At 58.6% G+C, this 248,647-nt stretch overlaps 27 protein-coding genes and 2 non-coding genes across 41 annotated transcripts; 14 read left to right on the forward strand and 15 right to left on the reverse strand.

The window, feature by feature from the left end:
* Window positions 1-2,629: 2,629 nt before the first annotated feature.
* Window positions 2,630-45,509, forward strand: RAB11FIP3 (RAB11 family interacting protein 3). 3 transcript variants are annotated; one of them, XM_049767965.1, is made up of 16 exons: window positions 2,631-2,969; window positions 3,252-3,662; window positions 18,100-18,193; window positions 21,840-21,925; window positions 29,875-30,086; window positions 31,139-31,288; window positions 32,919-33,053; window positions 36,574-36,609; window positions 38,242-38,335; window positions 38,969-39,072; window positions 41,163-41,303; window positions 43,250-43,331; window positions 43,825-43,962; window positions 44,106-44,261; window positions 44,365-44,505; window positions 44,589-45,509. In XM_049767965.1, exons 5-16 carry the CDS (start codon window positions 29,902-29,904, stop codon window positions 44,700-44,702), a joined length of 1,476 nt encoding a protein of 491 aa, XP_049623922.1. In that variant the 5' UTR covers window positions 2,631-2,969; window positions 3,252-3,662; window positions 18,100-18,193; window positions 21,840-21,925; window positions 29,875-29,901; the 3' UTR covers window positions 44,703-45,509. The 3 variants fall into 3 exon arrangements, with proteins under 3 accessions (XP_049623921.1, XP_049623922.1, XP_049623920.1); XM_049767963.1 differs by having other exon boundaries at window positions 2,631-3,662; XM_049767964.1 differs by lacking the exon at window positions 32,919-33,053 and having other exon boundaries at window positions 2,630-3,662.
* A 4,901-nt stretch (window positions 45,510-50,410) lies between these two features.
* CAPN15 (calpain 15) lies at window positions 50,411-59,110 on the forward strand. The gene is made up of 12 exons (XM_049767959.1): window positions 50,411-51,003; window positions 53,653-55,045; window positions 55,192-55,400; window positions 55,495-55,678; window positions 55,905-56,128; window positions 56,383-56,508; window positions 56,590-56,742; window positions 57,148-57,309; window positions 57,394-57,644; window positions 57,728-57,894; window positions 57,983-58,161; window positions 58,432-59,110. The coding sequence occupies exons 1-12, from the start codon at window positions 50,822-50,824 to the stop codon at window positions 58,607-58,609; spliced, it is 3,408 nt and encodes a 1,135-aa protein (XP_049623916.1). The 5' UTR covers window positions 50,411-50,821; the 3' UTR covers window positions 58,610-59,110.
* An 11,818-nt stretch (window positions 59,111-70,928) lies between these two features.
* Window positions 70,929-76,998, forward strand: PIGQ (phosphatidylinositol glycan anchor biosynthesis class Q). The gene is given in 17 exon segments (XM_049767968.1): window positions 70,929-71,182; window positions 71,185-71,333; window positions 71,335-71,556; window positions 71,559-71,675; window positions 71,678-71,733; window positions 72,966-73,097; window positions 73,180-73,300; window positions 73,974-74,100; window positions 74,274-74,427; window positions 74,553-74,581; window positions 74,584-74,663; window positions 75,113-75,193; window positions 75,449-75,563; window positions 76,362-76,378; window positions 76,380-76,424; window positions 76,842-76,946; window positions 76,948-76,998. Coding segments are annotated over 17 exon segments (1,815 nt in total). The 5' UTR covers window positions 70,929-70,968.
* Window positions 76,999-79,345: 2,347 nt separating this feature from the next.
* On the forward strand, window positions 79,346-91,113 carry RAB40C (RAB40C, member RAS oncogene family). Its single transcript, XM_049767992.1, has 6 exons — window positions 79,346-79,510; window positions 88,132-88,192; window positions 88,430-88,490; window positions 89,147-89,224; window positions 89,518-89,740; window positions 89,932-91,113. The coding sequence occupies exons 1-6, from the start codon at window positions 79,369-79,371 to the stop codon at window positions 90,210-90,212; spliced, it is 846 nt and encodes a 281-aa protein (XP_049623949.1). The 5' UTR covers window positions 79,346-79,368; the 3' UTR covers window positions 90,213-91,113.
* WFIKKN1 (WAP, follistatin/kazal, immunoglobulin, kunitz and netrin domain containing 1) lies at window positions 90,714-94,993 on the forward strand. Its single transcript, XM_049768843.1, has 5 exons — window positions 90,714-91,097; window positions 91,539-91,557; window positions 91,660-91,772; window positions 92,714-92,857; window positions 93,530-94,993. Exons 1-5 carry the CDS (start codon window positions 90,714-90,716, stop codon window positions 94,991-94,993), a joined length of 2,124 nt encoding a protein of 707 aa, XP_049624800.1.
* A 431-nt stretch (window positions 94,994-95,424) lies between these two features.
* Window positions 95,425-96,928, reverse strand: METTL26 (methyltransferase like 26). 3 transcript variants are annotated; one of them, XM_049767997.1, is made up of 6 exons: window positions 96,695-96,928; window positions 96,394-96,556; window positions 96,145-96,204; window positions 95,839-95,906; window positions 95,693-95,771; window positions 95,425-95,617 (listed from the first exon to the last, which is right to left on the reverse strand). In XM_049767997.1, exons 1-6 carry the CDS (start codon window positions 96,904-96,906, stop codon window positions 95,570-95,572), a joined length of 630 nt encoding a protein of 209 aa, XP_049623954.1. In that variant the 5' UTR covers window positions 96,907-96,928; the 3' UTR covers window positions 95,425-95,569. The 3 variants fall into 3 exon arrangements, with proteins under 3 accessions (XP_049623954.1, XP_049623955.1, XP_049623956.1); XM_049767998.1 differs by lacking the exon at window positions 95,839-95,906; XM_049767999.1 differs by lacking the exons at window positions 95,839-95,906; window positions 96,394-96,556.
* Window positions 96,929-97,560: 632 nt separating this feature from the next.
* TRNAG-CCC (transfer RNA glycine (anticodon CCC)) lies at window positions 97,561-97,631 on the reverse strand. The gene has a single exon. It is a non-coding gene; the product is annotated as a tRNA-Gly (tRNA).
* A 623-nt stretch (window positions 97,632-98,254) lies between these two features.
* TRNAG-CCC (transfer RNA glycine (anticodon CCC)) lies at window positions 98,255-98,325 on the reverse strand. The gene has a single exon. It is a non-coding gene; the product is annotated as a tRNA-Gly (tRNA).
* Window positions 98,326-100,179: 1,854 nt separating this feature from the next.
* On the forward strand, window positions 100,180-102,886 carry MCRIP2 (MAPK regulated corepressor interacting protein 2). Of its 3 annotated transcripts, none has more exons than XR_007492861.1 (5): window positions 100,180-100,282; window positions 100,369-100,480; window positions 101,360-101,586; window positions 101,993-102,120; window positions 102,291-102,392. XR_007492861.1 is itself a non-coding variant. In XM_049768001.1 (5 exons), exons 1-4 carry the CDS (start codon window positions 100,231-100,233, stop codon window positions 102,092-102,094), a joined length of 387 nt encoding a protein of 128 aa, XP_049623958.1. In that variant the 5' UTR covers window positions 100,180-100,230; the 3' UTR covers window positions 102,095-102,120; window positions 102,291-102,393. The 3 variants fall into 3 exon arrangements, 2 of the variants coding, with proteins under 2 accessions (XP_049623958.1, XP_049623957.1); XM_049768001.1 differs by having other exon boundaries at window positions 101,360-101,480; window positions 102,291-102,393; XM_049768000.1 differs by lacking the exon at window positions 101,360-101,586 and adding an exon at window positions 102,497-102,886 and having other exon boundaries at window positions 100,187-100,282.
* A 426-nt stretch (window positions 102,887-103,312) lies between these two features.
* WDR90 (WD repeat domain 90) lies at window positions 103,313-114,989 on the forward strand. Its single transcript, XM_049768844.1, has 41 exons — window positions 103,313-103,389; window positions 103,438-103,570; window positions 103,677-103,952; window positions 104,051-104,227; window positions 104,359-104,467; window positions 104,569-104,739; window positions 104,846-105,096; window positions 105,210-105,359; window positions 105,435-105,539; window positions 105,625-105,693; window positions 105,927-106,037; window positions 106,106-106,251; window positions 106,318-106,375; window positions 106,502-106,620; window positions 106,862-107,002; window positions 107,158-107,288; window positions 107,369-107,482; window positions 107,667-107,902; window positions 108,030-108,169; window positions 108,282-108,412; window positions 108,675-108,799; window positions 108,985-109,146; window positions 109,706-109,834; window positions 109,911-110,035; window positions 110,166-110,206; window positions 110,342-110,665; window positions 110,820-110,881; window positions 111,069-111,171; window positions 111,349-111,470; window positions 111,590-111,755; window positions 111,829-112,019; window positions 112,092-112,260; window positions 112,341-112,458; window positions 112,547-112,712; window positions 113,443-113,565; window positions 113,672-113,846; window positions 113,916-114,046; window positions 114,126-114,266; window positions 114,422-114,541; window positions 114,643-114,727; window positions 114,817-114,989. The coding sequence occupies exons 1-41, from the start codon at window positions 103,313-103,315 to the stop codon at window positions 114,987-114,989; spliced, it is 5,796 nt and encodes a 1,931-aa protein (XP_049624801.1).
* A 556-nt stretch (window positions 114,990-115,545) lies between these two features.
* On the forward strand, window positions 115,546-119,342 carry RHOT2 (ras homolog family member T2). 2 transcript variants are annotated; one of them, XM_049767966.1, is made up of 19 exons: window positions 115,546-115,640; window positions 115,726-115,784; window positions 115,942-116,023; window positions 116,115-116,158; window positions 116,527-116,580; window positions 116,684-116,736; window positions 116,810-116,918; window positions 116,999-117,100; window positions 117,174-117,272; window positions 117,346-117,454; window positions 117,524-117,644; window positions 117,749-117,833; window positions 117,906-118,048; window positions 118,135-118,235; window positions 118,334-118,464; window positions 118,543-118,617; window positions 118,692-118,814; window positions 118,895-119,088; window positions 119,162-119,342. In XM_049767966.1, the coding sequence occupies exons 1-19, from the start codon at window positions 115,604-115,606 to the stop codon at window positions 119,286-119,288; spliced, it is 1,848 nt and encodes a 615-aa protein (XP_049623923.1). In that variant the 5' UTR covers window positions 115,546-115,603; the 3' UTR covers window positions 119,289-119,342. The 2 variants fall into 2 exon arrangements, with proteins under 2 accessions (XP_049623923.1, XP_049623924.1); XM_049767967.1 differs by having other exon boundaries at window positions 115,731-115,784.
* Window positions 119,343-120,295: 953 nt separating this feature from the next.
* RHBDL1 (rhomboid like 1) lies at window positions 120,296-122,644 on the forward strand. 2 transcript variants are annotated; one of them, XM_049767984.1, is made up of 8 exons: window positions 120,296-120,434; window positions 120,776-120,937; window positions 121,079-121,303; window positions 121,377-121,525; window positions 121,620-121,732; window positions 121,802-121,902; window positions 121,987-122,047; window positions 122,126-122,644. In XM_049767984.1, exons 1-8 carry the CDS (start codon window positions 120,396-120,398, stop codon window positions 122,395-122,397), a joined length of 1,122 nt encoding a protein of 373 aa, XP_049623941.1. In that variant the 5' UTR covers window positions 120,296-120,395; the 3' UTR covers window positions 122,398-122,644. The 2 variants fall into 2 exon arrangements, with proteins under 2 accessions (XP_049623941.1, XP_049623940.1); XM_049767983.1 differs by having other exon boundaries at window positions 121,620-121,902.
* Window positions 122,645-122,739: 95 nt separating this feature from the next.
* LOC126001562 (uncharacterized) lies at window positions 122,740-124,135 on the reverse strand. Its single transcript, XM_049768845.1, has 5 exons — window positions 124,061-124,135; window positions 123,827-124,003; window positions 123,245-123,401; window positions 122,994-123,149; window positions 122,740-122,899 (listed from the first exon to the last, which is right to left on the reverse strand). The coding sequence occupies exons 1-5, from the start codon at window positions 124,133-124,135 to the stop codon at window positions 122,742-122,744; spliced, it is 723 nt and encodes a 240-aa protein (XP_049624802.1). The 3' UTR covers window positions 122,740-122,741.
* A 134-nt stretch (window positions 124,136-124,269) lies between these two features.
* STUB1 (STIP1 homology and U-box containing protein 1) lies at window positions 124,270-126,282 on the forward strand. Its single transcript, XM_049767990.1, has 7 exons — window positions 124,270-124,532; window positions 124,813-125,011; window positions 125,086-125,251; window positions 125,417-125,504; window positions 125,595-125,651; window positions 125,724-125,840; window positions 125,911-126,282. Exons 1-7 carry the CDS (start codon window positions 124,374-124,376, stop codon window positions 126,034-126,036), a joined length of 912 nt encoding a protein of 303 aa, XP_049623947.1. The 5' UTR covers window positions 124,270-124,373; the 3' UTR covers window positions 126,037-126,282.
* JMJD8 (jumonji domain containing 8) lies at window positions 126,108-127,750 on the reverse strand. Its single transcript, XM_049768846.1, has 9 exons — window positions 127,665-127,750; window positions 127,490-127,591; window positions 127,362-127,410; window positions 127,195-127,291; window positions 127,053-127,121; window positions 126,851-126,970; window positions 126,703-126,770; window positions 126,490-126,624; window positions 126,108-126,397 (listed from the first exon to the last, which is right to left on the reverse strand). Exons 1-9 carry the CDS (start codon window positions 127,748-127,750, stop codon window positions 126,317-126,319), a joined length of 807 nt encoding a protein of 268 aa, XP_049624803.1. The 3' UTR covers window positions 126,108-126,316.
* Window positions 127,751-127,988: 238 nt separating this feature from the next.
* Window positions 127,989-132,688, reverse strand: WDR24 (WD repeat domain 24). The gene is made up of 9 exons (XM_049767960.1): window positions 131,922-132,688; window positions 131,461-131,638; window positions 130,705-131,377; window positions 129,385-129,503; window positions 129,183-129,301; window positions 128,997-129,101; window positions 128,561-128,901; window positions 128,290-128,474; window positions 127,989-128,215 (listed from the first exon to the last, which is right to left on the reverse strand). Exons 1-9 carry the CDS (start codon window positions 132,400-132,402, stop codon window positions 128,047-128,049), a joined length of 2,370 nt encoding a protein of 789 aa, XP_049623917.1. The 5' UTR covers window positions 132,403-132,688; the 3' UTR covers window positions 127,989-128,046.
* Window positions 132,689-134,033: 1,345 nt separating this feature from the next.
* FBXL16 (F-box and leucine rich repeat protein 16) lies at window positions 134,034-144,861 on the reverse strand. Its single transcript, XM_049767973.1, has 6 exons — window positions 144,737-144,861; window positions 140,809-141,467; window positions 137,102-137,610; window positions 136,664-136,748; window positions 136,333-136,396; window positions 134,034-135,747 (listed from the first exon to the last, which is right to left on the reverse strand). Exons 2-6 carry the CDS (start codon window positions 141,451-141,453, stop codon window positions 135,599-135,601), a joined length of 1,452 nt encoding a protein of 483 aa, XP_049623930.1. The 5' UTR covers window positions 141,454-141,467; window positions 144,737-144,861; the 3' UTR covers window positions 134,034-135,598.
* An 8,321-nt stretch (window positions 144,862-153,182) lies between these two features.
* On the forward strand, window positions 153,183-154,249 carry ANTKMT (adenine nucleotide translocase lysine methyltransferase). Its single transcript, XM_049767996.1, has 5 exons — window positions 153,183-153,345; window positions 153,420-153,524; window positions 153,629-153,769; window positions 153,870-153,920; window positions 154,017-154,249. Exons 1-5 carry the CDS (start codon window positions 153,184-153,186, stop codon window positions 154,218-154,220), a joined length of 663 nt encoding a protein of 220 aa, XP_049623953.1. The 5' UTR covers window position 153,183; the 3' UTR covers window positions 154,221-154,249.
* Window positions 154,250-154,317: 68 nt separating this feature from the next.
* Window positions 154,318-156,890, reverse strand: CCDC78 (coiled-coil domain containing 78). Its single transcript, XM_049768847.1, has 11 exons — window positions 156,858-156,890; window positions 156,647-156,754; window positions 156,487-156,573; window positions 156,289-156,408; window positions 156,061-156,101; window positions 155,891-155,969; window positions 155,684-155,809; window positions 155,407-155,594; window positions 154,706-154,772; window positions 154,523-154,623; window positions 154,318-154,432 (listed from the first exon to the last, which is right to left on the reverse strand). The coding sequence occupies exons 1-11, from the start codon at window positions 156,888-156,890 to the stop codon at window positions 154,318-154,320; spliced, it is 1,065 nt and encodes a 354-aa protein (XP_049624804.1).
* A 1,635-nt stretch (window positions 156,891-158,525) lies between these two features.
* Window positions 158,526-162,955, reverse strand: CIAO3 (cytosolic iron-sulfur assembly component 3). 4 transcript variants are annotated; one of them, XM_049767975.1, is made up of 11 exons: window positions 162,881-162,955; window positions 162,489-162,584; window positions 161,886-162,029; window positions 161,501-161,633; window positions 160,995-161,114; window positions 160,694-160,812; window positions 160,225-160,354; window positions 159,705-159,777; window positions 159,420-159,557; window positions 159,170-159,327; window positions 158,526-159,078 (listed from the first exon to the last, which is right to left on the reverse strand). In XM_049767975.1, exons 1-11 carry the CDS (start codon window positions 162,944-162,946, stop codon window positions 158,840-158,842), a joined length of 1,416 nt encoding a protein of 471 aa, XP_049623932.1. In that variant the 5' UTR covers window positions 162,947-162,955; the 3' UTR covers window positions 158,526-158,839. The 4 variants fall into 4 exon arrangements, with proteins under 4 accessions (XP_049623932.1, XP_049623931.1, XP_049623933.1 ...); XM_049767974.1 differs by having other exon boundaries at window positions 158,526-159,327; XM_049767976.1 differs by lacking the exon at window positions 161,886-162,029 and having other exon boundaries at window positions 158,526-159,327.
* Window positions 162,956-171,403: 8,448 nt separating this feature from the next.
* Window positions 171,404-174,165, forward strand: MSLN (mesothelin). Its single transcript, XM_049768848.1, has 8 exons — window positions 171,404-171,473; window positions 171,563-171,643; window positions 172,171-172,349; window positions 172,429-172,584; window positions 172,662-172,804; window positions 172,880-173,007; window positions 173,459-173,553; window positions 173,980-174,165. Exons 1-8 carry the CDS (start codon window positions 171,404-171,406, stop codon window positions 174,163-174,165), a joined length of 1,038 nt encoding a protein of 345 aa, XP_049624805.1.
* Window positions 174,166-175,132: 967 nt separating this feature from the next.
* Window positions 175,133-186,509, reverse strand: LOC126001568 (mesothelin-like protein). The gene is made up of 14 exons (XM_049768849.1): window positions 186,415-186,509; window positions 185,963-186,106; window positions 185,354-185,474; window positions 178,749-178,834; window positions 178,472-178,598; window positions 178,187-178,377; window positions 178,011-178,101; window positions 177,789-177,924; window positions 177,302-177,489; window positions 177,029-177,184; window positions 176,676-176,803; window positions 176,107-176,237; window positions 175,909-176,003; window positions 175,133-175,408 (listed from the first exon to the last, which is right to left on the reverse strand). Exons 1-14 carry the CDS (start codon window positions 186,507-186,509, stop codon window positions 175,133-175,135), a joined length of 1,965 nt encoding a protein of 654 aa, XP_049624806.1.
* A 3,655-nt stretch (window positions 186,510-190,164) lies between these two features.
* On the reverse strand, window positions 190,165-193,073 carry RPUSD1 (RNA pseudouridine synthase domain containing 1). Its single transcript, XM_049767987.1, has 6 exons — window positions 192,923-193,073; window positions 192,243-192,432; window positions 192,024-192,147; window positions 191,816-191,918; window positions 191,324-191,425; window positions 190,165-191,075 (listed from the first exon to the last, which is right to left on the reverse strand). The coding sequence occupies exons 2-6, from the start codon at window positions 192,422-192,424 to the stop codon at window positions 190,669-190,671; spliced, it is 918 nt and encodes a 305-aa protein (XP_049623944.1). The 5' UTR covers window positions 192,425-192,432; window positions 192,923-193,073; the 3' UTR covers window positions 190,165-190,668.
* Window positions 193,074-193,210: 137 nt separating this feature from the next.
* CHTF18 (chromosome transmission fidelity factor 18) lies at window positions 193,211-199,660 on the forward strand. The gene is made up of 22 exons (XM_049768012.1): window positions 193,211-193,350; window positions 193,482-193,664; window positions 193,754-193,907; window positions 194,024-194,153; window positions 194,766-194,858; window positions 194,952-195,004; window positions 195,108-195,255; window positions 195,978-196,190; window positions 196,322-196,419; window positions 196,520-196,643; window positions 196,719-196,858; window positions 196,947-197,044; window positions 197,197-197,291; window positions 197,374-197,504; window positions 197,583-197,733; window positions 198,099-198,323; window positions 198,408-198,557; window positions 198,635-198,765; window positions 198,972-199,104; window positions 199,189-199,290; window positions 199,380-199,440; window positions 199,511-199,660. The coding sequence occupies exons 1-22, from the start codon at window positions 193,257-193,259 to the stop codon at window positions 199,645-199,647; spliced, it is 2,844 nt and encodes a 947-aa protein (XP_049623969.1). The 5' UTR covers window positions 193,211-193,256; the 3' UTR covers window positions 199,648-199,660.
* A 280-nt stretch (window positions 199,661-199,940) lies between these two features.
* Window positions 199,941-201,124, reverse strand: GNG13 (G protein subunit gamma 13; the record flags this gene model as incomplete). Its single annotated transcript, XM_049768851.1, has 3 exons — window positions 199,941-200,147; window positions 200,240-200,371; window positions 201,117-201,124. Coding segments are annotated over 3 exons (246 nt in total), but the record flags the coding sequence as incomplete, so codon positions are not given.
* A 1,400-nt stretch (window positions 201,125-202,524) lies between these two features.
* Window positions 202,525-205,473, reverse strand: LOC126001570 (uncharacterized). The gene is made up of 9 exons (XM_049768852.1): window positions 205,418-205,473; window positions 205,212-205,265; window positions 204,759-205,128; window positions 204,566-204,673; window positions 204,309-204,395; window positions 204,113-204,220; window positions 203,895-204,007; window positions 203,033-203,155; window positions 202,525-202,897 (listed from the first exon to the last, which is right to left on the reverse strand). The coding sequence occupies exons 1-9, from the start codon at window positions 205,471-205,473 to the stop codon at window positions 202,753-202,755; spliced, it is 1,164 nt and encodes a 387-aa protein (XP_049624809.1). The 3' UTR covers window positions 202,525-202,752.
* Window positions 205,474-205,587: 114 nt separating this feature from the next.
* On the reverse strand, window positions 205,588-209,721 carry LOC126001571 (uncharacterized). Its single transcript, XM_049768853.1, has 9 exons — window positions 209,576-209,721; window positions 209,137-209,469; window positions 208,917-209,010; window positions 208,663-208,813; window positions 208,412-208,553; window positions 207,625-207,750; window positions 207,483-207,545; window positions 206,011-206,133; window positions 205,588-205,839 (listed from the first exon to the last, which is right to left on the reverse strand). Exons 1-9 carry the CDS (start codon window positions 209,719-209,721, stop codon window positions 205,680-205,682), a joined length of 1,338 nt encoding a protein of 445 aa, XP_049624810.1. The 3' UTR covers window positions 205,588-205,679.
* Window positions 209,722-217,337: 7,616 nt separating this feature from the next.
* LMF1 (lipase maturation factor 1) lies at window positions 217,338-231,807 on the reverse strand. 2 transcript variants are annotated; one of them, XM_049767981.1, is made up of 11 exons: window positions 231,615-231,807; window positions 226,398-226,704; window positions 225,781-225,791; window positions 222,310-222,458; window positions 220,099-220,164; window positions 219,099-219,266; window positions 218,746-218,926; window positions 218,396-218,549; window positions 218,136-218,319; window positions 217,617-217,729; window positions 217,338-217,542 (listed from the first exon to the last, which is right to left on the reverse strand). In XM_049767981.1, exons 1-11 carry the CDS (start codon window positions 231,784-231,786, stop codon window positions 217,356-217,358), a joined length of 1,692 nt encoding a protein of 563 aa, XP_049623938.1. In that variant the 5' UTR covers window positions 231,787-231,807; the 3' UTR covers window positions 217,338-217,355. The 2 variants fall into 2 exon arrangements, with proteins under 2 accessions (XP_049623938.1, XP_049623937.1); XM_049767980.1 differs by lacking the exons at window positions 225,781-225,791; window positions 226,398-226,704; window positions 231,615-231,807 and adding an exon at window positions 225,613-225,636.
* Window positions 231,808-237,820: 6,013 nt separating this feature from the next.
* SOX8 (SRY-box transcription factor 8) lies at window positions 237,821-240,973 on the forward strand. Its single transcript, XM_049767979.1, has 3 exons — window positions 237,821-238,489; window positions 239,154-239,371; window positions 239,849-240,973. Exons 1-3 carry the CDS (start codon window positions 238,044-238,046, stop codon window positions 240,529-240,531), a joined length of 1,347 nt encoding a protein of 448 aa, XP_049623936.1. The 5' UTR covers window positions 237,821-238,043; the 3' UTR covers window positions 240,532-240,973.
* Window positions 240,974-248,647: the final 7,674 nt, after the last annotated feature.

Here is a 248,647-nt window from a genome sequence, read left to right on the forward strand (position 1 = left end):
ACTCAGACATCTTTGTTTGCAGTTCCATTAGTGCGCCTCAGTCTGAAATCCCTAAAAATGCATTTTGCTGGCTTTTTTTCTTCCTTCACAAAACTGCCCCGTGTGACCAAACAGACAAGACAGTTGCTTTGAAGAGGTGAGTCCCCACCTTCCTCCTGCTGGCATGCTGCCAAGAAAGTCTTTCTTTTGGGGGGAGGAAGGTGTTGGGGTTAAACTCGATGATGTTTAGGGATCACTCCAGGTGGAACTAGGGTATTTTATGTGTTGGAGTCACCTTACAGGCTGGTGGCCCCAGATGTTTTTGTCTTGGACACACCCTGTTCAGCTCAGCTCAGGGGTGGTTGGCTAGGGGACTACCTGGGAGGGCACTCCTTTGAGAGGGACATTGGGCCTCAGGTGCTTCAGCCCATTGAACCGTCCCTCTGGGCTCTCTCCTTATTTTTTTCTGGGCACACAAGCACTCTCCTCAAAATCGACCATCGGGGGGCAGAGAGATAACATAACAGTAGGGTGTTTGCCTTGCATGCGGACGGCCAGGATGGACTTGGGTTCGATTCCAGGTATCCCTTATGGTCCCCTGAGGCTGCCAGGAGCTATTTTTTTTTCTTTTTTGGTTTTTGGGTCACACCCAGCAGCACTCAGGGGTTACTCCTGGCTCTATGCTCAGAAATCGCTCCTGGCAGGCTCGGGGAGTCAAACCACCGACCTTCTGCATGCAAGGCAAATGCCCTACCTCCATGATATCTCTCTGGTCCCCCATCCCTAGTTTCTTTACAGGGATCTTTACAGGATCTTTCTGTTTGTATATAACTTGGTTTCACCCAAAGCCAAGATTGTCTCAGATGTAAACCTGGGTGGATCAAGCTCAGGATAGCCTGAGCTATCTGTGCTATCTTCCCTGACTATGTCCTTACTGCCCCACCCAGGGGTGGTCTCTATTCAATAAAAACAATTCTGACAGGCAGCTTGCTCTCCATAAGAGGTAGAAGACTGCCAGACTACACTTGTGTTTCACCTTCAGCCTGGTTTGCATTATTTCATGCGTGACTCTGATTCAGACTTGTTCACCTGGGCTTGGAGATAAGGCACATGGGGTGATTTTACACAGGGGCTACCGTTGTCTCTGAAACTGCATCTGGCCACGGCCAGGCCTTCAAGTTTGGTTGTTGCCAAAACTGGAGATAAAAAAAAATCATTATGTGGCCGGAGAGATACCATGGAGGTAAGGCATTTGCCTTGCATGCAGAAGGATGGTGATTCGAATCCTGGCATCCCACGTGATCCCCTGTGCCTGCCAGGAGCGATTTCTGAGCATAGAGCTAGGAGGAACCCCTGAGCGCTGCCGGGTGTGACCCAAAAACCAAAAAAAAAAAAAATCATTATGATTTTGGTTTTGGGGCCACACCTGGCAGTGCTCAGGGCTTGCTCCAGTCTCTGCTCTGGGGGTGGGGTGGGGTCACTCTTGGCTCAGGGGATTGTATGTGGTGAGTGGATCATGTTCCAAGCGAACTAGACTCTTTCTTTGTGCCTTGGAAAGAAGCCATCCATGGCCCCCAAGCTTGGCAACAACCTTTTCCTCAGGAAGGTCCATGGAGCTGGTGAGTGACATTGTCACCTGTCCTTTCAGGTGCTCCCTTGTCACCTAGGGGTCACCCTAGATTCCATCACCAGTGGGTACCCCTGGGAGCATTGCCTTCGCCTTATGCAACAGCTGGAGCGGCCGAGTCAGCATCTGGTCTGCCTGCACCTGCCCGGCCAGCCGGCAGGTGTATAAGGACCAGAAGAGGAGCTCTTCACTCCCCCCGAATCCCTACAGCTCGGACGTCAGAACGTCAAGCGGCGGAAAGGCCCCTTGGGCCAGGGCTGGAAGACGTCTCAGGGTGCAAGGGCGCGGTACTGGGGACGCTCCCACGCCACTTCCGGAGCGCCCCCGCGACCTCACCGCGGCCACCGGCCCCACACCGCAACCCGGGGCCCGCAGGCCGCAGTGAAGCAGCCCCGCCGCCCGCTCCGGCTTTTATAGCGCGGCGCGGGGGCGTGGCCGGGACGCGCTGACGTCACGCGGCGCCGGGGGCGTGGCGTCGATCTGGGTACCGCGGGCGGGCGCCGCGTCGCTCTCGCTCCTCCGCGTCCCCGCCAGCATCTCGCCCCCTCGGCATCTCCGGCATCTCCGGCCCGGCCTCGGTCCTCGCTGCCCGCTCCCGGCCCCGGCCCTGCCCTGCCTGCCCGCCGCCGTCGCCATGGGCCCGCGCGCGGGGCGCCGCCTGGCCGGGGGCAGCTGAGCGCGGCGCCAACATGGGCCCGGGCGGAGCAGGGCCCGAGCGTCAGCCCGAGCAGCCCGGGCGCCCCGAGCGCGCCCGCCCGCCACGCCGCCGCCTCCGCCTCCGCCTCCGCCGCGGGGATGCCCGCGCCCGCCGCCGCCGCCGCGCCCTGAGCGCCTTTGTCCGCCGCCCCGGCCCGAGCCCCTGAGCCCCGGCGCCGGGATGCAGCCCGCGGCCGCCCGCCGCGCCCCGCCCGCCGCCGCCGCCGCCGCCCCGGCCCGCAGCCCGGCGCTGGGCGCGTGGGAGCCGCCGGACGCCCCGGCCCGGAGGGCGGCCGCGGGCGGGGACCGGCGCCCCCTGAGGACGCCGCGGGGCGCGCCCGCCGACCCCGCCGACCCGGACGCGGAGCCGGACTCGGACCCGGACCTCCGAGCCGAACCCGAGCCCGAACCTGACCCCGAGCCGGGTCCCCGCGCGGAAACCCGGCCCGAGTTCCAGCCGGGCCCGGTCGGCCCGGTGGACGCGGATCCCCGGCTCCAGCCGCACTCCGAACCGGACCCGGATCCTGACCCGCACCCCGAGCCGGACGCCCACTCGCACCGGGCCCCGGAGCCGGATCTCAGCGTTGCAACTGAACCCGAGCTCGAGCCGGACCCGGTGGGCCCGGTGGACACTGATCTCCGGCTCGATCTGCACTCGGACCCGGACCTGCACCCCGAGCCGGGCGCCGACGTGGACCGAGCTCCGGAGCCGGATCTCAGCGCGGAAATCCAGCCCGAGTTCGAGCAGAACCCGGTGGGCCCGGTGGACACTGACATTCGGCTCGAGCTGCACTCGGACCCGGACCCGCAGCCCGAGCCTGACGCCGACGCGCACCGGGCCCCGGAGCCGGATTCCAGCGCGGAAACCCACCTCGAGTTCGAGCCGGGCCGGGTAGGCCCAGTGGACACCGACCTCCCGCTCCATCTGCACTCGGACCCGGACTCGCACCCCGACCCCCGACTCGAGCCCGACCCACACCCCGAGCCCCTAGGCAAGCCGCACGCGGACTCAGACTCGGACCCCGAGCCCGGTACCGGCACCGGTGCCGATGAGCCCCTGCTGGAGCTCGGGCCGCTCTTGTGGCCCGCGGAACCCGAGACGCCGCCGCCGCCGCCAGCGCCTCGCGAGCCCGAGGACCCGGGGCCCGGCGCTGGCGAGGCCGAGCTCTTTCCAGCTCGCGAGGGGGCAGCCGCCGACCCTGAGCCGGCCTCGAACCCTTGCCAGGCGCAGCCAGGCCCGGGCGAAGCCGACGACGGCCCCCGGCTCCGCGCCGTGTTCGAGGCGCTGGACGCGGACGGGGACGGCTTCGTGCGCACCGAGGACTTCGTGCAGTTCGCCACGGTCTATGGCGCCGAGCAGGTGAGCGAGCTGCAGGTAACGCTCGCTGCCCGTGGGCCCGGGAGGCCTGGGACCCTGAAGGCCAGCCTGGTCTTCAGGCCACCACCCCGAGCCTGAGGGGAGGGGATGGACCAGGAAGGCACCTGCAGGGCCAGGCCTTACCCTGCACCCCTCCTTTGGGGACCCTACCCTGGAGACCTTCTCTAGGCCACCCGGCTTACCTGGCTGTCACCCCGTTTCCAGGAAACAGTTACTTAGCCCCCTCACCCACCTCCGCCTTCTGTTTGAGTCCTCCTGGTGCGGGGATGCAGGGCTCAGACCTGGTGCCCTCAGCCGGACCCCCTCTCTCCACCTGTCTTGGTAGCAGCCTCCCAAGCTGTGGCTATGCCCCAGGGGGTGGTGCACGGTGGCAGGCTCTGGCTGTCCAGGCTAGGGCAGCCTAGAGGTCAGAGGTCTGCCAGTAACCCTGCAGCTACTCACAAGTCTCCTCCATCCGCAGTGTCTGTATCCTATCCACTTCTTTTTTTTGTTCGCTCGGTTTGGGCCACACCTGTCAGCACTCTGGAGTTACTCTTGGCTCTGCACTCAGAAATTGCTCCTGGCAGGCTCGGGGGACCAAATGGAGTGAGTGCTCTTTCTCCGGCCCCTCTTATCCACTTCTGACCCTCGAATCAAAGGTTCAAGTCTATGAGGAGGGGAAGGCAGACCTGCCCCCTATGTTCAGGCTTCCAGTTGTGCCTTTAGGGTGAAGACCTTTTGGTAAGGGACTGTCACTCAGCAAAGTGCTAAGCAGCTTCTTGGGTCTCAGTCCTGCTTTGTGTGGACATCACCTCCTGGATGGGTCTCACTCAACCCACAGGTGGCGAGATTTGACCCACAAGGCCTCTTGTGTTCTTAGTCAGGAGCTGTAGTCTATGGCCCAACTTCTGTTGCTTTTCTTTCTTGCTGGAAAATACCTTAACCATGTTCTTTTTTTTTTTTTTTTTTTTCCTTTTTTTTGGGGGAGTCACACCCGGCAACGCTCAGGGGTTACTCCTGGCAGGCTCAGGGGACCATATGGGATGTCGGGATTCGAACTACTGTCCTGCATCTAAGGCAGGGGTCTCAAACTCAATTTACCTGGGTGCCGCAGGAGGCAAAGTCGGGGTGAGGCAGGACCGCATAAGGGATTTCGCTTACCGAATATTCCCAATAAAAAATCGCATTAGTGGGGCCGGGCGGTGGCGCTAAAGGTAAGGTGCCTGCCTTGCCTGCGCTAACCTTGGACGGACCGCGGTTCGATCCCCCGGTGTCCCATATGGTCCCCCAAGCCAGGAGCAACTTCTGAGCACATAGCCAGGAGTAACCCCTGAGCGTTACTGGGTGTGGCCCAAAAACCAAAAAAAAAAAAAAAAAAAAATCGCATTAGTAAGAAAAAAATTAGCAAAAAATCGCATTAAACATTTGCATACCCCAAACGGAACTGCTCGGGGTATGCGAATGTTTAATGCGATTTTTATTGTGATTATTCGGTAAGCGAATAATCGCAAATATCGCGATATTTGAAGGCCAGCCGCGGGCCACAAAATGTTGTATGGAGGGCTGCAAACGGCCTGCAGGCCTCGAGTTTGAGACCCCTGATCTAAGGCAAACGCTCTATCGCTGTGCTATCTCTCCAGCCCCTCAACCACTTTTTTTTTTTTTTTTTTTTTTTTTTGGTTTTTGGGCCACACCTGGTGATGCTCAGGGGTTACTCCTGGCTGTCTGCTCAGAAATAGCTCCTGGCAGGCACGGGGGACCACATGGGACACCGGGATTCAAACCAACCACCTTTGGTCCTGGATCGGCTGCTTGCAAGGCAAACGCCGCTGCACTATCTCTCCGGGCCCCCCTCAACCACTTTTTCTTTTTCTTTTTCTTTTTTTTTTTTTGGTTTTTGGGCCACACCCGGCGATGCTCAGGGGTTACTCCTGGCTGGCTGCTCAGAAACAGCTCCTGGCAGGCACGGGGGACCATATGGGACACCAGGATTCGAACCAACCACCTTTGGTCCTGGATCGGCTGCTTGCAAGGCAAACACCACTGTGCTATCTCTCCGGGCCCCACTTTTTTTTTTTTTTTTTTTTTTTTTTGTATTTTGGGGTTGGTGGGGAGGGTGGTAGTGGTGGTGGGTGGTTCAACCACGTTCTTACTGCTCTATCTTTTTAATCTTTTTTTTTTTTTTGGTCACATCTGGCAACATCCTAGCTCTGCACTCAGAAATTGCTCTTGGCAGGTTGGTGGGGAGACCATATGGGATGCCGGGGATTGAACCCATCCCGGATCAGCCTAGTGTAAGGCAAATGCGTTACTGCTGTGCTATCACTCTGGCCCATGTTCTTATTGCCTTTTCGTTTTTTGGGTCATACCCAGCAGCGCTCAGGGGTTACTCCTGGCTCTATGCTCAGAAATTGCCCCCAGCAGGCTCGGGGGGACCTTATGGGATGCCGGGATTCGAACCACCATCCTTTTGCATGCAAGGCAAATGCCTTACCACTGTGCTCTCTCTCCGGCCCCATTATTGCTTTATTTATTTATTTATTTATTTATTTTTATTTTTATTTTTATTTTTTTGGTTTTTCGAGCCACACCCATTTGATGCTCAGGGGTTACTCCTGGCTAAGCGCTCAGAAATTGCCCCTGGCTTGGGGGGACCATATGGGACGCCAGGGATCAAACCGCGGTCCTTCCTTGGCTAGCGCTTGCAAGGCAGACACCTTACCTCTAGCGCCACCTCGCCGGCCCCTTTTTATTTATTTATTTATTTATTTATTTATTTATTTATTTATTTATTTATTTATTTATTTATATTTTTGAGCCACATACAGCAGTTCTTAGGGGTTACTCCGTGGTGCTCAGGAGACCATATGGGATGCCAGGATTCGAACCACCATCCTTCTGCATGCAAGGCAAACGCCTCACCTCCATGCTATCTCTCCAGCCCCATACTTAGTGCTTTTTTTTTTTGTGGTTTTTGGGTCACACCCGGCAGTGCTCAGGGGTTATTCCTGGCTCCAGGCTCAGAAATTGCTCCTGGCAGGCACGGGGGACCATATGGGATGCCGGGATTCGAACCGATGACCTCCTGCATGAAAGGCAAACGCCTTACCTCCATGCTATCTCTCCGGCCCCACTTACTGCTTTTTTAAAAAAAAAAAATTTGGGGCCCGGCGCGGTGGCACTAGAGGTAAGGTGTCTGCCTTGCCAGCAATAGCCTAGGACCGACTGCGGTTTGATACCCCGGTGTCCCATATGGTCCCCCAAGCCAGGAGCGACTTCTGAGCGCATAGCCAGGAGTAACCCCTGAGTGTCACCAGGTATGGCCCAAAAACCCAAAAAAAAAAAAAGAAAATTTGGAGGGGTATATCCAGGGTTGCTCTCGTCTCTGAACTCAGGGATCATAAATTAATGGTGCTGGGGATTGAATCTGGATTGACTATATGCAAGGCAAGTACTTTTCTTGCTGTACTATGGTTCCAGTGGCAGGCTCTGGGGACCATAAGAGATGCGAGGATCAAACCTGTGTCTGTCCCAGGTTGACTGCGTGTAAGGCAAACACCCTACAGCTGTGCTATTGCTCCGCCCCGCTTTTTGTTTTCTCTTTTTTTTTTTTTTTTTTTTTGGGTCACACCTGGCGGTGCTCAGGGGTTACTTCTGGCTGTCTGCTCAGAAATAGCTCCTGGCAGGCACGGGGGACCATATGGGACACCGGGATTCGAACCAACCACCTTAGGTCCTGGATCGGCTGCTTGCAAGGCTAACACCGCTGTGCTATCTCTCCGGGCCCCCGCTTTTTGTTTTCAAGGTTAAACATTTCTTTTGTTTTATTTTTTGGGGGGGACCATATTGAATGCCAGGATTCGAACCACCATCCTTCTGCATGCAAAGCAAACACCTTACCTCCACGCTATCTTGCCCCCCCCCTTTTTTTTTTTTGGTTTTTGGGTCCCATCCAGCTACACTCAGGGGTTACTCCTGGCTCTATACTCAGAAATCGCCCCTGGCAGGCTCTGGGGACCATATGAGATGCCGGGATTCGAACCACCATCCTTCTGCATGCAAGGCAAACGCCTTACCTCCTTGCTATCTCTCCGGCCCTCTGCCCCCTTTTTTTTTTTTTTTTTTTTTTTTTTTTTTTGGTTTTTGGGCCACACCCGGCGGTGCTCAGGGGTCACTCCTGGCTGTCTGCTCAGAAATAGCTCCTGAGAGGCACGGGGGACCATATGGGACACCGGGATTCGAACCAACCACCTTTGGTCCTGGATCGGCTGCTTGCAAGCAAACACCGCTGTGCTATCTCTCCGGGCCCCTGGCCCCATTTTTTAACCTTTAAATGGCTCTCAACTTTTAGTATTCTCAGAGTTTCATCTTATTGATTTCATAGTTTCGTCTAATGTAGAAACTATTGATTGCCGTGGGAAAAATGTGGGGTTGCTATCTGGGCCTGAGCTGTCTTATAAATGCAAAGTAGAAATGAGTCAAGACTAGTCAAGGTTAGGGTTCCTGGTGGAATTTTGTTTTATTGGTGCTGGCGGTCAACAGGGTGTAGCCCCAGGAGTTCTGGAGGGTTGGTGGGGATCAAACCTGGGACATGCTAACTCTTGAACCTGTCCAGCCCTTATTTCACAGATGACTGTATGTCCTTTTTTGGTATTATTTTTGTGTTACACCTAGCAATACTCAGGGCTGACTCCTAGCTCTGTGCTTAGGGATCACTCCTGGTAGGCTTGGGGGACCTTATGGCTTGCCAGGGATTGAATTCACCTTGACCAAGGACAAGGCATATGCCCTCCCTGTTGTACTATTGCTCTCTCCCTGATGACCTTGTGTCAGACTTTTGGGAGGACTCCTGTCTGGCAGAGGTGAGGGAGCACAGAGCTGTCTTGTGTCTGCCCTGTGTCTTCTGTCCTCTCCATCTACTGGAGGAGGAGGCTGGGCTGGGCATGATGGGAATCTTGCACTCGCTCCATGGGAAGGTGCAGGGGAGCTTTTGTTCAAGATGAGCAACGGTTGAGCTTAGTGGACTTATCTAAGTGCTTCCTCCTGAGCCCAGTGTTGTACAGAAAAGCAAGAAGAAACTCTGATAGTGAAATAATTTAGAGAAAAGAGAGGCATTTTGCCTTCTGATGCTTTTGTTGTTTGCCCAGCAGTGCTCAGTCCTAGCTCTGCGCTCAGAAATCTCTCCTGGAAGGCTCGAGGGACCATACGTGATGCCAGGGGTCGAACCCAGGTCTGTCCTGGGTCGGCAACATGGAAGGCAAATGCCCTACCACTGTGCTATCATTCCAGCCCTGATGCATATTTTAAAAAATGCTTTTAGGGGCCAGAGAGATAGCATGGAGGTAGGACGTTTGCCTTACATGCAGAAGGATGGTGGTTCAAATGTCAGCATCCCATATGGTCCTTCGAGCCTGCCTGGAGTGATTTCTGAGCGTAGAGCCAGGAGTAACCCCTGAGTGCTGCTGGGTGTGAGCCAAAAAAAAAAAAAAAACGTTTAAATTTGGGGGGTGGTCATATCTGGTGTTACTCAGGCATATTCCTGGCTCTGTGCTCAGGGATGATTCCTAGTGGTGCTCAGGGGACTATGTGGAGTACCTGGGACTGAATGAGTTGGCCACTTGCAAGTCTGCAAGGCAAGTGACCCACCCACTGTACTATCTCTCCAGCCCCTAAAGTTAAAAAAAAAAAGAAGAAAAGGAAGTCTTGAACTCATACAGATTTTTTTTTTGGTTTTTGGGTCACACCCGGCGGTGCTCAGGGGTTCCTCCTGGCTGTCTGCTCAGAACTAGCTCCTGGCAGGCACGGGGGACCATATGGGACACCGGGATTCAAACCAACCACCTTTGGTCCTGGATCGGCTGCTTGCAAGGCAAATGCCGCTGTGCTACCTCTCTGGGCCCTTACAGATTATTTCTAAAGCACATTCATTGCATTTCACCCTGTGTCATAGAGATAAGGCGTCCTGATTTTAAAAGCCCCTAGGAAATCTTTCAGATAAGTTTATATTGGGTAATGAATGGCAATGACCCATCATTCTTGTACTTTCCACTTTGGGATTTCAAAACACCAAGTTCACGAGACTACCTGCTATGTCCTCATAGTTGCTCGCTATGTTAGAAGTGCATATTTGGGGACTGGAGCGGTAAGGCATCTGCCTTGCTGGAGCTCGCCTAGTACGGACCATGGTTCTATCCCCAGGCATCCCATATGGTCCCCCAATCCAGAAGCGATTTCTGAGCACATAGCCAGGAGTAACCTCTGAGTGTCACCGGGTGTGGCTCCCCACAGAAAACAAACAAAAAAAATGAAGTGCATATTTGGCATCTTTTGTGTGGTCTTTCTGATGGAAGCATTTTCAATCATGTAAGTGAGGTTTCTGAATTATTAATGAGGCAGCTCCTCTTTATAATACAGATGCTGTTGGGGCCTTTCTTGTGCGGCACAGGGGTGTGCCTGTCTCTCCTTACAGCGGCTGGTGGTGGATCAGGTATGGCACACAGAGCCTGTGTTGGCAGCAGCCAGCAGGGCGAGCAGAAGGGGTCACTCCTGGCTCTGCACTCAGGAATTATTCCTGGTGCCACTCCACCTGCCAGGTTTCTGTTTCAGCCTTGGAGCTGCTTCCCCAGTTAGAGAAAAATGATCACTATGAGAGAATTCCCTGTGCGTGCGTGTGTGCGCGTGAGCTTGCATGCGTGCAGGCTTGGGAGCCTGGGGCTAGCACGTGCAAGCTAAATGCTCTACTGCTGAGCATTTAGCCCGGTCCTCGATTTCATTGATTTTATGTTATTTAGCTTTTTGTTATTCCACTGACTTCTGGTGATGGGATGGAACGGGGTGGGCTGCATGCACAGCGGGCTTCATTCACTCTCAGTCCTGGGGCCGGACTGATAGCATGGAGGTAAGGTGTTTGCCTTTCATGCAGAAGATGGTGGTTCGAATCCCAGCATCCCACATGGTCCCCTGTGTCTGCCAGGGACGATTTCTGAGCATAGAGCCAGGAGGAACCCCTGAGCGCTGCCTGGTGTGACCCAAAAACCAAAACTAAAGAAAAAAAAAGAAAAAAAATCACTCTCAGTCCTCTCTCTGGCCCTATACAGTCTGGTTTTGAGCTTGCTTATTGCTAGTTATTTTTTGGCTTCCTTATTTTAGGCTATACCAGTGATGTTCAGGGCTTATTCCTGTTTCTGCACTTAGGACCCTATGACATGCCAGAGATTCAATGTGCAAGGCAAACATTTCCTGGTAAACTATTGCTCCGGCCCCAATTTTTTTTTCAACAAAAGTAACTTAATCATATGACTGATATAGTTAAAGATTACATGACTTTATATGGAGAACAAAACAAAATTATTGTCTTGGGGCTGGAGAGAGAGCGTGGAGGTAAGGCATTTGCCTTGCATGCAGAAGGTCGGTGGTTTGAATCCTGGCCTCCCATATGATCCCCCGCGCCTGCCAGGAGCGATTTCTGAGCATAGAGCCGGAGTAACCCCTGAGCACTGCCGGGTGTGACCCAAAAACAAAAAATTATTGTCTTATTCATCATACTAAGTATATTAGTCACAAACTATGTAATATTGATTTAAGAAAAAGCAGTAACTTCAAATATACATGAGGTTATTTCTCTGAATTCCATATTTCGAGCATCAAAGACCACCAATCATTTAGTCCTTTTCATTCTTTTTTTTTTTTTGGTTTTTGTTTTTTTTGGGTCACACCCAGCAGCGCTCAGGGGTTATTCCTGGCAGGCTTGGGGACCATAGGGATTCGAACCACTGTCCTTCTGCATGCAAGGCCAACACCCTACCTCCATCTAGCTCTCCAGCCCTTGTTTAGTCCTTTTCTGTACATAATTCTGTATTCACATTCTCTTCATCTGTTCGAATCCCTGAGCTTTTTTTTTTTTTTGGGGGGGGGGGCACACCCGGCGCTGCTCAGGGTTACTCCTGGCTGTCTGCTCAGAAATAGCTCCTGGCAGGCACGGGGGACCATATGGGACACCGGGATTCGAACCAACCACCTTTGGTCCTGGATTGGCTGCTTGCAAGGCAAACACTGCTGTGTTATCTCTCCGGGCCCGAATCCCTGAGCTTTAATTCATCTTCTATGGGATATTCTCCACAGATGTAGGTCATTGGCTGATGCTTTGAGGGCTGAACATCCTTCTGGGTGCCATTTTAGTCCCTCCAAACCACAAGTCCAACTCAGTTTCTACAAAGCAGAGAGAAAGTCCTCCTCACTTCACCTTCTTTTCTGGATACCAGCTTCTGGCTGTGTTATAGCCAACTTCCACAGCCCCAGTTGTTACTAGTTTTTGAAATGAAAGATTGTCAGACTTCTATTGCCAGGTGTCGAATGAGGAGCTAAAGTTTACAAGCTCCTGGGATGATTCAGAATTGTTAGGGTTTATTCCAGTACAGGCTCTAAAATATAGGAGAATTTTATTGCATTGAGACAAGTTGCTACAGGGTGTTAAACTCCTACCTTGCTTCTCTTTCAAATGCTTGGTTTGTTTAAGTGCTGGAAACAGGGACAGAGTGATAGCATAGTGGTAGGACATTTGCCTTGCATGCTGCTGACACTGGACGGACCCTGGGTCGAATCCCAGCATCCCATATGGTCCACTGAGCCTTCCAGGAGCGATTTCTGAGCACAGAGTCAGGAGTAACCCCTGTGTGGCCAAAAAACCAACCAACCAACCAAACAAACAAAAATAACTAAATGATTGAAATAGGGCCTGGATAGAATCCAGAAGGAAAGGCGCTTGCCTTGGATTTGAGCGTCCTTGGCACCACATAGAGTTTCCCAAATACCACAGGAACCAACAATCCCTGAGCACAGAACCTGGATAAGCCCTGAACATTGCTGGGTGAGGCCCCACCTCTCTCCACTTAAAAAGGTGCTGCGGGGGGCTGGAGAGATAGCATGGAGGTAGAGTGTTTGCCTTCCATGCAGAAGGACAGTGGTTCGAACCCCGGCATCCCATATGGTCCCCCAAGCCTGCCGAGGGCTATTTCTGAGCATAGAGCCAGGAGTAACCCCTGAGCAAAGCCGGGTGTGACCAAAAAAAAAACAAACAAAACAAAAAAAAAGTGCTGCGGCCGGAGCCGTGGTGCAAGTGGTGTAGCGTTTGCCTTACATGAACTAACCTAGGACGGTCGCGGTTCAATCCCCTGGCGTCCCATATGGTCCCCCAAGTCTGGAGTGATTTCTGAGCGCATAGCCAGGTGTGGCCCCTGAGCATCACTGGGTGTGGTCTAAAAACAAAACAAGGGGCCCGAGAGATAGCATGGAGGTAGGGTGTTTGCCTTGCATGCAGAAGGATGGTGGTTCGAATGTCAGCATCCCATAGGGTCCCCCAAACCTACCAGGAACGATTTTTTTCTTTTCTTTTTTCCTTTTTTTTTTTTTTCTTCTTCCTTGTCACATCGCCGATTAAAGTCAAACAACACAACACGTTGCCTCTTCACCCAAAAACAATGTTATTATTACTCTGCCCCCCCTTTTTTTTTTTTGGTTTTTGGGCCACACCCGGCGGTGCTCAGGGATTACTCCTGGCTGTCTGCTCAGAAATAGCTCCTGGCAGGCACGGGGGACCATATGGGACACCGGGATTCGAACCAACCACCTTTGGTCCTGGATCAGCTGCTTGCAAGGCAAACACCGCTGTGCAATCTCTCCAGGCCCTACTCTGCCCTTTTCTGACGGCTCAGTGGGTCACTAGTGAAAGGCCCAATGAGTGCTTTTAAAAGGGTTGGGGCCGGGAAGATGGCGCTAGAGGTAAGATGTCTGCCTTGCAAGTGCTAGTGTAGTATGGACCGCGGTTCGATCCCCCGTTGTCCCATATGGTGCCCCTAAGTCAGGGGCGATTTCTGAGCGCTTAGCCAGGAGTAACCCCAGAGCATCAAACGGGTGTGGCCCAAAAACCAAAAAAAAAAAAAAAAAAGGGGGGGGGGGGTTACCAGGAACGATTTCTGAGCATAGAGCCAGGAGTAACCCCTGAGCACAGCCGGGTGTGACCCAAAACCCAAAAACAAAATAAAACAAAAGATGCTAAAACATGGGGCCGGGCGGTGGCGCTAGAGGTAAGGTGCCTGCCTTGCCTGCGCTAGCCTTGGACAGACTGTGGTTCGATCCCCTGGTGTCCCATGTGGTCCCCCAAGCCAGGAGCAACTTCTGAGCGCATAGCCAGGAGTAACCCCTGAGCGTTACTGGGTGTGGCCCCCCCCCCCAAAAAAAGATGCTGAAACAGTGTATAAACATTAATTAGATTTAAACTATCAGATCAAAGTGTTGAGCAACTACACGAAGGCCCAGGATAGGGCTCAGTGTTGGAGCACGTGCTTATTTGTGTGAGGCCTGTTTTGACTCCTGAGGCCACTAAAAACAACAACAAAACAAAAATCCAAACTTTAATAGTTGCAGGACTGGAGAGAGTCCAGCAGACACTTGCTGTGCATGCCACTATTGGCTGTGGCCCTGGTTCATGCTCAGGAGTGACCTCTAGCTCTGTCTCTGGTACTGCATGTGACCCTCTGAGCACTGAGCAAAGCTTGGAAAAGGAAAAGTCATAGTTACAAAGTCCCTAAAAGAGGCCACTCTGCCTTCTCCTCACCCTGCACACCTCCTCTCATGTTCCTGCCTGTTTGTTTCTTGGTTTTCTCCAACTTCAGAGTTTCTTGTCTTTTTGATGCTCAGATTGGGGCGGGGGCTCCTGGCAGGGCTGGGGATTGAACCTGGGTCATGTGTAGGCAAGGTAGCATCTTACTGGTTTGTTTTTGTTTTTTGGGTCATACCTGGTGGCGCTCCGGGGCTACTCATGGCTCTGCACTCAGAAATCACTCCAGGCAGGCTTGGGGGATCATATGGGATGCTGGGATTTGAACCACCATCTGTCCTAGGTTGGCTGCATGCAAGGCAAATGCCTTACTACTGTGCTATCTCTCCTACTGGTTGTCCCATCTTCCCAGCCTGGCCCCTACAGTGACCATCTCCTCAGTGTGATAACAGTCATGCATGAGACTGCTGTCCCTCTGAGAGTACTCCCATGGCTTGCAGCTCTCTGTGCCTTAACCTTCTTTCAGCCAACAGTTCCCCCTCACCCCAGTCCATCCCCTCGGTTGTGCTGTGTGGTGCTAGCCTTGAGTTCTGGCCGGCCTCACTCCACCTCTGCTTCCTGCCTCTCGGCTTGAGTTCTTGGGAGGAAACTCCACCTTCATGCCTTGGTTCCGCTGCTGCGAAGGGCTCTGTTGTGTCCTCCTGCCCTGCTCTGGGCTGCCCGGTGCTAGTGTCTGCTGCTTGCCAGACCCACTCTGGGCCCCTCTTTACATGAGCTTTTTGTTCAGTGAATTCCTCCCCAGGCATCTTCTGACATCCTGAGCCCTATTTTAGGAGAGAGAGAGAGGTGAGCACAGAGGCTGCCCTCCTTCACTCCCTTCTTATTCTGTGGACTTACCTGCCTCAGGCTCCATTGGATGAACTTGAACAGAGTCCACATTGTGGACTAAGATTTCTGTAGTGTCCCCAAGGTGAGAAGAGGGGCCTGGGCCAGAACAGTAGGTTTCTGGTGCGGTCGTGGGTTGCGTGTATCTGGGTGTTGCCCAAGGAAGGTCAATTTCTGGGACAGCGCTGAGTGATTTCTTTTTTTCCTCGGAAAAGGAGGTGGTAGGTCCAATAAGCCTGGGAACCTCTATCCTACAATGCTGATGTCCGTTGGATTGGTTGCTAAGCATTCTTTCTCTTTGCATGTAGGCCACACTGATGCTGCTTAGGGGATTCTGAGGATCAGACCCAGCCTGGCCATATGTCAGGCGAGCACCCTCCCCACTATACTGTCTCTTGGTCCCCCAAAACAAAGTTTTGTGCTGAGAACATTCAGGTGATTGTCTTGCACTTAGGAGTCACCGAGCCTGGGAAGGGGATTAGTGAAGTTTTCTCTTAGGGCTTCCTCAGGGATTCAGAGCAGCTCATTGAGGACGACACTGCCTGGCTGTGCTCTGGGAACATATGTCTGTTCCAAGACCTGTTCTGGTCCCCGTCCTGCGGCCATTCAGACATGGTCCTAGGAACGTGCTGCCTTCATATGTATCCCTCTTCCTCCATGGCAGGAGCCGGCCCTATGACTACTGTAGCGATCATCTCATTGTTGCTGTCCTATGCAAGGGCATGCTCCCGCACGTGTATGTGTGTGTGTGTGCTATATGACTGTATTTTTGGGCCACAGTGCTCAGGGCCTACTCATTTTTTTTGTTTCTGGGGTGACTTTTGGCTCTGCACTCAGGGATCACTCCTGGAAGGGGATCATATGAGAAGCTGGGTGTTGACCCTGGGTTGTTTGCATGCAAAGCAATTGCCCTCCCTGCTGTGCTATCGCTCTGGCCTAGAGGGTTTACTCTTGGCTCCATGCTCAGGTATCATTCCTGGCAAGTACAGAGGGTACCACCCCATGTGGTGTCAGGTATCAAGCCAGGCTGGGTGTTTCATCTCTTCTGGAATTTCTGAATAGGGCCTTCAGACATAACTTGAGTGATTTGATGGGTGATTGAGGCCTAGCTAAGAAGGGGTTAAAATGCTGTCTCTGGGGGCCAGAGAGATAGCATGGAGATAAAGGCGTTTGCCTTTCATGCAGAAGGTCATCGGTTCGAATCCCTAGGCATCCCATATGGTCCCCAGTGCCTGCCAGGAGCAATTTCTGAGCCTGGAGCCAGGAATAACCCCTGAGCACTGCCGGATGTGACCCAAAAACCACCAAAAAAAAAAAAAAAAAAAAAGCAAAAAGCTGTGTCTGGCGCCCTCTATCTGAGGTCCTCGGGACAGAAGAAACTGTCACAGATGTCACAGATGATCCCTCCCTGCTTGGGGCCTGAAGGCCTGCTCTCTCTCTCTCAGCTGTGGCTCACTTGCAAAAGTGAACTCTGACTCATCTTTACTCATTCCAACAGGCAGCGTGGAAAAGGACCCAGTTAATGATTTGTATAGATGGTACTGGGTTCATGTTTCCAAATGAATAGCTTGGTACTTTGTGTTCAATTAGTAATTTTGTGTTGAAATTCTGAGGAATTTTAAAGACAGGATGACTGACTATTGAGGATTTGGGATTAGATAACTCGGCAACCTGTGAGATTCTCTCTGGACATCGTGTGCTAGAGGCCCCAGAGGTCGGAGGACACTTTGATAGAGAACTCAGATGGTTGCTGTGGGAAGTAAAACAATGTTTATTTATAATTTATTTTTATTTATATTTTTATAAATATGTTTATGTAACTATGTTTAAAATTATAACATTATAAATAATGTTATTTGGGGCCGGCGAGGTGGCGCTAGAGGTAAGGTGTCTGCCTTGCAAGCGCTAGCCAAGAAAAGGACCACGGTTCGATCCCCCGGCGTCCCATATGGTCCCCCCAAGCCAGGGGCAATTTCTGAGCGCATAGCCAGGAGTAACCCCTGAGCATCACCGGGTGTGGCCCAAAAACCAAAAATAAAACAAAACAAAATAAATAATGTTATTTATTAAAGTGAGTGCAGGGTCGGGAAATGTGCTGGGCTCAAATGAGAGGGTCTCCCTGTGATGGGGAGGGGACATGGCTTGAGCTGGCCCCATTGGATCTATGGGTGACTGACTCTTCACCATCATGCATGGTGGGGCCTCTGTATCACGAGCCTCCATCTTCTGCTGTCGTTTGCTACCACGACCCCCAGAGCAGATCAGGTGCTACACTGTCTTCCTTAGGGGAACTAGATGTTGTACTCACCGTCACATGGGTTCTCCTTGTCATTCCTTGGCAATCTTCCATCCAGCTCATGTTGGTTCCTGAGTTACCTTGGATGTAAGCCCGTCTCACTCCAACAGGTTGTTCTGGCTTACTGCTCCTGGCATCCTTCCCAGGTCTGGGTCTTCATCTGTGGGAAATGCTGTCAAGTCCACATAGATTGTACTGGATGACTGGACATAGTCCTTTTTATTATTTATTTTGTTTTGGGGCCACACCTGGTGGTACTCAGCAGTTACTACTACTCTGTACTCAGGAATCACTCCTGGCAGGCTCAGGGTGCCAGGAATCGAACCTGGGTCAGCCGTGTGCAAGGCAAACTCTCTAATGCTGTGCTATTGCTCTGATCCTGATAACTGCACAAGTCTTTTTAAAAAATTTTTGCCACCAACTCATTGTGGGATCCTGCTGGTGGGTGGGCAGTTTCTGCTGTACGTAACAACAGCCAAGGTTCTGGCTAGATTCAGAACCTAAACTTACATCTTCTGACCCCGTTTCTGGGAGCAGGACCACATTCTTTGGAGCCAGGTCCTTCACACTGGTGAATGGTCTTCACACTGGGATCCTTGGCTGAAATTGGTGATGGCCCCTGAGTCAGGAACAGTGGTTCTGTGGTTCTGTGTGTGGTGGAAGTTGCCTGCTAACGAGGTGACTGTCTCATCTGGTACTTGCAGGTGAAGGGCCTGACTCGGTACCTGGACCCCAGTGGGCTTGGTGTCATCAGTTTCCACGATTTCTTCCGCGGAATCACGGCCATCAGAAATGGAGGTGAGCCCCTGCTCCCTGCCCCCCACCCCTCTGTCTTTCCTTCCAGAGGCTCACAGGACTCAGCCCTTCTCATCTCATGCTCCAGTGCTCTTGGTGGCTGTGCTCTAGAGATCCCGGGCTCCTTTCTCTTCTCTGCACACATGCCCAGAGCAGGAGGTGGCACCATGGGGAAAGGCGCTCCAGGAGAGCTGTGGCAGCTCACTTCCTCCCTGACAGCCCTGCGGTGCCCCTTCATCTCCACCCGCTCTCTCCTTCCTCCTGCCTTCCCGTTTCAACAACCATCTACCTTCACTTTTGTTATGTTTGGGGCCACATTTGGTGGTGCTTGGAGGTTGTTCCTGGCAGTGGTGATGTGTGTTTGTGTGTGTGTCCCGATGTGTCTATTTGTGTGTCTGTGGTTTGTGTATGCATGTGTTTATGATGTGTGTATATGAGGTGTGGTGTTCTCGTTGTGGTGCACTGCTACACTGCTCAGCCCAGGTTCAATCAGCCCCTCGAGGTGCTGAGTCCAGGCTGCAGGCTTGTCTGTCACTGTCATCTGACCTGGGACCTGGATTTTGGCAGTGAGGAAATGTGCTGACCCAGTTTGCAGGGAAGCCGAGGAGGCCGCTGCCACCACTGGAGGCCTGATTTCGGGGTGGAAAGGGAGTGAAGGAGCCGTTCAACATGCTGCTGCTCTGGCCCCTTTCCTCATTCTGCAAGATGAGCGCACCTGCCTCGAGAATCTGCCCGGGGCCAGGCCCATAGATACCTCAGAGTTGAGCATGCATTTTGAGAGCCAGAGGCCTAGTTTCATCCCATCCTACATGGTTATTCCAAGCACCACTAGAAGGGACATTAGCTCTGAGCCAGTAGTAGCCCCACCTTTGCAGCATGTCCCAAAAAGGGAAGGTCCCCAAACAATTTTAATTCTTTTTTTTTGGGGGGGTGGGTCAGACCTGGCAGTGCTCAGGGGTTACTCCTGGCTCTATGCTCAGAATCGCCCCTGGCAGGGGACCATATGGGATGCCGGGATTCGAACCACCAGCCTTCTTTTTTTGTTGGTTTGTTTGTTTGTTTGTTTTGTTTTTGGGCCACACCCAGTGTTGCTCAGGGGTTACTCCTGGCTGCTCAGAAATAGCTCCTGGCAGGCACGGGGGACCATATGGGACACCGGGATTCGAACCAAACAACCTTTGGTCCTGGATCGTCTGCTTGCAAGGCAAACGCCCCTGGAACCACCGTCCTTCTGCATGAAAGGCAAACCCCTTAACTTCATGCTATCTCTCCGGCCCCACAATTTTAATTATTTGGTTTATTTGCATTTGGGTCTCATCCCATGATACTCAGGGCTTACTCCTGGCTCTGCATTCAGGAGTTAACCCCTGGCAGGCTCAGTGGCCCATATAGGTTACCAGGATCAGATCTAGAATGGCCCCATGCAAGGCAAGCACCCTCCCTGATGTCCTGTTGCTCTAGCCCCTTGATTTCCTTCTTATAGAGAACACTGACTAGAGATTCATGTCTAGTTTCTGTCAAGAATATATCAAGTCTCCATTTTGTCATCATCTGTGCCAGGGAGGGCTGGCCCAGTCCTGGAGTCAGCCCCAGCTGCAGCTGGTGTCATGAGTGATCAGCTGCACTGTGAAAGTGTCCAGTTCATGTTTCAGTTTTTGGAAGTACAAGCAAGACTAATAACATCTGATAGGAGGAAAAGTAGGCCAAAGACAGTGTGGCCTTTCACAAAGTCTGCTTGCAGGCTCAGCAGGCCTTCCGCCACACCCCAGGATTCTGTCCACGGCACCCTCTTCCGCTGTCAGAAAAGCACAGCCACCCGGCAGCCACCTGATCACTCTTTTTTTTTTTTTTTTGGTTTTTGGTTTTTAAGCCACACCCGGCGGTGCTCAGGGGTTACTCCTGGCTGTCTGCTCAGAAATAGCTCCTGGCAGGCACGGGGGACCATATGGGACACCGGGATTCGAACTAACCACCTTTGGTCCTGGATCGGCTGCTTGCAAGGCAAACACCATTGTGCTATCTCTCCGGGCCCCACCTGATCACTCTTGCGTGAGGGCTCAGCGGCTCATAGTGACCCATCGGTCCAGCCAGCTGGATTCTACTGCTTCCTTCTCTCCTGCCATAGTCTGAAACACTCAGAGTTGCTACACTCTAGGGAAAAGCAGCATAAAAGAGCAGCAATAAAAGCACCTGTAGGAACCGGAGAGATAGCATGGCGGGAGGGCATTTTCCTTGCATGCAGCCAATTCAGAATCAAGACATCCCATATGGCCCACTGAGCTTGCCAGAAGCAATTTCTGAACGCAGAGCCAGGAGTAATCCCTGAGCACCGCCGGGTATGACCCCCCAAAAAAAGCACCTCTAATTCTTTGACATTTTGGACCATACCCAGGGAGCTCAGGACATTTTTCTGGCAGTTCTTGGAGGACCCTGTGTGGTCTCAGAGATTCAGCCAGTATGCGCTGTGTGCAAGGCAAGCCCCTAACTCCTGTACTGTCTCTCTGGCCCAGTAAAAGTACCTGTGATTCTTTTTCAATTTTGGGGGGGGCCATACCTGGTGGTGCTCAGAACTTAGTCCTGGCTCTGTGCTTAGGGATCAGCCCTGGCGGTGCTTAGGGAGTCACATGGAGTCCCAGGGATCCAACCCAGGTCAGCCACTGTCCTATGGCACTGGCCCATGAGAGTGTTAGTATGGTGGAGGAAAGCTCAGCATCACTCAGTCTAGAGAAGCTGAAGCGAAGGTGGTCAGTGTACTGGGACATTCCTGCCTGCACGAGGCCTGGCCTTGAGCTCCAGCATGCTGGGAGCAAATCTGAGCATGGAACCAGGAGCAGCTCCAGAGCTCCCCTGGCTATTGTTCTCAAAGGAAAAAAAAAAAAAAAGGGAGGGCTAAGCTATAGGATAGTGGTTAGGGCATTTGCCTTGCATGCTGCTGACACTGGATAGGCCCGGGTTTGATCCCTGGCATCCCATATGGTCCCCCGAGCCTGACAGAAGTGACTTTTTTTTTGTTGTTGTTGGTTTTTGGGTCACATCCGGTGATGCTCAGGGGTTACTCCTGGCTCTGCTCAGAAATCGCTCCTGGCAGGCACAGGGAACCATATGGGATGCTGGGATTCGAACCACTGTCTGGATATGTGCAAGGCAAATGCCCTACTGCTGTGCTATCTCTCCAACTCCTAGGAGCAATTTCTGAGCAAAGAGCCTGGAGTAACCCCTGAGCGCTGCTGGGTGTGGCCCAAAACCAAAACCAAACAAAAAACAAAACACAAACAAAACTTCTGTTCCAGCCTGTGTTCTCGCAGCCCCTACCTCCATATCTTCTTCTTTTTTTTTTTTTTTATTTTTGGGTCACATCCAGCAGCTCTCAGGGGTTACTCCTCCTGTCTCTACGTTCAGAAATCACTCCTGGCAGGCTCGGGGGACCATATGGGATGCTGAGATTTCAACCACCATCCTTCTGCATGCAAGGCAAATGCCCTACCTCCATGCTATCTCTCCTGCCCCTATCCCCATATCTTCTAAAGCTGTCTCATCCCTCAGAATATGAACCTTTGAACCCTAGGAAAGCTTTACTAGCCCAGAACAGCCCAGAACCTGCCTGCCTCCACCCCCCACCTCCCACTGAGCAACATTCTTCTCTCTGCAGATCCTGAAGGGTCACCGGCCTTGCTGGTCCCAGAGGAGGAGACCCAGACCTGTCCTGATGAGTTTGACGACTTTGTCACCTATGAGGCAAGTGTGTCCTGGGGGCTGAGCAGCTCCTGTCCCAACCCTGAGGATGCTTCGGGAATGGAGCGGGAGGGTGAGCGCTCCAATGTCAGCTCTGTTTTCTCCAGCAGTGTGAGGGGATGACCTGGTTACTGTTCACCTGGTTTTACCAAATTTCAAGTTCTTTTTAAGCTCTGGGAAAGTGCTTAAAAATATTGCCAAGGGGCTGGTGAGGTGGTGCTAGAGGTAAGGTGTCTGCCTTGCAAGCGCTAGCCAAGGAAAGATCGCGACCACGGTTCAATCCCCTGGTCCCCCCAAGCCAGGGGCAGTTTCTGAGCGCTTAGCCAGGAGTAACCCCTGAGCATCAAACGGGTGTGGCCAGAAAAAAAATGTTGCCATTTGGGGCTGGAGAGATAGCAGAGGTAGGGCCTTTGCCTTGCAAGTGGCTAACCTAGGACCAAAGGTGGTTCTAATCTCGGCATATGGTCCCCATATGGTCCCCGTGCCTGCCAGGAGCGACTTCTGAGCAGAGAGCCAGGAGTAACCCCTGAGCTCCTGGCAGGCTCGGGGGACCATATGGAATGCCAGGATTCAAACCACCATCTATCCTGGGTTGGCTGCGGGCAAAGCAAATGCCCTACTGTTCTGCTATCTCTCCGGCCCTAAAAAACAATTTTTAGGGGAATATATAAAAATTTGTTTTGGGGCCATACCCTATGAGGCTCCTGGCTTGCTCCTGGCTCTTTGTGCAGGGATCACTTCATGCTGGGCTCGGAGACCTTATGGGGTGCTGGGAATTAAGCCTGGGTAGGCAGTTTCCCTCACCACTGTCAGTGGCACAGATCCATGTTGTGTATGGATGTTTGGGTGGATGATGTCCCCTCAGGGTAAGCCCTGAGATCTGCTGTAGATGGAGACTGCAGCTATCACTGGGAACTCAAGAAGATAGAAGGGGGCCTGGAGAGATAGCACACGTTTGCCTTGCAAGCAGCCGATCCAGGACCAAAGGTGGTTGGTTCGAATCCCGGTGTCCTATATGGTCCCCCGTGCCTGCCAGGAGCTATTTCTGAGCAGACAGCCAGGAGTAACCCCTGAGCACCGCCGGGTGTGGCCCAAAAACCAAAAAAAAAAAAAGAAGTTCCCTGTGCCAGTGTTTGTCCCAGATCAGGAGGAGAGAGTAGTGTCCCAGGGTTTGTCTTTCCTGTATATCTGGCAACAGATAGTGGGGATGCATTTGTGAGTGGGTTTTTGTGATACATTTGTGGATACATTTGTGAGTGAGAGACCATGTGATTCAAACAGAGCCTGAGATCAGCTCCCTAAACCCCCTGTCTCCAGCCTATCCCCTAGCGCCAGCCTCCCTGTGTCCCCGGGAGCTCTAAGTGAAGGCAAGGCAGTTGCTGCTCCCAGGTCTCTGCCCCTGGGGGGGTGAGGCCTTTCTACATTTCTTTCAACAGCTGGTCACTTTCTATCTTAGCAGCTTCCCTTTTTGTTTGTTTGTTTGTTTGTGACATACCCAGTAACCCTAGGGTTACTCCTGTCTATGCACTCAGAAATTGCTCCTGGCTTGAGGAACTATATGGGACACTTGGAGATCGAACCGCGGTCCTTCTAGGTTAGCACGTCAAGGCAGATGCCCTACCACTTGTGCCACCACTCTGGCCCCAATATCTTAGCAGTTTCTGTTCTTAGAAAAGAGGATGCGGGGCCGGAAAGGTGGCGCTAAAGGTAAGGTGTCTGCCTTGCAAGCGCTAGTGTAGGACGGACCTCGGTTTGATCCCCCGGTGTCCCATATGGTCCTCCCAAGCCAGGGGTGTGGCTCAAAAACCAAAAAAAAAAAAAGAAAAGAAAAAAAAAAAAAGAAAAGAGGATGCAGGGGCCGGAGAGATAGCATGGAGGTAAGGCGTTTACCTTGCATGCAGAAGGTCAGTGGTTCAAATTCCAGCATCCCATATGGTCCCCGAGCCTGCCAGGAGCGATTTCTGAGCATAGAGCCAGGAGTAACCCCTGAGCGATGCCGGATGTGACCCAAAAACCAAAAAAAAAAAAAAAAAAAGGAAGTAAAGAAGATGCAGAACCCCATTGCAGCCTGGTAGCACCTGATCTACCAATACCCACGAAGACTCTCCCTGGGCTGGGCTCTTGGCGGTCTGACAGGTGCTAGTACTGACCTGCCCTGCTGTGCCTGTTCTCTAGTCTTTCCCAGAAGCTGCAGGGCTGAACCCTGCTGCATGGCCCTTTCCATTGATGCCTGCCTGTGTAGGCTTTTAGGTGTAGATGAGCCATACCCGGTGGCGCAAAGGGGCTAGTGCACAGACTGACATCGTGGTCTATTCAGCAATGCTTCCCACGGTGGACTCTCAGGACGCCAGAGAAGCTGGCTCTGAGCAGTGGCTGGCCTCTCAGTAGGTTACCATCCACCTGGTTTTTTTTTTTTTTTTTTTGGTTTTTGGGCCACACCCAGTGATGCTCAGGGGTTACTCCTGGCTGTCTGCTCAGAAATAGCTCTTGGCAGGCAAGGGGGACCATATGGGACTCCAGGATTTGAACCAACCACCTTTGGTCCTAGATCGGCTGCTTGCAAGGCAAACGCCACTGTGCTATCTCTCCGGACCCCCACCTGGTTTTTTTCAAATTCCAAGTTCTATTCTAGCCTTCATGGTGAGAGTTGGGGCACTGTCACTCCTGCTGGCTCAGCACCCAGTCTCATCTGTCCCTTTGCCCATAGCCTCTACCGGCCTCCCAGAGAATTTACTTCTGGCATCTGTGTAAGAAGACAGGTGAGGAAACAGGCCCATCACCAGCCTCCACTGGAGAAGAAGCTCCTGTGGGCAGGTCCAGTCTTGTGTCTGAGAGCCGGACACACTGTTGGGCATCAGGGGGTGGCTGGACATGAGCAGGGACAGGCGCAGAGACTCGCTATGCCCCCGGTCCCACCCACCTCCCCGCCCACTGGGAGGAAGGGGAAAACTGTCTCTGTGGCCCTTATCAGCAAGGCTGAGGACACACACAAAGCAGCCTTGTGAGGCTCCCAGCAAAGTCCTTCCCGAACTTTGCCTCCTCTCCTTGGCAGCTCTGGCAGGTTTAACGGAGTGTGGCTGGGCTTAGGTTAAACTTTTCCCCAGCTACCAAGTACCTGCTGTTGAGCACAGGGGTTCTGCAGGGACCCCAGTGCTGGGCAGTGTCCCTAGAGACATCCAGTGACCCGTGCGGACAGGAGTGTCCAGTGCTGCAGTAGGATGTGGCAGTCATCCTGAGCGCCTGCCTGTGCTGGGGCTGGCATCTGATGGTAAGAGGACGCTGCCCTGTCTGCGGTTGCTTCTCGCTGTGGAGGATGCAGCCCTGGGTAAAAGCTGTTGCTGGGGTCTGCTTTCCCCTTCTCTCCCTGGGTGTATGGGGGCTGCAAGGAGTGATGCCACCTACTGGCTTTCTGGAATTGTCTGATTCTCCGTTGACTTTCGTCTTCAAAATGGTTTGCCCAAGTTGTCACTTTGGTAGGTAGCACACACTTGTGGGGCTCTGTGACCCTTGGTCATATATCTCAGCAGCAGAGATGGGGTATGGTATGCCCTATCTAAGAGGGGGTCTTTACCTCCCTGGAGGCCAAGTGTGGTCCTGCTGCCTGGGAATGACCCTGCATTTAGCCTTGTGCAAAGCACATTTATTGGCCAGTCCTAAGGACCTTCAGTGGGGAGCAGCCAGGAGAGGCACCAACTGTCCTTGGCTCTGCTGTCCCTGTTCCCTTGGCTCTGTGCTCTGATGCACTCAGACTCTGAGCATCTGCAGTTCCAACTGGGGTCCCCAGGACCCCAACTTTCCTGAGGTCTGGAGCAAGTGCCAGCCAAGGCACACACACACACAGTCTCTGTGAGGCTGCATTAGAGGGTAGAGGCTGGTCTGGGCAAGGACACAATGGGGGTCTGAGTCCCTGCTTTGGTGCTGAAGGCCTGGGTTTTCTCCCTGCAGGCACATATGGCCTACAGCAAATGCTGCCATGTGTGGCCTGAATCCTCTAAATGAAGGAGTTGAAGGGGCCAGGAGGGGCCCTCCCCAAGAGTCGGGACTGTGGCCAGATCAAGTGTGCCAGTATGACATGCACTGTTGGGTCTGCATGGATCCTCTGGTGCTTGGAAGCCATGAGTTAGGGAGCCAACTGGTGTCTCCCACTCCCACACAAGAACCTTATCTCCTGTCCTCTCTAGTCCCTGATTTTGTTTGTTTTGGGGCCATACCCAAAGCAGATGCTCAAGGCTCTGTGTTCAGAAATTTCTTTTTTGGGGGGCTCGCCCACACCCGGTGATGCCCAGGGGTCACTTCTGACTATGTGCTCAGAAATCATTCCTGGCTTGGACCATACGCCAGGGGATTATGCTTCATGTCTCGTGGTCCCAGGGCTTCTCTCATATCTGTGCTCTAAAAGACCACCAGGCCCATGGTCTGTGTTAGGGGTTTTCAGCCTTTCATTGTTGGTGCCTTGCCCAGTGCCATATTTGGCTGGCTCCTGGACAGTTTCCGTAACATCAGGAACCATCTGTGGGGCTGATCCTGCTGTGCTGGGCCTCTGAGGCCTGTCTGGCCTGGACTAGCATCAGGAAGGGGTAACCCTCCTGATTTGGACTGGAATGGCTGTGTGTATGTCTGTGTGTGTCTGAGTCTATGTTCGTGTGTCCATCCCACAGAGCTCCTCATGGCCCTTCCCGAAAGACTGTGCCTTCTGTAGCTGTCACTGCCACTTCCCTGGCACCTGAATAGTGTCCAGTTGTCACGCTCAGCATCAGCTGGGAATGACGCGCTGGCTGCCTTTCTAGCCAGAGCTTCTGCCTCCTGGTAAAAGTCAACCATATGTGCTGGAAATCACCTGCTTCCAGTTCTTTGGGCTTATGGTCTGTAAAGTGAGGCAGATCCCAAGATGTAGAAGTCAATGGTGAGGTCGGATCCGGGCAAGTAGAATACTTTCAAAGAAGCATCCCCCAGCCACTTCGGGAGAGGAATTCTGTTTATTGTAGCTGGGAAATGGATGTTTACATTAGGGAAAGGTAAGGTCTGGACTCTTCAGCCAATCAGGTAGGATAAGAGGAGATTCAAAACGGATGTGTGCTTCTGTGTTTAGGGAAGACAAGGTGAGGAGATTAGGGAAAGCAGGGTGTGTGCTCTAGGTGTAAAAACAGGTTGTTTGCTTAAGGTGATTAGCTACAATGGACATTGGTGCAGCTCCTGTTTGCTGGGCAGCATGTTAAGTCTCGGTTTCCATGGTGCTCAGTGGGAATCAGAATCTGACCAATGTCCACCAGGGGTGATCAACATTTTGGGGGTCAGATCATATAACTGGATTTCAAGGTAGTAACGCTGAACAAACATAAAAGATGTCAGTTGTTTTATGGAAACTGGCATATCGCATGCATACGAAAGTTGCAATATGAGGCCACTTACAGGTTGTTTTTCTGGAATTTATCATGTGATTATAGTTAAATGAGTAACTTTTTGGGTCACACCCGGCAGTGCTCAGGGGCCACTCCTGGCTCCATGCTCAGAAATTGCTCCTGGCAGGCACGGGGGACCATATGGGACGCCGGGATTCGAACCGATGACCTTCTGCATGAAAGGCAAACGCCTTATCTCCATGCTATCTCTCCGGCCCCAAATGAGTAACTTTCAAAGTGACTGGGAGCATTGCTTTGCTTTGCATGCAAATTTGATCCCAAGCACTATCAATGGCAACTAAGTACTGCCAGGACTGATCCCCGAATAGAACTAGTCTAGAGCACTGCCAGGTGTGGTCACAAACACTCCCTTCCCCATTTTACTCCCTCCAAGAAATGATGGGTGGGGGGCTGGAGAGATATTCAGGTATTTGCCTTGCATAGAGCTTACCCTGGTTGATCCCTGGCACCACACCACATGGTCCTCTGAGCCAACACTACTGAGTGTGGTCCAAAGCCTTTCCAATAAACAAATAAACAAAAAAGCAGATAAAAAATGTCTCTAGGGGGCCCGGAGAGATAGCACAGCAGCGTTTGCCTTGCAAGCAGCCAATCCAGGACCAAAGGTGGTTGGTTCGAATCCCGGTGTCCCATATGGTCCCCCGTGCCTGCCGGGAGCTATTTCTGAGCAGACAGCCAGGAGTAACCCCTGAGCATGCCGGGTGTGACCCAAAAAACCAAAAACCAAAAAAAAAAAAAAAAAAAAAAAAATGTCTCTAGGAAAAAGGGCCCGGAGAGATAGCACCAGGACCAAAGGTGGTTGGTTCGAATCCCGGTGTCCCATATGGTCCCCCGTGCCTGCCAGGAGCTATTTCTGAGCAGACAGCCAGGAGTAACCCCTGAGCACCGCCGGGTGTGACCCAAAAACTAAAAAAAAAAAAAAAAAAAGTCTCTAGGAGGGCCGGAGAGATAAAATGAAGGCAGGGTGTTTGCCTTGTATGTAGCAGGTCCATCCCATATGGTCCCCCGAGCCTGCCAGGAGCCATTTCTGAGCACAGAGCCAGGAGTAACCCCTGAGCGCTGCCGCGTGTGACCCCCCCCCCCCCAAAATCCACAAAAATGTCTCTAGGGAAGAAAGAATGCAGCATGCTACAGTCTGTAGTATTACACAGAACCCTCAGCGGAAATAGCCCCTGAGCACCTATCCAAGTAGTTTCAAAACAAAACAGAACATGGGCCGGAGAGGTAGAACAAAGGTCGGGCATTTGCCTTGCAAGCGGCTGACCCAGGACCAATGGTGGTTCGAATCTCAGATGGTCCCCCGAGCCTGCCAGAAGCAATTTCTGAGCGTAGAGCCAGTAATAATTCCTGAGCGCTGCCGAATGTGACCCAAAAAACAAAAACCAAAACCAAAAAATAAAATAAATAAAAACAGTGACAGGAAGAGAAATAGGAATAAGGAGGCTGGAGCCATAGCACAGCGGTAGGATGTTTGCCTTGCATGTTGCTGACCCAGTTTCTATTCTCAGGATCCTATGTGCCCTGAGCTTGCCAGAAGTGTTTCCTTTTTTTTTGTTTTGTTTTTGTTTTTGGGGGGGCCACACCCGTTTGATGCTCAGGGGTTACTCCTGGCTAAGCGCTCAGAAATTGCCCCTGGCTTGGGGGGACCATATGGGATGCCAGGGGATTGAACCGTGGTCCTTCCTTGGCTAGCACTTGCAAGGCACCTTACCTCTAGCGCCACCTCACCGGCCCCAGAAGTGATTTCTGAATGCAGAACCAGGAGTAACCCCTGAGCACTGTTGGTTTTGGGTCTGACCCAACACAAACAGAAAAAATGGGAATGAAGGGGCTAGAGAGATGACAGCAGGGAGGCTCTTGCCTTGTATGTGTGACCCAAGTTCAATCCCTGGCATCCCATGCTGCCCTGAACCCTACAAGAGTAAGCCCTAGGGGCCGGGCGGTGGCGCTAAAGGTAAGGTGCCTGCCTTGCCTGCGCTAGCCTTGGACGGACCGCGGTTCGATCCCCCGGTGTCCCATATGGTCCCCCAAGTCAGGAGCAACTTCTGAGCACATAGCCAGGAGTAACCCCTGAGCATTACCGGGTGTGGCCCAAAAACCAAAAAAAAAAAAAAAAAAAAAAAAAAGAGTAAGCCCTGGGGCTGGAGAGATAGTACAGGGGTAGGGCCTTTGCCTTACATGCGGCAGACCCAGAGAGACCCGGTTCAATTCCCTGCATCACATATAGTCCCCTGAGCCCGTCAGGAGCAATTTCTGAGTACAGAGCCAGGAGAAACTCCTGAGCGCCACCAGGTGTGGCCCAAAAAGAAAGAAAAAAAAATAGGAGTAAGCTCTGAGTACTACCAGGTATGGCCCTCCAAATGGAAAATAAAATATTCATAGAATGACTGAGTAGTTTGTTTTGCTCCCATACACACATCTGACCTATAAGCTTCATTTCTTTTGGGAGGTGATGCTCACTGGTTCAGCTCATGGCTCAGGCTTTTGTGGCCTTGGTTGGAGTCACTGTGCTGAAGGCTTGCGTCCCCACAGGCTACCGAGGTGACGGACAGTGCCTACATGGGCTCCGAGAGCACCTACAGTGAGTGTGAGACCTTCACCGACGAGGACACCAGCACCCTTGTGCAGCCTGAGATACACCCTGAAGGGGACGCAGACAGCACGGGCGGTTCTGCCGTGGCCTCGGAGTGCCTGGACGGTGTGGAGGAGCTTGGCCATGGGGCCCTGTTGCTGCTCCCAGGCAGGTCAGTGCGGGTGGGCCTGGGTCTGCGGGGGTGGGGTGGACCCCACGGGGCAGCAGCAGTCCCAACCCCACCACCTTCAATGGTGTCACTCTCCACTGACTGTCAGATAGGTGCTCTTTAACACCCTAGCTGTCAGCATTAAGCAGACTGGCCAAGGCGAGTGAGGAGAAATGGAGAAACATTGAGGAGAAACATTGCAGTCAGCACCACATGTCCAGGGCTGAGATGGGAAGAGATTCTGGGGCCTCCTGCAGGTTGGGCCTGCCCCATAGTGGGCTGTGTGACTGGAGGTGCCCAGAGCTGGTCTCTGTATCAAAGATGCAAAGTAGAAACCTCTTGGGGCCATTGCGATAGCACAGTGGGTAGGGCATTTGCCTTGCATGTGGCTGACCTGGGTTCAATCTTGAGCCTGCCAGGCATGATTTCTTTTGGGAGGGGGGGTTGGGGTCACACCTGATGGTTCTCGGGTCACATCTGGCTCTACGTTCAGAAGTCGCTCCTGGTAGACTGGGACCATATGGGATTCAGGGATCAAACCTGGATCCATCCCAGGTCAGTTGCATGCAAGGCAATTTTTTTTTTTTTTTTTTTTTGGTTTTTGGGCCACACCCAGTGATGCTCAGGGGTTACTCCTGGCTATCTGCTTAGAAATAGCTCCTGACAGGCACGGGGGACCATATGAGACACCGGGATTCGAACCAACCACCTTTTGGTCCTGGATCGGCCGCTTGCAAGGCAAACGCCGCTGTGCTATCTCTCTGGGCCCAGATGTAATTTCTGAGCACAGAGCCTGGAGTAACCGCTGAGTGCTGTTGGGTGTGGCCCAAAAACTAAACCCCTTCAAAAAAAAAAAAAAGAAAACCTTTCAAAACGCTATTTTGAGTTTGTTGGGCTGCGTCAAGTGTGTCCTGATAACCAAGGACGTGAGCACTTGTACTTTGTCCCTCACCCACACTTTTGAGCTGCAGTGTTCTGGGTGAAGAGCTAGAGGCAGAGCTGTTCCATGTCCACCCACTGCAAGGACACAAAGATGCCCTGTCTTGTCTTTGCAGATCCCTCCTGCACAGTCAGGTCGCGGTCACCGTGATCCAAGGCGAGGAGCATTTTGAGGACTATGGCGAGGGCGGGGATGGGGAGCTGTCCTCGGAGAGCCTGTGCAATGGGGATCAGGCCTGCAGTGACCCCGCCTTCCTCCCCCCCAGGTGAGCTGCTACTCCACCCATGGTGGCTGTAGGACAATGTCAGAGTCACATCTTAGCCCTGAATGGGAGGGCTGGAGTGATGGTATTTGGGGGAGAGCCTTTGCTCCATGTGCAGCCAGCCCAGATTCACTTGCTGGTGTCCCATAGGGTCCCACCAGGAGTGATTTCTGAGCACAAGGTCAGGAAAGAACCCCTGAATACCACTGGGTATGGCCCAAAACCAAAACCAAAAAAAACTAATGGATGGGGCCGGGAAGGTGGCGCTAGAGATAAGGTGTCTGCCTTGTAAGCGCTACCAAGGAACGGACCGCGGTTCGATCCCCCGGCGTCCCATATGGTCCCCCCAAGCCAGGGGCGATTTCTGAGCACATAGCCAGGAGTAACCCCTGAGCATCAAACGGGTGTGGCCCAAAAAACCAAAAAAAAAAAAAAAAAAACTAATGGAAGTTGCTTCACCTACTGGTCCCTGTCATGGCTGTCTTGGCCACATCACAGGACAGGACAGAGGCTATCTAGGGACTTGGGCTTCCAAGGGCCCTTCCTTAGAGCTGACTTGGGCGGAGCCTGGAAGCTTCTTTTTCATTTTGGTGAGAACAATTAAACTTCCAACGTAGGAGCCACAGCCATAGGATAGCATTCAGCTCCTGGCCTTGCACATAGCCCAACCAGGGGTGGTTTTTGGCACGTCATGTGGTCCCTACCCCCCTCCAAGAATGAGCCCTAAGCACACCACAGGGTGTAGTCCCTAAACCAGAATAAACCAAGAGGAGCTGAGCCTGGATATCTCGGGATGTCCCCACTCCTGGAGCTTGATGGGAGAGGAAATGAGCCCAGCAAGGAGTCTGAGTGCCCAGTGTCCTGTGCCCTGGGTCAGGAGGAGCTGGATCCCATCTCCTGCCTTTGCTCCCTTCTCCATGTACCTACAAATCTCACCTATGGGGTGAGGCACCAAATGAGACTCATGTGGAAGAATCCTTAGTGCCTGTGCTCCTTGCAGTGGAAGCTGAGGACTTGGCATCAGTGTGTCTGCCCATGTGTGACCCAGAGTGACAGTTTCCCACCTCAAGTGTAACTTTTGACTTTCCACTTGAACTTCCTTAAAACTGAGCTTGGAAGACCTGATGGGTCTTGGCACCCAGCTGGTTCCTTCTGAGTTCCATCTTCGAGCTGGTTGGTTGAGAAGTGGCGGGTATTCAATTTACTGCCCAGGCCTAGGTGTGGCACTGGTGAGGGCGCAACTGGAGGCACTGGGACTCGCCTCTCATGCCACCTGGCCCTTCAGTGCTGACAGGGACAGCTGTGTGGGGCTCACTGCTGTGGAACGTGGGTGCTGGGGCCTCCTTCTGCCAGCTTGTCCATAACATTCTCTGTCTGGCCTGTTCCTTGTGGGGTCCCCCTGTGGGTTTTTTGTGTGTGTGTGTGTGTGTGTGGTTTTTGTGTCACACCTGGCAGTGCTCAGGGGTTATTCCTGGCTCCAGGCTCAAAAATTGCTCCTGGCAGGCATGGGGGACCATATGGGACGCCAGGATTCGAACCGATGACCTCCTGCATGAAAGGCAAACGCCTTACCTCCATGTATCTCTTCGGCCCCCCACCCTGTGTCTTGAACTGAAGCTTCTTGTCTCTCTAGCGCCGACCCTCTCACCACCAAGCTCCATGGTATACTCGCTGATGAGGCTTTTGAGTTTTACTGTAGCCAGTGCTACAAACAAATCAACCGTCTAGAGGACCTTTCTGCGCGCCTGAATGACCTTGAGATGAATAGGTAACTGGGTGCTAGGTGGACGTGCTGCTGGCTGGCCCTCCCTGCATGCCCGGAACAGCCCCTGCATGCGTGTCCCCGTCAGCTATGCCTTCCACCACCCTGACCTGCCCCAGGAAAACCAGCATGCATGAGGCGCTTCCTCCGTGTCACCCTGGGGCTTTGTAGTCAGCAGGAAGGTCACAGGAAGACTGGGCTTATAGCTGCTTGTGGACATCATAGGTCAGCCAATCCTGTTGAGCTGTCTTGGGCATTGTCATCAGGAGAGACCATTAGGTGTCCTTTGCTTCCAGCTGTGGCAGAACCATTGGCTGTGTGTGGGTTAGCTTACAGCCTGATGCCCACTGTCTTTAGCTGGCTCCAGCTTGAGAGCAGCATCTGGGTAGTTGACACACAGCGGCTCAGGGAGACCTAGACCTTTTGTGGGGACCTTCAAGGCACTCACAGCACAGGGGAGGGCACAGATGCATTCTTACACCAAGCAGGAGGCTGGAGCCAGGGCCTGAGAGGTCACGAAAGCAGTAGCAGAGAGATTGCCCCTCAGGAGGGGACCATATGTTTCAGGGGCATTTTTAACATCTGCAGAGCTCCTGCTGCAGCCGACCCTTCATGGCAGCCCTCAGTGCTGGTGTTCTGGGCGGCTACAGCTGAACAGCCTGTAGATCAGAGCCATGGGCATGTTTTTCTTTCTTTTTTTTTTGGTTTTGGTTTTTGTTCCACACCCGCCGGTGCTCAGGGGTTATTCCTGGCTGTCTGCTCAGAAATAGCTCCTGGCAGGCTCGGGGGACCATATGGGACACCGGGATTCGAACCAACCACCTTTGGTCCTGGATCGGCTGCTTGCAAGGCAAACGCTGTGCTATCTCTCTGGGCCCGGCCATGTTTTTCTTGCATCTCTTCTTTGGGAGTGTTGCTCAGGGAGCTGTGAGGAGATTGGCATACTCATGCACATCTCCAGTCTCAGTGACACTTAGGGGCCTCCAGGGGCTATGACTAGCTGAGTCTGTTGGCCTGAAACAGTTTCCTTGGATTCATGCTGGCTGCCTCCCTGCTCCGCTAGGCTAGTTATCCACACACACTCTGCTCCCTGGTGGTGGGAGAAGAGACTGACACTTGTTCCCACATGCCCAGAGCTGCCTGTCTGAGCGTGACAGGGCTGAGGTGGGCTCAGGTAGGAAACTCCCCCTCAGCAAGAAGGCAGAGCAGGGTCTTACCTGATGGGTTCTGTGGAGTTGCTTTAAAATAAAGTTATTTCTCCGGCATCACCAAAAATAAATAGATAGTTATTTGGGGCCAGAACGGTGGAGCAACTGTAGGTATTTGCCTTGCACACGGTTGACACTGGTCAGACCTTGGTTCGATCCTCAACATTCCATATGCTCTCCTGAGCCTGCCAGGAGTGATTTCTGAGCACAGAACCAGGAGTAACTCCTGAGCGCTGTCGAGTGTGGCCAAAAACCCAAATAAAGTTATTTGGGGGCCGACAAGGTGGCACTAGAGGTAAGGTGTCTGCCTTGCAAGTGCTAGCCAAGGATCAGGACCGAGGTTTGTTCCCCCGGTGTCCCATATGGTCCCCCCCCCAACCCAGGGGCAATTTCTGAGCGCTTAGCCAGAAGTAACCCCTGAGCATCAAACGGGTGTGGCCCGAAAAAAAAAAAGTAAAGTTATTTGGTCTTGGTCTGTGGGGAACTGAAGGCAACTATAATCTTTTTTTTTTTTTTTTTTTTTTTTGGTTTTTGTGCCACACCCGGCGGTGCTCAGGGGTTACTCCTGGCTGTCTGCTCAGAAATAGCTCCTGGCAGGCACGGGGGACCATATGGGACACTGGGATTTGAACCAACCACCTTTGGTCCTGGATCGGCTGCTTGCAAGGCAAACGCCGCTGAGCTATCTCTTCGGGCCCGCAACTATAATCTTGACCTGTGTCTGAAAGCTCTGGTGTCAGATGTGAGGCTCCCTGGGGGAACCCCAGAACAGAATGTAGTGCCAGCAGCTCCCCTTCCTCCCAGGACCAGGAAATGCCATGAGAACAGTTCGCTTTGTAGAAACTATAGGGCAGCTTTGAAGCATCATTGCCCTGTAGACCTGATCCTCAATGACTACATGGCCTACCCTCTGGTTCTGGCATCTTGCAGTGAGGAGGAGAGCAACTGTGGTAATAGCCAGAAAAGGGTCGGAGTAGTGGCTGACAGGGCACGCCCAGGGACACCAGATGTAGCAAAGCAAAACCTAAGGAGGGGGGGAAGAGAGAGAGAGAAAGGAAGAAATAAAATGCTCTCTCACTAGTGAGAGCAGGAAGGAGGAGGCTTGTAGCTTCAGGGCCAAAATGATGTATTTCATGCAGAGGAAAAAGAGAGAAGGCAGAGGAAGGTGTGTGTAGCTGATGTTGCTTATGCTGTGTATTGGGCCCTGCCCTGTCCCCATCCCACTTCACCCCTTATCTTCCTGGACTCCCAACCAACTGCCAGGCTTCCCCTTTTATGTCTGGTCAGTTGACTGTTCTAGCAGTGTGTGTCCATTGGCCTCCTGTTCTAGGGTTATGTGTCCCAGTCCATTGGCCTGTGTCACCCTGTAAAAATATATTAACCATAACCCCCGTAGATACATTAACAGAGTGAGCTGGGAGAGGAGGTGGCCACTCGAAATGACAGCTGCTGGGCAGGGCCATGGGTGCCAGGTGACACCTTCTGTCTCTTCCCAGATGTCTGATACCTGCTGAGACGTGCTATCTGGCTGCCAGGAGACCGTTCCCTCAAGGTGGGGGGAGAGGGAAGCCCTCAGTGCCTGAGTAATGTCTGCCCAGGAGGAGGTCCTGTTGGGGGAAGTGCTAATAGGACCCCCCTGAACCCTGCTCCTGGGCATCCATCCTGAGCAGGGAAAGAGGAATCCAGGCCAGAGGCAGTGTGTGTTTATTTCCAGAAGGTTTTACTGCAAGCCCCAGAATTAAAAGGTGTTTTTGTGGCCTGGCTGGCTGGTGGTGTTAGGTCCTGATTCCCTCGTGCTGGGAACCAAGAGTTCTGCTATTAGTTGAACCTAACTTTAGCGCTTGACTTGGACTTGAGCTGGAAATTTGGCTCTAGCAGGAGCTCATGTGTTTCAGGTGGTCTCAACCCACTGTCCACCTTGGGTGATGCTGGGAAAGTATTTTCAGTTCCCATCCAGGTGGGATTTGGAACACGAGGCTCTCCCTGCACAGCTGCCCTTGTCAGGTTTCATGTGGCCACACACAGCCAAGTTTCGAAGGCGAGTTGTTCTCCAGAGCATTTGGGGCACAGCCCTGAGTGATGCCGTGGGCCCAATGCTGTCCTCTGTGTTCACCGCTGAGCTGATCCGCAATGTTGTCTTGTCTCCTGGGAAATGTTTGGGGGAGCAAGTGACCTGCGAACCTGGATAGACACTGGGGGTGTCCTGCGACTCTTCTGTGCCAGATCTGTACTGCATGTCTATGTGCACACCTGGCCTATTGGCCTCTGTCCTGGCCTTGCTTGACTCTGACACTCTCCCTGTTTTTGATTGTGCACAGCCCAACGAAGAGGCTCTCCAGCAAGAAGGTGGCAAGGTAGGCGTGACTACAGAGACCCCCACATAGTGCTCCAAGGGTGTCCCTAATTGTCCTGTGAAAGCATCCCCATTGTCTTTAAAACCTAGGGAGGACACGGGGCCAGAGAGATAGTACAGCAGGGAGGCAGTTTGCCTTGCATAAAGACCAACCCAGATAAAATTTTCAGCATCTCATCTCTGGCACTTGCCAGAAGTAATTTCTCAGCACAGAGCTAGAAGTAACTCCTGAGCACTGTGGGTGTGGCCCAAAAAACAGAGGGGCCAGAGAGATAGCCTGGAGGTAAGGCGTTTGCCTTTCCTGCAGAAGGTCGGTGATTCGAATCCCGGCATCCCATATGAGCCTGTGCCTGCCAGGAGCGATTTCTGAGCACAGAGACAGGAGTAACCCCTGAGCTTTGCCCGGTGTGACCCAAAACCCAAAAAATAAACCCAAAAAAACCCCAGAAACTCAGTAAAATTAAGGGTTGTGGTTTGGGGTTGAAATAATCTGAGCAGCTGGAGAAGAAATACAGGAATTCAGGTACTTGCCTTGCACATGGCCAACCCAGTTTTAATTCCCAGCATCTCCTAGGGTACCTCTGAGCTCAACTAGGAGTGATCTGGGTGCAGAATCAGGAGTAACCTAAGCCCGGAACATCACCTGGTGTGTCCCCAAAGCAAAGCCAAAATAGAGCCTTTTTGGGAGGTAAAATTAGGAAATTCGGGGCCGGGTAGGTGGCGCTGGAGGTAAGGTGCCTGCCTTGCAAGCGCTAGCCAAGGAAGGACCGCGGTTCGATCCCCCGGCGTCCCATATGGTCCCCCCAAGCCAGGGGCGATTTCTGAGCACATTGCCAGGAGTAACCCCTGAGCGTCAAACGGGTGTGGTCCAAAAACCAAAAAAAAAAAAAAAAATTAGGAAATTCACATGCAGGACCAAGAAGCGAGTAAAGTTGCATCCATTTGACACATGTGTAGAATCTTCAGCCTGGTTCTTTGGGGCCACATTTGGTGGCTCTTGGGGAAATCTGCCTGCCCGGAATTGGACTGGGGGCTCCTGCACATAAGGCATGTTCCCTAGCCCGTCACCATTAAGCACCCCCAGCCACAGTCTGACTTCCCAACTGTGCCCTCCTGCGAGGCCTGCCTTGTGGCCCAGTGTTCTGAAGGGTCACATCTCTCAGGTGAGTGTCAGCAGCAAAGCAGGAGAGGGGCTCAGGAGAGGGCCTCAAGACCCCCCCAGGCCAGTCACCACTGGACAGGGCAGCACTTGACATGACCCACAGGTCTGGGGACACTGCCCCATTTCTGGTGTCACTGAACAGGAATCTGTAGAAAGATCAGATGGTCTGGAGGCTTGAGGGGCCCAGGAATGAAGCCCAGTGATGGGATGCAGACCCTCTAGGTCCCGGACTCCTGCTCCCTGGCGCGGCAAAGGACGCGGTCACGGGGATCCAGCTGTTTTATTGCCCCGGTACAAAGTGCTCCAGTAGCTGGCAGGGAAGAGGCTCAAAGGGCAGCAGGCCCAGGCCGTGGGCTGGCGCTGACTGTGCTGCCCCTTTTGGGGAAAGCCACCCCCTCACTACATTCCCGTCGAGTACTCTGCTCTGCTCCAGAGCTTCCTCTGAACGGGGTTCTTGTTCCTCATCCACAGGCACCTGCTCCACTCCGGGGCGCTGAGCATGGAGGCCCTGCAAGCCCCACCCATGGAGCCCATGGAGGACATGGACGAGGATATTGCTGACAAAGTAGGCCGGTGTCCTGGGGGAGGGAGGGTACAGAGAGAGAATATTAATGAATCTGGGTGTTTGGGATGAGATTCTGACAAGCCAACAACCTGGGCTGTGAATACAGGGTGCCCTGGAGAGTTTGCCGGGTGCCAGAGCTACATCCTCCTATAGGGTACACAGGGTGGGCGGGTGCCAACAATGTGAAGGCTGACCTGAGTCCTGGAAGCAACTCAGGGCTGCTGGAGTCACTGTGATCCTTGAGTCAGGCATGTGGGGCCCTGAAAGGAGGCGGGTGTACCCCTCACTTTCCTCTGCCCAACTCTCCTGCACCCCTCGCCCACAGTGGAACCTCCCCTTTGCACTGCTGAGTGGCTCATCTCGGGGTGGGTGGGCTTCTCACTTTGGCCCTGGGTGCCCCCAGAGTGTCAGGTTGAATGGGACCCTATTTGTCCTGTATACATGCAGTGGGTGTGGCCGTGTGTGCTGACCCATGTGCTAACCTTGGGGGTATGTGACCTCCACGCACCAAGTGACCCGAGGCTCCATGGGGCTGTCTGATGCTTAGCCAGAAAATGCCCAGGTTTCACATTTCACCAGAAAATGTGAACCGGTCCCACTAAGGCTGCTCTTAGCCGCTGCTCTGCTCCCCAGGTCATCTTCCTGGAAAAACGGGTTTCTGAGCTGGAAAGGGACACAGTGGCCAACGGGGAGCAGCACAGCCGGCTGCGTCAGGAGAACCTCCAGCTGGTGCACAGGTGAGCCCGGCGCTGGCCAAAGCAGGAGAGAAGAGTCCCTGAAGAGTCCTAGCTCCTGGAAGGCCCCTGGGACTGTGCTCATGCAGGTGTAGGAGCTGTGCAGGGAGATGGTTGCTAGGGTTCAAGGTGGGGTCTCGGACAAGTGCCAGTGGGACGGAGGCTGCACTCAGGGCTCCTGGCTCCAATCCTGATGACTCAGGCTCAGGGGACAGCAGAAGATGTGGGTGTCACAGGGCAGCAGCTGAACTGGGGAAAGGAGGCTTGCCTGCCTCTGGCCTCCGAATGAAGGAGGGGGAGGTGTGTCTGCCCACAGGTGGGTTCCCTCCTTTCCCCCTGTGGAGTCTGCTGTTCAGGGTTCTTGGGTGCTTCCTGGCATTGGAAGCTGTGTGATGATGCAAAAGGGTGCTGTAATCCATGGGCCCTTATCTACTGCCCATATGCAAGTGCAGAGTCCTCTGGGCCATGCTCCTTTCTCTATCCACCTGTGGATTCATGCTCCTTTCTCTATCCACCTGTGGATTATGTACTGTGTGTGTTTCCATGGGCCCTGTAGTGTTTGTGTAGGCATGTATTTGTATGTCAGTGTGTGATGTTCATATGTGTAACCAGGGATCAAACCATGGCTCCAACAGACCCACCTGGCTGCACCCAGTCTGCTCCCCTGCCTGGTGTTCCACTGCTTTCTCAATGTTTGACCTATTGAGATCCCCTCTTCTCTTCTATCCCTGCTTCCTTTCCAGATGGTATCCCTGGGTGTGGTCCCAAGGGCTCTCCTGCAAGTCTGAAACACAGGGCTGGGTCCTTTCAAGGTTGTACATGGTTCCCTACACACCTGAAGATGCTTCTTTTTGTTTTGGGGCCACACTCCTGGCTCTGCACTCAGAAATTGCTTCTGGCAAGCTTGAGGCCATATGGGATGCTGGGTATTGAACCTGGATCTGTCCTGGGTCGTCTGCAAGCAAGGCAAATGCCTACTGCGTGCTATTGTTCCAGCTCCTAAGACGCTTCTGAGCTTCTGGGTTCTAGGACACCCACCTTCTCCATACTGAACTGCCACAGTGCTCTGGCATGTCCTAGTTTCAGCCTCCTCCCTCCTTCCTCTGGTCTTCTATTCCCTTATTGGACAGGAGTCAGACCTCGCCACCAACTTCTCTGCCTTCTCTTTTCAATGTCTTTCCTGTGTCAGGGCCTGATTTCTCTCCACATCCATTGAGCCATATACCTGTTTTCAGTTTTATCTTCTTTTTTTTTTTTGGTTTTTTTGGTTTTTGGTTTTTGGGACACACCCGGCGGTGCTCAGGGATTACTCCAGGCTGTCTGCTCAGAAATAGCTCCTGGCAGGCACGGGGGACCATATGGGACACCGGGATTCGAACCGACCACTTTTGGTCCTGGATCGGCTGCTTGCTGCTCTATCCCTTTCCTACTTCACTGATCATATGATTCTTTTTATTTTGGGGTCTTTTTTTTTTTTTTGCTCTTGGCCATTTTCCTGCTAGGCCAGAGAGATAGTCCAGGAGTGAAGGTACTTGCCTTGCATATAGCTACAACTTGAATAAAATCTCTGACACTGGAGCTGGAACTATAGTACAACACAGAGGACATTTGCCTTGCATGCAGCCAATTGGGGTTCAATCCCAGCATCCCATAGGTCCCCTGAACCTCCAGGGGTGATATCTGAGCTAAGAGCCAGGAGGAAACCCTGCAGGCCCCTGGCTGTGGCCCTAAAACAAAAAATTCTCTTATACCACAAAAGGCTCCCTTAGCACTGGCAGGTGTGGCCTAAATGGAGTTATTTGGGGAGGGGTTACTGGACCCCTTCACACTTTGGTGTGAGATCCCTGACAGTCCACACACATGGCATGGGACAGTCATGATGCCTTTCACAGAATGGACAGGGATGAATGTCTCTGTCCCCATGTCCTTGCTGTCACCTGCCCTTATCACCTGGGCGGGTCTCTGTCTCTGGGTCCTCAGCCTGGAAGGTTAGTGAAGGGTACCCTTGGGGCATCATTGCTTGTCCTTGGCCCCTGGTCCTGTTGTTGAGGATGTCCTGCCACCTGCTTCACCCCTCCCCTGCCTTTCCGCAGAGCCAACGCGCTGGAGGAGCAGCTGAAGGAGCAGGAGTTGATAGCCTGTGAGAAGGTGCTGGAGGAGGCGCGGAGGCAGCGGGAGCTGCTGTGCAGGGTGGAGAGAGAGAAGAGCATTGAGGTGGAGAACTTGCAGGCCAGGTGGGTGGTGGCGCTTCGCCTTGCCTGGGGGTGGTGAGAGGGGCCTCGGGGTTGCCCAGCCAGCAAGTGTCACTGTGACCTGGGGGACCCTTCACTGCCCTGCAGAGATAGCAGGCCCCACCCTGCAGAATCACAAGTGTGGAGAGGGTGGGGCTGTGGGTATTGCCCCTGCAGGCCTCATGGCATCACAGCAGTATCAAAAGAAGGCAAGTGTTTGTTTTTGTTTTGAGGCCACACACACCTGGGAGCACTCTGGTTTTTCCTGGCTATGAGCTCAGGGATGTGCTATGGCTCCGGCCCCAAGGCAAGCGTTTGGGAGAGGCTCTGAGGGCTTGGACTCTGATGGCCCCAAAGACCTCGAGACTGGGAGATCACTTAGCAGTGGAGCACAGCCTTGGTCCAGGTTCAGTTCCCAGCCTCACTCACTAGAAACAGATGTTGGGGCCCAGGATGATATAGGACAGCAAGGTTGGCTTTGCACACAGCTGACCCAGGTTTTGGGGCCAGAGCCATAGCACAGTGGTTAGGGGTATAGGGCATTTTCCTTGTATGTGGCCAACCTCGGACTAACCCCAGTTCGATCCCTGGCATCTCATATGATCCCCCAAGCCTGCCAGGAGCAATTTCTGAACACAAAGCCAGGAGTAACCCAGGAGCACCACCGTTGTGGCCTAAAACAAACAAACAAACAAAACAAACAATAAAACAGGGCCAGAGAGATAGCATGGAGGTAGGGCGTTTGCCTTGCATACAGAAGGATTGTGGTTCGAATCCTGGCATCCCATATGGTCCCCCGAGCTTGCCAAGAGTGATTTCGTTTTTTTCTTTTTTTGTTTTTTGGGCCACACCCGGCGGTGCTCAGAGGTTAATCCTGGCTGTCTGCTCAGAAATAGCTCCTGGCAGGCACGGGGGACCATATGGGACACCAGGATTCGAACCAACTACCTTTGGTCCTGGATTGGCTGCTTGCAAGGCAAACGCTGCTGTGCTATCTCTCCAGGCCCCAGGAGTAACCCCTGAGTGCTGCCAGGTGTGACCAAAAAACCAAAACAAAAAAATCCACAATAAAAAAGCTGAACTGGGGCCCGGAGAGATAGCACAGCTGTGTTTGCCTTGCAAGTAGCTGATCCAGGACCAACAGGTGATCGGTTCGAATCCCAGTGTCCCATATGGTCCCCGTGCCTGCCAGGAGCTATTTCTGAGCAGACAGCCTGGAGTAATCCCTGAGCACCGCTGGGTGTGGCCCAAAAACCAAAAAAAAAAAAAAAAAAAAGCTGAACTGTACGCCCTAGCATCCAATTTGGTTCCTTGAGCCATTACTGCTAGGAGTAATCCTTAAGCATTACCAGTTGTAGCCAAAAAAAAAAAAAAAAATGTTTCTGCCAGGCTAGAGTGGAGAAGGGAACTCAGCTGTCCTACTCCTCCTAGCAAAGGCCAGGAGGAGGACAGAGCAGCAGCACAGCAGTTTCAGTGGGCTGAAAATGAAAATGACCCAAAGCCATTTTACTGGGCCAGCAGGGGATGAGGGAACCCTAGGGTTACACAAAAGCACAGAAATGAGGTGGTCTTGGAACCTATGGAAATTGGGGTTAAACGGCATCCTGGTGGGGATGAGACCCAATCCCCCCACAGCAGGTCCAGCTGCAGGTGTGCCCAACCCCATACTTCTGGGGCCCCAGGGCTGTGTCCCTCTGAGCAGCTCCCACACATTCCAGCTTCAGGCTCACAGACAAGAGGAAGAGCCGGATAGGAGGCACCTGGGCCAGATGGTGCTAGCCAGAGAGACCCTGAGGAGCTGTGGGGTGCCGGCCCCCTGCTCTGGTGATGGGAGTATCTGGGGCCCTCCCCCAGGACAGCCTGTGCCATCACTTGGAGGGGGGGGACCAGCCATGTTAGGTGGGGTGGTAAGGCCAAGGTGGCATATCCCAGCTGTGTTCTGTCCACAGGCTGCAGCAGCTGGATGAGGAGAACAGTGAGCTGAGGTCCTGCACGCCTTGCCTGAAGGCCAGCATCCAGCGGCTGGGCGAAGTACGCCGGGCAGGGCAACCTGCGGGTGGGTCTGTGGGGCACAGGCTACTCCCCAAGCCAGCACATTGGGCTGTGAGAGGAAGGGGTCAGAGTGTGCTGGAAGATGCTCCCATCTGGGTCCCAGAGTGTCATGGTCCGAATCCAGAGACAGTGTCTACCGTCATGCCTCGTCCTGCGCACAGCCAGGCATTGGGTTTCCCGTGTACCTCTGGTCACTGACTGCCCCTTCTCCACCAGGTGTTCTCATCTGAAACCTGAGAGCCTCTAGGGCCATTAGAGGTGTCCCATCCAGAAATAGTCCTTGCACTCAAGGGTGCAGCCCTCTGAAGGTTTGGACTCAGCTGGGCTCCCACCCAAGCCCCCTGAACAGTGGAATGTGGGGTGAGCAGCGAGGACAGGAAGGGGCGAGAGTGCAATAGGCCGAGGGTGGTCCACAGTGGGAAGGGGTGAGGTGGGCTGTTGGAAGACTCAGCACTGTGGTGGTTCCTCACAGGAGAAGCAGAAGTTGCTGGATGAGATTGAGGAGCTGTCGCTACGGCTCAGTGAAGAACAGGAGAACAAGAGGCGCCTGGGGGACAGACTGAGCCAGGAGAGGCACCAGTTCCAAAGGGACAAGGAGGCCACCCAGGAGGTGAGCTTAGCTGTGCCTGCAGCTTCCTACAGGCTGTGCGCCCTGTGGGAGGGAGGCTTCCTCACCCCCAGCACAGGCTCTCTGAGCCCCCAGGCTCCCTCCCCTGCCCGCCTGGGCCTCAGCTCACCTGCTGTCATCTGCAGCTCATCGAGGACCTACGCAAGCAGCTGGAGCACCTGCAGCTGTTCAAGCTGGAGGCAGAGCAGCGCCGGGGCCGGAGCAACAGCTCAGGGCTGCAGCACTACAACAGCCGTACCAGGGAGAGTGAGCTGGAGCAGGAGGTCCGCAGGCTCAAACAGGTGCGCACGTGGCCTCCAGGCCCCCCAACTCGTATCCCCATCCCTGCTGACTCGGAGGGCCTATCCCCCACTCCTCACCCCAACACCGACTCCATGTACCTAGGATAACCGGAGCCTGAAAGAGCAGAACGACGAGCTCAATGGGCAGATCATAACCCTGAGCATCCAGGGAGCCAAGAACCTCTTCAACACGTCCTTCTCCGAGTCCCTGGCTGCTGAAATTAGCTCTGTGTCCCGAGATGAGGTGAGGCATCCCCCCCACCGCCTTGCCTGGCCCTCCATGGCCATTGCCCCATAATGACCCCAGCACTCCCCCTGCCCCCGCAGCTGATGGAAGCGATTCAGAAGCAGGAGGAGATCAACCTACGTCTGCAGGACTACATCGACAGGATCATCGTGGCCATCATGGAAACCAACCCTTCCATCCTGGAAGTCAAGTAAAGGCCGGAGTGCCCTGGGTGGTGCTTGGTTGTCAGGCTGGACTGAGCCGTGGTGAGCTCTTGTCCGTCTGTGCTCACACCCAAGCCTCTGCCACTCTCAGGGTGGTGTCAGGGGGACAGGGCAGGTGAGGCCCCGAGCACAGAACCAACTAGGAGCTGCAGCCCCCCAGCTTCCCTGGAGCCCCGCATCTCCCACACTCCGTCTCCTGTGCTGCTCTTGCCACTGCCTCACCAGGCCTGGGAGTGCAGGACATGCTTAGGGCACTTCCCCCTCTGGACCTTTGCTGCAGTGACCCTTGGGCACCTTGAGCTCAGGACCAGGTGGACACAAGGATGATGCCAGCTCCGTGCTTTCTGGTGCCAGCAACGCTGTCTCGGGTGTGGCCTCCCATCCCACGTGTCCTCAGCTGCCCTCTCCAAGCCATGGTCCAGATGCTGGGGTGACTCAGAAGTGCCCCCTAAAAAAATACCGGTCTTGGCAGCTTCCACTCAGAAATGCAGCCGCCCTCCCCTCCCACCCCAAATTGCTGAAAGCCTGAACAGACTGTGTGTGTGTGTATATGCGTGCGTGTGTGTGAGCATGGGTGCCCTGCCTCCTTTGGCCTCCCTCTGCCCCCAACCCCAGAGATATGATGTGGCCTCATAATTGTACATTTTGGGGAAAGCCTTGGGTGTAAATCACTGTAAACTTGGAGAGATTTTTTATCATGTAGAGTAGGTATTTTTTATAGATTGCTGGTTGATCAATTTTTTAATACTCTGAGAGAAAACTGTGTATACACATGAAATATATATATATATGTATGTATGTATGTACGTACCATCCGTGAGCCCTGCCAGTGTTTCCGGCCACAGCCACCACACCACACCATGCCTGCTCTGTCCTCAGCGATGCTGATTTGCTGATGTCCAGGCACACTCCTTATGGCCCTGAATCCTAGGGATGGGCCTGGATCCCAGGGATGGGCCATGAATAAAGGGGTCATGAACTCCTTCTTGAGGCCCACCTGGCCTCTTCCACAGCATCTGGGGTGGGGGTCCTCACTGCCCAGCCCCTGAGGAGCTGTTCAAGGCATTAATTTAACCCATGTGGGTCAGGAATGAGAGGGGTCTAGGAATGTTCAGCAGTGATAGCCCAGAACTCTAGGGATGTTCATGAGGGATACAGAGGAGTCTAACATGAGGGACTTGGAGTGGGGGAGGAAGGACTTTCTCATATCCCCAAACCCTGGTTGCACGTGTGCGCGCGCGCACACACACACACACACACACACACACACACACACACACACACACACACACACACACACACACACACACAACTAGTCCTGCCCAGTAGAAAGGCTGGAGCTCTGGGCTGTGGCCACTGCACACAGCACAGATGCCACAGGGCAGAGGAAACGGTAGTGTGGGAATTTCCAAGCCTGCTCCCGGCCCAGAATCTACTCAGCGCCTCCTTCAAGTCTATAGCAAAAATCTCACCACCTGCACTGCCTAGCCCTGGCTGGGTGGGCCCAAGACTGAACTCAAGGGGCCAGAGAGATAGCACAGCGGGCGTTTGCCTTGCAAGCAGCCGACTCAGGACCTAAGGTGGTTGGTTCAAATCCCAGCGTCCCATATGTCCTCTGTGCCTGCCAGGAGCTATTTCTGAGCAGATAGCCAGGAGTGGCCCAAAAGCCAAAAAAAAAAAAAAAAAAAAGACTGAACTCAAACCTTGGGCTGGTACTGGAGTGTCACAAGGAACCCCTTCAGAATGGGCATGACAACCTTGGGGCCCCTGCAGGACCTTCTATTCCCCAGCTGCTGGCCCTGATAGCAGTGCCACAGCCACTTCCTGGTGACCCCCGGGCTTTCCAACTTTGGACTACAGGGCGCCTGGCTCCGAGAACCTGAAAGTAGGTGCTCTCCCTGTCTCCTCTCTGCTCAGCAGGGCAGAGCTGGCTTCCTTTCTGGAGCCACTGGCCCTCCTGTCTTGTTATGAGCAAGTGGGGTAGAAAACACGAGGAAAGGCCAGAGGGCTGGGGAGCAACTGAGGCCGCATGCTGTTGAGGGCCACCCTGCCCAACAGACAGCCTCCTGTTTTCACTGTAGCTGCTGGTCCAAGGACCATGCTAGTCCAAGCTGAAGATCAGAGTCCTGCCAATAGGGGGCGGACGCCGCTCAGCTCTGCAATCAAGGCTGGGCCTTCACCACCTTTCTGCTGGCAGTCATATGTGGCACAGCTGAAAGAGGATGAAACTCCTGGAGGGGTTTGCTTTTGTTGGTTTGGGGGCTACACCTGACAATGCTCAGGGACCACATGATGCTGTGGCTCCAGCCCAGGCCTCTGGCATGCAGAGCCCACAAGGTGTCCTAGGCCCCTCACAAAGTTCCTACCCAACTGCCTATTGGCCTCAGGGTGCCTGTGTCCTCCAGCTGCAAGGGCGCTGCTCACTGCATTGACCAAGACCTAGGATAGCACGGGTATAAGCCAGTAGGCATTGTGCAAGGATGCGTCCATTTAGACAATCTCTGCCCAGGAAGTAGTCTCTGGTGACATATAGCCCAAGGTTACTAATCTGGGAGAGTTCAGAGGGATGAGTTTGGCTGTGCATGACCAAGGCCTCGATTTCATGGATGTGGCCCAAAGAAGACAAGCAAAATGCCCCTCATTTCCTTCATAGGGACACGGTCCCCTCTGTGAGCCTCAGAACCAAGGCCATAGGATGGCCCTGACCATCCTGTTGGCCCCGGCACACTCCGTCTCTCCCACAAAGGTCCATTAGGGACTGGCTTTGTCCCTCACGGGAAGGAGGGCGCATAGCACCGCGCGTCCTGACCTTGTCCAGCTCTGCAGGGAGCAGCTAGCTGGGTCTCCTGGCTCGGTCAGCCATGCTTGCAGGGGTAGCCGGCAAGGACACCACTGCTGCAGGAGGCCGACAAGGACCGGGGTACCTTCTGCGAGTGAGCTATGCCCCCCGCCCCAGGTGCAGCGGCGCAGCTCCATCCTCGGCCACAGCAGAGGGCCCGGGTGGGCTCATCAGGGTCTGGCCTAAACTGCAGAGGCTCCAAGACAGTAAGGTCCAGTCTTCCGGAGAGCCTGAGTGTCCTGCGGGGAGTTGCATCCCCGCTGGTCCTACACCGCGGGCCACAGGTTGGCCTCCTCAGGTTGGCCTGTGAGCCGCGTGGGTACCCTCCCCTCTGCAAGATCCTACTAGGGTTCCGTTCTCCGCGCCACACCTCGCACCCCGCCGCAGTACCCAGACGCTGCACCCTGGAATTTGGCCTGGCGCGTCGGGCCACGAGAGGAGGCACACGCAGCGGGGAGGGAGAAGAAGGCGCAGGTGCAGGTGCCTAGAGCGCGAGAAGGCAGGATGGCCTGGGGCCCCGCCCCTTCTCCGCGCAGGGCTTCCTGGGAGTCGTAGTCCTGGGCTGCCGGCACTACCGAGGCGCGGAGGGGCGGGGCGCCGGGGCCGCCGCGTCGGGACTACGCTTCCCGGCCTGCCTCGCGCGCGGCGCGGCGCGCCACACCCTGCTTCTTTCCGCCCGGGCGCGCGGGCCGATGGGAGTCGTAGTTCGGGCGCGATTCACAGCGCCGCGTGCGCCCCGGGCGCGCCGTAGCCGCGGGCCCCGGCCGGGCGCTACGCTACGGAGGCGGCGTAGGCGGGCCCGGCCCGGCGGGCGGCGCTCGGCGGCTCCGGACGCAGCGCGGAGGCCGGCCGGGCCGCGCCGCCCTCCGGAGCAGAAGTTGTCGAGCGCGAGCGGCCGGCGGCGGTGAGCGGGCCCGGGGCTGGCGGTGAGTCGCGGCCGAGGCTCGGGAGGGGCCTGCTGGGGCGCCGCCGGCGGTCGGCTCGGCGGGACGCGGGCTCGCAGGGGGCGGCCTGCCCTTGGGGCCCAGCGGGCGACGCCGTGTCGGGGCCTCGAGGTCGCGTCCTGCCGTCCGTCCGCCCGCCTGTGTCCGGCCCGTAGGTTGCCGCTCCGAGAGCCCGCCGGATGCAGCTGGCGCTCCCCGGGCCGGGCCCAGTGGGGTGACCCCGGCCCGGACCCGCCGAGGGCCTGGCTCCCACCTACACCCCGATGCCTCCAGGGGTCCTACGTTGCACTCTGCAGGGCGCCCGGACCCGGGTCTCAGCTAGTCCCCGGTGCACGCAGCACGATTCGAGGCTGGGCACTGCGGGGGCCCATCTCAGGGGCCCCTGGGCGTAGGGACGAGGGAGCCCCCGCGAGGCTTCCACTGGGGGACAGCCTGGACAGCACCTCAGCACCCAGCTCCCAGGTCGCCCCCTGCTCCCGGCACTGCCCCTGAGACCCTCAGAACTGAGGGTGCGGTGTGCTGAGGCTGCAGCTGCAGGGACCCGCCTGGGACTGTGGGAAGTGGGGGTCCTTCCAAGGGTCCTCTGGGGGCTTCGCAGCTGCTCTTTAGTCTGCGAGGCTGGTGGGCGCTCAGCTGCGAGACAGAGCTCACGCCCCGAGGGACAGCGCAGCCCGATCGCCCACGTGTCCCCTACTTTGCAGAGCCTTAGGGAGGATCAACTCTAGGGGAGCAGCAGAGGGGGCTTGAGGGCTGACCCTCACAGAGGAGAGGGCCGAGCTCTGGGGCTGTGTTTGCTGCCCCTGGCAGCTGGTTACCGGCAAGCCCTTATTTCCTGTGCCTCCTTCCTGTTTGCTCTTCCCCTGGGAAACTGGAAGCAAACCCCAGTGTCCCTCCGAGTCCCTGCACTGTCTGCAGAGGGAATAGGCTGCTGTGTGCTTAAACCCTGGCCATAGCTCCCGAATGCCTGGATGTGGCATTATGAACATTCCAGGATTTGGGGTGCTATTAGGGCTCAGGCAGTCAGGCAGCATGGGAGGGGGTATCAGCAGTGCCTCCCAGGGTCACAAGGAAGCTGGGCTTCTCAGCCACTCCAGTACCATCTATACCCCCATTCAGATGTGTGGCCTGGGCTGCCCCAACTCATCCTCAGCTAATCTGGGCTGACCTAATCTGGGCTCACCCGATGGGTGCTCCTGCCCCTTCCTGCCCTCTTGGAACCCAATGGCATGAACATTCCGCATGGCAGGAGACTGGGGTCACAGCAAGCGCCTATCCTTGTACCTTTACACGTGGGCCCACCCAGGGGCCAGCACCAGTCAGGCGGGGGCTGGCAGCCCTCCTTGTAGGCTGCATCTAGGCCAGCGCAGCCTGTCGATCTAGGGCAGAACATATGGAGCAGGGCTTGTCATCCTGGGAGACCTTCCTGCTCATTAGGCTGGGGCAGCCTTTGACCCCAGACACAGCAACCTAAGGGAGACCCATGGCTGCCCTATTGCAGAAATGGAGGGGCCCCTCAGGGGTTGCAGTGGGCTCTGTCTGAGGTGCTCATGCTGGTTTGCTTTGGTCCCAATTGGGACGTCAGGCTTCGTGAGTCCCAACCCAGGCAGGGCACCATGTGGTCAGACACTTGAGTCCCACCTGTTTGTCTTGTTTCCTGACATGACTCACCTGCTCACACCTTTCCTGTGGAGGAAGAGAGCCTTGCCCTCTGTCTTCACCCTCAGCTGCCTCACCCACCTGCACTTTTCAACTGCCGGGAGATGTGATGTGCCCTCTGTCCCCATGCTCACCTGCCCATCACATCTTTCTGCAGGAGGAGATGTGCCTCTGGGAGGGACAGTGGTCAAGATTGGGTCTGTGTGGTTGTCAGGTTGCGGGGGGGTGGAGGGGGGTGTATCTCTGGGTGCAGACTCTGCTGTTGGCCAAGCTGGGCTCAGGTTGAGGGTCCAATACGTGACCGTATTCGTGGCTAGACTGACTGTCTTCTGCTGATTTCTGGGTTTCCTTGTCCCCCAAATGTGGTGGGTGTTCCTGGAGGTATGGCCAAGCCCCCAGGCCTGCTGTGACTGGGCTGCTGGTGGGTTTCAGGGGCACCGACCCTAGGTACAGGCCAGGGATGCTGGCCAGCTCCTGTAGGAGCCAGTAGGGCCCTGGGGGAACCCACGGATCACGCCTCCCTTCTCTGGGGGAACCATGAATCACGCCTTCCTTCTCTCTCTGTTCGTGTCCCCTGTCACTGTCATGTCCCGTCACCAGCCTGGCAGCCGTTCCTGTCGGCCGCTGCTCGTGCTGCTCCTCGCCCACTGCTGGCCGGATATCCCGGGGCCATGGGGAGCTCCGCGTCCTCGCTGGCCGCGGAGACTGAGTCTGAACACGGCTTCCCCGCAGGGCCACCCTACCCGAGGGCCCCTGCGGTGGCCAGCTGGTGTCGGAGTGGCCCCGGGGCCCCAGTGTGGGCTGGAGCCCTGATGGCCCGGCAGCACTCAGCCCTTCGCCCCCGGGCCCGAAGGTAAGAAGCAGGGTGAGGCCTTGCTCTGAGGTGTGGCACTCACTTGCCTGAGCTTACAGCTGGAGGCACCACATGCTTCGCCCCGGGCAGTCCCAGGGCCACCACAGCACCTGACTTCCTGGGGCACAGTGGGGACCCTCCAGTGTGGGCCATCACCCCTCTCCTGCTCTGCATCTATAGGAACCAGCTTGTGCCTTGTGAGATGCCCCACATCATGGGGGCAGGTGCCCACCCTGCTGGGGTGAACCCTTCTGGAGGGCTCTAGCTGGGGCTATCTGCCCAGCAGCCCCCACATTCTCAAGGACTGCCTTGTGGGGTCCTTCCACAACCCCTTGCTGTTCCTGCCCAGATAGGACCACTGGTCTGGGTATGGCCCCCATTTGCTGGTCTGACCTGGGCAGGGGGCCTGAGATTGGCCTCGGGGTCTGGACTTAGGGGACTGAGAGAGGGTGTAAGAACCCCCTGTCCTGTCCTACCACCTGAGCCCAACAGCTCCAGGGACAACTCCAAGACCTGCACTGATGCTCAGTACCTACCTTGTCCTACTAACATCATCCCCGCCTCTTGTCAGTGCCCTCACTTTCATCCCATACTGTGACCCCTCACACTCGTGTGTCCCCTCCCCTGCATCTCCCCACCCTGTCTCCTTACCTGCATCCTGTGCCCTTGTCCCCCTCTGTCCCTGGCCAGGTCTGTGTCTAAGGCACTGGGACAGGGGCCCACAGCACAGGACCCTGCTCATATGGAGGGGCCCTGTCCCCATGTGTGGATGGGTCCTCGTGTGTTTGGGGCTTCCTAGCATGCTGTGACAGGCTGGGTTCCGTCGTTAACAAGCTCCAAGGAGAAGGCTGGCTGCCCCTGCAAGTCTGTTTTGGGGACTCTCCCAGCACTGGGCACTTCACTTCAGCCAGATTCTGGTTCTAATTCTAAACATGTGGCCCATCTGAGCCAGTTGTAGGGGCAACTGCAGGAAGCAGTTTGTCTGCTTTTTCCAGTTGGAGGACGTGGGATGAGCAACTCCTTAATAGCAGGTACTTTTTAGGTCTGCTTGAAAATAAGTGGCAGACATGGTAGTAGGTCATGTGGATGTGGCGAGCCCATGGCCCCTCAGCCCTTGAGGGTCAGGTGAAGGGTCCAGGCTGCCTGTTTTGGCCTCAGGTTTATAGTGCAGGAGGAGGCAGGGGGTTGCTGGTTGGTCAGCTCCAAGAACAGGTCAGCCCCCAAATCTGTACATGGGGCCAGGATATGGGGCACTCAAGGCCAGTGGGACCATAATGGCCAGAACCAGCCATTTTTTTTTTTTTTTTTTTTTTTTTTTTTTTTTTGGGCCACACCCGGTAACGCTCAGGGGTTACTCCTGGCTATGCGCTCAGAAGTTGCTCCTGGCTTGGGGGACCATATGGGACACCGGGGGATCGAACCTCGGTCCGTCCAAGGCTAGCGCAAGCAAGGCAGGCGCACCTTACCTTTAGCGCCACCGCCCGGCCCCCAGAACCAGCCATTTTAGTGGAAGTTTCATCCCCCTCGTCTCTAGGTAATGGGGGTCTGGAAGCAATGCCAACACAAATAATCTACACAAAGTTCAAAGTTGAAGAGATAAAACAGATTCAGGAAACTTCCACCACAAGCTCTCTGCAATCAATCAGACATACTGACAGGCAAACTGGCAGCTGTGGAACCGAAACTGCTAGCAGTTTCTCTGACCCTGGGTTATTATAAGGAAGAGAGGGACCCACCCCTATGGGTGGAGAACAGGTAGGGGACCAATCCAGAAGTACTTCCAGTCCATGATTGACAAGCACTAGCAAGGAAGAATTATCCTGAATAGAGTAAAAACTGGTTATTTCAACAAGCTGTGGCACGGCAGAGCCCACACCTCACTGACAGGAGATGGCCCCAGCAGTGTCCCTGTGCCCTGTGTCCCCATGTGTCCTGAGCTGTGCTGACTGCCCAGCACGAGTCAGTCTGTCAAGCTTCACCCGTGGACCATTGTCCAGTTTGACCCCTGCTGTGCCCGTCTAGAACCTCCTCCCTCCTGCTGCGCCACCAGTGCCCTCTTCGCACCCTCCAAGTGCCTGGTTTGTGCTCTCACGTGCTCCGCGCTTCCCTTGCCTATGGAGTCTAGTCCCATTCTGACTGTGTCCTTGGCTGTTCTGAGGACACAGAGCCACTACTCGCTGTCGGCCTTCCTGGGCCTCCCAGTTTCCTTCAGTGCTGGGATACAACCCCGGACTACCCTTGGGTACAAGTGCTTCCCAGGCCTTATAGCTTCCCATCTGCTCCCACGTCCCTGTTTCAGTCCGACCGCTCTGATGTCGCCCACATGAGGAGCCTCTCATGCCAGGGGTTTTGGAGAGTGGCACCAGTGCCTCCCTCAGTGCCTCTTTTGGGTGGGTCCAGGAGGGATGCTCTGGCTCTGAGCCCCACAGCACCGGGTGCTCTGCCCCCAGACAGCTGTCAGGGGCTTCTCTGTACCTGGCCTGCCGCTCCTTGCCGGCCGTTTGTGGGCATTGGGTCTGGGGCCATGGTAAAACTGCTGATTAGCTTGAGTCCCTCTTTGTGAACTCTCCGGGCCTCCTCTGGGAGACTCTGATCCACAGACCCACGCGGGTTCCTTCCTTCGACACTGACATGCACCTTTGCCTACAGCCATACACACTCAGCAGGGCCCATGGCCGCGGCCGGTGAGTGGTCCTGCGGGCGCTGCACCTTCCTCAACTTGGCCGGCCAGCGCCAGTGCTCCATCTGCGAGGCTCCGCGGTACAAGCCCGACCTGGAGCACATCCTGCGGCTCAGCGTGGAGGAGCAGAAATGGGCCTGTGCGCGCTGCACCTTCCGGAACTTCCTGGGCAAAGAGGCCTGCGAGATGTGTGGCTTCACCCCCGAGCCTGCACCGGGCACCGCCACCCTGCTGCCCATCCTCAACGGGGTCCTGGGGGAGACGCGGGCTCGAGGCAAGGAGGACGTATCCCTCCTTCCCCTGCCCGTGGCTGAGACCGCGGGGACTCACCCCGAGGAGGAGCCAGAGGTGGAGGCCGGCACCACGGAGCGGTGGGACGGCTGGGCCTGCCCTCGGTGTACCCTCTGCAATACCCCCGTGGCCAACTCCTGCTCAGCCTGTGGGGGCCCCCGGAAGCTCTCCCTGCCCCGCATCCCCCCCGAGGCCCTGGTGGTCCCTGAGGTCGTGGCCCCTGCTGGCTTCCACGTGGCACCGCCTCCAGGAGAGGGCTCTGAGGCCGACCCCCCTGCCCCGGGCCCCGAGCCCTCCCGGCCACCCTTCAGCCCCTTCTCCCCACCCCTGCAGAACAACCCTGTGCCTCGCAGCCGGAGGGAGGTGCCCCCCCAGCTGCAGCCGCCTGTGCCTGAGGCCACCCTGCCCTCGTCCCCCCAGCCCCCTGGGCGGACCCCTGGCGCCCCCCGCCTGACAGAGCTGCTGGCTGGGAAGCAGCTGAGCCTGCTGGAGGAGGAGGCAGCCGAGGGCGGCCCTGCCCCGCGCCACAGCAGCGCCTGCCCTGCGCCCAGCCCCACCAGTGCCACCAGCTCAGAGGCCCACGCGGCCTCGGCCGGCGGCAGCGACCTCATCGCGCTGGCCGGGGACACCGTGCGGTTCACGCCCGCCAGCCCTTCCAGCCCTGACTTCACCACCTGGTCGTGCGCTAAGTGCACCCTCAAGAACCCCACGGCGGCGCCTAGGTGCGCCGTGTGCGGCTGCTCCAAGCTGCACGGCTTCCAGGAGCACAGCTGCCCCGACTGCAGCGACCCGGACCGCCTCGGGCCCTGCCCGGCCCATAAGACCCCCCGGGCCCTCCCCGCAGTGCCACCTGAGCTCCCCAGCCAGTGGGCCTGCCCGGCCTGCACGCTGCTCAACACGTCCCGTGCCAAGCACTGCGCCACCTGCCACACGCCCCAGCGCCTGGCCAGCCAGCGTGGAGCTGCCACGCCGCTGCGGCGCCGGGAGAGCGTGCATGTGGAGAAGCGGCGACAGACGGATGAGGGCGAGGCCAAGGCACTGTGGGAGGACATCGTGGCCTTCTGCCGGGAGGTACACGGATCTCCCAAGCTCGAGCACCTTGCCCCTGACCCCGGCCAGGCGTCTGTCTACACGTGCTCTGGGGGTGAGAGGGCCGGCAGGGGCATCTGCCCTCTCTGCCAGGTCCCTCTGCCCTGACCATACACGTGTCCCTGCAGAACAGCGTCAGCTTCGTGGACGACAGCTTCCCCCCGGGACCCGAGTCTGTGGGCTTCCCGCCAGGGGACAGCGTGCAGCAGCGCGTCAGGCAGTGGCTGCGGCCCCACGAGATCAACTGCTCCGTCTTCAGGGATCACAATGCGCCGTGGTCGGTGTTCCACACGCTGCGGCCCTCGGACATCCTGCAGGGCCTGCTAGGCAACTGCTGGTGAGGAGCTGGGTTTGCTGGGTGCATCTTCGGGGTACACGTCCCAACTCCACCCTGGACCTACTAACACTGCTGCTGCTGCTCTTCCACATAGGTTCCTGAGCGCACTGGCCGTCCTGGCTGAGCGGCCCGACCTGGTGGAGCGCGTGATGGTCACTCGCAGCCTGTGTGCCGAGGGTGCCTACCAGGTTCGGCTCTGCAAGGATGGCACCTGGACCACGGTGCTGGTGGATGACATGCTGCCCTGCGACGAGGCCGGTTTCCTACTCTTCTCACAGGTGGGCAGGCCTTCAAGGAGTTGGTCTCATGTGGTGCCTTGTTATTGGGCAAATCATCTGTGGGCGGGGCGTTGGTAGTCGGAGCAACTATGGGGGCGGGGCTGTCCTTGGTGGGGGATTGCTATTAGTGGACGGTGGACGGGCCCGGAAGGGGCGAGGTATAGGTGGGCATGGCACCTGTGGGCAGGGTCCACCAGCCCATCTCCCAACCAAGTCCTCCCTGCAGGCCCAACGGAAGCAGCTCTGGGTGGCCCTCATCGAGAAGGCACTGGCCAAGCTGCACGGCTCCTACTTTGCACTCCAGGCTGGGCGCGCCATCGAAGGCCTGGCCACGCTCACTGGCGCACCCTGCGAGAGCCTGGCGCTGCAGGTCAGCTCCACCAACCCCCGCGAGGAGCCAGTGGACACTGACCTCATCTGGGCCAAGATGCTAAGTTCTAAGGAGGCTGGGTAAGTTCTAAGGTGGTTGCCATGCTGGGCAGCACCGGGCAGGGGGACAATGTGTATTGGGGGCAGTTGAAAGGAAAAGGACTGCATGGAGCAGACCTTGGGGTGAGCCCAAGCTGGGCCCCTGGCCCCATAGCCTGGCTAATACTGGCTCCCACAGGCCCTGTGTTCACCCGGGGCCAGAGGACAGGGTTGGCCCTGAAGGGTCACATGCCTCATGGTCCTAGTGAGTGAGACCCGGGGTGGACTGTCTGCAGGTTTCTCATGGGCGCCTCCTGTGGGGGCGGTAACATGAAGGTGGACGATGCGGCTTACGAGAGCCTGGGGCTGCGTCCCCGTCACGCCTACTCCATCCTGGATGTTCGCGATGTCCAGGGTTCCAGGTAGGGCGTCTGTCAAAGCTGCTTGCTGGATGGGTGAGTGGCAAGGCGGGGGCTTGGAGCACTCACACCTAGGCTCTGCAGGCTCCTACGCCTCCGGAACCCGTGGGGCCGCTTCTCCTGGAATGGCAGCTGGTCAGACGCGTGGCCGCATTGGCCAGGACACCTACGCAACGAGCTCATGCCACATGGGAGCAGTGAGGGCGTCTTCTGGATGGAGTACAGCGACTTTATCAAGTGAGTGCTGCCCTCTCCACCCTGCAAGGGGCACTCCAGAGAATGCCAGTCCCAAGGGTGCTGGGGTCCTTCAGGGCTACACCCAACAGGGGACTTTGTAGTGCCAGGAACTAAGCCCATATCCGGTGCATGTACCTTGGCTGTTGCACTGTCTCCCAGACTCCTGCCTGACTTCTCGCCCTATGGGCAGAACTGCAGCCCAAGAAAGCAGGGTCAGCAGTTGCTTCCCCTACTTCCCTCATAGTCCTCCTGGGGCCCAACGCCCCCTTAGTGGTATCCACTGCTGACAGCCATATTTCAGACCACACCGCTTCCCCAGGCCAGGGGAAAGGAAGGTTCAGGCCATGGGGTGAGCAGGGCTGTACCCCAGAACCAAGGAGGCCTGCTCAGCCCAACTCCACACAGGTACTTCGACTCCGTGGACATTTGCAAGGTGCAATCCGACTGGCAAGAGGTGCGGGTGCAGGGCTGCTTCCCCAACTCCGCTTGCGGTCCCGTGGGCGTCACAGCCCTCACGGTGCTGGAACGTGCCTCGCTGGAGTTCGCCCTTTTCCAGGAGGGCAGCAGGTGAGAGCCCAGCCCCAGCCACTTCCCCAGGACGTGATACGGGGTGACAACCCGCCCTGCCTGAGCACCCGCTTTTGGCCGCAGGCGTGCCGACTCCGTGGACAGCCACCTGCTGGACCTGTGCGTGCTGGTGTTCCGGGCCTCCTTTGGCAGCGGGGGGCTCCTGAGCCTGGGCCGGCTCCTGGCACACAGCAAGAGGGCGGTGAAGAAGTTTGTCAACTGCGATATAATGCTGGAACCCGGCGAGTATGCTGTGGTGTGCTGCGCCTTCAACCACTGGGGCCTGGCCCCACCAGGACCCCCATCCACGGCCCACGCTGGCGTCACTGCCCAGGGTAATGGGCCAGGCCCTGGGAGCCCCAGCCCTCTCCCCACCAGTCTGGCCCTGCCACCCCCCCTCACTCTCCCTTCCCAACAGCCTCTAGCACTTCAGGGGGCACCCCACGCTGGGCTGCAGAGCCGCCGGGCCACGTGCTGGCCGTGTACAGCTCCAGGCTGGTCATGGTAGAAACTGTGGAGGCCCAGCCCACCACTCTGGCCGATGCCATCATCTTGCTGACCGAGAGCCGGGGAGAGCGACACGAGGTAAGCAAGCCCCGCATTCGGTCAGTGTGGGGTGGGCCTGAGGTGGGGCCCAGCAGGCCTGCCCCATCCCCTGCCGCTGTCCACGCAGGGCCGTGAGGGCATGACGTGCTACTACCTGACGCACGGCTGGGCAGGGCTCATCGTGGTGGTGGAGAACCGGCATCCCAAGGCCTACCTACATGTGCAGTGCGATTGTGCCGACAGCTTCAATGTGGTGTCCACACGGGGCAGCCTGCGCACACAGGACAGCGTGCCGCCTCTGCACAGGTGTGCCCCCTCACCCATGCACAGCTGTCCCCCAGCCTCTTTACCCCTCCATAGGTATGACCCCCTCATAACCGCACAGGTGTGCTCCACTCCCTCACTCCTGCACATCTGCGCTTTAACCAAACATCTGCGCCTGCACCCTTGACCCCTGCACAGATGTGTCCACCCCCCTCACCCCTGCACAGTTGCACCCAACTCCACACCCCTACACAGCTGTGCCTGCCCCCCTTCCCCTGAACAGTCGCTCCCCTCACCAGCCCCCTCCCCCAGGCAGGTCCTGGTGATCCTTTCCCAGCTAGAAGGCAACGCTGGCTTCTCCATCACCCACCGCCTGGCGCACCGCAAGGCCACCCAAGCCTTTCTCAGCGACTGGACCGCCAGCAGGGGTACCCACAGCCCCCCGCTCACCCCTGAAGTGGCAGGCCTGCACGGGCCCCGGCCACTGTGACCACCCCCCAAGCACTTTAGGAGGGAGCGTAAACAGAGGACGCTTGAACCAGAATCTCAGGACCCCCCACCTCCCTGAAGCCGCCCTTGTAGGCAGCTGTCCCCCCTCCCCCGCCTAGCCAGGCCCCCGGCCACTCAGCAGATACCTCGAACCTGCCTGTCTCTGTCTCTGGTGGGCTGTGTCCCTGCACCTGCTCCACCCAACTGTGGAGGGCAGGCTCATACCCCAAGTGTGGCACCCCAAGGCGCCTTCCAGGACCTGTGGGCCCCCCTTCTCAGATCAGGTGCCAGCTGGTCCAAACCCGCTGGCTGACAGGGACCACCCCCTTCGGGGGACCCAAACACGCCTGGCTGACAGGGACCACCCCTTCCTTCAGGGGGCCCGAACATGCTTCGATGACAGGGACCACCCCCTCCAGGGGGCTTGCACCCTCCCAGCTAGCAGGGACCACCCCTTCCCATGGGCCTTCACCTGCCCCGCTTGTCTCATTCCCACCCGGACAAGCAGTCACAGGCGCCCAGCAGGGTCTTATGGGGGCATGGGGAGTGGGCCCAGCGCTGTCCCTCCGTGACGACTATGCAATCCCTGGACCTCCTGCCCTTGGATGGAAGCCATGGCTGACCACGTGCCTGGGGCCCATGAGCACAGCTGCCCATGGCGGGGCAGGGGCAGCTGAGCCCAGGGCAAGCCTGTCTACACTGCAGGATGACGTGGCCCCCCACCCCCACCCCCCGGATCTCCACTACTTCAGGGGCCCAGCAGGCAGCCCAGCCGACTGCCCATGCCGAGCCAGGGGCTGGTGGGGCTTTGGCACCAAGGACGCCAGGAAGCACCACACACTCCACCATGCACACCCTTTTTATTTCCTCTTTCTCTGAGCTGTGAATATTTTTAACCCTGTAAATACGGCTCTTCCACAGAGACTATTTTATCAGCCGCCAGCCCTGTCTCCCTCGGTGGTTTCAGACTCAGGCTCCAGGGACCAAATAGAAATGTTTTGTTTTGTAGCCTCCTCGCCTTCTTCTATCGTTCCCTCCACTCTGGGTCCTGCCAGCCTCCCTGGGGAAGGGGCCGGGGGCGCTGTAGGTTTGAGGGGCCTCTCAGTGGACATTTTCTCCAAAGATATGGATTCTGTGGGGTCCTTGGGCTGACACAGCCGGTCTGTGTGAATGTGGACTAGATGGTGAGGGTCTCACGGTGGGACATCCCCCGCCCCAAGCCCCCTTTCCCAGGCACGTGTAAGAAGGTCCAGATCACACTCCGGCTCAGGATCCAGCGATCGGGTGAGAGGCTACCCGGCCGCCCTCGGAAGTGAAAGCAATTAAAAGCAGCGGCTGGGCTGGCTCCAGGCGGGCCTCGGGCAGCAGGGAGCTGCCAGAGCAATCTTCCCCACATCTTCGATGCCGCCTGCCCAGGACAGTGCAGGCTGGGGCTTCAGTGGCAGGTGGGGTGTGTCCCACTCTTCGTGCACCCACAATTTGCACAGGCCAGGACAGTACAGGCTGGGGCTTCCGTGGCAGGTGGGGTGTGCCCAGGCAGATACGGTCACAGCAGCTCACGGGGGAGGCTGCTGCGGTGTTATTTCCCCCTCCGACACACAGTGGTGGGCACTTGCCCAGGGTCAGAGGGCACCGTGGGGAGGGGGCTGGCAGGTGCAGGCTGGGGGAGCTCCTCCCCATAGGTCCTGGCCCCTACAGCTGCCCAGCGCTGGCTCCAGCCTCCCAAGCAGCAGGGGCTCTCACTTTCGAGGTGCCTGTCAGAAGCACTTAGTGTACAAATTAGATGCCGTCTTGCCTGCTCCCAGCTTCTAGCTTCCGCTTGCCCCAGGTGCCTATGCTGGACTCGGGATGGGATGGGCGCCCCCGCGGGGTCCAGAGGTGGCCCAGGCCCAGCCTAGGGACCAGCCCTGGAGTGCAGGGTGGGAGCACTGGTGGGTACAAGGGAGGGCTGAAGGCTGTGGCCCCTCACACAGCTGTGCTGCCCACAGGCCGGCCTGTCACTCAGGCAGGGAAAATGCAGTGTGACAGGCCCAGGAAGGCCAGGCCCCCGAGGCCACCACGCCGGCTCTTCACTCTGACATATGGTTGCTGTCGGCCCATCAGAGCCAGGGTGGGCTTGGCCCAGACATGGCCTCCTTGGCTGCTCCAGCCTGGCCTCTGTTCCCCAGCGAACTGTCTCTGCAGGAGACTGCTACTGTCATGAGACCCCACTACCCTAGGGCGGGCACTCAGCTGGCCCAGAGGCTCCACCAGCTTAGTCTGAAGTGCCTGAGGCCACTTGAGTGGAGGGTTGCCCTGACGAGGCTTCCCAGTCAGCATAGGAGCTGTTGTGTGCTCCAGGCTCGTCCCACGCAGCCTCAGCCCCCAGGCCTCCCACACTGCTGCTCACAGTCCCAGCACCTCTGCTGCTGAGGTGGACATGTGCCAGGCCTGCCTGAGCTGCTGCCCTCATGCCAGCACCCAGAAGCAGGCAGTTGTGACAGGAGAGAGGCCCAAGGCCAGCCGGGGGAGGTGTCCCTGTCCTGCGCTCTGCAGAAACACCAGTGTTCCCTGAGTGCCAGCCCAGACTCAGCCCAGCGAGCAGAGCTGGGGGGTCCTGGGGGCCTCACAGAGCACGTGGGGGTGAGCCAGGCTAGGATGACCTGACACAGTTCTGGCGACAGGCCACAGGCAGCCATGCCAGACTCGGACGTAAGGCAGTTCCAAAGCTACTGCTCCCTCCCGTACAGACTTTATTTCGTGGGGGAGGGGGATTAGGGCCACATCCAGCAATGCTCATTGGTAACTCATGGCTCTGCGCTCAGAAATCGCTCCTGGCAGGGTCAGAGGATCCTATGGGATGTCGGGAATTGAACCTGGGTCTGTCCCAGGTAGGCCTTGTGCAAGGCAAATGCCCTACCACTGTGCTATCTCTTTGGTCTCAACTCTTTTTTGAGGGGGCACATTCCATGATGTTCAGGGGTTACTCCTGGCTCTACACTCAGGAATTATTCTTTGTGGTGCTTGGGCTTGACCACATACAAGGTTGACAGCATACAAGGCTAGTGCCCTACCCACTCTGCTATTTTTCTTTTTTTTGGGGGGGGGGTGAGCACACCCAGTGACAATCATGGGTTACTCCTGGCTCTGCTCAGAAATCACTCCTGGCTTGGGGGACTATATAGGACTCCGGGGATTGACTGCGGTTCATCCTGGGTCAGCCATGTGCAAGGCATACACGCCCTGTCACTGCGCTATCTATCACTCTGGCCCAGATCACTCAGCTATTTCTCCTGCCCCCTGAGCTCTTCTCTGAAGCCCAGACCCAGACGTTGGACCAGCCCCACCTTCCTGCCCAGGGCTGCTGGTACCATGGCGGCTCGTGCTATCTTGGCTTGGGTTCCCACACACTTCCCAGCCCTGCCCCCACGGACCTCACAAGCATTGGGAATGGCAGCAAACAGCAGGAAGTCACCCAAAGGAGTTCCCCACTGCATAGAGGCTGCCACTAGGATTAAACTCATACCCAAAGCCCCTCGAGATTGGTCCTTGCACCCTCTAGGGCTACCACAAAGCAAGGGTTTTGTGGACACCTGTCAGGGGCCAAAGCCACAGTACAATGGGAAAGGCTCTTGCTTGCACACAGCTACTGGGTTCAGGGGCTGGAGAGATAGCATGGAGGTAAGGCGTTTGTTTGCCTTGCATGCAGAAGGATGGTGGTTCGAATCCCGGCATCCCATATGGTCCCCCGAGCCTGCCAGGAGTGATTTCTGAGCGCAGAACCAGTAGTAACTCCTGAGTGCTGCCGGGTGTGACCCAAAAACCAAAACAAAACAAAAAAAAACAGCTACCAGGTTCAATCCAGGGTACCACACTTGGCGCCCCAAGCCTGGCCAGGACTGATCTCCTGATCCCTGAGTGCACAGTAGGAGGAGTAAACTCTGAGCATCCCTGTCTGTGGCCCCCAAACCGAAAACACCCTTTTTCTGCACTGGACCAAGCCAGCAAAGGCAGCCCTGAGCAGCCCTGAGCAGCAGTGTCTACTTAGTCTCAGGACCTGCTATTGCCTGGAGGGGGGGTGTGCAGGGGAAGGTTTGGGTCACCTGCCAGCCCCCCTTCCCCTGTGAGTCCATCCATAGGCTCCCTCTGCCCCAGCATCTCACTGGCTGGCAAAGCAGGCCCACCCGTGCGTGCGGTGCTGGGCTCTGGGCTGTCCCTCTCGCCGGCCTGGACGAGCTTGACAGATGGGAGCTGACAGACCCTGTCCCTGCGCCCGGGGCCACTGACACCCCGGCACATGGCCCCAGGGACCCCTGGTGGCCTGCAGGCAGCGTCGGGCGGGGACGTGGCGGGCGCCCCCACGCACTCTCGCGCGCACCTGCGCCCCCGCGCGCCGTCCCTGCGCGGTCACCGGGGCTGACCACCTGGACTGTGGCCGGAGGAGCGGCGGGCAGGTGAGTGCGGGCCGGGGCGCGGAGCGGAGTGGGCACCCCTTCCCGCGCCGGGGGAGCCCCGCGCAGGGCGCAGGCGCGGCGTTTCCAACCCACAACTTCAGGAGCGCGAGTGGCGTCGGGGGGGACGCGGTGGCGGCGGCGGCGGCGGCTCGGAGGAGCGGCCGGTCCGGGAGAGCGGCTCGGGTGGGGGGGGCGCGGGAGGGAGCCGAGGCCCCGCACACACAGAGCCGGCCCGGGAGGAGCCGCGCGCACCCGCCTGCGTCTCCGGCCCCGGGTCCCTGGGTCCTGGATCCCGGGAGGGCCAGGCCGGCTGCGCGCAAGTTTCCGCGCGTCCTGGGACCGCGCAGACTTGGGGCTGGTCACCCCGGCAAAGGTAAGGCGGCTTGTCCTGCCAAGTTTTGGGGGTGCCGGGGGCCCGCGCGCCCTGCCAGTCCCTACGGTGCGTGCGTGCGCGCAGGGAGCTGGGGTCTCCGAGTTCCCGCAAGGAGCCTAGCGCTGGCCCAAGGTTTGGGGAGGGCGACCACCGGCCAGGGCGGTTCCTGGATGTCCCCTCTACGTGGTCTTTACTCGGGAGACCTTGCAGGCACCTCTCTGGGGCGAAGATTCTTGGAGACAGGTGGGGAGGGGGTACAAGGGTGTGCTTGGTGCTGTCAGCGTCCTTGGGGTCAGCTTGGAGGAGCACCTGGGCAGGTAGGTAGGTGCCTCTGAAAGGGGGCACGGGAGGAGACCCACCTTCCAGGGCGTGGCTGGAGGGAGGAGGGTTTGATCTGGGAATGGCGTGTGGCTGGGAGGAGTGGGTGGGCGACCGACCTGGGAGGGGTCCCTGGGAGGGGTGGGTAGGTGGCTGAAAGAATGATCCTGGGCTGGGGTGGTGGGTGGCTGGGCGGGTCCGTGTCTGGGAAGGATCGAGGCTGGGAGGGTCCGTGAAGCACCAGGCACAGCTGTGTGACTCCCGGGGCCTGGTGATGGATGGGCAGCTCCCAGCACGGGCTCCCTGTGCCATCTGTGGGGGGCGGGCAGGGTGGGGAGGGGCCTGCCCCATCTGCAGCCCCTTCCTGGGGATTCTCAGTCCTCTGGAAGGTGACCCGCCTCCTCTGTGTCCTGGCCATGCCGCCCCATCCCTGCACCCTCTGGCCTTCCTGCATAATGGGGAGGGCACTGGCCATGGCCCATTAGCAACAAGCCGGGGAAATAGAAAGTGGGTGCATCTGCGTCTCCACAGGGGTCTGGGCCCTGCATTGGGCCATGACTATGACTGTGTCCAGCCGGCAAGAGGGAACTTGTCTGTCTGTCGCCCGCACACAGGCAGGGAGCCTGCCACCCAAGTGGTGGCCCAGATGGAGGGGGCCTCCCGGCCTCGAACACCGGCATGTGGGAGGAGGAGGGTCTTGGCTGACGTGGCCACTGACCCGCCTGGGGCCACCCAGATGGAGCCAGGCCGAGCAGGTGGCCAGACTGCACTGACTGTCCAACCGCCTGACTGCGCTCACCGAGCTCCTCTCAGGGGTCTTCAGTGCTAGGGAGCGAGACCCAAGCCCACAGCCACTTGGTCGGCTGCACATTTCCCTGAAGGGTCCCACGTCACAGGCTTTGAGCCATTCATGGAGGGACCTGGTGTCTGTGAGGAGAGACCCACAGAAGATGGACACAGAGTCCAGCTGGTGCCCCCCCACAGCCCCCGGAACATGGGCCCTGTGTGGGGTTAACGCTCAGGAGGCGGAACGTCCATGCTGACTTTTCAGATGAAATATTGGAAGGGGCTGATCCATCCCTGTGGATCTGGGGGGCTAGTCTATGCTCAGAGGGGTTGCTTGTAGGGGGTGTTTCAGGGATAGAACCAGCTCAGGGTGGATCTTGTCATTCCAGAGAGCACCTTAACATTAGCTCCGGCACCCCCATATAACCTTGGTGTGCTGATTCAGAAAGCGAACTCGGAAGGGGCCCAGTGCTGGTCCTCTGGAAGTGAGTACAGGGGAGTGGGAGTGAGGAGGGGACATGAGCTGTGCTGCAGGGACAGGGCAGGGTCACATGGAGGCTCTGGAGCTGGGCACTGACCCAAGTCCCCTGCAGGGCCCGAGCTGACGTTGGGTTGGCCATGTCCCGTGAGGCTGGTTCTTGCCACGTGGGCCCCAGTGCCCGGACACGCAAGCCTAAGAAGCCCCACTATATCCCACGGCCCTGGGGCAAACCCTACAACTACAAGTGCTTCCAGTGCCCTTTCACGTGTCTGGAGAAGTCTCACCTGTACAACCACATGAAGTACAGCCTGTGTAAGGATTCGCTCTCCCTGCTGCTGCACACACCCCAGCCCAGAGCACCGGGTCCAGCCCGGCCCCCAGGACCCCCTGCGGCTCTGTCCACATCCAACCTCAGCCCCGTCGGGACCCCTGAGGGGCCGCCAGGGACTTTGGCACCCTCCCCCAGGGACGCTCCACAGATGGGGCCTGGCTTGGGTGGGCTCCGGGCCAGGCCCTGGAAAAGGGGACTGGGTGGGGCCCCCCGGAGCATGTCCTCGGGGGATGTGGCATCTGCCAGTTCTGACCAAAGGGTCTCATGCTACCCCCCTGAGACCCAGAGCTTTCACCTGCCCCTGTTGGGCTTCAGCTACCCGCTGAGCCCTGCCCTTTTCTCCTGCCTGGGGCCCTCACTGGCGGCTGCCCACGTGCCCCTCTTGGCCTCAGCCGGGCCCCTTCTGCCTGTGACCTGCCCTGCCCCCCAGGCTCCTGGGCACACAGCCCCCGCGCCCCATCTCTACTGCCCTCTGCTCCTGGGGCTGCCAGCAGGAGGGGCTGCTCCCACACCATCTACTAAAGTTCCCCCAGCGATTTCTGCCCCTGGGCTGGCTGCATCCTGGCCCTGGGGCACACCTCCTGACTTGGGGCAGCTGGAGCAGATGGCTGCGAGGGATGTTAAGAGGGTGCTGCCCCCGGGAAGCAGACCAGAGCCCCTGGGTGCCCCCCACAGCATGGCCAAGTCCAGGTTGTGGAGCAGGTGGGTATGGGGCGACTTAAGGAGGAGGATGTGGGGGGGTTAAGGGGGCAGGAGGGCCTGAGCATGGAGTTGGGAGCACTGCGGGGGGTGCTGGGTGCTGGGAGGCCAGGCCCTTCCCCCCTGAATGTCTCTACCCCTCTGCTGTACAGCCCCACCCGGCAGCTTTCTCCTGAGGACCCGGAGCTGGAAGCCCCCAGAGCCCCCATGTCCCGGCAGCCCCTGGGGTGCCCTGAGCCCCCTGTGGACAAGGAGCTGGGCCGAGGTCTGGGTGACATCACACGGGTGCAGCTGCGTCTGGGGGTCTCAGCACCTCGGCCTCTGCAGGGCCAGCTTGGGAGGCTCCAGGGGGAACTGCTGGCCGTCCACCAGGCGCTAGAGTGGGCAGTGCGGCCGCCAGATCTGCCCCTGGACCTGTCTGTGAGGAGGGACCCAGTGAAGGTGCCTGAGAATGCCCCCCATGTCCTGGAGACGGCCCGTGCTGGCTGCAATGTTGACGCAGGGGTCCCCGGAGCTGCCCGGCCTTCGGGGCCCCGATGAGCATCTCTGCAGCTGCACCAAGTATGAGGTCGACCGCAGTGGCACTGCAGTGGGCACCCTGGAGGACCTGCCCCATTCTTGCAACAGCTGGGCCCCATGCATCAGCACTGGAGGCTCCTAGACTGAGGCAACCCCTGGCCAGCCCAGCCTCAGGTCTGAGCTCTGAGCTGGACCATTGGCACCCCAGCCTGAGGAGCCCTGCATGCCTGGGTGGAGTGGCTGACCATGAGGATATTAAAGTGTCTCCCTTCCTTCTCTGCTCTGTGCGTCTCTGTCTCTCTTGGACCTCTGGTGACTCCTCAGGCCCAGGGCAATGAAGGGGCAGGAAGGTGCCTTGTGCATTGGGAGGCCTGTGTGGTCAGGGCCTTGGGTAAGAGTGTTCCCTGGCCCCGCCCTATACCCCCTGAAGCCTGCGGGGGGGGGGGGGGAGGGGGCCCACCCGCCCTGTTGATAGGCATCGGCTGTCACAGGTGGTTGCCTGCTTGCTGGGCTGGGCTGGCCTTTCCCATGGGCAGCAGACCCTCGGCCCCAGCTAATGACCCCTGCAGCCAGCCCCACCTCCGAGCCCCCCCCCAAAAGCACCCTGGGGGTGCTCTGGCTGCTGGGCCTGGCCAGCCGGAGCAGGACTGGCTGAGACAAGGACTGGCTCTGGGCACTTCCCAACCTCCATCTAGCACCCCACGGGCGGCTGCACCTCGAGTGCTTGGTGCCTTGCAGGCAGTTGGCCAGGGACTGCCCAGCTTGGGACTGCGCAAGAGAATGTCCCCTACATTCCTGTACTTGGAGAGAGGCCCTTCTGTGGAGGGCAGGGAGGGGAGCATCATCTGAGTCCTAGCCCTGGGGAAAGAGGTGTCTAGTCTGTCTGAAAACTACAAGGGCATCTGGGACAGCATCCAGCCAGGGGACCCAGGCCTTGGTGAAGAGCAGGAAGTGGACTGGACACAAAGCAGCCTGGGCCTCACCTCTGGGGGTGCCTGGCTGTTCCTCATGTTCTTTTTTTTGGGGGGGGGTTGGTTTTTGAGTCATACCCAGCTGCACTCAGGGGTTACTCCTGGCTTTGCGCTCAGAAGTTGCTCCTGGCAGGCTCAGGGGACCATATGGGATGCCGGGATTCGAACCACTGTCTGAATCAGCTGCATGCAAGGCAAATGCCTCACAGCTGTGCCATCTTTTCAGCCCCTGTTCCCCTGGTTTCTTTCTTTTTTTTTTTTTTTTTTTTTGGTTTTTGGGCCACACCTGGCGGTGCTCAGGGATTACTCCTGGCTGTCTGCTCAGAAATAGCTCCTGGCAGGCACGGGGGGGCCATATGGGGCACCAGGATTTGAACCAACCACCTTTGGTCCTGAATCGGCTGCTTGCAAGGCAAACGCCGCTGTGCTATCTCTTCGGGCCCTCCCCTGGTTTCTGACAACAACATCTATGGGGCAGCTCAGGTTGGAACTTCTCAGATGGGCGAAGAGCCCTGGAGGACCCCAATGTCAGAGAGGCTTAAAAAAAAGGTCAGAGGCTGCAGGAGGTGCTAAATGAGCCAGGGCTCTGGAGGCTGAGCCCTACATGGGAGGAGGCTGTGTGGAGTCCCCAGATCATCTGGCGGGCTATATGTGGAACTCGAATCCCTCGGACACCTGAGCTGGAGTGTTCAGCCAGGTCTGCCCTGGGGGTCTCAGTTGCTGCTGCTTTTTTTTTTTGCAACCCAACTGCTCCAGGAGGGTCTCCCCAGCCCTGGCTGCCCCAATCAGCTGCCCAGCTGCCCCACCTCAAGCTGGCTCAGGCTGGCCTACCCAGGAAGTCCCGGTGGCTGTTTGGGCGGATCCTCATACTGGCATACTGGCAGGAGCTGCTAGGGGGGTGGGGTTTCTACCCCTCTCCCCCCGCAGCCCGCGCTGCTCCCTGGACAAGCTGCTCTTCTTCATAGTAGAAACCCCTGTGTCAACATGCTGGACCTCAGAGGATGTGCCATGCGCCAGCTGCCTTGCCAGGCGCCAGTGCTGGGGCTCTTCGTGCCAGAGGGAGGATGTGGCAGTGACAGTTGCAGGGCATCATAGTGGTTAGCAACCTCGTCCATGGGGCTGTCCATGCTCTGGAGCACAGCACCAGTCTCCCCAAGACTGCTGGGTGACTATGGGCAGTTGCCTGGCACTCTGTGGGCTGGCTGTGGGTGCTACCGGATGCATCCTGGTGGCAGACTATTCAGTCCATGGCTTCATTCTGGGCCCTGGCCTGCAGCCACGGGCTCCCATCTCTGTGACAAGACGCCCATGGGCCCTGACTGCAGCCTGGCTCTGAGTGAGGAGTTTGGGGATGTTTGTTATTACCTGCCAGCTCCTGGGTGCCCTGGGCTCCCTGAAGGGTCATTCTTTTGGCAGCTCCACAGGCCTATGCACCCATACAAACGGTGGCAGCATTGTAGCTAACAAGCTCTGCCACCAAGTGACCCTATTTCCCCACACTGGGTCACCCATCTGCCTGCTGTCCCAGCCTCTGGGACAGCCCTTGCAGGTGGCCTTGGAGCTCCATGACCAGCTTCCGGTGGCTGATGCCAGGAGTGGCTTCACCGAAGTCTTCCAGGAGCACCTAGGGCCACCTGGCTTGAAGTCTTGGGGTCCCAAGACCCTGATGTTGTGTCAGGGTGACCTGACCTTCCTTTGGGGCGCTGAGTCCTCTACACTATGCATCCAGCTCAAGGTGCCCAGCCCAAGGTGCCTGGGCTCTGTGCCAAGCTCATTTAGACTCTGTAGGCTTAGGGTTGGGGCTAGAGCCTGCCAGCCAGGCCCCTGGGGCCCCAGCCTGGCCCCTAATCAGACCAGGCAGGCAGGAGGGTGTGGCTGGGCGTGGTGGGGCCTGGCAAAGCCCTCCATGTCCCCTTCAACAAGGCACCCACACTCCAGCCTCCTGTGGCGCCTCTGGGTGACTGAGGTAAGGGGAGATGAAGGGGGTGGTCGGTGTGGGGCAGTGCCCATCCACCCTTGCCTACCAGGGCTCCTTCTGTCCCTGTGAGGATGGGTGGGGACAGCTTGTGGCGGGGCTCAGTGAGTTCTGGAGGTTCAGAATTATAGGGCCTGGGGTGGGCACCAATGCTGACCAGTGCCCTTGGATCGCCCCACTCTGGGGGGGGGTGTTTGTCAATAAACAGACGTGCTTCATGTTGCTGGTGTAAGGTTCCCTTGCAGAAACCAGGTGAGGGGGGACAGGGGTGCGGGGGACAGACAAGGAGAGGTTGGGAATAGGGATGTGGGAGCTAGATATGTGGGGGCACAGAGGAGGAGACAGTAGGGACTAGGTGATGGGGGACAGATTCAGGAGATGCTGGGGACGAGGTGTGGGGGACAGGGGACACGGGGCCAGGCCAAGCCACTGGAAGCGGAACGTTGCATCGGCGGAACTTCGGGCGCGGCGGCCTAGGGCAGCCGGGACGCCTTGGGGGCCGGACCGTTGCGCGGCAACGTCGGGTGGGCGGAAGCGGCGGCGGCGGGACTTGGGGCTGCGCGCCCGAGCCACTGGTGAGCACCGGGCCGGCCGCGCTCTTCCTCCCCGGGGCGCCCCGAGTGTGTCGGAGGCGAGGCGCGCGCGGGGAGCGTATCCCCGAACCTCGAACCCGAACCCCGCGCCCAGGCCCGTCCCTGTCCCCGCGGCAGCCGCTTTCAAGCCGCCATCGATCGGCCGCGCTTTCATCCCCGCGCTGCGGGGCCGGCCTCGCTCCCGCCGCGCTCAACTTTGTAGATGCGGCGCTCCCCGCACCCCGCTCTGTGCACCCCAACCTCGCACCCCGCCCAGTGCCATCCAGCTGACATCCCGGCCTTTTCTTTGCATGCACCAAAAGCCTTCTGCACCCCCCTGCGCCAGCCTGAGCGCATGGCCCGAAACCCCAAAGTCTGGCCAGGACACTGGGGACCCCTCCCAGTGCAGATCTCAGGGGTCCCTTTCCGAGTCCCCCAACTCGTTTCATCCCCCAGGGCCCTCAGCTTGGTTTAGGGGCCGCCAAGCTTCTGCAGAGCTGAGGGCCTGGCTGGATTCCTAGTCCGTCCCTAGGCCTCCCTCTTCACCAGTTTAGCGTGCATTGGGCTTGGTGAGGGTTGGAACGTGCCTGCCTTGGCTGCGAGCTTGACTCGCTCCCCAGAACATCACATGCGCCTCTCTGGTTCAGGTTGCTGAGAACAGATGAAAGGACAGTTGAGCCGCAGGCAGCTGTGCTGGTGCTGCCGGCCTTCCCTGCTACTGCTCAGAAGCGGGAGAGGGAGGGAACTACCTGCAGTGGTGGGGGAGGCAGCCCCGCCTCGTGTGCGCTGGTGTGCTGGTGGGGCTGGTGTGCACTCCTGGGCCACGTGGCTACGACATCCACGGGGCTCAGGCCGTGTGGGTACGTCCATGGGGGTTGTATGTGCGCCCCAGATGTGTGGGTATGTCCATCAGGACTGACACATCCATCCTGCAGCGGTTGAGCTGGCCCCTCTTTTGCAGTTCCCACAGCATGGTGCTCAAGGCCTTCTTCCCCACCTGCTGCGCATCTGTGGACAGTGGCCTGCTAGTGGGGCGCTGGGTGCCGGAGCAGAGCAGCGCCGTGGTGCTGGCAGTGGTGCATTTCCCCTTCATCCCAGCGCAGGTGAAAGAGCTCCTCGCCAGGTGCAGCAGGCTAGCCAGCTGGGTGTAGCTGTGCTGGGCACCTGGTGGCCACCGCCGGCAGGAGTCTGAGTGAGGAGCCTTGGCCGCTTTCTGGAGGGCATGGGCACCATCTTCTCCCATGAGCCCTGGCTCCAGCTATGCCGGGGAGAGGGGCAGCAAGTCCTGGAGCTGCAAGGCCACTGGCTGGCAGGTGACTGCCTCCCTCCAAATGTCCCGCTGAGGACAAGGTCCTGCTGGTCTTCATGACCAGCGCAAAGTGCTGCAAGCGCAGCTACACCCACCCACGGCCCTGGCCCCACCAGGAGTCAGGAGATGCCCTGCCAGCACTGAGGGCCTGGCTGCTATCTTTGACACGGTGGCACGAAGTTTACACTGCTCTTCCAGAGTGACTGCTTTGATGAGGTTCCTGTGCGGCTGAGCCACTGGCAGTCAGACGGCGTGGAGGGCAGCATCCTGGTGGAGCTGGCCAAGCAGGCCTCAGGGCCTTTGTGACCTGCTCGTGGCCTGTCTGCCTCTCACTCCTGTCCACGATCAGCTCCTGCAGGTAGGGGTTGCGGCAACCAAGGGGGTAGTGGAGCATTGACTGAGCATTGCTCCCCCACCTGTAATCATGCCACTCCCGGGGCCTGTCCCTGTCCTGCATCAACCTGATTCTCACAGTTGGGTCTCCCAGTTGAGAGCTTGGGCACCCACTGAAGCGGACCATCTGGTCCTGCCTGCTCCAGGGCTCTGGAGCTCAGCAGCCTCCATGCACAGGAGCCTCAAAGGCAAGCTTCGGGGTCTCCCCACCCCCCTTGCAGCAAAAGTGAGGGTCAGCCTGGGCATGGCCCAGTGAGCAGATATTCAGGCCTATGCCCTCAATGTCACCTTGGAGGCAGCATCTTGCTGTCCTCAGAATCTACTCTTGGCTCTGAACTCAGGCATGAGAGGAATGTATGGAGAGATGGGTCAAAGCCTGGTTGCAGAGCAAGGCAAGCATCCTCTCTGATACCCTGTGGCTCAGCCCAGCCCTTTATTTGGGGGGGGGGTCACACCCAGCAGTGCTTAGGGGTACTCCAGGCTCTATGCTCAGAAATCACTTCTGGCAGGCTCGGGGACCATATGGGATGCTGGGGATTCGAACCACCATCCTTCTGCATGCCAAGGCAAATGCCTTGCCTCCATGCTATCTCCTCTGGCCCATGCTCAGCCCTTTTGAGCTTGTTCTTTGGCCTTATCTGGCATGTGTGGGTACTGCTCCTGGTGTCCCACTGTGGTGGGTTTGGAACTTGGATCTCTTTCCTGTGGGGCCCGGCATTCCTCTCTGCATGTCCCCCCCATGTCTGCTTTCCTGGCTCTGCCGGCCTCTGTAGCCTGTGGAGCACATGTGGGTCATTGGCTGCTGAAGGGACCAGCTTTGAGGTCTCCCCAGAAGATGCCATATGGCAACGGTTTTGTGGTGGGTGGGTTCTCGTTGGGCCATAGACTTTGGGGCCAGAGAGAGGACAGGTTGAGCTGGGCATAGGCTCAAACCCCTGTGTCTCCTGGTCTCCCAGCACTGAGCTGGGAGTGGCTCTTGAGTATCCCTATCTGGGCATGTTCACTGTGCCAACTCTTGGCCCTCTGCCTGTGCCCTCTGAGGCAAGAGGAGCATCTGTCCTGTGATTCCTGCCCACATGGGTATAGCCTGGCACTCAGCTTTGGTGGGAGGTTGTGCTCTAGCCACGGGGTCCTGAATGCAAAGGCCTCCCCTGTCCCTGTCAACTTCGTATCTGCTACCTCCTCCACGATGCACAGGTTGCTCCAGTCGTGGCCTCTGACCTTCATCTGGAGCAAACTGTCCACGTGTGAGCAGCTCAGGCACCGCCTGGACCACCTCAAGCTGGTCTTCAGCACCCAGAAGGCCAAGGATCCTGCACAGCTGATGAGGTATGGGCCAGCCTAGCTCCCTTTGCCATGACTACCGGTGGTCCGGCCAGGCACCCTCATGTTCACTGGGCGCTCCTTTCAGGAAGGCCAACACGTTCATGTCCCTGCTCCTCGACCTGGCCCTTGGCTTTGCCTTGCTCTTCTGGCTGCACAGGAAGGACCACATCGGGCAGCTGGCTGATGCCCTCGTCCCTGTGGCCGAAGTGAGTGATGGGCCCGAGGCAGCTCCCCAACTGGGCCCTCTAGCCCACGGTCTTGTCTGAGTGGGCAGCCCAGCCCCTGCTTGCTTTCCTGGCTTTCCCAGGTGCTGGCCCCATTAGGGCAGCCTTCCTGTGTACCTTGCAGCAGCTGCATAGGGCCCGCTTTCCTGCTCCTGCGCTGGCCCCTCTATAGACTCCCAGCCCCTGTCACTGGTGTTAGACACTTGTTTTGTGGCTCAGGGCTGCTCTTTAGGACTTGGTGATCTGCTTGGCTATAGAACCTCACCCCACCTCAGCAACAACATGGGCATGGTGGCTTTTTGGGAGGGCCATACCTGGTGGTGCTTAGGGTTTATTCCTGGTTTCTGTGCTTAGAAATCACTCCTAGTGGTGCTCTGGGGGATCCTATGGGCTTCTGAGGAATCAAACTCAAGTCGGCCACATGCAAGGCACATGCCCTCCCCACTGTTCTGTCACTCGGACATGCCCAGCGTCTCAGAGTGGACCTGCCTTGTATGCAGGAGCCTGGCCCTGAGGGACCTGGAGAGACGGGGTTGTGGAAAGGGTTGCACTTGTTCCAGGAGTGACTCCCATCAGAAATACAAGCCCAGGTGGTCCTGAGCCCCAGTGCCCCTGCAGCAGCTAGGGCGGCTGTGGGACCCTCCTATGCTTGCAGCATGTGTCGGAAGAGCTACAGCGCCTGCTGCAGTGGCTGATGGGAGCTCCCGCCGGGCTGAAGATGAACCGGGCACTAGACCAGGTCCTGGGCCGATTCTTCCTGTATCACATTCACCTGTGGATCAGTGAGTGCTGCCCCACTCATGTGGTCTGTCCTGCCCTACAGCCGCAGCCCAGCATGTGGCCAGCTAACCCCTAACCTGGCAGTCTAAGTTTTCGGAGGCATCGGGCCATGTTTGTGAGCAGGTCGGGGTCAGGATCCCATGGAAGCCACGTTCAGGCTGACTTGTTCCACCAGGCTACATCCACCTCATGTCTCCCTTCATCGAGTGCATCCTGTGGCACGTGGGCCTGTCGGCCTGTCTGGGACTGACTGTGGTCCTGTCCATCCTGTCGGACATCCTGGCGCTCCTCACCTTCCATATCTACTGCTTCTACGTCTATGGAGCCAGGTGTGGGGTCCCTGTGGGTATGGTTGTTGTCTGGGTGGTTAGGGTTAGGTCAGGGTCAGGGTTAAAGTGCTGGTGCAGATTAGGTCAGGGTCAGGGTGCCTGTTTGCTCCCTGTGTCCTGCACAGGCTCTACTGCCTGAAGATTTATGGGCTGTCCTCCTCTGGCGTCTGTTCCGGGGGAAGAAGTGGAATGTGCTGCGTCAGCGAGTTGACTCCTGCTCCTACAACCTGGACCAGGTGACAGGGTGCTAGGGGCCATCTGGGTGGGCCAAGACACCGGGTGCCAGGAATGGGGGGGATCTGAGCCAAGTGACCAGGTGCTGGAGGGGATCTGGGCCAGGTGACCAGGTGCTGAGGAGGGTGGAATCTGGGTCGACTAGGTGACCAGGTGTCAGGGAGGATCTGGGTGGGGCCAAATGACTGGGTGCTGGGCGCATGGAGGCTGAGCTAGGTGATCAGTTGTTAGGGTGCCTAGGGCCACAATCCTCCTTGCTGTGGCCCTGCTGGGCTGCAGGGGCCAGCTTGGCTCTCTTCCTGGGGCCCCTGGAGAGGAGCCTGGCAGGAAGCACCAGGCAATGGCATTCAGATGACCCGGGAAGAATCCCCGTTGGTTTCAGGCACAGAGGCGACCCAGGGTGGTATCTGTAGGCGGGGCTGTTCTGATGCTGCTACCCACCTTCCCCCAGCTGTTCATTGGGACGTTGCTGTTCACCATCCTGGTCTTCCTGCTGCCCACCACAGCCCTCTACTACCTGGTCTTCACCTTGGTGAGCTATTGCTGTGCCTGGACCTGGAGGTAGATGGGACCCTTTCTAGGCTGGTTGGGGCCTGGTGGCTAGGCCAAGAGCACTTCACTTGAGCTGCCTGTGTGTGTGTGTGGTGTGTGTGTGTGTGGGGAGGTGAACTGCATCTTCCTCTCTATGGGCCTAGCCCTGGGTTCCCACTGTGACCTGGGGCCATATGCTTCTCTGCTGGTGGGGCCATGGCCACGGTCCCAATGCTGAACACTGTCTGGACTGCAGCTCCGGCTCCTGGTGGTCACCGTGCAGGGCCTCATCCACCTGCTCGTGGACCTCATCAACTCGGTGCCGTTGTTTGCACTGGGCCTTCGACTCTGCCGGCCCTACAGGCTTGCAGGTAGGTGGAGGAGTCTGTGGCCTTGAAGCTGTGATGCACTGTGTGTGTGTGGAGGGAGGGAGGTAAAGAGGGAGGTCAGACTCTTGCAGGCAGAAGGCCGCTGGCTCAGTGTGCTCCTGGGACTCGTCTCCCTGTGTAGGCAGAGCCTGCTGCACCCTCAGCCCAGCTGGTAACAGGCATGCCCATAGCCCCTTCCATTCCAGTCATCTTGGACTAGACCGATGCCCCAGGTGCAGATGTGGACCCTGTATGTTCAGTCTAGAGGTGCTGAAAGTCGGAGGGAGCGTAGCGAGTTCCAAGCGCTGCCCCTGCCCCACCCCCATCTAGCAGCTGTCCAGGGGCCCCCAAAGGGACCAGCATTGTGAGGAAGCAGCCGGGAGCCCCAAGACCAGGCCTGCAGTTGGCATCTTCTAGACCCAGGCCGGGACCCACCCACCCCATCTCTGGCTGCCAGGCCCAGCACTGCGCCTTCTTCTCTTCCACATGAAAGGCCGCCCCACTCCCGACCTCGCTCCTCCTCACTAAGCTTGCCCTGGGCCTTTCATCAATTGATAATTAGCTCCTGCTTTTTTCCCAAGCACTTTCTGTCTTGGGAATCCCCAGGCTCGGTTAGGGAGCCTGAACTGCAGGCTGGTGTGTGGGCTCCGGGGTGGTGCCCGAGAAGTCACGGGACTAATGCAGCAGGAACACGGCCTGTGCCGGCTGGGGAGAGGCTGCAGCAGGCAGGGGGAGCCTGGACAGGTGGGGGCGTGAGACAGCAGAGCCTGTTCCTCATGCTGTCTCCTGGCTCCTCACAAGCCGGCGTGAAGTTCCGGGGTCCTGGAGCGTGAGGCTGGAAGGCCCCTCCGCCTCCTCATGCAGGTGAGGACCCTGGGCCACAGGGCAAGGGGCAAGTGCAGGGTGTAGACCTGAGATGCAGAGCACCCTTCCCTGTCTGCGCAGAACCCTCCAGCAAGGAGGGGGACCTCGTGCTAGATCAGGAGCCCTCGTTTCAGACAGAACAGCTCACTGGTCTGGTGGAGCCGTGTCTGCCCTAAACGGCCCCAGCACCATACCCAGGATGAGGGGGGACGGCCAGGGCAGGTGTGGTTGTCCCCATGGGTGGAGGTGAGAGGTCAGGTGTCAGCAGCTGGGCCCCTGGAAGCCAGGAGAGTAAGCAGACCCACTGAAGGAGTGCCATGCGCAGGCCTCAGGTGCCACCTCCTGCAGCCGGGCCACATGCCTGCCAGGCTTCGTCCCCCCAGCTGGTCCCTCCATTCTCTGCACCTGTAATTCCAGATCAACCCCCTGGCCTACAGCCATGTGATTCGCACCTACCGCCTCCCCAGCTTGGGTTGCCCTCCTCAGCACTCCTGGGGTTCCTTGTGCAGCAAACTGTTTCTTCGGGGAGCTCATCTACCCTTGGAGACAGTGAGGGGGGAGCAAGCAGGACTGAAAAACTCCCAGACCCCACATGCTGTCTACCCTACTGCCCCACTGGGGCTGGCGTCTGGGGCCCACCCAGTGCTCTGCTGGGCCTGGGGGCCTTACATCACTCCCTGGAGTCGACTCTGGGATTGCCTAGAGCCCAGCATTCCCCTGCAGGAGCAGGTCTGTGGGATTGCACTTCGCACCTGAAAGCAGGGCAGGGGCTATTCCAGCAGACTGCCTACTTCTGCCTCCCGCTCTTTGTCAGCCCACTTTCCTCAGCCACAATAAAGCTCCTGAGTGTTCAGCCAGTGATCCCAGCTCTGCTTGCTGCCACCCCTGGTTCCTCCTGTCCTGTCTCATCTGAGGCAGCTCGAATGCAGCTGGGGCCTGTATTGTGGGCCCTTGCCATTTGCCAGGACGAGGGGGCAGAGCTGGCTCTGAAGAGGCTCTCGGGACAGCACACTGTGTTCCCCCGTACCCCACCACTCTGCAGCACCTCAGCCTCAGACGACCTCTGTCCTGTAACAGAGGTGAGGTGAGGGGTCTGCAGCTTGGCCCAGCCTTTGGCGTGATGGTGTGGCCATGTCACTTTCGCTGGGAATGTGCTGCCTTCCTGCCAAGCTCCTAAAGTCGCCCAGTCACCAGGAGAGTTACCCATTCACAATCCTCGCCTGCCTTCCCAGGTCCTCACCCCAGGGTGCCTGTCCCGGCTGCTGAGAAAGGCCATCCATTCCACAGACAGAACCGAGCCGCACTAGCTCATTCGGGACCCAGGCGGCACTGTCAGAGGACACCCAGCCTGTCTGCGCCCACTTCCTCTCCAGCCAGCTCCCTGCCTTCAGACTCAGGGTCCTTACTCCCAACATGGCTACCACGTTTCTCTATTTTTTTATTGTGTTGTTTTGTTTTGGGGCCACACCTGGCGGAGCTCAGGAGTTGGTTACTCCTAGCTCTGTGCTCAGAAATCGCTCCTGCAGGCTCTAGGGGCCATCTGGGGTCCCGGGGACCCAACCCAGGTCCATCCTGGGGTCGGCCGCGTGCAAGGCAAACGCCCTAACCGCTGTGCTCTCTCTCCGGCCTCTCACACTTGTTTCTCAAATCTGTTTCACTTTGTCTGAACCTCATCGTCATCCACCCTTAAACTACTCCTTGGGTCTGCGTGGAGAAGTGTTTGTTGAGCGACCATCTCGGCCCATCAGGCCGCAGCTCCCTCTCCAGCAACGCAGGGGCTGGGCCGGGGCTGCACAGGGAATAGCTTCCTGGGACCCCTGTGCTGTAGATGCTCCAACACTCGGAGCTCCGCAGGCCGGAGGGCAGGAGCTGTCTGAAGCGGCCTCAGGTTCGGGACTCAGGTCCCTGCAAGGCGAGGCAGAGGGCAGCACCTGCGGGACCCTGCGGCCGCAGGTCCCGGGCTCAGAGCCTCCCAACCTGTCACCGCGGCCCAGAGCGGAAGTGCAGCCTCCCGCCTCCTCCGGGTGCCGATTGGCCGCCGCCACTCAAGACCACGCCCCCTGCCGACCGTGACCCACACCTCCGCCTCGGAGGCCGTCACCTCTCCCGGGGGGGAACGTGCGTCCTCGGCGACGGGGGAGGGGGGGGGTCGTAGCAAACAACCCGGCTCCCGCCGACCGCCCAATAGGAGTCGGGAGGACCCTGCGTTGGCCAATCGTGACCAGGAAGGGGCGGGCCTTCCAGCGGCTGGCCGTCGTGAAGAAATGGGTGGGATGAGCGATGACGGAGAGGGAGACTGACCAATAGTTCCGGCAGAACGAGAGTTGAGTAGCCAATAGCGACGGCGCTGAGGCGTGAGATCGAAAATCTCCGCAACCGCGAGGGGGAGCTAATGTGATGGACGTGCTCGGCTACAAATGAACACCGGAGGGGAGCAGCAGGCAGCCAATGGCAACGGGCGAAGGGGCGGGACGGCGACGGCGGCGCGACGACGGGGCGGGGCCTCCGGGGGGGGCAGCCGCGCTCTGAGTATGTGTGGGGGGGAAGACGGCGGAGGCGGGGCTATCCTGACAGACGCGCTCGCGAGCCAATGAGTGCCGGAAGGGAGCAGCAGGCAGCCAATGGTCGCGGCGAGAGGGCGGGGCCCTCCGGGGGCAGCCGGGCTCCGTGTGTGGGTGGGGGAGACGGCGGAGAGCGGGGCTTTCCTGACGGACGCGCTCCGGCACCCAATGAGCGTCGGAGGCAGGCGTGCGGCCGGCCAATGGGAGCGCGGGGCCGGGGGCGGGCGGCGGGGGCTGCGCGGCGCCGTGCGGGAAGCGGGGCGGGGCGGGGCGGGGCGGTAGCCGCGCTACGGCGAGCGAGGCCCGGCGGAGCGAAGCGAGGCGCGGCGGGGCTCGGCCGGCCCCGCAGGTGCGGCGGCGTTGGCGGGCGGGCGGGCCCGACCATGGGGACGCAGGGCAGCCCGGTGAAGAGCTACGACTACCTGCTCAAGTTCCTGCTGGTGGGCGACAGCGACGTGGGCAAGGGCGAGATCCTCGAGAGCCTGCAGGACGGCGCGGCCGAGTCGCCCTACGCCTACAGCAACGGTGCGCGGGGCCGGCGGGCCGCTCGGGCCAGCGCTGGGGGCCCGCGCCGCGCCGCCGCCTTTGTTGTGGCTCCGCACGCGCCGCTCGGGCCCGGGGGCTGGGGGCGGCCGGGCTCCGCCGGGCTGTCGGGCGCTTCCGCCCGCTGCGTGCTGGCAGGGCAGCCCCGCGTGTAGCGACCCTCGCCGGGCTGCGGGTGCGAGTCGTGCGGAGCCGTCAGACCTGGCGCGGGGCTCTGTGTGCGATGCCGTCGGATCTCCCCCCCCTGGGGTTGTGCGTGTGTGTCTGTGGGCGTTGGGTGCGTGATGCCGCCAGACCTCCTTCTCCGGGGTGGGAACTGGGGGATGCTGTCAGATCCATCTCTCACTCTCGGGGCCTGTGGCTCCCCCCTGCCTGACGCCCATCTGACAGATCTCCCCGGGTGCAGGAGCTTGAGTTGGAGGGGGCCCCTCGCACTCGCCCAGCTCGTGGTGAGCTCTGTCCAGGGAGCCCGTTGCGGGCTCTTTGGAAACTTCCTTTCACGAGGTTTGAGATTGCGTTTTCTTTCCCACTGAGGGGGGCCCCCCTGTTTCCTTAGGACAGTTCAGAGTACCTTCTGATGGGAGTGGGCAGGGGTGCAGGTGCCTCATGAGTTCTCCTGTTGACCCTGGGCCTCCTGTGGACACAGCCTGCCCTGCACTCTGGCCTCTCCAGGGTGGCCAGGGCCCTGCTCCCATGAGGCCTGATGTCCAGGGTTGGGGGACTGTTGGAAGCAACTGAAGGTACGAGGTTGTCTGGGATGGCTCCACTGTGGGTCAGCAAGAGCAATCTAGTGAGCAGGATACCTGCCCTCACTGCTGCCCTTTCAGCCAAGGCATGGCGTTGGGGGCTGCGAGTGCAGTGGGCAGGGAGGGGAAGATAGGGCTGTGTTTGTGTCCTGTGACCACGCCGGGGCTCCACATGCGGCCCACTGCCTGCCCCAGTTCCTGGGATTTCTCACTGTTAGCCCTATATAGCCTTGTCACCAGGCAGGAAGTTATTTTTGTTTTTTCTTCTTCTTTTATTATGATCTTTTTCTTTTTTTTTTCGTTCTTCGGCCACACGCAGGTACTTAGGGGTTACTCCTGGCTCTACACTCAGGAATCACACCTGGAGGTGCTTGGGGCACTTTTGGGGGGGCCCAGTGATTGAACCTGGGTCTGCTGCATGTAAGGCTAGTGCCCTCCTCTCTAGCTATCTCCCCAAGACTTCCCCAGTAGGAAGTCTTTTATTACAGATGATTCCTGTCTCTGCCCAGGGGGGTCTGGGGCCACTCCCAGCACGACTTGGGCAGCAGCTCTGGAGGACTCAGTGCCATGGGAGGGTGCTGAGTCCAGGGGTCTGCAGTCCAGGCAAAGAACTGGGGTCCCCTGTGTGTGCAGTATACACACCCGGGACTCTGTGCCTCCTCCCTGACCCGATGAAGTTTGTCAGTCTTTAGGGAGCCCATGGTGGCTGTCTTGCTCCCTCTTGGCATTGCTGGTGTTTTTGTTGGTACTTTTGTCCCCAGCACTGAGACCGAACTGGGTTGGCTGGTGTACTTTCTCTCAGGGCCCGATGCCCTTGGTGACAGAGGCTCTGGTGGGGACAAAGCCTGACTCTTTCTTATGTTCCCATGAGAACTTATAAAAGCACAGATGCCACACTTGGGTAAACCTGACACTGTTGAAAGTGGTGGGCAGCCAGGGCCCATTAGGAGGACACTGGGATGCTGGCAGGGTCGAGGGAGAGTGGGTCCCACTATGTGCTGGGTGTGTGCAGGGTGAGGGAGAGCGGGCCCCAGTGTGTACAGGGGGTGAGGGAGAGCGAGCCATAATGTGTACAGAGGGGGAGAGGGAGAGCGAGCCTTGGGTGTGTAGAAAAGGTGAGGGAGAGCAAGCGTGGTGTGTGCAGGGGGTAAGGGGAAAGCGAGCTCTGGTGGGTGCTGGTTATGTGTAGGGGGTGATGGAAAACGGGCCTTGGCATGTGTTGGCTCCAGGCGGGGTATGCACAGAGATGAGGAAGAGTTGGGCCCTGGCGTGTGCTGGGTCTAGGTTGGATACGTTATGTATGATGAAAGAGAGCCAGCTCTGGCTGGGTGTGTGAAAGGGTGAAGGAGAAAGGGGTTCGGTGGGTGCTGGCACTAGCACATAGGAAAACTGCATCTATACTGCCCACGGCCAGCAGCCATGGTGGTTTCATATGGAAAAGGAGGCCAAAGTGCCACCAATTTTTCCGAGAAAATTTTTGGCTCAGAAGCCTAGCCTTTCTGTTCCTCCAGGAGAATTTGTTTTTTGTTTTTTTTTGGGCCACACCCAGCGGTGCTCTGGGGTTACTCCTGGCTATCTGCTCAGAAATAGCTCCTGGTAGGCACAGGGCCCCTCCAGGAGAATTTGGTTTGTTGTTGTTGTTGTTGTTGTTGTTGTTGTTTTGGGCCACACCTGGAGGTGCTCAGGGATTACTCCTGGCTATCTGCTCAGAAATAGCTCCTGGCAGGCATGGGGAGGGAGGGGGAACCATATGGGATGCCAGGATTGGAACCAACCACCTTAGGTCCTTGATCGGCTGCTGTGCTATCTCTCCAGCTCCCCTCCAGGAGAATTGTGAGCTCCATTTGCTCATGTCGTGGTTCTATCTTTTCTGCTAACACCAGCCTCACAGCCTGGCACCCCAACAGTCACCTGGGAGCCAGGTGTAAGACTTTAGTTTGTGTTCAGTTTCTTTTATTTTTTCTATGTGGGGTGCCATGTCCTTTTCAGTACTTAGGAGCACTTCTGGGCAGTGCAGGGACTGGAACCTGGCCCCTCGAAGGGCAGGGTGTGGGGTGTCTTCCTCATCTTGTTGATTGGTCTTTGTAATCACAGAAAACTGCTGTCCAGGCTGCTCACTGGGGCTAACCCGCACTAACAAAAAAATACACATGCACATGCACGAGACCTGGATTCAATTCCTGGTCCCATGTGGGTCCTGAGCACCTCTCTGAGTGACTTATGATCACAGTGGGTGTGGGCTTGGTGGTGTTTATGGTAATGTAAGGGCCCAGGAGATATCTCTGAGTGCCAAGGTGCATGCCAGTGACATGACATGCCAGAGCTGCCTGGGGGTAGTTAGTGCCCACGTTGCCACTCTGGCCTCCCTGGAGTGCACTCGGTCTGTCTGTTGGTGACTGTGTAGGGCTCCCTCCCTGCCCTGGCTGCTCACACGCCTGGCCTCTCAGGGTGTTCTGGCTAGCACTTTGGCCTATTGCTTAGTTCTGGTGGCCCTGCGGGTGGAGCTCTGCAGTGCTGGGGAACATCTGGCCATCCCTTCTCCAGCGCTGAGTTGAGGAGGGCTCCTTTAGGATCCCCCCCCCCCCCCACTAGGAGCCGCCCAACGGGAAGAACCTGCTGGACCCAGTTTCTTCCCTGGACTCCGACTGGCTTTTCCAGTTCCGGGTGCTTGGTTGACACTGCGAGATAGTATAGCAGGGCAGGCAGGGCCTTGCCTTGTACACCCCGGGGTTGATCCCTGAGCGGAGCCAGGAGCCAGCCCCTCCTGAATACATACACTGGGAAGAGTCTGAGCTCAGCATCTCCTGACCTGATCATGGCCATAGGCCCAGCACCTACCATCCTGGCTCATTTTCTTCCTGTAATATAGTTTTTAGATGGTGCTCAGGAGTTACTCTTGGTTCTGCCTTCAGTAATTACTCCTGGCAGTTGATTAAGTTAATTTATTATTATTATTATTTTATATATATATATATATATATATATATATTTTTTTTTTTTTGGTTTTTGGGCCACACCCTGCGGTGCTCAGGGGTTACTCCTGGCTTGTCTGCTCAGAAATAGCTCCTGGCAGGCACGGGGGACCCTATGGGACACCGGGATTTGAACCAACCACCTTTGGTCCTGGATCGGCTTTTTGCAAGGCAAACGCCGCTGTGCTATCTCTCCGGGCCCTATTATTTTATATTTTGGTTCTTGGTTTTTGGGTCACACCCAACGGTGGTGCTCAGGGGTTAGCAGGCACAGGGGACCATATGGGATGCCGGGATTTGAACCACAGTCTGTCCTGGTTTGGCTGCACCCAAGGCAAACTTTGCCCTTTGGCTGTGCTATCTTTCTAGCCCCTTATTAAGTTTTTGGTGTTTGGGCCACACCCGGTGACACTCAGGATTTACTCCTGACTCTGTGCTCAGAAATCGCTCCTGGTTTGGGGGACTATATGGGATGCTGGGGGATTGAACCTCAGTCCATCCTAGGTTAGTACATGCAAAGCGAACGCCCTACTGCTTCCGCCACCACTCTGGCCCATTTATGTTAACTTTTAGGGGTGCCGGGCTTGAACCCAGGTTTGATACATGTTTGACAGGTGCGCTTTCCTCTGTACTATGGCTCAGTTCCCCTGCTTTTATTTATTTATTTATTTATTTATTTATTTATTTATTTATTTATTTATTGTTTTTTTGGGTCACATCCGCAGCGCTCAGGGATTACTCCTGGCTCTAGGCAAACTCCTTACATCCATGCTATCTCTCTGGCCCCTGCTTTTTTTTTTTTTTTTTTTTTTTTTTTGGTTTTTGGGCCACACCCGGTGACGCTCAGGGGTTACTCCTGGCTATGCACTCAGAAGTCGCTCCTGGCTTGGGGGACCATATGGAACGCCGGGGGATCGAACCGCGGTCCGTCTCCTAGGCTAGCGCAGGTAAGGCAGGCACCTTACCTCGAGCGCCACCTCGCCCGGGCCCCTGGCCCCTGCTTTTAATTTTTTTTTTTTTTTTGGTTTTTGGGCCACACTCGGCGGTGCTTAGGGGTTACTCCTGGCTATCTGCTCAGAAATAGCTCCTGGCAGGCACGGGGGACCATATGGGACGCCAGGATTCAAACCAACTAGCTTAGGTCCTGGGTAGGCTGCTTGCAAGACAAACACCGCTGTGCTATCTCTCTGGCCCTGCTTTTAATTTGTTACATATGTTCATAAGAGCCGTAGAGATACTGTAGTGATTAAGGCTGTACGATTGCCTTGCACACGGCCCATCTGAGAACCCCCGGCAGTCTGAAGGGTCCCCTGAGCACTGCCAGAAGGATGTCTGAGTAGTGTTGGGTGTGTTTCCTCCATTCTCCTGAGGCTCTCCCTGACACTGGATAGTAAATGGCAGTTTCTCCCTAGGGAAGACCTCGCATCTGCATCTGTAGATGCCTAGTGGGTGATGAGTCCATCACTCCTCGCCTTCCCCCTGGGCAGCAGGCATCATTGCCACCCAAGCCTACCTTACAACCTGGACTGTCTTACTGGCTGTTCTCAGCCCGAAGGCAGAGGCAGCTCTGCACAGATCCGGGGTATGTGAGCCAGTGTTGGGGTCATCTCTGGATTTCTGAGGGGAGAAGGGAGAAGGGAGCCCCCGGAGTTCCCTGGGGAGTGTGGCTCTTGCCCTGGAGGCAGGGATACAGCGGCGCCTCTGAGAAGCGCCTGGACAAGTTGGAACAGGTGGGAGCAGAGTCTGTGTCTCACTGAGGACCCGGACACCCTGCATTTATGTCCAGAGCTGAATCTTTGGTTTTGGGGTCACACCCAGTGGTACTCAGGACTTTCTCCTGGCTCTGCACTCAAGGATAACATTTTTTTTTTTTTGAGTCACACCCGGCAGTGCTCAGGTGTTACTCCTGGCTCTATGCTCAGAAATCGTTCCTGGCAGGCTGGGGGACCATATGGGATACCAGGATTCAAACCACCATTCTTCTGCATGCAAGGCTAACGCCTTACCTCCATACTAACTCTCTGGCCCCCAGGGATCATTCTTTTTTTTTTTTTTTTGGGCCACACCTGGTGACGCTCGGGTTACTCCTGGCTATGCGCTCAGAAGTCGCTCCTGGCTTGGGGGACCATATGGGACACCGGGGGATCGAACCCGTGGTCCATCCAAGATAGCGCAGGCAAGGCAGGCACCTTACCTCTAGCGCCACCAGCCCGAACCCCCACGGATCATTCTTTTTTTTTTTTTTTTTTTGGTTTTTGGGCCACACCCTGTGACGCTCAGGGGTTACTCCTGGCTATGCGCTCAGAAGTTGCTCCTGGCTTCTTGGGGGACCATATGGGACGCCGGGGGATCGAACCGCGGTCCGTCCTAGGCTAGCGCAGGCAAGGCAGGCACCTTACCTCCAGCGCCACCGCCCAGCCCCCACGGATCATTCTTGATGAGGGTGGAAGAGCATATGGGGCTGCTGGGGATTCAGCCCAGGTTGTCTATAGCCAAAGCAAGTGTTTCTCCCCCTCACTGTGCTACTGAGCACTATAGCTCCACAGTGACTGATTTGACCACTTCCTGGCAGTCTCCAGCATTCCACATACAGCTATATGGCCAACAGCTTGATTATCTCCAGCATGTCCTTATTGCCCCCATCATGTCCCGCTGGGGACTTCCCAGAGCTGGAACCCATGGGCGAGGGGATCTGTCCATGGTTTGCTCTCCTTAGGCTCTTCCTCAGCGGAACGGGTGTGGCTAGGGACATGCTCCTGAATGAACTGACTCAGCGGACACATTGGGCTGTTGTGTTGTGATGATGGGAACATGGATGCATGACTCTGGGGACACAAGGCCTGGGGAATGCTGGGATTCTTTGGGGAAGCACCGATTGGTTGTGGTCTGCACCATTTCCACACCCATCAGCCATGCAGACCAGCTCTCCACCCCGCCTGCACCTTGCACTGCTTTACTGTTTGTGGCTTAGGTGGCCCCTCACATGCATTCGCATAGCCCTGATGAGGGATCTGCTGAGCATCTGGTTTATTTTGGGGCCTCACCCAGCGGTGCTCAGGGATCACTCCTAGTTGGGTACAGGCGACCTTATGGGGGTAACCAGGATCCTCTTTCTGGTCCACAGATCTTCCATGTAAGTGATGTTATGGTAGTATACTGTCCAGTGCTCCCGCAAGATTCCCTTGAAGGACCTTTTTTTGGGGGGTGTATGTGTCTTGTTATCGACGTTGTTGTTGCTGCTTTTGGGTCACACCCGGCAGCACTCAGGGGTTACTCCAGGCTCTATGCTCAGAAATCGCCCCCGGCAGGCTCGGAGGACCATATGGGATGCCAAGATTCGCACTAACATCCTTCTGCATGCAAGGCAAATGCCTTACCACTGTGCTATCTCTCGGCCCCTGTTTTTTTTTTTTTTTTGTTTTTTGTTTTTTTGTTTTTTGTTGTTGTTTTTGGGTCACACCCAGCTTTGCTCAGGGGTTACTCCTGGCTCTCTACTCAGAAATCGCTCCTGGCAGGCTCAGGGGACCATGTGGGATGCTGGGATTCGAACCACCATCCTTCTGCATGCAAGGCAAACGCACTGCCTCCATGCTATCTCTCTAGCCCCTCTTCTTGTTGTTTTAATTGGAACTAGAGGGTGAGTACAGGGCTTAAGGCACCTGCCTTGCACAAGACTCACCTGGGTTCAGTTCCCCACTGCACTGGTTTCCTGGGCACCACTAAAAGTAAACTCTGAGCACTCTGGGTATGGCACTACTTTCCAAAAACGCAACCTTCCCTTTTTTTCTCTCTTCCTCACTTTTTCCTCTTGCTACTTCATTCTCCCTCTTTTTCTCCCTCATTCTCTTCTCTCTCCTCCTTCCCTCCATCTCCCCTCCCACATTTCTCTAAATAAAGCTTTTACTGGGCCAGAGAGATTGCATAGTGGTAGGGCATTTGCCTTGCATGAAGCTGTTGCAGGACTAATGGTGGTTTGAATCCCGGCATCCCATATGGTCTCCAAGCCTTCCAGGAGCGATTTCTGAGCGCAGAGCCAGGAATAACCCCTAAGTGCCGTCGAGTGTACCCCCCCCCCCAAAAAAAAAGTAAAGCAGGGTTTTTTTGGGCCACACCCAGCGGTGCTCAGGGGTTACTCCTGGCTATCTGCTCAGAAATAGCTCCTGGCAGGGCCCAGAGAGATGGCACAGCGGCATTTGCCTTGCAAGCAGCCGATCCAGGACCAAAGGTGGTTGGTTCGAATCCCGGTGTCCCATATGGTCCCCCCGTGCCTGCCAGGAGCTATTTCTGAGCAGACAGCCAGTAGTAACCCCTGAGCACTGCCGGGTGTGGCCCAAAAAAAAAAAAAAAGAGCTCCTGGCAGGCACGGGGACCATATGGGACGTAGGGATTCAAATGAACCACCTTAGGTCCTAAGTCGGCTGCTTGCAAGGCAAACGTCGCTGTGCTATCTCTCCAGCCTCAGAAAAGGAGTTTTACTTCTAAAATCTTTAAATACGTAAAAACCAAGAAAGAGGAACCCTGTGTGTGAACCAAGGCCCTGCAAAATCTTTTGGGGAGCACTATTGTGAAAGTTCCTGCACATGACTCCTGTGAAATTTCCTGTACACCTGGGAACTTTCCCATACACCTGGGAACTAGGAAGGGCCCCTTGGAGAGCACAGCTGCATGCCTCTGCAGTAAGACCATGGAGCCAGCTGACCTGGGGAGAACTGTTGTGGTCCCTCACTGTGATCCAGGCACTGAGAAGGGCCCCTGCAGTGAGACTTGCAGCTGGCTGACCTCTGAGCATTTTTGGAGGCGTACCAGGCCTTTGGGAAGGATGGTGCAGGTGGGACTAGCAGGCTGAGTGCAGGGGTCATTCGCTGTCCTCTTTGCTTGCTTGCAGGAATTGACTACAAGACCACCACCATCTTGCTGGATGGCCGGCGGGTCAAGCTGGAGCTCTGGTGAGTAGTGCCACGGCTCCTGGCAGCCTCTGAGGCTACAGAGTGTCTGTTTCCGAGTCACTCCCAGCACGCCTATCTACCACTGCTCACTGCTCACTGCCTTGCACGAGACTCACCTGGGTTCAGTTCCCCACCGCACTGGTTTCCTGGGCACTGCCAAAAGTAAACTCTGAACTGCTCACTACAGTGACCCTTTGGGGCCTGACCACCTCATCACCTGCCTCTCCTGTATTTCAGGGACACATCAGGCCAGGGCCGGTTCTGCACCATTTTCAGATCCTACTCCAGGGGTGCACAGGTACGACCTGCTTGTGCTTGTGAGGTGACAATCTACACTGCCAGATTGACGCGTCCATGCATATATATGTATGAGTGAGTGCACGAGTGTGTGCTGTACAAGCAAGCGTGTGTACATGTTAGCATGTAAATAGTGTGCTGTGTATGCTGTGCTAGCATGTTTGTGTGAGTGTGCAAATGTGTAAGAGTGTGCTGCGTGTGTGCTGGGAAGCAAATGTGTGTCCGTGTGAATGTGCCACTGTGTGAGTAGATGTGTGTCCATGTGAGTAGTGCGTGAGTGTGCCTGCTCAGGTGTGTGTGCGTGAGTGTGCCCCAGATGTGTGCATGTGTGTGGGGTCAGCCTAGCTGAGCTTCATGGGCTAGTCCGGGCATCCTGGAGAGCTCTTTGCTGGGCCTTTCTCACTGGACAGCTCAGTCCCAGGGCTCCTGTGTACAGCTTCAGGGTGGTGCGCCAGGAGCTTCCCAGGCCTTTAGAGGGAGGCAGGACTGCATGCTCGCTGTCAGGGCTGTGGTGAGGCAGAGTTCACCCGGGACGTGAGTGCCAGTTCTGAGGTCCTCCTGTATCCACTGTGCGGGCCAGTGGCTGGTGGACCATGTAGTTTGGCCCAGGACCCCAGCCCTCGGCCCGAGGCTCCATGACACCTATTTCCCTTGCAGGGGATCCTGCTGGTTTATGACATCACCAACCGCTGGTCCTTTGATGGCATCGACCGCTGGATCAAAGAGATTGATGAGGTAGGGGTGACCCTCTGAACAGCCCCTTCCTTGGCCCTCATTGCCCTCACCCCTTGGCCCATCTGCATTATCCATGCGACTCCAGCTCTGTGGCTGACTTGGGCATAGCCCTGGAGAACCACAGGCTCACTGTGCTCCAGGGCCCTGTTCAGGGGTTTGAGTCCCATCTTCCGGCCTCTGGCCAGATCCCACCTGGTGACAGAATGGCAGAGCCAAGGCCATGCCCACTTTGGGGAAGGAGTGGGGTATTCCATCCCAAATTCTTGCCTCTACTGAGTCCTGTACCCTCCAAGCATGCGCCTGGGGTCCCCCGGATTCTGGTCGGGAACCGGCTTCACTTGGCCTTCAAACGGCAAGTTCCGACGGAGCAGGCACGCGCCTATGCGGAGAAGAACTGCATGACTTTCTTCGAGGTCAGCCCTCTCTGTAACTTCAATGTGGTGGAGTCCTTCACCGAGCTCTCACGTATCGTGCTTATGCGCCATGGCATGGAGAAGATCTGGAGGCCCAATCGAGGTGCGTGCGCTCTTGGGGGTGGTGCAGGGGGTTTGCTCCCCCTGCCCTGGAGCCTGTGTTCCTGTGGGAGCCTCTAGGGGGCTGGGTGAGGGTTCCCGCATGCTTGTGGTTTCCAGAGAGGGCTGGAGCAGGGACCTACTGGAGCCCTGGGACCTGGCCCCTTACCTGTCCTGATGCTGCTGTCTTCCCAGTGTTCAGCCTGCAGGACCTGTGCTGCCGTGCCATTGTTTCCTGCACACCTGTGCACCTCATCGACAAGCTGCCACTTCCCGTCACCATCAAAAGCCACCTCAAGTCCTTCTCCATGGCCAATGGCATGAATGCCGTCATGATGCACGGCCGCTCCTACTCGCTGGCCAGTGGCGCTGGGGGCGGCGGCAGCAAAGGCAACAGCCTCAAGAGGTCCAAGTCCATCCGCCCCCCACAGAGCCCACCGCAGAACTGCTCACGGAGCAACTGCAAGATATCCTAGCAGGCGGGTGCTCCTCTAGGACGCGTGAGGACGCTCCTCTGGGCCGCTGGGCTCTGCTGTGTGGCCATTAGCACCAAGTGCCAGGAGGCACCTGTGCCCGCGCTACCCTGATGCCCTGCATCTGATTGCTGTGTACTACGCCGGTCTCTCCCGCCAGCCCAACCAGAGGGCGTCAGGGAGCAGAGATGCAGCCATCGGGGCATGTTGGGACATTTGAGAGGGAGGGAGGGCTCTGGGCTGCCACTGGGACCGTGTCCATGTGCTCTCCATACTGCGTCCATGGTCTCAGCTCAGACAGGGCAGCTCGCCGGCCCTGAGGTAGTGGTGTCAATGTCTGCAGCTCGCCTGGCTGTGCTACTTGGAGGCTGCAGAATGGACGTGTGAGTGCCCATTGGGCAAGGCCTGTTGTGGACAGCTGCTCCCCTGGACCTGGGGAGTGAGTGACCCTGAGCTGCTTCCTCACATTTCTGAGTAACTGCCAAGTCGGCCGTGGCGGTGGACATGGAGCCACTTGAGAACCCAGAGGCCAGCCTTAAGGGAGGCCTGGCCAGGGAAGTGGCCTCTGGCCACACTGGTGCTGAACTCTACCTCCTGCCCGTGGCCCATTTTGGGCCAGGTTCCCCTGGCCTCGGGACCCCTGGCAATGCGCTCCCTTCTTGGCACCCACCCCCACATCGACTGTGCTGTGAACATGGTGGGGTGGGGCCAAGCCCATGTGAGCAGGAGTGGCGGCACCTGGTGCTGCCCGCCCAGTCGCCTGCCTACCACACTTCTTTTCTTTGGACTGTGAACGGACCTTCTCGAACTCTTGGGCAGCCCGGGGGGTCCCGCGTGCACACCCCACACTACCTTTGCTGCCTGAGCTCCAATGGTTTCCTCTGTACAGTAAATGTCACTCCATGATCTGTATGTGTGCACTGGTCAGTGCGGCCTGGCTGAATGGTGGGTGCCCAGGTATGGTACCAAAGTTGCTAGGCACAGTCCATGCATGCTGTGTTTCTCGGCACCTAGTGGACATCCTCTGATTTCTGGTCTCCCACTGGCACCCGGGGCTGGGTCTGCAGCCTTGAAGACAGAGGTCCATGGCTGACAGCCTGGGGCATGGGGGGTCATCACCACAGCTGTGAGGACTTGGTCTCCAGGGCCCTAGAGGGGAAGCTATGTGCTGGTGGGTGGGGCAGGAGGCCTCTGCCCTCTCCTGGGCCTGCAACTTTATCCAAAATCATCGTGGGATGGGCCTGGGGCCGCCAGTGGCTTCCCAGCATCTGGGGGGGCTTCATCTCTTTCTGGCCAAAAGCTCTTCATCCTTTTCTGCCTCCGGGCCAGAGGTCAGAGGAGAGTTGCGGTGAGGCCTTTGTCTCCAGCCCTGGGCGGAGGAGGGGCCTTCCTTCATCTGAACTGGCCTTTCTCTTGGCCTGAGCCGCTCTGAGGACACTTGCTGTGCTAGCCATGGCTTCAGGGGCCCCAGATTTAGATACACCCAGCAGATGCGGCTCTTGTGTCTCGGCCTACTTATATACTGCCCTCACCCTTGGTGCTGGAAACACCAAGTCCTACCAGGTCAGTGTGGTGAGAGGACTGCCTCCTCGGGTGCTCACTTGAAGCCCCAGAGCTTCCCACCAGAGCAGGGGTTTGCCCTGGCACAGAGGGTGACAGCTTGTGACTCAAAAAGTTCATGTGAAGTTGGGGCTGGCGAAATAGAATGATGCGTAGGGCATTACCTTGTACATAGCTGACTGGGTGTGATCTCCGGCATCCCATATGGTCCCTTGAGCACAGCTGGGTGTAGCCCAAAAGCCAAAAAAAAAAAAAAAGTTCCTTCGGTGGGCTTGAATGATAGTACAGAGAGCAGGGCACTTGCCTTGCTCGTAGCCCGGATTCAAACCCTGGCACCACATGATGATTTCCTGAGCACTTTCAGCAGTAAAGCCTGAGCACAGAGCCAGGAGTCTCCCCTGAGCACTGATGGGTGTGACTCCAATACAAAACAGGTCCCCATGAGTCTCAGTTTCCTCCCTGGGACAGTCCGTGCAGTCACACCGGCAGGTAACTCAGCTCCTGGGTACAGACATGCAGGGAAGGTTAGCCTGGAGCACCTGTGGAGACCTGGGCTGGTGTCTGGGAGATGAGTGGGGACCTGGGGGCTGAGCGGCTCTCAGCCCAGGCCCCTGGTCCTATGGTGACCCCTGTCCTGCAGAGGAACAGCTCCGGTTACACTGGCCAGAGCCGGCCCCCTCCTCTCCCCGCCCCCTGCCCTGTGCTGACCACAAGGGCCGGGCGGGGGAGGGGTTGGCGCCACATTCAGGGGCTCCGCGTGGAGCCTGGGGCGGACCCAACCCCTCAGAGCAGGGGCGTTGGAGGGACCATCTGCTGTGGTCTCTGCTTTGGGGGCCAGAGGGAGCCAGGGACGGGCCAGAGCACCAGGACGGGCACTGAGCAAGGCCTGGTGGGAGCAGAACCCCAGAGGGTCTGGCCCAATGGGCCCCATGCCAACCCTCCAGCTTTTGCTGCTCTCAGGGTTGATGGTTGGGGTCAGCCTCCCACTGGAACTGGGGGGTCACCCAGGCATGTGCCCCAACCAGCTCAGCCCTAGTCTCTGGGTGGATGCTCAGAGTACCTGTGAGCGGGAGTGCGTCCAGGACCAGGTGAGAGGGCTAGGGCAGCCGGGGAGCGCACGGTATGGGCAGAATACAGCTTAGGGCTGGAGCCTGAAGTTCAGCAGTCCCCCTCCTTCCTCCACCTACTCTTCCCCTCCTCTACCTCTTCTCCCTCTTCTTCCTCTACATCCCCCTCTTCCATCTGTCCTCTCTTCCCCGTTGTCCTCTACCACCTCATCCTGGGCAGGAGGGATGGCACAGCAGGTAGGGCATTTGCTATGCATACAGCGGGTCCAGTTCGATTCCCAGCATCCCATATGGTTTGCTGAGCCCACCAAGATTAAGTCCTGAGCACCACCGAAACCTCTCTCCCTCCTCTCCTCAATCCTACCCACCCTCTATCTCCCCTTCCTGAAACCCAATCCTTCCCCTCTCCCCCTCCCCACCTGGTGGTCTTACTGGGGCTCTCCCATGCACTCATCCGAGTGTCCAGGGCACACCCCAGCCTTCAAGTGTCCAAAGAACCCCAACCCTCCTTACTCCCTCCCCTGGAACCCTTTGTTCCTGGGGCCATGGACCACCCCTTGACCACCCCTAAGCCTAGGCTAGTCACACTTCTTGACCTGTTCCCTCATGTGGGTGAGTCCTGATCGGCCCTACTGGGGGGCAGCGTGAAAGCCTCCCCGCACCCTGGGAGCTGACAGTCTGTCCCGCCTGCAGGACTGTGCTGGGGCCGAGAGATGCTGCACCAACGTGTGTGGGCTCCGGAGCTGCGTGGCCGCCCGCTTCCCGGAGGGCGACGGTAGCCCAGAGGGCCCGGGCCCGGGGGCCTCCTCCTGCGAGGGCTTCTCGTGTGCGCAGCAAGGCTCAGACTGCGACATGTGGGCCGGGCAGCCCGTGTGCCGCTGCCGGGACCGCTGCGAGAAGGAGCCCCGCTTCACCTGCGCCTCGGACGGCCTCACCTACTACAACCGCTGCTACATGGATGCCGAGGCCTGTCTGCGCGGCCTGCGCCTATACGTGGTGTCCTGCAAGCATGTGCTCAGCTGGCCGCCCAGCAGCCAGGGGCCGCCCGAGGCCACGGCGCACCCCACGCCCGCTGATCCCCCGGTGCCCCCCGCCCTCTACAGCAGCCCGGCCCCGCAGGCCGTGCACGTCGGGGGCACTGCCAGCCTGCACTGCGACGTCAGCGGCCACCCTCCACCCGCCGTGACCTGGGAGAAGCAGAGCGACCAGCGGGAGAGCCTCATCATGCGGCCCGACCAGATGTACGGCAACGTGGTGGTCACCAGCATCGGGCAGCTGGTACTCTACAACGCCCAGCCCGAGGACGCGGGCCTCTACACATGCACCGCGCGCAATGCTGCAGGCCTGCTGCGCGCTGACTTCCCCCTCTCTGTGGTCCTGCGCAAGGCCCCAGAGGCCCCCGAGCCCACAGCCACCTGCCAACCTGACCCCCACGCCTGTGCGGGAGCCCCTTTCGACCGCGTCCTCTGGCACTTCGACCCGCAGCGCGGGAGCTGCATGACCTTCCAGGCCCGCAGCTGCCAAGGTGGCTTCCAGACCTACGAGGCCTGCCAGAAGGCGTGTGCACGCGGGCCAGGGGATACCTGTGCACTGCCAGCTGTGCAGGGCCCATGCCAGGGCTGGGAGCCACGCTGGGCCTACAGCCCGCTGCTGCAGCAGTGCCATCCCTTTGTCTTCGGCGGCTGCGACGGCAACGCCAACAACTTCGAGAGCCGTGAGAGCTGCGAAGACGCCTGCCCCGTGCCCCGTGCGCTGCCCTGCCGTGCGTGCCGCCTGCGCAGCAAGCTGGCACTGAGCCTGTGCCGCAGCGACTTCGCCATCGTGGGCCGCATCACAGAACTGCTGGAGGAGCCCGAGGCTGGCGGTGGCATCGCCCGCGTCGCCCTAGATGACGTGCTCAAGGATGACAAGATGGGTCTGCGCTTCCTGGGCACCAAGTACCTGGAAATGACGCTCCGCGGCATGGACTGGGCCTGCCCCTGCCCCAACGTGACAGTGGGCGACGACCCACTGGTCATCATGGGCGATGTGCGGGACGGAGTGGCTGTGCTGGATGCAGGCAGCTACGTCCGCGCGGCCAATGAGAAGCGTGTCAAGAAGGTCTTGGAGCTGCTGGAGAAGAAGGCCTGTGCACTGCTCAACCGCTTCCAGGACTAGCCTCCCCCTGCCCATCCCCGGCCATCCCTGTACTGCTTGCTCTCCTCCCGTGGAATAAAATTTTTTCCTAGAGGCTTGCTGTGCTGGCCCTACCTTGGCAGCAGGGGTCCTCAGGGAATCCCAGTTCTCTCCTGGGAAGCCTCCTGTGTCTCTGAGAGACTAGATGAGAAACAAGAGCAGTTTGGGTGAGGGCAGAAGCCAGCAGTAGAAGAGGTCCAGGCACCAGCCCTGCTCTGCTCCAGGGTATACGGCTCTAGGGCACATTTCTTGGACATGGCTCCAGAGCCCGGCTCTGGACAGGGTTTCAGGACACTAGATTCTACCCCCTTTTCTAGCCTGCAGTTCCCCAGCAACCCCCCGCCCCCAGCCCTAACCCCTCCAGATCCAACTGGGGCTGCTGAACGTGGCCCAGACCAAGAGGCAGCACCAGGAACAAGGCAGCCAGCACTTTATTCCCAGCTTCCCAGTGGCCAAGAGCCCCAGTCCCATCAAGGCAGTGATCTCCTGGCTCCCAGGCCCCAGGAAGACAGACTCGTGGTCTGGGCTTGTCCTCATAGGGGGCTCCTCCAGGACGGGTCACTGTTTCCGGAAGATCAGGCACTTGTTGTTAGCCGGCATGTCCACCTGGGGGAGACATGCAGTTGGAGAAGCTGCCTGGCTCCCCAAGCTGGCAGCCTGCAGGCAGCTGTCCCCACCTACCATCCTCTCCAGGAGGAGGCCACTGGCTTGGCCCAGACTCTGCAGGAGCGCTGTGTCCCGCAGGCCCCACTCCAGGTTCCTGCAAGGTAAAGGGATGTGGAGTCCAGCTCGAAGGGTGAGCCCCCAAACCCTGGGGCCAGGCTCACCTGCTTCTCAGGCTCAAGTCAAAGTCCACGTTGCTCTGGGGAGAGATGGTCCCGTTGACTGCGTAAGGCTGTGAGGACAACATAGGATGTCCTGTGTTGATGGCCTGGCACTGGTCCATGGCCGGCCAGAGGGCATGGCGGGAATGTGTAGGAGGAAGCCTAGGCAGCTCAGGGCCAAGATGGAGAAAGTGTATTCCCTATGTGTCAACAGGACCAGGGTAGCACACGGAGGCAGGGACAGCAGCCGGAGACTAAGTGGTGCCAGGCCTGCTGAGCACTCAAAACAGAAGAATACAGAGCACTCACCCCATATGTGATGAGCATCGCCTTGGGCTTGAGCAGGTGGCTGGCTGCTTTGAAGAGACCCTAGGGATGAGGTTGGAGACAGATGAGCCTAAGTGACATCTCCCAGTGACCCCTAGGAGCCCTGTAGTGGGAGCTGGAGACTCCGCCAGCCCTGTGCCCCAACTCAATGCCTCTGGGATCTGGGGTTGTGGGGAATCCAAAACACCAGCTCCCCTCACTCCCAGAGAATGGCCTGCAGCACCCACAGACCTCGGTGCAGCTCAGAGGGCTGATATGCATCATGTTGATACAGAGCAGCAGGTCCAGCGACTGTGGCAGGATGCCGCCCCACTGCTCCCAGTTCCAGGTCACGTCCAGGTAGAGCGGGGCCTTCACGTTAGACAGCCTGTGAGACTGCGCGGTGGCTAAGATGCTGTGGGACAGCGGCGAGTGGGTCCGGGGCCTCTGCAGCCCTTCTCCGCGGGGGATCTGCAGGGTGGGTCGCGGCGCCCACCCACCCATTCATTCGCCCATGCCCCCCGATGCAGGCACGCTCTCCATCCAGCCGCACCTATCCAAACAGCGTTGGTCCACGTCGGAGGGCTGCCACTCGGCGTGGGGAAAGGCCTGTGCAAAGTGGGCCACGTGCTGGCCGGTACCTGAGGCTACCTCGAGCACGCGGACGCCGTGCTGGGCCGGGTCTAGGTACTGCTTCAGTACGTGCAGGATGGGCCCCTTGTTGCGCTCAGCGGAGGACGCCACCAGGATCTTGGCGTTCTGCATTTTGCAGAGACCAGAGGGCTGTGGCCGCACGGCCCGCTGGGAGTTGTGGTTCGTCCGGCTGCCGCGAGGCCCTCTGGGAGTTGTGGTCCTTCCAGGAGCCGCAAGGCCCGCTGGGAATTGTGGTCCGCCTGCTACAGTCGTGCAGCAGAGCGCACGGCCCCAAACCCCACTCCCACCTGGACTGCAATGGCCGGGGCGGGCGCCACGAGTTAAAAAAAAATCCACAGCCGGGCCCGGAGAGATAGCACAGCGGCGTTTGCCTTGCAAGCAGCCGATCCAGGACCAAAGGTGGTTGGTTCAAATCCCGGTGTCCCATATGGTCCCCCGTGCCTGCCAGGAGCTGTTTCTGAGCAGACAGCCAGGAGTATCCCCTGAGCACCGCCGGGTGTGGCCTAAAAACCAAAAAGAAAAAAATCCACAGCCACGTGAAGGCGCGGCATGGAACTGGGGACGTCCATAGGGTTGTCGACGTCTTTCAGCTCCTCCGCAGGCCGCCCATGGCGGTCCCAGCACTGCCCTTGTCAAAAAACGTGCTCGTCTGGTTTTAGAAGCACTAACGATTTGAATCTTTTCCTCTGGTGTTTTGCTTTGGTATTAAAACGATCCTTCGCTTAACAGTTAAATTTTGAAGTTGGGGAGAAACAAAAGGCTTCGTGCGCCGCCCGGGAATCGAACCCGGGTCGCAAGAATGGGAATCTTGCATGATACCACTACACCAGCGGCGCTGTCCGTAAGGCTCCTGCGCTGGAGACTTAAGAGCCGGTGATGCAACCGCCTTGCGCAATACCGCGACATCGCGCATGCGCCGTAGAGAAGTTTAAGCCAGGTCGGGGTCTGGCGTGGGCGTGGCCCTGCTGTGGGGCGTGTCGTCGAGTGGGCGTGGCTTGTAGGGTCCCGGGTTCCCGTGGGCGGGGCCTGGGTCGGTTCTTTGGCGTGGTCGCGGCTCCTGCTGGCGGGCGTGCAGGGGAGCTGAGCCGGGCCGAGCGCGCCTGTGGGGGGACTGGCTCAAGTCCAGGCTTTCTCTAGGTCACTGAGGTGACCCGCTGAGAGAGCAGCGCTGCTGATCTGGGGTCTACGGGGTTCCGAGGCGTAGGTGATTGCAGGAGCAAGGGGGAGGCTGAGGTGTCCCCTCCAGGGCATGCTCTGCCTGACCCGTTGGCCTTCACCTCCGGAAAAGCTGTGGGCAAAAATGTCTCACGCTTTGCCTCCAGCAGACCTCAAACTGGGCTACCTGTGTCTGTGCCCAGCCAGAGGGGAGCTTCAGCCTGGCCATGGGAGTAGGCCTAGGGGCTGACGGACAATTATTTACTTAGCGGTTAGATTTTGAGGTTGGGCGACAAAAGCTCCGTGCGCCGCCCGGGAATCGAACCCGGGTCGCAAGAATGGGAATCTTGCATGATACCACTACACCAGCGGCGCTGTCTGTTACATCTGTGCTTGGAAACTTCTACCTACAAGCAAGCTTGCCCCTGAGAACCGTCCACTGTCCTTATATTTGCTGTCACCCTCAGCCTGGGGCTCCCACCAGTGATCCTCTTGGGGTCATTGGTGCTGACTGAGGGTCCCCCTTCTGTGCCGATCACATGTGTCCCCAAATGCGAGCTGTACTCTGGGTGCTCCTGTCCCCCCTCCTCCATGCCTTTGCGGGGGTGGGGTATGGACATTGTCCCACATGAGGTCATGAGGCTTCTAGGCTCTCCTGGGTCCCATTTACTATGACAGAAGCCATTGGGGGTGGCTTCTGTATCCGTGTTCACTTGGCAGAGGGTCCTGGAATGAGTGGCCTTGATCCAACCCTGCTCCCCAGGCCCCCTACCAGGGGGTCCCCAGTGTGGGCAAGGACTACATTTTCAAGGGCATTGGGACATCAGTCAGCCGGCGAAGATGACATGACCACACTGGCCTGATGCCAACAGGAGGAGGGATGGGATGATTGGGTCCATGTGGGGTCTCCTAGGAGGGTGAGGATCCTCAGGGAGCCCCTTCAGCGGGCTCAGCAGGCACCCTCTCCCTCAAGGTCATTGGCCTAGGCGCTGTCCTTCAGCTTCTCTTTGCTTGTGACTAAGCACTGAGTCCCTGGTGTCTGAAGGTTAGGGAGAGGAAATGCAGCCCACTCAACCTAGGTCTGACCAGCAATGGCCTTGTTCCCTGAGCACAGCCAGGGTGGCCCCCAAGCAACAATTTAGGGACCTGTATAGGAACCGCAGGTCCTAGAAAATTCTCCCAGGCGGGTAAAATGACTGGGACGATCCCACAGCTTGTTTTCTTGGGAGGGGAACATTACAGGAGGGAATAGGTGTAGGGAAGGCCATGCTGCCCTTGTCAGTCCCCAAAAGACCCTTTCAGAGTAGAGGGTGACTATGGGATACAGTGGCCTTTAGAGGGCTCTGCCTAGAGGGCACCTTGGCAGCTCCTGGCGATGACCTTAAGGAGCTTTTACTGGGTGCTGCCAACGTTCCACCCACTTTTGCACGTTTTTGTTTGTTTCTCTGCTTATTTCCATGCCAGAGAAATCCTTGATCTTTCGCAACACACGTTTGAATACGGCAGGGAGGGTATCATTTGCTTTGCACGTGGCAGACCCAGGCCCAGGTCTGATCCCAGCATGACACATGCTCCCCTGAGCACTGACAGGAGTGCTTCCTCAGTGCAGAGTCAGAAGTAAACCCTGAGTATCATCAGCTGTGAATCGCCCCCCCCCAAAAAAAAAAAAAAAACTCTTGGGGGACCGGAATTATAGTAGGGCATTTTTGCCTTGCATTGGGTAGACCCAGATTCAATACCCTTGCACCACATGTAGTCCCTGAACCCTGAGGAGTGATCCCTGAATACAGAGCCAGGAATTAGCCCTGAGCACTTACAGGGGGTGGCCCCAAAATAATAACTAAAACAATGGTCTTGCTTCACCAAAATATAAAATAAGCCTAGTCTGATCATCCTGGAAAACAGAGGGTCCTCCTTGGACTCTCCAAGGAGCAGCCCCAGAAAGGGTCAGGATCAGAGGCACTTTTTCCAGGGACACGGATGATCATCTTCAGAACCCAGCACACCCCCAGAAACCCCGGATCTGGGCCGGTTAGGGGCGCGAGCCTCTCCAGGATCTGAGGCCTGGGGGGGGGGGCGGTGAGTAGGGGGACCTGTCCACAGCCTCTCCAGGACGGCAAGCAGGGGCCGGACAGCGCGGCCCCTTTAAGGGCCGAGGGCGTGTGTCGGACCCGCCCCGTCCCGTCGCGCCCCTAAAAGAAGCCGCGCCCCGGGGTGCCGCGCGGGAGGGAGGGAGCGGGCCGAGGGCGCGGGCGGCTGCGGCGGTGCGGGCGGCGCGCCATGTACACCATCACCAAGGGGCCCAGCAAGCTAGTGGCGCAGCGCCGCACCGGTGCGCGGGGACGGGCGGGCAGGCTGGCCGGTGGGGCCCGGCGCTGGGACGCGGGACGCGCTGACGCGGCTCCCCGGTGCCCGCAGGTGCGTCGCAGCAGCAGGTGGACTGCAGACTCGGGGAGCTCAAGTGCCGGCAGCCCGCGCCGCCCTCCGCGCCGCCCCCGCGGCCGCCGCCGGGCCCCTGGCCCCTGTCCAGGTGAGACGCGCCCGCGAGGGCCCGGTGACCTTGGGGACCGGAGCGCGTGCGCCTCCGGCTCACCTGGCGGCGCCCGGGGCAGAGGCGCGGGTCCCACGGCCTGGCCCGGCCTGGCGGGCCTGCCTGCAGGCGCCTGGGGAGGTCAGCGGCCCATGGGCGCGCGTGGGGCCCGGCGGGGCCTAGGCGCCGGCCCCTTGATCTGTGGGTGACCCCAGGAGCGGACCCCAGGGTGCTAGGCCGGGGCCACCCGTCCCCCAGCGGGCCGGGCCCCAGAGAGGAAAAATGGGAGCTCTGGCCACATTCTAGGGGCCTCGGGACCTCTGGGTCCCGGCGGCTGCCACTGCTCACTCGCGTGCCCCGCTGCTGGCTGGCTTGCGGCCATCCCTGGCCCCCAGAGGGACAGAGCTGCTGCAGGGCGACCCCCCCTGCAAGGGTCGCCCCTCAGGCGCCGGGAGAATGGCAGCTGTTTTGCTGTGCCCCCAGGCAGTGGTTTCCGCCCACATGCCCCGAGCCAGAGCGGGTGTCATTGCTACTCTTCCCTGGTGCCTGGCAAGTGACCTTGGGCAGGTCACTTCCGCCTAGAGGGTGGCGGAGGACGCCCAGGTGGGTGCTCCTGAGCGGAGCTGGCAGTTGTGGGTGGGCTCTTGGCTCTCTGCGCGCGGAGCCCCGGACACTCTGGCTGTGGGGAGCCCGCCTGCACCCCCAGGTCCCTAGCCCCTGTGACTCATCCCCGCCATTCACTTTTTCCTCCTGCTCACAAGCTCGCAGCGGCGGCAGCAGCTCTGGGCAGGTGGGCGGGCTGCTGGGGGCGGCCTCTCTCCGCTGGTTTCCCGAGACCCCACCTGCCCGGTGCCCCTCAGACCCTCCTCTTTATTGTAGCGCCCCTCTCAGCGGAGGAAGGCGGAGCGGCGCGGGGGCGCCTGAGCCCAGGAAAGCCAGCAGGCCGGCGGGATCGCGGCTGCCTGGCGGAGCTGCCCAGGATTCTCGGCTCCCTGCTGCTGTAGGTGCGCCCGTTCCCCAAGGGCCCCGGCCGGCCGCCCGCCCGCCAGCAGCGCTGCCCCTTGCTGGGATCCGCAGTGGGGCCCTGTGTGCTCCGCCGCCCTTGGGTTTGTGTCCCGAAGTCTGGGGTAGCCTGGGTGAGGGCCCCCCATGCAAGGCCAAGGGCTCTTGTTCATGCTCTTTCTCCCTACTGGCCAGGGCTAGGAGCTTCTTCTTTGAGGGAGGAAGCGTGTGAGGGTGGGTGATGATTACCCAGGGCAGAACCAAGCTGTGGAGTGAAGGCCTGGCTTGGTCGCTGGGAGATGGGGGGCAGAGGGGTGCCTGAGAGGGCCTGGGAAGGCACCTGTGTGCCTGGAGCATGGAGTCACGCAGGGGGTCTGTCTGGGACAAACTGGGGGGTGCCCTGGCCAGCTGCAGGCATGCTGGGCTGCTTTACCCAGGCAGCTCCTAGGCGGGGCCTGCCTGTGGCAGTGGGGTTGGGGTTGTAGCTGATTATTTTTGCCTTCTCTGCAGTTCAGGGCCAAGGCTTGTGTTCAACCGGGTGAATGGCCGGCGGCCCCCCGCAACATCCCCATCCCTGGAGGGACCCCAGGAGCCATACACGCTGGCCCATGAGGAGAACGTCCGCTTTGTGTCTGAAGGTAGGGTGCTTCCCTACTCAATCCACGCTCACCTGGCACTCTGCCCATCACCCATCAGGCTGCAGGCCCTGTTCTGGGCTGTTGTTCAGGATGGCTTGAACAACACCTGGGTAGGACCAGGTATCTGGGGGTGGAGGTGCCTGGCTCAGCCCCCACTGTCCTCCCCTCAGCCTGGCAGCAAGTGGAGGAGCAGTTGGATGCTGGTTCAACCGGTGAGAGTGGCCTGAGGCCAGTGCAGTATGTGGAGAGGACTCCCAACCCCCGGCTGCAGGGTGAGCCCTATTCCCCTTCCAGGGAATTCCCTCTAGCCTCATCCAACCCACAGGGTAGGTCCTGGGGTGAGAACCTAACTGCCCTTCTCCTGTCCTGCCTACAGGTTTTGTGCCCATAGACCTAGACGAGTGGTGGGCACAACAGTTCCTGGCACGAGTTACCAACTGCTCCTAGCTGCTGCCAGACAGGAAGAAGGAAACCAGGAAGCCGGTGGCCTGTTTGGAGCTGCCCTGTCACCAGCCGAGGAGTGCAGCTCCCACACGGGCACGGCTCACCCCCAAAGGGCCTGCTGAACTCTGGCCAGGGTGTGCTGCTGTGTCCACCGGAGGACCAGTATCCGGAACTCTGTTCGTGCCAACCTCTCAATCTCGCTGTGCCAGATGCCAAGGGCTGAGGCGAGCCTTCTGACCTCATTCCTACTCACTGTGCCCTAGGACCAGCCCTAGGCTTGCAGCGAGAACCTTCAAGTGAATAAAGTTGACAAACTGTCCTAGGAGAGTGACCTTTATTGGGGAGTTCGTGGGGAAGTCTGAGGGGTGTGTGTGTGCTGTGCACTGACCGAAGGTTATGCCTGCTCTGGCCTTCCTTTGACTTGGGACAGGCACCAAGACCTTGTAACTGGTCCTCTGGGCCGCATCCCACCTGCACCTTCCACTTTACTGTTGGGTTTGCAGGGGGTCCTGGCCTCTTGCTGCGACCTGAGGTTGGCTCAATTCCAGAAACCTTCCAAATAGGTTCACTGACACCCTGACAGCTGGAGTGAATAATTTACCTTTGACAGTCAGTCTTCAACTTTTCCAGGCCAGGCTTGGTTGCAAGCGACACAGATATGGGGGCTTAGGCGGACAGGACCTGGACTAGCCTGGAGGGGCTAGGAAACCACGGTGGGGCCAGCCTGGATTGGGGGGGCAGGGTGAGTATGGACGGGCCCTTGGCATGGGAGCTCGGGCCCTGCAAATACAGGGTGGGGAGAGTGGTGCCCAGCGACTCGGGAGCGTGCGGGCCGCTCAGTAGAGCCGCCTAGAGAGGCCGTCTGGCTTGAAGTAAGTGGCAGAAGCGGTCGCAGAGGCCAAGGAGGACTGGGAGGTTAGCAGGCGCTGGCACCGACCGGAAGTGGTGGGCCCCGCCCCCTCCGCACGATCACATGACCCCAGAGCGCCGGAAATACCCGCCCTCTGTAGATCACGTGGCCCCACAAAACGCCCGGAGTATCCGCCCCCTATAGATCACGTGATCCGGAGATACCGGGAAAACCCGCCCCTCTGTGGATCACGTGATCCCAGGACGCCGGAAGCGATGCCGTTGCTAAGCGACCGTTGCTAGGCGCGGGCGAGGCGGGAAGCTCGAGCGACGCTGCAGCTATGGCGCCCGGTAGCGGTTCGCGCAGGCCGCGGGGTGGGGTCCCTGGTGGTGGGGGGTCCCGGGTCCGGTCCGGGACTCACTCCATGCACGCCCGGCCCGCAGCAGCTTGGCAGCAGCCGTTCCTCAACGTCTTCCGGCACTTCCGGGTGGACGAGTGGAAGCGGGCCGCGAGGGAGGGCGACGTGGCGGCCGTGGCGGTAATGCGAGGCGCGGGCGGCCCCCGGGGACTCGGGTGCAGGGTGCGGGGCTCCCCCGGCCGATCCCGCCTGTGCACCTCCCTCCCTCTCTCCCTCAGGACCAGACCCTGCGCTGCCGCGTCTACCGGATCCGCGGCGCCGCGTCCGCCAGCAACTACCTGCAGCTGCCGCCGACGGGCTCGCAGTCGCTCGGCCTCACGGGCCGCTACGTCTACGTGCTCTTCCGGCCGCTGCCCGACAAGCACTTCGTCATCCACCTGGACGTGGCCACCGACGTGCGGCGGGGCGGCTGGGGAATGGGGTGTGGGATGGGGGGACCCGGCAGGGAAGGACCTTCTCCCCACTTTCATCCCACTCTTCACCCCCTGACTTAGCTCCCATCCCAGTTCTTGCTCTGTCCGCACAGCACGCCCAGGTGATCCGAGTGTCTTTCTCCAACCTCTTCAAGGAGTTCAAGTCCACGGCCACATGGCTGCAGTTCCCCTTGGTGTATGGAACCTCCACTGTGGGGGAAGGTGGTGAGCACACCTGTCCCCTGTAGGAGGGGGCAGGGGCTGGTGCTGTCTGATTGGTGCCAACGGTGCCCATAGGTGCTGACCGATATGGCCTCCCACAGGTGGCGTGGGGCTGGCCCCTTGCCAATGTCGCTGGACCTGCCTACAGGTGGACCTGCAGGATACCCTTCTCATCTACCTCAGCCAGCGCTACAGTCACCTCAGGGGCATGCGGCTGTGCGCCAGCCTGCTGGTCAGGAGCGTCTACACCAGTGACCTCAGCTTCAACCCCAGTGAGGCTCCAGTTCTTACTCAGGAGGGCCCACTAAGTGCCAGCACCTTGGGGCTAGGGCAGTGAGCCTGGTGCATGCCCTCAAGCTGGAGAACTGCCCTTTGCAGCCATCACCGTCGCCGAGGCCCGGCGTTCCAAGCTGTCTGTCACCCCCGTGCCGCGAGAAATGGCGTTCCCAGTGCCCAAGGGGAAGAGCTGGAGTGACCTGTACCTCCACATCCGGTGGGCACCTCTCCCCTGCCCCGTGCCAGTCCGTTGTCTGCCCAGACTGACTGCTATGTCCCACCCAGGTTTCCCGCTGTCAGCACGAGTGCAACCTCCCCACAGTGCCAGAAGGACTCACCCACTCCTGAGACAGGTGGGCTGTGGGGCTCAGCTTTGAGCCTGTCCTGGAGTCATGGGCTCCATTCCTAGGGGCCTAAGGTAGCATTGGGGTACAGCTCTCATCTCTGTAGCTCCTTTCTGGCATAGCAGATTGGCGGCACTGTCTGTGCCCTGGCCTGTAGCCCCCAACCCCTAGTCTGCAAGGCGAGTTCTCTGCTCTTCCCTGTTGCAGGGTCCCAGGATGCACGGTCGTGGCGGCGCCCTCACACAACAGTCCTGAGCAGGCCCACTCAGCAGGTGTGTCCTAGGACCTGGTAGTCCTGGTCTGGGCTATGAGATTTCCCTGGTGCTAACAGACCTTCTCTCCTGCAGTTCCACCGGGCACATAGGTCCCCAAAGCCCAACCTGAGGGTGGCAGGCAGCAGTATCCCGCCATTTGCCAACCCCTCAGCAGCGGACCCTGTGGCACAGCCCAAGGTGAGCATTGCCTGGAGAGAGGCTGTCCTGGCTTCTTGGATCCCTACTGAGATTCTTGGCCTCATGGCTGCTTCTCCTATTCCAGAGATTCCTCCCGGATCCCATCCTGAGGCTCAAAGGCATCATTGGCTTTGGAGGCTCTAGTGCGAGATGGGTGAGAGAGCCCTGAGTCAGTGGGCAGCATGGCTGCAATACCCTTGAGCTATGTGGACACAGCCTGCTGGGAGGCTGTGCTTGGGCTGACCTGTTCCCCTCAGGTCCCCTGGAGCTCAGCTGACATATGTCATCTGGTTGTGGGCTGGCAGTGGGTCCCAGCCTGCCTGGAGTGGCATCAGAGCCCATGAACCCTAGATGAAAAGGGGCAAACGTCCTTTCCCCTGCGTGTAGGCCCTGTGGACCCGGGACGGAACAAGCATCCTTTATCCCTGCCATGCTGTCATTGTGCTCCTCCACATCCGCAGCCTTGAGCAACGCTTCTTCCTTGGCCACACAGATGAGGTAGGCTTGCGGCCCTGAGGGGAAGTGCTGCTGTAGGCCTGGTGCCTCCTCAGCCTGTCCCTCCGCAGGTCTCTGCCCTGGCCCTGGATGGGAAGAACCGGCTCCTGGTTTCGGCTCAGGTGCGACCCTCCAGTATGCTACGTCTTTGGGACTTGTGCAGTGGCCAGTGCCTGTCCCTACTGCGCTGCCCAGTCCCCACCATCTGCTCACTCAGGTAGGTTTGCAGCATTGTGGGGTGGGAGTGTCACTGGGACCACACTGACCTCTCCTCTGTCCACAGCCTCTCGGACAGTGGGGCTCTTCTGTGTGGTGTGGGCAAGGACCATCATGGGCGGACAGTAAGGAGCTTGGCAGGGACGGGTGGGAATCTCTGTGGAGGCTCCCATGGCTGCGCCTCCTGTGTGTGTGTGGGAGAAGCCAGCAGCATCCATGGGGTGGTATGGACTCAGCGTGGCCTATTGCAGGTGGTGGTTGCCTGGGGCACCGAGCAGGTTGGGTACGGCGGGGAGGTAGCCATTCTGGCCAAGGCGCACACTGATGTGGACATCCAGGCTTTTGTGGTTTCCGGCCACGACGAGACCAGGTAATGTGACTGGGGAACTGAGCTGTCTCCTCATTTGGGGACCAGACAGGCACCTCAGTGCTCCCCTCCTTCCCTGGCACTAGAGTGCACATTCTCCTCCCTCACAGGCACCACAGTACTCACCCCTCCTCCCTCAGGAATCACCCTCTGCATGGGCACCGGCAAGGCCCATATTCCTCCCTCACAGGCATCAAAGTTTTCACGTTTCTCCTTTTGGACTCGCCTTCCTCCCTTCCCGCAGGATGGCCTCATGTGGGCGGGGCAGTGTGAGGCTCTGGAGACTTCGGGGCGGGGTGCTGCGCTCATGTCCTGTGGACCTGGGGGAATACCATGCCCTGGACTTCACTGACCTGGACTTTGCAAAGGCCCAGGACCACACACTGTGAGCCACGTGCTACCGCCAGTCACCCATGCCCTTCTCTGACACCCCTATCCTCACCTGCATCCTTACAACCCCCAAGCCTTACTTCAGTTCCCCAACCTTCCCCCTCCCAGGCCCCTTTCCAGCTTTTCCAACCCTCACCTACACCCCTCCAGCTACGCCTGTAGCCGCAGCGGCCACGTTCTAGAGTTGGACTCCCAGTGCTTGGCTGTGCGACATGCTCGCCGTTTGCTGCCTGCCCAGGCCCCCAGCAGTCCCGTCACACAGAAGTGGGCCTCTGGCTCAGGTCAGTGCCCTTGGCCTCTGGAGCTCCTGTCGGTGCCAGGGCTCAGAGGTAACTGCTCTGGCTGATGCTGTCTTCCCCAGGTCCCATTGCCATCAGCAGCCTCAGCGTCTCCCAGACCCTGTGTGCAGTGGGCTCTGAGGATGGCCACTTGCGCCTCTGGCCCCTGGACTTCTCGACTGTGCTGTTGGAGACAGGTGAGACCTGATGGCTATCAGTCAGGTCCAGGTGTTGGCCCAAGGACCCCCTGAGCTGTCTGGCCTGCAGAGTGGATGTTCAGGACATAGGAGGGAGGTATGGGTTGCAGAGACAGTGCTTGGGTCAGGGGACACAGGTATGGCTGGCACCAGCCCCAACTCCAGGGTCACCAGCCTCTCTCAGGACATGAAGGCCCCATTGCTGCTGTCCGTGTGAGCCCGGATGGCCGGTGTGTGCTGTCCACCACCTCGTCAGGCCTCCTGGGATTTCTGGACGTGGAGGCCCAGGAGTACTGTGTGTTAATGCGTGCCCACACCAGCCCCGTGCTGGGCCTGGCTACCAAGAACAGTCACAGGCAGCTTGCCACCGTGGGTCTGGACCGCACAGTCCGTGTCTGGGACTTGAGTACACTGCAGCAGGTATGTGTGTGTGTGTGTGTGTGTGTGTGTGTGTGTGTGTGTGTGTGTGTGTGTGTAGGGAGTTCTGGGGTCCCATCTGCCCCATGGCTCCCTCACCCTCTCCTTGGACCTGTCACATCCCACACAGCTGTATGACCTGATGTCCCCTGAGGATGCGCCCTGTATTGTCGCCTTCCACCCCACACAGCCGCTCCTCTTCTGCGGCTTCAGCAGTGGAGCCATGCGGGCCTGCAACCTGGACACATCTGAGGTGCTGCTGGAGCTCAGGTTCAGCCATGGGGGAAAAGCTGGGGTTTTGGGAATGGGGAGGGCTGCTGTTTCACAGGGGAGGTTCTGAGCAGACCGGTACTCTCCCCTGCCAACCCATCCTTTGCTGCAGGTGTCACAGAGAAGCCATCACTGGCCTGGCCACCAGCCCCGACGGTCATTTCCTATTCAGTAGCTGTTCCCAGGGCATCCTGGCTCAGTACCGCTGTGCAGCCACCCAGTGCCAGGTGCTGCGTGTGGCAGGTGTGACCAGGCCCCTCCCACAGACACCACTGCAGCCCCACTGCCCTGTTCCCAGGGGCAGGTCTGATATGGGGCTTCACCAACCCCTAAAATGGAGGGTCAGGAGGGATGCGGGAGTCCTAGCCCCAATCCCTAGGCCACAGTCCCCGCCCCATATCCCCTGCACGACCAGCTCTTGCTACTGCTTTCTGCCCAACTCCCCATCAGGCTCTGCTCTGGGTGCTCCTGGGCTACTCTGAAACTGCCCCCCCTCTTCCGGCAGCTGACATGGTGTGGCAGGAGGCCTGTGGGAGCTCCCTGGCTGTTAGCTCGGACAGCCGCCTGCTGGCATTTGTGGGTCCCTCTGGGCACACAGTGACTGTAGCAGACACGGCCTCACTGGAGCAGGTGAAGTGCTGGGGCCTGTGTCATGAGGTGGCAGGAGCTGGTTCTCCTAGGCCGGGCTGTATGTGGGACAGAAGCGGCAGCACAGGGTACCTGCTGAGCCCACAGGGATGGTATAGGCCCTCCTGCTACCACCTTGGGGGTTCAGAGGTGTCCAGGGCTCTTAGCCACTTTTGCCACCTCCCCAGCTGCTACAGGTGGACCTCCGTGCCTCAGCCCTAGGCAGCAGCCGTGTAGACTTTGCTGTGGCCATCTGCTTTGGGCCTGCTCCCCCAGGCCACTTGCTGGTGTCCACATCATCCGCTTTAGTCCTGGTGCTGGATGCCATGTCTGGCCATGTGGTCCAGGAGGTGAGCAGTGGTGCTGTGGCTTGACACTACCTACAGGGAAGGTGCTGTGTGTGCGCGTGTGTCTGAGGGTGTGTGTGAATGAACATGGGAGAGAGTGTGCATGCCTTTGTGTGTGGGCATGACTGTGCACGAGTGACCATGTCAGAATGTGTGCACTGTGCATGCATGTTCATGCATGTTAGCATATGTACATGTTGTGCAAGCATGTGAGCACGTGTACGTCATGTGAGTATGAATTTATGATCATGTGTTATGCCAGAGTAAGCACGTATCATGCCCATGCACGAGCATGTCACACATCACACAGTACACACATGTAAGAGTACATGTGAACATGTTACTGCACATAGGGTGTGATCGCTATTTGCCCGTAAACATGTATTATGCATAAGCATGAGCATGTCATATGTTTGAATGCACCTATAAGAATGTGTGAACACATTATTACATGTATGGATGCATGTGATCATGTATTCCTATGTGTGTGAGCACAATCTGCCATGAGCAGCTGTGAGTGTGGGGTCCTGTCTGGTTTCCATCTTGCATCTCTCCCAAGCAGCTCTCTGGGATGCAGCCCCCAGCCTGCCCATCCCTGGCGCTTAGTGCAGATGGGCGCTTGCTGCTCATGGCAGCTGACCAGGCCATCAAGGTGTGGGACTGCTGGGCACAGGCCAGGCCCCGCTGCCAGGTATGTCCCAAGGGCCAGGGAGGGAGGAAGGGGTGTTCGGGAAGTCTGGCCGTGTCCAAACTCTGACCCCTCTTAGGTGTTCATTGGCCACTCGGCACCCGTGCGGGCTGTGGCCTTCACTCCCGACCACCAGCAGGTCCTCAGCGTGGGGGACGCCATCTTCCTCTGGGACGTGCTGGCTTCTGAGGTGGCCCCACAAAGGTAAGAGCTTTAGCTGAGGCCCCTTACTGTCTTCTCTTCCTGTGGACCTCAACATTCTCTTATCTCTCTCCATGATCATCTTTCTCTCATCTCATGGGATCCCTCCCACAACCTTCTCTTGTCTTTGCAGTGCCCAGAGCTTGCCTGCTGCTCCTGAGCCCTGTGAGACTGGTAAGTGTGATCTCTCATTAGCATGACTGTGGGTGGCCAGGTTCCGGTGCTTTCCTGGGGATCCCGGGCCTGCTTCCTCCTGACTCCCCAAGTGTCAACCACAGCTGGCTCCTTTTATCTTCTTTTCATCTGCAGGGCCAGTGCAGCTGGAGGGCACCAAGTCTAAGTCCAGTGAGTGGCCCTGTGCGCAGACCCCAGTCTGTGGCCACAGTGTGGGCCTGGCCAGGCTGAGGGGCAGCCCAGAGGCTCCTGGCCCATCTCTGCCCCTGCCCCAAGATGTCACATCAGCCTGGGACCACAAGGAAGTCTGTGAGAAAAACCCAGATCTCAGGGTGCTGGGCCAAGCCTCAGGCCACCCGGTGCTGCTGGGGAGGGAGGCCGGCATGTCTGCAGATGGAGCTTGGGGAGCTGGAGAGCCCCCGAAGTTTGGGGAGTCTCTCGGCCCCCACAGCTGGCTGAGTAAGTGGGGCAGGACAGCAGGGAAGAAAAATAGGGACCTGAATGGCTTAGGTAGCCTCAGACCAGAGGGCAGGGGGCAGAGGGTAGCATATTTCAGGGTCCCTGACCCATGTCTCCTGGGCTGCACCATCCTATCTAGCTCCTGTCTCCACAGGGGCCCAGCATGTGGAGGCGCCTCACCCTGATGCCCGTAGACACTTCACTGCCCACTGCAAGGTGTGGTGGCACAGTGGGCTGACACCCTGGGCTATCCCTCTGTGCCCCTGTCCCCTGCCCCCCGCCCTTCTCTGTCCCCGTCTCTGTCCCTGTCCCGCCAGTGAAAGACCTCGTCCCTGGCTCTGGTGCCTATCACCTGTGACCCCACACCCACGGCTAAACCTGGGCCTGAATCCACTCCCTACAGTGTGTATCCTGGCCCCCTGCTGGTGGAGAAGGGCTGCACCTGAAGGCTGTGGTGGGCTACAGTGGCAGTGGGCGGGCCAACTTGGTCTGGAGGCCTGACACGGGTAGGTGGTGCCCCGCTGGGGTAAGGTGGCAGGGCAGACAGAGTCCTGGGGTCACTGCCACCCCTGTCTGTGCCAGCCCTGCTGAGCCTTCCCAGAGGGGAGGGCAGGGCCTGCTCAGTGTGCCCCATGGAGAGGGAGAGGAAAGGGGCTGCCACTCAGTGCCCACCTGGCCCACAGGCTTTTTTGCCTACACAAGTGGCCGTCTACTGGTGGTGGAGGACCTGCACTCCGGCACCCAGCACCACTGGCTTGGCCATGCTGATGAGGTGTCCACACTGGCCCTTAGCCACAGTGCCCAGGTGCTCACCCTGCCTGAGTAAGCCCTGTGTACCCAGCCATGGAGCTGGGGTGGTGGTGGGATATGGTCCTGGCCTGGCTCCTGGCTGCATTGCCCACTGGCTCCCTCACATTTACCCAGCTCCTCGCCTCTGCCTCGGGCCACGCGCCTGGCCACACCAACGGCCATGGCCAGATACACCTCTGGAATGTGCCTGGGGGCTCCTGCCAGCATCTCATCAGGCATCAGGACGCCTGGGTGCGGGCACTGGCCTTCTCGCCCGATGACCAGCTGCTCATCTCACTGGGTCAGTGGATCAGTGGATATTACTGGGTCAGCCCTCTGCCTGGCACACATAGCTGACATTGGCTGTTCTGCAGGGGACTCTGCTGACTGCAGTCTGGCCATGTGGAGAGTGGCCACAGCGGAGCTGCTGGTATCCTTGCGCCTCCCAGAGCCTGCACTTGATGTGGCCTTCAGCCCCTGGGATGCCGGCCAGCTGGCCTGTGTGGGCCAGGGAGGCCTCAGCTTCTGGCTCCTGCCACGGCATGGGGCTGGCCTGGCCCTCCAGGTGGGGCAGGGCACTGTTGTGGAGGGGTCTGTGGTCTTGGATATGGCTGACCCATTGGCCTCATGTCCACAGGCACACCGAGAACCCCTGCCCCAGGGGGTGGAGGCAGCCGCACTGACCTCACTGTGCTTCGGGGCTGTGCCCCTGCTGTTCTGTGGCTCCAGTGCCGGCCACGTCTGCGTGTGGGATACATGCACTCGCAGTTGCATCCTGGCCTGGCAGGCAGATGATGGGGCAATCGGTGGGTGTGCCCTGCAACATCTCCATTGGCTTTTCCCAGAGCCACAGTAGCTGAGCTGACATTAGCCTCCTGCCTTGCAGGGCTGCTGCTGTGCTCGGGCCCCTGGTTGGTCAGTGGCAGTGACACACGGTGGTTGCGCCTCTGGGCTGTGGGAGCCATTCCGGAGCTGAGACGCACGGGGTCGGCTGCAGGTGCCAGGTGAGTGCCTGTGTTTCCGGAGCCCGCTGTGTGTGAGGGTGCCAGTTGCCTGGGCTCCTGCTGACCTCTTTGTCTTTCCCAGATCAAGCTCTGTGGTGATGGAGCAGGAGCTGAGTCTAGATGGAGCCGTGGTCAGTGCTGTCTTCCATGAGAGCATGGACATGGGGGTTGTGGGCACCACAGCGGGCACCGTCTGGTTTGTCAGCTGGGCCCAAGGCACTAGCACTCGCCTCATCAGTGGCCACTATAGCCAGGTGAGCCCACACCTAGGTAGTTGTGTGTATGTGTGTCCCCATGCCATTTCTCTCTGGTCTGCTCTGCTGCCCTGTCCTGCTGTGTCTTGCCCACTGGCCTGTTCCTGTGGCTGGCATGCTGAAGATTCTCTCTCCATTTCTGTTTTTGGGGTCACACCTCTTAGTTCTGGGGTTCCTCCTGCTTCTGTGCTGGGATCAGAAGTGGGGCCTGTCCTTCAATGGGGGACCTGCAGGCAGGCTGAGTGCTTTCCTCCAGCCCCACTGCTACAAGGACCCCACAGCACTCAGGGTTTCTCAGAAGAGGCTTGTGATTTACCCCTGGCCCATCAGAAAATAGTGGTTTTTATACTCGGGTGTCTGCATGGGCTGTGCTATCCTTTGCATCTTACTGGGGTGAGCTGCTGTGGCAGCAGGTGGCCACCTGGTCTGGAGGCCTTCTGTGTGGAGAAAGGCACAAGCCCTTAAGAGACCAGGGCTGGGGCCAGAGCAATAACACAGCGGTAAGGTGTTTGCCTTTCACATGGCCAACACAGGACGGACCCTGGTTCGAATACTGGCATCCCATACGATCCCCTGAGTCTGCCAGGAGTGACCCCTGAGTGCCACCGGGTGTGACCCAAAAACCAAAACAAAACAAAAAAAGGGAGACCAGGGCTATGGGGGCTCAGGTGGAGGCGGGGCCCAGCCGAATGGGACTGAACAGACCGCTCCCCCACTGGGACACATGCAGGTCAACGAGGTGGCCTTTAGCCCCAGTGAGGCCCACTGTGCCACCTGCAGTGATGATGGCAGCGTGCGCGTGTGGTCCCTCACCAGCCTCGAGCTGCTGGTCCAGTTCCAGGTCCGGAATCAGGTACTGAGCTCACTCCCTCCCGTGAGAGCCTGGGTTGGAGCAGGGCCCCCCAACCCCTGAAGGGCCCGGCCTCCTGGGTACATTTATATCCATTGCTGTGACCCAGCAATGCCTCTGTGTGACTTGGAGCCCTGCATCCTGTGGCCGGGCAGAGCAGCAGCGGGTAGCTGCGGGGTACAGCGATGGCACCCTGCGTGTCTTCAGCATCTCCCGCACCGCGATGGAGTTGAGGGTGCAGCCACACTCGGATGCACTGACAGCTATTGCCTTCTCGGCTGATGGTGAGGGCCAGCACGGGGCAGGGCAAGCCAGAGGCATGGGCAGTACTGACCACTGTCTCTGTGTGCCAGGTCAATCCATCCTCTCGGGAGACCGAAGTGGATATGTGGCTGTGAGCCGCCTGAACACCGGGGTCACCCTGCGTGTGCTGAGTGACCACCATGGTGCCCCCATCTGCACCTTACAGAGCACCAGCAAAGAGGTGACGACTTGCTATGGGGTGGGGGTGCAGCACTTGACAGTCCTTGCCAGCTGGCACCCACTAGCTCTTCTTCCCCCAGTATGAAGACTTCGGGGTAAAGGGGATGGACCTGTGGCTGGCTGCTAGCGGGGACCAGCGGGTCAGCGTCTGGGCTTCCAACTGGCTGCGGGACCACTGTGAGCTTGTGGATTGGCTCAGCTTCCCAGCACCCACCCTGGAGGTGTGGAGCTGTCCCTGCCCCATTCTGGGGGGACATCCCCATCCTATCCGGGAGACTTGTCTCTGGGGGTACTGCATTCATCTTGGAGGTACAGGCCTCCATGGGGTTCACAGGACAGTGGCCATCATTGCCTTGTCTGCCTCTACTCTCCTCAGGGGCCTGATGACTCACCACCATCCTTGGCTGCCTTCTGCCCCTGGGACCAGGCACTGCTGGTGTGTGCAGGCCTTGGACTGCACCGGGAACTTGCCTTCTACAGCCTCCACTGGAAGAAAGTACTGCTGACTTGTTTGAGATGGGGTCCTGAGGGGCTTGGGGCAAGGAGCAAGGGCTTGTCTTAGCCAGGTGAGTCATGCCTAATGCCTGTTGCCTCCAGGTGGTGAAGACTATCTCACTACCAGCTTTTGCCTTGTCTTTGAGCCTGTCCTCCAGCCTCCACCTCGCGGCCATTGGCTTTGCCGGTGAGTGTTGGTGGCCCCAGGTAGGGAACCTCACACAGGTACTCCAGCCACTTGTCCCTGACGGTGCTGAGCCCACCTACCCTCTGCAGATAGAGTGTTGCGCCTGGTGGACTGCAGGTCAGGGGCCGCCCAGGACTTTGCCGCTCACAAGGACACTGTGCAGCTGTGCCGGTTCTCGCCATCTGCCCACCTGCTCTTCTCTGCAGCTCATAGCGAGATCTTGGTGTGGGAGGTTGTGCCCACCGCCTTGTCCTTGGGCTAGTCCGACAGCTGCATGTGAATCTGGACCCTGAGGTTGCCACGGGCACCTCCCTTCATTTCTCCCTCTTGTACGGCTAAAATAAATACAGTTGCTACCACAGAAAGTTTGCTGCTTGCTCTGGTGGCTGCAGGGGCCTGAATTCGGCACATTCCAGGCCGCCCCTGGAATCTCCACCCCCACATAGTCCCACACATACTGCTGGGTGTGACCCTGAAGCGAGCCAAAGAACCTAGAAGGGCCGCAGCGTAGCTCGATGGGGAGAGGGGTCTTGCTTTGCACGCGACCAAATGAGTGATGCCAGGACCACGTACGGTCCCAAGCCCTGCCCGGAGTGAGCTCTGAGCACCGCCGGTGTGTCCCTCCAACCCAAGAAAGACCCCGGAAGCTCCTGCCTACCCAGTCACACACCGGGCCGAGGGAGGCCCCGCCCACTGCCCGGTCGAACCCAGCTTCTGCGGTCCCGGGAAGGACCACGCGGTGGCGCCGTCGGGCCGCCCGGGCCGGTCCCGTTGGTGGTTGCGCCTGCGCGGGCGCGCGGAAGCGGAAGTGCGGGCCGGGCCCTCGGCGCGTGAGTGTGGCCGGAGTGTGCGGGCCGGGCCGGGCCGCGCCGCGCCATGAAGCGGGACGTGCGCATCCTGCTGCTGGGCGAGGGTAGGCGCGGGCCGGGCCGGGGGCTTGGGGGCGGGCGGGGAGGGGGCGCCCGGGCCTCCGCCGCTGCTCACGCGCCCACCCGCAGCCCAGGTGGGGAAGACGTCGCTGATCCTGTCGCTGGTGGGCGAGGAGTTCCCGGAGCAGGTAGGCACGCGGCCGGCCTGCAGTCGGGGGAATGGGGCCGGGGTTCTGCCCTGCCACGCAGGGGCCCCGACCCACCTGGCAATGGCCCTGCCCTGCCCTGCGGGGAGGGGTCCTCCCGATCCCGCCCACCATGCGCCCCTGTCTCGCGTCCACCCAGGTTCCTCCCCGAGCCGAAGACATCACCATCCCGGCCGATGTCACCCCGGAGAAGGTGCCCACCCACATCGTGGATTACTCAGGTAGGCGCCACGCACCTGGGGCGGGCTTAAGGCGGGCACCCCGGCTGCTGAGCCACAACCGACCGTCCTCTTCCCCTCTCTCTTCCCACAGAGACCGAGCAGACAGCGGAGGAGCTGCAGGACGAGATCCATAAGGTGCGGCCCTGGCCCCGGTCCCGGCTGCGTGGCTTTCTGGGGCGGGATTCGGGGCAGCCACAGGTGCCCCCACATCCACCTGGTTCCTTTGACACCTCTGCCCCACCCACATCCTCACAAGGGCACTTGCCTCCTGAGCTCCAGAAAGGACACAGCCTCAGCCTCCACGCTTTGTTTTGCCTGTCCCATGCTGCCCGTGTCCTTGTCAGCCGCCAAGGGTGCATTTTTGCCACCTGGGTGCCATGTGAGAAGTGGCACAGGTCAGGCCATGTCAGTTCAGAACCCCAGAATCCCTGCAGCTCTCAGCCCTAGTATGAGTCTCAGGACGTGTCTGGGGGTTCCCTATGACCTTGTGCTGCCCTGCACAGGCCAACGTGGTGTGTATGGTGTATGACGTGTCTGAGGCGGCCACTATTGAGAAGGTGAGCGCTGGGGTCAGCTGGGGCAAGGATGGGTCCCCTGCTGATGCCTCCTGCAGGCCTCTTGCTCAGGGGCAGGCAGCTGATGTCCAGCCTTGTCTTTCAGATCCGAACCAAATGGATCCCACTGGTGAATGGAGGCACTGAGAAAGGACCCAGGTAATAGGACAGGTGAGGCCGGGATGGGCCTGCCAGCTCCCCAGTGCCCCGTGACTGAGCGTGGCCTCCGCAGGGTCCCCATCATCCTCGTGGGCAACAAGTCGGACCTGCGGCCTGGGAGCTCTATGGAGGCGGTGCTGCCCCTCATGAGCCAGTTTCCTGAGATTGAGACCTGCGTGGAAGTGAGTGGGGTTCTCCCTCGGTGGGTCTTCCCCCACAGAGCCCCTTTTCCCGGCCCCATGCCATCTTCTTGCTGTCCCAGTGCTCGGCCAAGAACCTGCGGAACATCTCTGAGCTCTTCTACTACGCGCAGAAGGCCGTGTTACACCCCACCGCCCCACTCTACGACCCTGAGGCCAAGCAGGTGGGTGCAGGGCTGGGCAGGCCAGCCAGGGGGTCCTGTAAGGCCCAGGCTGAGCAGCAAACGGTCCCTGCAGCTCCGGCCTGCCTGCACCCGCGCGCTCACACGCATCTTCAGGCTCTCTGACCAGGACCTGGACCAGATGCTCAGCGATCAGGAGCTCAATGCCTTCCAGGTACTGCCAGTCTCTAGGGGCCTTGCTTTTGGGGACACGCTAAGCTCAACTGATGGGTCTCTTCTGGGGGCAGAAGTCCTGCTTTGGCCACCCCCTGGCCCCACAGGCGCTGGAGGACGTGAAGACTGTGGTCCGCAAGAACGTGGCAGGCGGTGTGCAGGACGGCCGGCTGACCCTGGACGGTGAGCCGTGAACCCCTGGGTGGGCAGGAACAGAGGAGTGCCTGGTGCTAGCCATGCCCTCCTGTTCAGGCTTCCTCTTCCTGAACATGCTCTTCATCCAGCGGGGTCGTCACGAGACCACGTGGGCCATCTTGCGGCGCTTCGGCTATGGGGATGACTTGGAGCTGACAGACGACTACCTCTGCCCGTCGTGAGTGCCAGGCAGTCCCCAGCCTCCCTTGCTTGCCCACTGGAGTCTTGGGTCTGGAGTGTCGAGAGGGCTATCTGGGAACCCTGTGTCCCATGTCCCCACAGCCTCCAGGTGCCCCCTGGCTGCAGCACTGAGCTCAACCACCTTGGCTACCAGTTTGTGCAGAGGCTGTTTGAGAAACACGACCAGGTGAGCCTTGCAAGCCCAGAGCACCTCCCAAAGGGGAGGTGACTGAGGCGACATGACCACCTCTGTTCACAGGATAAGGACGGTGTCCTCTCACCCTCGGAGCTGCAGAGCTTCTTCAGTGTGTTTCCAGCACCCCCCTGGGGCCCTGAGCTCCGGTGCGCTGTTCCTGTGGAGTTTCCTGGGCTGTCCCTGCATGGCTACCTCTGCCAGTGGACGTAAGTGCAGCCCCTCCACCCCATTCCCACACACACACCCCAGTCCTGCCGTGGGCGCACCACTTCTCCTTGTCCTCCGTCTGCAGCCTGCTAGCCTACCTGGACGTGCGACGGTGCTTGGAGCTCCTGGGCCATCTGGGCTACCCTACCCTCTGCGAGCAGGACTCCCAGGCCCAGGCCCTCAGAGGTGGGCCCCTCTGCCTCCCCTCACAGGTGACCCCTGCCTCCCCTCAGCCTCCCCTCACAGGTGCGCACCCCACCGCCTCACCCTGGTCCTCTCCATAGTGACCCGGGAGAAGAGACTGGACCAGGAAAAGGGGCAGACGCAGAGGAATGTGCTTCTGTGCCAGGTGGTGGGCGCCCGTGGGGTAGGCAAGTCCGCCTTCCTGCAGGCCTTTCTGGGCCGCAGCCTGGGGGTGAGTGTTGGAGGCATGGAGGGGGCGAGGTAGGGTGCTCTGATGGCATCAGAGCCAGCTCAGCATGTCCCTCCTCAGCATCCCGAGGCTGGGGGTTCAGCTGGCCACGCCATCAACACGGTGCAGGTGAACGGGCAGGAGAAGTACTTGATCGTGAGTACCGTTGCTCAGTGGGCGGCTGGGCTGGGGCAGGCCCTGGGTGCCCAACTGAGCTGAACTCCATTCAGCTGTGTGAGGTGGACGCAGACAGCTTGCTGGTGGCTGCTCCGGATGCCCCCTGCGATGTGGCGTGCCTGCTGTTTGACGGCAGTGACCCCGTGTCCTTCGCACCCTGTGCCAGCATCTATAAGGCAAGCCCAGAGCCCCAGGGACCCCTGGATGCCTCCAGCACCCTGTGCCCGCTGTGGCCTCATGTCCCTGTACCCCTCAGCGCTGCTACATGGATGGGCAGACGCCTTGCCTTGTGGTGTCCTGCAAGGCTGACCTGCCTGAAGGTGTCCCTCCTCCTGGCCTGACTGCTGCCGAGTTCTGTCGCCGCCATCAGCTGCCTTTACCCGTCCCATTCTCCTGTGCTGCGCCCAGCACCGCGGTCTTCAACCGGCTCGCCAATCTGGCCATGCTGCAGTGGGTACTGGCTTGATCTGGTGGCGGGGGTGGAGGAGGCCTTGCAGGCCTCTTCAGCTAGCCTCTCCCACAGGCACCCAGCTGCAAGGGAGCTGCATGCCACTTCCTTCTGGCTCCGTGTGACCCTGGGTACCATTGGCGCCGCCGTTGTTGCTGTCCTCAGCGTCTCCCTGTACCGCGTCCTGGTGAGGAGCCGATGAGGACTGTGCAACCACCTGCTGTGCCCCCAGCACAGGAGCTTCCACCCATGCATCCCCAGGCCTAGCACCCGACAACACTGGGCAGAGCTGGAGGGACTGGGACATGGAGAAGCCGGTTCTCAGGGCTCCACGGCTCCTGACCCCCGTGGCCAGAGGGCATGGAGAGGGGTGGGAGGCAGGCGGGTCTCCGACCAGACATCGCTGTCCCTTCTCTGGAACTCCCTTTCTCAAGATGACTTTTCCTGACTCGGCCACTGTTGTCTCTTGTCTGTGTGTGTGAGGGGTGGGGAGGTGGCCTTGCTGTCCCCATACCTTGCTCAGGCTATCAGGGAGCCTGTGCCAGCCAGCTGTGGTGTGACAGGTGGTTCCGTGGACTTGGCCTCATGTGGAGGATCAGGGTCAGGCTGTGTCCTGGGCTTAGGGTTAGGGTTAGGGTTAGTTAGGATCAGGGTATGTGTTGGACTGGGATTGGGGGAGCCTGGGAAGTGTCAGAGCCTTCTGTCCCCTCTGGTGAAGAGGGCAGGAACTCCCTCACTGCGCTCCCAAACCAGTGTCTAGGGACACACATGGAGCATGTCGCCCCAAGCCCCACGACCACCATCCATCCGTTTCCAGAGGTCACCTCTCCTTGGAAATCAGCAGGGGGTTGGTGTGGTGGCATGATCCCAGGGGCAGCCGCGCATGGGGCTAAACTGGAGGCTCCAAGAATTGAGGCGTGTTGGGGGGGGGGCGCACTTTCTGGCCCCCAGCCGGCAGGATGCAGTGGGCTCTATGGATGGGGTGCTGGACTCAGTCCCGGCCCCACTTTGGGCCTTGCAGCACGCAGCACCACCTGGCGGGTCGGCGTGAACTGCATGCAGACCGAAGGGGAGGGCTAGGCCAGGCAGCGGTTCCCGGGCCGGGCGCGCGGCGTGGGGCGGTGCTCCGGGAGCGCGTTCCCGGGCAGGGCGCGCGCGGCGGCGGCGGCGGCGTGTGCGGGAGGCGGGCGGGCGGGCGGCGGGTGACGCGGCAGCGGGCGGCGCGGGGCGGCGGGGCGGAGCGGATCTTCCGCAGAGCAGCCCCTCCCGGCCGGCCGTGGCCGCCGACCCCGGCCCCGGCCCCGGCCCTATGGACAGGAGCTCCCTGCTGCAGCTCATCCAGGAGCAGGTGCGTGAGGCGGGGCCTGTGCCTCCGGGTTGGGGGACGGAGCTCCCGAGAGCCCTGCCCCGAGCCGCTCGGTGCTGCCTCCTGGTCCCTCCCTGAGCCTCCGGAGGCCGGGATCGGAGACGGGCTGGGGCGGGGGTGTGAGACCTTGGCCCCGTCTTCAGGGCTGGAGGGAGGCAGGGAGGGCCCCCGAGAGCTGAGGCTCTGCAGTTCCCGGGCACCGCTGCCGGCTGCTCCCGGGACTTGCTGGCGCGGCGGGGCGGGAGTCCTGGCTCTCCCAGTCGTGCCTGAGGCCGGGGGCCCAGGTCTGCCCTCAGCCCCGGCGGGCGGCCTCCCTACCTCAGCAGCTGGATCCAGAGAACACGGGCTTCATTGGTGCCGACACCTTCACTGGCCTGGTGCACAGCCATGAGCTGCCCCTGGACCCGGCCAAGCTGGACATGCTGGTGGCCCTGGCCCAGAGCAACGAGCGGGGCCAGATCTGCTACCAAGAGCTGGTGGACCTGGTCAGTGCCCTGGGTCTGGCCAAAGTGGGGCGGGCAGAGGGGCGCCTCCTCCCCGCGGGGGGTTCCTGGGACTCCCGCCGTGGGCAGTGTGGCGGGCAGAACCCGGAGAGGGCTGTGCCCAAGACCTGGCCCTGCCCCCAGATCAGCAGCAAGCGCTCCAGCAGCTTCAAGCGCGCCATTGCCAACGGGCAGCGAGCACTCCCGCAGGAAGGGCTGCTGGACGAGCCGGGCCTGGGGGTCTACAAGCGCTTCGTGCGCTACGTGGCCTACGAGATCCTGCCCCGAGAGGTGGACCGCCACTGGTACTTCTACCGGCAACGCAGCTGCCCGCCACCCGTGTTCATGGCGTCGGTCACCCTCACCCAGGTGGGCTGGCTGCCCAATGCCCCACAGCACCAGGTGTGGCTGGCTGGCCCGCCCTAATGGCCCTGTCCCCCAGATCATCGTGTTCCTGTGCTACGGGGCTCGCCTCAACAAGTGGGTGCTGCAGACCTACCACCCCGAGTACATGAAGAGCCCCCTGGTGTACCACCCCAGCCATCGCGCGCGGGCGTGGTGCTTCCTCACCTACATGTTCATGCACGTGGGGTGAGAGGGGGGCTGGTGCGGCCCTCGGTGGGCGCGGGGCGGGCGGGGGGTCACCGCCCTCCTGGCTCCTGCCTGGTGTGTCCCGCGTGGCCAGGCTGGAGCAGCTGGGCTTCAACGCGCTCCTGCAGCTGATGATCGGGGTGCCGCTGGAGATGGTGCACGGGCTGCTCCGCATCAGCCTGCTCTACCTGGCCGGCGTGCTGGCAGGTGAGGTAGCGCGGTGCCCGGCCCTGCCCCGGCTCGCCTGGCCCTCACGGCGGCTCCCCTTGCCCGCAGGCTCCCTGACTGTGTCCGTCACCGACATGCGGGCCCCAGTGGTGGGCGGCTCCGGCGGGGTGTATGCTCTCTGCTCCGCACACCTGGCCAACGTAGTTATGGTAACAGGGTGCCCAGTAGGGTCAGGGAAGGGGATGGAGGAGATTGGGATGGGGCCAGTCCTCATTGCACGTCTCGCTCCCCAGAACTGGGCAGGGATGCGCTGCCCCTACAAGCTTCTGCGGATGGTGCTGGCCCTGGTGTGCAGTAAGTGGGGTGCTGGGGGGTAGTAGGGAGGGCAAGGCTGGGCCCACAGCCCCTCCCACCAGCCGCCTCCCTCCACAGTGAGCTCCGAGGTGGGTCGGGCTGTGTGGCTCCGCTTCTCGCCGCCCTTGCCTGCCTCTGGCCCTCAGCCCAGCTTCATGGCACACCTGGCGGGCGCTGTGGTGGGTGTAAGCATGGGACTGACCATCCTGCGCAGCTACGAGGAGCGTCTGCGAGACCAGTGCGGCTGGTGGGTGGTCCTGCTGGCCTATGGCACTTTCCTACTCTTTGCCATCTTCTGGAACATCTTCGCCTACGACCTGCTGGGCACCCATATCTCCCCACCGCCCTGAAAGCCACCTGGAGCCTGGAGTCTGGGGTGGGCCTGCATGTCTGCCCTGGGGTGGCTCCCTGGCAGGGGCACTCAAGCCAGGCCAAGCCTTACTGCAGCCCGGGGTTTCTCCCCAGGCCTGGAGGCGAAGGACTACAGGGCCAATGGCTAAAGGTACCCACGGTCAGCCCCAGAACCTACTGGGCTCCCTGCCAGGACCTGTGGTCTGAGCCCTTTTGGAGAATGAATAAATATTTTGCACAGCAAGAGATGGCGGTACCCAGGGTTCAGGAACTTGTCTGGCCAATGCGGGCCCTCCTCCCTGGCATCTCAGCATGAAGCAGAGGGGTGACCTGAGCACACGTTTTATTGAGTAGCTCCTGCCCCAGGGCTGCTGTCCGGGTGCCCAGGGGCCGGGCAGGCCTTGAGGTCAGGCAGCAGGTCAGGGCACAGTTTCCGGCCCACCGTCCAGGTCCACAGTGCGCGCTCCAGGCTCTGCGGGGTCCACTGCCCAGAAGAACTTCCTGAGGGGCGGAAGGAGTGCAGGGCTTGGTCACAGGCTGCCTTGCCCTCTCCTGACCGGCCCAAGTACCCACCTGCCCCTCTGTGGCCCCTTACCTAGCCTCAGGGCTGCGGCGCGCTCCCGCACTTTGTCCAGGTACATCAGGTAGTACTTGAGAGTATACTGCGGGGCTGGCAGACCCGGCACGGCGGCCACCGCTTCGTCGGACATGAAGGCCACCAGCTCCGGTGCCCCGGCAGCCAGGACTGCTGCACATCAAAGAGTGGGTGACATGGTCACGGATGAAAACCAGCAGCCCCGCTGCCCCGTGGCCCTGGCACGAAATTCAGTTCTGCGGACGTATCGGAGGCCGTGGCAGGGCCCACGCCTCGGAGCGCACAGAGTTCTCTGATGGCTGCGGACACGTCTGGCAAGAGGCGGAAGGCGGCGGCAGAACGTTGCACCACCAGCTGGGGCGTGTTGCTGCGGACCAGCTGCTGCAGGCGCGGCCGGAAGCGACCCCTCTGTGATTGGGCCGAGGAAGGCGTTCGGGTCAAGCCCACCAGCCCTGGGAAACAGGCAGGCCGCGCCCACCAGAAGGCCCCGCCCCGAATGGGCTGTCCCCGGTAGGCCCCGCCCACTAGGGCGCAGACGGCAAATTCGTGTCCTGGCTCGGAATGCGGAAGTCCCGCCCTGAAAGAGCCACGCCCCCAGTGGGCGGTTTTCGACGGACCACGCCCACCACAGACGCAGACTGGGCGGATTCGTGCCCTGGCGAGGCAGGTGGGCACGGACTGCGGGAGCCCCGCCCCCTGAGGCAGAGAGGCCCCGCCTCTGCAAGCCCAACCAAGATGCAATTGGCCCCGCCCCTAAGCCCCGCCCCTCGAGCCCGTCCGAGGTGCGGATAGGCCCGGCTTCCAGAAGTCCCGCCCCCTGGGCGGCCCCTCACCGCCAGCTTCCAGGCCAGCAGCCGCTCGAGCTCGGGCAGTGTCACGTGCTTCTCGGCTCGGGCCAGGATGTGCGCGGGCAGCTCCTCGCGATACCTAGGGGATGGCAGTGACGAGGAACCCCCAGGGGCCGGTCCCGGGGCCACCGACCCTCCCCGAGCCGCTCCTCTGCCTGTCCCCTACCACCGGTCCAGCGCCTCCAAGGCCCCGCGCGATGTGGCGCGCGCCCGCAGCACCTCCCCGTGGCGCGCCAGGACTGCGGCCCAGCGGCTCGGGTCATCGCAGCCCCACAGCACGCGGGCCCCGGCCATGTTCGGCGGCGCCGGGCGGGGCGGGGCGGGGCTAGGGGGCGGCGGCGGGGCTTCCGGGGCGGAAGTGGGGCGCTGACCGCTCCCGGGAAGTCTCGCGAGGCCCGCCGCCGGCCCCGCCCACCGCGCGACCGGAAGTTCCGGCGGCGGGTCTCGGGGCCGGGGCCGGGCGGATCGCGGGCTCGGGCTGCGGGCGCGGAGCCTGGGAGCGGAGCCCCGGCCGAGCCGCACGCGCGGGGCGATGAAGGGCAAGGAGGAGAAGGAGGGCGGCGCGCGGCTGGGTGCGGGCGGCGGCAGCCCCGAGAAGAGCCCGAGCGCGCAGGAGCTCAAGGAGCAGGGCAACCGGCTCTTCGTGGGCCGCAAGTACCCGGAGGCGGCGGCCTGCTACGGCCGCGCCATCGTGAGTGCGCCCGGCCGGGCGGGCGCTTCGGGGACGGGGTGGCGGCTCCCTGGCTCTCCAAGGACCCCCGCCCCGGGCTGAGGCTCGGGGTCACCGCAGGCCTCCGATTCTTTCGCCTGGGCAGAGAAAGAATGAGCTGGGCTCAAGCCGCCAACGCCCCCGGGATCCTGCAGGGGCCTCTCCCAGCCTCGGATCCCCGCGCTCTCCCCGTTTCGGGCCCCGGCCGAGCTCCCCTGGGGCGGGCGGGCGGAGCTCACGCCGGCCCGGCCTCTGCCCGCAGACCCGGAACCCGCTGGTGGCCGTGTATTACACCAACCGGGCGCTCTGCTACCTGAAGATGCAGCAGCACGAGCAGGCGCTGGCCGACTGCCGGCGCGCCCTGGAGCTGGACGGGCAGTCGGTGAAGGCGCACTTCTTCCTGGGGCAGTGCCAACTGGAGATGGAGAGCTACGACGAGGCCATCGCCAACCTGCAGCGAGGTGGGGCTGCGTGGGGGGGGCCAGCCAGGGGGCCCTGCCCGAGGGTGACCTGCATCCTCCATTCCTACGTGCAGCCTACAACCTGGCCAAGGAGCAGCGGCTCAACTTTGGGGACGATATCCCCAGCGCTCTGCGCATTGCCAAGAAGAAGCGGTGGAACAGCATTGAGGAAAGACGCATCCACCAGGAGAACGAGCTCCATGCCTACCTGACGCGCCTCATCATGGCTGAGCGGGAGAGGTGGGCTGCAAGGGCAAGAGGACTCCCCCCAAACCCCAAAGTTAGCCACTCGGTTGAACTCGAGTCATCAGCACAAGTGTTTATTGGAGGCTCACATTGATGGGAGGAGGGAGCCCTGAGTAAGCCTCGGCCAGCCTGGCACTGAGCGGCCCTATCCACCCGCAGGGAGCTGGAAGAGTGCCAGCGCAGCCTTGAGGGGAATGAGGATGACGGTGACGTCCAGGCCCAGCAGGCCAGCATTGAGGCCAAACATGTGAGACTTCAGAGAGAATGTGTGTGTGTGGGTCTGTGTGTGTATCTGGCTGGCTGGCCCTGGCCCATATAGCTTCTTCATTCCTCACAGGACAGGTACCTGGCGGACATGGATGAGCTATTCTCGCAGGTGGATGAAAAGAGAAAGGTGAGCTGTGGCAGGGTTGGGGGTGCCAAGAGCAGGCCCCTTCACCCTCCCTGACCCTCCCTTGTGTTGTAGAAGAGAGACATCCCCGACTACCTTTGTGGCAAGATCAGCTTTGAGCTGATGCGGGAGCCGTGCATCACGCCCAGTGGTATCACCTACGACCGCAAGGACATCGAGGAGCACCTGCAGGTGAGACCCCTGGGGTGGGCCCTGCAAGGCTGATCCTGCTGAATGGATTCTAACCCTGTTGTCACTGCAGCGTGTGGGTCACTTTGACCCTGTGACCCGGAGCCCCCTGACCCAGGAGCAGCTCATCCCTAACCTGGCCATGAAAGAGGTCATCGATGCCTTCATCTCCGAGAACGGCTGGGTGGAGGACTACTGAGGCGGGTGGGTTCAAGAGGCCCAGCTCCCTCCTGGGGCCTAGCCTATCCTGGCTTCAGCCCCTGTACATAGTTTGTGTTCCTTACCCTAGCCCTATACCCACCCCCAACCCCAATTGGTTTTGCTTTCTGGGCCACAGCCTGCCCTGTCATACTACCGGGTGGGAGGTAGACAGTAGGTAAAAGTGGGCTTGGCTGAGGCCCACTGTTGCCTCCACTGTCCCTGTAATAAACCTGTGACGCCCTGGGCCGTTGTGTGGTGTGCGCTGCCCCACTTGCTGGCTAACTGAGAAACGTAGACATGAAGACAGTGGTTTCCAGGTTGAGAGTGGCGTGCCACCACCGGCCAGGGAAATACAGCACCTACCAGGGCATGGGTGAGGGAGGGAGGACCCAGGAATTAGTTGTGGTTCATTGAGTGAGATCAACCTGGCCACCTCCTGCCAATCACTGACCTCCCCCGGCCTGATGGTGCATTCCAGGGGCCGCTGTGATGGTGCCAGGGCTGGGTATGTGTCCTGGAGCCAAGCTAGCGTAGTCTTGTTGGGATGGAACTCAGGTGTCTCCCTCGGGGGATACAGGAACCAGCGCTAGAGATGAGCTCAGTGTCAGTGCTGCCCCCTGTATTCCCCAGTTCCATCCAGACCTGAGCCCCTGTGTTTGCTAACCTTGCGGCCATAGATGACCTCTGAGAACCCAGGCCCATGCCAGTGAAAGGGCACCCCAGAACCAGCACCTGTGGGAATTAGAAGCAGCTGGTGACCAGTCCACTGGCATTTCCCGCCACCACGGATGCCTGCTACGGTGGGTGCTCACCAGCAATCCCGAAGCTGTGAGCAGGAGTGGTGCCCAGCAGGCCAAACGGGGGTGGGGAGTAGTGTCGAAAAAGAGACGCCCACTCGGTGAAGTTGTTGTCCCCAAAGAAGTACAGGGTGTCTGCGGCAATGAGCAAGGCCATATGCTGCCAGGGTTCCTAGCCGGTCTGGCCACCCCACCCCGGCCAGGCCAGCCTGCTCACCATTGCCCAGAGAGGCGGGGTCCTGGGGCCGCAGTAGCTGCTCCACATACTCCTCGAAGGGCAGGTCCACTGCAGAGAAGGGGCGGTGAGGGCCGGCCACGCCTGCTGCTGACCAGCTGGCCGAGCCGGGCGGGCCACTCACCTTTGCGGTACGAGTAGGTGTTGGCGGTGCTGAGCCGCACGATGCGGTCTCCGAACGAGGCCAGCAGCTTGTCCCGGGAGCACAGAGTGCGGAACCTCTGCAAGGGGCAGGCAGTCAGGCCAGGCGGGGCCAGAGGCGCTGGCGGGGCCAGGGGCGCGCGCACTCACCGAGTTGTCCGCGAGCCCGGTCAGGATGACGGGTCTGGAATAGGCGTAGCTGCAACCAAGAACGGGCCGCGGCGTCACGAACGCCGCCGTGGCGGGCTGCTGGGCCCGGGGCAACGGGGGACACGTACCGCTGCGTGAACTCGGCGTAGGTGAGGTCGGACCGGCGCTCCACGGTGCAGCGCTCCTCCTCGGCCACCGCCACCGCCGCCGCCCCGGGCCCGCGCCACCGCCTGTGACACAGCGCTCAGAGCCAGGTCCCGGCCCCGCCCCGCCCCGCCCGGCCCGGCCCGGCCCGGAGCTCACCACCCTCCGTCGCCACCCGCAGCCGCCGCCACCAGGGTGCAGAGCGCAGCAGCCAGCGCCGCCGACGGAGCCCCGCACGCAGCCATTGGGCCCGCGCCCAGTCGTGGCAACAGCCTCCAGGCCGCTCCGGAAATGGCCTCCCGGCGCCCGCCCCCAGAACACGCACTTCCGGGGGTGGGGCGGGGGAGAGGGAAGCCGCGATTGGCTGGTTGCTTCCAGTTGCCCCGCCCCGGCGACACCCGCGCCACGCCCACTGAGCCAGCGCGCGAACTGGACAGCTGACACCAGACTGATGGATGGAGACAGCAGACTCCAAAGGAGAGCTCGCGCTCGCACGTTTATTAGTCCAGGGGCCCGGCCCAGCCTGGCCCAGCCCGGCAGGTCAGGAGTACTCGCACAGGTGGCCGCAGCCAGCCGGGCAGTGGGAGCTGCCTTCCAGCCACTTCATGATGTGCTGCAAGTGGCCTCCGTGGCTGCAGCCCTGGCACCACACAAACAGCCCCTTGACCACGTGGTGGCAGACGGCGCACATGCTGGCGCAGCGGTGGCACCTGCAGGCGGGAGGATGCTCAGCCAGGGAGGAGCAGGGGGGTCCCCGCCGCTGCCCCCAGCCCGGCAGACCCACCTGTCGCAGACCCAGCCGCGGCTGCTCATGGGCCGTTTGCAGTGGCTGCAGTTGACGTGCAGCGTGGTGGAGGCCTGGTTGAGGCAGCTGACGGCCCGGCTGGTGCTGAGTTTCACCACCTCGTTGGACACATTCCAGAGGCAGAAGCGCTGCAGCAGATCAATGTAGGACGTGTACCAGTGTTCCTGGGGGAAGCAAGGGTGAGGAGGTGGATACAGAGCCGGCCAGGATGGAAGTGTCGGGGCGCAGAGTCCCATCAGCTGGTACTGACCTGGGTCTGCTCGTCGATCTCTCTACGCACCCGCTCACCCAGCACGATAAGCACCGACACGGCCATCTGCACATCACCTTGCTCAGCGTAGAAGCGCAGCATGTCGCACACCAGTGCGCTGAAGAAGTCAGGGGGCAGCCGGCTGTCATGCAGCGCATGCGACACGGAGATGAGGGAGAAGGACGAGTCCACCGGAGCCAGGGAGGCTGCCTCGGCCTCACTGCCACTCACGTGGGGCGAGTCAGCCTTGTCCTGCAGGTGCTCAGGCCCGGGGGGCGTGTCCACAATCTCGTGGCGCAGCGGGAAGGCTTCCTGTGGCAGCACGTACTCGGGCTCCTCCGCTGCGAGAGGCCTTTGGGGCTCAGGCCCTGAGCAGCTCAGCTCGGCCTGCACCTGCCCGCCTGCCCACCAGCCCGCCGGCCCCGCAGCCACTCACTGTGCGCATGTTCTGGGTCCAGCAGGTAGAGCTCATCTTCCTCACCCTCCGCATCCCCCAGCACGTAGTCGGCAGGCACGTCACTGCCCTCTGTCTCCTCATTGTCTATCCGGCAGGGAGGTGGCATTCTAGGGGGGCCTCACTCTGTGCCCCACCCCGAGCCCACAGCTCATGCCCGTCCCCTACCCTCGGTGACGAGTGAGGCCGAAGCATCGAGCAGCACCGTGTCACTCCGTGCATCCCCCTTGCTGCGGTCCAGCCAGGTATCACTGCCCAACCCTTGGGCCATATCCTTCAGAGTGAAGCTGGAGCAGGGAGGACCAGTGAGTAGGCGGCTATGCCCTGCTCCCTCTCTCGGGGTCTCTCGGGGAACCCCCTAGGTACCTACCTGTTCATGAGTGACAAGCCACAGGGGCCACCTCTGCCCACGCTGTGGTTGAGGTTGGTGGTGGGCACCAGGCTGGGGCTGCAATAGATGATTCGAAGCATGGTCCATGTCTGTGCCACCTAGAGGCAGACAGACACTGTTCAGTTTGGGAATGCAAGGTTTCCAGGCAGGGCCCCACCACCTAGACGTACGCACACACAGACCCTCACAGACCCTCAACTTTCAGCTCTCCTGAAACCCAGTGCCCCAGTTTGGGGGCTGCAGAGACAGTAGGCTCAAGGACCTCAGCGAAGGCTTTGTCGTTTCATTCTGAAATGAGCATTTCAGTCTTAGCCACCATAAGGTCCCTGGGCATCATCTGGAGCCACCCTCTGAGCAGAGCTGGGAGTAGCCCAAGTGTCACTTGGTATATAAAGCCCAAAACAGAAAAAATTCAATGTCTTGGGCCAGAGAGATAGCATGGAGGTAGGGCGTTTGCCTCACATGCAGGACAGTGGTTTGAATCCCATCATCCCATATGGTCCCTGAGCCTGCCAGGAGCGATTTCTAAGCTTAGAGCCAGGAGTAACTCCTGAGCGCCTTCGGGTGTGACCCAAAAACAAACCAAAACAAAAAAATTCAATGTCTTGATTTGCCCAGTGGGGAAACCAAGGCCTGGGGGCAAAAACAGAAATCCCAGTCTGTGGGACTGGAGATATAGCATGGAGGTAAGGCGTTTGCCTTTCATGCAGAAGGACGGTGGTTCAAATCCCAGCATCCCATATGGTCCCCCGTGCCTGCCAGGGCCGATTTCTTTTTTTTTTTTTTTTTTTTTTTTTGGTTTTTGGTTTTTGGGCCACACCCGGTGACGCTCAGGGGTTACTCCTGGCTATGCGCTCAGAAGTCGCTCCTGGCTTGGGGGACCATATGGGATGCCGGGGGATCGAACCGCGGTCCGTCTCCTAGGCTAGCGCAGGTAAGGCAGGCACCTTACCTCGAGCGCCACTGCCCGGCCCCCCAGGGGCGATTTCTAAGCATAATGCTAGGAGTGACCCCTGAGTGCTGCTGGGTGTGACTCCAAAACCAAAAAAAACAAACAAACAAAGAAAAATCCCAGTCTCTGCCCTGCAGTGTAGAAGTGGAACAGATAGGCCCAGATGGGCAGTGAGCGAGGACCCATGGAGGCCCGGAGGTCTGCATGGTGTGGGACGTCACAGAACAAACCAGAGCGCCCCACCTGGCACTGGGGTGGGCACACTCAGTTCCTGAGCCGAGGGTGGGTGGTGGTCCTCAGCAGAGGAAACAGCTGCCAGACACACCTCTGGCCCCAGCCCCACTTACCTGGTTGCGGCCCAGCTCCCGGGCCACCTTGGCATTGTGATCACAGAGCTCAGCCAGCGGGCGGCCAGCCAGGGCGTATCGCTCAGCTGTATCCACAAACCAGTTCATGCTGCTACTGCCTGGCTCTATCTCAAACACACTCAGGGCGCTGGAGGCCAGGCCAGAGAAGGGCTCAGCCGGGTCTGGCTTGCGCTTGAAGAAAATGGGGTGGCGCCGGTCCCCAGCATAGGGCTTGCGCCCTGATTCGGCAGGCACCAGGCTCTCTTTGGCAGCAAAGGCCAGGTCTCCAAAAAGGCCATAACAGAGGCCCTCGGGGTTGGCACGCTCCACGGGCTGGCTGGCATCGCGGAAGAGGTGCTGGCACAGGGTACTGTCTTTGGAGCCAGAGAGCAGGAAAGAGGGGTCGTGCGGGTGTCGCCAGGCAATACCCGTGGTGACATCCCGGTGCTCCTCGAACATGGCGGCTGGCACAAAGGGCCTGCGCACGTCCCATACATAGATGTTGTGGTCCACCATCATGGAGCACGTGGCCAAGTGATGGCGGCACTCAGGTCTCCACTTGACTCGGGCCACGGATGCGATGGTCTGTACACAGTGCACTTCCTTGGCGCGGTGCGTGGTCATGTCCCAGACCTTCACCATCTTGTCACGCCCACCTGTGGCCAGCCAGCCCCTATGGAAGAGCTACTTTTGAGTTTAGGGGCTCCAAACTCTCTGGGAACCCCATCCACCACCCATAGCCCCACACACCCACACCTGTCATCCGGGTGCCAGTCACAGCAGAAGACGGGCCCGTTATGGGCCGTGAACATCCGCTCACAGCGATCAGGCCGCCGGATGTCCCACAGCTGCACATTGCCATTCTCAAAGGTGGAGGCGAAGGTGAAGTAGTCGCGGAGACTGAACTGCACATCCCGGACGCTCTCGGACTGACCTGCGCAGGACAGCCGAGGGAAGGTGAGGGCAGGGCCACTACCCAAGTAATGGGGAGCAGCCGCGCCACAGACAGACGCCTGGCCAGCTGGTGAGTGTCCCCCTTTGGTGCTCCGGGAGGCGCATGCATGCAGTGAGGGCTCTGGCTTCTGCCTAGCCCAGCCCAGCCCAGACAGGGGTCGTGGAGGTGGGGGTCAGGTCTGCCCCTGCTACTGCTTCCCAGAGCAGGCCCCGAGCACCTCGGAGGGAGCCTGCCCAGCCCTGGCCCCGACGCCCTCACCCACCCGAGAAAGTGCTGACTGAGTCCTTCCTGCGCAGGTCGAAGCACTTCATGAAGCCGTCCTGGGAGCCGCTGAGCAGCACGTGCGCCTCGGTGGGGTGGAAGCACACCTTGTTCACCGTGCGCTTGTGCTCCGTGAACAGCTGCTCCTGCTTGTTGCGGGAAGGCCGGCCCAGGTTCCAGGTGACCACCACGCCGTTGGTGGCGGCCGTGGCCAGCAGGTTCTCGTCGATCTGGTGCCAGACCACGTCGGCGCAGCTGAGGTTGAGGGAGGGCTTGCGGCCCACGCGCAGGTTCAGCTTCTCCACGAACTGGCCCTCCTCGATGGCGTAGATCTTGAAGATGCTGCGGCCGGCCACCACCACCTGGGCCGCGTCCCGGCACACGCTGATGGCGTTGGCCGGGGCGTCCAGGTGGCAGTGCATGGTGCGGCCCGTCAGGGTACTGCCCCCCAGGGCCGTGGTCACGCGGGCCATCTTCTCCATGGCTGGGCGGCACGCCACGCGCCGGCCGGCCGGGCCCCGTCGGTGCTACTGCCGCAGCGCGGGCCGTGCCCGGCGGACACGAAGCGACAGGGCTGCGGGGAGGCGGGAAGCGCCCATAGGTGACGGGGTGGGCAAGGCCCGACTCGCCCGGCTGCCAGCGCTCGGGTCCACGCAGGGCCCTGCGGCGCGGGGAGGATGCAGGGGCTGCGGACGGCAGGAAAGCCCTCGAGACCCCGCGGGAATGCAACGCTGCGAAGGACAAATCCGGCCACCAGCACGGCCGTGCCCACTGAAGCTCCACGCCGGAAGCGGCTCTAATCACAACTTCCGGCCCCTGCCGGAAACGGCTTTTACCCTGACATCCCGTCCCTGCCGGAAGTGCCCTTTGGCGAGCGCCCCTCCGGAAACGGGTTCCTGCCGCACAGAAGTTCCGGGAAGGCGGCGGCGGCTCTGCGCTGCTGCTCTGACCCACACGAATTGGATCCGTTTATCTCCTGCAGTGCTTCTGAGCCCGAGCGGCGCATGTTCTGTTCACCGGCTCTTACTGCGTCCCGGGTTCTCCCAGGAGCCTGGGTGCCCACCCATACCCGGCGCAGTGTCGATGTGGGATCAAGCCAGGCTAGGGCTCCCTGGAGCCCAAGGCCCCATGGTACCACCAGGCTGTGATCGAACCTGTCCAATCTACCTCTGGCTTGACCCTGCTATTAGTTGTGGCATGCCAGAGGCTTGTCGCTGCATGACCAGAGATCACCAAGGGCCCACGAAGAGCACGCAGGCCCAGTGGGGGAAGTGCCTTGCCACCGAGCTGCCCCCGAACCAAGGTCTGGCTGGCTTAGTGTGGCATGATCTCAATGATGCTCGAGTCTGTCTCAAACACAATGAAAGGGAGATGGATGAGAGTTAAGGCACTCTCTTTGCATGTGGCTCGCTGCAGTTCAGTCCTGTACCAGCACCACCAGGATTGATGCCTGAACACAGAGGAGTATGGACCAAAAGCGCTAATAATTAATAATAATACGTCCCCCCAAGCCAGAGGCAATTTCTGAGCGCTTAGCCAGGAGTAACCTCTGAGCATCAAATGGGTGTGGCCCGAAAAACCAAAATAATAATAGTAATAATTATTAAAGGCAGATGATCAAAAGAAAAAATGTGTTATTAGAATTGACATTTTCTTTTTTGCCTTTTGGATTTCCCACTTGCTCCCTACCCTCAGGACTATCCAGCCCACTGAGGGCTTACTCCTGGCTCTATGCAGAGGGATCTGTCCTGGCCAGGCTGTACTAAACATACGGGATGGGTACCAGGGCTTGAACTGGGCACAGCGCATGCAAGTCACACTCCTCAAGCATTTCTTGATTTTGACTTTATTTTAAACCAGGCCTCATGCCTAGCAACCCTGTGCTTAGTCACAATGCTCACTTCTACTAGGAAGTTTGTGCCTTTCCCCTAAACTGATACCACCTCGGTAGGGTAAACTCCTCCCCGACTCAGGTGCTGGAAGGACCTGGATTCCCAGTCTCCTCGTATTTGCTGCCAAAACCACGGAATTTGGTGAACGGAGAGGCACACGAGAGTCGGGGACTCAGCGCCACCTTCTCAATCATGGTTGCTCACCGAAAACAACTCAGGCGCGTTTTTACAACTTTTTTAATATATATTTTTATAAACAGGTCACGTGATAAAATAGCACAAGAAACACTTACCAAATATAAGGTTATATCTTCCGCATATACAGGAGAATGAGGTCGTTATGTACAATAAGAAAATGATGTCAGGGGTTGGTTGGGCTTGTTTTCTCTTCTCCCCTTAATTTATCCTCCTCCAGTTGTTGGAAATATCACAGCTTCGGTTGCATTAATACTTTGGACAAATGGCCAGCTGCCCCTCCCGGCAGGGAGTGTAGGGAGGGCGCTGGAGATTCCTTCTGACCGTCCTGCCCCAGAGTGACTGAGACCCTCTGCTCCTTGGCAAGGCAATCTTTGGGCTGTTGAATGGTTTCCACTTCAACAGCACCTCTCTCTCTCTCTTTCTCTCTCGTTCTCTCACTCTTTCTCTCTCTCATTCTCTGGCTCTCTGGAAACTTGTTCCTTTCTTCCAACCAGGTGTGGGGGTGAGGGAGTGTCCCAAGATTGGGAGTGAGTGCTGAATCTCTTGGGGCTCACGGCTGGGGTGGACAGGGGGCCCAGTCCCTCCCTCAGCAACTGTCAAGATGTGCCCACGGCCCACAGGGCTTCCAAGGCCTTGGGGCTGGACAGATTGCTGCCGAGGTTTGGGATACTGGAAGGTGGGGGGGGCGAGTAGTAGAGGGAGCAGCTAGAAAGAACCCTGTCCCGGGGGTGGGGCCCTGGCCACTATGGTGGGGCTGCTGCTCACCCCAAAAGTGGTGGGTGACACTTCCAGCTACCGCCCAGACGACAGTAGGCCGCTGGGAAAAAAATGAGACTTCCAGCAGCCAGGGTGGGTCCGAATGGTTGCATGCTCCGTAACACTGCTCCCAGGTTGAGAGGCTCTCCACTTGGGATCCCTCAGTGCGGCTGTACCACCCGGGGAGCGGCGGGGCCTTATGCCCTGTCGCCCACAGCCCTCTCCCACCCACTTCTGTCCTGTGTGGCCGGGCCCTTCGGGTGGAGTGGGGGGCTGAATAGTGGCCAGTAACGGGGGGGGGGCTCCTTGGGTTTGGCTGGCACAGGTGCGGATGGGCGGGTGGGGCTGGGGCTCCTGGTGGGTCATGGCTTTGGCGGTGGCCCGCTTCCCCTCGCGCCCCTCCGAGGACTCCGGCGCTGGCGCAGTGGAAGATGCGGGGAGCCCTGGGGGGGCTCTTCCTCTAGGTCCCTGTCTTGGGGGGGCCCGGCCCCCTCCATCCCCCGGGCCCTGCCCGGGATGGGGGGACAGGACAGCAGGACAGCGGGGTGTGGCGGGAAAGGCGATCAGGGTGGCGTCTCAGGGGCGAACTCAAGGTGCCGCGGGCCCGCAGCACAGCGCAGCGGGCGGGAGAGGGCGGCGGCGGCGGGTGGGGGCGGGCGTGCAGTGCGGGCACGAGGGGCATGCACAAAGTCCCCGAGAGTGCGTGCGTGCGTGGGCTGGCCTCGCCCGCCGCCTCCCAGCCCGGACGGGATGCGATGCGGGGGACGGACGGGGCTCCCGGACAGACACCCCGCGGTCCCGGCCCGTGGCTCGGCGGGGCGGGGTCCCTCGGCTACTCGATGACGAGGCAGCGGGGCAGGTGCTGCGAGAAGTACTTGAAGAGCTCGGGGGTGGCCCCGGGGCAGTTGGTCAGCTCGAGCTCCTCCAGCTCCTGCAGCTGCACCAGGCCCGACAGTCCCGTGGTGGTCAGCAGCGGGCAGCCTGCAATGCAACCGGGGCGGCGGGCGAGGCTGAGTGGGCGTGGCCCTGGGTGGGCGTGGCTTTAGGAGCGCTTCCGGGGGGCGTCCGCGTGGAGAGGCGGGTATTGGTGGACTTTAAGGTGCATCGGGGGCGTGGTCACTCGGAAAGGAACCAGGTGGTGCGTTTCTATGAGGGGCGTGGGTCTTTGGGGGCGGAGCCTCGTGGGGCGCCTCCGGGGCGTGGTTAAGAGCAGGGGCGGGGACTTATGGGCTGTGCTTTCAGGGCGTGGAATCTGGGGCGGGGCCTTGGAGGCATTCCCGGGGCGTGGCCGCGCGGAGGGCGGGTATTGGGTGGACGTTGCTTAAGGGGCGTGGCCACACGGAGGGGTTTCCGGGGTTTAGCCTTGTGGGGGCGTGGCCTTCTGTCGTGGCTATTTAAGGGGGGCGTTCTGGGGAGGGGCTTGCCAACCAGCTTTCTAACTACTATTTAAGGGGCACTGAGTCTGGCCAGGTGTAAACATGCACCAGGGAATGGGTCAGGCTGGGAGGGTCAGTCTAGGTGGGGACGAGTCAGGGATAGAGGCAACTTAGAGTGGGGGGTTCTTACCTGCCAGAGACAAGAGGCGCAAACTTCTCATGGCCAGGAGGTGCTTGAGTCCGAAGTCCTGCACCTGGAGGGAGGATGGAGAGAGTCATCGATGTGTCTGTCCATGCATCATCGCCCTGTGCCAGCTCCCCTGCTGAGCCCTATCCTTGCAGGCAGGCGCTGGGCTTTCAAGGGCAGGACTGGGTTTCTCAGCTCCCCAGGGCACCAGAGAGTGGGGAGAGGACATGTCTTAAGGATCTGAACCAGGCCAGGGTCAACTTGAACTGGGTCTTTCCTACACCATTGCTTCCCCTCTCAAGACTACACCCCAGCATCCCGAATCGCTGCAAACCTGACAGCACCATCGCAGGTAGAGGCTGCGGAGAGACGACATGGTGGACAAGTAGCTGAGGCCTGTGTCCGTGATGCGTACACACCTGGAATTGCAACAGAGGGGGCCGCCCACCCTGAAAACCCATCATTCTGGGCCAGAGCGATAGCACAGAAGGGAGGGCCCCTGTTTGCCTTGCATGCAGCAGACTAGCTTTCAATCCCCAGCATCCCTTAAGTCCCCCAAGTCTGCTAGGAGTGATTCCTGAGTGCAGAGCCAGGACTAACCCCTGAGCACCGCCGGGTTTGACCCCAAAAACCAAAAATAAATAAAAGCAATAAAACCCATCGCCCATGCCTCCCACCCCTTTCTTGGAGAGCCCAGCCCTACTTGTCCACAGCCACATCCACCCAAGTCCCAGGCCGACCCTCACGGTACCGGGCTCCAGGACACACTCACCTATCCAGCACCAGCTCCTCCAGGCGATGCAGGTCACAGGCCACGTACTCGAGGGCCATGTCAGTGATGCGAGGGCACCACGAGAGGTCGAGACTGCGCAACTTGCGCAGGTTCTCGGCCACCAGCTCCACGCCGTCGTCGGTGACCTTGGAGCAGCCAGAGAGGCTGAGGGCCGTGAGGTTGGGCAGGCTGTGCACCACGTTGACCACGCCGTGGTTGGTGATCTCCCAGCAGGAGAGCAGGCGCAGCGTGTGCGTGCTGTGGCCCTGGCGCGCAGTGAAATAGGCCAGCGCTGTGTCCGTCACATGGTAAGCCTGGAGGTTGAGCTCAGCCAGGTCGGGCAGCAGCTGGGAGATGGCGGCGATGGCGTCGTCAGCTACGTTGATGCAGTCGCTGACGCTCAGCGAGGTGATGCGCGCGCTCAGGCTGGACCACAGCCCTGCCTCGGTGAAGTCGTTACAGCCGGAGAGCTCTAGGCGCACCACACCCTGCATCTGCTCCAGCATCACCTGTGCAGAGCAGGGCGGGGAGGAGGCGAGACAGCAGCAGTCAATGGACATGGGGATGAGCAGAAGGGCTGGCTGATGGATAGTCAAGTCCGCTGAGGCTTAAGCTGGACAGGTGTCCTTCCAGCATATCCCACCTGGACCACTTTTTTTGTTTGTTTGTTTTGCTTTTGGGCCACACTTAGCAGAATTCAGGGGTTCCTCATGGCTCTGCACTCAGATTCATCCCTGGCAAGATCAGGGGACCATATGGGATGCCGAGGATCAAACCCCGGTTGGCCTCATGCAAGGCGAACCCCCTCCATGCTATGCCATCACTCCAGCCCTTGGACTGATAACCAACATTCTTTTTTTTGTTTGTTTTTGGGTCACACCCGGCAGCACTCAGGGGTTACTCCTGGCACTATGCTCAGAAATTGCCCCCAAGGGGGCTGAAGAGATAGCATGGAGGTAAGGCATTTGCCTTTTATGCAGAAGGACTGTGGTTTGAATCCCGACATCCCATATGGTCCCCCATGCCTGCCAGGTGTGACCCAAAAAAAGAAAAAAAGAAATTGCCCCTGGCACGCTCGGGGAACCATATGAGATGTCAGGATTCGAACCAACGTCCTGCATGCAAGGCAAACGCCTTACCACTGTGCTATCTCTCTGGCCCCTAACATTTTATTGTTTGTTTGTTTGTTTGGGGGTCACACCTGGCAGCACTCAGGAATTACTCCTGGCTCTACGTTCAGAAATTGCTCCTGGCAGGCTCGGGGGACCATATGGGATGCCAGGATTTGAACCAATGTCCTTCTGCATGCAAGCAAACACCCTACCTCCATGCTATCTCTCCGGCACTGATAACCATCATTCTAACCAAGAGTCAGCGCCATGACACCTGGAATCTGGGAGTTCAGTGTTCCTGCTCTAGCCTGTAGACGCGCTGCCTGCACAGCTCCCCCTGAGTTTTCTAGGTGGGAAGCCACAACCGGCAGGCTCAGGAATTCCTCCTGGAAAGTCTCAGGAGGCCTATGGGTGCTAAGGAACAAACCCTAACCAACCACGCACAAGCTAAGCCTTACCAATCGTACTACCACTCTGGCCCATCTGCCCTCACCTTTGCCCCAACTCCGCACCTTTAGGGCTGGCTTCCAGATTGCAGGAAGCCCATGTTCAGGAGCTGTGGGTGGGTTGGTGGGGGACACACCTCCTACACATTCTAGGCTTGGGTTTCCCTACCCAGCACCACCAGGCTGGCCCAAGCCTGAACACGACCATGTATGCCCCCCAAAAGAGAAAGGCCTTGCCTAATTGATCCACTGTCTCTCTCTGTCTGAAAGGGTTCTTTTGCTTAGTGCCTGTTAGGGAGTTCCCAGGCAGTACTCAGGGCACGAAGGGCATCTGGTAATGTCCAGACAATCAGGCTGAGGTTCAGTCCTAGAGGCTGAAGATGCAGAGATGCTCAAGTGAGGCATGGGGGCAGCTAGCAGTACACTGGGGCAGCCTGGTCCTTCTTTTTCTGTGTCTCTTATTTGTGTGGCAAATAAGAACAAGAGCACATTTTTTTGTTTTGTTTTGTTTTGTTTTGATTTGGTTTTTGGGCCACACCCAGCATTGCTCAGGGGTTACTCCTGGCTGTTTGCTCAGAAATAGCTCCTGGCAGGCATGGGGGACCATATGGGATGCCGGGATTCGAACCAACCACTTTAGATCCTGAGTCGGCTGCTTGCAAGGCAAACGCCGCTGTGCTATCTCTCTGGGCCCGCAAGAGCACATTGTACTGCTGTGCTACAACCCCAGCCTGTCCTTTTCATTCATTTTAATGTTCTCTCTGTTTTTATTTTTTGGGTCACTCTTGGTGGTGCTCAGGGATTATTCCTAGTTCTGCACTCAGAAATCGCTCCTGGCATACTCGGGGTATGATATGGGATGCTGGGAATCAAACCAGGGTCTGTCCTGGGTTGGCCACGTGCAAGGCAAATGCCCTACTGTTGTGCTATCACTCTGGCCCTAATGTTCTCTTTCTTTTTGGAGGATGTGATGGAGAGGACACATCCGGTGGTGCTTGGATCTCACTCCTGGCTCTGTACTCATATGTGGTACCAGGAACTGAGCCAACATCTGCCTGGGGCAGCAGGTGCTATCTTTTTATTTTATTTTATTTTGGTTTTTCAGGCCACACCCGTTTGATGCTCAGGGGTTACTCCTGGCTACGTGCTCAGAAATTTCCCCTGGCTTGGGGGGACCATATGGGACACCAGGGGATCGAACCGTGGTCTTTTCCTTGGCTAGCACTTGCAAGGCAGACACCTTACCTCTAGCTCCACCTCGTCGGCCCCAGCAGGTGCTATCTTACTTTAGAACTTATTTTGTTTGTTTTTTGGGTGATGCTCAGAGATACTCAGAATTTATTTACTCCTGGCTCTCTGCTTGGGAATCACTCCTAGTGAGGCTTGGGACACCATATGGGGTACTGGTGATCAAACCTGGGTAGGCTTCATGCCAAACCCTACTTTGAAATTAATGTCAAAGTTCTTTTGTTGTGGAGTACAGTGATGTAGCCAGAGGTTACTCTGGCTCTGCACTCCAGAATCACTCCTGGCAGTGCTCTAGGGACTATACAGATACCAAGAACTAAATCAGATTGGCTGTGTGCAATGAAAGTGCCTACCTATCCATACTATTACTCAGGCCCTGGGACCCCTGCTTTTTGGGGGCACTACACACAGCAATGCTTGGAGATTACCCTTGGCTCTGCATTCAGGAATTACTCCTGCTGGGTTTAGGGAGACCATACAGGATACTGGGGATTAAACCCAGGTCAGACACATACAAAACACATACCCTGGGCCAGAATGATAGCACAGAAGTAGGGCATTTGCCTTGCATGTGGCTGACCCGGGATGGACCCAGGATCGATCTCTGGTATCCCATAAGGTCCCCGGAGCCTGCCAGGAGTGATTTCTGAGCATAGAGCCAGTAGTAACCCCTGAGCGTCACCATGTGTGGCCCTAAAACCAAAACACACACACACCCCACTTGCTGTACTTTTGTGCTGGCCCTGGAACCCACAGTTACATTTTGAACAGTGTCCCCAAAATTATGCAATGAGATCTGTTCCCCATTCCCTGAGTCCTTCCTTAGAACTCAGACAACACCCCATTCACTTTGCTCCTCGATGGCCCCAGTGCCACACACCTCCCCTGCCACTGGGCTCACCTCCAAGCCGGCATCGGTGATGGTGGAGCGCTTGAGGCTCATGGCCTTGACCCCCTTCTTGGAGAGGGCATAGTTGTCGATGAACTCACAGATGTCCAGGTCCGAGACACCCACCAGGCAGAAGCCATCGAAGCCGCGTGCCGCAAAGCCCTGCAGGCTGACGAACTGCTTCTCGCCACCAGGCAGCAGGTTGTAGAGCTCCTTGGCATGCAGCACCGGCGTGAGGCCCGCCCAGAACTTGGGCTGGTAGAGCACCCGCCGCCAGGCTTTGCACACCTGGGCCAGCACACACTTCTCACAGGCCGAGAAATACCAGAAAAGCCCATTGAGAATCTTCTCGTCTGTGACCAGCGAGGGCCGCTCCGACAGGGCCGTGGAGGTGGGGGCTGAGGCTGATCCTCCGAGGGGGAGCCCCGCAGATGCGCACAGGCCACCTGCCAGTGCTGCCCGGGGCAGGGGCACAGCCAGGCTGGGTGGAGGAAGGGCGGCCGGGGGCGGTGGTTGGCAGGGCCGGTTCTTGACGGCAGGAGTGCCCTTGGTGATACTGGCCGTGCCCATGCCATTGGGCTGGCTGGGCAGCTTCACCAGGCCATTCCGAGGCAAGCACGGTGGCTTGGGGTCGCGGTCGATACCTGGGCTCGACATCTTCCCCACTTGCTCTGCAGAGAGGGGCAGGAAGGGAGCTGAGTGTGCGTCTTCCCAGGCGCTCCAGGGTTCCCCACCACTGCTTCGGGTTGCTCTTCTCTGCCTTGGCTCCCTTACCTAGCTCAGTCTTTTGCTCCAGGGGCAGAGCAGAGCAAGGATGAGGGGCTCAGGGTCACCAGGCACAGACACTCAGCTTCTGCTTGCCCAGCACCATGGCATGAAGGACAGACAGCCACCCTTACTCACCAGTGCTCTCTGCTTCTCTTATGTCCATGCCCCTGCCAGCTCCTTCCCTGGACAGCCTGGTCTGATGAGACCCAGCTAGCTGTAGGAGCCAAGGGCTGGCCCTCCCCAGAGGCCCACGCACCCTCACTATCCTTCACCCTGCCCATGGAGGGCTCTGGTACCACCCGAGACCACAGCTGCAGCTGAGGTTGAAACCAGAGCTGGGTATGAAAGGAGCCCCCTTCCCAGGGAGCCACTGAGATGGGGGAGCACTTTCAGGACAGACCCCTCCCTGCACTGAGGTTCTTTTCGTCCTCCGCAAGGGCTGAGAAGGCAAACACCCCTTCCCAGGATGCGTACGAGCAGCCCCACAGGGCCAAGTTAGTGGGGATCCCCCTACTCACTGTGCTACAGACAGGCAGGCGCCTCACAGCACCTACCACACCGACCCCCTCGCCCTGAAGGAGCAATACTAGGACCCTGAGACCCTCAAGGAGGTCTCCAAGGAAGATTAAAAGGGGCTACCATCTGTTCCCCATAATCAGCCCAAACCCAGGTCACAGGGAAGCCTGGTGTGGGAGCGACGTCTCAGCCTCGCTGTCCTTCCCAACACCCCTGAAAGCCCCGCGGTCCCTACTCCCCAGGCACCTGTATCCCCTGAGTCTGCTTGAAGCCCACCCACCTCCCGGGCTACCCACCAGCAAAGCTGCAGGGTCACCTGGGGCAGGGTAGAAAGTGGAGGAGCTGGGCCCCAGACAGTCTGCCTTCAGCGCTGAGATGCCCTCCCTGAGGGGTCCCTGTGCCCCTTAAAAAGAGCGTGAGAGGAGGCACGTGGGACAGACAGGGGTTCCCAACCTGCGAAGCCTGCGGGGGAAGGGGGGGACGGGGTTTTCTCCTTCCCAAAGAGCCTGAGGGCGCCTTGCCCTCTGGGCTCCCCAATGCCCCTGCCCAGCGCCGGCTCCAGCACCATGGACAGCACCCAGCGGGTCTGCGCGCTCTGTGGGTCTGCGGGGAAGGGAGGGTCGCGCGCGGTCCAGCCCAGTTCCGCTTGCAGGATGGAGACAGGTGAGGGACAGGACGGTCGCCCCCTCGCTCCTCGACTGGGGTGGCAGCGGCGGGGGTGGCCCGGGGGAGAAATAACTGAGCAGAGCAGATTTAGGATGAGGAAGCTCCAGCACGTGGAGCGCGGGAGTCGGGGAGGCACGTGGATGCAGGGGTGTCTGCAGCTCCCTTTCCCCAGAGAGGAGCTCGCATGCCCACGCGCTCACAGTCCCAATGACAACAAGCCGGTGGGGGTCCATGGGCCGCCCCCGCCGCCGTCCCTGGGTGCCAGACTGGGTGCCCTTTCTTGCCCTGCCCTGCAGTCCTATTCTGAGAAGCTATTCCTGTAGCAGACCCCTTCCCCACCAGGATCCCAGGGCTAAGCAGAAAGGGGGTGACATGCTCCATCAACCACTCCACCAGGCGAAGACAAAGACACAACCATCACCGGGCCAGGAGGCTGAGCTAGGCGGACCCTGAGATGACTAGGAGGTGGCAGGAAGCCCATGTTCCCGGGTGGGGATGGCAACCAGGTCGGTGCAAAGTGCTCGACCCGGGTGTCTTTCCAGGTCCAGCCCTTTGGGAGCCACAGTCTGACTGGACTCTGGGGAGTGAAAGGAATAGGCGGTCCTGCTGATCCTGGGTTACAGGGCGGCACAAAGACAGATACTGGGGATGGAGCTGAGTGTCCCAGCCATCCTGGGCCCAGTCTGTCCTGGGACCTGAGTCCTGAGGGCTCCTCCAGGCCCCTGCATCAGGATGTCTCATCTCTGAGTGCAGGTAGGGCGCTATGAGCCGGATGCCAGGCACTCTGTCAGAGACACATTTGATGGGGTTACATGGCCTGGCACTGGGATATAGTGTAGCTGACAGCCGTGACCTCAGCATCAGGCCTAAAGCCCAGCTCAGATACTTCTGAGATGCAGGTGGCCCCAGAGGCTCAGCAGATCAAAGTTCTGCAGCAGGTTTGGGGTTCCCTGAGCTGCCGGCCTCACTCAACCACTACGTACAGGGCCCTAAGGACCTAGGTCCAGGTCCCCCCACCTACTTTTGTGGTTGCTACAGTCACCCCCACTTCCAATCAAAGAGGGAGTCAGGCTGGAGTACACTCATGAACCTCCTTGTCTCCTGCTGACCCCACAGAGAACCCTCTGGCACCCGGGAGCTGCAGGCCGGATCCCGCACAAGGTCTGCTCCCAGGGCGCCCCTTAGGTGGGTGTGAGTGTGTCGGGGATCACACCTGAACCCTATCCCTCAGCTGAGGGGTAGCCAAATCACAAGATAGTGAGGCAGGTGGTCTGATCCTAGCCCTGCCGCTGTCCACACTGGCCTCGGCTCCAGCCTTCCACCCGTGCCCCTCACCATTCTAGCACGACCACACCACGCTGTCCAGTACCTCCAAGAGGCCTCCGCCATCTGCTTGCGCCCCGACGGGAGGGGCTCAACGTGCACCCACGCACGCTCCTGCCTTACCACTCCACTGACCCTCCCCAGAGGACTGGCCCAAGGTCCTCCAGCCTGGACCAAGCCCGAGCCTTCCCCAAGCACCAGGCCGGCAGACCCTGCCCTGGCCCCAGGAAGCTCACACTGAAGGGTGGGCCGGGCTGGAGAAGACACCCCCATCCCGCGCGCCCACTGGCTGGCGTTGACACCTGTCTCCTGGGAAGGGGGCTCTTGGGGCTGGGCTGGGCCCGGTGGGGTGGGATGAGCCTGAGCGCAGCGGGGGTTCAGCCAGGCCTGCCGCTGCGGGACTAGGGGCTCGCATTAGCTCTCCTTCCCCAGCTCTAGAAGACGCACGCAGGAGCGACGGATGCGGGTGGGGAGCTTGGGGTTCGGGGTTCGGGGCTCGGCGGTGGCGGCCCAGCCGTTACGTAAGCGCAAAGGGGTGGGGGCGGCGGCGAGATCGGGACGCCCCCCTGCCCGCCTCCTCTCCGGAGCGGGCTCCGCGGTGCCGTGGCGTGGCGTGGCGTGGCCCGCACCGCACCCCTCCCTCCGCCCGCCGCGCACCTCACCTCACCTCGGCCCGGGCTCCAGGCTCCGGGCTCATGCCACGCCGCCCGCCGGGCGTCCTCCGCGGGGGCTCACAGGGCTCGCTGCATGGGCGGGGAGGCGGCCGAGGTGCTGGCCTGGCCAGCAGGGCCCAGCCGCGCCCCGCGCCCCGGCCTGGCCGGCCCCCTCGGCCGCGCCCCGAGAGGCGCCCCCCGGCCGGTCGCAGAGGCCCTGGCGCCGCGCCGCCCCCCGGGGAGCCCGCGGCCGTGCCCGGATAAATAAGGCCGCTTTGCAGGGAGCCCGGCGAGCGCCTCCCTCCTCCCTCCCCGCGCTCCTCCGCGCGCGCCCCCCGCCCGATGCGCGCCGAAGCCCGAGCCGGAGCCAATCGGGGGTGCCCGGGAGACCGCGCCGCGCCCGCCGCGCCCGGCACGCGCGCGCCCCGCCCCGCCTGGGCACGCGCCCCGCGCCCCGCGCCCCGCACCCGCCCCTGGCCGCGGGCCTGCGCGCACGACAACGAGCCGGGCGGGGGACGGACGCGCGCGGGGCCCGAGGGAGGGCGGAGTCCCTGCCCACCCCACCCACCCGCACCTCCCGGGCCACCTGAGGACGCGGAGACCTGCGCGGCACTCCGCGCCGTGGCGTGGCGTGGCGTGGCGATCCATGTCCGCCGGCCCCTGCGCGCGGGGGACCAGGACCCGGGCCCTTCCTTCACTGCCCGTCCTCTCGGGCTTTCCCCTGCTGGGTGCCAGGACTGGACCTGGACCAGGCCCTTCCCTTGACACGCATCCCTCCGCGCCCCCCAAAGCCACCTGACCCCCAGATGACTGTAGAGTGACGACGTGACGCGAGTCTGGAGCATTCCAGGGCCCCTTGTGGCGAGGAAGGCCCCAGGACGTGGGCTCAGAGGCTGCCACGGGGCTCCCAAAAGGTGGAAAGGCACAGGCACACGGAGAGGTCACTGGGGGGCTAACTTGGGCTTGGGGGGCATTTTTGCTATGCGGGGAACCCACCGAGGCAGTTCCCCTTGTCTGTGTCCAGAAGACTTGGGGGTCATGCCCTGAGTTGATGGGTAGCACAGGTGGCCCAGATGTCCTATGCTGGGCCCAGCAACTGATGCAGCCAGCACAGACCCTGCCGAGCTGTGTGACCGATCTTCTGATTGAGAAGGTCACCTCCTCGGGGCCTGGGGGGCTCTCTGTCCTGGGAGGTGTCAGGGCGTGGGACCAAGCAGTCAGTGTCCTGATGCCTCAGAAGGGGCCAGACGTCCCTGTCCACAGGCAGAGGATGGCCGAGGCCCTGTGACTTTATCCCCTGGGCCCTGGGCCCCTCGCCTCTGCCCCAGCCACACCCACAGGGACCCCAGTCTCCTCACCAGGAGTGCAGTTGCAGCTCACACTGGTCTCTGCCCCACACAGGATCATCTGTTGTAGCTGCTCAGCCCAGTCCCATGGCCCTCTACCTGGACCATTCTCACTGAGGCCTCATCCTCACCCTCACCACTCCTAGGAGCACCCTCACTTAGACCTTACTTGGAACACCCTCATTTGAGCACCTTACCTGGAGCATCTTTGCCTTGACATTTGAGCACGGAGAATTCTGAGACAGACGTCCATGCTGTTGGGGGCACCAGTCTCTGGGTGGTGTGGGGTGAGGATCAAATGTGCTGTAACCTTGAGTCTGTGTGCCAACCAATGTCCCAATGGGAGTGCCCCATGGTCTCCAGGACAAGGAGAGGGCCCTGTCACTCCCAGAACCTTCCCAGGGCCTCCTGGAGACTGGTTAAGTGATTGCTCCCACGTGGCCACAACAGCCTCTCTGGGCAGTGGGTCAGAGTCTCACAGACCTCTCGAAAGATGGTTGCCCAACACAGGCAGTGAGAAACCTGCTTACAGGGGAAGGAGTGGCAGAGCAATAGTACAGCAGGGAAGATGGGGCAAGCCTGGGTTCTGCACCGGGCATCCCAGTGGGTCCCCTGAGCACTACAGGAGTGACCCCTGAGCACAGAGCCAGGAAGAAACTCTGAGCACTACCAGGATGGCCCCAAACTAACAACAAGCAAATAAAAACAGTAGTTGGAGAGATAAAATGAGGGTCAGGGTCAGGCCCAGTTTGCAGCTGACCTAGGTTTGAACCCCAGCACCATGAAGGACTCAGGTATTTCTGGGAGCAGCCCCAAGTAACCCCAGCACTGTAGGCCCAGGACAGCCCATCTCAGGCTCTCATTAGACCTGCTGGCCCACTTGGCTAAAAATCTCAGGAAGGGGCCAGAGTGATAACACGACAGAGAGAGCATTTGCCTTGCATGTGGCCAACCCGGGTTCTATCCTCACCATCCCAAGGGTTCACTGAGCCTGCCAGGAGTGATTCCTGAGCACAGAGCCAAGAGGAGCCTCTGAGCACCACAGGGTGTGGTCCAAAACAAACCAACCAAAACAAATCACAAGATGAGGTCCAAGGGCCCCCTGAGCAATGCTTGGGAAGCACCCAAAGAGACAATCAGGCCCAGACTGAAATTGTGGTACCCTAGAGCCAAGGAGCCTGCACCCACTGTCCAATTGCCTGTCCAGACATGAGCACTGGCCCAGGAGGGATGCTGGGGGCGGGTCCAAGCAAGACACTATCCTCACCCACAGCTCTGTGTCCATCCCTCTGTGGTCTCCACCTCACCTGTCAAGGGTCAGGGACTGCAGGGGCAGCCAGGGCTGAGGGTGACTCAAGGCCCAGCTGTTGCCATGACAACGCGGTTGCCTAGTGATGGCCGTCTCCTAGCGATGGGAGCTTTTCCGGGCCTGGCTGAGGCTATTTTTAGTTGGGCGGCACATCAATCCGCAGCTGCATTTCTGGCTTCTTGGGAAGATGGAAGGTGTGGGGGGGCGGATTTCTCATCAGAGAAAGACAGGAGCACACACCCACATGTCCTGAGGTGTGGACCCAGTGGGTGGGCAGCGTGGGCGGGGGACTCGGGTGCAGAGAAAGGGCAGCCTGAGGTCACATAGGCCCTGAGAAGTGTTCCCTGGGTGTGGGGCTCCAGGGCCTGTGTGTGACCTGGGTGGCCCAACCGACAGGAGAGCTGGGACATCACTGTGGGGCTTGTCTCTGCTTATTGGGGCGACTGGGTACAGCAAGCTGAAGGGTCGGAGACATAGGCTTAGCTGAGAAAGGGACTCCTCTCCTCTCCCTCCAGGGATGATGTGGGGTCCCAACACAGACTCATGTGTCCAGGGGCCTGGTGGGATGCCCTGTCTTCTCCTGGCGACTCTGCTTGTCCTTTTACCATTCATCCTGGGCCTGGCCCCTGTCTCCAGACCTGGCATTGCTGCCACCTTTTGCTGCCAAGGCCTACTAGGGGTTATGTGGGGAGACCCCTGAGGGCCCCAATGCCGCTAGCACCCATCAGACTATAGCCGGGTTCAAGGTGGTCACCCTCTGTTCTGTGGGTCTCAGGAACACTACCTGTCTGAGGGGGGAGGTGTCAAGGATCACTAGGTGACCCATGAGATGTGCTGGGATAAACCCTGCTCCAGCCTTCAGTGCTCCTGACTCCGAGGGACCTAAACCTAGAAGACCTAGGAAGCTCCCTGAGAAGTTGAGAGTATTATCCCATGCTCACTACTTTCCCTCTCCCTGCACCCACACAGGCTCATGCAGGGCTGGTCTTGTGCTACTCTATGGGTGAGGCCTCCAAGGACAGGCTGAGATAGATGTGGTATGCAGGAGAAAGCTCAAGGTCAGGCCCCCAACAGAAGCCCACTGATCCCTTAGGCTTTCTGGCCCACTCATTCCAGGGGACACTTGGGTGCAGTACCCTTCTTAGATTGGCAGGTGGGTTCAGGTGCCCAGACAGCCACTACACGGTGTCAGGAGCCCTCTGTGCTTTCCAGGCCAGACAGGTCAGTTCTGGGTGGCTATGAAGGGACAGAGCAGAGGATGGGAGACTCCCTTTGCCAGGGCCAAGGCGTACTCTACTAGCCTTTAAGAATTCTAGGAGCATGGGGTTGGAGTGATAGCACAGAGGAGTAGGTTGTTTGCCTTGAACCCTGGACAGGCCCAGATTCAATTTCCAGCATCTCATATGGCCCCCCAAGCCTGCCAGGAGCAATTTCTGAGTGCAGAGCCAGGAGTAACCCCTGAGTGCTTCCATGTGTGGCCCAACACCCCGCCCCCAAATAATTCTAGGAGCAGGGTCTGGTGCAACAGCACAACAGGAAGGACATTTGATTTGCACATGGCTGACTTAGAATCCTATATGGTCCCTTGAGTCTGTCAAGAACAGATTACTGAGTGCAGAGCCAGAAGTAACTTCTGAGTGTCCCCAGGTGCATCCCCAAAACAAAACAAAAAATAAATAAAATAAAAAGGAGAAGAAAACAAAACAAAAAAGAACTCCAGGAGGCCAGAGCAATACAATAGTACTGCAGTACAGTAGTATGGACTTGCCTTGCATGGGGCTGGCCTGGGTTGGACCCATGACACCCTATATATATAATCCCCAAACCCACCTGGAATGATTACTGAGCACAGAGCCAGGATTAAGTCCTGGGCACTGCTAGATGTTACCCCCCCAAAAAAACCATAAACAAAAGTCCTTCTATTTCTAGCTGAAAAGATATTACAGTGGGCAGAGTATTTGCCTTGGACAAGCAGATCTGGATTTAATCCCTGGCACCCCATATGATTCCCTGAGCCCCTCAAGAGCAATTCCTGAGAACAGAGCCAGGAATAAGTTCTGAGAAACACTGGATGTGGCCTCAAACCAACCAACCAAAACAAAATGTATTTCCAGGGGCCAAAGAGATAGTACAGTGGGTAAAGCACTTCCCTTGTATGTGACTAAACCAGGTTTGATCCAGAGTACCCCCTATAGTTCCTTAAGCCCAATCAGGAGTGATCCAGGATAAGTCCTGAGCATAGCTGAGTGTGTCCCCCAAAAATAAATAAAATAAGACTTCATATTTCTCTTAAAAATTTATATTTTGGGCTACACTCGGTGATCCTCAGGGGTTACTTCTGGCTATGTGCTCAGAAATGGCTCCTGGCTCGGGGGACCATATGGGATGCTGGGGATCGAACCCAGGTCCATCCTGAATCAGTTGCGTGCAAGGCAAATGCCCTCCCTCTGTGCTATTGCTCCAGCCCTCTCTTTTTTTTTTTCGGGCCACACCCATTCAATGCTCAGGGGTTACTCCTGGCTAAGCGCTCAGAAATCGCCCCTGGCTTGGGGGGACCATATGGGACGCCGGGGGATCGAACCGAGGTCCTGATCCTTGGCTAGCACTTGCAAGCAGACACCTTACCTCTAGTGCCACCTCGCCGGCCCTCCAGCCCTCTCTTAAATTTTTTTTTTAAATTATAACACCGTGATTGCCTAACAATCATTTCAGGCATTAAATATTCAAACACTAGTCCCACCACCACCGTGACCTTCCTTTCTCACCCACAATCCCAGCTTGCCTCCATGCAGGCACAAGTAAATTTCCTTCATATTGCTTGTTATGACACAAAGGCAAATGGAATGATCAAAACCTTATATAAACAAGGGTCAATCTCTCCATGATAGTAAAGTCAGAGTCTAACAATTTACTGAGCTGTGGTTGGTGCTAGCTGAGTCTTTTTTTTTTTTTTTTTTTTTGGTTTTTGGCCACACCCAGCGTTGCTCAGGGGTTACTCCTGGCTCTCTGCTCAGAAATAGCTCCTGGCAGGCACGGGGGACCATATGGGACACCGGGATTCAAACCAACCACCTTTGGTCCTGGATCGGCTGCTTGCAAGGCAAACGCCGCTGTGCTATCTCTCCGGGCCCTAGCTGAGTCTTCTGTTAACACTCTTGAGAATCTCCAATGAGCTTGATAGATTCTTCTTCTTTTTTTTTGTTTTGTTTTGTTTTGTTTTGTTTTTGTGTCACACCGGCAGAGCTCAGGGGTTCCTCCTTGCTCTAGCTCAGAAATCGCTCCTGGCAGGCTCGGGGGACCACATGGGATGCCGGGATTCGAACCACTGACCTTCTGTATGCCAGGCAAATAAATGCCTTATCTCCATGCTATCTTTTCGGCCCCCACTTGGTGATTCTTATGTAACTTCCCCGTCAGATTTCCTACTGTGATACTACTGTATTGCTGATACTACAGTGAAATTTTGAGATGTCTTTCCAGGATCTATATATTTGAAACAAATGTGGTGGCTTGGCAGCTTGATAAGGTTAAGTCATGTAGCTGGGCCATTTCTGTTGGAGGGTGGAAGGTGTGGTGCGGGACTGCTGTGGTTCATGCAGAAGGGGAAATCTGCCCCTACACATTCTGAGACTGCCTCAAAGGAATCAGCTTGGACTAGATACCTGAAAGTCTCGGCAGCCACTACTTTCTTTTGCAGTTTGGTAGAGGAGTCTGGCCATGTTCCTGCTGGGAATGTGGGAGGTGAGTCCTTATATTTCTTTGTTTTGTTTTGTTTTGTTTTGTTTTGTTTTGGGTCACACCCAGCAGTGCTCAGGGATTACTCCTGGTTCTATGCTCAGAAATCTCTCCTGACAGGCTCGGGGACCATATGGGATTTCAGGATTCAAACCACCATCCTCCTGCATGCAAGGCAAAAACCTTACCTCCAGGCTATCTCTCCAGCCCCGTTTAGTCCTTATATTTCTATGGGCAGGCAATGTGGTTCAGCTATGAAGCAACTTGTCCTGGGTTCGATCCTTAGCACCAGCATCAACATAAAAATATCATGTATTAGTGGGCCAGAGTGAAAGCACAGTGGTAGGGCATTTGCCTTGCACGCAGCTGACCCGGGATAGACACTGGTTTGATCCCCAGCATCCCATATGGTCACCTGAGTCTGCTAGGAGTGATTTCTGAGTGCAGGGCCAGGGGTAACCCCTGAGTGCCGCTGGGTGTGGCCTCCCCCAAATACTATTTAATATGTGTTTGTAGGGGCCGGAGTGGTGGCGCGGAGCGGTAAGGCATCTGCCTTGCCAGTACTAGCCTAGGAAGGACCATGGTTCAATCCCCCGGTGTCCCATATGGTCCCCCAAGCCAGGAGCGATTTCTGAGCGCACAGCCAGGAGTAACCCCTGAGCGTCACCGCGTGTGGCCCCCCCCCAAAAAAAAATTGTGTGTCTGTGTTTGTAATACAAAGAAATGCCTCCCAGTCATCAGGAAGGTTGTGATCCTGTTACTAAGCAGAGAATTCAGAGATGTCAGGTAAATAAATGTGTACTCTTGGAGAAAAAAACGGAAAAACATGTCGCTGCCCATGGCTACAAACTCCAGCCTCACTAAGCACTCATTCCAAAACTATGAGTCATTTGTCCGAGCATACACCTCTGTAAGTCTTTCTTTTTCCTTGCTCCGGCCCTATCCTTTTAAGCCATGTTGGGTGATGCTCAGGCCTTACTTCTGGTCCTGCAGCCCGATCCAGCAACTCCTAGCAGGATTCTGGGGACCATGAGGTGGAGGGGACTGCACCTGGGTCACCTGCTGTTCCACCTCTTGGCCTTGCACTTGGCCAATTGTGCTTTTACTTTTTTTGCACTGGGTCCCCAGTGTGTGACCCCAGGCCGACCAGAGGTCCTGCTAATGGAGTTGCTGTTGCTGCCCCTGCACGGACCGATATTACTAGGGCCTCAGCCATTAGAGGACTGTGCCTGGGACCTGGGACGCTTCCTCCCACCTCTGCCCAGTCTCCAAGCCCAAGGCTGTGTCCTCGTCCTCTCCTAACGCACCCAGACTGCGGCTGCGCACCCGTCACGTGACCGGCTCCCTGGTAGGGGAGCTTTCAGGTGAATGCCAGGGCGCAAGGGACCCCCCCCAATAGCGGAACAGGTGTTGTTGCTGCATCTCGAGATCCCCGCGAGGGTCCCTGCAGCGCAGCTGCTCCGGGGGTTCCCCAACACGTCACAGCCGGGAAGAAGCCAAATGCCCGGGGGCGGACACCGAGGCTAAACGGAGAAAGGCAGTCGAGAGGCGGAGCCTGCGAACCGGAGACCCGCCCCTTCCTTGCCGCCCCTCGGCACTCAGCCACGCCCCCTTTGGCGCAGAATCCAATCACATTTCTCCTTACTCTCAGCCACGCCCATTTCAGAGATAATCTTCCTGGTTTAGCCACGCCCATTCCGGTGCCCTCCGCCGGATCCAATCACGTTCCTTCTTGCTATTAGCCACGCCCATTCTAAACAGTACTCCTTGACCTAGCCACGCCTTTTTCGGTGTCGTTCCGCAGGATCCAACCAGGTTTTCTCTTGCTAGTAGCCACGCCCCTTTTAGAACCAGCCCTAGTCCCCGGATCCAATCACGTTCCTTTTTGCTACTAGCCACGCCCATTCTGGATGGCACTCCGGTATAGCCACGCCCTTTTTGCTGTCGGTGCAAGTCACGCCCCTTACAGCTCCTGAATCCAATCACGATCCTTTCTTAATCACGCCACGCCCACTTCAGAGACCGCCCAGTCTGACCACTCCCCTTCCGGTGGATCTGGCGGGACTCGGCCATGGAGCCGGACGACCCGGCGGAAACTTTGGCGGAGCTGCCCGAGCGGCGGCTGAGCGCCTGGGAGCTGCTGCAGGTGGCGGCGGGCACGGGCCTGCTGGCCTACTCGGCGTGGGCGCTGCTGCTGCAACCGGGCTTCCGTCGCGTGCCGCTGCGGCTGCAGGTGCGGGGCGCTGCGGGCCGGGGTCGCGGCCCGATCGCCGTGCCGGGAGGTGCCGACTGACCGCCTGTCCCCAGGTGCCCTACGTGGGTGCGAGCGCGCGGCAGGTAGAGAATGTGCTGCGGCTGCTGCGAGGCCGCCCCGGGAAAACGGTGGACCTGGGCTCGGGCGACGGCAGGATAGTAAGGAGCTGGCGGGTCGGGGATCGGGGTTCGGGGGCGCCCCCCTCGCCAGGGCCTGGAGCCCAGGCGCCCACCTCCCCGTCTGCCGTTCGATTGCTCTGCAGGTGCTGGCGGCCCACCTGAGTGGGCTCCGCCCTGCAGTGGGCTACGAGCTGAACCCCTGGCTGGTGGGGCTGGCACGGCTGCACGCCTGGAGGGCCGGCTGTGCCCGCAGTGTCTGCTACCGTCGCGAGGACATATGGAAGGTAACGGGGAATCGGTGTCTCCCCCCTCGCGGTCATGCTTCGGGTTCCGTCTCGGCCACCGAATGAGTGCTGCCCAGTTGCCCTCCCTCTCTCTCTGCAGGTGAACTTGAGGGATTGCCACAACGTGTCTGTGTTCCTGGCGCCCAGCGTGGTAGGTTTGGGCTGGCTAGCCTGGGAGGTCTGGTTGGAAGGGCCCTGCTGATGCAGGGCGCTGCCCCACTCACCCACCCACCCTTGTCTACTGCAGCTTCAGCTCCTGGAAAGCAAGCTGCAGAAAGAGCTGCCCCAAGGCGCACGGGTGGTGTCCGGGCGCTTCCCACTCCCCACCTGGCAGCCCATAGAGGTGGTGGGTGAGGGCCTGGATCGCGTCTGGGCCTATGATGTCCACGGACAAGGCCCAGCTGGGCAGGTCACCTCTGTGTCCAGGGCTGCACCTGCCCAAGCCCGCTGACAGACACACAATAAAGACTCTGGACTCCATCGCTTGGTTCTTGTTGGTGGGAATTTTGCAAGGCAGTTCGTGGCTAGGACAATCTTGCCGTGCTGGCTCATTTGTGGCTGTGGGTCTTCAGGCGCTGGGGCTTCCCTGGGAGTGAAACTTCCTGTTCCCCAGGGTCCCTCGTGCCCACCAGGGCCTTGAGTCGCAGGATCTCCAGCCTGTATCTGTCCAATGCCCAGGTCCAGTCACCTGTCTGGTGAGGACTGAGGCCAAGCCCTGAGGTCTCTCAGCCCACCGCTGTCCCTGGAGCTCACCTGCCCAGGTGTTGGTCCACGTATTCCTGGAGCTCTGTGAGTTGCTCCTCAGCCGTGGCAGCCCTGACCAGCAGCTGTGCACGCTCACGTTCCAGCTCTGCCTAGCATGGGCACAGGGCGTGCGGTGTGGGCACAGGCTGGGGTGTATGTGCGGAGGGTGCATTCCCCAGTGGCCAGCCCTACCTGCATGCCCTGAGAGAAATCCCGGAGCCTCTGGTTGATGTAGGCCCAAGACACCGTATCCAGGCCCCTGCAGGAAGCAGAGAGTCTCAGGTGCTGATCTTCTACCCTGAAATTTGGGGTCCTCCAAGACTGCCTGCCTGGCTTCTCTGACCTGCTCTCTGGTCTGTGTGACCCTCATTGCGACCCCTTGGAGTCTGGTTGAGAGACTGCCTGGTCAAGGTCTGAACTGTCCTAGTCCCAGGGCACTCACTGTGGCTCTGATGGCTTCATTGTGGAGGATTCACCGGTTTCCTTCTGTGGGGTGGAAACCAGGGTGAGCAGGCAGGCTGTGGAGGTGTCTGAGGCCAGCCAGGGTAGATAGCAGAGGATCATCAAGGGCTGGAACTGAGGCCTTACCTGATCTTCCTGCTGGTGTTTGAACTTGCTGGTTAGCAGCATCGGCTTCAAGTCTGCTGTGGCAGTGTCAGCCATAGGGACCCAGGGTGCTGCGTCGAAGCCCACCACACTCGGCTGTAAGCTATGAAACCATTGGCATATCGGGGTCAGGTGGGGTTGTCCCCCCACAATCCTTGTGCCTTCACACACACACACACACACAGTCTCTCTCTCTCTCTCTCTCTCTCTCTCTCTCTCTCTCTCTCTCTCTCTCTCTCTCTCTTTCTCTCTCTCTCAAACTCACATTCTCTCTCTCACTCTCATACCTGTGCACAGCTAGCAGCTCCTGGTGTCTGTGGTTCAAGTCCGTCAGGCGCTTGCGGTAGGCCCGGGCAGCCCGAGCCAGCTGCTGCTCCCGGCCTCGGTGAGCCGCTCTGATGTCTTCCAAGCTTCCCTCCAGGAAGGCCCGCAGTGCAGCAACTTCAGGTGGCTGGCCTGTGCCCCCTGAAAGCTCCTGGGGAGGTTGTTGGTGAGGCAGATGCACAATGCCCCAGGGGGTCCTCCCCCAAAAGCCCTTCACCTCTGCACTCTGCCAATGCTCACAGCAGCCCTGCGGGCGCAGCGTTGCAGGCAAAAGGCGCACTCCTCGTGGAGCAGTTTCACTTGTAGCTGCAGCCGGCTGTTCTCAGCCTCGGCCTGCTGGAGCTGGACCTGGTAGGTTGACAGCACCTGCAGGAGGGGGTGGGCCTGAGCACTGGCCTGCTGCACCTGCCCTGACCCCAGAGTGCCCAGTGGGGAGTGCTCACTCACCACAGCTTGTGCAGCCAGGCGCTGCCCTGCTACCCTGGCCGCCTCGTGGGCCCCCTGCAGCTGTTTGCCCAGCACTGCCCTAAGGTGTGGCAGGAAGGGTCAGTGAGGCGGGGTGGGGCAGGGCATTCCCTCTGTGCCCCGGACCCCATGCTCCCCGGCATGCCACTCACACTTGTCTTTCCAGTGCTTGCGTTCGCGCTTGCCACACTTCCTGCAGCATGTGTCGGGCAGAGCAGAGCTGCTCCAAGTCTGAGCTCTGTCCGGCTCTCCCACAGTCCCCACTGGCACCCAGGGCTGCACTTTCATGCTGTCCCCCAACTCTGTGCTGCCTGGGACCAGGAAATCCTCCCACGGCACCTGCACAGAAATAGCCCCACTACCCCTGGGTGCTCGCTCACCTGGTCTTTGTCTTCTTCATGGTGTTCCTTCCTGTGGGGGCCCCCTAGCTGCACCTCTGCCAGGCTGCTGTGCTTCCTGGGGCGCTCCAACTCCAGCACCCGGCTCTCCAGCTGCAGGACCTTTCAAGCAGCAGGCAGCTAGTGTCGCATGTGTGTCCCAGAACCTGCCCACCTTGCAGCCTGGCTGTTGCCTCGCACCTCACTCCTGAGCTCAAACATCTCCGCTTCCTGCTGTTTCCGTAGGGAGTTGGCTGAGATCTGCTGGTCTACCAGTTCCTTGGAGATCTACAGGGATGAGCATGGGTGGGTGGGTAGGTACTGGGGTGTGGGTCAGGGTCCCCTGCTCACCCACACCCACCTGCAGCTGCTGCTTCTCATGCAGTGCCAGAACCGAGGGAAGCTCCATTTCCAGGCCGGTGACCCAAGCAGGCGCCCGCCCCAGCTCTCCTGGCAGCCTGTCCTCGGCCTGAGGCAGAATAAGGAGGAGACTCAGGGCAGCTGGGACCCCTCTTGGCTGAGCGGGCAGGGCAACCCCTTCCCAAGTCAGTGGCATCTAGAGGGCTACCCACCTGCACAGGAGCTGGGGCCCTTGTACTGTCCATGTGGAGGTGTCTGTGGCTATGTTCTGGCTGCCTGTGGCTGTTGCTGCCCTACTTGGTTGCCAGGGCCTCTGGGTCTAGAGGTGGGGCGTGGCAGGCAGGCAGGCAGGGCAGCACCCAGCTCCAGTGAAGGCAGCTGCTACGTCCTATGTGTGTCCCTATCCTCATTGCATTGTCACGGTGCAGCTGGACTTTGGGCCCCACAGCTCCCACATTCTAGTGCTGGTTCTAACACTCCCTGACCTACTGTGTCTCCAGCCTAGGTTGAATGCAGAGACCAGCTAGGAGCCAGCAACACAGGTGTCCCCCACCCTAGAGCTGAGGGTCAGGGTATGCAGACAGACAAGGTCAGGAACAAGGCTGGTGGAGGGTGTCATAGAGGAAGCACCAGGCACTGCCCGGCCAGAGCATGTGGTCTCCATACATTACAGGGTCTGGACAGACGCAGGGCTGCACTCTGCTCTATGCAGGTTTTGTGGCCTGTATCTGAGGCCCAGCTCTGGTCTCCAGGATGCCACACAACACAGCCCTGTGGTGTGGGAAGGAGGTTGTGGGGCTGGGCACTGAGGAGTGCTGGGCGTGCCCACTGCTGTATTGGCTCAACCCCAGGAATGTCTGGAGGAGGCACAAGGCAGCTGAGCTCAAGCCACAAAGGTGAAGCTGCATCTGGTGCTGGAAGACAACTCCCTGGGCCTGGTCCTCAGATGCATGGTGGTGGCTGTGTCCAGGCGATTGAGAGTGAAAGTGGCAGACTACCCGTAGTCACTCAGTGTTTATGATTCACCATCTGGCCATCACTCTGAATGGGGTCCTGCCTTTCACATCCCTCGCCCCCAACCCATATGCCTGCTTCTGGGAGATGGGGTGGTTCCCGGATTACTTGCATCCCCAGTCCTTTCAGCTGCTGGAGATCAGAGGCCAGGAGGGGATGCCAATGAACCCCCAACACTGCAGACAGAGCAGCAGAAGCTCTGAAGTAGAAGCCCAGGAGGGTTTCGGAACCTAGACAGGGTGTGCCAGTGCCATCTTAGAAGGCACCAAAGGGACCACAGCAAGGAAGGCGAAGTGGGTGAGCCCATGACCAGGACTGGTTGCACATTGTGTCACCCACCCACCTTGAGCTGCCAGCAGCACCTTGGACCACTCAAGTGCCAGACCTTGAATGTTATCCAAGTGGAAGCTGGGAGCGTAGCGACAGGACAGCCCATGCAGGAGGAGGGTGCAGCTTCTGCTCCAGGCACTGCTAGTTGGGCCCCTTTTCAAACTCAGACTCAGGCTTTGACAAAAACTTGTGAACCCTGCAGGTGTGAGGACGACATGCCCATTGTTGGACTCCTGGCAAGTGGCACGTCTACTGTCCCTCTCTGCAGATGGCAGAAGAGAAAGAAGGCTCAGCCAGCCCACCTGGTTCTTCATGCCAGTTTGGCTCAGAGCTTTCTGTCACTTGGACACTGGGGAGACTCGAGGGGCACTTGGCTATCGGCTGCAGCACCAGGACAAGCTGCTCCTTCATGTCTGTCCTGGCTGTGCCTCCAGCCCCAATTCCGCCCCTCCTGCCTGGCTGCCTGCACTCTCAGAGTCTCAGGTTCTCCTTCGAGTCCCTAGCTCCAAATCAAACTGCCAGCATAGCAGACACACTCAGAGGTGCTTGGGGCCTTTATTACAGGGTGTAAAAGAGGGAAATGGGGGGGGGCCCTCCACACTTGGCCAAACACTGTTGTTGCCTTCCCAGGGCCAGAAGTAGGGTCAGCTGTGGAAAAGATGCTGAGCTGACTCTTTCCTGCTCAGCGCAGTTAATGCCTGGCTCTGGAGAGCAGGTGCCACGTCCTCATGGCAGAGTGCTGGGCCAAGCCAGTGATACAGCTTCAGGATGGCTGAAGTGGGGGCCAAGGAGCTCCATTTTGGCTGAAGCCCCACAGCAGAGGCCTTGGAGGGTTCCGAAACCTACGCAATTACCACCGGATGCTGAGGCTGGAGGCTGCCTTGGGCACAGCATGGTAGCTGGTATGCAGCAGGCGGTCAGCTAGCTCTGAACCCTCGCCCTGCAGCCAGTCCCGGTACAGATCCTGGATACCAGGAACCTCCTCGGGCTCCTCTGCCTTCACCTCGCGGTACAGCCTCTCCACATGCTCCAATAGCTCCTTGGCTGGCTTGTTGGGGGACTTGAGCTGGCCCCCACCGTTCAGGCAGCCTGTGGGGGCACAGCAAGCAGGGAAGAGGGGGGCCAGGGTAGGGGAAGGGGGTCCCAGGCAAGCCGCCCCTGTTACCCAGCAGCCCAGTACCTGCAGGGCATGCCATGACCTCCACGTAATGATAAGGGCAGCGGCCACGTTTGAGCTTTTGCACCAGGTTCTGGATGTTGCGGAAGCCATAGGCGGTGGCGAAGCGTAGCAAGACTTGGCCTTCCCGCTCTAGCGTCACCTCCTGGAAGTCCTTGTTCCTGTACATGGCCTGGTCAGTCAGTGGCACACCCAGGCCCCGGCCCTTCCTGCCATGGGCAGTGCTGCCCCCACCACGGCTTTTCCTGCTGACCTCAGGGGCCTGTAGGTGACCTCATCTACATGGATGCCGAAGAGCTCTCGAGCCGCATACCGGAACACGTGCTCCAGGTAGCCCCCTGAGCCCCCACCCCGATGGCTGGTGGCCTCCTGAACACCTGGGTCATCACACCTGGGGAGGGACAGGCAGGAGGACCTGGATCAGTAGGGCAGGGCTGTCTCCTCTCCTGGATGGCCGCCAGGAACTGTTCTCAGACCAGCCCAGGCAGATGGGGACCCAGCAGGAGGCTGGGAGAGGGCACCTTCATGAGGGACTCACACATTGTCCAGGGGGGACGGCTCCAGGGCAGACAGTGACACCCCCTCTTCCTCCAACAGCCTAACCACCTCTCCTGTAGGGGGCAGCAGAGGGCAGCAGTGGGCTGAGCCCCTGGGTGGTCAGAGGGTCACTCTGTCCCTTCCCTGGCCTCAGCATGTGAGGACACACCTGCTACTAGACAGGCCTGTCCACATGCCACATGAGGGACCTCAGACACAAGGGCACACCAGGGAGCCTGGGGTGTGGCAGGGTATCGACTCCTCCGGTACTGCTCTAAATGCAAAGATCCGAGCAAGGAGCCCCTCCAAGCTTTCATCTTAGCCCCTTAGAACTAAGTAGCCCCAGTAGGGGCCACTCAGCAAGTCCCTCTGGCAATGCCCCTCCATCCTCCCTCTGCCACAAGAGATAGACGCTGGCACTCAGGACACCCAAGGACACCCAGGACCTGTGGCCCTCCCACAACCGCAGGCAAGAGGGATGACAGGAGTCCCAGCTGCAATGCCCCCCCCAAAAAACCCACCCGTGGTGATGACACAGTCCACGTCGCGGCTCTGTTGCTTGGGGTCAAAGAAGTCAGATCGGGACGCTTCAAGCTTCTTGTCATAACACGGCATTACTGTCATGTGGTAGATGGTGGCAGGGCTCACATGCTGTAGGGAGTTGTGACGTGGGGCATGGGTAGGCATAACTTGGGCACAGGGAGGTGTGACGTGGGCATGGGCACACACAACCCAGACTGGACTCTTCTGGGATCACGTCCACAGATATGGACCTGGGCTCCTCACTCCAGAAAAGAATCAGGGCTGTCAGTCAGCACCTGCCTGGTTGCCTCCCCCTCACCTCTGGGGACCACCCTGGCTCATGACCTGCACCTTTTATCAGCACCTGACTGGCCTGCAAGGATGCCCAGGAAGCACCATGGAAGCTTCAGGGCCCCATCTTGTCACAGCCTCATAACCTCCCCTCCCCCAAGCCTGCCAGGGACTCACCTGCCTCTGGGCAAAGAAGTCCTTCACTAGGACCCCCATGACCTGCTGCGGGGACCGAGCTGTACTGATAAGAGGGACCAGCAAGTTGCCATGGGTCTTCTCAGCATAGCAGATCCAGCCTGGGTGACCAAGATGGGGCATTGGGCAACTGTGGGGGAGGTTGTGGGGATCCAGGACCACCTACCCAGAGGCCCCCCCTTTATCTCCATGTTTCCAGCCTCACTGACCCCATCTGGGGCACAGAGGTGGCTTTTAGAGCACACAACCTCCCCACAAAATTCCCTGTGCAGCCAGGGCACACCTGGGCAGACGGAAGTCAGCACGGGCAGGTTCTGTGCCCGGAAGCGCCGCACGAACTCCCGCTGGCTCTCGAGGAGGCTGAAGTTCCTGGAGAAGCTAGTGTCGAAGACGTGATGCACCCCTGCAGGACAGCACTCACTTGCCACAGGACCTGAGCAGGGCCTACCCACCAGCTACATCCCCCCAGGAGCCTAGGCTACTGCCCACCTGCCTGAGACCCTGAATAGAGTGCAGAGTGCAAGGCAGTGTGTAGCTCCTGGGAGCACAGGAACCCAGGGCCTCATCCTGGTGCCTGGGACTCGCTTTCCCACCCAGCATAGCCCCGTACATAAAGCCCACAGCAAAGGCCACTCAAGGTGGCCCAGAAGGCACGGGAGCTAGAAGCCACAGCCAAGAGCATGTGTGGGCCCCAACTAAGCCTCCAAAGATGCTGCAAATGAAGAATATGTGGAACACATGGCATAGGCCAGTCTGAGGGACAATAAACCTCACCCTGCCCAGGCCTACCAAGCCTTTTGAAGAAAGTGGTCAACTTCTTGGCAGTGTCGGTGGGGTCCAGCTGGAAGTGGGCAGCCAGCGATGCTCTGGACTGGGGCGAGACAGAGACGACCACCAGCTTCTGCTGATCAGGCGATGCCACCTGCAAAGCCAGGGCACAATGGGCCCATGTGTACTGACTCCAGAACACACTCAACCTTGCTCAAGACTGGTAGCCAGAGTGCCCAGAGCCCTCTGGTCAGACTGGGCACTTCGGCGCTCCCTTTGTCAGAAGCCCCCAGTGAGACTGCCATAGGTATGTCCCCCAGAGAGCCAAACGAGCAGCCCTAAATCTGAGGATGGTGCTGGGACTGACACTGAGCTCGTGCAGTGTTGCAGCCTGCCCACAGTCTACCTTGTTTGCTTCTAGAACCTTCCTCAGCTCCTCATGGCTCTGTTGAGTGATGAGCACAGTCTCTGCTGAGGTGACACAGCCGCTACAGGCCAGGCAGTCGTCCAGTGAGACCCGGGCCTTCTCCAGCCTCCGTGTTCCCCCATCCTGGAAGCACATGCGGCCTTGCTGTTTGGTTACCAGGCACACCGGACCTGTGTTCTGGGCTTATTCCTGGCTCTGTATTCCAGGGTGATGGGGAACATATGCATCAGGATTGAGTGCATGCAAGGCAGTTGTCCTTCCCCTGTACTATCTTTTCTGCAAAGGTCGGGTCAAGTGCTCCAAAGTGACTTCAGGGAGAAAGGAACTTCTCCTAGCCTCACTCCCTTGCTCCTGCTAAAGACTTTTATGGTGCGCTCATCTTTTGCTTCCCTTCCTCCCCAGGACCCTGTGTACTGTGTCTGCCTTGGAATGACACGGTTCCTCCAGCGTCCAGCCCCGGCCAGGCGGCTGTGCTTGCAGCCCAGTTCCAGACCCTACCACTAAGGCATAGGAGGCGTCAGGCATCTTCTTCTAAGAGACATGGGGGTCCAGGAAGTCAAGCACACTGCGGCCGGAGCCCACCTGGTTGATTTGCACGTAGCTGCCATCATCCTCCACGTGGATCTTGGTCGAACTGGTCCCCGGCCTCCGGTCCACCTGCACCGGCTTGATGCACTCCTGCCCCAGGAGAACCCCAAGCAGGGTTAAGGTTCCTCCACAAGGACCTGGCAGGCACTATCCATGGCCCTCCCCGACTTTCCTCCGCCACTGATCACCCCACCGGGCCACCCGGCTAACGGTGGCGACTCTGGTCCTGCTTCCTAGACATGACCTGGACTGTCACCCGGTCAGATGACAGAAGCTGGGAGGGCCACACCTCGCCAAGGGCGCCGTCCTCCCGGCGTCAGTTCCACCCTCGAGAAGCCGACTAAGGTCCCCGATCTCCCCAAAACGCCGCCCCCGGGACAGCGCACCTGCGACGGCCCGAGGAAGTCATCTAAGTCGGTGAGCCGCAGCGCCCCGCTGAAGGGAGACGCCATGGCGGCCACACTGCCGTACGTGCAGGCAGCTGTCGCAAAGACGTCGTGAAATCGAGGGTGCTTCCGCCACACAAACGTAACGCGCTCCCGCCAGAGGCCTGGAGCGGGCGCCCCCTGCCGGTGAGTCGGGCTCACCGCCCATTCTGCGCATGCTCAGACTTTTGGCGCGGCCCAGCTGCGGGTGCAGACGTGCGGGGCGTGGGGAGCGGGCAGAGGGCAGCGGGGCTCGGCGGCTGGGGCTGGGCAGCAACGTGGGAGAGAAGTGCGGTGTGTCCCCAGCCCTGACACCCCAGGAGAAGCATGGGGGAACCCCAGCACACGCTCAGCTCTGTCTAGACGCAGAGGCTACACAGCCTGATCCCGCCCCGTGGAGCCCAGCACGGGTGGGTCAGGCTGCTTGGTGTGCTAGGCAGTTTCAGGGACCGCGGGGGTATATGGGGGTATATGGGGGGTATATGGGAATCCCTGGCACAAGCCCTTCCTGGAAACCCTCAGCCCAGACTGAGGCCACTTGGGAAACAAAGAAAACCCATGATAGCTTTTCCCTTTTGCAAGGGGTGTTGTCCAGATTGAGCCATGTCCCTCCACCCCAAATGCACCTCCATCCTTTGTTTTGGGACCACAACCAGCGGCACTCAGGTTACTCCTGGCTCTGCTCTCAGAAATCTGGGCAGGTTCAGGGACCATACGGGATGCTGGAGATCGAACCCCTAGTCTGGTCGGCAAGACAAATGCCCTCCCTCTGTGCTGTCGGTCTGTCTCCCCCACCTCGATCCTTTACTGTAACTCAGTCATCTCTGGAGAAGCCGATGTTGCTTTCTCCTTAGAATCAATGTCTTATTTGATATTAAAAAACAAAACAGGGCCCGAAGAGATAGCATAGCAGTAGGACATTTGCCTTGCATGCTGCCTACCCAGCATGGACCCTGGTTTGATTCCCGGCATCCCATATGGTCCCCCAAGCCTGCCAGAAGTGATTCTTGAGCACAGAGTCAGGAGTAACCCCTGATCACCGCCGGATGTAGCCAAAAAATAAACAAAAACAACAAAGAAATCCTACTTCAAAAAAGAAAAGAAAAAGATTAGGAGGGGCTGGAGAGATAGCATGGAGGTAGGGTGTTAGCCTTTCATGCAGAAGGTCATCGGTTCGAATCCCGGCATCCCATATGGTCCCCCGTGCCTGCCAGAAGCAATTTCTGAGCCTAGAGCCAGGAATAACCCCTGAGCACTGCTGAGTGTGACCCAAAACACACACACACACACACACACACACAAAGATTAGGAGCCAGAGAGATAGCATGGAGGTAAGGCATTTGCCTTGCATGCAGAAGGACGGTGGTTCGAATCCCAGCATCCCATATGGTCCCCCGTGCCTGCCAGGAGCAATTTCTGAGCCTGGAGCCAGGAATAACCCCTGAGCACTGCTGAGTGTGACCCAAAACACACACACACACACACACACACACACACACACAAAGATTAGGAGCCAGAGAGATAGCATGGAGGTAAGGCATTTGCCTTGCATGCAGAAGGACGGTGGTTCGAATCCCAGCATCCCATATGGTCCCCCGTGCCTGCCAGGAGCAATTTCTGAGCGTGGAGTCAGGAGTAAACCCTGAGTGTTGCCGGGTGTGACCCAAAAACCAAAAAAAAAAAAAAAAAAGCCATATGTGAGGCCAGGGATTGAACCCAGGCCTGCCACAGTGTCTCCCCAGAAATTCTTTTCTGTGGCACAAAAATGCAGAACCTGAGCCTTAGGACTGGTTTTAAACACTCGCCTTGGCCTGAGAACTGAGAAACTTGGGGTGGGGCACAAGTTCCCCCACAGGAAATCTCAGGTGGAGCTGAGAGAACCCCTCTGTTCCTTCCCCCCGGCAGGCAGGACACTAATGTTTGTGCCACGCCAGACTGTACCTCAGCAACCACCCCTTCCGACCTCTGGGACACCCCTGTGGAGAGGGACTTTCTGGAAGACAGCAGGTGGAGGTATTGGTTGCTGTTGTGGGTGTAACTAACACCACTGAACTGTTTTTTGTTTTTTGTTTTTTTTGTTTGGGGGCCACGCCTGGCAATGCTCACGGGTTACTTCTGGCTTTGCGCTCAGGAATCGCTCCTAGCGGTTCTTGAGAACCATGTGGGGTGCTGGGAAATGAACCCAGATTGGTTACACGAGAAGCGAACACCCTTCTCACTGTTCTATTTTCAACCCCTCACCACCTAACATGATCACAGTGACAGGCCTGAGGCATTTGCGCCAGTGAACCAAGGCACTGTCACCTACCTAAGACCTTTGGTGGCTCAAGTGGGCACCTGGCAGGACATGTGGATGAGAAGCTTAACCAAGTTGTTTCAGGGCTCAGTCCCTGTCAGGAGTGACCCCTGAGACCACCATGTATGGCCCAAGAAACAAAAATAGTTAACAATACAAGAATAAAAGATGATGGGGCCAGAGGGGTGGCGCAAGCCGTAAGGCGTCTGCCTTGTGCGTGCTAGTCTAGGACAGACTGCAGTTCGATCCCCCGAGTCCCATATGTCCCCCAAGCTAGGAGCAATTTCTGAGCACATAGCCAGGAGTAACCCCTGAGTGTCACCGGGTGTGGCTGAAAAAAAAAAAAAAAAGAATAAGAGATGAGGGCTAGGGGCCGGAGAGATAGCATGGAGGTAAGGCGTTTGCCTTTCATGCAGGAGGTCATCGGTTCGAATCCCGGCGTCCCATATGGTCCCCTGTGCCTGCCAGGAGCAATTTCTGAGCCTGGAGCCAGGAATAACCCCTGAGCACTGCCGGGTGTGACCCAAAAAAAAAAAAAAAAAAAAGAGATGAGGGCTATAGCGATAGCACGGTGGTAGGTCATTTGCCTTGCATTGGGCCCACCTGGGACGGACCTGGGTTAAATTTCAGACATCCCATAGGGTCCCCTGAGCCTGCCAGGACTGATTTCTGAGAACAGAGCCAGGAGTAACCCCTGTGCACTGCCGAGTGTGGCCCCAAAACCAAAAAAATAAATAAGAGATGAATTTCAAATTGGGGGGTCACAGACCTCACTTACTGTGCAGCCTCAGTTGATGGGGTGTCACTTCTCCCTGGAGATATCCCTTCATCCCCACTAGCAGGGCCTTTAGACCCTCTCCCTGTCCCTAACTGTCTGTCAGTCACACAGAGGGCGGAGCTGGGGGTGAAGTAGCCCCCAAGGACCTTTCATTAAGTCACACTGTCCCACGGGGTGTGGGCGCTGCTGCCAACATTACGCTGTGCTGTGTCTGCTCTCAGATTTTGCAAATTGTTTCATCATCATCATTAGCAAGTATTTCCCATGTGCTCGCCATGTGCAGGGCTGCCAGGTTTTACACACATGGGGGGCACCCATCCAGCTGAGGCCCCGGGGAGCTGTGATTGTGGCCCTACTGTGCAGAGCTGGGCCTCTGTTCTGAATGGCTGCAGAAGCAGCTGGGTGGGGGTGAGGACATGGGCACAGGATCTCCCTGAGGCTTCAAATCCAGATGAGCCCCCTGCAAAGGCCCAGAGAGAAACCTTGGAATCTTATGTGTCTTGTGGCTTTGAGTCTGGCTCCTTGGCAATGCACCTTTTGCATTCCTACCCTGCACCTCTGCAGAGCCCAGACAGAGCCCAGATCCCTCCAGGATCCTACGGCCAGTCAGCTGTCTCACCAGTTGACATGCAGGGGAGCAGACCCTGGCCTTGGGGAGACAACAGAGGAGGAACCAAGCTGCCACCACAGGTTACACTGTGGAGGGTGACAGCCGTGAGGGGAGTAGGGGGACTCTGGGTCAGATAGGGATAGGCAGAAGTGGAGGAGTTGTTGTCTCCTAAAAATCAGTTTCTGTTTTGGTTTTGGGGCCACACCTGGCTGGATTTGGTTGATTTTGCTTTGGAGGCTATTCATCATGCCTGACAGGGTTCAATGCCCCCTCTATGTTGTGCTGGAGAATCTAATCCAGCAAGGCAAGCACTCTGCCCACAGCAGACCCAAAAATCAGTTATTTTATTTTCCCCGAACAACAGGTGACTTCACACGCTTGGTGTACTCATCAAGAAGATGCATTCGGGGGGCTAGAGAGGAAGGAGAATGGCTGAGGCACTTTCCTTGCACGTGGTTGACCCCAACACCCCAAAGAGTCCCCTGAATACCTCCAGGAGTGACCCCTGAGTGCAGGGCAAGGAGACCAGGCAGAAATGAAAGAAAGTGATAGAAAAAAAGGGAGGAGGGAGGCCGGAGAGATAGCATGGAGGTAAGGTGCTTGCCTTGCATTCAGAAGGTAAGGTGCTTTGCCTTGCATTCAGAAGGTCGGTTGTTCGAATCCCGGCATTCCAAATGGTCCCCTTAGCCTGCCAGGAGCGATTTCTGAGCAAACAGCCAGGAGTAACCTCTGAGCGCTGCCGGGTGTGACCCAAAACCAAAAAAAAAGGGGGGGGGTGCCGGAGAGGTGGTGCTAGAGGTAAGGTGTCTGCCTTGCAAGCCCTAGCCAAGGAAGGACCACGATTCGATCCCCCGGCGTCCCATATGGTCCCCCCAAGCCAGGGGCAATTTCTGAGCACTTAGCCAGGAGTAACCCCTGAGCATCAAACGGGTGTGGCCCAAGAAAACAAAACAAGGGCCCGGAGAGATAGCACAGCGCGTTTGCCTTGCAAGCAGCCAATTCCGGACCAAAGGTGGTTGGTTCGAATCCTGGTGTCCCATATGGTCCCCCGTGCCTGCCAGGAGCTATTTTTGAGCAGAGATCCAGGAGTAACCCCTGAGCAACGCCGGGTGTGGCCCAAGAAGAGAAGGCGATTCCTCTTTAGTCTCTGCGCTCCATGAGCCTTACCAGTGAGGGGCTGGTAACCAGCAATAATGCCCTGGCCTCACAAGGAGGAAGAGGAGGACCGAGCAGAGCCTTGGGTCAGGGCAGGGGTTCTAGCAGTCTTCCAGAGACATCAGCTGACAGCCAATGGCCTGCAATGAGTTTGGGGTTCAGGAAGCTCTGATGAGGGGGCCAAGCCTGAGGTTCCTTTTTGTGTGTTCATACATTGACTCAATGCACTGAGCGACTCTCAACTCAAAGGCGACCCCTGACTTGTAAAGGGGACCCTGGTGCATGATGGGAGGGGGTCCTGCTGCAGGCTCCCCGAGAGAAAGTCATGCTCCCAGAACAGGGCTGGGCGCTTCCCCAAGGCCCCCCTCCCCACACCAGCAGGTGCAGGGTAGTATTTGTTGAAGGAAATTACCACGGGCAATGAGCAGCTCATTAGAAGATAATCAACACACACGCTGTCCCACTGCGCAAGCACAGCTTGTCAACAGGTGTGAGCCGGCCCCTGCCCTGGGAGGCCTTGCACCCGCAATTACAGCTAATGAGGGGCCTGCCGTGACCTCCTCAGACTCCAGGGGCGCCCACTGCTCCCTGACAGCAACGGGATCTGAACGGTGGGAGGCGCTGCCATTTCCCCAGGACAAGGGCCCTGAAGCCGGCCCCAGACACACTTCACAGGAAACCGCTGCTCGGTGCTCATCTGTCCACAGCACACCATGTGGACCTGCTGCAGGACTGGAGATCCCACCTCTCACTGTGGGGCAGTGGCCGCAGCCCCAGCATGGTGAAGCACCCCCTTTCCTGCCCAAAGAGGCTGGATCTATAATCCTGTGAGTGGTGGGCCCAGCCAGGTCTGTCTTGCACATGCCCCTTTCCACTGCCCACCCCCCCGGCAGACACACAGGCAGGTAGCACCCCTCAAGTGACTGGTTCTGTACCCAGCACCCCAACTTCCCAGGTCTGCCCTCTCCTGGCTCTGTGCTCAGAAATCGGCCCTGGCAGGTTTGGGGGACCATGTGGGATCGGCTGTTTGGATCGGCTGCTTGCAAGGCAAACACCCTACTGCTGTGCTAATTTTTTGTTTATTTGGTTTCTTTTTTTGATGCCCAGTAGTTTTTGGTGCGTAGTAACCAGAGAGGACAGCCCCCCATCCCTCAGCTACACAGATTCTGACAGTCTAACGGGGGAGGCAGCAGTACCCCTAAGCCCTGCCAGGTGTGATGTAAAACAAAAACAAAACAAAAAAATGCTGGGCTTATCTCAGGAGCCAGCTGCATTCTGGGGTTTATGGGGTCTCATCCCTCAACCAGAGGGATGTACACAGACCCCAGAGCTGACACATTCAGAAGACCGAAGGGAGCATTCAGCAAGCAGACCTGGCCAGAAGCATGCACCTTCATCCTTCACTCAAACCAGAGTACATGCTTCTGTTCTGCCAAAACAGAGGAAGCTTAGCTCCTCCCCTCATTCACCACAAACGTGAAATCCTGAAACAAAATGCCTTTAGCTCCAGACCAGCAGGGGTCTGAACCTAGTGCAGGGAAAAAAGCTTGGGGGTTGGGCCAGTGTGATAGCACAGCGGTAAGGCTGTGGCATCCCATCCTGGCATCCCATAGGATCCCCTGAGTCTGCCAGGAGGGATTCTGAGTGCAGAGCCAAGAGTAACCCCTGAACGCTGCCCAAAGGCAAAAAAAAAAAAAAAAAGCTTGGGGGTTTTATGGAGTATCTCTTGGGATACTCAGGGATGGAACTCAGGGCCTCAAACATGCCTACTGAGCCATATCCCTGGGCCCAGCCAAGAAGAGGCGGCTGGGAAGAAGCCTTTGAAATTGGACTCTGTGGCTTGAAATGGTGCATCACTGTTACCAAGACTCCTGCCGCCCGCCCATCTGTTGGATGTGCCCTATATGCTCTGCAGAGCAGTTACAGGCTCTCTCCTCACATCCCTCTGAGCTGCTGCTGATCCAAAAGAAGGGGGGGGGACCATGACCCCACCCCTGTGGCAACCCTTGCATGGATGCCTCCCTTCACAGAAGTTCAACTCAAACCTGACTTCTTCACTGTGCCTGACCCCATCAGTATGGGCCTTAGGCAACAGAAAATAGTTTGCAAACACACAGGGACCAGAAACTAGTTCAAACTCAAACACATCCTGGGGCAAGCAGTAGGGCGTTTGCCTTGCATGCGCTGACCTAGGAAGGACCACGGTTTGACCCTCCGGTGTCCCATATGGTCCCCCAAGTCAGGAGCCATGCAACCCCCGAGCGTCACCGGGAGTGGCCCCAAAACAAAACAAAACAAAAAATCAAACACATTATTACCCTTGGGGGGGCAGGGCGGCTTGGCCTGTGCTTGGCTCCCCAGGGGAGGCGGTCTTGAGAAGAGTGTAGGAGGCCTCATTCTCAGAGCCCACCAGCGTGTTTGAGGTTGGACAGAGTGAGAAGGTGCTACCTTGCAACCAGTGACCCCCCCCTTTGATCCCCAGAGCCATGAGGTGCCCTGAGCACCCCTGGGAATAAGCTCTGAGTACTGTGGGCTGTGACTCCAAAACTCCAAAGCAAACACAAAAAATTGATGGCCTAGGGCTGGAAGGAGTAGGACAGCGGCTAGGGCGAGTGCCTTGCCTGTGGCCAACTCAGGTTCAATCTCTAGCATATGATATGATCTCTCGAGCCTGCTAGGAGTGATTTCTGGGTGCAGAGACAGGAGTAACCCCTGAGCACTGCCTGGTGTGGTCCCAAAACAAAAACAAAAAACTGCTGGTCTGATCACCAGGCCACACACTGCCATGGGGTGGTGTCAGCTCTCCCCAGGGTCACTGATGCAGGGTCTCAGGGTTTCTCTCGGCTCACCCCAGATTCAGGGCAGAACTGATGTGGAGTGGGGGCCTCTTCCACAAGACATGGTGGGTGCTCTCTTTCGCCCCTCCCCTCCTGCCTCGGCAGGTCCACATTCCGGGAAGCTCTCTGGCAGAGCCCCTGAGTCATCGATTGGCACCAGGGCTCAGGGCTCCCTGTGTCCTGGCGATTCTGAGGCACCTCCCTATCACCCCCCCCCAGATGCCCAGTTTCAACATCTGATGGGGAATGGGAGAGGCATAGGGAGGAACACCCACCCCTGCCTGGCTCGCTCACGCATTCCTGCCGCACCCAAGGGCTGGCCAGCTCCTCCCTGGTCTCCCTAGAGGCTGTGGTCACTGGACCCCAGAGCGCCTAAGGCAGAGCAGCTCAGGTTTGGTGGCTGTCCCTAAGGGGTGTGGGCATCAGCTCAGTAGGCCCAGGGGGGCTGGGACACTGCACTCTCTCCAGCAGGGGCTTTGTGGGGTCTCCTCCAAAGGACCCAGCCCAGTGTTGGGGACACAGGAGGCCAGGGAGGGACTCTCCTGCCAGAGCCTGGGAGTGGTCATACCCCAGTCCCTGTCACTCAGGATTACTGGGCGCTCGCCCCAACCCTGCCGCCCCAGAGGGAGCCCCAGGTCTACACAGCCAGGGCTTCTGACGGGGTGTGGCCCAGATTGGCCTCATAGCAGGTGGCTTAGACACCCCTGAGCCCCAGCCGGCCTCTGTCCCTTACTGAGGTCAACGTTGGGGTCCCAGGTGAACTTGAGATGCTGGGGGTTTGGAGAGATGCAGCTATGAGGCTACGGGGATGAGGGGCTGTGGCTGCACTCCCCACCCCTGCATTCCTACAGGCGTGAGCAGGTTCCAGGATTGGTTCTGTGAGTTATCCAGAGGCAGCACAGACACTGTTGACAGGCTCCAAAAGGTCTGACATCCAGGTTGGACCTCCAGGTGTTGCCTCCCACAGTGATGGCCTCACAGAGATCTCGTCCTCTGCCCGGCTACCATGGGCCCCCCACCTATGGCAGCCTCCTGCTCCTACTGGTCGGTGAGTGAGGGGACCCAAGTGCCCATGCTCTGTGCCCAGAGGTGGCTGGGGGTCACCTGTGTTGTGCCCTGAGGGGAGACGGGTTGGGTGTGACGTGGGGGTGCAGGGCAGAACCACACACCCCTCCACACCGTAATCCCCACAGGAACCATGCTGCTGGCCAGGGCACAGACAGAAGACTGGAGAATGGTAAGGGGGTCCTCGTGGGGCTGAGGGGGGCTGCCCTTTGAGCCAGACACTCAGCTCAGCACCAGCCTCACTTTCCCTCAGGGCGCTGTATTCCGGAGACAGCCACGCACTCTCAGGGACCCTGCAGAGAGCTGCACAACCCAGAGCCAGCCAGGTGCCAGCTCCGGACTTAGGGGTGACTGGGTAGAGGGGGGGTCTGGCTTGCCCACGTGATTGGTCTTCCAGCTCTTTCTGGTGAGGATAGATTCACCTAGGAGTCAGTGGACAAAGGAGGGTCCGGGTGTCCCTGGGACTGTGATAGGGCAGCAGCCTGATGCCCGCCTCTCCTTCCCCAACAGAGAAAGTCTGCCAGCCAGGGCGAAAGCCCCAAAGGTTGGACGAGAACGTCGTTCTGTATCAGGAATGGGAGCTGGACGCCTGCGTGGATGCAGCGTTGCTGGAGGCCAGCATGGATCGTGTGAATGAGCTGCCCTTCACCTACCAGCAGCTAAGGATCTTCAAGTGCAAGCTGGACCAGGTGAGTGTGGCCCATCATGGAGGCCATGCTGGCAGGCTCCAGGGGCCAGCCGGACCCTCATAATCTCTTCCCCACCCAGCTCTACCCCCTTGGCTACCCAGAGTCCCTCATCGGCCACCTCGGCTACTTCTTCCTGGAAATGACTCCTGAAGACATCCACAAGTGGAATGTGACCTCACTGCAAGTTGTGAAATCTCTGCTCATAATCAGCAAAGGGAGGGAGATGGATGAACAGGTGAGGTGGTGTCTGCTTGGGACCTGGCCCATCTCTCCCGGCCACATGATAGGCACCTTGTGACCTGCTCCTTGCAGGTGGCCATGCTGGTCAAACGCTACGTGGCAGGAGGTGGCCATCTGGACCCTGACACAGTGCAAGACCTAGCAACCTTCCTTCCCATCTACGTGTGCTCTCTCAGCCCTGAGCTTCTGGGCCATGTGCAGGAAAGTGTGATCTGGTGAGTGCTGGGTCCTGGGTGTCCGGTGCAGTTGGCCACCCACCCTGGGTCACAGTCACCCCTCTGCCTCCCCAGGAAAATCATGCCCCAGCACCTGGTGGGGTGCAGCCTGCAGCAGAAGGACGCCCTCTACCTTAAGGCCCGCCAGGCCTTCCAGCACTTGAATGGCTCTGAGTACCTCCTCAAGATCCAGCCCTACCTGGGTCAGTAGTGGCTCCTCTCCTGCCCCAGGGAGTGGGTTCGCCTTCACCAGCCACACTGTGCAGTGTGCCAGCGTGAGGTCATCCAGGGCTGCTCATGAGCGTCTGAGCCAGGGCACTGTTACCCTTCCTCTGCCACAGAGGGTCATGAGCGCACAGGGCAAGGTTGGGAAAGAAAGGGGATTCTAGGGGCAAGAGAGATAGCATGGAAGTAAGGCGTTTACCTTGCATGCAGAAGGTTGGTGGTTCAAATCCCGGCATCCCATATGGTCCCCTGAGCCTGCCAGGAGTGATTTCTGAACATAGAGCCAGGAATAACCCCTGAGTGCTATCGGGTGTGTACCAAAAACCAAAAAAAAAAGGGGGGGGATTATAGAGCCACAGTCTTGGGGGCAAAACTGAGGTGTCCTGAGGCTCACACTCATGGTCCTATCCCCTCCTCCCCCCATGGCAGATAGGGCCTCTACGGAGGACCTGCGGGATCTCATCGGGAGGAACTTGACTGTTAATGTGACCACATTGAAGCTGCTCCAACCAGCAGCAGTCAAGGTACCACCATGGAGGCTGGAATGATAGCAAGTTTGCCATGCATACAGCTGATCCAGGTTCAATCCCTGGCATCCCACATGTGCTACCAAGCCTTCCAGGAGTAATTTCTGAGTGCAGAGCCAGGAGTAATCCCTAAGCACTGGGGTTATGGCCCAAACTCCCCCTTCCCCTAAAAAAAGTATTACCATGGAGGTTTGGTTGAGAGTTGAATGGGGCATAATCAAGGCTCTGGATGGGCTTGGCCAAAGATGGGTGGGTGGTATTTAGGGACTGGGGATGGGTATGGTGGGTGGGGCAGGAAATCTGAAGGAGAAGGGACTCTAGGAAAGGGAGAACTGGGAATAGGATCTTGGGAGGGAAGGCTGTGGAATGGGGTCCTCTAGATCTGGCAGGAACTTTTACTGATCCTCCGGGGTTCTCTGGCAGCCCCTGACTGTCCTCGAAATGCAGAGACTTCTGGGCCCAAACCTGCCGGAGCTGAAGGCTGAGACAGGGGCCAGCCCTATTCGCGAATGGATCATATCCAAGCCACAGAGCGACCTGGACAAGTTGGGGCTGGGTATCCAGGGGGGCATTCCCAACGGCTACCTGGACCTCCACATCCCAGACTAGCCAGACATGAAGGGCAGAGTCTGAATCTTTCTCCAGCCCCATTTGGGACATGGCCCTGCTATGGAGTCCCCAGCCCAGCTGGGAACTAATAAAGCAAATGTGATCACTGCAGCTGACTCTGGTGTGTGGCCTGACAGCAGACATACCACACTGGGGGGATCACAGACCCTCCTGGTACACTTGCACTGGGTCCAGTGTGGCCTGGTTTCTTCAGGCTAGGCTGTGTGGGTAACTTCCGGGGATGCTGAAACCCCAGGAGATGCAGATAGGAGACCTGCGACAGATTGAGGACTTTCTCCACCCCACTGTGGGCCCCAAGCAAAGGGACACAGGCAGGTCACCTTATCCTTGTCCTTTATTCAAACTAGGTAGTGGTGTTGGTGTGCAGGGCCCCTCATGTTCCTGAAGGAAGCCAGAGGGTGAGCAGTGTCCAGCCCCAAGTCTTGGGGCCCTGAGTGGGGGTGGCCCCATAGCCCTAGGCTGGGAGGCCCAACCAGTTCCCTTGGATCAGAGGTCTGCACCTTTGCCTGGGCAGGTGATTGGCCCCATCTGCTAGGCCATGTTGTGGGACGGGACTGAGGCTCACTCGAGATGCTGCAGTGTGAGTTCCGTTTGAGCTGTGCCAAGCGGTGTTGGTGCTGCTCTGGTACAACAGCCACAGAAGCCCAGCGGGCAGGACCATGGTGAGGGGCAGGCACCCCAATGATCTCTTGGGTCCACCTATGGGTGAAACATGAAGTGGCATCAGCCAGGATCTTTCCACCCACCTCCCTGTGGATGGAGAAGCCAGGGAGGACCCCATGTATGGTGCCTCAGAGTCTCCCTCTGATGTTGGCAGTTAGGGGGAATGAATGTCCCTTCAGCAAGTTATCAGGTAGCAAGGGTGAGGCTTGGGGCACCCAGAGGGCCAAAGCGAGAGAGAGGGGTAAGCAGGGGCCTCCACAGTGGCATCCACACTGCAGCCCAGCTAAGGGACTGTACCGGAGTTGGGGATGTCCACGCTGTCCCCGGCCAACAGGCCTGCAGAGTGGGCAATCTGGAAGGTCAGCGGGGTAGTGCTGGGTGGCCGGTGGGTGGAGCGGCCGATGTGGTGGCCAGCAGGACCTGTTTCCAACCCCAGCTCCCCCAGGGCGGAGCTATTAAGGCTGCGCAACCAGGAGCTGATGGTGGGATGGCTACGAGCCTTCCGCAGGTCCCCCACGTTCTGGCCCAGAAGTGTGTTTACATTGTCCACGCTCAGGTTCTGTGGAGGGAGAAGGGCCGCCTGTGGACCGTGTCCATATACAGATGGTGACTGTCCATGGGACCGTGTCTGCCCATGAGACTGTGACAACCAGTGAGACTGTGCCTATCTGTGGAATGTGACAACCTGTGGGACCATATCTGTCTGGAGACTACAGCTGTCCATGGAACTGTCTACCTGTGGGACCTTGGCCACCAGTGGGACTGTGTCCATCTATGAACCACGTCTATCCATGAACCATGCCCACCAGAGGTATCTCTGTCCTGGGATCATATCCACCTGGGGCCTTGTCTCCCACAGGACCATGGCCACCCATAGGACATGTGCCCATTTGTGGAACCACATGGTTCCTGTCTGCCTGCAGGACTCCTGGGGACTGTGGGGATAGCTTCACCTGGCAGTAGGCACCAGGGAAGGGCCTGAAGATGGATTGGGACACCCTCACATGCACCCCTTGCCCATGTGGGCTGGAACTGGGGTGCCCGGCAAACCTCACCAACCTGTAGCACGTGGGGGTTCAGGTTGGTGAAAGTGTCGATGTCCATGGAGACATTAGCCTGTGCCAGGTGCCGAAGTTCCTCCACTGGGGCACCACCTGGGGAAGGGAGGGAGAGGGCAGCACAGGTAAGGGGTGAAGAGGAAGGCACTGGGTCAGCACAGGGAAGGTGGAAGGCACTGGATCAGCACAGTGGGCTCACCGAGGTAGGGGCGCATGAAGCGGTAGTAAGCGTCGGTGGTCTGGGTGCTGCGGAAAGCCTCCTGGGCCTTGGCGAATAGCACGTTCTTGCGGCTTTGCGGGCAGGAGGAGATGTCCAGGGCCCCGGCCAGCCTGGGGGAGGAAGGGGGGGGCGGCGGCAGGCTGGGGTGTCCAGTACTCTCAGAATGGGGGCCACCTCAGGCTCACGGACCCCCAGTACCCAGCCTGTTTGCAGGAACCAAGCAGGGCTGAGCCTGGGTGACCTGAAGCTGAGGTTCATGGGACACAGACAGGAACCATGAGTGAGGGCAGAGCAGTGACTAGAAATGGAAGGTTCAGCCAGGACCTGACCCTAAGACCACCATGGGGACAAAACTGCCACACCTGGGTGAAGCTGCCACACTTGCGCTGTGGGGTGCAGGGAGATGTGTCTCTGACTGTGAAGGCAAAAATATCTTTCCAGGGCACAAGACCACTCGGCTTGGGGTGCTTGGCCACACCTGCAATGGCCAGTTTGCAAGACCACTCTCAGCCTCAGTTTACCCGGGGCAGGGTAGGTGGCAGGCTCACCGGAACTCGGACGGCTCGATGATCTGGATCTGCTGGGGGCTCATCCAACAGAGACGGGAGCCCCCGATGGCCACGAGCAGGGCTCCAGTGAGGGTGCCATTGTGGTCTAGATATTTCTGCAGGAGGGCCTGGGAGGGAGCAGGACCAGCAGGTCACAGGTCAGTAGGGTTGGAGTCATCCGAAGTGAGGGGTGGTGGCAGGTAAATGTGGGGGGGAGTAAGCAGCGTGGGGTGGTGGGAACATCAGATAGGGGAGGGGCCAGCAGAAGGGGCGGGGCATTCAAATTGGAGGGCAGTGGGACGGGGGTTGGATGGGACATTTAGCTGGGATGTGCCAGGGTCATGGCCCCACACCTCTGTCTGGTTGTCCAGGGCGACATCTGAGGCTAGCAGGGCCACGAGCGTGTCCATGGACGTGATGTTCCACTGGCTGATCTCCGCACATGAGTACAGGTACACCAGCGAGGTGACGCGTGGCAGCTTCTCCTCTGGGAGGCCACCCGGGTAGATCTGCAAGTGGCCGGTGAGGATGTGCCCGATTCCCTGTCCACCTGCCCGGCCAGCCCCGGGAGTTGCCCCGATCCTGGCCCCCTACCCACCCTGCCTGGCCTCCCCGCCCTCTCGCACCAGCCCTAGCTTGGCCTTGACGACACGCTGGCACTCAGCAGGCAGCGGGTGCTGCAGCAGAGGGTCCAGGTTGGCTCTGAGCACTCGTGGCCCCAGGCAGGACTCGAGCTGTCCACAGTCGTAGCGCACCAGGAAGAGGTCGTCCCGCAGCGTGGCTCCTGTGATGTCCCCGCGCTTGCAGCGTCTTCCTGTCAGGGCAAACCGGATGCTGAGGGGCTGCCTGCCCTGCTCCTCAGCAATAGACCTGGCTTCACTGCACCCAGACCTCATACCCATCTCAGCACCCAATATCAGCTCCCAGACTTCAGCAACCAGATCCCAGCCCCAAAACCTTAGCACCCAGAACTCGGCTTCTAGAACCCAGCTCCTAATATTAGCACCCAGATCCCAGCACTCAGAACAGCACCCAATACCAGCACCCAACATTCAGCACCTCTGCCCTTGTGCCAGTGTCCTGTCCCTGCGTCCCTGCCCATGCCACACTGACCTGTGCCCCTCCTGAGCCGTGAGGATCTGGCCTTGGCCTCAAGGAAGCTAGTGACGAAGCGCTGGGCATCCGTCTGGCTGAGCTGTCCCTTCCGGTAGGCAGCCACCATGCTGCCAAAGAAGTCCAGGCCCACGGCCTGGGAACACTTGGGTCTCCATCCGGGTCTGCAGACAGACCCTGGGGCAGGCAGGGGTGGAGAGCCAAGGATGGGGTCAATCTTACCTCGTGTACCTGCACCCAGAGGCTGGGACTGATGTAGGTAGCCAGCGGGCCCAGGCTCTGCAGCCCCTCCAGGTTCCAGGATTCTGGGGGCCTGGGGTGCAAGAGTGGCCATGTTGGTGTTCAAGGTACCCCCAGGCCTGCCTGGCCAACCCTCTTGGATACCCTCACCCCCTCACCCCAGGGTTGTCCTCCCGCTGGCCAGCATCTGGTTAAGTGAGTCCTGCTGGGCCTTGGTGAGCCAGTGGCAGCTGCGCAGGTTCTGCAACACGTGGGGGTCCGCAGCCCTGATGCTGGCTGCGTCCAGGTCGCACACCAGCCCCCCGAGGAGCTGCAAGTCAGTAGCATTCAGCTCCAGTCGTGGCCCTCCCTGGGGGAGGGAAGTCAGAGGTGAGTAGCACCGCCCAGACCCTCCCCACCACCTGCTGCCCTTGTGGCTCCCAGACCCCCACATTCGGGCCTACCAGGCAGGTCAGGGCCATGCGCTGCAGAGCCATCCGCTGGTCTGGCAGGTTCGTCAGTAGCTCCATGTCCCCCTGGGCGGCGCGGCCAGTGAAGTTCCGGCACTGCTCCTGTCTCACTTGCGACAGGCTGCAAGAGGCGCCCGGAGGTCAGAGGGGCCGGACTCCCCAGGGCTCCCAGGAGGTTGGAAGGTCCTGGGAACTGCTCAACTCTGGGCTCCCAGATTCAGGGGTTCCACCCTGAGCCTCACTATGGGGCCCGGAATCCAGGGTGACTCACTTGTAGAAGAGCAGCAGGTTCGGGGGTTGTGTCTGGAAGTCTCCCTGGAGGCTATGCTTCGAGGCCAGGTTTGCCAGGCAGCTGAGCTGGGCAGGCAGGCGGGTGGGTGTCACTGGTTGCCTGCCTAGTGGGTGCAGACCCTGCTCCTTCCCCTGACCCCCGAGTCCTCACCTCCCCTGACCCTCATCTTCCTCTTCCTGTCTCCAGCCCCACAGAGAAGTTGCCTGAGTGATCAAACCTGGAGTCCCCACCCAGGGCCCCCTTCTCAAGTTTCCTCGTGAGATGGCAGTAAGAGCTGATTGTCCTGGCCCTGGAATGCAAGGGCTGCGGTGGTTGGAGAGGACTGTGCGGGCCTTGGGGCACTCACACGGTGCCTTCACCATCCCACCTGAGCTTGTCCTCTGCACAGGTCTTAGAAATCCATTTCCCAACAGCTGCCTGTAGATGCCAGGGGTTTCATTCGAGGATTTGTGTCTAATTTTCCCAGGTCCCTCCTGCCTCACTGTGGGAGCCAAGCCAGACCCCAAAAACATCAACCCTGTGAGTTCTTGTACCCCTCACTCACCCTCCCGAGGTTTTCCCAGCTCACACGTAACCAAGTGGGCCGAATGAAGCTTAAAAAAACTTGGATATGGGGCCAGAGTGATAGCACAGCAGCAGGGCGTTTGCCTTGCAAGCAGCTGCCCAGGATGGACCTGGTTTTGGATCCCAGCATCCCATATGGTCTCCAGAGCCTGCCAGGAGCTATTTCTGAGCACAGAGCCAGGAGTAACCCCTGAGCGCTGCCCGATGTGGCCCAAAAACAAAAAACCCAAAAACAGGGCCGGAGAGATAACATGAAGGTAAGGCATTTGCCTTTCATGCAGAAGGATGGTGATTTGAATCCCAGCATCCCATATGGTCCCCATGCCTGCCAGGGGCGATTTCTGAGCCTAGAGCCAGGAATAACCCCTGAGCGCTGCTGTGTGTGACCCAAAACCAAAAAACCCAAAAATTTGGATATGGGGCCAGGGAGGCAGCTCCAAGTGCTGCATCTGTGGAGGCCCCAGGTTCCAGCCCAGCACAACTCATCCCCCCAGCACCTCCAGAGTGATCTTGAGCACAGAGCCACCCGGAGCCCGGCCCTGCCAGGGCATGCCTAAGCTTTTAGGGGGGCTCAGCCCACCAGATGTATCCTCAGATTTTCCTGGTGGGTAGAATTAATTTAACCCCTATGGGTTTCCTCAAAAGATCCGCTGTGGACGCCTTTTTCCCCTGCGTGGATGGTTGAGAAATTTCCAAAGAGACGCCTGGCGTTACATTTTCAACCAGTATTTGACTATCTCTCCTTTGTATATATCAGGCAAAATAATAGCCTCTATCAAATAATTTGGCTCAGAAATTCCAATACCAAAGTTTATTTGAGAACCCCTTTTTCTGGATATAATCAGCTCTAAAATCAAAGATGATTTTTCTCTCCTTTTCAAATATGTCCTTTGCAGCTGCAGTTTCTGGTAATCAAGGGTGTAACCAGAATACAGATTTTGACTTTTGACCCTCCTTTAGAAATAGGGAAGCTCGGGGCCGGGTAGGTGGCGCTGGAGGTAAGGTGTCTGCCTTGCAAGCGCTAGCCAAGGAAGGACCGCGGTTCGATCCCCCGGCGTCCCATATGGTCCCCCCAAGCCAGGGGCGATTTCTGAGCACATAGCCAGGAGTAACCCCTGAGCGTCAAACAGGTGTGGCCCAAAAAAAAAAAAAAAAAAGAAAAGAAATAGGGAAGCTCATTCCTGGGGATTTGGTACCTCCCTTCATTTAACCTCTAAAACAATAGAGTCCAGCCTAGAAAGACCAAGTGTCTTTTTTTTTTTTTTTTTTTTTTTTTTTTGGTTTTTGGGCCACATCCGGCAGTGCTCAGGGGTTACTTCTGGCTGTCTGCTCAGAAATAGCTCCTGGCAGGCATGGGGGACCATATGGGACACCGGGATTCGAACCAACCACCTTTGGTCCTGGATTGGCTGCTTGCAAGGCAAACGCCGCTGTGCTATATCTAAACCAAGTTTCTAGATATTTCCTACCAATCCTGATTTTTGCATTTAAAGTAAGTTTGCAAGGAGTTACCTTGAGTTGTGTGACCTTCTCTCTCCTAACTTGGAATTTTTAGTCACACCCATTGTTTAGGTATTGTCATTGTTGTACTAGGCTTTGTGATTACAATTATTCTTCGCTGTGGCTAATTTTACCCCTATAAATTCCCCTGCTCAAAAAATTAAACTTGTCGCACTCCTGCCAGAAAAGTGCTGACCCCACATTCTCTGTGTGGTTTCATTTATTTCATATTTCGTCCGCTCGTGTTACCCTTTTTCCTCCCGTGAAAGGACTATGACCCACAAGAATTGCTGAGACACAAGACGTCTACAACATGGACCATCATGGCCCCCAAGCCCCTGTCTCACTACATGCAATGCGTCCATGTATTGGGAACAGACTCCTGAGAATAGCATTCTCTACTTGGCATGGCCCAAAGGGTAGAGGGAGGGGCACACAGATACATGCCACCCAGGCGCCCAGCTCAGTGGGGATGAGGGACTAAGGCTCTGACTGACTCTCTACTCTCTACTGACTGAGCTCATGAAGAAAAGGAGGGGACCTGGCAGAGAGGGGTGGGACTCAGTCAGCTCCATGGTGTGAAGAAAGGGGCCAGAATGGTAGCACAGTAGTAGAGCATTTGCCTTGTCACAGCTGACCCCGGATGGACACAGGTTCAATCCCTGACATCCCATATGGTCTCCCGAGCCAAGAGCAATTTTTTTCTTTCTTTTTTTGGTCATACCGATAGCGCTCAGGGGTTCCTCCTGGCTCTATGCTCAGAAACTGCTCCTGGCAGGCTCGGGGGACCATATGGGATGACGGCATTCGAATCACTGTCCTTCTGCATGCAAGGCAAACACCCTACCTCCAGGCTATCTCTCTGGCCCAGCAATGTTCTTTTTGGGTCACACCTGGTGCTGCTCAGAGGTTACTCCTGGTTCTGTGCTCAGAAATTGCTCCTCGCAGGCTCCAGGGACCATATGGGATGCCAGGAATTGAACCACTGTCAGTTCTGGGTCTGCCCACCCTACTGCTGTGCTCTCTCTGGCCCCCTTCAGGAGTGATTTCTGAGCACAGAGCCAGGAGTAATCCCCGAATGCCACCAGGTATGGCTCTCCCCCAAAAACAGCAAAACAAAATACCAAAGTGTGCAGGAACCCAGCAGGAATTGTCTCAAAGAGAGTGGTAGTGGGTGGGGTGGGTAGTGGATGACGCAGTTATGAGACGGACGCTTCCACGCAACTGGTCAGGCAGGGCTCTGGTTTTTGGCTTCTCTCCCAGGACCCTCCTGGCTCCCTTCTGCTGGCTCCCAGCCCTCCTTGGTGTCCACACCACACCACACCACATCTGGCTGCCTCTCAGTGTCCTGCGTTTGAGGCTCCTGAACAGGCACTTGCAATTTCCCTGTTACATCTTCATCACTTAAGAACAAGAAATCCGGCTCGGAGAGATAGTACAGTGGCGTTTGCAAGCAGCCGATCCAGGACCAAAGGTGGTTGGTTCGAATCCCGGTGTCCCATATGGTCCCCCGTGCCTGCCAGGAGCTATTTCTGAGCAGATAGCCAGGAGTAACCCCTGAGCAATGCCGGGTGTGGCCCAAAAACCAAAAAAAAAAAAAAAAAAAGAACAAGAAATCCTGACCTTGGGGCCAGAGTGGTAGCACAACGCCTTGCATGCAGCCAACCAGGAACCAGGAACATACCTGGGTTCGATCTCCAGCATCCCATCCCTGAGAATTAGGAGTGATTTCTAAGCACAGAGCCAGGAGTAACCCCTGAGCACCGCTGGGTGTGGCCCCAAAACAAAACAAAACAAAACAAAACAAAACAAGGGGGCCAAAGAGATAGCACAGTGGTAGAGCATTTGCCTCACACGCAGCCAATCCAGGACGGATGGTGGTTCGAATCCCAGCATCCCTCGTGGTGGTCCCCTGTGCCTGCCAGGAGCAATTTCTGAGCACAAAGCCAGGAATAACACCTGAGCGCTGCCGGGTGTGACTCCCCGCTGCCGGGTGTGACTCCCCGCCAAAAAAGAAAAAAGATATCATGGCCCTGAGAGTTACTCGGCTGCTGCCATTATGTGTAGTGAGTTGCTCGTTGAAGTGTCATGTCCATGATGCAAAGACTGAGACATCTCTATGCAAAGCCTGCGTATCCTCCACAGCCTAGTCCCTTCCATCTGTTTGATATCCTGTGTCTGAGATATGTTTTTATGTTTGATTTTGTATTTGTTTTGGGGACACACTCGGTGACGCTTAGTGGTTACTCCTGCTTATGCGCTCAGAAATCGCTCCTGGCTTGGGAGACCATATGGGAAGCCGGGGGATCGAACCACGGTGCGTCCTAGGTCAGCCATGTGCAAGGCAAACGCCCTACCGCTGCGCCATCGCTCTGGCCCCATCTGAGACGTGTTGGGGTCGTTTTCTGGTGTTGAGGCTTTGGCGCCATTGTGAGTATGTGTGTGTGTGTGTGTGTGTATGTGTGTGTGTGTGTGTGTGTGTGTGTAGGTATGGGTGTGCACATGTGTGGGAGGTGAGGGTGTGTGTTTGTGTGTGTATGAGTGTATGTGTGTGGTTGTGTGGGGTGTGTGTGTGTGGGAGTAGGGGGTGCTCTCGGATGTCAGTTTTCGAGGTCCCAGAAGCTGCCCCTTGTTGGATGGCCCCTGTGGATCCTGCTGTGCTGGCGCTGCCCTCAGTGCCCGCTGGCCTCTCTGGTGTCCCGTGACAAGGGGGCCAGATGCGCGTGTCCACTTAGCATCTGGGCTCCAGGGTCTGCCCTCCTGGATGGTCCTTCCTGCGCTGGGCTCCTCCTCCTCCACCCCCACCTGAATGCTAGTCTTCTTGGGGCTGGAAGCTGGTGTCTGCTCAGGGCCGTGCCCCCCTCCATCTGCTGCCTTCTCTCTCCATCCCTTTGTCCTCCCTTCTTGCTCTCTGCTCCAATGACACACGACAGCCCCTGGGTCTGCTGCTGCAGTACAACACATGACACAGGAAAGAATGAGGCTGGGCAGGGTCACGAGTGCCTAGTACATGTCTGCCTCGGTCCATGAGGCCCAAGTATACGTAGCTGTATCTCCCCCCTGAGATGCGACTGTTCTTCTTTTATGCTGCACTGTGTACTGGGGCTCTCTCCACCTTTGTTTTATTTTGTTTTGGTTTTGGTTTTTGTTTTTAGGGCCACACCTGGTGGTGCTCAAGGGTTACTCCTGGTTCCATGCTCAAAAATTGCTCCTGGCAGGCTCAGGGGACCATATGGGATACCGGGAATTGAACCCAAGTCCAACCCGGTTGGCCAAGTGTAAGGCAAACACCTTACCACTGTGCTATCTTTCCAGTCCCTAAAACTCTTTTTTGTTTTGTTTTGTTTTGTTTTTGGGTCACACCAGGCAGCACTCAGGGGTTACTCCTGACTCTATGTTCAGAAATCACTCCTGGCAGGCTCAGGGGACCATATGGGATGCCAGAATTTGAGCCACCGTCCTTCTTCATGCAGAGCAAACGCCCTACCTCCACGCTATATCTCCGCTCCCCCCACTTTATTATGGTGTCAGGACCACATGACAGAAACTCTCAGGAATGACCAGAAACAAGTTTGCAACTCAGGAGTCACAACAAAATGTCGGTGTGATACAGAGACGAAAGCATACACACATACCCAGTGTGACACAGATACGTGGCGAACTTATTTTCCTAAACCCTAGCAGTGAGCCACCAGGGTTCAAACATAAACCATGATGCTAGTTCTAGTCGCATGGAACGAGGGAGCAGTTCAGGACAAATTTGAGAACCAGCAGAGCTCCAGTGAGGGCTACAAAGGCAGTGATGAGGAGTCGCACCCTGTGAAGCCACCTGCCTGGGCCTGGAGTCACAGTGGGTACAGACACACTCACCCCACGCAGTGCACTGTAGCCAGCTACTTCCGAGAGTCCCTCATCTTTGACCAGCCACCATGCCCACAGCACCCCTCACTCCACTGAGTGCACAAATTTCTGCTTTGAGCAACTTGAGGGCGACAGACCCACAGGGGCCTCGAGTTCACAAGAGCTTTCGGGTCCAAGAAAGAACGTGCACATGAGAGAAAGAGACGTGAGGATCTGGCTGCAGGCCAGACGTGCCTGAGAGGCATCAGCTAGGGAGTGAGGGCCTAGTTACTGCGCAAGGCGATGGGACCAAGTGACTGGAAAAGACCCCAGGGCTGGATGGTGTCCATGGAAGGACCAGGGGACTACCACCAAGTTTTCTCCAGACCCAAAAGCAGGAGGCAGGGGAGGGATCTGAGGCACATTTGAAAAGTGCTAGAAGCCATTTATAGTGGCGGGGAGCAGAAAACGGTGAGGAAAGAGATGCCACGGATTGTCTCAGTTCATTAGGGGTCCACAGTCAGTGGTCAGCAGTCACCACATCTTTTCCCTCCTCCTGGTTCAGGGATGGCAGTGCCCCATTCCCACTTCCTCACAATCTAGGAGTGCTGAGCTGCCCATCCTGGTCCTGCCCGGCACCCTGCCTCCCCCAGACTTGCATGCCAGCAACCCCCATGTACCTGCCAGGCCTGCAGGGGCACCTGCTGCGCATCCATTCTCTTGATGAGGGCTGAGAGCTGGTCCCGGGACAGCTGACTGGCGGGCTGGCACCAAAAGCCTTGCAGGGCAGAGCTGTTGGCCCTGGATGGGGGAGACCAGGTGAGGGGAATCCTGCAGAGGGGCTGAGCAGACACTGTGGCCATTTGTCCCCTCGTACCTGCAATGTCTGGGACTTGTGTCATCCCAACCTGTGACCGCTGCAGCTCCCTGAGGCCCCATGTTCCCTCATGTTCCCCCTGAACCCTGTCTCACAGGGATGTGGTGAAGAGATGCTGAGGTCCTGGGATGGGCCCAGTGACAGCTCCCCAGGGAGGTTTAGGGGCACAAAAGTGTGTAGGACAGTTCCAATTGGGGCTGAGAGGGCAATAGAGGCTGCACACAGGGGAAGCCAAGGCAGGAACACCTGGTTCAGGCTAAGCTGAGTGCTTAGCCACAACACTCAGGCAGGGCTGGGCCCCACCTCATTCACAAGTGACCTTGGCTGGCAGGACCCAATGACACCAGCCCAATCAGTTCAGCGGTCCCTGTGGGTGTACAGGTCCTGGAGCCCTGTGTGGCCACTCACTCACCTGGCCCATAAGTCAGGCCGGCTGGCGTCTAGCCATCCCTCGGAGAAGCCCTCAGGCTGGAGACTCGAACAGTGAGCCGTGAAGGACACGAGGAGGGCGAGGCTTGGGGCCACCAAAGCACCTGGAACAGTGCAGGAGATGTGGCTGCAGCAGGAGGCGGCATGGAGGGGCCAGCGGGGTGGAGATCCCATGAATGAGTGTCATTTGGGGGGGCTCTGTGCACCAGCATGGAAGGGGCCAGCAGTGGGCAATGGGGGTCCCATAAGTGAACGTCACACGAAGCTTTATGCACCAATATGGAAGGATTTCAGGGGCCAACGGTGTGTGTGTGTGTGTGTGTGTGTGTGTGTGTGTGTGTGTGTGTGTGTGAGTGTCTGAGCATTACATGGGCTCCATGTCTGCAGAGTGCACACGTATGACAGTGTCCCAGGGATGGGCTTTACTGCACATACGTGTCACTGTGTGGACACTGGCCCAGCAGGTTGTTGGGGAGCTGTGGGGGTGGGGGCATGTCCTCTATGAGGGTCTCACCTGCCCAGGGACCCATGGTTGTGCTGGAACACGTGTTGTCCTGGCACGGAGGAACTCACGGGCAGCAGAGCCAGGATAAGCTGCGGTGGTGACGAGAGATGAGGCAGTGCCCCACTTGTGGCCCCACCTGTCCCCTGCAGTCTCGGTCAGAGCAAGATGGCACAATCAGGCCAGGCAGGTGGGCAGTGGGTAGCGGGCGAGTGTCTGGGCCAGGGTTGTGTTGGCCTTGTCTTTGGGGACAGCGGAGCCCACAAACAATGTGTCTTTGGAACAAGAGGGCCCAGCGGGCGGGGCCCAGGCCAAATCCCGGGGCCTTTCTTATCACAGGTCGGGGCTCAGGGGAGCCGTCTCTCCGTCTCCAATTAACACATTACTCTCTGTGAATTGGAGCGAGTCCCTGCCACCAGCTCCTGGGAGTCCCACACCCCTCATGCAACCCTCACACACCTTTCAAGCACCCCTTATGCACCCCAGAATCATGTCTGGTCCAGCCCCGATTGCTCACCAAGCTCGGGGGGTGGGGTGGGCCTGGAGAGTGAGGGTCACTGGAACTGGAGTTGGCTCTGGGTCTGGGCTCCTGTGGGCCCCAGCAACAGTGCCCAGGAAGAGGATGGGCAGCACGAGGACATCAGAGGGCTGCCCTGGGCCAGGCCTAGAGGTTTCAGCAGTGCCTGTGGTCGCACGGTGAACCCCTTCTCACCTGAGACTGATGCGGTCCTATCTGTGCGGAGGAAGCTCCTGCGGGAGCCAGCAGAGGCGAGGGCTCCTTAAGAGGGGCCAAGCAGCCACCGAGCAGTCAGCCCCTCACATCAGCCGCTGAGCACGGGGGTGTGACGGCCGGGAGCACTGGAGAGGCTGGAGTCCCGACACGCCGCCGCCATTCTGGACTGGCACCCACACTGTAGTGATGCCCGCCAGGAGACGTGCAGTGCAGGGGAAGGGCTGGGAGGGGCGACTGTGCCTGAGGTGCTGCCGTCAGCCCCTGGGGGCCCTACGCGGGCACCTGATCCCCAGCCCCAGGGAAAGGGAGGTTGAGCTCAGACGATTGGCGATTGCTCAGAGCACACCCACATCAGAATGAGGTTCAGCTGCGTCTGCGCTGAGGGTCCCGTGTGTCTCAGACTATAAACGTGTGCCAAGTTGGGACTGGGAGTCCAGATGTGCAAGTGTTCGTTCACACTGTGCTGCTTCAGTCCTGGGGCACAACCACGCAGAGGTGAACATGTGTCTTCAGGGAACACAGCTGCACATGCATGAACAGAGTTTGGTTCTGAGGGCACATCTGCACCTTTGGTCCTGGGAGCGCATCTGTGTACACGCAAATACATCACGTACATCCATACGTGAACATGTCTCAATCCTGAGGGCACACGCACATGAACACACATCTTAGGAGCACATCCATAACATGTCTCAGTCCTAGGAGCACATCTGCGCACAGTTGAACACACGTCTTGATGTGGGAGCACACTGACATGTATGCAAACATGTGTTTCAAGTGCTGGGACCCAGAAGAACACACATGCATTTTCTTATTTTTTTTTTTTTGTTTAGTGAAGGAGAGGGAGAGAGTGGAGAGAGACGAGAAAGAGATAGTGAAGGAGAGGGAGAGAGTGGGGAGAGACAGAGAGAGAGAGAGACAGAGAGAGAGAGAGAGGGAGTGAGAGGGAGAAGGGGGAGAGGGAGAAGGGGAAGAAGAAAGGAGTAAGAGTGAGAGAGAGGGAGGAAGAGGGAGGAGAGGAAAGAAGAGAGAGAGGAGGAGGAGAGGGAGAAGGAGGGAGAGGTAGGGAGAGGGAGAGAGAAAAGAATGACAGGAAGAGGGAGAGAGAGGGAAGGAGAGAGAGGAGGAGGAGAGGGACAGGGAGGGAGGAAGAGGGAGAGAGAAAGGAATGACAGGGAAAGGAAGAGAGGGAGAAGGGGAGAGAGAGACGGAGGGAGAAAGAGAGAGGAAGAGAAGGATAGGAGGGGGAGAGAGAGGGAGAGGAAGAGAGGGAAAGGAGAGAGAGACGAAGGAGAAAGGGAGGTAGAGAGGGAGAGGGACACATGCATTTTCATGCATCTTAGTCATGGCAGTAAAAGTTTCACAATGTGCAGGTATTTATTTACATGTTCCTATAGTTAAAATGTGCCTAAGTGCATGTGATCTCAATCCTGAGAGCATGTGGGCAAGCGTGCATCTGTGTACGCATGTCTGATGTGGTCAGGCTGTAGGCAGTTCAGTTCTGTAGGGGCAGGATGAGGTGGGAGCCAAGCAGAGGAAGGTTTGGCTAGCTCAGCCCTATTCAACCCTACTCAGAGGATATGCTGTGTCCAGCCCAGTCAGACCCAGTAGCTGTCAGTCCTGCCCGCTGGATAGGCAGAAGCACTGGACAGGCCTCGAACTGAGGCCAGGGAACTCGCCGGTCAAGTTCGAGAGTACAGGATCCCGGGGGCTGGAAAGATAGCACAGCGGTAGGGCATTTGCCTTGCATGCAGCCCTGTATGACCCGGGTTCGATTCCTGGCATCCCATATGGTTCTCTGAGCCTGCCAGGAGTGATTTCTGAGTGAAGAGCCAGGAGTAACCCCTGAGAGCCACTAGATGTGGCCCAAACACAAAAACAGAAAAAGGAAAAAGAGAGTACAGGGCCCTCTTGGGGCTGGAATGATAGCACAGCGAGAAGAGTGTTTGCCTTGCACATGGCTGACCTGGGTTCAATCCCTAGCAGCCCATATGGAACCCTGAGCCTGCTAGGAATAATTCCATAGTGCACAGCAAGGAGTAACCACTGAGCACTGCCTGGTGTGGCCCCCAAACAAAAAGAATACAGGGCCCAGGGCTGGAGAGATAACTCAGTGGTAGGGCGTTTGCCTTGCATATGGCAGACCTGAGAGGCACCCAGTTAGATTCCCAGCATCCCATATGGTCCCCCAGCCTGCCAGGGGCGATTTCTGAGTGTAGAGTCAGAAGTAACACCTGAGCACCGCTGGGTGTGGTCCCCAAAACCAACCAACCAATCAATCAATAAAGTTAAAAAATATACAGGGCCCACAGTAGGGCTGTGGCTGCTGTGACCACAGGGTGGGGTCCTTTACAGTCCTCAGCTCCCAGGATTTATGATTAATCCGTGAGACCCTATACATGAGTGCCCAGGGCACCGAGGGTAACCCAGGGACTGGCCCCACACTTAGCTATGGGCTCAAAGGGCTGTGTGGGAGGCTACCAGGTGATGGGGTCTCCACACAACCTCCCTGGGCACAGGAGCCCAGAAAAAGGCTGTTCCCTGGACTTTCAGACAGCATGGTCTGAGACCAGGCACAGGTGGCACAGCTGAAGGCAGCCAGGTGGGTAAATCCAGGGTGTGGGATGAAAACCGCCTTCAGCACCTAAAAAATGCCCCCAGCCAAGGGGCGACATAGGAGGGTTCACAGTGACCCCACGTGGCTCCGACAGGCATGTGCACCCCAGATGGGGTCCAGTCACTGGCCAAGACCTCACAGCCAGGTTGACAGAGACTCAGACAGAACCTTGACTCAGCACAGCTGGGGCCTAGCCTGGGGGCTTCCAGAGACCAGCATGGGGTATGAACTTGGGCTCTAAAGACATTTTCTGGGGCAGGTGAGTGTGCCAAGGGGCACTGTTGGGGGCTAGGGATTGGTCTGGATCCCATGAGGCACATTCATAGCCGCCACAGCTGTCACAGGCCTTTATTATAAGTCCAGAGCCCCGCCCAGGAGCAGGGACCCAGCAGGTTCTTGTTCTGCAGCAGATGGGAAGAAGGCAGTCCCAGCACGCAGACGGCATGGGTGTGGGGAGCTTTGGCCTCCCTGACCACTCAAAGGGGACACTTGGGATGTGTCCGAAGGTATGAGGCAGGAGTGGCCCCTGGGGAAGTGGATGGGCTGGAAGGCAGGGTCCCCATCTGGAGAAAAGATATAGGGGCGCCAGGGTTCCAGCTGAGCAGGAACAAGGTTGCTGACTTAGCCTGTGTTGCCCAAGGTGACCTGGAACTCAGGGACAGGCTTTCCTTGGAGACACAGGCCTGGTGGCCATAGACGGGCACTGGGCTCCCTCTGCTGGCCTGTCGGCCACTCTGCAGCCAACGGCTTCCTGAGCCCAATAAACTGAACGGGTCCTGCCTGGGGTGGGCCCAGGCAGTCCAAGTCTGCAACTTCCCACACAATCCACACACACACTCAGTTGTCCGGCTCCAGTGTCCACTCGGCCAGCCACTGCAGGCGTGAGGCTCGCTGCTCCTCTGTCTCTGGGGGCCTGGTCCTCACCAGGGGTGGTGATGAGGGCTGGGGTGGCTGGAGGTGCTCATCTGTGGGCTCAGGATCAGGAGCAGCCCGCAGGGCCTGGACGAGTGGGTCCAGCGGCCGGAGGAGCTTCTGGGGCTGCCAGCAGGCGTCTAAGGCAGGCAGGAAGGGGTCGGGCGTGCAGGCTTCCACGAGCTCGTTTGGCATGGGAATGCGCAGGTAGAAGGCATGCAGCATCATGCGGAAGGGACGCTCCTCCTGGCCCACTGATTGTCCATATGTGAGGTCGCCCACAATGGGATGGCCCAGCGCACTGCAGTGCACCCGCAGCTGGTGTGTCCGGCCTACAAGAGAGGTCTGGGTCAGGTCAGCCGTCCCCTGGGTTCCACTGCAGGTGAAGGTGAAGTTGCACAGCTCAGAGATACCAAGTGATGGGGGAATCTTGGCTAGTGAGACCTTGTCAGGCAATGGCCACAAAGTGGAGTGATTTTGGGGTCTAGGCCTTTAATGCTGCCAATGCACCTTATTTTCCCTTCCTACGTAGCTGGGAGACCCAGATCAAAGTGAGGTGGGGAAAGCCCGATGCACTCACCAGTAAGGGGCTGCAGAAGCACTTTGGAAACGGGGTCGCCTGCATACAGCCCGTGCTCCAGGACTACCAGCTCTGTGAGACTGGGTTTCGGGTTCTCACAGCCTGTGAGAAGGGAGGTGAGCAAGATGCCATGCAGACAGGCCAGCCAGAGGGTAGACAACTAACTCCCCAATCTGCTCAGAGTCCACAGAGTCCTGACCACTCAGGCCCTGCCCATCAACAGGTGCACAACCAGCTGCACTCAGACCCCACCCATTCAAGCCCTAGGCATCAAAGCAGGTGTATACTCAGCTAAACATCCAGGCCCTGCCCATGTGGCAACCTGCACCCCAAGCTCAAAGGCCCTGCCCATCAAAGCAGCCAATCCAGATATGGCCACAGCCCCTGCCCATCCAGGCCCCAACCAACCAGAGCAGCCTGCAACACACAGGCCTGCCCTTCAGAGCAAATGCACACACCCAGTTGCACCCATCGGCCCTGAACCCTCTTTACCTTCCGTGCCCTCGATGCACATGGTATGCGACCGACCCTCAATGCTGCTCCTGCCGATGGCACAGCTGATGGTCACCTGACTCTCTTGGATGTGTCCTCGCACCTACAGAGCATGGGTACACGAGGTGCTACCGGCCTACCCCATTATTGGGGGTCCGGTGGACATCCTGGCAGGCTGGGGGACCTCTGACCAGGACGCTGTCCTTACCAGAGCCAGGTAGGCCTTGGTGACCCGCCGCTCCTTAAAACACTTGTATGCGCTGGCGGCGGCTGCCTTGTTCAGAGCGACGCAGAGGGCCCCGCTGGTGGAGAAGTCCAACTGGTGGCAGAACCTGGCGAGGGGCAGAGGGAGAGCTAGGCTGGGTGCTGGGTGCTGGGTAGTGCGGGGTGCACTCACTTTCTGCCGGCAGCAACTGCTCTCACTCACCTGAACCCATAGAAGGTGTCAGGATCGGCCAGCTCCGGGAAGCGGTGTCGAAGCTGCTTCTGCAAGGTCAGCGTGTCGCGCCAGGCCCTGCTGTCGATGCGCACGTCCCAGTGCTTGCTGACCACTAGGAAGTCCTGGCTGCGATACACCACGGCCAAGTTCTCCACGCTGCCCGGCTCCATGGCAAGGCCTGTAAACGCGGGAAGGAGGCGGGTTGTAGGTTAGAGAGGGCTGCAGCGAGCAGGCCCAGGAGGATCCCAGGAGGGCCAGGGCAGGGGGCTGCTGGGGGTGAGTGGGAATTCCACTGCACGAAGCTCGGATTTGGACCCAGATGTGGGGAGGCACCCTCTGGGGGAGGCAAACGCAGGGGGTGACGATGGAGGCATTGGTGCATTGTTGCATTGAGGAGGAGGCACGCATGCATCAATTTTGCATCACTCAGCGGGCACAAGGGCAAGGCCAGGGGCTGCGGGGACTCCCCGGATTGGAGGCCGGGGCTCCAGGGAACCCGGAGCAGAGGGTGCGGGTGCTGGGGGGCAGAGGTGGAGCCTCTCCAGCCACCCACTCCACGCGTAGAGCCTCCCCCGCATCTCCCTCAGCCTCCGGGAGGCAGATGACCGGCAAGGCCGCGGTTCCCATCGGCGAGTCCCTCCCGCAATCCCGCCGATCCCGAAACCCACCGGCAGCCGGGCCGAGTCACACAAAGCCGCTCGAGTCCACCCCTCGCGTCCCGGCGCCTTGGGACCCCCGAGACTCCCCGGGACCCACCGCACAGGGTTCCAAACTGCGTCCCGGGACAGCCAGAAGCTGCGCGCGCAGCTCCGCCCAGGCCCCGCCCCCACAGTGACAGGTGGCTGTTTTGGCCAATAGGAGTCCACCGAGGCGGCTCCGCCCACACGAGCTCACGGACCAATGATGAGAGGAGCTGCTGGGCAAGCGAGGCGTTGATTGGCGGAAACGGCGAGGGGGCGGCGCGGGAGGTTCGGAGCGCGGGAGACCTCCGGGTGGCCCGCCATGGAGGAGGATTACGAGCAAGAGCTGTACGGCATCGAGGATGACTTCCACAGCCAGTTCGCCGCCGAGCTCGAGGTGCTGGCTGAGCTCGAAGGTGGAGACTCGGGGATTTCTCCCACCCCATACCTACCCAGGCTGGGAAGCCAGCCTGGAGGACTGCGGGGAGGTAGCGCCGCTTGCAAGGGCCCTTTCGGTGCTCAGGCTTCTTTCTCTCCCTCCCCGCAGGGAATGCGGCCCTGCCGTCCCCTCCGATCCCCCGGCCCAAGGTGGCTCAGGCCCAGATGACCTTCGAGGAAGCCATCGCCGCCGGAGACGCTGCTGCTCTGGGCTCTGCGGACTGTGCCCCTAGGCACCGCAGCAAGAGGCGGCTGACTCCGGGGGACCCGAAAGCGAGCCCCCAGCCTCCCAGTACGTCTAACAGGGGTGACAGGGTAGGGGCAAGGGGCGAGGAGTGGAAGACGGGCCTCTCAGTTCCTCTCCTGTTGGCCACTCTGTAGGCCCCATTGTCAAAAGGCTCAGGCTGGACGTGGTCAAGAGGCTGGAATTCGACGCAGACTCAGAGATAGAGGATCCGCCTCACAGCAGCCCCCCAAGTTCAGGCATCACCCCGCCTTCGAGTCCCAGAGTCCCCGCCGAGCTGTGGGGCGATGGGTGTGTGCTGGAGGCCATCCGTCCCTGGGGCCTGGGAGCGCAGGGTGGGTCAGGATGGGCCCCGCTGATGGTTGCAGGAATTGGGGTCCTGAAGCTGCCGCTTGCTTGGTCCCCAGGCATCTAGTTGCCACCAACCCAGTGCTGAAGAGACCCCCTGTTCTGGAGGACTACATCAGTGTGACATCCACGGCTGGCCACCGGGCCTACCTGCTGCTGCGGCCAGACCCTGTGGGCACCATCCAGCAGGTAGGAGCAGACAGCCACCCTTGGTGGAGCTTGACACTGCCCAGGAGTGGACCTCACTGTCCTGCTCCAGAAGCACAGAAAAATATACAGGAAGGAGCCCAGATCAATAACACAGATATTTGCCTTGGATGTGGTGGTTTCGATCCCCAGCATCTCATATGGTCCCTTGAGTCTGCCAGGAATGATTTTTTTTTTTGATTTTTTTTTGTTTTGTTTTTGGGCCACACTCGGTGGTGCTCAGGGGTTACTCCTGGCTGTCTGCTCAGAAATAGCTCCTGGCGGGCACGGGGGGGGGGGGGTGGGGGAACGACGACGACCATATGGGAAACCGGGATTTGAACCAACCACCTTAGGTCCTGGATCGGCTGCTTGCAAGGCAAACGCCGCTATTTCTCCGCGCCCCAGGAATGATTTCTGAGCACAGACCCAGTAGTAACCTAAAAAAAAAAAAAAAAAAAGACAGGGAGTTTCTTTTCCTGGTCCATCTTTGAGTTGCCCCATCTTCCTGTACTCTGCAGCCTCTGTTAGGGAGGGACTTCCTCCACCTCTGGCCTTTGATGCTGGAGAGCCCCGTCTTTGTAGGAATCTGGGGTGACTGTCCTCTCCCCACAGAGATCTTTCCAGGACGTCTGGCGCCGTGCCCCCCGCCAACTGGGCCTGCTGGGGGTGTCCATTGCATCCCTGAAGGAGCAGGTGGACAGTGAGGTAAAACTTGCAGGGGGATGAAGCAGGGGTAGGACAGCCTGCCAAGGAGGACCAGAGGCCTCTTCGTGTCCTGACCATGTGATTTTTGCACAGCGGCGGCAGCAACTGCTGACAGAGGCTTCGCAGCTGTCTGACACACTGGGCAGGTGAGGCGAGAACCCAAAAACCCGGTACTTATCCTGCTTCCTGAGCTAGCCTTTGAGGGTCGGGAGTGGGACCTTCCTGAGGCTTAAGTGAGCTGTGTTCCAGTCTCAGGTCAGAGATGGAGGAGGAGGTGCCATCTTCTGAGGTTGCAGAGGAGCCTGCGGACCAGGGGGACCATCAGGACACGGGGCAGCATCGGTTGTGGGTGGACGCCTTCGCTCCCAAGCGCTACACAGAGCTGCTCAGTGATGATGTGAGTCCTGCCCTGTCCATCCCTAAGGCTCCCCCCTTTATTGGAAACCCTGCCCACCCCAGAGTCTCTTCCTTATTGGAAACCTGTCACTCTGAAGCCCCGCCCCTTGGTGGAAGCCCTGCCCACTCTGGAGGATCTTCCCCTTGTTGGAAGCCCTGTCCCTCCCTGAGGCTCCGCCCCTTATGGGAAGCTCCGCCCCATGATGGAAGCCCTGCCCCTCCATGAGGCCCCGCCCCTTATAGGCAGCCCTGCCCCTTGATGGAAGCCCCGTCCACTCTGGAGTTCTTCCTCTTATTGGGAACCCTGTCCCTCTCTGGGGCTCCGCCCTTTATGGGAAGCCCCGCCCCTGATTAAAGCCCTGTCCCTCTGAGGCTCCGCCCCCTGTAGGAAGGACCGCCCCTGATGGAAGCTCTGTCCCTCCCTGAGGCTCCGCCCCTTATAGGAAGCCCCGCCCCTGATGGAAGCCTTCTCCCTTGTCTCTCCCTGAGGCCCCGCCCCTTATAAGAATGTCCCCTGGTGTCTCCCCTGACCCCCATGACCGACCTGCCCTCTGGCATCCTTGTATCCTGAACGGAGGAAAGTGTTCTCCTATGGATCGTGGGGTGAGAGGGTGCTGCCCTACTATACTGAGTCCTGGTGTGTCCCTGGAATTAAGGGATTTCCAGAGGACTGGGGGACCTCGTCCAGGGCCATTCACCACCTCAGCAGATCCCCTCCCACAGTTCACCAACCGCTGCCTCCTCAAGTGGCTTAAGCTGTGGGACCCGGTGGTATTTGGCCGAGAGAGGCCTGCCCAGAAGCCCATGCCCAGTGTGGAGTCAGCCCGGGCCAGCAAGGAGGCCCCAGGTGCCGCGGGCAAGTGGAAGAGCCATGAGCAGGTGCTGGAGGAGATGCTGGATGCTGAGCTGGAGCCAAGCGGCCGACCACGGCAGAAGGTGCACCCCCCTGGTGGCCTATGGCACCAGACCTGTCCCCTCCGCTCCCCGACTCGTCCCTGTCCAGTCCCTGCCTGCCTGGGGTCCTGCGTGGGGCTGGACCCTTCCCCCCAGAGCTTCCCCTTCTGCAGGTGGCACTGCTGTGCGGGCCCCCGGGGCTGGGCAAGACTACTCTGGCACATGTGATCGCCCAGCATGCGGGGTACTGCGTGGTGGAGATGAACGCCAGGTACGTGTGCAAAAGTGGGACCCCGAGGTTTTCTGGACGTGCGGTGTGGGGCAGCATCGGCCTGGCAGTGACCCTCACACCCCTCCACCCCACTACTTAGTGATGACCGCAGTCCTGAGGCCTTCCGCACTCGCATTGAGGCAGCCACGCAGATGGAGTCGGTGCTGGGCAGCAGCGGGAAACCCAACTGCCTGGTCATCGATGAGATTGACGGTGCCCCCATGGTGGGTCTGGGTACGGGCCACGCCGGGATTCCGTAGTGGGGGAGCTGGGCCTCACTGGTCCCGTGCCTCCCACAGGCCGCCATCCAGGTTCTCCTGGGCGTGCTGGACCGCAAGGGCCCACTGGAGACAGAGGCTGGGGCTGCCGGGGGGACGCGACATCGACGGGCGGAGGGGGCGATCCTGATGAGGCCCATCATCTGTATTTGCAATGACCAGTGAGTGAGTGGGTAGATGGGAGCTGGGGCAGGGGTGCTGGATGGCAGGGCTGGGGCAGGGCTTCAGCAATCCCTGCTCTGTTTGTAGGTTCACACCCTCCCTGCGGCCCCTGAGGCAACAGGCTTTCCTGCTCCAGTTCCCGCCCACTCTGCCTTCCAGGCTGGTGCAGCGGCTCCAGGAGGCATGTGGGGGCCCCAGTGGGCCGGGTGGGGTGGATGCTACTTCCCGCCCCAGTGAGCTACCCTTTTCCTGGGCTTGGGCCTTCCACAGCTGGCCCAGGGATGTGGGGGTGGCGGGGCCCATCGAGGGAGGCTGACACCCACCATCCTTCAGATAGCCTTGCGCCAGGGCATGTTGGCCGACCCAGGCGCCCTGGCCGCCCTCTGCCAGAAGACGGACAATGACATCCGCGCCTGTGTCAACACGCTGCAGGTGGGTGGGTGTGGGGCAGTATGGCATGGGGGTGCCTGGCAAGGCTGGGAGCGGCTGCCTTAAGCCCAAACCCTCCTCCTAGTTCCTGCATGGCCGTGGCAAGCATGAACTCAGCATCAGAGCAGTGCAGACTGTTCATGTGGGCATGAAAGACCAGCGCCGCGGGCTCTTCTCGGTGTGGCAGGAGATCTTCCAGCTGCCCCGCGCCCAGAGGTAGGCACCCGCCTGCCGCTCTCCCTCCCCTCAGTGTATTGCGCTCTGCCATACTGCTCTTGCCTGCCCTCTCCACAGGCGCCATGTCGGACAGGATCCTGCCCTGCCCACTTACACACCTCATGGGGATCTCGTCTCAGACCAGCCGCCCCTGACCATGGTTGCACAGAGGTTCCAGCATGTCCTGCGCGTGGCTGCCAGTGCAGGAGAGCACGAGAAGGTGGTCCAGGTACCACTGCTCGTTCTGGGTGCCAGGGGGCTGGTGGCCTTGTCAGTTGGGCACTGCTGGAGGGCCATGAGGAGACAGTGGGTGCTGTGGGGTGGAACGGCCCTCTCTGCCCACCTGCTAAGCTGCTTTTCTAGGCATTTTAGGGCTCAGGGCATGCAGCTGGGAGTCTCCAAATCCTAGCTGCATGCAGGGTGAGGTGCCCTGAACTCTGGTGACAAGCCTCTGCAGGGACAGCTGGGGCAGCCCTGGTGGGCTTTGCTGGTATCCATGCTGCTTGGCCCAGCTGCGGCAGGGTGCTGGTGTCCAAGGGGTGGGGGTGGTGATAGGTAGGCAGCAGGGCTCAGCCCCCCCTCCCCCCCTCCCAGGGCCTTTTCGAAAACTTCCTGCGCATGCGGCTTCGGGACCCGGGCCTAGGAGGCGTGTGTGTTGCGCTGGACTGGCTGGCCTTTGATGACCTGCTACAACGGGCAGCACTACATGGGCAGAGCTTCCAGCTGCTGCGCTACCCGTCTTTCCTGCCCGCTGCTTTCCACGTGCTCTTTGCCTCCAGCCATGTGCCCAGGATCACCTTCCCCAGCAGCCAGCAGGAGGTGGGTGTGCGGCCCCGTGGACGCCCCTTCACAGCCCGGGACTCTCACTCCTGGCACCACGTCCATGTCCACCCTTTTGCCCAGGCCCAGAGCCGGACAGCCCGGACGCAGAACCTGATCCAGACGCTGGTGTCGGGCATCGTGCCGAGTGCCCGCAGCTGGGCTGGGCCTCAGACCCTCGTGCTGGACACACTCTGTCTGCTCCTGGACATCCTGGCACCCAAGCTGCGCCCCGTGAGTGGTTAGGTGACTCGGTGTGGGGTGCTGGCGGCAGTACTGCCCCCTTTGCGCTCAGCCCCTTTGTGCTGCAGGTGAGCACACAGCTCTTCAGCGTGCGCGAGAAGGAGCAGCTGGCCGGCCTCGTGGGCACCATGCTGGCCTACAGCCTCACCTACCGCCAGGAGCGCACGCCCGAGGGCCAGTACACATATAGGCTGGAGCCGTGAGTTGGAGGGGTCCATGTTGGGGATTGGGGGGGTGTCTAACTCTCGCTGTCTGGGGACCACTCGGGGCCACTTCCACTTCTATCCCAAGATCCTGAGCCTCGTGTGTGGCCCCTGGTCTCCCTGCTCGTCTGCTCCATTCTGCGGTAGGGTCAGGGAGGGGGCCTGAGGGCTCACCATGGTAATCCCATGGGAATCCCATCAGGAATGTGGAGGATGTGTGCCGGTTTCCCCAGCTGCCTGCCCGCAAGCCGCTTACCTACCAAGCCAAGCAGCTCATTGCTCACGAGATTGAGGTGGAGAAGATGCGGCGGGCAGAGGCCAAGGCTGGCCCTCAGGTGAGCACTTGACCATGTGCTCAGGGTGGGACCACCCCTGTTCTGGCTCAGACCTTCAGCCCTGGTGGCCCTCACATCCTGCAGGTAAGCAGGGCTGTGCCAGGCGTGCAGAGCAGCGCAGGGGAGAAGGGGAGCCTGGAACAGAGGCTGGAGCATATTCTGCAGAGAACGGCCCTAGAGGAGCAGGTTCGAAGTACCCTCGGACAGGTGGGCTAGAGGGAGTATTGTGGGGGGGGTGTCTCTAAACACTGCCTGATGTGCTGCCCGCCCTACAGCCAGAGAGGGACTTCTTTGGCCGTGTGGTCCAGAGGAAAGCAGCCGCCCCCGCAAACACAGGTGTGTGTGGGGTCAGCAGGGGAGGGAGGGAGGCCAAGGTTAGCGCAGTGACCGACTGTGGTACCCACAGGGGACCCAGCCCCTGAGACAGAGGCGGCGGAGTGGCGCATGGGCAAGGCCGTGGGCAGGAGCGACGTGTGGTTCCGCTTCAAGGAGGGTGTCTCCAATGCCGTGAGGCGCAGCCTGTACATCAGGGACCTGCTATAGCCAGAGCAGGCGGACAGGGGCGTCTAGGCTGCACCCGGACTACGTTGGACATTTGGATCAAGGCTGCACTGTACTCCGGATTGCAGTGGACACTGGGACACTCAGGGTCCAGGTTATACCCCAGATTACAGTGGACACCAGGGATCCAGGCCACACACCAGCTTGTAACAGACATTTGGACGCTCAGGTCCAGGCTACATCCCAGTTTATGGTGGACATGGGGGACCCAGGCTAGGAGTCTGGAACTGCAGCAGACTCCAGCGTTCCTGTCTCTGCCAGAAAACACTCGAGAGTTTCTCCTCTTTAATATCTTTTATAAAAGTGCCCTGAAGGAAGCTGGCTGGTCACTGATTGGCTGAAAGGCAGGGCAGGGCGGGCAGACTAGCCCTGGGCCTCACAGGATGGAGCACTTGCCCTTCTCCACCCATGGATTGTTCTTCATCAGGTCGGGGTTCAGGAAGGGGTCCTTGGGAATCCCATCCTCGATCCATTTGAGGAGCCTGGAGGGTAGGATGGGATGGGAGGGTGAGCCAGGGTCACAGGCCTGGCCCTGCAGGCTGGGCTGGGCTGGGATGTCGGACGGGACACTCACTCTGGGATGGACTTGGACGACATCTCCCTCTTGAACGCCAGCTGGTACTTGAGGCTCTCAACCTCCTTCTGGAACCGGGCCTCGTCCCACTCCTCGGTGGGGTCTCCTGACTCCGGGGCCGCCAGCTTGGTGCTGCAGAGCAGGGAGTAGGGGGTTGCCCACGTGACTCCAGGAAATCCCCAGGGCCCCTGGGCTTAGGGAGGAGTGTTGGGGTGCAGGCCAGCTGAGGCCCCACTAATGAGACCCAAACTGGAACCCCCCTCATGGGGCCAATTAAATGCAAAGACTTTCCATCCGAGGTTGGAAGAGGGAGCAGGGTGGGGCTCCCGGGCTGGTCCTGCCCCCTCGCAGGCCCTAGGATCCTTTTCGAGATGAAGGGCCACAGAGCCCCATTCTGCTTTGCATGGGCCCTCCTAGGTGAGCCCAATAATTTGGCTGTCGTTTGCATCTGCTCAGGCTGCCCTGTCCACGGTCGCTAAGGCCAAGCCAATCACAGGCCACTGCCTCTGGGGCCACCACACCAGCCACCCTTTTTGGCTCCAGGTGGAGGGCCTCAGGTGGGGGGCTTCATCCCACACTGAGTTGCCAGCTGCTGGGTGCAGAATGGTTCGGCTGAATGGCAGCTCCCTTCCCAGCCCCCACCCCATCCCAGTCATACAGGTGAGCTCCCGGGCCAAGTGGCTACAGCCCACAGCCCTGCAGCCCCGTAGCTGATCTCGCTGTCCCCACTACACACAAACACACGCACATATCACCCCCATCAGCAATGCCTACAGTTGAGGGACCACTCAGCAGGGACAGCTGGCCCCTGGGCAGGGACCTGAGTATGCAGATGGGGTCATCTGGCCCATCTGGGCTGTGAGCAAATAGCACCTACCTTGGAGGTCAGCGAGGAGAGTGGAGAGTGATGAGACAAGGATCAAATGATGGAGAGAGAAGCAAAGCAAAGGACCAGCAACTGCCAGAGTGGGGTGGGCGGAGCTCTGGCAACTGCCCCGCCCACTCTGGCACCTGGGCCCGCCCCTCCTGCTGTGGCAGCCAATTGCTCGGGACCATGAAGGCAGTCGGGCCTCTCCCCGGTGGGGGACCCCCAAGGACCTTGGACTGGGGCTGTCCAGGCTTGTCCCTTGCCCCACAATTAGGGCTTCAGCTGTCCTATCCTCTGGCCACCCTTCCCAGCCTAAAGGGGACCGCCCCCCCATGGTCACTAATTATGCACAGCTTTAGGGGTGACTTTGTGTAGGGCCACTGTCCAGCCCTGGAGCTTTGGGGTACGCCTCGGGCTGCCTCCCATTGCATGTCCCTCTGCCTTCTCAGAAGCACCTCATACTCTCCCACATCCACCCTCCCCAGGCGAGCTGCCTCCCAGGGGCATCTGGCTGACGTTGCCTGGCTGCATCCAGGTTGGGGGCCCCCAGGCTGCAACAGCAGTGTGAGGACAGGCCTGGAGCACTCAGCACTGAGTGCTGTGGCTGCCCCATCTGGGAGGTAGCATGTGGCAGGGTAGAATGGGGTCGCCTGCTTGCTGGGCCCATGAGGCGCCTGGAAGTGGGTCACACCAGAGAAGCAGGATTATTTTAGGCTGGATATTCAGGGTGGGGGTGCTAAGCACCTCGGGGCAGATGGTAGCCGAGTCCCCCTCCCCCGTGGCCCAGATGCAACACACTGGGGCTGCTCACACGGGGGCCTCCGAGGATGGGTGATGGGGGTTGGAGTAATAGCACGGTGGGGAGGGGCTCTTGCCTCGCACATGGCCAATTGGCCCATCAATCCGTGGCACCCCAGATGGTTCCCTGAGCATCGCAGAGAGTGATCTGGGGCATTGCCAGGGACAGCCATGAAACTAAAAATCCCCAAGGACAGGCTGTGGTCGGGGTCCAAAGGCCCCATATCTTTGGTTTGCACAAAGCTGGCACCAGTTATGCTCAGGGTGATTTCTTAGGCAATCATGGGTATCCACTTCCACGACTCTTTAGTTTTGGCTTCTCAGTGGGGCCCTGACTGGCAGGAACTGCTCACATGGACCAACCCCATTCTTGGATGGAGGCTCCCAATCCCATCTCTTCCTGAGTGCTGGTCTCACACATCTCAAAATCATCTTATGCAGGAGCCCTGGAGACCCCAGTCTGTGAGGTCCAGGTGGGGTGTGTGTGCTCAGCAGTCCAACACTTGGGACATCTGAGGTGGCTAGCTGGGAAGGGCTGGGGTAGGGTCCACTGACCCCGCAGTCATCCCACAGAGAGAGCATCTTTCCCATTCCCGACAGTGCCGACGTGCAAGATAGGGAAATAACAAAAATATCCCTTTATTCAACAGCAACTCACCAAGGAAATTAACTCTCACATTATTCTTGCCAAGAATCCAGAGTCCTCAGGCACTCGTGTGCATGCACAGGCACCGAGTCCAGGAGGACGGGGTCCCCTATTTGGGGCCAGGGCTCGCGGTCCACTCATTCTCCCTCTGCAAATCACGTGCTCTCTATGATGGCCAGGATCTGGCTCAGCTGGAGGTGCTCAGCCATTCCCAGGTGTGGGCTCTTGAAGGTCTGCGGTAAGGCGGATGTGGGCAACGTGGCCGCCTGAGCCCTTCAGGGCAGCCCCGGGTGGATGGACACTTACTCTGAGACGCTGCAGGTCCAGCAACTTTGCCCAGGGACACCTGACAGGCCAGGATAGGGTCAACGGCCACCAGGGCAGGCAGACCTACTCCCGCGGGATGGGCTGGAACAGGGAAGCAGGCAGGAGGGGCCCCAACCAGCCCAGGCTCTCTCTGCCCACAGGCAGTGCTGCTTACCGGTTCAGGTTTCTGGCCACCAGGTGGATGAGGGCGACACCGAGAGCCTGTAGCTCTGGCACCCTGGAGCCCAGGAGTAGGCAGAGCAGTTCACCCACGTAGTTGGGGCCCAGTGCCTGCCACCTGTGCACACAAGGATGGGTGTGTGTGTGTGTGTGTGTGTGTGTGTGTGTGCGCGCTCGTGTCTGCTGTACCCAGACAGTGTGTGTGTGTGTGTGTGTGTGTGTGCGCGCACGCGCGCGTGTCTGCTGTACCCCAGAGCCGTTGCCCAGTGTGTGTGTGTGTGTGTGTGTCACCCTGGAGCCCAGGAGTAGGCAGAGCAGTTCACCCACGTAGTTGGGGCCCAGTGCCTGCCACCTGTGCACACAAGGATGGGTGTGTGTGTGTGTGTGTGTGTGTGTGTGTGCGCGCGCTCGTGTCTGCTGTACCCCAGAGCCGTTGCCCAGTGTGTGTGTGTGTGTGTGTGTGTGCGCGCGCGCGTGCGCGCGCTCGTGTCTGCTGTACCCCAGAGCCGTTGCCCAGTGTGTGTGTGTGTGTGTGTGTGTGTGTGTGTGTGTGTGTGTGTGTGTGTGTGTCACCCTGGAGCCCAGGAGTAGGCAGAGCAGTTCACCCACGTAGTTGGGGCCCAGTGCCTGCCACCTGTGCACACAAGGATGGGTGTGTGTGTGTGTGTGTGTGTGTGTGTGTGCGCGCGCGCGCGCTCGTGTCTGCTGTACCCCAGAGCCGTTGCCCAGTGTGTGTGTGTGTGTGTGTGTGCGCGCGTGCGCGCGCTCGTGTCTGCTGTACCCCAGAGCCGTTGCCCAGTGTCAGGATGGCAAATGGGGGGAAGGGATGCCACTCCCCAAAACCCCACAGAACTCACGCCTCCAAGAGGACGCACTGCTGGTCACTTAACTCCTGTCTGACCATGTCCACCATGTCAGGGGCTCTGTGCTGGATGCTCTCCAGCAGCAGTTCCAGTGCCCACAAGTTCTCCTGGGGACACAGAAGGGCGCTGCAGGGGCACGCACGCACACACAAACACATGGGTTGAGGGGGCTGCACAGCCCATCCCTGGCCCGTGTGGAGCAGGAGCCTCACCCCAAGGTCCAAGATGAGGCTGAGCAGCGGTGGAAGCTGGGGCAGCTGGGCCAGCAGCATCTGGACAGTGGCCTGGATGCAGAGAATCAGGCAGGCCTCTCGGCACAGCTGCGGACAGGCGGGGGAGTCAGGGTACAGGGGACTGGGCACCACAGCAAGGGGGGTGAGGGATAGCATAAGGTCAGCAGAGACTCACAGAGGAGTTGAAGAGGTGGGCAGGCAGGACAGGTGTCACTTGGCTACTTAGGTCACGCAGGATGGTGTCGCCAGCTGTCAGGACCATCTGGGAGATCACAGTGGGTGTGGTGGTGGCTATGTGGGGACATGAAGGGCAGCCCACAATAGCCTTGGTGTAACAGAGAGCAGGGTCTGGGACAGGAACCAGACCATGGGAGTGAGGGTGTGTGTGTGCCCGCACAGGCGTGCGCATGCGTGCTGTGTCAATGGTCTTACCGTCTGGAAGGAGGGTGGGGGCACTTGCAGGGCCTGGCGGGTCAGGCCGTTGGGTCCCAGAGCAGAGCTGCTGCCCCACAGGGCAAGCAGGAAGCCCCAGCTCTGTATCTGTAACACAGGTGCTTGGTGGGCTCGGGACTCCAGGGATACCCCACCCTGACAGCACGCTCTCAACCCCCAGTGTGGCACTCACATCTTGGTACAGGGTTGGGTTGCGATAGAGCATGCGCAGGGCCTGCTTCACCAGCATATAGGGTTTCACCAGGGAGCCTGTGGGCACATAGAGCTGACGGATCTGAGCGGTCTCACCTGCAGGGAGCATAGTAGGGACTGGGGGAGTCTCACCTCCTTTGAACACCCACTGGTCTGCGCCCTGCAGTTGGTTGCCTGTGGGAACGCTGCTGGTCCAGAGCATCTTAAGGTAGTACTGGAAGTTGGAGGGCGTGAGCCGGCAGGCAGGGCAGCAGGCCTGGCTGGTGGGTGCCAGCAGCGCCTCCACAGCACCTACGAAGTCTCCGGTCTTGCAGAGGTAGAAAGGGACCTTGTCATGAAGATCCTGGAGCCTAGAAGGGACAGGTACTTGGGCTGTGGTGCGACGGTGGCGGGACCTGGTGCTGGCTGGGGGGAGGGGAAACGGTCCCCTCACCTGATTCTCTCTGAGCTGGTCACGGCTCTCAGATAGCGGACGAGCTCTCGGTACCTACAAGGGCAGTAGTGTAGGTGTTCTGCAGCAGGAGGCCCAGGGCCAGTTCCTGGCTGGCCCACACCAGCCACCAGCCACCTAGCTTTGCTTGTGCAACCAAAGCCCAGTCTGCCAGCCTGGTGCCCACCATCCTCCCACCCCACCGCTACACAGCTGAGGGCCCCTTGTAGCTTCTCTGCTCGCAGGCCCCATATGCAGAGAGCATCCGATCACTGCATGCCAGGACCCCTCCAGGCCACCAGAGACAGAGTGGACAGGAGGCAATGCAACCGCAGAGGAGCATGAGGACCCCAAAGCATGGCCCTACAATCACAAGCATCGCCGGCTGATCTCTTTGGGCCTCCCTGAAGAGGAGGGTTCAGCAGCCCAGGCTGCAGGAGACTCGGATGGCCCACTGGAGGTGCTGTGCACCTACCGCCCAGCGCTCTCCAGGCAGTCCACCCTGGCCCTGATGACTGGGAAGTGCTCACTGAAGGTCGACCCTCGGCCTCGCTGCTTCTGGGGACCAGCCAAGTTTTGTCCTCTTAAGATGGTTGTCAGCACCCTGTGATCCCATGGCATGATGTTCAAGCTACAGAGAAGATGCATGTCATGAAATGCCCTGCTCCGACAGGCCAGTACCCCTGTGGGCTGTGCCCAGGGCACCAACCTCAGCAGACAACAGTCCCCCCCACCCGGCAGCGGGAACCAAGAGGGCAAAGGACATCAATGCACACCCGTGTGGCCTGTGCCAGGCACTCACGAGGTGAAGAACCGGCTGCAGTGTGGCGGGAGGGGCACGGAGTAGAAGAAACGGGTCAGCTTCTCGCACAGGGGCTGTGCTAGGCCGCCCACCACCAGGAGGCGCTGTAGGTGTTGTGTTATCCTGTGTGGGACAAGGCAAAAATGCACACAAACACTCACACACACACACGTTCATGCAAACGCACACATTGTTACTCATATGGACAAGATGCGTTCATGATACCCTCAGATGTACATGCATAGCATCCATACATGGGTGCTTGCGTTTGCCTTGCAAGCAGCCGATCCAGGACCAAAGGCGGTTGGTTCGAATCCCGGTGTGCCATAGGTCCCCCATGCCTGCCAGGAGCTATTTCTGAGCAGACAGCCAGGAGTAACTCCTGAGCACCGCCGGGTGTGACCCAAAAACCAAAAAAAAAAAAAAAAAACCAACAACAACAAAAAGAATACAGACACACACTTGCATGTTGACATGTTTACTCCCAATAATGCTGACGTAGCCACATGGACACACTCATGTTCATATAACTCACTGGACATACATACATACACCCACGTGGGAACACGAAAATATGTGCACTTTTATGCATGCTCACAGACACACAAATTTACTCACACGAACACTCAGAACAAGAGCACCCTCTCACATACACTCACAAGTGTTTACGTGAAAATATATGCTCACATCCTTATTCTTTTTTGGGGGGCGGGGGGGGGGCCCACACCCAGCAGTGCTCAGGGGCCACTCCTGGCTCTGAGCTCAGAAATCGCTCCTGGCAGGCTTGGGGAGCCATATAGGATGCCGGGAATCGAACCCAGGTCCATCCTGGGTCTGCCGCATGCAAGGCAAATGCCCTACAGATCTCTCCAGCCCCTCACCTCCATATTCAAAGGAACACACAACCAACCAACATAAATACACAGGCACTCGTGTGAACACACCTGTATGACTAAGTAGCCATGTCGTGTTGCTGCGCTCACATGGATAGTATAAGTAGCACCCACCTGCACACTTACACATGTGATCATGCAGCTCACACACGACTACACAGATGTGAATGTCTATACACATGCCTATGCTTGTTTGCATGCTCAGCCCGTCCAGAACACACTCACGTGCTTCCCGAAGTGTGTACAGGGGTGGGGGGGGTACTCAGAGCAGCAGGCTCTGGAGGGGTGTGGGCAGCTCCATAGGTGAAAATCGGGGCAGAGCAGGGTCACCCTGAAGGGCACAGGCTGTGAAGCAGGCGGGGACTGAGACTACAGTGCTATTTGGAGCCCCTGAGGAGGCCACTCACAGCTGACCCAGTGGACAAACCCAGAGGACACAGACCTTTGGGCAGAGCCCAGAGCTCTGGGTGCTGCAGCTCCCTAGAGGCACAAGGTGTGGTGTGGTGCATGGTAGAAGCAGCAGCACAGGCCCCTGTGCCCCTTGGCCTCCCTCTTCTGCTGGGAGCCCCTGGGACTTACCTATCCATGAGCACCGGTACCGCTACCTTCAAACATTCCAGACTCTCGGGTTTTGGGGAGGTCCTGGAGTGGGGGCAACAATCACCATGAACCCCTAGCCGGGGGGCCACCAGTGGTCCAAGGAGGGCACAGAGAGCCTTACTTGGAAGGGTCACTGTGCACCGAGAGCTCCCGGAACACTCCCAGCAACATGACAGCTGATGCCTTGGGGTGCTCCTTCTTGGCCTCATCAACGAACAAAGATGCCACCCTGAAGACTTCTGAGTACCTGAGGGAGAAAGGCTGGTTCCAGGGCACCTACCTACCTGCATGTGTGTGGCCTTGGGTGACCCCTGTACCACTCAACAACAAAAATAACCAGTTTGGGGGCCAGAGAAAGACCACAGCGGTAGAGTGTTTGCCTAGCACATGGTCGACCAGAGAGGGACCCAGTTTGGTTCCCATATGATTCCCCAGCTTGCCAGGGGCGATTCCTGAGTACAGAGCCAGGAGTAACCCCTGAGCACCGCTGGGTGTGGCCCAATAACCAACCAATAAATACGAAGTTTAAACAAACAAAACAGATTCCAGCTTAGCAGATTAAAAGCAATTTTTTTTTTGTTTGGGTGTTGAGCTATACTTGTGTGTACTCAAGAATCACTCCTGGAAGGCTCGGGGGACCATATGGGGTTGTAGAGATTGAGTTCGGGCTAGCCGTGTGCAAGGCCAGTGGTTTACCCACTAGACTAAACCATCATGCCAGCCCCATTTGTTAGTAATCAAATGTCCTTTGCGGGGCAAGCACTGACCATGAGCCCCACCCCCAGCTCCTTCAATGGTCATCAGTGGCGAGGAAGTAAGAGCAGCCCTGGTGCACCTGGATCCAGGAAGTCCCCAAACCCCTCCAAAATGCCCTGCAGTGAATTCAGGGGAGACCCCACCACGCTCACCGGTGCTCAGGTGCCTCTGGGCACTGTCTCTTGCTGAGTGGGGGCTGAGATATGCATTGCAGCCGGTCACTGGGAGGTGTTCCACAGAGATAGTGAGAGTAGGCTGCAGAGAGCTCGGGGATAAAGCACTGCAGACGCTGCCCTGTGGGACCAAGGGGGTGGGGGGAGGAAATTGTGGCACTCCCTCCTCTCCGCGGCAGCACCCCTCTAGTCTTGTCCCTGGCCCCCAAAGGTGCGGGGCACACCCTCACCCCCACGCCGCAAATGCACGTCGATCTCTGAGGGCTCCAGGTAGAAGGTGGTGAGGATGCCACACAGCTCCTGGTTGCGCTCGGCCTTCCAGTACTGGCTCCGGCCGTGTGCGTTGCAGTGGCACTGGGTCGGGGTCGTCCAGGACAGGCACTGCGGATCAGGGGACAGACAGGAAGGGGGGTGCAAGGATCAAGCCTGGGAGCCAAGCCCTCACTCGGGTGGCTAGCGTCTCCCCAGCCCAGCGGGCACCCACCTCGGTGACAGGCTTGTCACACACATAACAGAAGCACTTGGGGCAAGAGTCGGCGTTGCTGCCCACGGGCTGGGTCGTCTCGCGCTCGGTCCTCCTGGAAGGGAAGGCGTGCATAGTGGATTTGTGTGTGTAGCGGATTTGTGTGTGAGTGCGGCATGGAGAGCGAGCACCCCGTGAAGTCTTGGGGCGCCCAGCAGGGAAGGGGCGGGCCTGTGCTCACTGGAAGGCGTGGGCCGGGCAGTCGTGCCGCGCGTGGGGCAGCACGTCCGCGTCCCTGCAGAAGGTCACCAGGACCTCGGAGTCCTCCTCGCACGCGGGGGGCTTGTCACCGGGCGGGCGGCTGGCGGCTGCAAGCGGGACGGGGTGCACGGGGCGGGCCGCGGCCGTGGGCCCTTCCCGGCCGGGGGCGCCTTTGGGGGTCCCGATCGCTTCCACCAGCTGGACCGCGTCGTTCGCGCCGTCGTCGTCGTCGTCGCTGCTGAGCCAGATCAAGGCCGGGCGCGCGGCCGAGGCTCCCCCGCCGGACCCCATGGCGCCAGCAGCCGGGCCCGACCTGTATCCGGGGAGGGGGGCGCTGTCAGGGTCCCCCGCGCGGTTTCCTCCCGCCACGACCCCGAGACACCCCGGGGCCCCGACGCGGGACTTCACACCCGGCGTACCCGCCGCCGCCTCTGCCCCGCCGCTCCCGCGCCCACTTTCGAGCGCGCCTCTGGCCACGCCCACTCGCTTCCACTTCCGGTCTGCGCAGGAAGGGGCGGGGCGTGTCGCGGGCAGCTTCGGGTGTGAAGTTGACGGAGGCGGCCATGTTGGAGCCTGGCAGCGAGGCCCGGGCGGCCATGTTGGTGTCTGGTACTACGGGTAGCAAGGAGGGTCGTGCTGCGGGAGGGCTGGCGGTGGCTTGTGCGTCTCGGCGGCTCCTGCCTGAGGCTCCTGAGGGGGGATATGTTTGGTTCTCTCTCTCCCGTGGTTCCTGGCAGATCCTGGGCGGAAGCCAGCCATGGCGGCGACGGAAGTCCGGAACTCGGGATTTCTGGAGCTGCCCGAGTGCGGGTCTCGGCTTCATTGACAGGTCCGGCCCCCCCCGCACCCAGAGTCCAGATCGGGCTGCGCAGGGTTGACCTGGCCGCCAGGGGGCGCTGCAGCCCGAGTGCGTCGAGAGCAAGCGTGGACGCTGCCTGCCCATCTAGTATCTGCTGGTCCAGGCTCGACTGCCTCGGGCCTCCCAGCCAACCTAAAGCCCCGTCACCAGGCCTAAGCCAGACCAGGGCCTTGGGTCTTGTTGACAGTAGGCTGAGGAGGACAATCACCAGAAAGATGCTTCTTAGGGGTTGGAGAAACAGCACAGCCCCTAGAGCACAGGCTGTGAACCCCCACCTGGGTTCCATCTTTGGCAGTCCGTAAGGTCCCTTGGGCAGCACCAGGATGGTCCAAACACACCACACACACACACACACACACACACACACACACACACACACACACACACACACACACACACACACACACACACACCACCATCATCCCCCCCCACACACACACACCTAGCAAGGGCCAGAAAAATAGCATGGAGGTAAGGTGTCTGCCTTTCATGCAGAAGGTCGAAAGGTTCGAATCCCGGCATCACGCATAGTCCCCGGAGCCTGCCAGGAGTGATTTCTGAGCATGGAGCCAGGAGGAACCCCTGAGCACTGCCGGGTGTGACCCCAAAACCAAAATAAATAATTAAAGAGAAAATGGCTTTTAGGAGCCGGGGCAATAGCATGATTCCTGAGCAGAACCAGGATCACTGGGCATGGCCCAAACACACTCACACACACACACACACACACACACACACACACACACACACACACACACTCACACCAACACCAACAAAAAATAACTAAAGGGGCCGGAGAGATAGCATGAAAGTAAGGCATTTGCCTTGCATGCAGAAGGACGGTGGTTCAAATCCCGGCATCCCATATGGTCCCCCAAGCCTGCCTGGAGTGATTTCTGAGAGTAGATCCAGGAGTAACCCCTGAGCGCTGCTGGGGTGACCCCAAAACCAAAATAAATAAATAATTAAAGAGAAAATGCTGGGGCCAGAGATATAGCACAGCGGCGTTTGCCTTGCAAGCAGCCCATCCAGGACCTAAGGTGGTTGGTTTGAATCCTGGCATACCATATAGTTCCCTGTGCCTGCCAGGAGGTATTTCTGAGCAGATAGCCAGGTGTAACCCCTGAGCACTGCTGGGTGTGGCCCAAAAACAGAGAGAGAGAGAGAGAGAGAGAGAGAGAGAGAGAGAGAGAGAGAGAGAGAGAGAGAGAGAGAGAGAGATGGCTTTTTTTCCCTTTATGTTATTCATTTATTTATTTATTTTGATTTTTGGGCCATACCTGGTGACACTCAGGGGTTACTCCTGGCTATGCGCTCAGAAATTGCTCCTGGCTTAGGGGACCATATGGGATGCTGGGGATCGAACTGTGGTCCATCCTAGGCTAGCACGTGCAAGGCAGACACATTATTGCTTGTGCCACTGCTCCAGTCCCAAGAACATGGTTCTTTTAGGAGCCGGAGCGATAGCACAGCAGGTAGGATATTTGCCTTGCATGCAGCAACCTGGATTCGGTCCCCAGCATCCTATATGGTTCCTGAGGCTGCCAGGAATTATTTCTGAGCACAGAACCAGGAGTAACCCCTGAACGCAGCCAGGTATGACCCAAAAATAAAACAAAAACAAAAAAGGCTTTTAGTGGGCATAGAGTTGGGGGCTTCTCAAGGGTCCTCAGAGGTTTAGATCTCCCATACTTCTGCTGTAGGCCACTGGTCACTGTGAGTACGCTGGCTTCAGCCCCCTGGAGCTACACCAGGCAGGTACCCCAGGGGTGTCACAGGCCTGTTCTGGGCTGAGAGCTTGGTTCTGGTTTTCTGGGCCTATAGCAGGAAGAGGCTGAAGTGCCCAGGGCATAAACTTGGCTCTTTGGGTGTGATTAGCAGAGGCAGTAAGGGCTTTGCAGCTGGTTCAAGTTCCAGTGCTTCCAGTGTAGTGGCCAAAAGCTCTGTGCTCGGGAAAAGCTCACTGTTGTCCCTCGTTGGCCTCCAGGGAGGTGGGGCAGTGAGAGTCCCATAGGAAACAAAATGCTCGGATCAGGGCTTCAGAGGCTCCCAAACATGTCTGATCTGCACCCTATTTTCTTTTTTTCTTTTTTTTTTTTTTTTGGTTTTTGGGCCACACCCGGTAACGCTCAGGGGTTACTCCTGGCTATGCGCTCAGAAGTTGCTCCTGGCTTGGGGGACCATATGGGACACTGGGGGATCGAACCTCGGTCCATCCAAGGCTAGCGCAGGCAAGGCAGGCACCTTACCTCTAGCGCCACCACCCAGCCCATCTGCACCCTATTTTCTTTTTTTTTTTTTTTTTTTTTTTTTTTGTGGTTTTTGGGTCACACCCGGCAGTGCTCAGGGGTTATTCCTGGCTCCATGCTCAGAAATTGCTCCTGGCAGGCACGGGAGACCATATGGGACGCCGGGATTCGAACCGATGACCTTCTGCATGAAAGGCAAATGCCTTACCTCCATGCTATCTCTCCGGCCCCTGCACCCTATTTTCTAAAGAAAAATCATCAGTGCCCCAGAAATGTTCCTGTTTGAAGTGAAGAAACAGAAGATGCTCCTCAGTGGTACCTGAGGCTCCTGCTGCCACCACCCCCCACCCCCATAGATTCCCCCAAGACAAGCCCAGCGCTGAACCATGTGACAGTACTTTGTGGAAATGTCCCTGTTCTCCACACCAGCTTTATTTCAGTTGGGGCCACACTCCGTGAAGCTCAGGACCACACGGTGGCCCAGCCCAGTGTTTCCACATATGAAGCCTGAGTTCCAGCCTCTGGAGCCAGGTCCCTGGGCCGTAAAAAGTGGTTTTTATTTTTAAGTGGTCTGTAAAATATTAATCCCATTTTGTGCTTGTTTGATTTTTGGCATATTACCAGATGGTGCTCAGGGCTTTCTACTGGCTCTTTAGTCTTGGTAGGGCTCAGAGGACCACATGGGAAGCTAGAGATCAAATCAGGTCTCTCTTTGTCTTTCTGTGTATCTCTCTGCATCTGTCTCTTTCTGTCTCTGTCTCTCTCTCTCTCAGACCTGTGGGAGTGAAAGGCTGGGAACCAATGCTGGGGTGTGATATCCTTTGACCAAACAGCTGGAGTGAGGGCCCAGCCAGTCAAAGGCTGACTTCTGTGGAGTCTCCCTGGAAGGCCCAGAGTAGATGAGTCACAGGACTGGTCAGTGGCTGCAGGACTGGGGAAGAAATGTCTGACTATCACTGCCCAGCGGGCAAGAGTCATTTCTTCTGAGTCACCTTTAGGGGAGCTGAGCAGAGAACAGCCTTGTTGGGGGCGCAGTATCCTGTGCAGTTAAGGGCACAGCTGTTCCACACCCCCAACAGCACCCAGGGACATTCTGTTATGTTTTTGTTTTGTCTTTTGGGGGGCCACACCCGGCAACACTCAGAGGTTACTCCTAGCTCTGTGCTCAGAAATTGCTCCTGACAGGCTTGGAGGACCATATGGGATGCTGGGGATCTGATTCAGCTTCATGCAAGGCAAATGCCTTACTGCTGTGCTACCACTCAGGCCCCGCCTGGGAAATTCTGAATGGAGCCTCACTCTCAAATGTTCCTACGTGCCTTGCCCAGGGTGAATGACCGATGAGATCTGACTGGTAGAAAAAAGCCAGTTTGAACTCCCACACTGCCTGGCCCAGCCACAGGTTTCCGCATGGTTTAGAGTCCTCCTTGGCAGCTCAGCTCCTGCTCCAGCCTTCTCCCGGACAACGAGGCTCATGCTTCTCCTCTGGCTCCTGAATCTCTTAGCAGTGAGGGAAAAAATCTCAGGTTCCTTGTCTGCCTCTCTGCTTGAGGGAGCCTCTGGGAGGGTTCTGGAAAGGACTAGTGGCCATAACACTCCCTTCCATCAATGCAAGGGGCCATGGAGACCCCAGAAAAGCAGCTGCCGTGAATTGTGCCTGTTCCTTTAACCCCTCCATATTCTGTTTCCTTAGTCCTGAAAGAAAGGTGCTTTGGGGAGCCTCTGTGTTCCACTAGGCTTTGATGGACAGAGACCAAACTCTCCACACTCTGGGCCTGGGAATTACACTGACTTCAGGCCTAAATAATCGCCATTTAGCAGGCCCAGGGAGAGTCCTTAGGGCCAGTGTATGAACTCAAGGCCTCCAGCTTTCACAGCCAGTGTGGGTGAAGGGGATGGTGTGTGCCTGGGTCCTGAGATCCACTGCACTGTGTGCCTGCTTTGATCGCAGGGAGTTTCTATTGGGGCTGCAGAGGCCTGGGCCACAGCTGGAAATCATTTCCTGGGCAAAGTGGAGCCTTCCTGCCCCCCAGCTTCATCCCTCCAGCCTCTCCTACTTCTTAGCTACAAGGTTCAGAACCACATGATCTTCGAGGACATTCCCTCCCTCCCCCAGTCCCTGACCTCCCCCCCCAAAAGGCCCATGTCTGTGTGATTTCAGAACTGTGGTTCTCTCCATCAGCTTCCCTTCCTGTTCTTAGCTCCTGTAGATGCTGCAGGCTGAGGGGTCCACACCTGTGCAAGTGTGGCCTTTCCTCCTCTGCGTCGCCGCCCTGCACAGCCCCATGTGCTGAGGAGGCCCTGAGGCTTCTGGGACCCTTGTCCACCCGGCACGCACCGGCCCTGGACCGAGGGCAGCCCTGACTCAGCACCTCAGAGCAGGAAGTTCCCACCACTTTATTTCATTTCCTTCCAGTCAGTCTGTGACTTTCAAGATTTGTTTTTGATTTTTATCTCGAAAGGACGGAGAAGCCATGGGTTAGGCTCCAGAGAAAACAGAGGCAGGGGGAGCCTGTGTGGCAGCACCGTGGGGATCTTGGGGCTCAGAGAGCAGCTCTTTGGGCCATACCCCGACCCCTACCTCACTCACTACTCCCAGGCTGCCTGGAACAACTCCATTGTTGGGAAGGGGAGCCAGGCAAGGGTTGCAGGAGGAGAGGGGACAGGTGGTGGTGGTGGTTGGGGCTTGGCCTTCCTTCCCAATCCTCTAAACAGGGAACCTTGATCATGGGGGTGACATGGCCCAGGGGCAGTCTCCAGACATGCAGCGCCAGCCTGGCTTACTCCCTCATGTCCCTTAGGGCCCTGGGCTGCCTTGTCCTCTGTTAGATCACAGCATGCCTTAGGTTACAGCATGTGGGGCTTTAGTGGGCTCCTTACCCCCTGGTCACCTGGCTCTGTCATGTCCCCTCATCTACCCCTCCAGCCCCCTGCTTCTCCCTCACTCAATTTTTCCAGTCACTGCCCCAATCCTCCTTGGTATCCCCTCCATAGTCTCAGGCCCTTGAGTTGACCCTGTCCTGACATGGCTTCGTTCACTGATGAAGATGCATTTGGAAGACCAAGTGTGTGCATTCTGGGTGGCTACACACAAACCTGCACCACACACACAGGCACAGGACCATCCATATGTGCTCACATAGCAAACTCAGTGCACACAGCAAGCCACACACCCAAACGCCCGTGCAGTCAGTGCCTGGACACACATACAGAGAGCAGTGCTCAGATCATAGCTGTTCATTGCAGGTGTGTGAGCCCCAGGTGCCTGTCCCAGTCTCCCACCTTCTTCTGCTCACTCTGCCACATGGGCTCTGGCCAGTGGGTAAGTTGATGGCTGCCCCTCTGCTATGGGCCTTTCCTTCATGCCACCAGTTTGTGTGCGCAGCTCAGCCTCGGTGGCCTGTCCAGTCTCTCACCGCTGAACTTCCTCCCTTTGAGCTTCTTCCTGTAGGGTGCCTGGCATGTCTTGGTCTCTTTTTGGAAGTGCCAGATTAGCATTTGAAAGGCTCCATGTTTGCTTTCAGAGCCCCAGGTGGTTCCTAGGTCCAGTGGGGGCATTCCACAGTATCCGGACAGGGCCTTGGGAGGTCCCCAGCAGGACACCCCAATGTGGCCTTGGAAGGTCTGGTCTGTATTGCTGAGCCCTGCAGGGCACAGGCACACCTGCTCTTCTGCCTCTGCAACCAGTTCCTGGTCCCAGGATTTCCCAGGTGGACTGTGACCCCAGCATAACCCCAATCCCTTCTTAACAGGGGAACCAGCCTCATGTCCTTGCAGCCCACACTTTGTGTGGGCCTGTGAACCTGAGTGGCATTTGCAGAGTCTGCAAGCCCTATGAGCTGCCAGTGGCATTGAGGATTTGTTGCCCTCATCTTTGGGCATCTCCCAGGGCCACACATAGTTGCCCTCCTGGCAGCACTCTTGATCTCTGGCTGGGAGCTGGTCCCATTTCTGCCCCTTGGGTGTCCTGAGCTTTGTACACTCCCTCCTGCTCACCCTGGTGGGGACTTGCCCTCCTCATCCCTATTCTGTCTCAGAGATCAGAGGCCTAAGGACCCTTCATGGTTTGGCTTTTAAGCGACATCTGGTAGTACTCAGGGATCACTCCTGGTGGGGTTCAAGAAACTGTATGTAGTGCTGGATCAAACATGGTTGGCTGAGTGCTATTCCCATTGTCCCTAGCTGTACCCTTCTGGAGGGACGGCATCACAACTGTCAGCACGGGAGGGGGCAAAGCAGCGTGCAATAGAGTGTGGGTACCAGGGTCATGCTGGGTGTAATGACAGGAGCATGCTGGATGTGGCACAGCATCAAGATCTCAGTGCAGGTCTGTGGCTTGCAACTCCTGCCAGCCTGTGAACTGGAACATCCACTTCCAAGTGCAGGGCCAGGAGGGTTCCAGGAACACGACGCGGGTGTGGACAGCTAGACACAACCGATACTCAGTGCCAGCTCGCAGCTGTGAGGTACCCTCCACTTGGGCGCTGAGGGCTCCCCTCCAATGGCCACAGAGTGGTGTGTGTGTAGATGGCGCCTCAAGAAGGGGCCCCCCAGTAGTACCAAGTGAGGAGTGACCTGGGAGGAACAGGCCTGTCCTGAACCCTGCAGACAGCTGCCCCTAGGCATAATCGGGCTGATTGAGATGCAAATGTGCCAGGGCTGCAGCTGCACTTGGCACCAGTAGTGCCCAGGTGCAGGCGGCCAGAGCCAACAGGGCGCCGCCGACCTCCTCCGAGGACACTGGGTAGCTGGGGGTTGAGTCTTGAGGCTGCAGCTGAGTGAGGGGAAGGCAGCTGGGGTGCGCTCAGACTAGTGTGTGGCAGCTGCTCTGGGTGGGCACCGGCACAGGCGGGACTCGGGGGAGATGCCACTTGTGCCCCCTCAGTCCTGCCTGAAGCTCCTCACTCACACGGGCCCTCCAGGGTGCAAGCAAAATGCCATCTCCCATGGCTCCTAGCCTGGGCTGAAGCCCGGGGCTATGCTGTGGTGAGATCCCAGGGCCCCTCGTCATGGGGGGAGTCAAGGAAGCCAGTGCGTGGGGATCCCTGCAGACACGAGGCAAGGGCAAGGCGGTGACCTGGTGAGGCCCCTTTATTTCCCCTTAGTGGCAAGCTCTGGGAGGGGCCAGTGCTGGGACTGGAAATAGCCTTTGAGGTCGGAGAGGCTGAGAGGAGGGAAGTAGGGGCCGATCCTCTTGCGGATCCACCACTTGGCCTCCGCAGCATGCACACCTCCCGGCCGGCTGAATTTGTACTTGAAGTGTTCTGCGCGTATCCACCTGGGGCAGGAGCGGGCAGTCAGGTGCAGGCCAAGCTGGGCTTGGGGAAGGAAGGCAGGCGGGTGGGGCTATACCTGGGTGGGTGGCGGCCCTGGAACGGATTTTGGGCCAGCAGTGAGGTGGCGTCAGGGTCGTTGACCAGGAGTTTGCCTGCTAGGTGCAGTATCCACTCATTCTGCTCGTAGGTCTAGAAAGAAGACACCAGGCACCCCTTCCCACCTGGGAGCTGCCCACAAGCTGTGTGAGCCCCTCCTCAAACTGGAGCCCTCCTGGTTGCAGGTGCCCCAGTGTGTGTCTAGTGAGCCTGTCCAGAGGCTAACGCACTGGCTGACGCACTTGACCTGTCAGTCGGGAGACCAGGGGTGGCCAAACAGGCATGGTGAGGACTGGCTGCCCTGTGTTCTTGGGGGCAATTCTAGGGGACTGGCTGCTGCTCCATGCCAGGGTCCCCTACAGATGGGTACAGCTTGTTGCAGACACAGGGGCAGTTTGGAAGTCTGGGACACCCTCAGCTGTGCCTGGGTCAGTTCCCTCGGTTGCTCCCCCCCCCACGCATCTGGGTGGGTTCACCTGGTCCTGTCAGGGAGATGCACCTGGAAGGCGGCGAACCACATGAGCCAGTCGAGGCGGTGGTGGTAGGGTGAGGCGAGGCAGGGCCGGCGCTGCAGGCCACCTGGCTTGCAGGGGAACTCGTATTCCTCCCACAGGGCATCGGGTGAGCTGGCGTTGCTGCTGGCTGTGCCCTGCAGGACCACCTCTGTGCGCTCCTTCGTGATGCTGCAGGGGGACACGGTGGGCTACACTTGGCCCTGCCAGGGCCTTGCAGCCTGGGGAAGGGGACCCCGTGCCCTACCTGCCGAAGGCCCCATAGGTGTTGACGATTCTGAGTGAGTTGAAGGAGCCATTCATGACCTGCCCGGGGCTCAGTAAGTTCATGACCACAGGGACGCTGAGCGCAGCCAACAGGACCGCCAGCAGGACATTGACCACGCGCCGCACCAAGTGGCCTGGCCGAGGGAAGACAGTGAGCCGCTGCCCTGCCGGAAAGAAGACTCCCCCCTTCCCCCAGAGGCCCAGCCTGCCAAGAATGCTGGCACCCCCGCTGGGATATGCAACTATCTCCAGGGGTAGAGACCTTTCCGCAGAGGAATCACAGAACCCAGGCTGTCCTCTGTTCTGGAGCCCACCCTGGGGGACACTCACTGTAGGTCTGTGGGCGCGGGGTCTCCAGCATCTCCTTCTGCAGCTTCCGGACTCGGTCCTTGACACTGCCGGCCCCAGAGGGGAACAGGAAGCTCAGGGCAGCGTCGTCAAAGCAGGCGATGCTGGGCACCATGGTCAGCCAGTTCAGGAAGCTCAGGTTGCCACTGATGATGAGAACCACCTGCAGGGACATGGGGTCAGCACAGCCTCAGCCTTGGAGCAAAGAGAGGGCGGCCCTACCTGAGGCTTCCAACCTCCAGGTCCAACCCTGGGTCTTAAAGTCCCCAACATGGGCGAGAGGCAGGGGTGCGCTGTCCAAGGTGCTAGTCAGGAGGGGTCATGGCAGTGCTCACCTGAAAGAGGGTTTGCAAGGCCCCGTGCAGGATGCACATGCGCCGCCCCAGGAGGAGGAAGAAGGGGACCACGAGCTCCAGGAAGTGGTTGCTGAGTGTCTCCAGGCGGTGGAACCACCAGGGCAAGTGGTGCAAGAAGTAGGCCATAGGGTTGGGCACTGGCTGTGTCTGCAGGACAAGGGAACAGTGGATGAGATGAAGGCTCTGCCACCAAGCCCCCAGCTGAGCCACAGGGTGTGGCTAGGTCTGTGGGCAGAGCCCCAGGGATCAGGGGTGTGGAACCAGGCCCAGTCCTTGCCACAATGACTTCTACAGACTGAGCATTCCCCACAGGTCCCAATGTAACACCCATATGCCCAGAGTGAAGCTCATGGCAGGAGCCACTAATATAGAAGCCCTAGTATAGCCCTAGGAGACCCCGATGTGAGTCTAGAACATCTCACTCACTGGGGAATGGTGCCACACCATGGAGACCCTTGCCAGTCATGGGACACCTGCCCGACACTTGGCTAGAGGCCTCGGAGTCTCTCCTTACTGAAGACGCCTGTAGGACCCTCACTGAACAACCTGAGAAACTAGTAGCATGGACTCAGGTGGAGTCCCTGTGACAGATGCTGGGAGACCCCCAGAGCTCAGCAGGACAGGACTGAGCCCCAGTGACCAAGTGGAGGCAGCCACCTGGAGCCCTGGCTGAGGCCCGGAGAGCCAACGGTCCACGCAATGAGGGATAGTGACCATGTGTGCAGCGGACAAATATCCCTGTAGTCCATGGCCCGACTTCACAAGCCCCAGATAAGTCCAGGCAGGACACTCATGAACGCAGTGTCAGCACGAATGTAGGAAACATCTGGAGAGACTCAGCACCAGGTCAGGTGAACTGAAATGAAGAAGGGCCTGGGGTTGAGGCTAGGGCAGGGCCGCAGAGAGCAGAAAGGACCCACGCCTCTGCTGACCGATTGTCCACCAGGCCCGTGTCCCGCAGTGCAGCGCCACAGCTCACCTCGTAGTGGAAGTCCATACAGGTCAGGTCCCACCAGCACTGGTCACCGCGAAGCTTGATCAGACCCTGAGAGGCAACAAGCCGAGGCAGCCTGAAGGGAATGTGGGGCGGCTTCCCTACTTACACACATCACCAAGGTACCTACAACTGGAGGGTCACAGAAGATCCCTCACAGAGCAAGCCCTAAATCATGGAATCTGAGGAAATGAACATACTCACTTGAAGGGAAATTGGGGGTGGCAAGAGGGCTGGGACTCTGAGGTGCACAAGGGTGCCCTTAATTCAGAGCTGCAGAGAGGACCGGTCTGGTTGCCTGACCAGCACCATGGCAGCCAAGTTTACAAGCCTGAACCTGGCACACCAGGGCGGTCTCCTGGGACCCATGGACTGCAGGGCCAGTTAAGTATGGCAGGCCATCAGCAAGGACTGCGGGGTCATGGCACCATTCACTCATTTTTTTTTGTTTTGTTTTTGGTTTTTGGGCCACACCCGGCGGTGCTCAGGGGTTACTCCTGGCTGTCTGCTTAGAAATAACTCCTGGCAGGCACGGGGGACCCTATGGGACACCGGGATTCGAACCAACCACCTTTGGTCCTAGATCGGCTGCTTGCAAGGCAAACACTGCTGTGCTATCTCTCCGGGCATTCACTTGTTTTTTGGCTGTTTCCCATGGCATGCTCACTTGCAGAAGGGCAGGGACACAGGACGGGGTGGGGATGGGGGTGGCGGCCCGGCTGTCTCCCACACGGGTTTCCACAAGCAACCACACTCTCCAAGGCGACCCGCGAGGCTGGGTGGGCACACGTGTGCCAGCCGCAGGCTGAGCCCTGCTGCTGCTGCACTTCAGGGCTTGCCAGGGCGCAGTGAGAAAAACAAGGCAATTAAAGTGTCACTCGGCGGTGCGGCATGCGGGATCCCGGCTCGGGGAGCCTCCTCCGCAGGAACAAAGCCCCTTTCAGCAGGTACCCTGTGCACTTGGCCTCAGCTCCTTCTAGAAGTGTCGCCTGGAGCCACTGCAGACTGGTCGAGGAGTCATACACGGGCATGGCAGAATGACGGGCCACACCCACTGGTACTCTGGCGTCACTCCTCGTCTACTGCGTTGGGTGCCAGGGATGGAAATGGGTCAGCTGTGTGCAAGGCATCACCCTCTGGGCTGTATTATGGCTCGGCTATTCCTGCTCCATCTCTAAGTAGCAGCTTTCCCTTGGCCCTGCAGCTGGCCCAGGAGGACGAGGCAGATGGGGTCGGTGGGCCAGGTGAGCATGGCTGGCCAGCCCTGTCTGCATGGGCAGGGCAGGGATCAAGTGCCTGCAACTGGACAGTGGGGGGGGGGGCAGGAGACCTGCAAAGTCAGGCAGCCTCATGAATTGCCCCTTGTAGTGGGTATCTGGGTGGGGCTGAGGCAGTCTTACATGGGTGACAGCCCACCCCTCGGGCACAACCTGGGCCTACCATGGCTGTACACATGCCAAGCCCAGCCTCTCAAAGTGCCACACCCACCTAAGCCTGCACCAAGGGCTGGTATTGTAGTGGTCAACCTGACCCAGAGCTCTGCAGCCCACAAGACGTGCTGGCTGGGGCCAGAGCGATAGCACAGTGATAAGCGTTTGCCTTGCACGCAGCTGACCCCGGACAGACCTGGTTCGATTCCCAGGATCCCATATGGTCCCCTGAGCCTACCAGGAGCAATGATTTGTTTGCAGAGCCAGAAGTAACTTCTGAGTGCTGCTGGGTGTGACCCCCAAAACAAAACAAATGTGCTGGATGGGCACAGGACATAAGTAGATCCTGAGCAGGGGGAGCTGGGGTTGCCCAGAAGGCAGACAGCCAGTCCCCAGGGCCATGGTAGGAAACACAGGCATAGTGGTTCCAGGCGATTGTGTGCCCTTCAGCTCGCCTCAGACAGCGGCTCTTGACTTCCCACCTGCAGTCCTGGGACACAATCTCACAGGTGGGCTGATGCCCTGTGGGTACACAAAAGACCCTCCCGTCTTCCCTGAGCTCAGCAGACAGGCATCAGCACCTCTGTTGCTTCCCGGGTACCGCACCCTCACGTCTGAGTGGGAGCCCCGGGGAAGACATGGCCATGGTCCCCTATGCTGCAGGCCCACCCCATTGTCACATGGCCCACTGCCAGTTTGGGGAGGTCTAACAGAGGCAGTTCAAGGGTTCCAGGGGCAGGGGACCGTGGTGAGATAATATGCTTACCGCTCCCAGCATGATTCTGAAGATGAGCCACCGGAATCCCCACAAGACCACCCACGGCACGGGTGTCCACCGCGGCAGCCGGGACAGTGTCCAGAACGGGCAAAGGAATATGCCCAGGAACCCCGTCTCCAGGAGTTGGGCCTCCCACCCTGAAACAATGGGGACATGCCTGAGCCCCAGCCCCTCTGCCAGGGCCTCATGTACCCCACACCATTGGGTAGAGGTGGCCTTTCTTTTTCTGCCTGGGATGCACCAGGGGAGCCTTGGGGACCAGGAATGCTGCCCTTCTGCAGGTTTTATCCAGCTTGGCAGGACATAGGGAGACAGATGGAGGCCACGACGGCAGTAGCTGTTCCTACACGGCATTGGGAATGCCTGGGCAGGTGTGCGGGCAGACCGGGCTATGCTGCCAACGTATCCTTCTGCCGCGTCTCAAGCTCCAGGGGACAAATCTCAAAACTAGATTACCCTAATCAGATGCTCTGAACCGAGTGGAGCAATTTTGGGGCCAGCGGCCATGCCCCCACTCCAGGTGCATGTGGACATGTTTGAGGGTGAGGCTCTGGTATGGATCTGCACTGAGTGGACTTTGAGTCTGTGGGTAGACAGGTCCACGACTTATTTACATTCTCAGGAACCATGTGCTCTCCACTCCAGTTCCACACATTTCTGGCAAAATGGTTCTAGTGTGTGGCACCATGGGATGGCTAGAATGAGGGGCTGTTGCTTCCCAGAGGACAATGCCTTGTGCGTGCTAGGGCACACACCAAAGCAACATTGGCTATGGAGGAACTGCTTGAATCAGCCACAAGCTCCTTGTAGGGTCAGAATGGAGAGGCAGAGACCAGAGCAGTGCTGAGGCTCCCTCCTGCCCCTGCCAGCCTCCTGTCTCCATGGTGAAAGGCAGTTTTGATCCAATTTGTACCTGTCACGGGGACAAACCACGTACTGCTGAGTGTGACCAGGAGCTGGCAGCACTCTTGGAAGGCCAGTCATGTGTCTGAGCTCCTATCTCCAGGAAATGTTGCTTTCTCAGGAAGTGCCACGGAAGCCACATTTCAGAGCCAGGGAGTCACCCACACAGGCCTGGGGCTGCTGCGTTTACCCAAATGCTACAAAACTTAGACAGATCTGGAGGGGGGCTGGATCTGTGCCAGCTGCAGGCAAACCCACTCCCCAGGGCCAGGCCTGCCTACTCTATTGTCACCCTCGCTCAGACGTGATGAGCAGAATTTAAATATGCAATCTGAGTGACACCAATCAAAGTGAGACAGATGTGGCAGGACCCAGACCTGTGTGAGTGCTGTGACAGCTCATGAGGCAGTGACAAGGATGTGGGGTGGACGTGTGAGAACAGAGGGGCACCTGGCCCTCCCTTACTCTGTTGTGGTGTAGGGGGTTTCCTGTGCAACATATCCCTGGGTCTGTCTGGCCCCCAACCCTGAGTGGGAAACCTGCACCTTGCCTTCTCTGCTGGGATGTGGTCTGGCCTCAGGAGCTGGCCTGCTTGTACAAGGCTCTCTTATTCCCTGCTACAAATCCATGGGACTGTGGCTTGTCCTCCACTTGCCCAGTGTTGTCTGCAGAGGCTCAATGCTGCTGATGCAGGTGGAAATGAAGGAAGTGTGGACCACTGGACCCTGCTGACCATATGGCCTGGTCCCAGCTGTGGGGTGTGAGATGTGCTGGGATGGGGCTGGGATGTAGTACCGCCTGTTCCTCCAGCTGAGACTCAAAGGATTTCTGGTCCTGGGCACCTACATGGAAGAGGTGGGAGGGGTACTGTGTGTAGGTGGTGGGCAGTATGCCATGTGGGCTGGGCCCTTTCCCCAGAAATAGCTGTTACCAGTCCTGGGGCCATCTCTGGACAGGTCCCTGTTGCTGAATGTAGCAGGAAGGGACCATGGTGGAGGCCAAAGTCTTGACAGGATCCTGGGTCACAATGTTGGCTAGAATACAGAGATGGACACAAGCCGGCTATGCTCACAGTAGAATATGAAATCATGGCAATTGTGCACTAAGCTGCAGTGGAGTACCTCAGGCCAACACCTCTCTGGTCTGTCCACCAGCTCACCATGTCAGTGGCTGATAAAAGGCAGAAACAAAGAGTGAAATGTAACTGATGGGCTGAGAGCATGGTAGGGTCCAGGGCTCAGGGTTTCAGATCTCGTGACTGTGGCCTGTGGAAGTGCAGACCTTGAGCGCTGAGCATGATCTAGTTTGTGCATCATAAGCATGTCCTGGGTTGAACTGGGGTCAGACTGAGAAAAGTCCATGTGTTGGGGTTGGGGCCGGTTAGAGCTCATGGAGAGAAAAGCATAGCCTGGGTGTGGACCACAAACCAGCCCCGCAAGAAGTGGCCTAGAACCATCTTGCCTGGTCTGTGTGCCCCAGCTGAGAAGGCAGGAAGTTTCTGTGCAGACACGGATGAGGCCGAAGAATGCTCCCTCAGTCTTGTGGCCTCAAGACTCCTGCACACCATGGCTGCAGGGCAGGGCAGGGGCAAGACCGCAGGGTGACAGGAGAGCACACATGCCACACAAGTGTATCATACATGTGTGTTACACAAACACAGGTACATACCACACACATGTTGCTACATGTGCTTGTGGGGTCAGGCTCTTGGATGTGACACAGAGGCCCAGCAGGAAGCAACAGGGCCAGGTGTCCCGAGAACATGAGACTTGTCCCGAGGACAAGAAACAGTGCTATTTCCTGACTCTCTTCTTGGGGGTGCTGTGTGTTGCCTCATGTCCAGTGAGCACCTGGGCAGGAGCTGCAGAATTCAGTCCTGGGGCCAGGCGGGCCAAGCCGTCCCTGGCCACCCAATTGCTCACCCCAATTCAGGGCAGTCCTGATTCTGGGAGGACCATAACAATCCCTGAGCTCAGCAGTCTGTTGGGCAGCAAGAAGGGGCACAGCCCTTCCCAAGGACACCACTGGGAGGAAGCAGGGACAAGGACCTCTCCATCTGATGACCTGGGCAGGGAGAATGGGGATGCTCCTCTATAGGCCCACGAGCAATGGTCACAGGACCCGGATATTCTATAAGACACCGGAGGCTGGCTCCATGCAAGAGACAGCAGCCACCATGTGACCTAGTGGGCAGCTCTGGACAGAGGCCAAGATGATCTCTGGGCCTAGGAATGAGTCCCCAAGCCCAAGTGTGTGTCTCTGGGCTCAGGTTAGTGTCTAAACTGAGCTCAGTGTGTGATCGCACAGTACAGGCAGTACAGGCTCATCTCTTGGAACCTATGAGGACCTCAGAAGGCCTGAAACAAAGGGGTCCCTGTGTGTGCCCACCTGGAGGTTGTTTGTCCCCAGACAAGAGTGGCCAAGACTTCATTCTGTGTAATCACGGGGGGCAGAAAGACACGTGGTGAAGGCTACGTGTGGCACACGTGGCTAGGGCAGTTGCATGATACATACCCCCACAAGGGCACCAGGCATTCCACGGATGATGGTACTTACCAAAGGCATACCTGTAAGGAGCAGAGAAAAGCATTAGGCTGCCAAGAACAAGCAACAGACAGGACTGTGTAAGCACAGTGACCTCAGACATGTTGGACCAGAGACTCTCTGTGGGCCACAATGCCAGAGGAGCTTGATTCACCCATCAGATATAGATACCACGCTCCAACAGCCACTGTCCTCTGTCAGACACTCACCGCTCCAACAGCCGCTGTCACCTGCACACTTTACTTCAACACTCACTTGTCACTCACTGCTCCAACTGCCATCACTTGTGTCACTCTTCCCACTTGACCTGACACCCCAAATTATCCCCACAACCAGAACTGACCCCCAAACTATCCCCACAACCAGACTCAAAGCCCAAATTCCTCCCACATTCAGATCCCAGCCCCCAACTCTCCTGCACTCAAACCCCGATCAGTTGTCTTCTCCCTCCTACCCAGAAAGGGAGATGAGGGCACAGCAGCGGCTTGCAGGGAAAACCTGGGACCCACAGCCCCTGGGCTACAGCCAGGAAGGGCGCTACAACTCCCCAAACCCACAAGCATCAAGCCCCACTGGAGAGAGGACAGCCCAGGACTGCCAGGCCCCCACAGGTGCCTTCCATGACTCACCAGATCTGACCCACGTTGACCAGGGACATGTAGAGCACCCAGAGGGACCCCATGAGCAACATGTTGGCACAGCCAGTCAGCAGGACAAACACCGAGATGCCCAGGCCCAGCAGTGCCAGGGCATCCAGGTTGGAGTCCATGTGGGCCGGGTCGAGCAGCCAGAGCAGGGTGGGTGCCGCACCCATGGCCTTCCAATTGTGGCCCCGGAAATGCTGCTGCAGCTGTCGCAGGTACAGGTGGCAGGGCAGCAGGCCCCGTGTCCCAATCAGTGGCTTGTTCTGCCACAGAGCCACCAGGAAGGCCACACCTGCAGAGGGAGTGGGGAGGCCATGGGCACAGGGACCTGGGCAGGAGAGTGCAGCCGATGGTCTGCAGTTCAAATGAGGAACTCAGGTGTCAAGATCTGGTGCGGGGGCCGGGCGGTGGCGCTAAAGGTAAGGTGCCTGCCTTGCCTGCGCTAGCCTTGGACGGACCGAGGTTCGATCCCCCGGTGTCCCATATGGTCCCCCAAGCCAGGAGCAACTTCTGAGCGCATAGCCAGGAGTAACCCCTGAGCGTTACCGGGTGTGGCCCAAAAACAAACAAAAAAAAAACCAAAAAAAACAAGATCTGGTGCGACAGACCCAGGTTTGATCCCAGCATCTCATATGGTCCCCTGAACCCACCAGGAATGATCCCTGAGCACAGCCAGTGTGGCCTCAAAACTAAAAGAAACTAAAAGTCTGTACAACCCTGGGGCACCAGGAGAGGGCCCAGTCTTGGGGACATTATGCAGGCAGCCCTCTGCCAGGCATGCGTGTAGCACCACATATGCACAGCCCTGCTGACACATGTCAGTCCCTGTTCACACACAGCCCGCCCAGACATGTGTCAGCACCCACCACTCACAGCTCTGCCGGACATGCATCATGGTAAACTTTGTGCACAATGACCACACACCCTCATAAACACACCTAGACATGTACATGTGTGCAGCCACGCAGGCATACCCATGTTTGGCCCACACTTATATTCCCTGTACATATGTACCTGTAAGCATATCTGTATGTAAGCCACGTACATCTGTGCATACAGCGGCGTCTCAAAGCCGAAATCGAATATTGCTTCCTTGCTCTCTCCATGCTCAGTTGCCTCTCTCTCTCTCTCTCTCTCTCTCTCTCTCTCTCTCTCTCTCTCTCTCTCAATGCATTTTGTTTTCTAGTGATCCCTAGAATGTGTGGAAAGTACCACTACAGGGTCTGATTAGAAAGATAATTTTTTTGGGGGGGGTCACACATGGCAGCGTTCAGGGGTTCCTCCTGGCTCTATGTTCAGAAATCACTCCTGGCAGGCTCGGGGGACCATATGGGATGCTGGGATTTGAACCACCATCCTTCTGTATGCAAGGCAAATACCCTACCTCCATGCTATCTCTCCAGCCCCAGGGTAGATAATTTGATCTACTATGAGTCCAGTTAGATAATCTGATCTATATGGTCCAATTCGATAGATATATAGAAAATCTGATCTGTCTAGTCCCATTATATACAGATGAATGGATAGATGGATGAATACATGGATAGATGATAAATGGATGGATTGATGGCTGGGTGGCTGGGTGGGTGGGCTGGTGAATGGATGATAATGGATGGATGGGTGGGTGGATGGATGGATAGAGAAACAGAGGGATGGATGGGTAGGTGGATGGATAGAAAAATGAATGAACAGACTGAATAGATAGATGGTAAATGGATAAATGAGCATGTCTTTGTGTATGCCCATGTACATCCGTGCACACATCATGTATGTACATGAAGGTCTGCCATGCTTGCTCCCATCCTGCCCACATGTAGATAAACTAGACATGTTCTGACAAATGCTGTGGGGAGCCCCACTGTACCCTCTCAAAGTCCAGACAGATAACTCAGAGTTGGGCTCACAGTGAGCACACACGCACGCACACAACACGTGCACACATGGCAAGGGCAGGCGTGCTTGGTGTGAAGTGTCAGGGCCACTACTGGAACTGAGCATGGAGGGGACCCAAGCAGCTGAGGCATGATTGAGCCAACACCAGTCAGGACAGAGCAGGGGACAGATAATACTGTGCGATGTGTATGTGGGAGACATGAGCACCATGACTTGGTTTTGCAGGAGAAGCCCTGACAGGACAGACAGGCCCAGAGGCGGTTGCTGGGAGCCTGGAGTGGTGACAAGCGGACACGGCAAGGGCAGGAGTTGTCATCAGAAGACTCCAGAGTCTAGAGATTGGAGCACATGAGCTGGGGAGTCCCATGCTACTCGGACACATGACAGCAAGGGTGATAGTGGCCAGCACCGGGCAACGTCCTGATCACACTCCAGAGGACTCAGAGGAGTGTGAGGGGGTAACATTCCCTCACCAGGTCAAAGTGGGATCAGAGACACACAGAAAGAGGTGCAGAGCAGTGGACTGAGAAGAGTAGTTGTCTGAGGAACAGAAGACAGGACACAGAACCCTGGGAAGATCCAGAACATAGAACCCCACAGGGGATTCTTTTTTCTTGGGGGGACACACCTAGCGATGCTCAAGAGTTACTCCTGACTCTGCACTCAGAAATTGATCCTGGCAGGCTTGGGGGACCATATAGGATATTGGGGATCGAACCTGGGTCCGTCCTGTGTTGGCTGTGTGCAAGGCAAATGCCCTACCACTGTGCTATCACTCTGGCTCTGCACAGGGGACTTTTTTTTGGGGGGGGGGCCACACCCGGTGATGCTCAGGGATTACTCCTGGCTCTGTGCTCAGAAATCACTCCTGGCTTGGGGGTACCATATGGGATGCTGGGGGATCGAACTGGTCTGTCCTAGGCTAGCGCGGGCAAGGCAGATGCCTTATCGCTTGTGCCATGGCTCCGGTCTGGCACAGTGGATTTTGGACTAAGACATAGACCAAGATATAGAACCCTGAACAGACCAGGGCACAGAACCCCATGGGGACAGACTAGGAAAGTAGACAAGATATAGAACCCCATGGGGACAGGCATCAGCATCCCCCAGCAAGTGCTCGACACTCTGCTTAAAAGGGAACCCAAGGCCTAGAGTTGAGTACTGTGCTACCTCCCCACAAAAAATGAGCTCAGCACCGAGCAGCTGCAGCCAGTCTCAGCTCTACACACGTCTCAGCCCCACCCTCTGCAGCAGCCACCCCACAATGGGACCCACCGGCTTGCAGGGGCATGGGGGTGTGGTGTGTGTACTGTGGTGTATATGGTTGGGTCATCAGTGTCTCTGCTGTGTTGGGAGATGTCTGTGGTATGTGTGGGTGCTGTTGCCCCTGGGGTCCCTCTACTCTGCCATAAATCCCAGCCCTCGCAGGCTCCTTCCGGGGATGTGATTAGTGACGCAGAACAGCCAGAGGACACAAGGCAGAGCGGAGGCTCGGCTCACAGGCTTAGTAGCGTGTGAGAGTTGTGTGTGTGTGTGTGTGTGTGTGTGTGTGTGTATGTGTGTGTGCATTGTACATGCTGTGGAGTGCATTGTAGCATGTGTGTATGTGATGTGGAGAAGTGTGAGAGGATGCTGCAGATGGCGTGTGTGTGAGCATGCTGTAAAGAAGGATGCTACAGAGGTGTGGAGAGCGTTGCTGCAGAAAGGTGTGTGCGTGAATGTGTGGGTGATACAGAGCTGTGCATGTATGTGTGAGGGTGCTATGGAGATGTGTGGATGGTGCTAGGAGAGGGTATGTGTGTCGATCGGTGCTGTGGAGATGTGTAGGCAGAGACTGTGGAGAGATGTGTGTGTGAGGGTGCTAGAGAGATGTGTGTGAGAGTTGGAGGGTGCTAGAGAGACTCGTGGGTGGTTGCTGTAGAGATGTAGGTGGTTGCTACAGAGATATGTGAGTGCTTTGGAGGGGGGGGCTGCTGAGAGAGGCGGGGTTTGCCCCAAGAGTGAGCTCAGAAGCTGGGAGAGCCCAGCAGAGCTCTTCATTAGAATCCCAGTGCTCTGGGATGAAGAACAGGAGACATCCTATAAAATGAAGCAGGATCTTTATTCATATTTTTGTTTATTTGGGGGGGGGGCACACCCAAGTTACTCTAGGGTTTGTGCTCAGGGCTCATTTCTGGCTGTGCTTGGGGGACTTCTAGGATGCCGGGGATCGAATCCAGGTCAGCTGCGTGCAAGGCAAGTGCCCTCCCTGTTGTGCTATGGCTCCAGCCCCTTGTTTTCTTTGTCCTGTTTTCCCTTCCCACTGTCCAAAGAACAGCTCCGAGTGGGACTTCAGGATGTCCACAGAGAGGTTGGCATCTGCCTCTCGGCTCTGAGGGGCAGATGGAGCTGCCAGACACCAGGGGGCACTGCCGAGGTCTCCCCTAAGAGAGTGGCAGGTGCGAATACCTCAGCAGCCTAGCCTGGGGGGCTGTGCCCTTCTGCAAGGGGGCATGTCACAGTCACCAAGGACCATGCAGGTGGCACATCTGTCCTGGCACTTTCAAGTGATGCTGAGAGGCAGGATGGGGGTGTGTGTGGGATCAGGATTGGAGACAACCTCAGAGGTCCCCAGGCCTGCCCCTCTGGCAGGCTGGCCACACACATTCCCTGTGGCACAGGCCCAAGGTGGAAGAAGATTGGAAGGATTTGGTCTTCACCCTTGAGCAGCCCCGCTTGTGACCCTCCTGTGCAACGAGGGGCTCCAGCAGCTGTGTCAGATCAGCAGCTCCATGTGGTGGGGGGATCCTCTTTACACCCTAAATGAGCGTTTGGAGCAGGGACCAGGGCTCTTTCCAACACCAGGACGCAGGCGTGTCCCTAAGCATGATGCTGGGTACCTCACAGGGGGGAACCTCCCCAAGAAGCGCCCACAGGGATGGCTGGGGATGGCTGGGGGGGGGGGCGAGGGAGACATTGTGAAGTGCATTATGCCGGCGAGGTCGGTGGGTGATGAACGCCAGGGTGGGGTGAGTGTGGGTGGGGGGGGTGCGCCTGGAACCTTCCAGAAATCCTAGGGAACATTCTATTCGCGAGCCAGGCCATAGGAGGGAGCCATAAAGCAGGCAGCAGGCAGGGCGCGCGCGTGGGGACGTTGCAGTGGCCCCCTGAAAGGCCAAGGGAGGCCAGAGGGGCAGCTGGGGGAGCAGGTTCCCGTCTGCACCCCGAAACCCGGTAGAAAAAATAATGCAAACCGGGGCCTGCCTGGCACGGGGGCGGACAAGGGCTTTCAGGTCTGCAAGGGGCTGAGCGCAGCAGGGCGGGACTCACCGTAGACGAAAGCCAGGGACCTCAGGAGCACGATCCGGGTGAGCCAGAAGGTGCCCTCGAAGAGATCCTCGGCGCAGCCGGACTGATCATTCTCGGAGTCCGGGGACGGCCCGGGACCCGGGTCCGCGGCTCTCACCCTGCGCCTCCGCAGAGGCTTTTCGGGCGCCGCCATTGCTGAGCCGTCAGTGCGCAGGCGCGGGCCTCGCCCACGCCCCCCGCCCCGTTCACTATGCGAAGACACGCCCACGTTGCGTAAACCACGCCTACTAGTCGTAACCACGCCCTCATGGCTTAAAGCCCCGCCTACACGGGGAGCAGCCCTTGGAGACCCTGAGGGGAGGGGCAGGGCAGCAAGGTCTTGGAGAGGGTGTAAGAAGAGGACGTTTTGGTTTTGTTTGTTTGTTTGTTTGTGGTTTTTTTTGGGTGGTCAGGCTCTGCACTCAGAAATAGCTCCTGGCAGGCTCGGGGGACCATATGAGATCTAACCCGGATCAGCTGCGTGCAAGGCAGCCCTACCACTCTGCCATCTCTCCAGCCCCTGGTTTTGTTTTTTGGTTTGTTTGTTTGTTTTTGGTTTGGGGCCACATCCGACAGTACTTAGGGATTGCTCCTAGCACTGCACTCAAAAATCACTCCTGGGGGCCGGAGAGATAGCATGGAGGCAGGGAATTTGCTTTGCACGCAGAAGGTCAGTGGTTTGAATCCCGGCATCCCATATGATCCCCTGAGCCTGCCAGGAGCAATTTCTGAGCCAAGAGCCAAACACTCCCTGAGTGCTTCTGGGAGTGACCCAAAAACAAAACAAAACAAAACAAAACAAAAAATTGCTCCTGGCAGGTTCTGGGATGGGATGCTGGGGATTGATTCTGGGTCCATCCTGGGTCGGCTTCGTGCAAGGCAAACGCCTACCACTGTACTATCTCTCCAGTCCCTGGTTTTGTTTGTTTTTATTTTGGTTATTGGACCACACCCAGCAGTGAACAAGAGATTATTTCCGGCTCTGCATTCAGGCCTGATGGTGCTCCGGGGACCATATGGGATGCTGGACATCAAACCATAGTCAGCCTTGTGCAAGGCAAATGCCCTCCCAGCTCTACTGTTATTGCTGGCCTAGGGACGATGTCCTTTGGTCTGCATCAAATTTCACCAACTCATAATTAATCACTCCTTTATTTCATTGACATACGTGGCAGAGAACACAATGCCCCCACACTTGGGGAAGGGGGTAGAGAGGTGCCCCAGAACAGTCTGGGAAGGGCTGGGGTGACCCCTGCAGTTTCCCCGTACTTCCTGCAGCCCTGGGCTATATGGGGTTACATGGACCCAGTAACAAGATGGGAGTCCTCAGTCCAGGCCCTTGGCTGCCCTTCGTGACTCTCCCAAGCACAAGCCCACATCAGGAACTGGGGGTGTGAGCAAACCCAAGGCCCTTGGAGGCAAGTGGCAGGTGCGGGTTTCCGGGTACTCTCAGTATCAAAGACCCTGGGGTGTGGGTATATCATGTCCCTCTAGACTTATTTCTCCCTCTTGTCCTGTGTGGTTTGAGGCAAGCCACGAGTGATTGCACTATTGAATATTGTGGCTGGTGAGCTCGGGTGACCTCGCCACTGGTGCTGTAGTGACTCTGAAGTCGGGCTGGCACTGGACATAGACCCCCCCCCTCACTCACAGTCATGAGCCTTGTCGGCTCCCTTCCACGAGACCCTCAGTCACAGACACATACACACACACACACACACACACACATTCCCCCTTGCTGGCGAACCTGGCGGTCAGAGGAACATGCTGTGCTCGCCTCCCTAAGGACCCACGCCTCTCCCTGCCTCCCATATCTCCTCCCTGCTGTCCGGGTGCCAGCACAGTAGTCTGAGAAGAGCAAGGGGCATCCAGCACTCTGTGCCCAGCCTTGTCCCAACCTCTCTGGGTCCCCGGCCGGATGCAAGAGCTGCTCTGGGGTGGAAGGCGAGGAGAGACAGCTTTGCCATCAGGTGTGACCCTGGGGCAACAAAGGGCCCTTTGTCCTCTGCTTCCCCTGGCCTGGCCACATTGTCCTCCTGGGAGAAGGGCACAATGCATCATTGTGTAGAGAGAAAGGCGCCTTGTCCAGCTACAGCCACAGCCTCCAAGCGCTGGACTCCCTCTCCCAGCCATCCAGGGTGGGCAAGACCCTCGGGAAGCTGTGCAGGGGCAGAAACTCTTGCTTTCTCCCAGGTGCTGACCCTCACGAGCCAGGCAGGACCCAGGGGAGTTGGCCACAGGCAGCTGGGTTTGGCTGAGGACGGGCTGGCCAGAGGCACAGTTCTGGCCCATTCCAGCTAGAGTTTAAGTGGCCTGTGCCCTGCTGTGCTCAGCCAGAAACACATGCAGGCTCTGACCCACGAGCAACACGAAGGTCATGTTAAGGCCGACATAGGCCCTGGGTGCAGGCTGACATTTCTGCTAGCTTCCAGGACAGACATATCTGCAGGCAGCGTGGAGCTCTTACCTGCTGGTCTTTCTAAGAGCTGTGAAGAGTTCAAACTGCCACTCAGGGGGCTTGAGTGATAGGACAGCAGGATGACACTTGCCTTCCACTCAGCCAACCTGGGTTCTATCCTGACACTCCATATGTTCCCCTGAACCTGATAGAAGTGAACCTTGAGAGCAGAGCCAAGAGTAGCCTCTGAGCACTGCTGGGTATGGCTCCAAACCAAAAAACTGGGGGGAAAAATGCTACTTAGGCACAGCGGGTTGCAGCCTTGAGAAGGGCTGCCAAGTCTGATCCACAAACCCAGTCGGGGGCGGCCTTGTGCCAACGCCAGGAAGCTGGGGGTTCTGGGTCAGCTTGGCCACCAAGAACCTCTCGAGAGAGCCTCGGGGAGAATGTGGGTCCTGAGTGGGCCCCAGCCCCTCCCACACCGGCAGCAGCGTGAGCGCGCCTGGTCAAGAGGGGTTAAGCTGGAGAGAAAGTGCTAGAATAGGGAGAGGGGCCAGAGAGTTAGGACTCCCACAGAGAAGCCAGGAGCTGAGAAGGGTTGGGAAGGGCGCAGGCCCAGAGACTGGCCGGGGGAGGGAGCCATCTGCACCCCACAGAGCTCAGGCCAGCAGTGTGGCTGGCACAGCTCCCAGCAGCTGCGGGCTGGCTTCACAGTGGCTGCGCCCCGTGGCAGCACCTTGTCCAGCTGTCCCGGCACCCCCCCCCCCCGCGGCAACTGTCCTGAACAAAGTCTCTGCAGCTGTCTCAGGCCCCCACGGGTGGAAGCGCACACCCCTCAGTTACCCCCATTTTTCTTGTCATGGCATCTGTCGATGGGGGCTTTGGTGCTGATGACTGCCACTGTCCCCTGCAGTGTTGGCCCATGCCGGCCAATCCTGCCCTGGTACCCAAAGCCCCAGCAGCCCATAAGTGCAGGCTGGTTGTAGATTCTGGCACAATCTCATATGGCAGTCCCACTGTACAGCTGCCATGTCCTGATGCCCTTGGTGCCAGTCTGAGTCCCCCCCCCAATGGACAGAAAGGCTTAAGTTGTACTACCCAGCGGTGCTGCCCACAGTTGTGTCCTTAAATGTGCAGCCCAGGAGGTTGTCCCAGACCCCAACCCAGGCCTGCCATTCTCAGGACAGCTGGCATTTGCCTGCCAAGACTGGGAGTACCTTACCACCACCTGAGTCTCTAGGATGACAGGTCCCTGCCCGGGGTCCTGAAGCTCCCGTACCTCTCCCCTCTCAGAAGGGCCCCAAGATGCCAGTGCTCTAGCATCACTGCTGGAAGGAGGGCACTATCCCTGCAGCTGCTATTCACAGGGACCAGGGTGGGGGAAATGCCTGCCACACAGCACATGGGCCTCAAAGTCAGCCCTGCCTGCAGCTCCACTTGCCCAACCCTGGGGGTCCCTGGAGTCTCCCATGGTAAAGGAGGCCAAAGTTTTCATTCCCCTCAAAGGCACCTTGGACTTCCAGCACAGGATCTGGCTGCGACCCTGGAGTGAGAAGCCTTAGTGAATCCTGAGGTGCGGTTCTGCTATGTGGCTGGGGCATCTCTGAGGGCAAAGGCTGGGTTCCTGGACAGGCACCGACACATACATAGGCCATGGGTCTGTTTCCACCAGGCAGGCACTTGGCATTTGGGAACAGGAGCAGGAGCAGGGCCCTGAGCACAGGCAACGGGGAGGAGCCAGGACTGGCACTCATCTCCACTTTCTACCACTGTGGGGTCAGGTGACTATGTGGGGACTCCCTTTCCTGCAGCAGCTGGAGGAAGTCGGGGTCACTGCACCCGCATGCACAGGAGGCCAGGATAGGACACTCCCTGTGGGTGACAGCCCCACTAAGACTCTGCTCTGAGCCCAGGAGTTTCAGTCTGCCCCACGAGGGTGACATCTGCAAGGGAGGGGGGCTCCAAATCCACTTTGACAGGGCTTTGGCTACCTGAGCTTTGGCTAGCTTTGGTCTGTAGCAGAAGGAGCTTTTCTAGGACTCTCTGATCCTATAGTGCACTGACCACCACAGTGGATGGGTGCTGAGGGGCATCTCCGCCTGCCCAGAGGTACCTGCTTTAGGGGGGTCCAAGTGCACAGTGAATGGTGGGTCCTGCAGATGGGGGTGGGGACAGCATATGGCTGGTGAGCCAGCTGTGCACCTCGCTTAAACATCAAGATCACAGTGCAGAGGACAGGCCAGTCTGAATGCCTGGTGTGTGTGTGTGTGTGTGTGTGTGTGTGTGTGTGTGTGTGTGTGTGTGTGTCCTTCTAGCGCTGCTTGCTCGTGATACAGAGTGAGGTGGAGTCCTGGTGTGTGTGTGTGTGTGTGTGTGTGTGTGTGTGTGTGTGTGTGTGTGTGTGTCCTTCTAGCGCTGCTTGCTCGTGATACAGAGTGAGGTGGAGTCCCTCAGCAGGGGCAAAGCCCAATTGAGCAAGAGAAACCAGGCTGGGAAACTGGGCTTTCCTCAGACCAATTTGCATCATAGCAAATCCTCCAGCCCATACACACACCCCTCCGGGGCAGCTACTCTTGGGAGCAGTCTGTTTGGGAGGAAGGTGAGACCCCAGTAGAGCTTCGTGGTGGCACCGCAGCTGAGCTGTCATTCACCCCGCAGGGAGACAAGGCAGGGCCACAGGTGGCCGCACCCAGGCGACTCTAGCCACAGCTCCGGGGCGCCCGTGGCTTATGTGGCCATCCGAGGTGGGGGGACACAGAAACTCTGGTACCGGCCCATCGCTTCCCGGCGCTTTGGAGCAACAATCCGAGCCGCCCTCCAGGGCCGGCCAGGCCTTCAGCCAACCCGCGGGGGCGGCCTCTGGCGCGCTCGGAGCTCAGCTAGGCCCTCGCCTCCCGGGGGAAATGTCCCCTCCGCGACCCCGCCGCCCCCACCCTCCTCGGCGGGCGCCCCGAGCGGCCTCTGCCTCCGCCGGACCACCCAGGGCACCCGGCAGGCCGGTCCGCTCGCCCCCACCCTGGGGTCACGCTCGGAAGGCCTTGGGCCCCCGCGTCCGGCCGGCCACGCCATCCGATCCGCCGGGTGGCCGGGGGACCCAGCGGCCGGGCCTGGCCCGGGCTAGGACCGCGCCCCATGACAGGTCTGGGGTGCACCCCAGGGGAAGAGGCTTTGGCGCTGCGCACAGGCCCAGAAGGAGCGGGAGGGAGGGAGCGCTCAGGGGGCCCCGTTGAGTCTCTCTGCCTGGCCCTGCTTTATTCTTTTTCCTTTTTTTTGGTTTTTGGGTCCCACCCGGCTCTGCGCTCAGACATCGCTCCTGGCAGGCTCTATGGGGGGACCCTGTGGGATGCCGGGATTCGAACCACCGTCCTTCTGCATGCGAGGCAAACGCCCTACTTCCATGCTATCTCTCTCGGGGCCCCGGCCCTGCTTTTTTCCTGCACCCCAACCCAGGAGGGCCCAAAGCCCGCCCGCGCACCCGCCAGCCGTCGCCCCCGCGCCCCAAGTCGTGGGGGGCGTCTGAGACGCGCGCGGAGACCGCACGTGGTGGCGGCGCCGGGCGGGGGGCCCGCCCCGCTCTTGGCGCCTCCGGCCCCGCCGCGCTTCCTTTAAGGGTTGACAGCGGGCGTGGGCGGGAGCTAGCCAATGGGAAGCCTGAGAGCGGGCGTGTGGGCGTGGCTAAGCGGCGCGGCAGCCAATGGTAGCCCGCGGGGGCGTGGCCTCGGCGAACGCTTAAAGAAACTTGTTGCGGGTCGCTCGGCGGGACCGAGTCTCTGCAGCGGCAGCAGCGGCGGCGGCGGTGACGGTGGCGGCGGCGGTGGCGGTGACACCCGCTGCATCGGCGGCGGCTGGAGTTGCGGGGTCGGGCCGCGCGCGATCTGGACACCTTCCTGGCCATCTCGGGGCCCAGAGCGGTTGCAGCGCGAGCTGTCCCGCTGTCCTGCTGTCCACCCCGCCGTCCGTCTGTCCGTCTGCCCGCTGTCCGGTGCCCGGTGCGTGGCTGGCTGCCTCCCTCGATGAAGCACACGGGTGAGGCCCGCGTCCCGCCTCCCTGCAGCCCGTCGGGCACCGCCAGCTCCATGTCGCACGTGGAGGACTCGGACTCGGACGCGCCGCCGTCGCCGGCCAGCTCGGAGGGTCTGGGGCGCGGTGCTGGCGGCGCGGGGGGCCCCGGGGCCGAGGCCGGGGCGGCGGCCGGGACGGCGGCCGGGGCGGCGGCGGACGATCGCTTCCCCGCCTGCATCCGCGACGCGGTGTCGCAGGTGCTGCGGGGCTACGACTGGAGCCTGGTGCCGCTGCCCGTGCGGGGCGGCGTGGGCGGCGCGCTCAAGGCCAAGCCGCACGTGAAGCGGCCCATGAACGCCTTCATGGTGTGGGCGCAGGCGGCGCGCCGCAAGCTGGCCGACCAGTACCCGCATCTGCACAACGCCGAGCTCAGTAAGACGCTGGGCAAGCTGTGGCGGTGAGTTTCCGGGGGTGTCCCGGGGTGTCCGCTGCGGGGATTGGGTCCTCCCCAATGCCAGCTAGTGGTGCATTCGCCTGGTGCCCATCCCGGTCCTGGAGATGGGGACAGATGCCATCCCACGCTGGAACCTTCCTTGCAACTTCTCCTTCTCGGGTCTCCGTGCGCCTGTGCTTTTACAAGCAGTGTGGAGGACACAGGGGTGGCCGTGAAACAGGGCTCTGGACAGCCTGTACCTCCTTGGGTGCCACTCCTTCTGGATGATCCCGGATTGGGTCCTTCCATATCAGGGCCATCGTGCCCTGGCCTGTAGGAGGGACAAGCCTAGGAAGGTGCTAGAGAGGTCAGGGTGAGCAAAGTAGCCAGAGGGCTGTTCTTGATGTTCCCTAGCTGAGTTGAACAAACGGAACTGTTTCCCCCCCCCACGCGTCCTGCTGGGCGCGGGTGGGGGGAGCTTTTGTCTGAAGCCCCATGATCTCAGCTGGGTCCCCCCCTCTCCTTCCTGCCTCAGAAAGCGCCCGAAGGAGGCAGACTCGGGATTGAGAAGGGGGGCATAGAGGTTTTTTCTGGCTCTCGGCTTCTTGCTCAGCCCCTGTGGGGGACTACTGGGCAGAGGGATAGGTCTGGATTGGTTGCCATCTCCTCCCTTATTCTTTGCCTGCAGTTTGCTGAGTGAGAACGAAAAGCGTCCCTTTGTGGAAGAGGCTGAGAGGCTGCGGGTCCAGCACAAGAAGGACCATCCCGACTACAAGTACCAGCCTCGGCGCAGGAAGAACGTCAAGGCCAGCCAGAGCGATTCGGATTCGGGAGCCGAGCTGGGCCACCACCCCTCTGGGGCCGGCTTCAAGGACATGGACACACACAGCCGCGGTGGCCATCCAGGTAGACTACTGGGATCCAGGTGGTGGGGTAGTAGGGCTCAGGGCCTCAGGAGCCCTCACTGTTCCCCAGGCTAGTCCTGCCCCAAGCCTCCCACCACCCCAGAGCCCTTGAATCCAGGGCTCCCTGGGCTGGGCCCATCCTGCCTGTGGCCCTGCAACCAGCAAGCACGGTCCAGCTCCAGGTTCCCACTATGGCCAACCCACTGTCCTGGAGTGAGGGCGGGGAGAGGAGGGGGACTGTGTACCCAGAGGGGAGTAGGTTCTGGACCTCCCCAGCCCAGTGTCTCCTCCCCGGTGGAACGTGGCCTAGCCAAGGAGTGAGATCTGGGTCTGGCGCTGCGGGATTTCTGGGAAAGGTGAAGAAACAAAAAGCCCTTGATTCGTCCTGCGGCCAGCAGCCGGGACGCTTCCTCCCAGCACACGCGCGCTGGGCGCCCCACAGAGGGGCATTCATGCCTGCCTTGTGCTCTGTCCCCAGGACAGACTCACGAGCCACCCACCCCACCCACCACACCCAAGACCGACGGGCACCCAGGGGCCAAGCAGGAGCTGAAGCTGGAAGGGCGCCGCTTGCTGGACAGCGGCCGCCACAACATCGACTTTAGCAACCTGGATATCTCCGACCTGAGCAGCGAGGTCATCAGCAACATGGACACCTTCGACGTGCGTGAATTTGACCAGTATCTGCCGCTGCACGGTCCTGCGGAGCCTGGCTCCTACGGGGGTTCCACCTATCCGCACCCCGGGGCAGCCGGCCTCGGCGTGTCCCCCACCTGGACGCACAAGGGCACCCCATCGTCGTCTTCACCCACTGAGTCCCTGAGGCCCCACATCAAGACAGAGCAGCTGAGTCCCAGCCGCTACAGCAGCGACCAGCCCCACGGTTCTCCTGGCCACTCCGACTTTGGCACCTACAGCGCCCAGGCCAGCATCACGGCGGCCACCCCTGCCAGCTCTCAGTGTGACTACACTGACCTGCAGGCGCCCGGCTACTACAGCCCGTACCCCAGCTACCCATCCAGCCTCTACCAGTACCCCTACTTCCATTCCGCCCGCCGACCCTACACTACCCCTCTACTGGGTGGCTTGTCTGTGGCATCGGCTCACAGCCCCCCCAGTAACTGGGACCAGCCCGTGTACACGACCCTGACCAGACCCTGAGTCTGCAGCAACTGGAGTGTGAGCACAGGGATGCCCCGAGTGAGGACACCCCACTACTGGGTGCCAGGGGGGGCAGTAGGCTGGTCTACAACCTTTGCCCTTTGCTTCCAGCCCCCCAATTCCCAGCAGCAGACAGAGAGCCCTTCCCTACCATATCCCAGTAATGACTCCAAATGCCGCGTGTGTGGTCCTGGGCCCTGAGCTCTTAAGGTGCCCCCCTCCGAAGGGAGGGGAGTGGCCCCGAGGACCCCACTTTCTCCTCAGAGCACTTGGTGTGCAGTGGTATGTACGGAGTGCGGACTGCGTGCTCGGTGGTGTGGTGACATGGTCACACAGTCACAAGTCCTCTGTCCTCTGTGCTGTTCCGTCATGTTTATTTTCGAGGCTTCAATGTGTGTGATTTGTTTTGAAAGCTGTTAAAATGTATTTATGTTCTGTGTTATTTTATCTGTAATTAATTAAGGAAGTAGTCTGTGCCGAGAATAGAGTGAAGACAAAAATGCCAAAGGAGTGGAGATGAGGCTCCGGGCAGGTGGTCTGCGAGGCTGGAGCAGAGAGGGCTGGGTTGGGGTTGTCTCTGGCTCCCTGGAGAGAAGGAGCCACTTCTTAACACTAGTTTAGAAACATGAGATTCTGGGGACTGGCTGGAGACAGACAGAGGCCGCTCTTGGGGGGCCTCCCCCACGGCCCTTGGAAACCGACCACCTTGCCGAAACTGTGCCTTTCACTCATTCTCTGCATCAGCCCCGAAGAACTACTTCTTTTTACTTTTTCTACCTTTCCTACCTTTTTTCTAGAAAAGGCTTTTGGCATCTGTTTCTGTCCCTGCCGGACAGGCGCTCACCCCTTGCCCCCGTTCCCCTTTTTCTGAACCAGCAGCTAACTTTTGTAAAGAGAGATTGATCCGATTAAAAACACGCCTTTGACCACGCACTGCCTTATGTCCTTCACCTGAACCTTGGGGCCATGGGAAGCTTCCTGTGCTCCGAGCTAGCAGAGTTGGTGCCCTTCTTGGAAGTCTTAACCTATCCTCCTACCCCCCAGCACGGCTATATGATGACCTCCACCCCCCCAAAGCTACGGTTTCCTTGGGGGGGCAGCTCATTCATTAGACGAAATGACACAGAGGAAGCCAGCTGGGGCTGTTTCCTCAGGCAAGGTCCTGGTTGGCAGACAGCATCTAGAAAGGATCAGTGGGGGCACTGTAGGCTGGGCAGCTGTACCCCACGGGTCTCTAAGGGGTGTGAAGGGTAGAGGCCTAGAGGCCTCTCATGGCAGGAGATCTACTTGCTTGGGGCCCCATCCAGTGGCTATAGAGAGTGCACCAGGGAGCAGTAGCCCCAATTCTTAGGCTCTGGGGGCCAGATGCAGGCTTGAGTGGACTGCAGAAGGTGTGTGGTCCTGGCTGGTGCCTGCGAGGCCTATGCAGATCCCCAGACCTCTTTGCATTCCCTGCTTGTTGTCACCTCCCAGGATCCTTCCCTTCCCTTCCTGACCAGGACCTTCTACAAGTATTTCAGCCCTGGGTTTCCATCTCCCCAGAAACCAGGGGTGCCCTGGACAACATCTGGGAGGATCTCTCAGGCTGCCTGCATGGGGCTCCAGGCGAGGCACCTGCCCACATCTCCTGGGAGCAGCCTTGGCCCATCCCTGGACACTTCCCATTTCTCAGACCTCATTTGGGAGAAACAGAAGTCCTTTGAGAAGAAAGGGAAGTGGTTCAGCCCCACCCCAGAGGCTGGAAAAGCCCCTCAGAACCCCCCTAGACCTATCTGGGAGGCTGATCCAGGCTGGGCCCAAGGGTGTGTGAACTCTCATCACTCAGCACCACCCCTGCTGTGACCTGAGTCCATGTGGAGGAGACACAGGGTGGGGGCCCTGACTTGGGCCAGCCCATCTCCATCCCTTCCCCACATGGAGCAAGGGGACACTGGCCCCAAACTGGGCTCATGTTCCCAGGTTCACACAGCTGAGCAATGAATGGTCTCATCAACTTTCCCAGAAGTGGGTGCTGAGCAGAAACACACGTGAGTGCCGCCCTCAGGTCAGAAGGGGGCCTCGGGTCAGCATGAAACTCTGGGGCACCCAGCCCTGCTGTTTGGAGTCTCTTGTGCACATGTCTCTGGGTGCCCCAGAGCTCCAACTTTGCTGAGCATCAGGGAGAGGGCCTCCTCATCTTCGTTTCAGGGGCTTCTCTCCTGCTTCTGTGTCAGTACTTGGTTTGGGGGGGCCCCATGAGACAAACCTACAGAGCCTCCAGGGGGTCTTTGGAGGCGCTTAGAGGGGACTTGAATGGGACACTGTGCACAGGTGCTCCCACAGAGAGGTCAGGTGGCTCCGGGTTCAGGGATCTTTTTTTTTTTTTGTATTGCATTATTTTTTATTTTAAATTATCTTTATTTAAACACCGTGATTACAAATATAATTGTAGTTGTATGATTACGGTCATGTAAAGAACAACCCCCATCACCAGTGCAGGATTCCCACCACCAATTTCCCAGATCTACCTACGCCCCACCCCACCCACACCTGTACTCGAGACAGGCTTTCTTTTTCCCTCATTCATTCACATTGTTATGATAGTTTTCAGTGTAGTTATTTCTCTAACTGCACTTATCACTCTATGTGGTGAGCTTCATGTCATGAGCTGCACCTACATGGGAGGATGAGGGGAAGTAAGGGTTGGGACTGAGGCAGTAAAATATTAGAAATGAGCTTTGTAGGGCAGTATCAAGGTCACAATACAAGATGGATATTATGGATATATAGAATATATTCATACAATACTATCAATATGAAAACAAGGAGAAAAGATTTCCACTGACTGTCCCAACATAAACCAGTGCTATAGTGGCCCGCCCTCCTCCCAGAGCGCATTCCCATTAGTATAGGGAGAGATAAGGGGAAAGCCTGTTGACCCCTATAGAGTCCACCTAGACCAGTGCCCAGGGAAGGACTGAAGTCCAGGGGACAAAAACCCTATAACCTGGCAAGAGCTGGTCTTAAGAATCAAGGAGGAAACCAGAAGCCAGATGTCTGCCCACCCTCTTCCCCATGCACCTCCCCCCTGGAGTACGGAGGGAGGGGGGAAAACTGAGGACCAATAAGAGTCCACCTGAGCCCACTTCTGGCCATCTAAGCTGCCACCCAGGGAAGGCCTGAGTCAGGGAAAAAAGACAAGGACGGCTGGGGGCCTGCAAGCCTCCCAGCACTCCCTAGGCTAGGAGCAAAGCTCTGGTATGGGGCCTCCCCAAACCCTATACCTGGCAAGAGCTGGTCTCCAGAATCAAAGAGGAAACCGGAAGCCAGATGTCTGCCCACCCTCCTCCCCATGCACCTCCCCCCTGGAGTACGGAGGGAGGGGGGAAGCCTGAGGACCCCTAAGAGTCCACCTGGGGTTCAGGGATTTTAGTACCTTCTCTGAGGCCACACCTATGAGGTGGGGTAGCCAGGGGGACTTGAGGTTAGCCACCCCCTTGCCAGCAGCTGACAGTAAGCAGGCCTGAAGTCAGCTGGCCAGGGACAGTGTCCAGCGAGATACATGTGGTCTGAAGCTTCAGGCCACTTGCACCTGAGAGCCTGCGTCTGCCCTCACCACATAGTGTTCTGCCCACTCATTGAATGAGCTGGGTGTTGAGGAGAACGTGATTGCAAAGCTCACAGACACACCCTAGACTGTCTTCTTGCTGCTCATTTTGTTTGGTTTGTAGGTTTTTATTCAGAGAGGGAGAAAACCCAGTGGTGCTCAGGGTTTACTCCTGCCTCTGCTCTCAGGAATCACTCCTGGCAATGCTCAGGGGTATATGGGATGCCAGAAATCAAGCCTGGGTTGGCCACATGTAAGGCAAATGTCTTCCCCACTGTGCCATCACTCTGGCCCCTTGCTGGCCCCTTTTCCATGATCACAACCCTGGTTAAAAACAAAAAAACAAAAAACAAAACAAAACAAAACAAAACAAAAAAAACAGCTCAGTGCCAGAGTGATAGCACAGTGCTAGGGCGTTTGCCTTGCATGTAGCAGACCAGGGACAGACCCGGATTTGATTCCCGGCATCCCATATGGTCCCTCAAGTCTGACAGGGACGATTTCTGAGCACAGAGCTAGGAGTAACCCCTGAGTGCCACCAGATGTGGCCCAAAATCAAAACAAAAAAGAAAAAGAAAAAAAGAAAAACCACGGTTCAACCCTGTCTGGCCCTGGCTCACTAGGCTGGAGTCCTGAGCCTTCACCATGGTACTTGGCCTCCCAATCACTGGTTGATTCAAGTTCTGTGGTAGCCCCTGAGCACAGTGGGGACCCCGAGCTAGTGTATGCCACCAAGGGGCCCTCAAGGAGTTAAGGGGGTGAGGCTTTGGGGAGCAGGCCAGGAGAGGCAGGGTGCATCTGGGTGACTCATCCTGGCCTGGCCTTTGTCTTTCTATCCGGTGCACAATAAAAGAATTAATTAGAAAAATGGCAGGGCTCCCATGCTGCTCTGCAGGACCCATCGGCGGGCTCTGGGATCCTGGTGTGGGCCAGGGGACAAGGATGGGTTCTGCATGCCAGTTCCAGCTCTGGGAATGGAGGCTAAGGTGGACTCCCCCAGAACAGAAGCAGGGCTGGGAGGTGGGGAGGGAAAGGCTAGTTGGGCAGGGATGATGCTCTAGGGGCATTCAAGGTCTTTGCTGGACACTCACCCTCAGTGCCAGGCTTCAGCACCTAGGCGTGGGCATGGGTATGGTGTGCCCCACCCTGAGGGCTGGGGACTTGGGGTATTGGCTGTCACACCTGGCCCAGGCAGTGCAGTGTAACCACAGCAGCCAGCCCAAGTCCAGAGCCCCAGGTGTACACAGGTCATCGCCCACCTCCAAGACTTTCCTTCCCTGCTACTATTCTTCTCATGCTCAGGGTTTCCCTCTGGTCTGTCCACAGAGCTTCTTAGCCCTCCTGAGGCGGGCTTAAGGCAGATTCCATGTCATCCTGTGTGATGAGGGGCAGGAGGTCCAAGGGCAGCCAGCCCCGGTGCCTTTGCCAGCCCCAGGCCTTGAAAGGTCTGGTCTTGGGCCCGGAGAGATAGCACAGCGGCGTTTGCCTTGCAAGCAGCCGACCCAGGACCAAAGGTGGTTGGTTCGAATCCCGGTGTCCCATATGGTCCCCCGTGCCTGCCAGGAGCTATTTCTGAGCAGACAGCCAGGAGTAACTCATGAGCACCGCCGGGTGTGACCCAAAAACCAAAAAAAAAAAAAAAAGAAAAAGAAAAAAAAGAAAGGTCTGGTCTTAGGGTCTGATCTGGATAAGGCTCAAGGTGGAGAGATGTGGGAGGTGCCCAGGGAGCTGTACTTGGCACATGATTGCTCAGGAGTCACCTGAGGGTCTCATGGAGACCGTGATAGGACAACCTACAGCAGGGAGTGGTCGCCATCCCCACCTGTCATATGGTGGGCATCCTTGACTCTCTGTCAGCTCTAACCCATCATCCTTCACTGTCCTTCCTCACATTTTATTTTATTTTATTTTATTTTTTTTGATAATGGGTCACACCAAGTAGCACTCAGGGGTTACTCTTTGCTCTATGCTCAGAAATCGCTCCTGGCAGGCTCGGGGGACCATATGGGATGCCGGAATTTGAACTACCACCCTTCTGCATGCAAGGCAAACACCCTACCTCCATGCTATCTCTCTGGCCTTCCTTCACTTTTTTTTTTTTTTTTTTTTGGTTTTTGGGTCACACCCAGCAGCGCTCAGGAGTTACTTCTGAGCTCCAAGCTCAGAAATCGCTCCTGGCAGGTTTGGGGGACCATATAGGATGCCGGGATTCAAACCAATGACTTTCTGCATGAAAGGCAAACGCCTTACATCCATGCTATCTCTCCGGCCCCTTCCTTCACATTTTAAACTTTCACTCCCAACACCCTTCACCCCGCTCATTCATCTTTTTAGTTAAACTTTGTTTTGGGGCCACACCTGGCAGCACTCAAGGGTTTTCTGGCTCTGCGCTCAGGTTGGCAGGTTTGGGGGTCCCTAAAGGATGCTGGGGATGGTGTGCAAGGCAAACACTCTCCCTGCTGTGCTATCGCTTCAGCCCCCTCATTCATTCATCTTTCCTTCTCCCCGGTCCCCATCTGTCCTTCCTTCAACGTGTCCATCCATTCAACCATCCACCAGTCTTCCTTACATCCATTCGGCACGTGACCATCAGACACCAGTGCTGGGCTTTGAAAGTGGGGTGACACGGCTTACCCCATTGGTCCAGCAAGAGAGGGTCACTGGCAACAAGAACAAGGAGCAGCCCACATAGGACCAAGCTGCCTGCAGGGTCTGAACGGGTGTCCCAGAGTTCGTCCCCATCCAGCGGGATCCTGGCACGCGCCATGGCCTCCCTCTCTCCTGTCTTCAGCACCTAGGAGAGTCACCCTCAGCTCCAGTCTCCCAGCCCCTCCTCTGGGAACACACTGACAGCAGAATCTGGAAAATCTGTGGCTCAGGAAAGGGGGTCTCAGGGGCACAGGAGCCCACCAGCCTCTCCTGTTCCAGATGCTTGTTCCAGAACCGGCTTCTCTGTCTTGTGCACTGGGTTTGGGGAGCAGGCGGGGAGGACAAGGGAAGGGAGCAGGGCGCGGGGCTGGCGACAGCGCCCTCCCTCCCATCTGCTGCTCTGCCTTTGATTTGTGCTGGGGTCATGCCCCTCCCCGCCTCCCGCTCTGCACAGCCGGGTGTGAGGTGGGGGGCTGTCTCCCCGCGCCCCCCATCACCTGTTCCTCCCATTTGCGAGCTAATTCCGCGGGGCTGTGGGCGGCGGGCGCGGCAGATCCGGAGAGTGGGCGCGGCCGCTCCCTGTGCGGTTACAAAACAGCCGCCCATCCTCCCTGCCTCTCCCCGTGCAGAGAGCGCTCAGCCCCGCATGTCCAAAGGCTTCTGTGGGGGGCCTTGTGCGTGCAACTCCTCAGGTACTCATGGCCTGCGAGGTGTGTGTGTGGGGGGGGGGGGGGCTACAGCAGGAGAAGCATCTATAAAGAGAAGATGGTGAAAATGATGGGAGACCCAGGACACCCCACCTCCGGGCCGAAAGAGAGAGAAGCCCAAGGAGGAGGCCGGGCATGGGGACGATGAGGTCACAATGGACAGGAGTGGGGCCTGTCCACTCCCACCAGAACTTCCCAGACGGTTCTCTGCGTTTCTCCTGGACCCCTCTGCAAGGCCATCCCCCTCCCCATCCAAGTAGGTATCTGGATATGATGGTACCATAATACCACTTTTCGGCACCATGCTTGGAAAGAAATCAGTTTCAGTGGAGGTGACTTTGGGCAGGTCTGAGGTCCCTCTTGCACCCAGCCCTGGGGCCTGGAACAGGAAGCTGCAGGCTGGTCACCTCCTCCCACCCCTCTGTGTCCTGGGATCCTTGGCTGTGGGTCCTGCCAGGCCAAGCCCACCTGTCAGCAGCAGGCCTCCCCAATCCTGTGAGCTGTGCTGTTGTAGGAGGGTTCTGCCTATTCCCGAAAACAATCAAAACCATGTTTTCTCCCCTGGAGCTTCCTAAAGCTTTTCAGGCAGCCTTGGAAAACTCACTTGGATAGTCACCATTTCCATCCGGGTAACGCCAGGGGTGAGGGGGGTTGGGGGCGGTATCCAGAGCTGCAGACCAGCTCAGCATCCTCTGTGCTGTCCCCAGGGGTCTGGGCTTGTCTCAGCTGTCCAGGGAAGCCATGGGTGTGCAGTTGGTTCCTCTCTTTCAGGTGAAGTGAGTGTGACCTGTACTGAATCAGTGTGGCTGGAAGGGATGCCCTGGCGCCTGCTGTGTGGACATGGGATCGGTGAGGAGATGATGGGAGGGCCTGGTGTGGAGGATGAGGAGGGAATTGGGTAGGTCCCCAGGTGAGTGTCACCTCCCAGACAACAAATGGCCAGTTCAGGGGAGGCCCCCGGGTACCCCACTCTAATCCTCCAGTCTGCAGAGCCCTGAGCAGCTGCAGACATGCTTCCTTCTAGAACATGTTGATGGTTGGGCCCAAGCCTAGACACAGCATAGGCTGAAGGAACTGGACTGTAGAGCACATGGCCACCAGGGTGGCTCATCCCACAAGGACCTTGGGGCTTGGGTCTCTCTTGCACACATCACAGCCTCTTCCCAAGCACCGG

This window comes from Suncus etruscus, chromosome 2, assembly GCF_024139225.1.
Source record: "Suncus etruscus isolate mSunEtr1 chromosome 2, mSunEtr1.pri.cur, whole genome shotgun sequence".
NCBI lineage: Eukaryota > Metazoa > Chordata > Mammalia > Eulipotyphla > Soricidae > Suncus > Suncus etruscus.

What these genes read in the sequence shown, in the direction of transcription:
- RAB11FIP3 (XM_049767963.1), top strand. Translation starts at nt 29,902, where the DNA reads ATGGGCTCCGAGAGCACCTACAGTGAGTGTGAGACCTTCACCGACGAG. An exon ending in AACCTCCAGCTGGTGCACAG is followed by an intron (nt 39,073 to 41,162) that starts GTGAGCCCGGCG and finishes GCCTTTCCGCAG; the next exon opens with AGCCAACGCGCTGGAGGAGC. An exon ending in GTGGAGAACTTGCAGGCCAG is followed by an intron (nt 41,304 to 43,249) that starts GTGGGTGGTGGC and finishes TTCTGTCCACAG; the next exon opens with GCTGCAGCAGCTGGATGAGG.
- CAPN15 (XM_049767959.1), top strand. Translation starts at nt 50,822, where the DNA reads ATGGGGAGCTCCGCGTCCTCGCTGGCCGCGGAGACTGAGTCTGAACAC. An exon ending in GAGTACAGCGACTTTATCAA is followed by an intron (nt 56,743 to 57,147) that starts GTGAGTGCTGCC and finishes AACTCCACACAG; the next exon opens with GTACTTCGACTCCGTGGACA. An exon ending in CTTTTCCAGGAGGGCAGCAG is followed by an intron (nt 57,310 to 57,393) that starts GTGAGAGCCCAG and finishes TTTTGGCCGCAG; the next exon opens with GCGTGCCGACTCCGTGGACA.
- RAB40C (XM_049767992.1), top strand. Translation starts at nt 79,369, where the DNA reads ATGGGGACGCAGGGCAGCCCGGTGAAGAGCTACGACTACCTGCTCAAG. An exon ending in GCCCTACGCCTACAGCAACG is followed by an intron (nt 79,511 to 88,131) that starts GTGCGCGGGGCC and finishes GCTTGCTTGCAG; the next exon opens with GAATTGACTACAAGACCACC. An exon ending in CGGGTCAAGCTGGAGCTCTG is followed by an intron (nt 88,193 to 88,429) that starts GTGAGTAGTGCC and finishes CCTGTATTTCAG; the next exon opens with GGACACATCAGGCCAGGGCC.
- WFIKKN1 (XM_049768843.1), top strand. Translation starts at nt 90,714, where the DNA reads ATGGAGCCACTTGAGAACCCAGAGGCCAGCCTTAAGGGAGGCCTGGCC. An exon ending in GAAACACCAAGTCCTACCAG is followed by an intron (nt 91,773 to 92,713) that starts GTCAGTGTGGTG and finishes CCAACCCTCCAG; the next exon opens with CTTTTGCTGCTCTCAGGGTT. An exon ending in GGGAGTGCGTCCAGGACCAG is followed by an intron (nt 92,858 to 93,529) that starts GTGAGAGGGCTA and finishes TCCCGCCTGCAG; the next exon opens with GACTGTGCTGGGGCCGAGAG.
- METTL26 (XM_049767997.1), bottom strand. Translation starts at nt 96,906, where the DNA reads ATGCAGAACGCCAAGATCCTGGTGGCGTCCTCCGCTGAGCGCAACAAG. An exon ending in GCCCTCTGAGCTGCACCGAG is followed by an intron (nt 96,205 to 96,393) that starts GTCTGTGGGTGC and finishes CCTCATCCCTAG; the next exon opens with GGTCTCTTCAAAGCAGCCAG. An exon ending in CGATGCTCATCACATATGGG is followed by an intron (nt 95,907 to 96,144) that starts GTGAGTGCTCTG and finishes TTGTCCTCACAG; the next exon opens with CCTTACGCAGTCAACGGGAC.
- MCRIP2 (XM_049768000.1), top strand. Translation starts at nt 100,231, where the DNA reads ATGTACACCATCACCAAGGGGCCCAGCAAGCTAGTGGCGCAGCGCCGC. An exon ending in AGTGGCGCAGCGCCGCACCG is followed by an intron (nt 100,283 to 100,368) that starts GTGCGCGGGGAC and finishes CGGTGCCCGCAG; the next exon opens with GTGCGTCGCAGCAGCAGGTG. An exon ending in GGCCCCTGGCCCCTGTCCAG is followed by an intron (nt 100,481 to 101,992) that starts GTGAGACGCGCC and finishes CCTTCTCTGCAG; the next exon opens with TTCAGGGCCAAGGCTTGTGT.
- WDR90 (XM_049768844.1), top strand. Translation starts at nt 103,313, where the DNA reads ATGGACGGGCCCTTGGCATGGGAGCTCGGGCCCTGCAAATACAGGGTG. An exon ending in CCAGCTGCTCATCTCACTGG is followed by an intron (nt 111,756 to 111,828) that starts GTCAGTGGATCA and finishes GCTGTTCTGCAG; the next exon opens with GGGACTCTGCTGACTGCAGT. An exon ending in TCAGTGGCCACTATAGCCAG is followed by an intron (nt 112,713 to 113,442) that starts GTGAGCCCACAC and finishes GGACACATGCAG; the next exon opens with GTCAACGAGGTGGCCTTTAG.
- RHOT2 (XM_049767966.1), top strand. Translation starts at nt 115,604, where the DNA reads ATGAAGCGGGACGTGCGCATCCTGCTGCTGGGCGAGG. An exon ending in GGCACTGAGAAAGGACCCAG is followed by an intron (nt 116,737 to 116,809) that starts GTAATAGGACAG and finishes TGGCCTCCGCAG; the next exon opens with GGTCCCCATCATCCTCGTGG. An exon ending in CCAGGCCCAGGCCCTCAGAG is followed by an intron (nt 118,236 to 118,333) that starts GTGGGCCCCTCT and finishes TCCTCTCCATAG; the next exon opens with TGACCCGGGAGAAGAGACTG.
- RHBDL1 (XM_049767983.1), top strand. Translation starts at nt 120,396, where the DNA reads ATGGACAGGAGCTCCCTGCTGCAGCTCATCCAGGAGCAG. An exon ending in TGCAGCTCATCCAGGAGCAG is followed by an intron (nt 120,435 to 120,775) that starts GTGCGTGAGGCG and finishes TCCCTACCTCAG; the next exon opens with CAGCTGGATCCAGAGAACAC. An exon ending in TACATGTTCATGCACGTGGG is followed by an intron (nt 121,526 to 121,619) that starts GTGAGAGGGGGG and finishes CCGCGTGGCCAG; the next exon opens with GCTGGAGCAGCTGGGCTTCA.
- LOC126001562 (XM_049768845.1), bottom strand. Translation starts at nt 124,135, where the DNA reads ATGGCCGGGGCCCGCGTGCTGTGGGGCTGCGATGACCCGAGCCGCTGG. An exon ending in TGCTGGCCTGGAAGCTGGCG is followed by an intron (nt 123,402 to 123,826) that starts GTGAGGGGCCGC and finishes GCCCAATCACAG; the next exon opens with AGGGGTCGCTTCCGGCCGCG. An exon ending in CGTGGGCCCTGCCACGGCCT is followed by an intron (nt 123,150 to 123,244) that starts CCGATACGTCCG and finishes CTCTTTGATGTG; the next exon opens with CAGCAGTCCTGGCTGCCGGG.
- STUB1 (XM_049767990.1), top strand. Translation starts at nt 124,374, where the DNA reads ATGAAGGGCAAGGAGGAGAAGGAGGGCGGCGCGCGGCTGGGTGCGGGC. An exon ending in ATCATGGCTGAGCGGGAGAG is followed by an intron (nt 125,252 to 125,416) that starts GTGGGCTGCAAG and finishes ATCCACCCGCAG; the next exon opens with GGAGCTGGAAGAGTGCCAGC. An exon ending in AGGTGGATGAAAAGAGAAAG is followed by an intron (nt 125,652 to 125,723) that starts GTGAGCTGTGGC and finishes CTTGTGTTGTAG; the next exon opens with AAGAGAGACATCCCCGACTA.
- JMJD8 (XM_049768846.1), bottom strand. Translation starts at nt 127,750, where the DNA reads ATGGCTGCGTGCGGGGCTCCGTCGGCGGCGCTGGCTGCTGCGCTCTGC. An exon ending in TACGCCGAGTTCACGCAGCG is followed by an intron (nt 127,411 to 127,489) that starts GTACGTGTCCCC and finishes TCTTGGTTGCAG; the next exon opens with CTACGCCTATTCCAGACCCG. An exon ending in CACCTACTCGTACCGCAAAG is followed by an intron (nt 127,122 to 127,194) that starts GTGAGTGGCCCG and finishes CCTTCTCTGCAG; the next exon opens with TGGACCTGCCCTTCGAGGAG.
- WDR24 (XM_049767960.1), bottom strand. Translation starts at nt 132,402, where the DNA reads ATGGAGAAGATGGCCCGCGTGACCACGGCCCTGGGGGGCAGTACCCTG. An exon ending in GGCTTGTCACTCATGAACAG is followed by an intron (nt 129,302 to 129,384) that starts GTAGGTACCTAG and finishes TCCCTGCTCCAG; the next exon opens with CTTCACTCTGAAGGATATGG. An exon ending in AGATCGACGAGCAGACCCAG is followed by an intron (nt 128,475 to 128,560) that starts GTCAGTACCAGC and finishes TGCTTCCCCCAG; the next exon opens with GAACACTGGTACACGTCCTA.
- FBXL16 (XM_049767973.1), bottom strand. Translation starts at nt 141,453, where the DNA reads ATGTCGAGCCCAGGTATCGACCGCGACCCCAAGCCACCGTGCTTGCCT. An exon ending in TCACCGATGCCGGCTTGGAG is followed by an intron (nt 137,611 to 140,808) that starts GTGAGCCCAGTG and finishes TGCTCTGCACAG; the next exon opens with GTGATGCTGGAGCAGATGCA. An exon ending in GAGGAGCTGGTGCTGGATAG is followed by an intron (nt 136,749 to 137,101) that starts GTGAGTGTGTCC and finishes TTGCAATTCCAG; the next exon opens with GTGTGTACGCATCACGGACA.
- ANTKMT (XM_049767996.1), top strand. Translation starts at nt 153,184, where the DNA reads ATGGAGCCGGACGACCCGGCGGAAACTTTGGCGGAGCTGCCCGAGCGG. An exon ending in GCGTGCCGCTGCGGCTGCAG is followed by an intron (nt 153,346 to 153,419) that starts GTGCGGGGCGCT and finishes GCCTGTCCCCAG; the next exon opens with GTGCCCTACGTGGGTGCGAG. An exon ending in GCTCGGGCGACGGCAGGATA is followed by an intron (nt 153,525 to 153,628) that starts GTAAGGAGCTGG and finishes ATTGCTCTGCAG; the next exon opens with GTGCTGGCGGCCCACCTGAG.
- CCDC78 (XM_049768847.1), bottom strand. Translation starts at nt 156,890, where the DNA reads ATGGACAGTACAAGGGCCCCAGCTCCTGTGCAG. An exon ending in TGTTTGAGCTCAGGAGTGAG is followed by an intron (nt 156,409 to 156,486) that starts GTGCGAGGCAAC and finishes GCTGCTTGAAAG; the next exon opens with GTCCTGCAGCTGGAGAGCCG. An exon ending in ATTTCTCTCAGGGCATGCAG is followed by an intron (nt 154,624 to 154,705) that starts GTAGGGCTGGCC and finishes TGCCCATGCTAG; the next exon opens with GCAGAGCTGGAACGTGAGCG.
- CIAO3 (XM_049767974.1), bottom strand. Translation starts at nt 162,946, where the DNA reads ATGGCGTCTCCCTTCAGCGGGGCGCTGCGGCTCACCGACTTAGATGAC. An exon ending in ACTTCCTCGGGCCGTCGCAG is followed by an intron (nt 162,585 to 162,880) that starts GTGCGCTGTCCC and finishes CTCCTGGGGCAG; the next exon opens with GAGTGCATCAAGCCGGTGCA. An exon ending in CACTTTCTTCAAAAGGCTTG is followed by an intron (nt 161,115 to 161,500) that starts GTAGGCCTGGGC and finishes GCTGTCCTGCAG; the next exon opens with GGGTGCATCACGTCTTCGAC.
- MSLN (XM_049768848.1), top strand. Translation starts at nt 171,404, where the DNA reads ATGAGGGGCTGTGGCTGCACTCCCCACCCCTGCATTCCTACAGGCGTG. An exon ending in TCAAGTGCAAGCTGGACCAG is followed by an intron (nt 172,350 to 172,428) that starts GTGAGTGTGGCC and finishes TTCCCCACCCAG; the next exon opens with CTCTACCCCCTTGGCTACCC. An exon ending in TCCAACCAGCAGCAGTCAAG is followed by an intron (nt 173,554 to 173,979) that starts GTACCACCATGG and finishes GTTCTCTGGCAG; the next exon opens with CCCCTGACTGTCCTCGAAAT.
- LOC126001568 (XM_049768849.1), bottom strand. Translation starts at nt 186,509, where the DNA reads ATGGGTCCCTGGGCAGGTGAGACCCTCATAGAGGACATGCCCCCACCC. An exon ending in TGCCCCTGCAGGCCTGGCAG is followed by an intron (nt 178,835 to 185,353) that starts GTACATGGGGGT and finishes CTGCCTGCCCAG; the next exon opens with CTCAGCTGCCTGGCAAACCT. An exon ending in ACGGCTCAGGAGGGGCACAG is followed by an intron (nt 177,490 to 177,788) that starts GTCAGTGTGGCA and finishes TTGCCCTGACAG; the next exon opens with GAAGACGCTGCAAGCGCGGG.
- RPUSD1 (XM_049767987.1), bottom strand. Translation starts at nt 192,424, where the DNA reads ATGGAGCCGGGCAGCGTGGAGAACTTGGCCGTGGTGTATCGCAGCCAG. An exon ending in GTGCATCGAGGGCACGGAAG is followed by an intron (nt 191,426 to 191,815) that starts GTAAAGAGGGTT and finishes CCCTTCTCACAG; the next exon opens with GCTGTGAGAACCCGAAACCC. An exon ending in GCTTCTGCAGCCCCTTACTG is followed by an intron (nt 191,076 to 191,323) that starts GTGAGTGCATCG and finishes CCTCTCTTGTAG; the next exon opens with GCCGGACACACCAGCTGCGG.
- CHTF18 (XM_049768012.1), top strand. Translation starts at nt 193,257, where the DNA reads ATGGAGGAGGATTACGAGCAAGAGCTGTACGGCATCGAGGATGACTTC. An exon ending in GGTGCTGGCTGAGCTCGAAG is followed by an intron (nt 193,351 to 193,481) that starts GTGGAGACTCGG and finishes CCCTCCCCGCAG; the next exon opens with GGAATGCGGCCCTGCCGTCC. An exon ending in CAGAGCTGCTCAGTGATGAT is followed by an intron (nt 195,256 to 195,977) that starts GTGAGTCCTGCC and finishes CCCCTCCCACAG; the next exon opens with TTCACCAACCGCTGCCTCCT.
- LOC126001570 (XM_049768852.1), bottom strand. Translation starts at nt 205,473, where the DNA reads ATGCTCTCTGCATATGGGGCCTGCGAGCAGAGAAGCTACAAGGGGCCC. An exon ending in ACCAGCTCAGAGAGAATCAG is followed by an intron (nt 205,129 to 205,211) that starts GTGAGGGGACCG and finishes TGTCCCTTCTAG; the next exon opens with GCTCCAGGATCTTCATGACA. An exon ending in GTGGCCAGAAACCTGAACCG is followed by an intron (nt 202,898 to 203,032) that starts GTAAGCAGCACT and finishes CTGGCCTGTCAG; the next exon opens with GTGTCCCTGGGCAAAGTTGC.
- LOC126001571 (XM_049768853.1), bottom strand. Translation starts at nt 209,721, where the DNA reads ATGGCCGCCTCCGTCAACTTCACACCCGAAGCTGCCCGCGACACGCCC. An exon ending in CGGGGCAGAGGCGGCGGCGG is followed by an intron (nt 209,470 to 209,575) that starts GTACGCCGGGTG and finishes CCCCGGATACAG; the next exon opens with GTCGGGCCCGGCTGCTGGCG. An exon ending in TGCCCGGCCCACGCCTTCCA is followed by an intron (nt 209,011 to 209,136) that starts GTGAGCACAGGC and finishes CTTCCCTTCCAG; the next exon opens with GAGGACCGAGCGCGAGACGA.
- LMF1 (XM_049767981.1), bottom strand. Translation starts at nt 231,786, where the DNA reads ATGGCGGCGCCCGAAAAGCCTCTGCGGAGGCGCAGGGTGAGAGCCGCG. An exon ending in TCAGAATCATGCTGGGAGCG is followed by an intron (nt 220,165 to 222,309) that starts GTAAGCATATTA and finishes GTTGCCTCTCAG; the next exon opens with GGTCTGATCAAGCTTCGCGG. An exon ending in ACCTATGGGGCCTTCGGCAG is followed by an intron (nt 218,320 to 218,395) that starts GTAGGGCACGGG and finishes GTCCCCCTGCAG; the next exon opens with CATCACGAAGGAGCGCACAG.
- SOX8 (XM_049767979.1), top strand. Translation starts at nt 238,044, where the DNA reads ATGAAGCACACGGGTGAGGCCCGCGTCCCGCCTCCCTGCAGCCCGTCG. An exon ending in ACGCTGGGCAAGCTGTGGCG is followed by an intron (nt 238,490 to 239,153) that starts GTGAGTTTCCGG and finishes CTTTGCCTGCAG; the next exon opens with TTTGCTGAGTGAGAACGAAA. An exon ending in CAGCCGCGGTGGCCATCCAG is followed by an intron (nt 239,372 to 239,848) that starts GTAGACTACTGG and finishes CTCTGTCCCCAG; the next exon opens with GACAGACTCACGAGCCACCC.